General features: G+C 41.9%; 2 protein-coding genes across 3 annotated transcripts; one reads left to right on the plus strand and one right to left on the minus strand.

Annotated features, from left to right (window-relative positions):
- Positions 1-7,801: 7,801 nt before the first annotated feature.
- RIF1 (replication timing regulatory factor 1) lies at positions 7,802-59,418 on the plus strand. Of its 2 annotated transcripts, none has more exons than XM_083154034.1 (36): positions 7,802-7,959; positions 10,382-10,500; positions 19,659-19,737; positions 19,961-20,057; positions 20,877-21,007; positions 21,634-21,725; positions 21,827-22,016; positions 22,182-22,274; positions 22,359-22,497; positions 23,306-23,457; positions 24,036-24,144; positions 26,453-26,626; positions 26,718-26,828; positions 26,982-27,044; positions 27,169-27,269; positions 27,363-27,425; positions 29,462-29,535; positions 30,322-30,502; positions 32,996-33,103; positions 33,183-33,329; positions 33,510-33,609; positions 33,869-34,145; positions 36,017-36,056; positions 36,148-36,350; positions 36,487-36,586; positions 36,676-36,807; positions 47,198-47,337; positions 48,896-48,985; positions 49,068-49,119; positions 49,402-52,368; positions 56,326-56,472; positions 56,591-56,668; positions 57,320-57,435; positions 57,515-57,668; positions 57,754-57,862; positions 58,238-59,418. In XM_083154034.1, the coding sequence occupies exons 2-36, from the start codon at positions 10,394-10,396 to the stop codon at positions 58,459-58,461; spliced, it is 7,140 nt and encodes a 2,379-aa protein (XP_083010160.1). In that variant the 5' UTR covers positions 7,802-7,959; positions 10,382-10,393; the 3' UTR covers positions 58,462-59,418. The 2 variants fall into 2 exon arrangements, with proteins under 2 accessions (XP_083010160.1, XP_083010159.1); XM_083154033.1 differs by having other exon boundaries at positions 7,803-7,959; positions 27,363-27,449.
- Positions 59,419-71,359: 11,941 nt separating this feature from the next.
- NEB (nebulin) lies at positions 71,360-243,384 on the minus strand. Its single transcript, XM_083155043.1, has 143 exons — positions 243,298-243,384; positions 242,324-242,467; positions 240,211-240,318; positions 236,395-236,499; positions 236,193-236,297; positions 234,376-234,480; positions 233,969-234,073; positions 232,982-233,086; positions 232,777-232,884; positions 229,561-229,677; positions 226,840-226,941; positions 225,903-226,010; positions 225,711-225,815; positions 225,259-225,357; positions 223,471-223,575; positions 221,826-221,933; positions 221,448-221,561; positions 218,625-218,822; positions 218,411-218,518; positions 217,137-217,235; positions 216,888-216,992; positions 216,684-216,791; positions 215,169-215,480; positions 214,870-215,076; positions 213,680-213,784; positions 213,077-213,184; positions 211,785-212,096; positions 211,492-211,698; positions 211,223-211,327; positions 209,883-209,990; positions 209,172-209,483; positions 207,489-207,695; positions 207,264-207,368; positions 205,732-205,839; positions 204,640-204,951; positions 202,666-202,872; positions 201,503-201,607; positions 199,329-199,436; positions 195,901-196,212; positions 194,454-194,660; positions 193,538-193,642; positions 191,261-191,368; positions 189,930-190,241; positions 189,632-189,838; positions 187,754-187,858; positions 187,035-187,142; positions 185,155-185,466; positions 183,647-183,850; positions 183,439-183,543; positions 182,690-182,797; positions 180,846-181,157; positions 180,121-180,324; positions 178,565-178,669; positions 177,443-177,550; positions 176,633-176,944; positions 175,290-175,493; positions 174,732-174,836; positions 174,045-174,152; positions 173,555-173,866; positions 173,269-173,472; positions 172,942-173,046; positions 172,735-172,842; positions 167,750-168,061; positions 166,892-167,095; positions 166,686-166,790; positions 165,949-166,056; positions 165,516-165,827; positions 164,599-164,802; positions 163,730-163,834; positions 162,462-162,566; positions 160,988-161,299; positions 159,317-159,520; positions 159,115-159,219; positions 156,503-156,607; positions 154,167-154,478; positions 153,034-153,138; positions 152,830-152,928; positions 152,310-152,414; positions 151,471-151,578; positions 149,151-149,462; positions 148,963-149,067; positions 148,401-148,505; positions 146,900-147,004; positions 144,436-144,543; positions 144,231-144,344; positions 143,660-143,857; positions 143,442-143,546; positions 141,700-141,804; positions 141,515-141,619; positions 141,313-141,420; positions 141,088-141,201; positions 139,447-139,644; positions 139,209-139,313; positions 136,369-136,473; positions 135,929-136,036; positions 131,568-131,675; positions 130,558-130,665; positions 129,817-129,921; positions 129,626-129,730; positions 129,300-129,398; positions 129,089-129,199; positions 127,766-127,870; positions 127,477-127,581; positions 125,893-125,997; positions 125,519-125,623; positions 125,322-125,426; positions 123,297-123,401; positions 122,542-122,646; positions 120,632-120,736; positions 116,903-117,007; positions 113,820-113,927; positions 112,234-112,338; positions 111,995-112,099; positions 111,251-111,355; positions 110,991-111,101; positions 110,383-110,493; positions 109,388-109,498; positions 107,596-107,697; positions 107,399-107,503; positions 105,557-105,655; positions 103,462-103,572; positions 102,398-102,502; positions 101,456-101,560; positions 98,155-98,259; positions 94,367-94,477; positions 93,427-93,534; positions 92,800-92,913; positions 92,204-92,308; positions 90,220-90,324; positions 89,455-89,559; positions 88,662-88,754; positions 87,387-87,479; positions 84,321-84,413; positions 83,883-83,975; positions 82,246-82,338; positions 80,420-80,512; positions 79,538-79,645; positions 77,920-78,100; positions 77,299-77,391; positions 74,039-74,179; positions 73,915-73,950; positions 73,660-73,766; positions 71,360-72,038 (listed from the first exon to the last, which is right to left on the minus strand). The coding sequence occupies exons 1-143, from the start codon at positions 243,382-243,384 to the stop codon at positions 71,865-71,867; spliced, it is 19,881 nt and encodes a 6,626-aa protein (XP_083011169.1). The 3' UTR covers positions 71,360-71,864.
- Positions 243,385-243,793: the final 409 nt, after the last annotated feature.

Below are 243,793 nucleotides of genomic sequence, written 5' to 3' on the forward strand. Positions count from 1 at the left end.
CACAGCAACATTAGGACACATGCTTTGTGCAACTTAGATGCATGCACATGTGGTTTCAGGAGGTAGAGCACCAAGGCAAGTGCCCCTCTTTAATTTATATTTGTTTCCTTACTTTTATTTTGATTGCAGCTGATGGTGAGTGATGGGATGCCGTGGTCACTATTCATGTATATATGCTTGTGTCTGGGAGCCACCTGCTGCTAGAGTACATGCAACTTATTACCAAAGGGCAGGGAGTAGAGGCAGATTCTGCTGGGATATTCTGACCTGGAGCCTCTAAATGCATTTATTTTTTACTTTGTCTTTAAAGAAAGAAAAAAAAAACACCAATGTTTCCAGTGCTAACCAAGTTTTTTCTTGCACTTAGTGGCTGCCCATGAGTGTGCCAAAATTGATTTGTACAGTCAGTGTAGGAGGCTGGATACAGCAGCTGCTGTATCCAATCAAGGCTCATACAACCCCTGACCTCCCTCCTCCAGTGTAACTTTAACTTCTGTTGCTATATCCAGTCTGCTAATACCCCCAACCCATATATATTAGTGAGGCATCAGTGTAGGGGGGATGGTTGGGACCAAAGCCTGGTGATTGGTGCGAGCCATGGAGACCAAAGCCTGGCGAGCAGTGTTAGTCAAGGAGACCAAAGCCTGGCAAGCGGTGTGAGTCAAGGAGACCAAAGCCTGGCAAGCGGTGTGAGTCAAGGAGACCAAAGCCTGGTGAATGGTGCAAGCCACAGCGACCAAATCATGATCAGTGATGCGGACCACAGAGACCAAAGCCTGTTGAGCGACACAAGCCATGGAGACCAAAGCATGGCGAGTGATGTGAGCCACATAGACCAAAGCATGGTAAGTGGTGCTCACCAGGGAGACCAAAGCATAGAGATTGTTGTGCGCCATGAAGACCAAAGCATGCCAAGCGGTGCCAGTCTGCAAGGTACACATTTTAACATTCTGACCAAGTTTAGTGATGTTCTCAAGCAGTTTAGTTATGCTAACCCAGGGGGTCCCATGTTCTGAATATGAATCCAGACATAAATGTTATCCATAAGCATAAGGAGATCACCCATAGAGTTGTAATCCCTTATACACACCCAATAGCATCACTGGAGAGCGGTGGCATGTTGTTAGGTCAGTGGCTGGCGAGTACCCGCCCCACCACCCCCTCCTGCACTGGTTCCCAAAACACAGGGGACATATTGAGTAGATGTTCCCCGTATTAATGTCATAGCCGCTTAATGGGGTCTCCCGTGGCCAAATATTACCCACCCTAACTAATCAGCCCAGGTCGTCAGTTCTTGAGGAAGTGGGGACCACCCATAAAATAAAGGGGTCCCCTCTTCCTAGGGCACCCCGGGCTTGTGTTGAAGCCTGGGGCGGCTATACCCCACAACACTGGGAAGTGGGTGCAGGGTTGATAGTTGGTTTAAAAAAGTCCTTTACAGTGGGACTACAGGTCCCAGCAAGCCTGACCCACATGCTTGGGAGAATCACAGGTATCAGCATGTGGGGGCATTGAAGGCCCGCTGTTACCTACTAAAACACAGTTTTTTTAAATATTTTATTAAACCGTGTCTTCTTTTTCTGTGGCATCTTCACCTTGGGCTGGAGGCCTTTTAAGCTCTTTTACATGGCCGCCGCCTGCCAGGGCTTCAGCGTCTTCATCTGTGTTCTACACCTGGGGGCGGCAGCCTTTTAAGCTCTTTTGCATGGCTGTCACCTCCCAGGACTGTGGCGTATTCAGAAGCTCTTCCCTGCTTCTCCATGCACCCTCTCTCACACTGGCTAATACAGCCAGTTCATGATGATGGGGCGATAACATGGCCAGCCTTCATCGGCTGGCCGCAGCCATTTTGCAATTTACTTTTTTTTTTTTTTTGCCAATGACCGGCCCACTACCCCTGCAGTCGATGCCTGCTTCCACCAGTGCTGCTGCCTACTCATCAAACTTGTAATGGTGAGCACTGCAGTCAGATGGACACTGAGCAGCAGGACATTGTGACATACTGCTCCAGTGTCCTATTACATCTACTGTATCTCAGTGGCAGGGGTAGTGTCAGACTGGGAGGGCAGAGGCCCACCGGGGGCGTGTCTGATGTATGACATCACTATGTGGGCAGGTCCGGCGTATGACATCATGACACATCATGAATCATCCTGCTGCCACTGCTCTGGGCTCCTCCCAGCTCTGGCCTTTCCGCTGCCTCCCCCACCCACTCCAGCTTCTGGAAGCAGCTCAGTGTGCTCCACACGCCCGGTGGGGACCGGGGATAAAGGTTTTCACCGGACCCCGCCCACCTCAAAAAGTGGAGGGGTCAAAAATCAGTGGGGCCTACCGGGGGAATCCCCTGCCGGGCTAGTCCGAGCCTGGGTGTGCTTTGTATGTTAGCTGAATGCATGTCCCTGAGGAAAATGTGTAGGTGCCACTTCCCCATTGATTTTCAATGGGCAGTTCAGCCTCTTTTCTCCCCTATATTTCTTAAATTTATTAGCGTTGCTAGTTCTTTTTTCCTTCTCTTCTCTCCCTGCGGCTTAGCCCTGCCCCCCCGCCGCTGACAGTTTTCAATTGTCAGCATGAGACACAGCTCCCGCTTCCCACAGTGTCCCATCTCATAAATAAAAATAATGTGGCATCCTCTAATGTGATTATTGTATATACTGTATGTAAATAGTATGGTGTGTTAATACTTTATTTTACAGACTGAGAAGTGCTTTATTATAACAGAAGCAGGTATAGGTGGACAAATGAACGATAAAGCTGGGGGCTTGAGGCTTAAAGGCTGCGCTCTCATGGGAGAAGTTAAGGTGGTCGCGTGCAGTGGAGTATAAAAGAAAAGAGCCGTTACCGATGTGTTGCAGTCCTTTGGAGAAAGTTGGAGTTAGCAGAGCTGCGCAGCCCGACCGCGGTGGAGAGCGGTGCTGAAAGGCAGTGGATATACTTACCGAGGGTTCGGTGCTGTCTCCAGGTCCTCTCAGCAGAGGGGATCCGGTGGGGCCAGGCGCAGAGTACCAGCGGGAGCCGGAGGAAATCAGTGTCCGGCAGATCAGGCGCGTCATCAGTGAGGCGGCATCAGCTTAAGGAGGAGTGTCCGGCGTCTGGAGACGGAGGCTGGCCGGAGCAGATGGCTGAGCAGCAGTGACGCAGGAGCTGAGTGACAGGCCGGAGGGAGCCCCGTCATCGCTGGGCGGCTGGACAGGCAGAGAACTTCAAGCGGCTGCTGGTGTGGAGATCCCGGCGGGGAGACCCGAGGCAGCCGGCACCATTTCTGAGCTGTGTGTCACGATCCGGGTATTACGACAGGCCATCTTACCGGCTAAGTGCCTCCGCAGGCCCAGCTTGTGGTTCAGATCTCGTCACAGCTGGCGTCCTGGCTGCCGTGCGCCATCATCGCTGCCATCCTCCAGTCCTCTCAGCACTGGTGAATCTGCGGCTGCGCACGGCTTCCTTCACCCACAGAGACAGTGTCCAGTGCTCGGCAATCCGCCTGTCCGCCGTTATTGCTCCCGGCCACAAGCATGGGGCATACAAACAGTCTTTCCCGCCATAGCCTGACATGGGGGCTGCCATGTTTTCCCAGTCACATGTCATTCCCATCCAATCCTGTTTGATCTGATCTCCCTGTCATACCTGCCCGGCCAATCCTGGCCACACAGTGGGTATAAGTATGCTGGGAGCTCTCAGATCAATGCTAGTGCTTCAGTTGTCATTTGTCTATGCAAGTGTTACCTGCTGGTGCATGTTCTCCATTGCTGCAGTGTGTTCCAGGTATTCCATCTCCTGTGAAGTCCGGTTGTTCCTTCTCCTGTGATCCAGTATCCGCTGCCCAGCAATCCAAGCCTAGCTCCAGGACCTTGGTCCTATTCGATGTTTTACCATCGGCCCTGAAGTCCGATATTCCGGACCCACAGTCTACAGCTTCCGTCCGTTGTTCCGGACCCACAGTCTCAACTACAGTCCGTCATTCCGGACCCACAGTTCCATCTTCAATCCGATATTCCGGATTCGATGTTCCACCATCGATTCCATCCAGCTGTAAAGTATTGCTATCTACAGTGACTGTATATATTCCATCATTGCATACTTTACTGCCTGTACCGTGACAACCTTCTGCATAATAAATCTGGTTGTACTTTTACTTCTGTCTGATTACTGGCTCTGGGTGCACTGTCTCACATCACATGCGAAAGGGTCCTCTGCAACCTCCCCGGTTCAGGTACCGGTCCAGGTCCCCACCAGAGGTCTCAGTTTATGCCACTCAAACCCCTGGTGTGACACTGTGGAGGTGGCAGCGGAGGCGGAGGCTAGCGGCTAGAGGGCGGAACAGGAGGCGGCGCCGGCGAAGCCTGTAATAGAAAACCTGGCAAGTGGTGAGTGCTCAGCCCTGCCCCAGATAGTCTAATACCGCCTCACATTAAGGGTTACGCCCCGGTACGCCCCTATATACAACACATCCAGCCAGAAGGGGCTAAACCCGGCCGAGCTGGGCCAGGGAACGTTCCCAAACAAATTGACAGGTCTCTGCAGCAAAGAAGGGCTAAACCCGGTCGAGGTGGCCAGGGGAATCCCTAAGGAAAATGACCCTATTCATCAGCTGAGAAGGGACAGTACTGACTATTAAGCCATCCTCAGTAACCCTATCCTGAACATTGTTATTAGGGACAGATTAGCTGGTGTCAGACTGTCAGTGGCTTGGAGAAGAGGAGGCAGATAGGATACAGATAGTTGTGCTGCAACAATTCTTGCCTATAAGTGCTTGGTATTTCCAGATAGTACACTCTGACTGACAGTGCCCAATACAGCACAGCAACAGATCAGGATTCCTAAGTGAGGCATCTACTAAGTCTTCAGAAAGAGCTGCCACAGTGTGCTAGTATCATCAGGAGCAACGTATAAGACTGAGATAGACAGACACCGAGTTGCTCTGTGAGGAATTTGGAGGCATAGCTTTACTTCCACTCTCTGTGGAGTCGTCAGGAGAACTCATTGGACAGTGGCCACAGGGAGGGACTCTTATAATGGGAAAGGGTCAGGTAATTGTCTAGATCAGTGATTTTCAACCTTTTTACCTTGCAGCACACTTAATAAGATTTTAAAATTGCCAAGGCACACCAGGAGATCCCCACAGGGCAAAAAAAAGTGGCCCCCACAGGAAAGAAATCAAACCTATTGGCCCCCATATAAAAAACAATCACACTGGTCCCCACAGGTAACAAAAATAAAATACATTGGCCCATTACATGAAAAGAAGAGACCAGTAAATAACAGTTGAACTGGTGGTGGCTGTAATCGGGTTTGGGCATGTCTAGATCTGGGGGCACACTTGAGAACAGCTCAAGGCACACTAGTGTGCCACGGCACAGTGGTTGAAAAACACTGGTCTAGATAAAGAGGGAGTTATTGCGCAATAATATAGTATTAATTATAAATCCAGTGCACTGATACAAAGAGTGAATTCATGAATTCGGTATTAGATACATTCATTGAAGTAAATGTATGGTGTTAACTTGTTATTTATTATAGTGCTTACGGTAAGTTAATGTACTTTGTGTGCTAAGAAGACCAAAACTAAAGCGGAGATCGGAGGAGGGAGCTCATGTTCCGGTGAAATAAATTGGTCATGTTTCTTGTGGAATTGTTTATGTAGATTCTGTGTTAAGGTTAAAGTGGAAACGAGTTGTCAATTTGAGTGTTGAAATAAATACAGCTTGTTTAAGCGTGTGTTGCTCTACTTCACCTTAAAGCGAAGAAATCTTCGGGGTTTTAATTGCTTATTCTAAGATACTTACATATCCAACGTGGAGTTCACAATAATAGGTACTTCTGTATTAGCCGGGCGCCCGGCTATGCTACGCTGACAACGTAGCCATTGCCGGGGGGGAGTCCGGCTAATATGTGACAGGTGGCGGGGATGCTGCGGCGGCCAGGCGGACATGGGGTTCACTTACAGCAGGTGGGGTGGCGGGCGTGGATTCAGCAGCGGCCAGGCGGTATTGGGGTTAGATGTAGGCGGCAGTGCAGCAATGGCCGCCATTCAGCGTAGTCACCACTGGGGGAGCTTCACATGGTTTTCCGGCTCCCCCAGCGGCACTACGCGAATTGTGTAGATTGATGGGACTGTCATGGCCGGAGGCATCGTTACTGGTAAGTATATTACACACACAACCATATCCCCACTATCCACGTCATTCCCCCACTATCCATGTGGGCGTGGAGTTCATTTTATAAAGTGTGGCGAGCCCGAATCGTGGCGAGTACGCTTGCCACACTTTATAAAATGAACTCCACGCCCACGTGGATAGTGGGGATATGAAACATTATGTATTAGCACAGCTCCAAATACGTAAGTTACGTAGTTTACATAGCCAGCATAGTGGTGTATTGGGATTCTTAATCCACCACTACGCAAACTACGTAATGGGCGCCCTGCTAATACATAAGTAGCAAATAATATAACAAACTAAGATATTTATAACAGTATATGTGTTATAATAATCATCTTTGTATTAAAAAAAAAAAAATACAGGTGAGGCATTGCCTCCCCTGATTGCACGTCCCTGCTAGAGAGCACACCCTCCTGCATTCTGCAGGAGACTCCCTGAAATAGCACCAATTTCCCTCTCTCCCTCATTAGTCTAGCAATCTCCCTCATTTCACCTAGCCCACATTACACTGTTATATTTTTTTGGAAAAAAGGAATGAGAGGGCAGATACAGATGGAGCCCCTGCCATCCTTGCCGGGGCTCGCCAGCAGGGCAGGCGACAGGGAGGGTCAAGGGGGACAAGTGTGACGGGCCCCAGAGAACTAAAGGGCCCCAGAGCTTCCATGCCCCAGCACGGCCACTGCCTGTACTAGCTGGAAGCAGGATCTGGAAAGGCGAAAGGTTAAATGAGGCTCATGCAGAAGAGCATTGTGTGGATTTTGGATTAGGGGGGGGGGCAGAAATATCATTGTACGGGGCCCCAAGATTTCTGTTGCCGGCCCTGCTCGCCAGATCCTCCCCGCTGGCTAGTGCCGGCGGCAGGGGCTTCACTGAACTGGGATGCACGTGCGTCTCACGCGCACAAGCGTCCCAGTCTCTCGGCGGGGACGCTGTGTGTCCCTGCCCGTCTCCGCTTCAGGGAGACGGGCAGGATTAGGGGGGACGCTCGGGGTGGCAAGGGCGACAGTCGGCTACGGCAGGGACCGGGGGAAGGCTCCGTTTCCCAGGGGGCGCTCAAGCGTCTCTTGCGCGCGCTCCCCCTGGCGGGGCTGGCGTGATGGCATCTGTACATTTACATTGAATCATCTGCACCATTTCACTGCACTTTACCAAGTATAGTAGCTCTTACTAACTGCTTTGGGGCTCATCTACATTTGGATACAAATCATTTTAAAAGACACCCACGCTTCCCACATTCACAATCTCTTTTCACAGTCTCTCCATATATGGAACTAAACACGCCCTTTGGGTGGAGCATGACACGCCCCCTCAGTGGGGATCTCTGCAAAATTCTATTTCCAACTATAATCTCCCTGAAACTAGTTTTTAAAAGTAGGCAAGTATGAGTTTACTGCAGGTGTCAGCTATACAGGGTACTACGGTAACATACAATCTCTATACACTGTGACTGTGTGACCACGATGCGGCTCTAACAAGCGCTTCCGAGTCCAGAGTCCCCCGACCCCGTGTCTGTCCCCGGCCTCATCCATGTCCATCTCTCCCCCCTCCCTTACCGCTGGAATCATCGATCCACTCTGGGTGCAATTAGTTCCCCTGGCTGCCATCCACCATCTCGGCGCTCTACTATACAGTCAGCCGCTTCCATCCAATCTGGCGCCATTTTAGTCGGCGGGAGCTGGAAGGGGCGGTGCCTGCAGAGCGCGGGTAAATCAGGCGGTGACTGCAGGGGGACGGCGAGCGCTGGTGCTGTGTCCTGGGGATCTGCAGTGTGAGGGGCTCCGGCGGACGGCTACGTCCCGAGGTGAGCGGGGACACCGGGGCAACGAGCAGGGATCGGGTGGGATGCTTGTGGCAGGCTGACAGACCCCATGAGGCGCTGCAGTGACAGTGCACAAGAGGTTCTGCAGCAGCTGCTCAGTCTTCACTGTAACTCCCCAGCTTGTCTATAGACCTTGGTTAGGCCACACATGGCATTTCCGTGGTGTGGGACTACAATCCCCAGCGTGCCACATCAGCTGGTTTCAGTTGGTCCGACTAACTTCCTTGTATCCCCTCCATGTGTTATGCAGCAGGGCGCCTGGGGTGACAGTGTCAGGCACACACTGAGATGCTGCTGTCAGGCCTGTGGGAACTTGAAGATTGTGGGCCTGGTCATCGTGCCCACCACTTCTGCCATACCTCCAGTGCTGGTGGGAATGGGGCTGAACACTACCTGTGTGGCAATACACAGAGAGGCCAGTGCTTATTGGCTGGACATGCTTTTTGTGGGCACATCTGTGCTGTGTGTGGCAATCTTGCTGACCATGTTGTGCTGGTACAGGAATGGACAGAGCTGCTGATAGAGATAAACCCAATAAGTACTTTGTACACCGCTAGTGTCAGAAAGTAGCCCTGGGGCATGAATGCACCACCCACCTGCAGATCTTCTACAATATGTCAGTAATGTATGTATACTAACTAGGAGATCTGGATACTGTTTGTGGTCCCTGAGGGCAAAGTTTGGCCACCAGTGTACTGCACTAAGGTACAGGAAGGCCCTTGGCATTTACCAAAGGCTTTTGTGATCAACTTTCAATGTTCTTTTTAAAACCGTTAACTATTCTGAAATCTTAAAGAAACAATAATGGTGGCTGCACACAGGGTGATGTGCTGTGAGAGCATTCTGCACACAGCACTGCTTAGCGATCTGTCAGTGTTCTCTGCTGAGAACACCCGTCCTGACCCCAGCGTTTATCAAAATGTATCAAGCATGCTGGTTATAAATCGCTGAGGCGATATCGATGCTCTGGGCCACCTATTTCTAGGGGCCCTACATAGCGATAGGCTACATAGTGATGTAGGGGAATTTCCTAAGCAATCTTTACGCAGTGCATGTGCGATCTAACAAGGGTTCTTTTAGAAGGGTTACTTGTATGTCTGTGTTCAGCTGTAAGGCATGTTGTAGCCCTTGGTACATGTTGCAGTCTGGAATCATCTTGGTCCACGTGATTGTCAGATTATCTGCAGGAAAAACATTTGAGGGCTGCACGTAGCAGATTCTGGTGCTTTTCTGAGTGTAAACAATCGGTGAATTATTGTATTCACAATTGTGGCTTACTGACACTTGGGGATATATACAATGATTTTTGCGAGCAGTGCTGTTCCACAGCGATGTGTATGTAAACGCATGTGGGCCGCTAAAACAGCGAGGCTCGCAGCTAAATGTAGCAGGCTCCCTGCATTAGCCCAGATGCTTGCTGTTTGGGGGGAACCCTCGCCATCATCTTGACAGCGAGGCTTCCCACGGAACATTGAATAGGGTAACTGGCCGATGCGAGGGTCGCTTGTTTTCGGCAATCCTCGCCGGCAGCATTGAATGCTGCCCATAGTGCTGAGTACTTGTCATTCTACCCTTTTCAGAGTCACAGATTAACCTGGTTCATTTCTTAGTGTGAAAGGGACCCAAAAAACATGGAACCAGTTGCCTGTGAATACAACCTGTATATCTTGCAGGTTTGGACACTGGAAGAACCTGTGTGGAAAACCCCAGGTTCCAGCCACAGTGTCAAAGGGGTCTGTTCTGGATTGGAACCATACTAGTTTGGCACGAAAGGGGAGGGACATTTCAAGGCTCCTAGGAGACGAGTTTTCTATAGAAAAAAATGGGCATCTAGGAAATAATAATAATTTGATAGGTAGATGCTGAATGGTTGGTTTGGGAACCATGTCCACTCTTAAAAAGGCTTGATACATCTCCTCTAGGGTGGCTAATCCTGGAGTTTGGCCCCAAAATAGATGGGACTTCAATCTCTGGATTACAGGATTAGACTGCGCATACGGTCAGAGGTCATGCGTAGGCCGCACCACAGACGACTGACCCGCTTCCAGCGTATCCCCTGCACCCGGCTGATGACTTTCGGCAACAACCCGGGGCCCGCACCGCTGAACACCATGCCTCACCATGTAAATTGGAGTTAAATTAGGGAGGCCAATCCTGGGAATGCTGAGACTGAGCATTTTTCAATCCCGAAACCCGGAATTGGCATCTCTAGTCTCCGCCATATTGCCTTATTCACTGCAGACCCATTGACTGCTTGGTGTGTGGCTGACAAACAGATTTCAGAGCTGGTTGTTTTAAAGCAAACTTAATTGTAGCGATTAGCCACAAAATTGTATCAATGTTCTGTATATGCCATTGCATTCCTACTATAATGACCGCATTTATTTTATTTATATTCCCATAGCATTTATGAAAAATGGCAGCTTCAGTCGATGATTCACAATTGGTGCCTTTACTAGAAACTTTGGAGGATTCCTCTACCTCATACACAGAAAAAACAGATGCATATCTCTCCATTGCTAAGTGAGTAAACACTGTCAAGTAAATATTTCTTACTACAATGGCAAAATGTCTGATGTTTGACGTGTCTGGTTTTTAGTTTTAATCCCTTGGAGTGTTTCATTTGTACCCCTTTCACAATCTCAGCAATAACATGGGTTATTGCACTTTAACCCCTTCCTGACAGAGCCAGTTTTTGCGTTCCTGACAGAGCCCTTTTTTTCAAATCTGACATGTCTCACTTAAGTGGGGATAACTTTTTTTTGCTTTTACTTATCCCAGTGATTTTGAGATTGTTTTTTCGTGACACATTGTACTTCAAGTTAGTGGTAAATTTTCGTCGATACGGTCTGTGTTTTTTTGTGAAAAATACCAAAATATCGTGAAAAAATGGAAAATTTAGCGATTTGCAAAATGTTAAATTTTCTGCTTGTGAGACAAATAATCTTACCACTCAAAATAGTGAATAACTAACATAGACCATATGTCTACTTTATGTTGACATCATTATTTCAACTTCCTTTTAATTTTTTTGGACACTAGGAGGCTTACAATATGAATAGCAAATTCTCAATTTTTCAAGAAAATTTCAAACACTGATTTTTTTAGGGACCAGTTCAGTTCTGATGTGACTTTGAGGGACTTGTATGTGAGACACCCCCATAAATGATGCCATTTCAAAAACTGCACCCCTCACAGTATTCAAAACAGCATTTTGGAAGTTTGTTAACCCTTTAGGTGTTTCACAGGAATTAAAACAAAGTGTAGGTGAAATTTCAAAATTTCTTTTTTTTTGCAGATTTGCAATTTTAATACATTTTTCTAAGGAACACAGTACATTTTACTAGAGAAATGTGACTAAAAATTGATTCCCCCAATTCTTTTGTTTTCATAAATATCCTATATGTGGCCCTAGTGTGCACGGTGACCAAACCACAGGCTTCATAATAGAAGGAGCACCTACTTGATTTTGGAGCCTCCTTTTTATGAGATTATTTTTTAGGCACCATGTAGGTTTCTAGGCACCATAACATGCTAAAAGTTAGGAACCCCCCCACAAGTGACCCCATTTTGCAAACTACACCCCTCAGGGAATTCATCTAGGGGTATAGTGTACATTTCAAACCCGCAGGGGTTTCACCAATTGTGGTACAACTGGGCAGTGAAAATGAAAAATTATTTTTTTTACACAAAAATGCAGTTCTGGCTCCAAATTTGTCATTTTCAGAAGGTATGAAGGAGACAAAGCACCCCAAAATCTGTGCCCCAATTTCTCCCGAGTACGGCAATGCCTCACATGTGACCAAAAAATACCAGTTGGGTGCATGGCAGGACTCAAAAGGGAAGGAGTGATTTTTGGATTTTGCAGCTCAGATTCTGGTGGAATTTTGGTGGGTGCTATGTCGCATTAGCAAGACCCCCCAAGCACCAATACAGTGGAACCCCCCCACAAGTCACCCCATTTTGAAAACTACACCCCTCAGGGAATTCATCTAGGGGTATAGTGTACATTTCAAACCCCCAGGGGTTTCACCAATTTTGATACAAGTGGGCAGTGAAAATGAAAAATTACATTTTTTTACACAAAAATGCAGTTCTGGCTCAAAATTTTTCATTTTCAGAAGGTATGAAGGAGAAAAAGCACCCCAAAATCTGTGCCCCAATTTCTCCCGAGTACGGCAATGCCTCACATGTGACCAAAAAATACCAGTTGGGTGCATGGCAGGACTCAGAAGGGAAGGAGTGATTTTTGGATTTTGCAGCACAGATTCTGGTGGAATGAATGGTGGGTGCTATGTTGCACCAATACAGTGGAACCCCCCCACAAGTCACCCCATTTTGCAAACTACACCCCTCAGGGAATTCATCTAGGGGTATAGTGTACATTTCAAACCCCCAGGGGTTTCACCAATTTTGATACAAGTGGGCAGTGAAAATGAAAAATTACATTTTTTTACACAAAAATGCAGTTCTGGCTCACAATTTTTCATTTTCAGAAGGTATGAAGGAGAAAAAGCACCCCAAAATATGTGCCCCAATTTCTTCCGAGTACGGCAATGCCTCACATGTGACCAAAAAATACCAGTTGGGTGCATGGCAGGACTCAGAACGGAAGGAGTGATTTTTGGATTTTGCGGCTCAGATTCTGGTGGAATTTTGGTGGGTGCTATGTCGCATTAGCAAGACCCCCCAAGCACCAATACAGTGGAACCCCCCCACAAGTCACCCCATTTTGAAAACTACACCCTCAGGGAATTCATCTAGGGGTATAGTGTACATTTCAAACCCCCAGGGGTTTCACCAATTTTGATACAAGTGGGCAGTGAAAAAGAAAAATTACATTTTTTACACAAAAATGCAGTTCTGGCTCAAAATTTTTCATTTTCAGAAGGTATGAAGGAGAAAAAGCACCCCAAAATCTGTGCCCCAATTTCTCCCGAGTACGGCAATGCCTCACATGTGACCAAAAAATACCAGTTGGGTGCATGGCAGGACTCAGAAGGGAAGGAGTGATTTTTGGATTTTGCAGCTCAGATTCTGGTGGAATTTTGGTGGGTGCTATGTCGCATTAGCAAGACCCCCCAAGCACCAATACAGTGGAACCCCCCCACAAGTCACCCCATTTTGCAAACTACACCCCTCAGGGAATTCATCTAGGGGTATAGTGTACATTTCAAACCCCCAGGGGTTTCACCAATTTTGATACAAGTGGGCAGTGAAAATGAAAAATTACATTTTTTTACACAAAAATGCAGTTCTGGCTCAAAATTTTTCATTTTCAGAAGGTATGAAGGAGAAAAAGCACCCCAAAATCTGTGCCCCAATTTCTCCCGAGTACGGCAATGCCTCACATGTGACCAAAAAATACCAGTTGGGTGCATGGCAGGACTCAGAACGGAAGGAGTGATTTTTGGATTTTGCAGCACACATTCTGGTGGAATGAATGGTGGGTGCTATGTTGCACCAATACAGTGGAACCCCCCCACAAGTCACCCCATTTTGCAAAGTACACCCCTCAGGGAATTCATCTAGGGGTATAGTGTACATTTCAAACCCCCAGGGGTTTCACCAATTTTGATACAAGTGGGCAGTGAAAATGAAAAATTACATTTTTTTACACAAAAATGCAGTTCTGGCTCACAATTTTTCATTTTCAGAAGGTATGAAGGAGAAAAAGCACCCCAAAATATGTGCCCCAATTTCTTCCGAGTACGGCAATGCCTCACATGTGACCAAAAAATACCAGTTGGGTGCATGGCAGGACTCAGAACGGAAGGAGTGATTTTTGGATTTTGCGGCTCAGATTCTGGTGGAATTTTGGTGGGTGCTATGTCGCATTAGCAAGACCCCCCAAGCACCAATACAGTGGAACCCCCCCACAAGTCACCCCATTTTGCAAACTACACCCCTCAGGGAATTCATCTAGGGGTATAGTGTACATTTAAAACCCCCAGGGGTTTCACCAATTTTGATACAAGTGGGCAGTGAACATGAAAAATTACATTTTTTACACAAAAATGCAGTTCTGGCTCAAAATTTTTCATTTTCAGAAGATATGAAGGAGAAAAAGCACCCCAAAATCTGTGCCCCAATTTCTCCCGAGTACGGCAATGCCTCATGTGTGACCAAAAAGTGGCAGGACTCAGAAGGGAAGGAGTGATATTTGGAGTTTGCAGCACAAATTCTGGTGGAATGATGGTGGGTGCTATGTCGCATTAGCAAGACCCCCCAAGCACCAATACAGTGGACCCCCCCCACAAGTGACCCCATTTTGCAAACTACACCCCTCAGGGAATTCATCTAGGGGTATAGTGTACATTTCAAACCCCCAGGGGTTTCACCAATTTTGATAAAACTGGGCAGTGAACATGAAAAATTACATTTTTTTACACAAAAATGCAGTTCTGGCTCAAAATTTTTCATTTTCACAAGGAATGAAGGAGAAAAAGCACCCCAAAATCTGTGCCCCAATATCTCCCGAGTACGGCAATGCCTCACATGTGACCAAAAAATACCAGTTGGGTGCATGGCAGGACTCAGAAGGGAAGGAGTGATTTTTGGATTTTGCGGCTCAGATTCTGGTGGAATGAATGGTGGGTGCTATGTGGCATTAGCAAGACCCCCGAAGCACGGTGAAATGATGAACCTAATATTCCATAGATGTGTGGTATATTTTAAAACACTCCTTTATACATAGGCCGGGTTTGTCGGGGCAAGTGTCACACTGGAAAATAGTTTGCTTTCTTATTCCCTTTTTATAGCAAACTTTGCACCTTTTTTGTGTCCTGCCCTTTTTTCCAGTGGAGGGGATTTCATCAGGAAAATGCTGCCCTGGTACAATACGGGGGCCAGTACTAGAAGTACTGGGGCCCTCTGCCTGCTGGTTCCCAAATATTAGGCCCTTTATGACTTCCTCTTGAAAGTGCATAAATGTCCCCCTCTGGCCGGTAGAACGGAATAGCACGTAAGCGTTATACAGTGCCATCTGGATGATATACACGGCCACCTTCTTGTACCAGATTTTTGTTTTCCGCAGGGCACTGTACGGCTTCAGTACCTGATCTGAAAGATCCACTCCGCCCATGTACCTATTGTAATCCAGGATACAATTAGGTTTGGAGGTGTGGGTACTGGTACCTCGTACAGGGACGGAGGTGGTACTGTCTCCGTGAATTGTTGTCAGTATAAGGACATCCCTCTTGTCCTTATATTTGACCAACAACATATTTTCGGTGCATATTCCCCTGCTTTCACCCCTTCTCATTACTTGGGCAATGTGCGTTTTTGGGAGGCCTCTTTGGTTCTTGCGCACAGTACCGCAAGCTGCTGTACCTCTTGAACCAAGGGCCTTAAACAGGGGGATGCTAGTGTAAAAGTTATCCACATAGAGGTGATAACCTTTATCCAGGAAGGGGTGCACTAAATCCCAGACAATTTTCCCACTAACACCTACGAGGGAGGGGGGGCATTCTGGCGGTTGAATTCTTGAATCCTTCCCTTCATAAACCCTAAACCTGTGGGTGTACCCTGAGGTGCTTTCACACAGCTTATACATTTTTATGCCATACCTTGCCCTCTTACTGGGAAGGTACTGGCGGAATTTAACCCTTCCTTTAAAATGTATAAGGGACTCGTCGATACAAATAAATTTTTCAGGGATGTACACCTCTTCAAATTTGGCACTGAAATGATCAATGACCGGCCTGACTTTGAATAGCCGGTCAAAGGTGGGATCATCTCTGGGTGGGCACTGTGCATTATCGGTGTAATGTATAAATTTAAGAATTGTCTCAAATCGAGTCCGGGGCATGGCCATACGGTAAAATGGAGTACTGTACAGAACATCTGTACTCCAATATTGCCTAATTTCTGGCTTTTTTACTATGCCCATATGAAACACCAGACCCCAAAACGTCATCATCTCTACTGCATCTACAGGGGTCCACCTAGCAAATGATGACGTGGGGTTTTGAGCAATAAACTGCTGGGCATATAAATTAGTTTGGTCCACCATTAAATTTATAAAATCATCAGAGAAAAATAATTTGAAAAAGTCAATTTCTCTGAGACCTGTGGAATCAAATTGGATTCCTGGCATGGCCAAAAACTCAGGAACCTGGGGCTCAAAATTGTCTGGTGGTGGGGTCCATACTAGATCAATTATTGGGGGGGGAATCTCAGCTGATCTACGGGGGCGTCTTTGAGGGGGTCCCTCATCAGCAGAGGAGGAAGAGGAGCTTAAGGCAAATCCTTCAAATTCCCCGCTTGCATCACTGCCTGTGTCAGAGTCAGAAGCAAGCATGGCATATGCCTCCTCCACTGAATACATTCTCCTGGATGATTGGGAGGACATTTGGGAGGACATTTGGGAGGACATTTGGGATGCCATTTTTATTTTTGTGTTACCGGTAGTGAAATGTTTCAACACGTGTATAGTGTAGGGGGGGGCACAAACTTTATTTCAATCCGGGGGGTATGTAGTGTGTAGTGTGTATGTGGTGCAGAAAAAAAAAAAAATGCTTTATACCAATAAAAAAAAAAAAAATGAAGGGGTTAAAAAAAAAAAAAAATGAAGGGGTTAAAAAAAAAAAAAAAGGAAGGGGTTAAAAAAAAAAAAGGTCCTGCGCCAAAAATTGAGCACAGATGTTGGTCAGTAACGTCTGTCACTGAACAGCGCTCAAAGGCAACAGGAATTTGATCAAAAAAAAAAAAAAATAGATCAACCCTGTGCCGAAAAAGATGATCAGTGATGTACGTCACTGATCAGCGCACAGCGGCCACAGGACACCCACAAAATCACAGTGTGTGTAAAAAAAAAAATTAAAAAAATACCCCACAGCACACACACAAAAAAAAAAGGTGATCAGTGATGCGACACTGATTACCAGTGAGGTGCAGCAGGTGCACAACCTTTGGTGCAACTGACAGGTATATATAAAAAAAAAAAAACCTCTGTACCCCCAAAAAAGTTGCTGATCACCTCAGATATAGTGATCAGCACAAAAGGCGGGGACAGCAGACACAAAATTTAGCACTCTCTATCACTATCTCTCTCTATCTCTCTATCTCTCACTATCTAACACTATCTAACACTCTATGACACTGCAGCAGCAGCACTCACAGGTATATCTATATATAAAAAAAAACCTGCGCCCCCAAAAAGTTACTGATCAGTTAATTTATACTGATCAGCACAAAAGGAGGGGGCAGCAGTCAGTTATATAAAAAATATATAGCACAATCTGTCACTATCTCTCTCTATCTCTCTCTATCTCTCTCTCTCTATCTCTCTCTATCTCTCTATAACTATCACACTGCAGCAGCACAAAATATAGCACTCTGTCAGTAGGCCTCTCTCTCTATCTCTCTCTCTATCTCTCTCTCTCTATCTATAACTATATCACACTGCAGCAGCACAAAATATAGCACTCTCTGACACTATCTCTCTCTCTATCTCTCTCTATCTCTCTCTATCTCTCTCTATCTCTCTCTCTCTATCTCTCTCTATCTCTCTCTATCTATCTCTATCTATCTCTCTATCTATCTAGCTAATACTAATACAGTGCAGCAGCAGCACAATATCACAGTATGGCACAATTATTGCACAGGATCCAGGAAGCAATCAGCAGCGATCAGGTAAGTATTGCAGCAAGTATTTCTGGTCAGTATGGCGGCAGGGGGGTACGGTGACCGCACTGCACGCTTTCCAGACCGGAATGGCGTCTGCAGTGCAGTCACCGTTAGTTTAAATCTCCCTCCTTGGCTGTGATTGGTCCGTCGGTCCGACGGACCAATCACGGCCTTTGGGGGCGGGCGGGGTGAGGTGGGGTGACACCAGTGTCACCCTTACACCCCGCGGTGATTGGTGCTGTACTTTACAGCACCAATCACCTCTGATCCCGTGTCACCGGCGAACGTTATTCGCCGGTGACACAGGAAAACGCTGTGAATGGCTGTTCACACTGAACAGCCAATCACAGCGATCGCCGACGGGGGGGCGGCATCGCAGCCCCCCCGGGGCATGCACGGACATGTCTGCTGTCAGGGACAGCAGACATGTTGAAACTGTCACCGCGTCTATAGACGCGGTGACAGTTTAAATCCATGACGTACATTTACGCCATGTGTCGGGAAGTGCTTCCCGACCATGACGTAAATGTACGTCAAATGTCGGGAAGGGGTTAAGGCCCATGAATTTAGGTTTTTCTTAGTGAAAGGGTCCGATTAAAATAATATGGTTTGAGTAACCAACTGCATCCATTGACAGGATGGGAGAGCCTGCGCTTTGTGGTAATCAACTCAAATAAACGGCCATGTACACATGACCCGGGTTATTACCAAGTCCCACCAGCCTGTCTGAACGGGGTCTCAGCTGGGCTGCAGCCGTGTTGGGAGTGCGATCTTACTGTAGTTCATGTGGCAAGTTCTTTTTAAAGAACTTGCCGCATGAACAGCCGCCCCCCCCCCCCCCCCCCCATAGTCCCGCAGACGGAATGCCTCCAGCAGTGCCACAGATATAGTGCACCAGTAATACTCCCTGCCCTAGTGTTCCCTCTAGAAATGATTGCGGGCAGGGCGCCGCAGCGCAAGGGGGGCAGACCGGGCCTGCCGACGTCACAATTGAGGAGGCGGGGCCGGCACCGCCGAAGTAACCGTGCTGTCGGGGAAGCGCTCGGAATCGCCGTCAAAGGTGGCGCTGCCCTTCCCCGTGCACACAGCCAGGGCAGGCACCACGCTGTTTTAGCAGGGCGCATTTTGCCCTGTAAAAATCGGGCAGGGCGCAGCGCTAAAACAGCCTAGCGGGAACACTACTGCCCCAGCCTGGCCTCTTCAGCTGCCTTATATGAAGGGAGAAGCAGATATTGCGCTTTCTCCCACCACTGTATGACCCTGGCAGCCATTTAAAATATAGTGCTCCTGGCCCGGCAGCCAATCACTAACCCAAGCTCCGATTGGTGGGCAAAGCTGCTTATAGAATATGCCTACAGCCAGCTGTGTGTCTCCCTGCACCAAAGATGGCTTGGCTGAATCTCTGTGCAGCCAGTCAGGAACTTGGCAGAGGGGATCGCACTGTGCTGACATGCCGCTGAGGTCTCAGTTTTAGAGACCTCAGCGGGGTGTCAGTGCGGCATGATCCCCTCTGCTGTGGTGGGGGGTTCCTGGAAGAGCTGACAGTCGCTGTTAACAGTGCCGCCTGCCGAGTTGACATGCCATGATCCCCTCCGTTGAGGTCTCTGTTACTCAGCATGATGGGGGTGCAGCGGGCCAGGAAGGCACAGATAAAAGGGCAGGGTGCATTCATCAACTGATAAAACATGCAGGGTGCAGCAGCTTCAAAATATGCTCAGCTGTTTTTGAGCTTCGCATCCCACCATGGCCTGTAACACTTCAAGCATGGCCAAATAGCAAAACTGTACTAGGGCATGCTGGGATGTGTAGTTCAACAGCTAGAGGGCCAAAGGTTTCCCATTCCTGCTATAAGGGAATGCTAAAACTTTGGAAAGGCATGATGGGATGGGTAGTTTCATATCGGCTGTAGAGCCACCAGTTGGTCAGGCCTGTAATCGCATTGAAGCAATTATTTCATCATATTTTGTACATAGATTGATTTTACAAGTGATATTGTCACAGTTTTCACTTGGCTCGGCACTAATGAGACTTGTTTTAATCTCTCCCTATAGCCGTCTCAGTGGAGAAGATGGCAAAGATTTCACTGTCCTGGTTGGAAAACAATTCTCACGTCTTTGTAAAGTTTTTAAGGTATGGAAATAAACTAACTTGTATGGCCCTGTTAGAATTGACCAGCGCTGCGCGGTAACTAAACCCATATAATGTACAAAAATACAATTGGCGTATTTTCCCCTATGCCTTTAGTCTTCCGTAATGATTACTATACTGTTAATGCTCTACTTTACAAATCTATACAAAAGTGCAAGGTTTTTGTTTGGTTTCCCCCTACTCATACTAATCTTTATCTTTTTAGGTTCACATTTCACAGCAGAATTCTGATCTCAATAACGCAGCGCTTCAGATGTTGGGATTTTGTGTTTTTAACAGTAAAGTAGCATCTTCCATTTCAGGTAATTATAAGGGTGGTGTGGGTGAAATACAGTAGGTTTTTGGTCATAACTGATTTGTATTAAATAATTATTCCATTGATTGATTATATTACAAGTTATATCATCAACTTTACACCTGTAGAATGGACTACTACTATTATATGTAACGCCACCGTGTCTCTATAGCAGGGATGGAGAACCTTTGGTCCTGCAGTAGTTGTCGAGCAACACATCCCAGCATGCCCTGCTACAGTTTTACTATTTGGCCATTCTAGAAGTTGCAGGGCATGCTGGGGTGCATAGTTCAGCAAAGGCTGGAGGGTCATTGGATCCCCATTCTTGCTCTACATGGAATTCTTAATATTGATCTTAATCATCACAACACCCGGTGCACTTTACGGTGGGCCGAAAAGTGCTTGCACCTCCATAGGGGTGTGAACAAATTTAGGTGAATTCGGCCCTGCGAAGGCTGAGTTAATTCGGGTGCCATTTTCAGTGTGCAAACGGCACCCGAACGGCAACTCTCACCCTTCGGGGTTAATAGGATCAACCCCTATAGTCCTTAACCAAAATTAACAAATTACACATGGCGTGCACAGTCACGACCGCCCAGATACTGCGTATATTAAATGCTACCCATTGGTATCAACCTATAGCGATCTCTTTAACAACCCTTTAAACAAATACAAATTATTTTAATTTTTTAAATTCAACTCAAGTGGATATGTTTCATATTATTCCACATTTGTTAGACTATAGAAAGGTCTGTAATATACGGCCTGCCAAGTAAAGTTGTGGGTTTCTTAGATTTATTTACAATTTTTTTTGTCCCTTTTCTAGTATCTGAGGTAAATGAGCTGCTGACTGCACTAAACAGTATTGCTGTAAAAGCAACCGATAAGAACACATGCACTAGAGCACTTTGGGTGATTTCAAAACAAAACTTCTCTCCTGAAGAAGTTGGGAAGGCGGTGAGTTCTTCTAGAAGTAATGTTGTTTTTATTGTTTCTTACTGTAGAAGGCAATCTAATGTTAGTGTGCGTTTTCCATTTACAAAATCAGTGGGGTATTCATCCCAAGCAGTGACTGACATTACAGCCACAAGTGCTCTTCCTCAAAATGTTGCATGCAAACTGTTATGTTGCATGACTGCATCTGTATAAGGGAGGCCCATTGTTTGTCCGTTTCCAACTCAGACAAAAGCAGAAGGATTGGCGGACACAGGCCCCGTTTCTGACCATCGCAATCTGACTTTAAAAACCTCAGATTGAGGCAGGGAGGACGGCGCTGGGCACTGGGACCCACATTGCTCACCTGTGTCTGCGCCCCCTCCCTCACTGGCGGGCTGGGTCAGAGCAGACCTGCCTCCAGCGCTGGTCAAGTGAGCAGCAGCCAAATCCATAAAGTTGGATTTGGCCGCTAATTGAATAGCCCAAGTCGCATCCATTCAGACTTCAATTGAATATACCCCTAAGTGTCAATTATTATTATTGTGTTTTTTTTTAATTAAACATGTAACTTCTGCATAAAATACACATTAATGTACTGTGCAAGCAGTCAATGCACAATGTCAAGATGCTTATTCTCTAACTTTTAGGTACCGTCTATAATTTCTACATTAGAAAGTGTACTTAATAAAGATGTGCATTCACTTGTCATTGCATATGAAGCACTGAATGTTGTTATAAGGTAAGAAGAAAATCCTTTTCCCTTTATATAATGCTAGTAAAGGTAACCGAAAATGTAGTTTCAAATGTGATGCTTACTTTTGTTTGATTATGTACCAATAGGCTTTTGGAGCAGGCGCCCGCACAGATGACAGAAGAAGCTGTTCGATGGGCAAAATTAATTATCCCATTGGTGATCTACTCTGCACCCAAGGTTCGGCTAAGAGGAGCGACTGCTCTGGAAATCGGGCTACCTCTATTACTTCAAAAACAGCAGGAAGTGTCTGCTGTAACAGAACAGCTCATGTCATCTGTGAGTTTAACTTGAATATGTCTTATCCTTGAGCTTCTAATGGGACTGAGATACCTTGGGTTAATCATGAGTTAGACTTATTCCTACATTAGATACTCCACTGGAAGTAAAGAAATACAATTATTTTTTTTTTTTAACCATGCCATTTTGTTTTCACTCTTGCAGAAAATAATTGCAGAACTGCACAAACTTTTTACAAGTAAAAATGAGACCTATGTGTTGAAACTTTGGCCATTGTTTGTCAAGCTGCTTGGAAAGGTAACTTTGCCATGTTAGCTTTTTAATGTGTCTGTTTGTGGGTAGTTTTTGTTTCTTGCTGAAACTCTTTTCTCTTGTCTCAAGACATTACATCGAAGTGGCAGTTTCATTAACTCATTACTGCAGCTGGAAGAGTTGGGCTTTCGAAGTGCATCTCCGGCAATCAAGAAAATAGCTTTTATTGCTTGGAAAAGCCTTATTGATAACTTTGCACTAAATCCAGGTACGTCTAAATTTAAATTGCATAACTTGTTTAGTGTTCATTCTAGCACCCACTCCCTGGGGTGTTGCTGTCTGCTGTAGTGCTTCTAGCACAGTGAGATCTGTATATCGGCACTGATATGCAAACCAGACCTGTGCTAGAAACCCCACAGCAGACAGCCACACCCCAGGCAGGGAACAGGAACTGCATGGGTTTTCAAAGATGGCGGGTGCTAGAATGAACATTCTTGTTGATTTCATTAAAATTGTGGAAATACTGTTTGCTTCTTTCTTGGTTACATAATATACTGAACTAATGGCTTTAGTTTACATTTAGTAGTGATATTGGATCATTAAATTTAATTGAGTAAAAGTTGTCAAACCTCAAAAATGTAGATTTTTTTTTTTTTTTTTTATTTCTCCTTCATCCACTAGGTGTCACTGGAGCGTGGACAGTGGGGAATAGAAGGGGGGCGGGGTGGCATTTAACATTGTCATTACCCATCAAGGTGGGGATACAATAAAAATCGGGTCTGGGTGGGCATTTAACATTGAAATCGCGTCACATCGCATGCCATGATAATGGCATGCGATGCGATATTAAAATTGTACACTCATTCCGGGAAAAGCCTCAAATTGGGTCCATCCATACTTTAATTAGTGGTATGCGATGCGACGGGCGCCATGATAATACACAAGTACCACTTTCGGCAATACTAATCAATGTTTAAATTACTTGCCATACATGACATGTTAGAGCAATAGTTTTCTTTCACGATGTATGTTGTAGGTAGGCATCAAAATCCATCCTGTTCCATTCTTGTTGTCAGATATACTATGCAGTACCAAGAGACTAAAACTGCTTATGCAGCCATTAAGTTCTATCCACGTTAGAACAGAAGCCCTAGCTCTGACAAAAGTAGAAGTCTGGTGGTATCTTCTAATGCGTCTTGGATCTCAGCTGCCAGCACACTTCGAACAGGTAATGTTAAGCTTTCCTTCACAGAAGTTTGCTTTTTTTTTTGATTGCCCCAGAGATACTCTGGCTCTAAAGGCCCCCATACATTAGTCTGACTTGTCCTAAGGTGACACTTTAAGTTAATACTGCATCTTCTGCTCCAGAAATTACCCCCAAGATGTTGCACAGTTGATATTGACCCTTAATGGCAACTTTTGGACACTAAGGCCAATTTGACCGCCACTTTAACGTTTTTCAATCCACCCTACTCCTTTGGTACCTTGTTAAAGGGAGGCAACGTGGCTGCTCTTACCAGTTGCCCTTCAAAAGCGAAAAATGACTTGGCACGGTCATATACTGTAGGTATCTTATCCGGCTGCTTATAAACCTAGAGTTGTATAGTGAGGGTTTAGATTGTATTGTCTTCAATTTGGACTTTATTAACTACAAGTGACTATTAAAAGAATTCTAGCGCTAAACCTCAAGGTTTGTAGTATCTCCTCCCCAAAAAGTTAATACATACCTGTATATGTATGTGACTTAGAACCTCTGCTTTACCTAATATCCTTCATGATTTATCTTTGATTTTTCTGTATTTTCAGGTTTGCTTACCTTTGATTCAGAGTGCCTTATGTGTAGACTCTTCATGTCAATCCACTCCATTACGCGGCGCTAGTCCATGTCTGACTGCGTCTACTCCTTTGCAAAAAGGTACATACCTGGTGATTGGTTAGGGAGTCTGTTTTTCATTATGATGTTTTATTGTATTATATTCAGCTTTTACTGTACTAGCCAGATATATATTGCCCATATCAAGTTTTGTTGTGCTCAAAACATGTATGAAATGGTACTGACTTGAGCAAGTGAATTTAAATGAACATGGGCATTGTGTGTTCTCTTATATAATCCATTTATTTCTAGCTCCTAAAATGCAAAGAAACACCTTTTTAAAAAATAGAAGTGATTAAAACCAAAAATGTCACTGTTTATTGCTGACATGTGCCCATACCCAGTGAATGTTTCTGCTGGCACAGTAAGTGTGAAGAATTTTATCTCTGAGAAATTGCTAGCTCATTTTCCACTGTGACTGCATTCAACATACACACTCTGCCCTCCTTCCAGCTAAGGACCTGTGTGTAGTTCATGTATTGCTGTGGCCCTGTAGCACAGACCTTGGGTAGTAAGCTCCCTAACAGAATGGGCAGTAGTTGAATTGACTAGTCCAGGCATTCCCAACCACGGTCCTCAAGGCACACCAACAGTGCAGGTTTTAGTGATATCCAGGCTTCAGCACAGATGGTTTAATCAGTATCACTCAGGTACTAATTAAGTCACCTGTGCTCAAGCCTGGATATCACTAAAACCTGTACTGTTGGTGTGCCTTGAGGACCGTGGTTGGGAATGCCTGGCCTAGGAAGTTAGCGGTGTCACCGGTCTTGCTACAGACCTCAATCTCTTTATAGAGAGCAAGCGATGGGACCACCTGTAGGCAGTCTGTTTATTGTATGTGATTCTAGATCTTATTGTCTTTCTGGCTGAGCGTTTATCATATATGCCCCTTTATTGTGTTTACTCTGAGCGAAGGGCAAGGTGCCATTCCAAGGTGTGCGCTCCCGAAAAGGGGAAGTGGCTGCTCAGGGAGCAGATGTGGTTTTGTGAAGGGGCATTCCCAGCACTAATGGAGATGCTTGGCTGTCCCAAAGTCTCTCTAAGGGGAGGGGGAACATTTTGAAAACTGGGTGCTAAAACAGCCTATAGGAAGCACTACCTTCAGTCAGGCTACAAATTGGACTCTGAAGCTTTATCTCTGCCATAGGACAATTTATAGCATGAGTTATATTATGGAGCAGTTGTTTGTTCAGGAGGAGGAGGAACAGATAGACTAGTTCTTTGAACTGGATGCCTTAATAGCAGCTACTATATCCCACAGGCTCTTAAAGTTGGTCCTCAGGGCTCCACACAGTGCATGTTTTTTGCAGGTCTCACTGAATCAAGTGAAATTATTAGCTCCACCTGTGGAACTATTAAAATGCCAGTCGGTAATGAGTGCACCTGTCGGGTGAACTGTGTGAGGTCCTGAGGACTGTGGTGGTAATTTTGGTTCACTTTCTTAGATGGACAAAACCATGTGCACTGCAGGGGGGGCAGATGTAAAATGTGCAAAGAGAATTGGATTTGGGCGAGTTATTTTGTTTCTGTGCAGGGAAAATACTGACTGCTTTATTTTTACACTGCAATATAGATCTCACTTTGAAGTAAAACCCCACCCAAATCTAATTATCTCTGCACAAGTAACATTTGCCCCACCTGCAGTGCACATGGTTTTCGTCATCTAAGGAAATTGTCAGAGTGAACCAAAATAACCCCCTAAGTTTGTGAACCACTGCTCTATCCGTTCTACTCATTAAGGATGTGGGCCAATCTCTTCTGCTCTCTCCCTTTGCAGTTGCAAACAAGATTATCCCATGATCTTTATCCTCCCATTGAATTCTCTTGTTTTGTCCTGTGAGGGTTGGTTAAGATACTTCGAGCAAACTATAGTGGGGAGGGGGTTCCAAACTTTTTTCTATGACTTATTTTGCGCAAACTCCTGGCTGAAGACCTGTACCACAAAGTGTGAAAAGGAAATTATTTGAAATTGTTTTTTTTTTTTTTCTAGTGTGGTTTATTGGTTCACAAAATACTTTTTTTTTCTATGTAATTTCATAAATTTTTCTTCTGGAATATTGTTAGTGTGTATGTCCAATATGTTGATGCCCATAGTTGCTAGCAATGTCTCCCAATATGCCTTGCTTTATGGCTAACTGGGCAGTAACGCTGGCGACCTAGGGTTATGTAAATGAAGGGTGCAGCAATGTGTCTACATTTTATAGTGTTTCCAGAATAGAATAGGTGGCCTAGACATATCTAAAGAGGACATGTTTGGAGTACCTTGCATTACGTTACTCCACCTGATTGATTGATGCGTATTACTAGTTGGCAATGTTCTTTAACTCTCAAACTGTATTTTACCATATAGGAACAATGCCCTTTGGCAGTCCAACTACTCCCAAAATAAACTTGAACTCCAGCCTTTTGGCAACAGTTGCTTTTCCATCCGTCCATCTCCTGGGTGTGGAGATGATGCTTCATTTCCTGCTCGGTCCTGAGGTTGTATCGTTTGCCAGTAAGCACAAGCTTGTGCTTAGTTTAGGTATGTGGAATCCTTTTCTCATTTATCAGTGTATTTAGAATACATCTATTTCTTTAGTAAATGGGAAATGACAGACTGTATTTTCTCACAGAGCCTCTCCAGCATCCTCTGATCAGCAGTTCCTCTTTCTTCTGTAAGCATGCCGGCTCCCTGCTAAATGCTATACAGGATGGTTTTATTATCATAGGAAACGATGCCTCTGGTAAGTTCTGTTCTGTTGGTATGTCCCCATTTTATACGCACCTTCTCTTCATAACACATTAGCAGTAACTCATTTTAGTTGTGTGGTTTTTTTTTTTTTTTTTTATGATTTTAGAGGTTAACTTTCCACTTTTGTTTCCTCTTACATCTCCAGGTGCTGTGCTTCATGCTGTATGGAAAGATATGATTGAGTTTTCCAAGGCAGCTATGGATACAGGTAAGCATAGTATAAAGCTGTGTGTGTGGTGTTTGTTCTCAAAAATAATCTCAAACTGACATCCTACTGTGTAGCCGTGTCAGATGTTGGCGGGAAACTTCAGTATGCTCTTAATGTTTATTAGGTAGCAAGAAGGAACGTCAAGGCTCCGAATTACTGACTTATCTGCTGCAGACATTGAAAAACATTATCACATCAGATGCTCTTCAGGTAGAGAAGTGTGTGGTAAGTGCAGAGAAGTTCTAATCTGTAATAGTCATTTACAAACCTCTTTCAAGTGTTTGTTTCTATTTTTAAATGTGGTATTTTCTTTTCTAGAGCCTGCTTGAATGCACCGTAAAGGGACTTCCCCAAAAAGTGCTTGGATCAGCAGCTTATCAGGTGGCAAATATGGATCTTCTTAATGTAAGAAATAGTATTAGCTTTTTGCCACTACGGTGTTGAGCTATTTAGCTTACTACTTGTTAAAGGACCACCAATCCTAAAACACACTTACCTAAAGGACCCCTTAGTCCAACTTGTCCTAAGGACAAGTCGGACCAGTTTGCCCTTGAGAGATCCCCGGGAGGCTCACTTACGATTTGGCACTTGATGTGCCAAATTAGACATGCAATAAATCGCATGCGATTTATTGCATGTATATTCCCAGGGACCTGGCATGGGGTGGGCAGCAGGGTCCCTGCGGCGCTTGGCAGCAGGGTGCATGCAGCGGCTGGAAACTAAGCGCTATTTGCCGGGCGGTGGCGTGGGAAGTGCTGCTGAATTTGAAAAGACTGGCCGGACTCTGAATCTCAGCCAATCAGCGTCTGGCCAGTCTTTTCAAATTCAACAGCGCTTCCCTTGCCGCCTCCCGGAAAATAGCGCTACTTGGTTCCGTGCTGCCCGGACACCGCTTTCCAGCCACTGCTGCTGCACATAGGTGATGCTTCACCGCTGTCACACACCGACGGATCGGACCAACACATCATGGAGGCTAAAAGCACGTTATGTGTCGCTGGTGGGTCCGATCCGACAGATTGAACCCGCAGTAGGTTCAATCGGTAGGGTCCGACCCGATGCGCACAGGACCGTGGGCCAATTTCTCATCCGTATTCATCTGGATCTGGCGAAATCATCCCTAATCGGACAAGTGTATGGGAACCTTTTTAGACTTCTAGGGGCAGATGTAATAGCTTGCAGTTTTGGGACAGGTTGCAAATGTAATCGGTTGCGATTGTTAAAATCGCACAACAAACCTTACCAGAAATTGTCAGAATAATAGCCTGAGTTTAGGCAACAGAGTTTGATAGAACCATGTAGATCAGAGTTAAATCTTTTTGCGGTCTTAAAAAGTGTTCAAATAGTTGTTAGCTATGTAAAAAGACTCCCCCTCTAAGCCTAAACTACCCGTGGCTCTCAGTGCTGGTCCTGGTTAAAAATTACTGGGGTCTCCCGTGTGTTATTTTTTTTTATTTTTTTTTGAGGGAATAAGGCTCCTCCACCCAACCCAAAAAATAGTAATCATTTGGTGCCCAGACTCTCGCCTCTCCAGGCTATACACAGTGAGGTTAGATGTATGTTTGGCTGGTGCTTTATTCTCCACTTCATTGAGGAACAAGATTTAAAGTGAGAACGTAAATCTTTTTCCTCATACATCTTTGCTACAGTTGCACCAAACTGCCCGACTTAGCATGTCGTGTGAATATCTTCTAGCATTGTCATGTTGCTCCTATTTTTTGAACATGAAGCATAGATGCGATGCAATGGGCACACACTGATTAATTTGCTATATTACACTGGTTGATCTGTATACAAAATGCTAAATTGTAGCTGCTGCAGCCTTTTTCTGTTCTGCTCTGTATAGTCTGTCATACACAAAATGCAAGTGTCAAATTAATCCATGCAATTGTGTCATTGCGTTGTGACAGACACATTTTCTTCAAAAAGAGATGCGATATGTTAGAATTGCCCAGGAACCGACGTCTTACTGACACCGGGCATCTCCAAAGGCATGGTATATTGACGCTAGATGTGTGATGACTGTAGTACCATCATTGTGCCCGCAGTTGTAGAGTTGAGCTTCCACTTGGAATGTTTTCAAGGAGGAGAAAACCCACAGACCAGACACCACATCCAAACTGTACACGACCCACATACGTTAAATGTGCTGGGATGGTCCTCTACAGACAGTGTATTCCAGAACAGTGGGTCTTATCTATCGCATTGACTGCCTTATTGCATGTCTGTTTATCAAGTACATAAGTCATGTTCTAGGTTTGGTGGTCTTTTAATGCACAGCAGACTTGATCATAACCTGTGCGCAAACTGTGGCTAATTTTGAGGGTTTTAGTCTCTCCATTTATATTTATAATTTATTTTTTATTTTAAAATTATTATTTTTTTACCCCTGTTTATATATTTAATCTATTTTCTTCTAGGGAACACCAGCTTTATTTCTAATTCAGCTTCATTTTCACCCTGGACTTTTTGAACAAGGCTTTACTGAAGAAAGGTATGCACCTCCGTTTTCTTCTGTATTGTCCACTAGTTTATAGAGAATGTCTTCTCTGCTAGTGTTATGTCCAGCTCACTATGATCGCCCTAATGTGATCCATATTATTTATTAACAGTTTCTTATATAGCGCACACATATTCCGCAGCGCTTTACAGAGAATATTTGAACATTCACATCAGTCCCTGCCTCAGTGGTTCCCAAACAGTGTGCCTAGGCACCCCGGGGTGCCTCAGGACACTTGCAGGGGTGCCTTGGGTGGGTGGACAAAGATCAATTCATATTATTTATGGTCAATGTACCAGGCAAAACCAGTGCTTGTGGCTGCCAATCATAATATATGTGGACAAACAGAAGTAAATCCTTTTTTTTTTCTGAATTTCTTGATAAGAAGCATTTGGCCTAGGGGTGCCTTGAAAATATTTTGATGCTCTAGGGTGCCATGATTCAAAAAACTTTGGGAACCACTGTCCTAAGCATTGATTTTTATTTTTTTATTTTTCCAGCTCAATTGTATCATTACTCTCCCGAATTCTAGTAGAATCTGCACCTTTTTTGATAAAAAAATATTTTTTTTTTTTTTTTTTTTTTTTTAATCTTTTGAAACTTCAAAGATTTCTGATTTAGTTACAAAAACTAAACTTTTTTTTTTTTTAAATTGCATAGCTCTGTGCACCACCAACAAAACAAACCTAAAAAACTTTTGTATTTGTATGTCCACTCCATTCTGTTGAAACGGTTTGTAGAGAGGGGTTTTTAGCTAACACCATTCTTTGCAATTTACAGATTCTTCATAAACTTTGAAACTCTGGTCAGCTACGTCTTCTCGGGTACTGCCTCTCCTTTGGCATTTAGTGAGTCTGTTCTGAATGAGTTGAACAAAGGTGCCAATCTGCTAAAGAATAAGGAACTACTTTGGCGTATGTGGAGTATTCTGATCAATCCTCTGACAGAAAGGGTCAATCAGGTACCTACCTCTGCAAAAATTCTTGCTTTTTACGTTTTGCTTATTTTCTAGTACATTCGCTGAAATTTAGTGTAAAGTAATATTTTATTTTTTTTTAATATGGGTTGTATCTTTTTTTTGTTTGGACAGCATAAATTTGTGTCGTATGTCTTGCGAGCAAGTAGAATGTCAACTAATGTTTGGCCTAACTTATACAATTTTTCTGCCATTATGCTTGTGATGCTGTAGTCTGGAGGTCTGTTAATGAAGGCGTGGTAGTGCCAAGTTATTTGTGGTAGCTTCCAGTCAGTCTTGATCATACTTAAACAGGCTTATTCGAGGGATGTTACTATTGCTACAGGTCTTTCATCACTGGAGTTTTTTGCTACAAAAGCCTCATGGACTGTCTCTTTTTTTACTCAGCTTTGGGAAAGGTCACTCCCCCTCTAAAGGACGATCTACAACAGCATAGCTTTTTTTCTTTTCCATTATATGCAGTTTGTGAACTTGCCTGCCCTGGTGTATGTTCAGTTTCCTGCACAATCTCTGATCATTATCGACCGTTCTCATCCTGTAGGCCAGGCATTCCCAACCACGGTCCTCAAGGCACACCAACATTGCAAGATATCCAGGCTTCAGCACAGATGGTGTAATCAGAATCACTAAGGTACTAATTAAGTCACCTGTGCTCAAGCCTGGATATCACTAAAACCTGCACTGTTAGTGTGCCTTGAGGACCGTGGTTGGGAATGCCTGCTGTAGGCATTGAACCGATAACTTTGTGTCCCCAGGCTTCTCATGTAGTGTCTCCACTCCATTATCCTAGCCATTGGACTAGGGGATTTTATGGCATCACTGGACACCCTTGATGCCTATTTGAACACCCCAGTCACAGCCACTCACCATTACTTCCTCGGGTTTTTCATTTGCTTCTAATTTCTAACTTGTAGTTGCTTGGTCGGCAGATATTTTATCACCCCACATTCATGTTGCAGATCCTGACTGAAACCGCTGAAGTGTCCTGATGATCTCTACAATTCTCCATGGGGTAGATTACTGGGAAGCATTTCATTCTGTTGGCACACAGTACATTTGAGGCAGTAGAGCTTGCATCTGGTGATTTTGTGATGGGGTATCTAAGAGCTTTTATCAGCCATCGGTCTTTCTTTAACTGCTTCTCAGCTAGATTTGAGGTTTCCCAGTGTAAACGTTAAACTACCAATTTCTGGGCATTTTGGTTGGACAAGGTTACAGTTGTGGGTTAGACCACTTCTGTAGTATGTTATTGGTTGGGGTGGTTATCTTCCAAGTTTAGCCTTCCATGCCCTCTTTATGTTTTTCATGTTGACCTAGGTTGCTTGCTTCATCTTAATCTGTCAGGTACTTGGTCTCTGCCTTTTTGTTGTCTTAAATGGGAGCTGGCTTTGCTGTCTGGTGTGACACTTCTCTCAGGTAGCGGTCTTATCTAGACAATTTCTAGCCTGCAGAAGGCACCTCTTGGGCCCCTAGTCATTGGTGAGTGACAGTGCTTGTACAAGAGTGGGATTTCAGTTTACTTCATGCTCTGGGAAGTATCCTTCAAATTCTTGGCATGTCCGTTCTCGTTACAAGTGTACTCTCAATATTCTTGATGACCTGAACTTACTGGGTACAGCAGAAACAGATGGCTGCTAAACACCCCCAATACACAGATTCCAGCTTTTCCTCCTTCCCTCCCTGGCAGGTCCCAATGGCAGAAGGCCACTTTCAATATCATTTTTGGTGCTGTTTTATTTCAAATTACGGAACGAAATATGCTGCGCCTCTGAAGAAAGCATGGTTGCTTTGGGGGGCAAGCCTGCTGCGATTACCTTTGCGTCGACAGATGCTGGGAAGCGGAGGCAAAGCGCAAGAGTGGATGTGCCGCTGTGCTCAACTCGTGCTTTGGCTCCGCCTCCCCAGCACCTGACGTCACAAGGAAATCCTGGCCTGCTGCCCACATAATGTACTATAGCTTACCTCAGTGGCGCCACATCTTGGGACTACTGTAAACGCGATGACTGCTCAGCCAGCTGGGTGGCAGCAGGCCAGGTCGGATAATTTTGCGGGCTGGATGTTGCCCACCCCTGCACTAGAGGATCGTAGAAACAAATTTGGAGATTATGACAATTTGTTATGCCAAATACTGAATCCTTCAGTGTGTACCCACTACATCGCTAGTGATGGGTGCTACTGTGGCTTGCTAGCGATATCCCCTGCCTGTACATACAGCTCAAACTGGGGGTGTCGTTCGCTAGTGATCTAATGCTGCATGGTCCCATGCTGTGTATGCACTTGCCAATGCGGAGTCCCATCGCTAACCAGGTCGTGCTGGGTACAAATGATCTAGTGTGTACCCAGCATTAGTTTCAGATTGTTTAACTGTTAAATCCATGCTAACAATGCCATGCCTCCAGAGTGGCAGTGACCCCACCCAGATGGAGTACAAGAAATGGGTTTTACAGCGAGTACACAAATCCTATTTCTATGTTTCAGACTAATGAAGTAAACCAAGGAGATGCCCTGGAACACAACTTCAGTGCTATACACAGTGCTTTAATGCTGCCTATAAATCACATCTTCCCCATTACAGAGTTTCCACAGGTAAGTGGCGTGGTCATACATGTCTTAGCACGCTTGCGTACATTTGCATTTATTAAGTTTGCGTTCCTCACTGTTTCAGCCCACTATGAAGACATTGATGCGCACATGGTCAGAACTGTATAAGGCCTTTGCTCGCTGTGCCGCATTGGTTACCACAACTGATGAAAATGTATGTTGTGAGGAACTCTGCTCCCGTATACTTTCTGGACTTGGGAATCATCCCTTGGTGAGTAGGATTTGTATTTTTCTGCTTCTATTTTAGGGTAAGTTTCTCCAGCATATATATATATATATATATATATATATATATATATATATATATATATATATATATATATATATATATATATATATATATATATATATATTATTAAAGAATAACTTTTTTACATTTATTTTTTTATAGGGGCTAAATCTGTTGGAAAGAATTGTTCAAGTCGTCACAGTAATTGTGGAACGTATCAACTTCTCCCCATATAGTACAAAATTTCAACCAAAAACAAAAGGTAACGAGGAGTTCACTTAAGTGATTTAACTGCAACCTCTTGAGTAAGCATTTTCTGTGACTTGTTTAGCTGCACTTCATCCATCCTATGGGGAACGCTATACAGTGGGTACAGAGCCTTAAATACACATACTCCACCTTATTCCTTTTTGCATTGGTAGAAAACAATTGGTTTCAGGCAACAGTCGGGTTTTCTTTTCATAGAATAAAAGCGCTGTAAGATTGCATGCTTATTAACTATAACCCTTGTGTACTTCCAGCTCCACACACTCCTACAGATTGGGCTAAGAAGAAGAAAGGTCCCTTGGGAAATCTGAATTCTTTTCTGAAGCTATATGTGAGATTAATTGAAGACTTTCACATTTTGTTCACCGATCAGAGTCAAGTAGAAGCCAACGCTTCAACGCTGACTGCCATAGGCTCCTGCATCATAAGCGTTTTATCTACCTGTATCAGCCATATCAGTTTACCTTCAATCCTTAGGACTGTCTTTACGCTGCTTACAAAGCCTGTATCTGTGTTCTACACTAAAACAAAGTGAGTAATGGGGAGCAATATATTTAATATATTTTATATTTATTTTCAGATGTAGCCCCTGCCATCCTTGGCCGGGGCTCGCCAGACCTTCCCTGCTGGCAAGCGCCGGTGGACAGGGGCTACACTGAACTGGGACGTGCGTGCATCTCACACGCACGCGCGTCCCAGTCTGTCTCCTCTTCAGGGAGGCGGGCAGGATTAGGGGGTGGCGAGGGATACCTGCGGCGGGGCCAGGAGGCAGGCTCAGTTTCCAGGGGGCGCGCGAGGGTCTCGTGTGCACGCGCGCGTCCCCTGGTAGGGGATGGCGTGGTTGCCAGCCCCTGCAAAGATGGGCTAAGCTCCATCTGTAAGCATATACATCCAAAGTGACCATTAAGGTTTTTTTAGTTTTGTAATTTACAGTTTTTATTGGTTAAAACTTTTTTTACATGAATGTTTAAATGAAAACAAGTTGAATCCTGCTTCTTTATATTAATACTGTGAAGCATTGCTCTGTATTAGAAACCTTGATCAACCATGTTTTTTATTGCTTTGTAATCCTAACAATCCAAGTTATTAGGCTATGATTTTATATTTGACATCTAGTCCTTCCTATTACATGTGAATATTTCCCAATACCAGAGTCCTCCCTTTTTTCTTTGACTTTAAATGTGACTATAGGGGGTTATTCAATGTGTGCCAGTATTTCTGACCGTTATAAATCTCAGTACATACCTACGCAACGAGGCCATTTTCGGCTGCCTTTTTGCCCATGCGGATTTGAAAGTCGAATTCGCATTGTCAAAAATGGCCGTTAAATTGACGAATCTGCTTCCGTTTTGGTACATTAAGAACATCTTCGACACATTTTGATTACCCCCATAGAGTGTGTGGAGGGATTAAACATGAAACCTACAAATTTCAATGAATGAAATTTAAAAGAAGTTAATGTTAAGCATTTCATTAATTTACTTCTAATTATATAAATCGGAATAGTAATACAATATGGAAAGTGTATACAGTAAATATTGGTACTTGACATGCCACTGGCATTAAACATTTCTTTGTGAGAAGTCACCAGATAGTGGGGGGGAGTGAATTGTTTAACCATCCAACGTTATGTAACCTCAACACAGAAGGCCAAGGCTTATCAGGGAGGACAATGATTTAATGTAGTCCCACTTCTCCAAGTAAAAATCCAGGCATTGGTGGAGGGCACCAAAATAGGTACTTGTGTAGTTTCACGGCGCCGTGCGTCTGTGTCCAGCTGCGGGGCTGTAAACTTCCTGCCAACATGGATAGTTCATACCCCCACTATCCACGTTGGCATGGAGTTGATTTTAGATAGCGTGGATGAGCCACCGAGCCCGTAGTGTGGGCGAGCGCAGCAAGCCCCACAAGAGGACACAGACGCACGGCGCCATGCTGGCGCCGTGAAAGTACACAAGTACCCCAAAATAGTACATTTGGGTTTTGAAATAAAGTTTTTATTCTTTGCTCCATAGGAGACACTGGCTGACGCTGGGTCTAGGGTTGGAGGTTGACCTGGCACCAAGCTGGTTAAACCATTAGCCTCCGGCCAGCCCAGTAGCCTCTTCACTTGCCTACCACCCTAGGCAGGCAGTTTCTTGTTTTTATGCTTTTAGCATTTCTAGATTACTTCTATTCCTATAGGGAACGGTGATCTTAAGAATAATGCTGAACTCGTTAAAAGTTGATGTTTCCACTCTGGTAGTTTAAAAGAGGATTTAAGCTCTGTACACCTAAAATAAAATGACAAGTTAGGCATGAGAAAATCCTTTTTGCTGAAAGTTATTGCTTTGTAATGATTGATTAATCTACTAGTTTGTCAATCTGTTTATACTTTATCTGAAATCCTTTCTCACCAACAGGTCGAACTCTCCTAAAGTGTTCGGTAGTCTTGGCAGTAAGGTGAGGTTTTCTTTTATGGTCCAATCTCTTCATTTGTTATGTAGCAACAAAAAAATGATCTGGGTGTTTTTTTGTCTTTTCTTCCATCTAGTTGGATAAACTGCTTGGTGAAGTTCTCCAATGTCTTGGCTCTCGATATACCGGTCCTTATGACGATGACTTGCTTGAAGCTGTTTCACCACTGCTCTGTGCCATATTCTTGCATAAGAATAAGACTTTCAGGAATCAAGCTGCACAGTTCTGGAATGGGTCCTTTGCTAAGGCTGCGGTGTTGGTCTATCCTGAGGATCTGAAGTAGGCATTTGTATTTTATTTAAAAAAAAAAAAAAACGCGCACACACGTTACATCTCAAAAAAACTCCACTGTCCCAACACTTCATTGATATATACAAAGATCTATTTTCAACTGTAACATTTCATTTTTTTATAGACCAGTATTAAGTCAAGTAAAGGCAAAAACCCCACTCCTCTTACCTGGCTTTACCTACTCAAGTGCCGCAGAAGAATCAAGCGGCCCATATTATGATAATGTAAGCTTATTTTATTTTTAACCTAAGTTTCAGTCAAACTACTTTTAAATACATCTGAAATACAACTGTGCATCTGATTTCTGTCTTAGTTGGACAATTCCCAAATAGGGACAAAGGTCAGTGGAATAGAAGTGAAGTCCACTGGGAAACGAGAATCCTTACTGGTCCGTGCTGATGAGCTGAAAGAGAAGGGCACCCCTACTAAATCTCCAATGGCCAAGGTAAGATATATTCTATCTGGTGGTTTATGCCTTGTAAATGTAGGAAAGCATAACAAAGATCGACTGTAAATAAACATTGTCATATCATTTGAAGACTGGGTTTTGTAGAATGTGAATATTTTTATTTTACTATCTCGTTAGCTATTGATAAATGAAAATTGCTCTTGATTGAGTTGCCCCGAGATTAGATTAGAGGGTGATCAAAAGTATGTTCACTGTTTCTCTGGCATTGGCTTCTTACAAAAGCTTCTCCCAGTTGCACTGGCTTGTCTCAATCCCCCACTCCCTAACTTTTCAAATGCAAGCAAAAGTATCTATATAGTAAGTTGAAGAGTGTGTGTGTGCGCGTGTCTGTCACATTGCGGAGACACTGTGGCGCTCAGAGCCGACATTCAGCAACAAGGTTCCTCTGGACCGGTTGGTTTGCACCTCAAAGCTGGTTTTGGAAAATTTCACTTAGAAATTTGAAACACCAAGGTTCAATTTGACTTGATTGAGTTGAAGAAAATATTGATGATCTGGGAAACAGGTGACGAATGAACAACACTACACCTGATTTCTTTGTTATCATTGAGTATGAATGCAAATACATTCTAACATTATGGTGTAGGCCAGGCATGTCCAACGTTGGCCCTCCAGATGTTGTGAAACTACACATTCCAGCATGCTTTGTAATAGTTTTAGCATTCCCTAATAGCAAAACTTTGGCAAAGCATGCTGGGATGTGTAGTTTCACAACATCTGGAGGGCCAACGTTGGACATGCCTGGTGTAGGCTGTAAAATAATGATGAATCATTGGGGATATACATATACCTGTTGGAGGATCATACCAGTTACGTGCCCTGCCTTTCAGGGTGTTCTACAGCACTGAGGTTGTTCACGAAGGTTATGGCAGAGATGATGCGCCTGCAGGGGATCAACATCATCCCATACGTGTCGGATCTTCTAAAAGCGGATTACAGGGAACAGCTGTTAGCCAGCATTTCTCGGACCACTCAGCTGTTGTCCCAACATTGGCTTGGTTGGCTTTTAAATGATCAGAAGTCTCACCTGCTGCCTACCCAAAAACTTCTTCTTTCTTGGGAGGATTCTGTACACAGTGGCCCAGAGGATCTTCCTTCCGCCAGAAAAGGCAAAACGGCCATTCAGGAATTAGTCAGGGAGGTACTGACTTCGAACCCAGGCCTCAGTACATCTTTGTATTTGCCTGTTGGGAAAGTTAGTGGCGTCCTATGAGGCCATCCAACATGGGTGTTTCCATGCCAGGAGTTTTCAATTGGAACTCCTGTGCAAATTGTCCGGCTCCCACCTACACATGCATTGATTGATAGGTACGGCTCTCTCCTCAGGTAAGAGTTTCTCTGGTGTGGTGGCTTCAGTAGTCTCACCTGTTTGAGGGATGACTGTCTGGGAACCAAATTGGGTCCTTTTAATGGTGGATGCGAGAATAAGAGGCTTGGGAGTTGTAACCCAAGGGGTACAGTTTCAGGGCAGGTGATCAAGCCAGAAGTCTCTGCTTCCAATCAACATTCTGGAACTTTGGGATATTTACGAGGCTCTGATTCAGGTGCAGTCCGACAACGTTACGGCTGTAGCGTATGTCAATCGTCAAGGAGGGACAAAAAGGAGGGCCTGCATGCGGGAGGTCTCCAAAATCCTCTGGGCAGAAAAGGGCCATATTGCCATTTTAATTTCGGGGCGTGTAAAACTGGGAGACAGACTCAGTCGATACGACCTACACCCAGGGGAGTGAAGTCTTCACCCACAGGTGTTCCAGCTGATCATGGACCAGTGGGGTTGTCCAAACCTACATCTGATGGCGTCCCGCCATCAGTTCCAGAATGTTGACCAATTTGGTTCCCAGAAACTGCAGCTTTACTGTGCCAGGATTAGGGACCCTCAGGCGGTGGTGGATGCACTGTCGATGCCTTGGTCATACCAGCTGGTATACTTTTTCCCTTCAATTCTGTCGCTGTCCCGAGTACTCTGCAAGATCAGGAGGGAGAGGGTGCAAGCAATTCTGATTGCCTCGGACTAGCCACAGCCATATCTGTGGACGAACCTTGGCCTCTTTCGGTGAGAAGGGTCGGCTCCTCCGGTTTCTGCAGGCTGGAGTGGATATAGGGCTGTGTTTGGGCTCCATTAAGGTGCAGATATCCGCCTTCTCCACCTTCTTTCAGAAGAAGTTGGCTCTCTTACTGGAGTTTCAGATGATTATACAAGGTGTTCTTCACATCCAGCCTCCTTTCGTACCGCCCACTGCTCTGTGGGACCTGTCCGTGGTATTTACTTTTTTTTTTGCAGTCCTCCTGGTTTGAGCCGTTGAACTCCATTGACGATAAGTTCTTTTATATGGAAAGTGGTCATGCCTTGGCCTTGGCTAGACTGGTCTCCAAATAGGGTGACTTACATGACAGCCCCCAATTAACAGTTTTTCAAGGACAGAGCGGAGTTCATGACTCTACTGCAGTTTTTTGCTGAAGATCGTTTCGGCGGTTAAAAAAAATAAAATACATTGGCCCTTAACATGAAAAGAAGAGACCAGTAAATAACATTTGAACTGATGGTGACTGTAAACTTGTTTGGGTATCTCTAGATGTGGGGGCACACTTGAGAACAGCTCAAGGCACACTAGTGTGCCACGGCACACTGGTTGAAAAACACTGCTTTAGAGATTTATCTTAAAAGTACAGCTGGGACTAGGAAGACTGACTCCTTTTTTGTGTTTTGTATGATGCTCACAAAAATGGTTGTCCTGCTTCAAAGCAGTCAATTGCTCACTGGATACGATTGACTGTTCAGAAAGCTTATTCTTCAGCGGTTTTGCCTGTTTTGAATTCTGTAAAGGCCCACTTAACTTGATTTGTGGGTTCCTCCTGGGCGGTTGTGAGTCTCCGTTATACAACTTTGCTGAGCTGCTACTTGTTTTGGCAAGAACACAATTGTTCTACAGGTTTGATACCATGGCTGAAGATGATACCAAAGTTGGGCAGGTAGTGCTGCAACAGTCTCACCACGTTCCTGCCCTTCCTGGAAGCTTTGGGACATCCCCATAGTACTAAGTGAATCCCCATTATCCCTTTATGGATGATTGAGAAAATAGAATTTTATTTACCTAAAGGTAAATCCTATTCTCTGAGTCCATGAGGGATACCGGGCGTCCTCCTCAGTGGTTTGCTATTCTGCAGGTGTAGTTGAAATTTGTCTTGCAAGTTATTTCAACAGTTTGTTTTCCGTTATGAATGGTGTGCTGGTTTGTCTCACCACTTGTATCTTAGGTTTTCTTCTCTCAACTATGTCTTCCACCTTTGGGTACAGTTTTACCTAGACTGAGTTGCTGGAGGGGGGCATAGAAGGGAGCCAGCACACCCTGTTTGAAGTTTTATGTGCACAGGCTGCTTTTGAACCCCATCTATATCCAAGTGACCCCAGCATCCCTTATGGACTCCGAGAATTGGATTTACCGGTAGTTATATAAAACCTTATTTTTTTTTTTTAACAGGGTTCATAAGATGTATTTCAAATAATATTGCTTTTTAGCGTTTTGGGTACAGTGGAATGTCTGTCTCTATCTTTTTTGGTTTGGGACAACATGGCCAAACTTGTGTAGATTGTGCTGTAGGGTGCGGACACATTAAATAAAACTTTTGGAGTAAATGTTTCACAATAAACATCCCCTTCTCTCAGACAATTGAACTTCAGCTTTTCTCCTTCATCCACCAGGTGGCACTGGAGATCTACAGTGGGGAATAGAGGGCGACCACTAGGAGCTTGGGCACTATAAAAAAATTACACAGAGTGGCTAGCTCCTCCCCTCTACTTCCCCCTACCCGGCAGTCTTAGAATGTGCCCGGGGAGCTGGGTGCAACAGTTTGCCCTCGCAGGGCAAATGAAGATTTTTTATTTTATATATGTTAATTATTCAACTTTATACACTGAGGACAGACAGGCAGCGGCTGCCTGTCTGCGTCGTGGGAGCTGCCGGAGGGGACCCCGACGCCACTGCTTGCGGTCTGCGTGGGGTCCCCGGCTCCTGGGACCACCGTCCCAGAGTGACTGGACGCCGTCGCTTGCGGCCGCGTCCGGTCCGCACAGCCCACCGCCACCGGTCAGCGAGGCAGGGTGAGTAGAGCCCGGCTCCCTGCTATCAAGGGGGGGCCGGGCGTAATGGCGGTGCTATACACAGCGGCGTTATTAAGCGCGCTGTAGTCGGGGGGCGGAGCTATGGCGCGCGGGAGGATTTCCCAGCTTCCCCTGCGTTCTCCTCACACCGGCGCCATTACTGCAGCTCCGGAGCACTGCTTAGCCGCGTCCTGCCGCTGGGAGTGTGTACAGCCCTACCGAGGACCTCTTATCACCCAGGTCTGTGAGTATACAGTGGGGTGATAGAGGTAAGGCTAGCGAGCAAGGGCTGGGTCAAATTATTGTCAGAGCCCTGCAGGTTTCTATCGCTGGGGGCAGATCTGACTGGTGGGTGCTCATTCTCCTCTGTCTCACCCTACCTGTTCTACACTGATTCTTGCTATACTTTACTTTATCTGTAAGAGTGATTATGGCTGGGGGTTCTACAAAAAAGGTGACATGTAAAAGATGTCAGGATAAATTCACCCTGCAGGTGGAAGGAGCAGTACTTTGTGTAGAATGTTCTGACTCCCCGACTGCACCCCAGCAGGAGGTCCCTGTGTGGGCTTCTCAATTGACACAAGTGATTTCACATTTATCTGCTGAAATATCAGCCTCTCATAAGGATAGAGAGACCGCTAGGTCCCAACAGGCTGAATTAACCTCAGCAGTGGAATCATTAACTAGGGCACTTAACCCTAGGGATGCGGACCCAATAGCTCCGCCCAGCTTGCCTAATGAGCGCAATCTGCTCACTGATAGATTTCACACATATGGGTCAGACTATGACATGCCTCACCTCGAGGAGGGTCAATATCCTGACACTGACCCGGTGGATTTGGTACAGGTACAACCAGCTCCTGAGCCGGTTTCTCAGGGGTTAGAAGACCTCATCGCTAAGGTGAAGTCAACCCTAAGGGTAGACGACGAAATTACTCTGCCAGATCGCCCTCAGATGTTTGGCAAGCGTCGCAAGCAGGCGGCCGCTTTCCCCGTATCTGAGGAATTAGATCAACATTTAAGGGATGCATGGCTTCATCCAGATAAACGTTTCCAGGTCTCTAACAGGTTTCTAACAGCATATCCTTTTCCTGCAGACAGTAGGAAATTATGCGAGACCCCACCGGCCGTGGATACATCGGTCTCCCGTCTCTCTAAGAAGACAGTGCTCCCGATACCGGGAACATATTCGTTGAAGGAAACTTCTGATAAAAAACTTGAACACTCTTAAGAACATCTACACGGCGGCGGGATTGATTCAACGTCCTGCACAAGTGGGATGTTGGGTGAACAAGGCAATGGAGGCCTGGGCAACCCAGATTCAGGAGAATCTCGGCGATGATCCCGCAACTGGTGAGTTAGTGGCCTTAGCGGACCACATTAAAGAAGCCGCTGCTTATCTGGTAGAAGCATCTTCGGATGTTTGTGTTTTGGCGTCCCGCATCTCCGCTCTGTCCATTTCGGCCCGCAGAGCCCTCTGGCTACGCCAATGGCAGGCAGACGCGGAATCCAAAAGAGCAGTGGAGGCACTGCCCTTTCAGGGGGAGTGTCTATTTGGACCAGAATTAGACAAGATGATTTCCCAGGCCACAGGGGGGAAGTCATCTTTCTTACCTTCCGCAGCGCCTCCCGCTCCGCCTAGAAGGCCCTTTCAGGGACCGTCCTTTCGCCCTACGGCAAGGTTCCGGGGCCGCGCGAGGGGTGGCCTCTCGGGTGGCAGAGGTTACAGAGGTCGGGGTAGAGGTGTTGCTTCCGCAGCTCCCCAGGACCCCAAGCCGGCCCCAAAGCCAGCAGCATGACTTACCTCAGCCCCACTCAGGAGACTCCAGGGTGGGGGCGCGGCTGCGTCTCTATCATCAGGTGTGGAGTCTATCCTGTCAGGATGCTTGGGTCACAGAAGCTGTGACCCACGGTTGCAGGATAGACTTTCAAAGGAAGCCCCCAAACCGATTTTTCACAACCGGTTTGGCAGCTTCTCCAGACAAAGCAACAGCCCTCCTGCAGGCAGTTCACAAGCTCAGGGGAATGGGCGTAATCATCCCAGTCCCGCCGGAGCAGAGAACTCAGGGTTTTTATTCGACCCTTTTCCTCGTGCCGAAGCCAGACGGCTCCACACGTCCAATTCTGAATCTGAAACATCTCAACCCTTACCTGAGAGTGGTGAAGTTCAGAATGGAATCGTTACAGTCGGTCATAGCAGGTTTGGAGCCGGAGGAGTTCTTGGTGTCCTTAGACATCAAGGACGCCTACCTGCACATACCAATTTGGCCGCCTCATCAGGCGTTTCTAAGATTCGCCATCAGAGACGATCACTTTCAGTTCCAAGCTCTACCCTTCGGACTTTCATCGGCACCCCGGATCTTTACAAAGATCATGGCGGTGATGATGCAACTTCTCAGATCCCAAGGGATTTCGATAGTGCCATATCTCGACGATCTGCTTCTGAAGGCGCCGTCGGCAGCCATCCTTCATTCCAACATAGAGCGTACACAGGAGATACTGATACGCCACGGCTGGATGCTCAATTATCAGAAGTCTCAACTCCAGCCAACACAGAGGTTACTGTTCCTCGGAATGATGCTGGACACAGTCCAACAGAAGATCTTCCTGCCAGAGGACAAGATTGCGTCACTTCAAGCCCTGGTCCGGTTGGTGCTACAACACAGACGGGTCACAGTTTTCCTGTGCGTCCGTCTGTTGGGAAAAATGGTAGCAACATTCGAAGCGATTCAATACGGACGGTTTCGCTCAAGACCTCTTCAACTCTGCCTACTCAATCAGTGGTCAGGTTCCCATCTCACGCTCCATCGGAGAATAACTCTATCTCCTCGGGCGCGCCTATCATTGGCGTGGTGGCTCAATTCACAAAATCTCAATCAAGGAAAAAGATTCGGAATATGGGACTGGACGATTCTCACCACGGATGCCAGCCTCCGGGGGTGGGGGGCAGTCATACTCGAACATCAGTTCCAGGGTCTGTGGTCCCCTCTGGAAGCCTTACTCCCGATAAACATCCTAGAACTCAGAGCAATATACAACGCATTGCTGGAGGCGGCAGACTTGCTTCAAAACAGAGCCGTCAGAGTACAGTCCGACAATGCCACAGCAGTGGCATATGTAAACAAGCAGGGAGGAACACGCAGTCGGACCGCAATGAAGGAGGTCAGCAGAATATTACTCTGGGCACAGGAACACCTCAGAGCAATTTCAGCAGTTTTCATCCCGGGAGTAGAGAACTGGGAAGCGGACTACCTCAGTCGTCACAACATTCACCAAGGAGAATGGAAGCTTCATCAGCAGGTTTTTCAGAGTCTGATCCATCGCTGGGGTTGTCCACAAATAGACCTGATGGCCTCCCGCAACAACCACCAGCTTCCGAGATACTGTGCTCGGACACGGGATCCGGCAGCAGAGGGGGTAGATGCACTCACGCTGCCCTGGCATTACCAGTTTGTTTACATCTTCCCTCCATTTCCGATGTTACCGCGGATTCTTCAGCGCATTCGCAGAGAACCAGTCACGGTGCTGCTAATAGCACCGGACTGGCCTCGCAGGGCGTGGTACACCACGCTCACAGCTCTACTGGTAGACGAGCCGTGGCCTCTGCCGCTACAACAAGACCTGCTGTCACAAGGTCCCTTCGTCCATCCGGACTTACAGCGGCTTCATTTGACGGCCTGGCTACTGAGAGGTCAATCCTAAGAAGAGCCGGGATTCCTTCAGCAGTGATTCCTACTATGTTACGAGCAAGGAAGGAAGTCACCTCCATTCATTACTATCGTATATGGAGGGCATACATTTCGTGGTGCGAGAGCCGTCAAGTATCACCTAGATACTTTAAACTGCCGCGTCTGCTGCTCTTTCTCCAGGCGGGTCTCACAGCAGGATTACGCCTGGGATCCCTGAAGGTCCAAGTTTCGGCACTTTCCATCTATTTCCAGAGGAAGATAGCACTACTACCTCAGGTGCAGACCTTTTTCCAGGGAGTGTTGAGGATTCAACCACCTTTTCGAAATCCCACCTCACCATGGGATCTAGATTTAGTTCTCTCTTTCCTTCAGTCTCCACTGTTTGAGCCGTTGGAAGAAGTGGAGTTAAAATATCTAACCTGGAAAACAGTTCTTCTTGTGGCGTTAGCGTCAGCTAGGCGGGTTTCAGACTTAAGCGCATTATCATGCCGCCCGCCTTTCCTGGTTTTCCATGAGGACAGAGCAGAATTACGGACGAAGGCATCCTTCCTCCCAAAGGTGGTGTCCTCTTTCCATATAAACCAGCCCATTGTGGTGCCTGCGTTTACAGAGGACTCCAGTGATTCAAAATACCTGGATGTGGTAAGGGCCCTCAGAATTTACACCTCCAGGACAGCTTCCCTGAGGAAGACTGATTCTCTATTTGTTCTTTATGACATGTCCAAAAGAGGTTGGCCGGCCTCCAAGCAGGCCTTAGCCAGGTGGATTCGTCTTGCAATCAGACAGGCATACCTGACGGCATCTCAGGTGCCTCCTCCGACGATTACGGCACACTCTACAAGGTCTGTAGGCCCTTCATGGGCGGCTGCCCGAGGCGTGTCGGTACTTCAATTGTGTAGGGCCGCCACCTGGTCGGGACATAGAACATTTATCAAATTTTACCGGTTTGATACTTTTGCGGCTCAAGCTTCCCAGTTTGGCCGGGCAGTGTTGGAAAGATCTCAGCGCCTTCCCACCCGGGATGGGAGCTCTGGGACGTCCCCACTGTAGATCTCCAGTGCCACCTGGTGGATGAAGGAGAAAATGGGATTTGTGTACTTACCGTTAAATCCTTTTCTCCGATTCCACAGGTGGCACTGGACGCCCTCCCGGCGCTGCTACCTTTTAAAGGTCTTCTGGTATTCATTACAGTTATCACAGGGTCATTCGAAGTTGTCTACAAAGGCCTCTGTTCTATTCAAGTGTTTGGTTGTCTCTGTTTGACTGAATTTTCTAATATTCTTCTGTTCTACGATTTCTAGAATGTATGTTGTATGTGGTTGGTGATCCTCCTCTCGGAAGTATGTTGCATCTTCCAGCCTCCTCCGGGCACATTCTTTAGACTGCCGGGTAGGGGGAAGTAGAGGGGAGGAGCTAGCCACTCTGTGTAATTTTTTTATAGTGCCCAAGCTCCTAGTGGTCGCCCTCTATTCCCCACTGTAGATCTCCAGTGCCACCTGTGGAATCGGAGAAAAGGATTTAACGGTAAGTACACAAATCCCATTTTTGATATGTTGCCTTAGAGCAGGTGCCAACTTTGCTAACTGCCAGGAGCAGCTTTTGTAAGTGTTTTTTTTGTTTGTTTTTCTCGTTCCTAATGCTTGAGTTCTAGGAGAGCTCTCCTGCAGGTAGCAGGCAAGAGTATTCTTGGTGCCATATGTTTCTCTATGGTTTGTTTTCCAGCACTAGACTTACCTGGTCTTCCATATATAGGGAACACTAGGGTTTTTGCATTTGCCCACTGCTAAGCCTGGGAGTTAGAAGCCATGGCTGGAACATAGTGCAGCCTTGTTTCTCACTGTGCTTAAGATTGGGCTTGTGAGATCCTATGCTTGTACCAATGACTCCTAGCATCTGGCCTCTGCTGTTGGTAGGGGGTCAATCCTTATTAAATTGGCCAAAATTATTTTTGTGTGTGTGTGATCACCCTTTTATGTCAGTAGTCAGACACCACCATTTTTATTTACCATTTTATGTACTAATGGCTGAAATTAAGCCAAAAGTACATTGTCAGATTTTGATGTCTATTTTTGGATTGTATATCAGTGAGAATTTATAAAATTTCTGAGCTGCAAGGGTTTTTAGGACTAGCTATATATTTACAAAACAAATTTGAGTTATCTATCTTGTCAGGGTTTTTGTTTGTTCAAGAGCATTTCGAAATCTAAATTGGCCTCTAATATCTATTGTGGGTAAAACAAACTTCAAAGTCACAGCATACTCCTTATTCTGAGGAATAACTAAAAAAAATAGTTTGATACTCGATGTGGAATGAAGTTGCCCTAGGCTGAAAACATTGGAAACCGCGAATAGTATATGTAATTCCTTTTTACGTAAATATGCCTTAAAATAGCCTACTTTTATCTTTATATTTTTACTAGACGAATGTAACTAGTTTTAGTTTAATGTGCCATTTACCCCTCAAAGTTGGCAGAATCCCCTCCATGGGGAAAAATAAATTGATTTGAGTACCAAAAATCCTCTTAGCGTCCAGCTTGGCTATATGCCTTAACACAGCAAGTTATGATTTCTCTCCTAGCTAAAGCTGGATTTTTCTTCACCAATTACAAAAAAGAAGCTTTTAGAGGAGGAACAATCTGTTGACTTTGTTGTTATCCCTACTGCAACAAAGCAAAGAGTTCTGACTGAACATCAAAAAGAAGTTCTTCGTACAAAAAGGTAGGTAATACACGGGTTGGGATCATTTGGTCTATTGCATTATGGTAGAAAGTCATTAGGTCGAATCCATTAGGTCGACATGCTAAAAGGTCGACATGATTCTAGGTCGACATGGGAAAAGGTCGACATGATTCTAGGTCGAAAGGTCATTAGTTCGACAGGTCATTAGTTCGACAAGGTCATTAGTTCGACATTGTCTATGTCGACATTCACAAGGTCGACATAGGGTTTTTCACTGTTTTTTTTACCTGAATGTCAACACAGTCGACATGGACACAGTTTAAAGTGCACTGCATCCCCTCGCATCGCTCGCTGCGCTCGCTATGCGTCAGGCACGGTGCCTCGCTACGCTCGGCACACTATTTTATTCTCCCACCACGCCCTAGTGGATGGTAGGGCATGAAATACCGCCTGTCGGCACATGTTGGCTCAAAAAACAGTGAAAAACTTCATGTCGACCTTGTGAATGTCGACATAGACAATGTCGAACTAATGACCTTGTCGAACTAATGACCTGTCGAACTAATGACCTTTCGACCTAGAATCATGTCGACCTTTTCCCATGTCGCTAAAGAGGAGAAGGAACGACTCTCTTTTTTGTTGGGGCACTCTTAGTAAATAATTGTAACTAATAACCTAAATTATTAAATTATACTAGGTTATTAGTTACAATTATTTACTAAGAGTGCCCCAACAAAAAAGAGAGTCGTTCCTTCTCCTCTTTAGCATTTATTTTACTCTCTAGGGTGCACCTCCACACTCGTGATTTTTCTGGGGAACCTCCTGTTCTCTTGATCAACTTGTATTGTGGATAGCTGAATTATTTGCTCACGTATCAATATACTATCTTCTAACCTGTGCACTGGTCCATCTCCCTCTCCCCTTTTCCCTCAAACGTCACTTTTCCCATGTCGACCTAGAGTCATGTCGACCTTTTAGCATGTCGACCTAATGGATTCGACCTAATGACTGTCTACCATAATGCAGTAGACCAAATGACCGCATCCCGTAATACACATGCCATTTGTGGTTAGTCACTGGTTCCCAAACTTGATCCTCAAGGCACCCTTATTTTACAGCTTTTAAAGTTGGCCATGGTTGTGCACAGGTGAAAAAATCAATCTGTTATTCTGATTTCACCATCTATGCTTCCTTGAAACTTAAATTTAGGGTGTCTCAGAGACTCTGTAGAATGTGTAGCATTAATTGTTTTTAAGTGTGGTTTCAATGGGGATTTATACTTCCTTGAAAAGCCTATTGCTGTTTTGTTTTGGGGCTTAAAAATGGTGCCTTACCTTTTTATTGTGCAGTCCAGGTTTAAAGATATCCATGCTTAAGCAGAGATGGATAAAATCCAACTGACTGTTGCGTGTGCTTAAAGTATGGTTATACATAAATCTGGCCTGTTAGGCTGTATTAAAGACAGTTAGGAGCAATCTGTATTGGGGGCTGGGGAGAGCCTCTTAACTCTATCAGAATCTTTCCACTCTAAATGTGGTTCTTAAATGAAAAGGAATTGGATTGGGCTGATTTTCGATTACGTTTGTGTCTTATTTAGAGTGGACATACCTACCATGTACAACAATTTAGATGCATCTCAAGACACCAATTTGTTCACTCAGTATACTCAGAGCCAGGAAAATTCAGTGTAAGTATGACTGTACAGTACTCTTGCTTTTTAACATTTTAAGAAAAACCTAACCCGTTTTTTTTTTTTTTTTTTTTAATAGAGAGAAACCAGCAAAAGCAGATGACCCAAAAGGAAATGTAATTGAAATAGATGTAAGTTGTTTTTTGTTTTTTACAAGCCACTGACCCCTTTCACGTCTGCCTGTACATTGTGGAAGGCAAATCCCACTTACCACAGTGGCCTAGGGTTTTACATCATGTTATAGGTGGGCTTAATCATTATAACATTGCACTTCATGCTCAGTTTAAATTTCCTAACCCTGAACACATACAGGGGTAATAAAATACCCCAAAGAAACTTGAAATTACTGCCTGCAAAAAATGTTCTAGTTTTAAATGTATTTTCAATTTCCTTTTTCTCCTCCCCATGCATAGGTAGAGAAAACAGAAGCCAAGGAAGACAAAGCTTCAGTCATTGACATTTCTGATGCAGATATGTTAGAGGTCAAAGTTGAAAACGCCAAGTCCATAGAGGATTCCGCAGTCTTAAATACCTCAAATGAAGTTCAGAATATGTCTAATGTCAGCAATAGTTCTACCTCTTCAGATATGGTTTCTGGAACGCCACCCCCACCAACAAGTAGACGGCAGTCCTTCATCACATTAGAAAAGTTTGACAGTTCTGAGAATCGCTCTTTTAGCCCCTTGACCAAATCAAATTTTGCAAAAGAAGTTATTTTAGTACCAGACAGCCAAGAAGCTTTGGATATAATAGAAAAAGGAGGTGAAACCGTAGAGAACACTGCAATACTTTTAAAGAATACAAAAACATTATATGAGGTTTCAAAACCAGTATCCAAAAAACGGTCAAAAGCACGTGTTGCTGAAGAAAATAACAAACCTGGTGTATCTGAAGATCCTAATAAGGAATGTACACATGATTCTGTGATGAATGCCAGTGAGGAAATGGAGGAAAATGACTTTGTTCCAGACTCGCAATCTCAAATAGAAAAAAAGGTTGGCGGACAGGATAAAGAAAACTTTGTAGGAGAGTATGCAGTAGACACCAAGGAAAATACTCCACCGGAGGTTGTCGACCAGGCCCGACATAAAGATTCGCAAGTACCACAGAAGGCACCTGCTAGTCAAATCTTGAGGCGTTCTTCCAGGAGACAATCAGAAATATTAGAAAGCATTAAAAGTGACTCGGAGACGGAAAAGCTTTGCCTCACAAAGGAGGAACAAAAATCTGTCTCAAAGAAAAGTCTGCCATCTAAGGAAACACCAAGCAGGCAACAAAGTGAAAGGATCGTGAAGATTAAAGATAATCCGGATCTTGCGACGAAAGCTCAAGAAGAGGCTACAGTCCCTAGCAAAATAGTGAAGAATGAATCTCAAGTGGAGGAACTCCCAGATTCTAATTCTAGCAAGGAGAGTAAGGAGACGCTTAGCAGTAGACCTAGATATCAAACCAGACGGTCTTTGACGTCTCTTTCTCAGGTAGACTTGCTTGCAGAGTCTGATAAACCTGAAACTCCTGAAATAACAACAAGCAAAAGAAAGCGGAAAGGTAGTGCTAGAAGTGTGGAGAAACTTGAAAAGGGTGAAAAGTCTGAAAGTCTTCAAGAGCAACCGGCCAAATCTAAACCTCAGGTGGACATGGAGAACTGTGGGACAAATTTTGAAACTGCTTCTACCTTTTCTGAAATGGATGAAATGCAGTCTGGTGCAGATAATAAAACATATACAATAATTGCAGGTACCCCATCGCATTCAACAAATCTGTCACTAGAAAATAATGGAGATTCTGAACTAGGACCTAAATTAACTGCAGTTGAGGCCAACAAAACTTATGAAATTTCCAAAATGTCTATGGAGAATAATGGCACCTTCCAAAGTTTAATGACTGAGCCCACTGCTGGTGACTTTTCAACTGCTGTTTCAGATGTTTTCCAAAATTCTGAAAGTAGCTTACAGTCACTTGATTGTCCCAATAAGAAAAGCAAACGATTAAGAAGGTCAAAGGTGTGTGATTGCTGTGTTGTGCCAAATAAGCATGAAAAATCTGAAGAAGTTGAAAGTAAACAGAAAATGCATATTCCTTCTGAAATGCAGTTTAATGATACATTCTCTGGGCCATGTGCTATCAGCACCCCACTAGCAAATGAGCAAGTATTTTTCAAGCCCTCTGCTAGCGAGATAAGGTCAGAAACTGAGTCCGAGCAAGAACAAACCATTGAACAGTTAAGTGAGAGCAACAGTGAAGTGGGGGAACAAACTCAAGTTTTCGTTCAAACAAAGACAGTTGAAGTCATGGATACATCAGAAGAACTCGATAATGAAACTATAGTGGCAGAAAGCCCGAAAGAAATTAGGGCAGATGTAACTTTGGAGGTGGATCATGTAGAAGAGGTTTGTTCAGAAGGGGAACAAATGCAAGCTGAAGAGGTGTGTTCAGAAAAGGAACAAATGCAAGCTGAAGAGGTTTGTTCAGAAGGGGAACAAATGCAAGCTGAAGAGGTTTGTTCAGAAAATGACCAAATGCAAGCTGAAGAGGTGTGTTCAGAAAAGGACCAAATGCAAGCTGAAGAGGTGTGTTCAGAAAAGGACCAAATGCAAGCTGAAGAGGTGTGTTCAGAAAAGGACCAAATGCAAGCTGAAGAGGTGTGTTCAGAAAAGGAACAAATGCAAGCTGAAGAGGTGCGTTCAGAAGGGGAGCAGATGCAAGCTGAAGAACTGCAACAGGAAACCACCAATTGCAACACGTTGACGGAACAGATAACTGAAGTGCCAGCAAGTAACCTAGTTGTTGAAATTGAGGAGGACTTGGAAAATGCTCAGTGTGTTGTATCAGATGAGGAGGATGCCAACATAGCTGAAAAAATTTATGTTGGTGCAGAACCGAACAATCTTATAACGGATCATACTGAAATGAAGGACGCTGCCCCAGAGGTTTCTAAAATAAACAATGTCCATGAGCAATCCGATGAAGAGAGATGCATTTCAACAGACAAGCCCAAGGCAAAGAATGAAACAGAAGAATATACAAACTTGGAGGAGAATGCACAAAGCACACGTGTGGACAAAAGTGAGCCGGAAACACTTCAGGCTACAGTTACATTGACTATATTACCCAATAGGGCAAAGGTGGAGGAAGAAATTCCTGAAGCTACAGAAAATTGTGCCACTCCAAGAATGCCTGAGAGTGTGCCCTTGGAGAACCTCGGAGATGGAATGTCCAACACTTATTCTCCACCAAAAATGAAAGGACTGACCTTTATGGCTAATGATAGCCCGAGTGGAAGTTTCAACTGGTCCCCATCTGCATCACCCTCAACCAGTATTCTTAAGAAAGGGCTTAAGAGACAACAGGAGATAGATTCCCCATCTCCAGTTAACAAGGTAATTAGACTTCCTTGGTAGTTTTTAATTTGTTTGAATATAATTGTGTTTTTTTCATATAAATTAAATCTAGTGGGACAACATTTCTAGAAACGTAACTTGTGACAAGTATTAAACTGGATAAATTATAAGAGTAATGGTTACGCATAAAACTGGTAAAAGTATTTGATTAGTATTTACGGGGGTTATTCTGATTCACTCGGAAAGGCACAATCTTTCTAATGGACAAAACCATATGCACTGCAGGTGGGGCTGATGTAACGTGCAGTTAGATTTGGGTGTTTTTATTGTCCCGTCCCCCCACCCACCCAAATCTAACTCTCTCTGCACATGTTACATCAGCCTTAACTGCATCGCATATGGTTTTGTCCATTAGAGTGTGATTGTGCCTTTCCGAGTGAATCTGAATAACCCCCTTAGTTTCTTTGTCATAGGATAGTTAACTTATTTCATCTCCTCTATATTCTATCTAGCCTTCCCAATGCAGAAATCTGGTAATGTGAGCAAATGACGAATAACCATTTGCTCGTAAGTAGACAAATTAAATCTATTTGATTTAACAAAGTGTTTTGTCCGTATCCCAGTATTTGGAGGCAAAGAGCTGATTGTCATTTTCTCCCTTTCATTACCATGTTTTATTCCCATTGGACAGATAAATATTTGGTTGTATACAGCTGGACACTTGTTTACTGCGTGGTGGCAGTTTTGGTTTGGCTTGATATTGGTGAAGTACAGCAAAAATCTTTTGGAGGTTAATGCTGCTCTTTAGGTTCTGATGCTGTAAATGTTTTTTTTTGTGGATAGGGATCTTTGTGCAGAGGGATGGATAACTGGGCTGTAGGAAGTTTGTCCTTTAGGTTATACTGGGGTTATTTAATTTCCTGGCATCAATAAGATATGCCATTTTAGAACGGTAAATTGTAACTAGTGATTGTTTTCCACCATAGCGATGAGAAGTATAACGTCACCTTATGCACAGTTGAATCCCTCCCACCTCTCGAGGCGTTTTATTTGCTGGTTTTATTTGTTTTTCTTCCAAGCAAAGCAGTTTGGTGGTAACCTGGGGAAGAGCAGACTCTTGCTACAGTATAGGGAATAACAACTTTAGGCATCAGAGAATAGGACTTCTATTTGCATTTCCTGCAAACAGTTTGAGGTTTTGGAAGCAACCTGTGTATCTATAGTAGGAGTGAATAAAGCATGTTTAAAGATGTGACCGTAATGACTACAGCTGTGCACCAGCTAGGTGGTTTGGAAAACGTGGACCATTTGTAGATCTAGAGGACTGGTTTGGTCACCACTGGCTTTGGGCTGCACATCTCCCAACTTCAATAGCTGTAGCTCTCGCATACCTAGTAAGCCAGGCTTGGGAAGAGACTGCGCTATAGGATTTAGCAGTGATTTGGGGGGGGAGAGTTACTTCAATCTTCTATGCAGGGCTTCTGGCAGGCAAGACAACTAGCCTCCATGAGGGATATTGGGTTGCTCAGTACAATGGGGTATAGATTAGGTCCAAAGGAGCCAATGCACAAGAAACTTCATCAACAGGGTGTGCTGGCTCCTCCCATCTATGCCCCCACCACAACTTAGTTTAGAAAAATGTGCCCTCAGAAGAGGATGCACAAAACAGCTTACCTGCTTCATGGGAGGATGGATAACTGACCCCGCTTTAGGTGCCTGCTCTGTTCCCCCGCTGACAGGACACCGGTCCTGAGGGTAAGTGTACCGCCTTGTAGTGCACTTGGTGCACACCCTTAGCACTCTCTGTCCGAAGATAACAACAGTGGTGAGTGGGCGCCGGGGACCCCGCTAGCTGGACCCCGGGTATTGGTGCATGCCTTACCACAGCATGTACATACGGACCCTCTCGGGGGATCTCATAGTTCCCCCTGCGTAGCCTGGCCAGCGGTTAGCTGAATGGGGTGCTTGCGCTTCTATTTTTAACCTTTGGGAGAGATTGCCAGTATAAATAATGCTCAGGCTTTGCCACCACTGTTGAGCGTGGAGCTTAACCAGAGCCAGGCAAGCAACTTTTTGGTGCCTTTTCTCAGCACTGCAGGAGTATGCCATGTCAAAGATGCTTCAGATCATCCAGGAAAAGCTGGTACAGGGGTGTATATTGGGGAAGAGCTACTTGGAGACCTCTTTGGAGGCTTTCTTCAGCACTTTCAAGTTATATCACTTGAATATAACATATATTGGTGTTGCTAAAAGACGCAACACTGATTGTGCCTCTTGCAGGCTGGTATGCTGGTTCCTCCTCTATCTCTGGGTCTCCTCACAGTCTGCTTGGGCAGGCTTGCTTTGTACCTTTTTGTCTGTATGGGTGCTGTCTGCTTTCAGCATGGTGAAAAGGACGGTGTACCGGTTTACTCCGATGCAATTGCACCCGAGGTTCCTCCAGAGAATAGGACAGGAGGGAGTACAGGCAATTTTAATCACCCGACTGGCCTCGGAGAACGTAATATGCAGACCTAATAAGCATGTTCGTTGAAGACCCTTGGTGTCTTCCTGTAAGAAGGGATCCTTATGCAGCAGTTGCTGTTCTTCTACCCAAATTTAATGTGGCTTTGGTTAATGGCATGGCAGTTAAGAGGTACATCCTAGCCAAGAAGGGAATTCCAGATAAAGCATCATATCTGGAGAAGATATGTCTCCTGGTGTGAAGACCGCCGTAAATGGCCCAGGTTAAAATCCACCGGATAACACTTCGGTTACTACAGGCAAGTGTGGTTCTGGGCTTACATTTAGGTTCCATAAGGTGCAAGTTTCAGCTTTATATTCTATCAAGGGAAATTGGTAATTTTGCCGGAGGTTCAAACCTTTCGTAAGGAGTACTTCACATTGAGCCCCCCTTTGTGCCTCCCAGGACTCAGTGGGATTTGACAGGGGTGTTGAGGTTCCTACAATCTTTGTGGTTTGAACCCCTACAAATGGTAGAGTAGTTTATTACGTGCAGTCCATATTCGAATTCTTGAGAGGATAGAGCTGTGCTCAGGACTTCCCAGAGGTTTCTGCCAAAGGTGGTGTCTGCTTTTAATCTAAATCAGCCGATTGTGGTCCCAGCAAGGTCTGACATATCTCCTATACAGATACCCTGGATGTTGTAACATATCTTAAGCAAATGGCTAAGGGTTTCTTTATTTATTTTTTTGAAAAACATTTGTATACTAGGGTTGTATTGCTAATGGGCAGGGCAATTTCCCCCCTTTGAAAATATTATGTGGTCCAGTTAGGCTGGAATCTCTGACAATGCTATCCCATATTCTGCAGTATCAGCCGATGTGGTCACAATTACAGGTTTGGTCTATTGAAGGATACTGCAAGAGGCCTATGAAGCCTGTTCTCTTTTTAACTAATTTAAAAGCCCTTAAGAATGACTGCTTCTGCAGTGTACTTTCACTTTGAGCTGTGACTGTTTTTAGCCCGTAATCTATTCACCCCAGCACCAGTGCTTACCTACTCCTACCTCCAATCTGTGTTCACAGCTCCCTCTCCCCATATCCAGCAAGTTTGAAATAAATAAATGTCCCTGCAAAAATTGCATCCACTTTCTGGTTTGACCTAAATTAGCACACAAGTAATTTTGTCTGTCGACCAGCTGGTGGCGTTACTTCACCTAATAGAGGTCAGGATTAGTTATCCTTTTATGTAAATAAATAGAGATTGGAAATACATGTCAAAAAATAGTTTGCCGATGGCCATATACTGTATTTGATATTCAGGTTGTTTCAACTTATGTTTGGTCATGTATTAATATAAAAGGATCTCCCATAAAAAAGTACTTGGTATTTCAGGTTTAATTGGTAATAACATGCCTTTTTAAATATTGGACAGACTTGCTTTTTATGTTTCCTTAGCTTAGAAAAATAAATATTGGGTAAATGGATAATTTAGCAAAACCAGGAAAAGTGAATGCTTTAACATAAACGGTCTCCTGAACTCTGCTTTTTCTAGATTCGGAGAGTATCTTTTGCGAATCCAATATATCAGGAAGGATTGGCCGATGACATTGATCGTCGTAGCCCTGTTATAAGGAACAATTCTTCAAACACTTCACCATCTTCAAGAAGTCTTAAAATGTTGACAAATGCTCAACCGAAGGTTAGTAATGATGTATTTCGTATTTTGTGGGACTGTTTTATTTATTTTTTGTTTTTTTTTTCCCCTTTTGAGTTGTTGAGCTTTCATTTTTCTTTCCCATTAACCTCCCTTTCTCCAGATCAACACCACTCCAACCAAAGGCTTTGTCTCTCCTGGAGCGCGTGCTCTTGGTTTAAAGAGCTCAAAGAAGAGTTTGGTAAGAATGGAATATATAACAGTGGATAGACTAATAACCGCTACAAACTGTTTTTTGGTTTTCCTCCATGGTCTACTCTGCCAGTGTGACTTCGCCAATTTGATTGAGCAGCTCTCACATGGACTTCAGCCAGTGTAATGTTCTCAGTTTGTCATTTATGTTCATATTGTGGGCAAGTGACCTTTTAAGTTGAGGTGCTTTAAATGCTTTTGTCATGTCATTTATCGAGTAACTTGCTGGGCAAACCAGTCAATGACCTGAAAGTAGTTATTGCTGTTGTTGCAATCTGATTGGGTCAGAGTGTGTCTTTCACAAACCCGGGTGGCCTCCAACATGCCTGTGATCCAATTGGGTGTCCTTACATACTCTGATCACAAACCGTTATTTGACAAAGGATTATTGGTTCATCAGGTAATAACAGGTATAAAATAGTATGGCCTATATCGCAAATCTTATGTTTTGGTAGACTTCTATACAATATCTGACATGTTTGTTGATTATAGGTAGTAGACTAGAGTTGAGCCTACACAACTGCTAAAGCAGTGCAAAATAGTGCAAAAACAATAGGACTATAAAAAGTTTATTTGGAATGAGTGTTTGGTTTGGGTGTATTTGAAATGATTTTTAACTATTGTTAACTTGACTGATCAGATTTCAGAAATGACCAAAGAATCCATGCCGTCTCCTAAAGAAAGTGTTTACCCTGCACTAATGAACTGCACGACACCTGTCGATGTCATACTGCCGCAGATTACCTCCAATATGTGGTCAGTAGCTTGTTTAATATGAATAACTATTCTTAAAGGCACTGGGGGAGGTTCTAAAAATGGTTTTATTCTTCTATAGGGCAAGAGGATTGGGACAGCTAATCCGTGCTAAAAATATTAAAACAATTGGCGACCTCAGCACTCTAACACCTTGCGAAATCAAAACTCTACCTATTCGATCTCCAAAGATTTCTACTGTGAAAAAAGCACTGAGGATCTATCACCAGCAGCAAGTAATAGAATTTTTCGAATTTACCTTTTAGAACCGTCCCATAACCAAAGTACTAAATCGGTGTATTTTTATTCCCACTCCCTTAGACAAAGACAAAAGGTTATGATGAATTTGCTGCTCTTGATGAAGCTGAAAAGTCGTTAAATGGGCTTGATGAGAAATCTGTTTCAGCTGATGAAGAAAGACTCGAAACAGGTATTGTGCCCAATTTGGTTTTTGCTTTTGCATGGCCATGGTTGCATGTTTGTTAGAGGAAGGGTTTTTTCGGTACTTATGTAGTTTCGCGGTCCACGTCCCCTTGCGCTTGCCACACTTTATAAAATCAACCACACGCCGACGTGGATAGCTCATACCCCCACTATACACATTGGTGGAGTTGATGTTAAAGTGTGTTCCCACCGAGCCTGAAGCGTGGGACACTGACCCGGAAGAACGGGCGGCCAGCTGCCGCCGTGAAACTACACAAGTATCGTTTTTTTTTTTTGTTTTTGTTTTTTCAACTTGTACTGGATGTTTCTCTAAAGATATTATCTTTAATGGGTTTGGTTTTTTTCTATTATCACCACTTAGACTTGCCAGAGGCATCCGCTACAGCAGCTATGGAGGCAGCACCCTCTCCAGACCTTCTGTCCCAGCTGAATTCGTTATCCTTACTGCTAGCTTCAGAGGAGCTTGGGAAGTATTCAGGAAGCCAACTTTTTGAAATGCAGGAAAAACTTGGAACAATGTCAAACTGCATCCTTCGACATCTCCAGTCAAGATGGAGGTCCCCACCCCACAATACTTCAGATTAAGTCTGAGTGTGTCTGCAGTGCTTTACTAACTGAAGCATTTCCCTTTGATGGGACGTTTTTATTCCAATTTATGGAAAGACTTTTTTTTTTATAACAAAGTAGTTTGTGTTCTTTTTAAGATAACCATCATGTTCTGTTCCTTCCCTTACCGTCTAACTCCAAGCTGCTATATACAGTCCTTAAAGCACTAGGGTTAACTATTGACTCTTTAAATGTTAGTTCTTTAAAATAGTACCAATTACTTAAATGAGCTTACATTTAAAACCTTTGAAACAGCTATTTCTGTATGCTGCATTCAGGCACAATACTCACTAGAAACTAGTACAAGAAAAAAAAATCTTTAAATTAGAATAGTCATCAATAGCAATTATGCGTCTTGTAGCACTACTGATATTCCTTACTTTCTTGGTTAAGGCAAATCTGAATTGCTGCTATTCTTGTTACTCGTGTGCTGGTTTTCCTTGTAGAGACCAAATGCAATTTGAAAAAAAGATGAATTCACACCATACACCCACTTAATAGTAAACTTATCTCTTTCGGTTTTTCCTAGTAGTAGATGTGTTCTAAGGATTGCCTAAAACACACTGCGGTTTTTAAAATCTTATTGATTATATACGTATGAAACGTCATTCTTCCTAGCAAATGTTTTGCATTTTCTTTTGCCTCTAAAATTTCGACTGCAACTACACCTTTCATGTTAGTCATCAGGAATTTCACAGGATCCCACTCTTCTTTTCTTTTATGTTAAGATAACATTTTAGTTAACATAATTGTCAATTTTGTAAATTCTGTATATAGCATATGACTGCAGGCGCATTGCTAGTCTAAATGATTATCCACACTTGTACATATAATTTAAGTCTGTTCCACCAAGCTTCTTTAATGTAATTAGTTGCTTGTTTTTTTCTTTTTAGTATTAAATGTAAAATTAAAACTATTAAAGTACTTTTTCATGTTTCCAGTGGTCATCTTTACAGATCATCCTTTTTTATTTTTTCCAAGGACTATGTACAGATGCTACATACACAGTGGGTACTACCAAAGTAGGTTTTGGTTCTTGTGAAGCTAGCATTAAACTCTTAACTCCCCTATACTGTTTGCTTAACCCTTTGAGTGGTATGCCTGGAAATTTTCCGGGCTCAGCTGCGCTGCCGCAGCGGGCTGTCCCAGAAAATTTCTGGGCATACCACAAATATGAAATAGGTGCACGCCAGTGGTGTCCAGGTGTGAACCACTGGCACAGCACCTCTAGAGCACACACACACACCCCCCCAGCCATTCCCCCAACCCTCCCATCACCTGTGCTCTGGCGTTTGCACACCGGAGCTCTTCTAACTCCACTCCCCCAGCCACCTCCGCCTGCCGCCATACTTTTAGTAGCAATGACGTCGGCGGCAGGCTCAGGCACCCGAGTCCTCCCGAGCCGCCGCGAACATCCCCCAGCCTGCCGCAGATGTCACTGCTGAATGTGACGGGGACAGCGGCGGCAGGGAAGCTCCGGCGTACTAACGCCGGAGCAGAGGTGAGGGAGGGGGCTTCCAATTGTGCTGGGTTTTGCTGGGGCAGGACAAATCTGGGGTTAATTCTCCTACATTTATTTACTAGTTACTTGCTATCCCCAGCATTCAACAGTGAAGGAAAATGTCCACAATCAAAAGCAGTCATGGAAATGGTTGACCCATGAGTTACATTTTTTGGGGTTTCACTTTGTAGATTGCAGCACAGGGACCTGAAATTAGTGTACTGCAGCCCCCTCATGACTCTCCTCCCTTAACCCCTTCCCGACATATGACGTACATGTACGTCATATGACGGTTGCGGGGGAATCAAGCCAGCTCACGGAGTGAGCTGGCTTGAAAGAGAGCAGGTAATGGCTGTATATTACAGCCAGGTACCTGCTCTCACGGCCACGAGCGGTGAGTTCGCCGATCGTGGCCGTTTAACCCTTTAAGCACCACGGGCAAATCGCCCACAGTGCTTTAATAGCTGATCGGAGGGGGGGCGCCCCCCTCCGGCGCCGATCGGGGCCCCCCGCGGCGAGATCGGAGGGTGCCGATCGGTTGCCATGGCAGCCAGGGGTCTAATGTAGACCCCTGTGCTGGCCATGTCAGCATTCCTATTACATCCTGCCTGAGGCAGGATGTAATAGGCAGTGCTGAAAATCACTATATTCAGCCATAGAGCTCTATGGCTGAACCTAGTACAGGCGATCGCGCCCCCTAGTGGTCAAGTACACTAGGGGGCCTTGTAGTAAAAGTAAAAAAAATAAAAAAAAAAGTTTAAAAATAAAAAAAAAATTAAAAAAAATTAAAAGTTCAAATCACCCCCCTTTCCCCATTTCATAAATAAAAAATAAACATATTTGGTATCGCCGCGTTCCTAAAAGTCCGATCTATTAAAATATAACATTAGTTATCCCGCACGGTTAAAGGCGTAAACGGGAAAAAATTCCCAACGCCAAAACTACGTTTTTTGGTCGCATCGCCTACCCAAAAAAATTTAAATAAAAGAGATCAGAAAGTCGCACATATCCCATAATGGTAATAATTAAAAAGTACACTTCAGCCCGCAAAAAATGAGCCCTCACCCAGGTCCGTAGGTGGAAAAATAAAAAAGTTATAAGCCGCAGAACATGGCGACGCAAATTAGAAAAACCGTAAAATTTTCTATTTTTTTTTTTTTTTAGTGGTAAAACGTAACGAAAACTATATAAGTTTGGTATCACCGGAATCGTAACGACCCATAGAATAAAGATAACCCATCATTTTAAACTAACTATGAACTCCAAAAAAAACGTAACCAGCGCAAAATTGTGGAATTGCGTTTTTTTTCCTTTTTACCCCACATTGAATTATTTCCTGATTCCCCAGAATATTATACAGTATAGTAAATGGTACCATTAAAAAGTACAACTTGTCCCGCAAAAAAAAAGCCCTCATGTGTCTATATAGCCGGAAAATTAAAAAAGTTACGCTTATTTGAACGCGAGGAGAAAAAAAAAAAAGTTAAGAAAAAACGCCCCGTGGGGAAGGGGTTAAAATGTTTTGGGTCAATCTCTCCGCTAGCATTGCACACTTAACTAATTCTAATCATTGTTCATGTGGATGGTAAAGTGTAAAAGTTGAATCATGAAAAATTCATGGTGACCTTTTCATGTATTGACAATTAGCACTTGGATCTTTTTGTGTCGACCCATTGTCCATGTCGATCAGTAGTGGTAAACCTAATGCATGTCTACCCAAAGTTCAGATTCCCTCCATTGCAGATTTCATGTTGGTTATATTGCTGTGGCATCCATGATAAGGCTGACAGGACATTTGGTAGAGGGGCTGGCTGGCTCAGGAATTCAAGTATGTAGGGTGAGGCTGTACCTCTATTTCCCTGACCCCTCCATCAGACCTCAGTTTATCTTTGTGCTTAGGAGTAGGCACGTTTTGTAGTTTGGCAGGTTGTTAGCTTTGGTCTTTCTAGCACCTCAGACCTTGTCAACATGGCTAAGGTGATAATCGGTGTGACAAGATAGAGTTGCTGTGTGCTCCCCTCCCTATGTGCCCACCAGCTCCATGGGTGAGTTATATCTTCACTACTGCAGTGTCTGGGGCTTTCCCTGTAGGAGCTGCAGCAGGCAAAGGAGGTGCTGGCTGTCACCTCCCCCGGGCCATTTTATTCTAGAGAACTGCAAGTATCCAGCATAGAAACAGTATTTAGGTGGGCTGAGTGCAATGGGTCTAAATTACCCAAGAACAGAACACTGGGAGGGGGGTAGATGTATGAAGCAGTGATAAGGGAGGAGTGATAAAGTGCCTGGTACTTTATCAATGGCCTGTCCGCTCCTAACTGTCACTTTTAAAACCCAACCTTGTAAGTCAGGAGCTGATTGGCCGGTCCTAAGGTACCAGGGACTTTATCACTTCTCCCTTGTCACTGCTTCATATATCTACCCCACTGTGTGCTCTGTGCAGTCTGATGCAGACTCGTGTGCTACAGTTGTTGACGGTTTCCCTGGTTGAGTGGGTGACGGCTGTGGCTCAATCCAAGACCTTTCCAGGCCAGTAGACACTTGGACAGGGCTGGCCTTTGTTCGAGATCTTCCTACAATTTGTGTTTCCCAGACCACCTAGCTGGTGCACAGATGCAGTCATTACGAACTCACGCTTTCAAACATGTGCTGCATTTATTCCTAACAAACATTCTAAATGCTTGAAGATATATCATGGCCAACAGGCTCCTGCTTGTCAGTGTAGTTATTATTTTTCAGCTTAATAACTACAATGTTTAAAATATTTTATTCTGAATGTCATCGTTTTATCACTTCAGAGAGTAAGTAGAGAGGTGATTCTCAACCTCGTGTCCCCCAACAGTGCACATTTTCCAGGTCACCCAGCAGGTGCACTCATTCACTGACACATTTTAAAAGATCACAGGTGCAGCTAATTATTTCATTTGCGTTTCTGTGGGGAGACTTGGAAAACGTGAGCTGTTGGGGGTACTTGAGGACCAAGGTTGAGAACCACTGAAGTAGAGAACCAGCCCCATTAATTCTTCTGCAGCATGTGGCAAAGAAACTAAAAACTAACCTGTGCCCCTAATGGTCAGTGCAGACCACCCATATCCATTTGTGAAGAGATGTCGATATGCGTTTGTATGCTGGTGTAACTTTTCAAATACAGTGACTACAAAAGGGGGTGCAGGGGCGTTTAAGTATCTGTAATGCCTCTTATCTTACCATTTATAAATATGAAATGGCATGCCCACATAAAAGCTGGCTATAGCAGGTCAACTATGTCGCTATGCACAAGGATGACCTAAGCAAAGGGTCAAACTAGTTTGCTCGGTACTTGTGTACTTTCATGGCTCCCATCGCATGCCATATGTAGTGGCATGCGATGCGTTTTTACCATGTTTTAATCATTTTTGGTAAAAATCGCATGTGATTTCATGCGATGCGATGTCATTTTTCACTCAAATTAAGGACATGACTTGAAATCATGTAAAATGCACCCCAAATGTAATATTTCACACTGTCTACTATCTACGCCAACCTGAAGCGTGGCGAGCGCAGCGGTACGCGTCCTACGACCTTTTCATACCCCCACTATCCATGTCGGCGTGGAGTTGAGAATAGAAAGTGTGGCGAGCCACCGAGCCCGAAGCGTGGCGAGCACAGCGGATACCTTCACAGGTATTGGCGGGGCTCGCCACACTTTCTATTCTCAACTCCACGCCGACATGGATAGTGGTTGTATGAAAAGGTCGTAGGACGCGTACCACTGCCCCTCGCGGACTCGCTGTGCTCGCAACGATTCGGGTTGGCGTTGATAGTAGGGGTGGTACAGTGTGAAAAATGACATTTGGGGTGCATTTTACATGATTTCACGTCATGTCCATAATTTCAGTGAAAAATGACATCGCATCGCATGTGATGCGATTTTTCCGTATACGATGCACATCGTGGGAGCCGTGATTGTACACAAGTACCGTTTGCTCTAAACTACATCTTGTCTCTGGTGGCGATGTTTGAGCACAAAGCATTTGGGTGCCAACATCTGAGAGATCCAAAATATCTGCAAAATAATGCCAGCATTGCTCACATTTGTTATATAAATTCAAATAAATGTAAAAAAAAAAATATATATGTATTTCCTATAGAAGGTCAACGTTACAGGTCATTATGATAAATGTAAATATTTGCTTGCCAATTTTCCAACTATTTTGACAAATTCACTTGGCACTCAAAGGGTAAATATGCTGGATAAGCTTGTTCTATTACATGGTCGTTCTCTGTGTCAGTCACTGCAATTTTCTGAAAGATGGTACCTGAGTGCAACTGGCTTTAACAGTGTGGCAGTTGTAGCCATAAGCCTTAATAAAATGGGTTCTCTGACCATGGAGTCATATCAACATGTTTTGGTGAATTTACAATATGACCTAGTGATCTAGATATTTGCAACCATGATATAGTTCTGTACTCCAACACTCCCTGGTTAATTGTATTTACATTTGAAGGCATTATTCAAGATGAGCCTGGCTCTATATGTATAAGTTTCTGCACCTAGGCATAAAAAATGCTTCCTTTCATCTATTGTTCTCCGCTGCAATACAATAGAGAGAGCGGTACTTATGTATTATCTGGGCTCCCATGTTAAATGCACCGCATTTTTTCATACCCCTACTGTCCAACTACGCATGGAGTTGATTTTATATAGTGTGGCGAGCCACCGTGCCCGAAGCGTGGTGAGCGGACGCGGTATCATAAGAAAAACGGGAGCCCAGTTATTACATAAGTACCGAGAGAGCAATACAGCAAGGGGATTAGTATGACTGGTCTTTCTCGCTTAATCCTATTAAAGGCCAAGGAGAAAGGGGCTACATCTGTAACTCTTCCCTTTTGTAATCCGTGGAAGGAAAACTGCATTGCAGTCGAGCTTTATTAAACGTATTTGTTTAATTTACAAATCTAACTAGGGCGATTTTCTGGAGATACACAAATGCAAATGACATACTGCTCCAAAATGCCTAGATTTTAGTGGGTCTTAAGTTACAGGGTAAGGCATTGCTACTAACCAATATTTCTTCCTCACTTAAGAGTCTTTGGCTGCTTCCTGGGCTTTCCCCCTCATCACTTTCTACAAGATTATCAATCTCAATAGTAAAGTGATCTCCCCTCAAAGTAGTTCTGAGATCCTCCGCCAGATCGCTGTATGCAGTGATTTTCTCCAGAAAATGCTGCAGCCTATAGTTGAACATCAGAGAGGTGATGATGTCAATATACAAAAGGAGATAGCCTTGCAGGAGCAGCAGTTATAACTAGAAGAGGAGACTTTGTATGCTACACAGAACCAAGCTGCCAGGGCAGTCAAGCAGAGAAATATATTTTAGCAACACCGGTTGCAGTGGATAAGACAGAGAGCTGAAGCTTCTACAAATGGGGAAAGGAGCTGAAAAAAAAATCGTACAATACATAAAATTGGATGTGAAATGTCTGAAACTGCGGTGGAATATTATTGGTGACATTTACTTTATTATTCTCCACCTTGGTGATACAAACTTCCTTGGGGAATTCTGCCAGCGCTTAAAATTCTAATAAAGCAAGCTCATTACAGTGAAGGGGGGACAGCAGGGCAAAATCTTGAATATGTGCATCGGATGCAGTGACCAGGATAGCGGAATTGGCCACCAGAGAGAATGGGGAGGAGTTTGTAGGGTAATGAGGTTGGAGATGTAGAAAGCAGTGGAATTAGAAAAGGGCCTTGAATGTGAGTGAAGAGTTTGAAGAGGGTTCTGTAGGGGAATGGGAGCTGGTGTAGATTTTCTAGGAGGGACTTGGCAGAAGTGGAGTTGTAGGAGAGAAATAGAAGTCTAGCTGCAGAGTGGAGCTGGTTTTGTGGGAGGCCAGTGAGCAGACCTGTAGTAATTGTGCTGTGAGATGACCAGCGAGTGATGAATACGTTTAGTGCCACTCTGGTAGAGAAACAACCTGATGCGAGCAATGTTGCGTTGCTGAAACCTACAGGATTGAGCCAGGGATTCAATGTGGGGGCAAAGGAGAAAGAGGAGTCAACAGTAACACCCAGATTAAACGTCAAATTAAGGACATGACTTGAAATCATGTAAAATGCACCCCAAATGTAATATTTCACACCCACTATCAACGCCAACCCGAAGCGTGGCGAGCGCAGCGGTACGCGTCCTACGACCTTTTCATACCCCCACTATCCACGTCGGTGTGGAGTTGAGAATAGAAAGTGTGGCGAGCCACCGAGCCCGAAGCGTGGCGAGCACAGCGGATACCTTCACAGGTATCCGTGACTCATCACGGGCTTCACAGGTATCCGCGGGGCTCGCTGCACTCGCCACACTTTCTATTCTCAACTCCACACCGACGTGGATAGTGGGGGTATGAAAAGGTCGTAGGACGCGTACCACTGCTCCTCGCGGACTTGCTGTGCTCGCAACGATTCGGGTTGGCGTTGATAGTAGGGGTGGTACAGTGTGAAAAATGACATTTGGGGTGCATTTTACATGATTTCACGTCATGTCCATAATTTCAGTGAAAAATGACATCGCATCGCATGTGATGCGATTTTTCCGTATACGTATATCCATATATCGTATATCCGTATATCGTGGGAGCCGTGATTGTACACAAGTACCGTTTGCTCTAAATTACATCTTGTCTCTGGTGGCGATGTTTTCACGCAGTCTGGAAAATATTGAGCACAAAGCATTTGGGTGCCAACATCTGAGAGATTCAAAATATCTGCAAAATAATGCCAGCATCGCTCACATTTGTTATATAAATTCAAATAAATGTAAAAAAAAAAATATATTTCCTATAGAAGGTCAACGTTACAGGTCATTATGATAAATGTAAATATTTGCTTGCCAAGTTTCCAACTATTTTGACAAATTCACTTGGCACTCAAAGGGTAAATATGCTGGATAAGCTTGTTCTATTACATGGTCGTTCTCTGTGTCAGTCACTGCAATTTCCTGAAAGATGGCACCTGAGTACAACTGGCTTTAACAGTGTGGCAGTTGTAGCCATAAGCCTTAATAAAATGGGTTCTCTGACCATGGAGTCATATCAACATGTTTTGGTGAATTTACAATATGAACTAGTGATCTAGATATTTGCAACCATGATATAGTTCTGTACTCCAACACTCCCTGGTTAATTGTATTTACATTTGAAGGCATTATTCAAGATGAGCCTGGCTCTATATGTATAAGTTTCTGCACCTAGGCATAAAAAATGCTTCCTTTCATCTATTGTTATCCGCTGCAATACAATAGAGAGAGCGGTACTTATGTATTATCTGGGCTCCCATGTTAAATGCACCGCATTTTTTCATACCCCTACTGTCCAACTACGCATGGAGTTGATTTTATATAGTGTGGCGAGCCACCGTGCCCGAAGCGTGGTGAGCGGACGCGGTATCATAAGAAAAACGGGAGCCCAGTTATTACATAAGTACCGAGAGAGCAATACAGCAAGGGGATTAGTATGACTGGTCTTTCTCGCTTAATCCTATTAAAGGCCAAGGAGAAAGGGGCTACATCTGTAACTCTTCCCTTTTGCAATCCGTGAAAGGAAAACTGCATTGCAGTCGAGCTTTATTAAACGTATTTGTTTAATTTACAAATCTAACTAGGGCAATTTTCTGGAGATACGCAAATGACATACTGCTCCAAAATGCCTAGATTTTAGTGGGTCTTAAGTTACAGGGTAAGGCATTGCTACTAACCAATATTTCTTCCTCACTTAAGAGTCTTTGGCTGCTTCCTGGGCTTTCCCCCCTCATCACTTTCTACAAGATTATCAATCTCAATAGTAAAGTGATCTCCCCTCAAAGTAGTTCTGAGATCCTCCGCCAGATCGCTGTATGCGGTGATTTTCTCCAGAAAATGCTGCAGCCTATAGTTGAACATCAGAGAGGTGATGATGTCAATATACAAAAGGAGATAGCCTTGCAGGAGCAGCAGTTATAACTAGAAGAGGAGACTTTGTATGCTACACAGAACCAAGCTGCCAGGGCAGTCAAGCAGAGAAATATATTTTAGCAACACCGGTTGCAGTGGATAAGACAGAGCTGAAGCTTCTACAAATGGGGAAAGGAGCTGAAAAAAAAATCGTACAATACATAAAATTGGATGTGAAATGTCTGAAACTGCGGTGGAATATTATTGGTGACATTTACTTTATTATTCTCCACCTTGGTGATACAAACTTCCTTGGGGAATTCTGCCAGCACTTAAAATTCTAATCAAGCAAGCAAGCTAATTACAGTGAAGGGGGGACAGCAGGGCAAAATCTTGAATATGTGCATCGGATGCAGCGACCAGGATAGCCTAATTGGCCACCAGAGAGAATGGGGAGGAGTTTGTAGGGTAATGAGGTTGGAGATGTAGAAAGCAGTGGAATTAGAAAAGGGCCTTGAATGTGAGTGAGGAGTTTGAAGAGGGTTCTGTAGGGGAATGGGAGCTGGTGTAGATTTTCTAGGAGGGGCTTGGCAGAAGTGGAGTTGTAGGAGAGAAATAGAAGTCTAGCTGCAGAGTGGAGCTGGTTTTGTGGGAGGCCAGTGAGCAGACTTGTAGTAATTGTGCTGTGAGATGACCAGCGAGTGATGAATACGTTTAGTGCCACTCTGGTAGAGAAACAGCCTGATGCGAGCAATGTTGCGTTGCTGAAACCTACAGGATTGAGCCAGGGATTCAATGTGGGGGCAAAGAAGAAAGAGGAGTCAAGAGTAACACCCAGGCAGCGGAGTTGGGCAACAGGGAAGATGATGGTGTTATCCACATTGATGGAGATACTGGGGGTAGGGGGCTAGAGACTGGTTGGAGGAAAAATTATGACTTTGGTTTTGTCCATGTTGAGCTTCAGAGAGCGATCAGACATCCATGAGGAGATGGCAGAAAGGCAGCTGGATACTGTTGAATGCTAATAGCAGTCCATTGGGGGAGGTTAGAAGTTTGATCTTTGTCCTCCTATTTATCTCTGAAATTCTGATACATATTTCATCATACTTTACACTACAACACTCCACAGCTCCACACAACCCATCAGCCATCCATGTGAAGGTTAAATAGAGATGTAGCTGACCTGTGTCTGGGCATTAATTGATATTCCAAGCCAGAGCAAAAGGTTTGCTGCAAAGTCTGAATATTGAAAGTCCAATCCCCCACACACACACACACACAAATGCACAATCATTTTCTGCCCTACTAACGTCTTCGAAATACAAATCTAAATTATACTTCAATTTTCCAAAATAACAAAAAAAAAATTTAACAGACCAGTTTAAAAGGAGAAAAATAAAAGTGTGTGATGCACAGGACTTTCACTATCTGGAGAATTGCCCAATACATCTTTAAATGCATATCATTCCAAATCTCATTACTGAGGGGACTGGGAAGGGTAAATATTTACATTACAAATATAGTACACAGTACGGATGTGTATACTTGCACATCCGCTCGCAAGCGCCCACACAGAGGTAAAATTCCTCTGCATGCAGCTGGGTGGAAAGACTTCTTACTGTCTTCTGCAAACTGATGTCAGCCCCCACCCTAAGCAGGCAGGGGAACACCTGCATTTCTTGGGGTGTGCCCACTGGTTTTGTGGGCATGCCCATAAAATGCCAGGTGTTCACCCTGGAGCACCCCCTGCTTGTCAATCTGGCAGTGAGCATCCTGGCGACTGAAAATATCACCGAAGGTGCTCACTGCCATGTTCTGCACTTGAGCATTAGCACCTATGCACAGGCCGCCACAATCAGACAGGGGAGTGAATTCGGACCAGAACGTACAGGTCTGAATCGTCCCCAATGTGTTTTTGGCTATGGACATCAAATTTTGCCTGTAAAATGTTCTGCACTACAACTTTGAGTGTACTCTCCTGACGCACAATTTTTGGGACAACATCAATCCATTTAGACTTCCTGTGTAAAGTTTACTGAAACAAAAGTTTATCAGTGATATGTTCAAGAGGGCGAGTTTAACTAAGATGTCAATTCAGTTAGACACAACATACAGTAGTAATGTGTATCTGTGTGCTGTACCTACAGTCCAACTGAACTTGCTGTGTTTGCAGCCCCATAGCGGCAGGGCCGGCGCCACCACTAGGCAAATCTAGGCATTTGCCTAGGGCGCCGGCCACTGGAGGGCGGCATTTCGCCCCCCCCCCCCCCCCCCCCCCCGCCACGGGGGGTACCTGTCCTGCGGCTGTGTATATAAAGCTTGGGGCGGCGGCAGCGGGGGGTCCCTGCAGTCAAGAAATAACGAGCGCTATCCGCCTGGCTACGCGGAAGTGCTTCTGTTGTGGAAACACTGGCCGCACGCTGATTGGCTGAGATTCAGCCAATCAGCGCGCGCCGTGCGGCCAGTGTTTTCACAACAGAAGCGCTTCCGCGTAGCCAGGCGGATACTGGATAGCGCTCGTTATTTCTTGACTGCAGGGACCCCCCGCTGCCGCCGCAAACTTTATATACACAGCCGCAGGACAGGTACACCCCCCCCCCCCCGGCACCGGGGCGCCCCCACCCTGACTCGCCTGGGGCGCTCCAGTGCCTTGGACCGGCCCTGCATAGCGGGAGATTGGGCCCACATTGGAATGCGAGATGCGGACTTTGGAAGAATTTCCACATGTTAGAACACCAACTTGCTTCCCTCGCGGCTTAATTAATTGAGACCCGTAAGTAGTAAATGCAATAGCCTGTATCTTGCCGACGTCTATGATCGGACCTGCATTTGGACGGCATGCTCATTCCTGTAGTGCCTCGAGGGGTGACTGACTGGCTATGGCTATCAATTTAGTTATATTGGTAAATGCTGTTATCTTGTAGCCTTACAGTGGAGAGTTATATATAGCGCAGAGTGGGTACTGTTATCATGCAGTGTATGGACCTTGCCGAGGCCTGGGGGCTTACTATATTTTTGCAAATATATGTAACTAAAATCTCTCTCTCAAACTCTCCAGGTACTTACCGAAGACATATTATGGTACTTACGACTACCTATTATGGGGTAAATGCAAAATCGTGCTAAAATGGTAAAGGGGAGTATTAACACAGGGGTCAGTGTAGATTTCCGTGATTGCAGATTCTTTAGTCAATGGTTTGAAACATAATACCACTTTTTTTTTTACCTCAAGTACACTCATATTCTACCAGGGGAAAGTGTGTAACTGTATTTGTAAAGCTGAGAATATGTCTTCCATAGAGCAGCTTTCTGCTTTGCTTCCAGTCATCGGCCCACCCAATTTGTTATGTGAGGGGGGGACATATTTGGTTCAAAGAGTTTAAATAAAGTTAAATCAATCTAACTATTGAGTTTAAACAAAATCATTTTCGATTCTGATTTATCAGCACAATAAAATACTGCAGAAACCCCAGCTTTATTGTTCACTAATGTACAGGGAGTATGGGTTATTGACCCTAGAACATAATCACATGCATGCAGCGTTCACAAGCAGAGGAGGGGAGAGGCTCTTCCTTTTTGTGATCTCCTAGGGCAATTGCTTAAAACAATGTATCATGGTGGATTTTACAATTCCAAGAAGTATGTCAAGTCTGTGTACAGTAAGAAACCTGTTGAAACCTATTGAATAGACAAATAGATAAGGTGGTAACGTTCATGTTCTCTTACTAAAATATGTCATTCTAGAGTTAGTCATAACCAAGGGCAATCTATATAATCCTGGTGTATTCTGATGTTACTCTAAACAAGAAAAATCTGATATTAAGTACAGTTGCCGATCAGTCCAATGTTAGGAAAATACAGAAGATGTTAATACTTGATTTTTTTTTTATTGAAGATAAGGCAAGAGAATGTGGTGAGGGCTGTTCCTCCACTGATGTTTTTGTGCAGTGTCACTGCTGGAGGATGATGTCATTAGTTTATTAAATGGCTTCCACATAATTAGCCGGAAGCATGCCTGTCTTGCCAGTTCTCTGGACTGTTCCGTACATCCAGCCTTCATCTATGGTCTGGACATTTAGTATGGTGTCACCATCTTTGAAAGATACTTCATCGTTGTCCGCTGCCCTGTAGTCATACATGGCTTTGAAGGTTTTCTGGAAAAGAAATGCAATATATGTAGTTATTGTCAGAATATGACAGATGTATTTGTTGTAAGCACCAGATGTTATTGGCGGCTCTACGTCCCAGAGAAAATCATTGTATTATGGGGCTGATTCAGAGGTAGGCACTAATTGCACAGCTGTTACATATTTGTATGCGTTGGCGGTGTTAAAATATACAAAAATTGCAAGAAGTATCTTAAGTTACAAGATGCCCAGACATGGGAACAAAAGCATGACCATCGAATGTCCTTGTTTTCTAGAATACTACCTATCACTGCCTCTAAACGCTGGCCACGTGTTAATCATGCTGTGATGGTGATATCACTGTGCACAACACTGCAGTCCTGGATCTGCATGTGGACAGTACAGCTTCTGCTCATACACAGTTCTAAAAACATCAGAGATGTGCGTAAACCATTGAGTTTACATATCTGTCATTATTAGGCCCTATATGCCTGGGACATAATCGGAAATGCCAGTTATTAGAAAAAGAAGTGCACACGTTGAGATAGAACAAGGGAGATACATTTTTAATGAAGGGTTCTCAAATGTTACTTTACCACTGTGGTCATAAATGGTTTGGGGTTTTTTGTAAAAAAAAAAAATTTATTTTATTATGGGCTGTCAGAGATGACTTCTTGCAGGCTGTTGGACTAATTCCTGGTGATTTTTCCTAAAATTACTAATTTTCTCTGGAGGTACATGGGAAAAGATGCAGTGATTTCTATAGAAATCACTGCGTTCCATTTTCTGTCCCCTAATAGAATAGCTAAACACTACAGCTGGGGGGAAAAATTCCCCTGTAGCAATTGAATTCCTCTATAACAGCAGTTCTCAAACCATGGACCCAGAGCAAAATAGTTTGAGAACCCTTGCTCTATAAGATTGCATAAAATTCATAAAACAAGATCAACTTGTAAAAACATAGTACAATATAAATGAGTTTTTTTTAGCATGTGTATACAATAGGTTGTTCATGCAGTATATGACCAAATATGACCAGTTGTACTTGAATATTTGGAATCTACATTTCTGAAAGGTCTTCCACTATGTTATAGATTGTAAGCTCCACTGAAGCAGGGACTGATGTGAGTGTTCAAAAATCCTCTGTAAAGCAATGCGGAATATGTGTGCGCTATATAAATAACTGATAATAAATACATGTTCTAGTATGATCTCACCAAGTACAGCCTTGTTTGGGAATGATTGCCATGTGTGAGCATCTCTTCGGATTTGGTGTCTGCGTAAACTGATGTGGATTGTCGATATTCGGTCGTGATCACAACAATTCACGGCCGTTATCGACAAAACGGGCCAGATAGCTTTTAAAGTCTGGCCCATTCTGTTGATCTGCCTCTCCAATGCTGTTGGGCAAGACAGCATTGAAAAGGTGCCCATCGCTATTTCCCCCATCGGAAAAAGCGGCGGGGGTTGAATTCCCCCCTTAGACTATCCATACGTGTGTGTTTTCATTATACAGCACAAATTGATGGGTCAAAATGATTTGTGGACAAGTAAATTGGCACGGTCACATCTATGAAATCTGAGTACTTGTTGGAACCATTAAAATGAACCCACAATAATGCTGTAATGAAGTATCTTGGGCACTTACTCCAGTAGTGGATGGGTGTGATGGGACAGATGACGCTGTTGTTTGCTGGGTGGCCACAGATGAAGACCTTTGTTGAGGAAGTTCTGTAGTTTTTGCTTGCTTGTAACCTATAACGGCAAGAGATCATCATGAGCACATGGAGGATGTACTGTGCATTTGCTGTTAGCTGTAATTTGCTGCTAAAAGCGGTCTTACTGCCAGGCTTTACAGCGTTTGCCATTTTGCTTTAGGCCTTCTTGTGAGGTGAATACTTACCTTGGTAAAACAGTATTTGTGAACTTTCCTTGTGGCCTATAAGTGTTATGGAACAACGACAGTGGTAAGTATTTGTGGTGTTCTAAGAGTATGGAGTAGTTTTATGTATTTATTGTCATTATACCTGTTACAGTGCTGGTAAAGACGCCTCCGTTGCTGTAATAGGAATGGTGATGTTCGGCTGGATCAGATGGCTCCGATTTCTCATCTCCAGCGCTGAGGCTCAAAGCACTAGCAGAACGGGAGTGCTCACGGCTGCGACGAGCTTGAACTGCATGAAAGGAAAACTCTCTTAATGCTGCAAGAGGCAGGCATGCTGGATGACCCAGTGGTGGCTCTAGGCAGCTGACCTAGCTGCTGGTGCTACAGTCTCATTAGTAAGAACAGAGAGCGAAGAGAGAACAACGAGAGAGAAGGAAAGTGGGGATAGAGAGAAGGGGATCAGTTCAGAGAAAGAAAAAGACCCTGGAAGAGATATATATTAAGAGGGAGGGAAAGAGACATAAGGGAAAAAGGGGGGAGCACTGAAGATAGGATTAGAGAGAGAGAGAGAGAAAACACAGGCTGCAATATATATATATATATATATATATATATTGAGGTTTGGTAGAACCGGCACACAAACTTCCAAGAGACATCTGCTGGGGTGCCACACTCAGGCCACAGTCCATGGGGGTACAGCCAATGTATATAGTAGAAACAGGGAGCACTCACCAGTCTTCAAGCAGTATGATGCAAATAAAAATTTTTTAATACATCACCAAAGTCTCAGGCAAAAGGTCGACGTTTCGAGCCACACCGGGCTCTTTGTCAAGACGCAAGGACAGGATGGCCCCCACATTCTGGGGCTGTGACCCATCCTGTCCTTGCGTCTTGACAAAGAGCCCGGCGTGGCTCGAAACGTCGACCTTTTGCCTAACTAGGTCCTTGTTTCCTAGCACGGCCACAATCTTGTCCATCGTGTATCTTTAAGTTAAGGTACACGATGGACGTGATGGACCCGATTTCCTTTGAAATCAGGTCCATTTTTCCGGCAAAGGCAAAATCGGGTCCATCACGTCGGTCGTGTGCATTAACATGGCACGCGACGCGATGGACCCGATTTTGCCATAGGCTTCAATGTTAAAATAAGGCAATTTTGAAGTCTAGATTTAGACGTCTAAATTCAGACTCCCTGCAGTCCTGCACACCGCTGACAACCCGGCAATTTACACTCCTCCGGCAATTTAGAAGTCTAGATTTAGACGTCTAAATCCAGACTCCCTGCAAACCGCTAAGATGGGGGCATCTAAATTTAGTAGGGTCTAGGGGTACACTATTAAACCTGTTCACAATGACACTAGTCGACGTAACAGCTGTCGACCTTGATAATTCCACTATCCACGCTAACCCGAAGCGTGGCGAGCGAAGCGTGGCGAGCGAAGCGAGCCCGCGAGGGGCGGCGGTACGCGTCCTACGACCTTTTCATACCCCCACTATCCACGTCGGCGTGGAGTTGATTTTATAAAGTGTGGCGAGCCACCGAGCCCGAAGCGTGGCGAGCGCAGCGAGCCCCGCGAGGGGACACGGATACCTTCACAGATATCCGCGTCCCCTCGCGGGCTTCACAGGTATCCGCGTCCCCTCGCGGGGCTCGGCGAGCCCGAAGCGTGGCGAGCGGACACAGATACCTTCACAGGTATCCGCGTCCCCTCGCGGGCTTCACAGGTATCCGCGTCCCCTCGCGGGGCTCGCCACGCTTCGGGCTCGGTGGCTCGCTGCGCTCGCCACACTTTATAAAATCAACTCCACGCCGACGTGGATAGTGGGGGTATGAAAAGGTCGTAGGACGCATACCACCGCCCCTCACGGGCTCGCAGCGCTCGCCACGCTTCGGGTTGGCGTGGATAGTGGAATTAACAAGATCGACAGCTGTTACGTCGACTAGTGTCATTGCGAACAGGTTTAATAGTGTACCCCTATACCCTACTAAATTTAGATGCCCCCATCTTAGCGGTTTCCAGGGAGTCTGGATTTAGACGTCTAAATCTAGACTTTTAAATTGCCGGAGGAGTGTAAATTTTAAATAATCAATGTGAAAATCGGGTCCATCGCGTCGGTCGCATCGCAAGCAATTTGGTCGCATGCGATGCGACCGACGCAATTTTTTCCGACACGACCAACCCGATCAAAATTGGTGTGGCCGTGCTAGGAAACAAGTACTGCTAACTACATTATGTTTATTTTCTATATTGGATATGGCTGTGTATGTATATATAGATAGATAGATATGGTGAGTTGCCCGGCACTCCTGCACTGACAGAGGCAGTGAGTTGCTTGCCCGGCTGCTCTCCTGGGGAGTGTGACCTCCCAATAATAGAACCCTCCCAATAATAGAACACTTTGGCCCTTATTCAGATCTGATCGCAGTACAAATTTGTTCTCAAAATGGGCAAAACCATGTGCACTGCAGGTGGGGCAGATGTAACATTTGCAGAGAGAGTTAAATTTGGGTGGGGTGTGTTGAAACTGAAATCTAAATTGCAGTGTAAAAATAATACAGCCAGTATTTACCCTGCACAGAAACAAAATAATGTACACAAATCTAACTATCTCTATACATGTTACATCTGCCCCACCTGCAGTGCACATGGTTTTGCCCATTTTGAGAACAAATTTGTACTGCGATCAGATCTGAATAAGGGCCTTTGTTTTGCACAACTGTAAGTGTCCTGGCCATGCCCGAAACGACGTTGGCATAAACAGTAAAGTTTGATTTTTGCACCAAGACCCGGAGTGACACCCGTCTTCATTGGTTCTGTATATATATATATATATGTGTGTGTACACATGTACATATACACGTGTGTGTGTGGTGGGTTGCCCAGCACTCCTGGGGCAGTGGAAAGCTTGCCCGGGTGCACTCCTGGGGAGTAAAAGCTCCCAATAATAGAACCAAATGAATACAGGTGTCACTCCGGGTCTTGGTGAAAACTTAAACTTTACTGTTTATGTCAATGTCGTTTCGGGCATAGCCTGTCGTCAGGACACTTACAGTGGTGTACAACAAAGTGATATTTACACTTTGTTATTTGTTATACACCACTGTAAGTGTCCTGAAGACAGGCTATGCCCAAAACGACGTTGACATAAACAGTAAAGTTTAAGTTTTCACCAAGACCCGGAGTGACACATGTATTCATTTGGTTATATATATATACCCATGAGGACAACTGGTATTGAGTGAAACAGCTGTTGGGCAGCTAGTATTCGTCTCTTGTGGACTTATTTGAAATAAAGATCTCACTGACTGAGTGCTGGTCCTGCACTAACTCTTGCTTTGCCATCATGAAATCACTATAAGTTGGACATTTAGTGTAGGTTGTAGGCCCCCTATTTCCACACCAGAAAGCATGTGAAGGCTTCTTGATTGAATGTTGTCTTCTGCTGGGTCATAGTCGAACACGGATCCTGGATTTGTACGCCAGACTCTAAGATCTACAAATAAGAAATAGAAAGTTAAGATCCTGAATTATTTTCCCACCCACATTCATTATGACAAAAATTCCCAATCCACTGGTAAGGTCACAGCCATTCCCCTGCCACATATTGTGTCGCTTCCTGGGAGTCAAGTAGCCTGGGGTTGCAATAGTATATAGAGGAGGGGGTGTAGAATATGGTGGGAGCAGCTTGCGGACTGGCACTCTTAAATAAGCAGACATGCCCGGTTGCCCTCCAAACGTAGATTAGATATAGAGTGATGTGTGAAACACACAGGTGGCACTCACAGGACTGTTAAAAACAGAGCACACCAGCAGTTCAGACTGACCGTTCGGTATACTAACACCTTTATCAAAGACGAAACTATCTAATATGGGGGTTTGATCTGGTGAGGATTGGACAAATGTGTACCTAGCTTTAAACTGTTCAACAACCAGATATTTAGTTATCCATTCACTTATATATGAATACATTTCTCTAATCCTAATGACAGTTTGAGGTTTATAATATCCAAACATCTAATACCTGTGGCATCTTGATCTTGTTCACTTCTCTTTCGTTCAATCTCCACAACCTTTCTCTGAATTCCACGGTAGTTAATGTCACTGAAGTCAATAGTGTTCTTCTTTACTCTTTCTGTTATTGGGTCACTGACCACAGGAGTGAAGCTTCCCTTCTGCTTTTCGAAGTCTTCATGGTATCTCACCTGCAAGCATCAAAAATTCGATTTCAATAAAAACATTTCATATACACTGCACAACAACAAATTATTGGAATTGACAAAATAAAATAATGGATTTAGATCATATATACATACTGTATATTGGTAAACTGGAGCAGTGCAGTACTCGCATAGACATAATTGTTAGTTTTAAAACAGGATTTTTTTAATTTCTTTTTTACTTGAATCCTTTTAAGGAGGAAGGGGGCACAAGACTTTGGGAAAGAGCAGCTGAAATTGTTCCCCTCTTATACTCTCTATGTAGTGGAACAGTAGAGCATGCAGTGTGTCTGTCCATACGCCCCCTCTAATGAAGCTACAGAAAAGGATTTAACATCAATGTAAAGGTCACGTTTTTCTATATTATCTAATTGAGTAACATTGTGCCCACCACCAATATACCAGCGTTTGGATGACTCTAAGGTCCAATCTAAAATTGCACAGCACCTTCTGTCCAAAGTTAACTTCTTTGGATGCAAAACTTGTACCTTGCATAACTTTGTTAATGTATGGATGTAGGACCAGGAGGCTTTTTAACATGGCTTGCCAGGCGAGGCTCAATTTTACCAACCATTTGAACCAGGCTTCCATCTATTTTAAGCCTCACAGAGGACAAAATTCAAGAGTTGTTTTGCATATACAGGTTGAGTATCCCTTATCCAAATATCCGTTATCAAAATTATTCCGAAAACCATACATTCCAGAAAGTGAAAAAAAAAATAATTTTAGTTTTTTTTGCTAAAAGCACTACTGGGGACATCTGTAACAGCACTACTGAGGATACTCTGAGATAGTACACAAGCTTTGTTTCATGTTTTGAAACCTTGTTTTATGCACAAATAAAATATATTTGTGTGTATTTCATGTGTTTGTACAACATAAATGCAAGATACATCATTGAAATATAAATATATTCTGAAATACGGAATAATCCGTTATCCAAAATTCTTCCGGTCCCAAGCATTTTGGATAAGGGATACTCAACCTGTATTCTCAGAGCCCTAATATCCAAGTAATGACGATTCTCCAAAGACTGGTTTTGTTGCAATGCAAGGGTCACAATGTTCTCAATTACATGATACTTACAGTAGTTTCCACCAAAGGCTGAAAAGAACAGCTCTATCATCTAAAAGATAAAGGGAAAGGTGTGGGTCTGCCTACAAGATGAGAGCCTTTGCTATGTGGCTTGAAGGATACGTTTCTTAGGGATATCAGTGTTTTACCATTTCCCTTCCCTGTCATGATAGCCACCAGGCTAAGGTTCCCCATCTCATCCTGCCTCTTTGCCTAAATGTCAAACTTTTGTCAATGTCTTACTAATGCAAGTCTAACATTAGATGTCGACCTAACTAAATGTCTGTGAGATGACTGGATCCCATATCAGCAAGGGTTTATCACAAATACAACAAAAATATATATTACCGATGAAATGTGGCGTTGGGATTCCCTAACACGTCTCATTTCGGGTGTATCGAGCGCGAAAGCAGCTTTTCCTTGTATCTGCTTACGGAAGCTGTCAGAATACAATACCTGAAGGTGAAGAAATAATTAGTCAGTGGACTGAGCAAGGATGGCTGTTATGTCCAAGTGATGGAAGAATATTTGTCACAAATGGTAGTAGTAGCAGCAAACCGTAAGTAACCAAAGCTCTCAATGGGGAATTGAGGAACATTTTGCTTACCTGATCTTTAGATAACAGATGTAAACCTTCTAAACCAAATTATTTCCTGGGTTGTTAATTATTACAAAATTGATTATGATAATGTCAAATTCTAAAACTAAAAACTATAAAAAAAACAATACTGGAAAATGTTTTGCTATACTGATTGTCCTATGGTCTATAAATGTATTTGATACAGATCTATATGCAGATCTATGTTCATAATCTAACATCAGTATTTCAAATTCCATATTTTATAATTTATTTAGCTGGAAGAAAAATCCAAAATTTATAATAGAATCCGATTGACTGATTCCGCTAAACACCCGTATTTAAAGCCATTTTTACCCCTTAATTAGCCACATGTAGTAATGTAAGCATGTTTATCACCCAGTAAAGACTTTACCTGGTTAAATCAAAATGATCGCTTAAATTACAGTGAGTTTGATATTATTTAGGGAAATCTAACAGCCACTGAATGTTATATTTTAGTATATAGTCAAGATTGTAAACCTTTGGAGAAAAAGAGTTTATAAATGCTATATAGATTAAGAAACCCATACACAGCACAGAGTAGACTATTAAATGTGTTACGTTTTAAGTGGGGTTTATTTGGGGGGTGGGGGTCTGGTTTACAAAAATACCGAGCTAATTGCTTCCTGGTTGCGTTTAACCCTCTCCATCTCTGGAGTGACAGGCGTTGGTGTAGCTTTCCCCAAATTTTCTTTGTATGACACCTAAAGTGCACAAATAAGCATCCATAGATCACCACAAATATTCACAACGTCACACAATGAGTGTTACGTTTTAGTGTCAAATAACAGGGGAAGATTGTAAGAGAAAGTTAGACCTGAAGCAATGGAAAACACATTTCTTACTAACACATCTGTCTAAATCTGCAATTGAATGGATCAAAATTTAGCAGATTTACAACTAATCACAAACATTTACACATGTTAATATCATGTCTACATACCAATGTAATATGTCCATTAAATTATACAATCATTCTGATTTTGTCACTTGTTTCCCCACAAGAAAAGAAAATATGTGTTCAACTTGTCAATGAACAGACCTTTCAGCTGTATTTGATCAAATTGTTTTATGTTTAATTAGTCTAATGTGCTTTAATCTCCACCATTAAATATTATTGAGGTAATCCGATTAGTTGCGTTACTTTTTCATATGAAAAAATTGGCTATTATTGGTCATTATTGGGCTATCCAATTATAGCCCTTTTTCCTTTGGCCAAAAAATTTTCAGACGCTAACACATTTGGAAAAATATCCGGTTCCTATGTGTTATTGTTGCTCTAAAGGCTGTTTATGCTTCAAGCACCTGCAGCACACAAAGCATAATCCTTATAAGAGCTAGATATCGGGACTAACTAGATAGCCCACGGCAAATCCATTAGCGGCAGTAAAATACTGCAGCTAATTGAATACAGTCCTCTGTGTTCATTGGGATTAATTCAGAACCTGATCACACTTCCATGACTTTGCATGGCAACCAATTATCGTATGCCTGCACATAAGTTCGGCCCATAGTAATCATGCACGAGGCCATCTGCCGATGAAAACCTGCTACTTTTTTTATCACTGGCTGTATAGTGATTGGTAGGCGTCTGAGGGCAGTAAGTGGCTGTTTAGTGGTAGCGTTAAGATAAACGCTTGGAGTGCCAAAGATAACGCTGGGAATGCCAGGGAAAATGCAGGCGTGGAGCTATTCACATGGCTACAAATAGATCAGCAGCCAGACACATCTTTTTGCACAGCGATCACATCTATACGCACAGCGGGATTTCACTCTAGTAGCGCGGTGTCTTCTTAGCTGCTTTGATTTTGTGGCCATGCAATCAGGTCTAAATTTTATTTTTGAGAAACATCAACCACTAACTACAAGAATGGAATTCCCTTCAAGCAGCACGCAGCTAAAGTAAGTTACATGATTGAGGAACTATATACTTACCTGCCCTACTTACAGTGTAGAAGACTACAAGCACTGGCAATTACACCTCATGCTCAGATGCCTACAGTATATTGTCTGCTACAAAATACATTTGAGAAAATGGCCACGTTGAATCATAAAATACCACACCATCTGCAGGCTCTGAAGAAGTTCACTTTATCCATGAAAACATATTCTCATAATAAAGTTGACAATGAACTAAATATTAATTTGTTGTCAAAAAAAGATAATTCTAGAACAGGAAAATCCAGTAAAATCCATTATCCAAAAGCTGGATACCCTATACATGTGTTAGAATTAGGGTTGTATTGATCTGACAATGTTTATTTAAAGTCAAATTATACAATTTTATGTTTTATTTTATTGCAGGATGCTTAAAATGGTTATAAGGAAAGAGGTATACAAACAAAAATGTTAAAGGTGGCTTTTTGTTACTAATGTTAAAATCTCATCATGGACTTGTATTAATATGATATTATATTGCGTATTTTCCAGAAGGTACCATGCTAATGTTTTCTTGATTGCGTTTGACCCGCTCCATCTCTGGAGTCATAGGTGTAGGGGTTCCTGTCCCCAAGTTCTCTTTGTACAAAACCTACAGGTTAAAAAGGTAGCCATCATTATCAATAGCCATTGGATCACAACCATGAGAATGTCGAATTATATAATTATTTCAGAATTGCCTTTTTTTATAGAAAGCTCCATAATGGACTGAGAGGAAATTTTTGAAAACTTCTAAACAGGATTATGGTGTAGCCTACAGCAGGGGAATGTTTGTGAAGATCTTTAAAGGAGTATTGGCATAATATAAAGTTATAAGTCATTGACATTTAACTCCACTTCTGGGAGATCTACAAAACATGCTGTTCTGGTAAAACTGAGGACAGATTTCAGAATCCAATATAATATGAGCCTCACGGCAATTCCCTGTGCTACTGCGGACCCTTCGTCCACTATCTACTCTTACGCTATGACTCTGCTTGGCTCTACATCACTGCTCAATCTTCATGTTACATGTAGCCCTGTCCTCAATAATCTGCTTGCCTCAACATCACTGCTCAAACGTCATCTTACATGCAGCCCTGTCTTCAATAACGTGGTCATACAATGCATGTTCCAACTGTTGTGGATTAGGTGTGGCAGCGCCCCTTTTCAGTTACTGTCCCACCTGTGGATTACAGTGCCCTACTCTAAAAGGAAGGGGGGGTTGGAAGGCCCATTGTCATCTGATGAGAACCTATTCAATAGAGAGAGGCTCGGAGCTTGACAAAAGCAGGGGGATCTGACTAGCATGGATGACTTTTTCCTATGAGTCCACAAATGCTGCTAGGACATACCCAATACAGTGAGACCAAACCTCCTTTTTAGTGGTGCACCAAAGTCCCAACCTCTATTTGTAGAATATTGGGAAGTATGCAATGAACAAGTTATTGGTTATTGCCTCCCACAAGATCAATACACCTGTCCTGCCGATGTGAACATTCATATTCTCTTTTAATAACTGAATAGCGTGCCTCAGATATCATCTGCCATGGGGGTGCACTCTTCCTTCTAACAGCAATGGAGACAGATAGCTACCCTGCAGGGGAAGGGAGGAGCAGCAAGTAGAGCAGGGAGGGGAAGGATAGGAGTAGAACAGGAGTGGGTTGATGTGATCCAGAATAGGCTGGGTATCAACATAGCACTCATATTACAATTTGAAACATTTTATTAGTTATCCTAAGAGTTTGATAATGTTAAATATTATAGAGTTTACGGAATAGACCTTGATGTTGTTAGATACAACAGTAGAAAACAGCAAATAATTTCTTACAAGAAGAGAACATATGGGTGAGTATAAGAGGATATTTTTACAAAGGTTATATAATACAGTAAAAAGGTTAAAGATTACCCTTAGAAATCATGACATATTGTTCAGAAGAAATTAGAAAACATCTGAGAAGTTAAAAGGTATATGGCATAGAGGAAAAGGTATTACAATATTGAAACATATAATAGTGAAATGCGTGGGTGAAGCTGAATAGGTTTTTAGGGAGTAGTTATAGTAGTGAAATGTTAAATATAAGGATTGGCATTAAGGAAATTACATTTGGGTATTTTAATCCAATGTTAGCGGGATCTTTTTATGTTTATAAATACCGAGCTAATATTTTCTTGATTGCGTTTTACTCTCTCCATCTCAGGAGTCACAGGTACAGGTGTTGCTAGCCCCAAGTTTTCTTTGTACATAACCTGATGGCACAAGAAAGTAGCCCAAAACTATTACTAATCAATAAACAAAATATAAAATTAGAAACTGCACACAGAGTGATTTTATGTGAAAATCAATGAGAAGAGGATTGACATTCCACATCACGTGTTTAGTAGGATGTTGAAAAATAAGGTTTCGGCATTAAAAACTTTTTAGTTTTAGAATTTACTGGGAAAATGTTAATATAATTATTTTGAAATGTCGTCATAATTAGATCTATATGTTAAAGAACAAATCTTACAAAAAATAACTGTTATGATGTCATTGTTTTAGAAATGTATTATTAGGGGAGGGGGTTTGAAACCAACACCCATTGATGGAAATACCATGCTAATGTTTTCTTGGTTGCGTTTGACCCGCTCCATCTCAGGAGTCACAGATGTCGGGGTCCCCTGCCCCAAGTGTTCCTTGTATAAGACCTGGGGACACAAAAGAGCGCCGATAACCAAGTTTTATATTTCATAACACACTCTGTTATAATTTCCTATATTTTACAATTTAAGATATTGGTTGAATTCAGAATGTTTTTCTTGTAGTGCTAAAATATGTGATTTATACAGTATTCCAACATCAAGTTTTAAGTTGGGGTGCACAACATAGCGAGGAACATTGGTTGGCTTTCGCAGATGACCATGCAGATAGCCTGATCACTGGACTTCTAATGTTTGGGACCAGGTTTTGCTTAGGATATTTCAAAGAAAAGTGAAGTATCCTTTCAAAACGATTAGTTTTGAAGTAAGATTAAGAAATGAGCTCAATTTTCATAAAGATTGAGTATTTCTTTTTGTTTTGTTTTTTATTTGATTTTATAAATAGATGTTTAACTTAACATGTAGAAAAATCATTGAATTTCAAGTTTAATTTATCACATTAACTTTTAATTTAAAAAAATAACAAAAATGTGTCCATGTCCAGTTTTAAGAAGCACTTTTTAAAATTTGTGATCAAAGCAATAAAATAGAGCAAATTGTTTGTGGTGTCCTGTACTTTACAGCTACTGAATTCAGTCCCTCAATAAGAACATCCTCATTCCAAAAGTCACATGCAGCTCTTTCTGCTAATATGAAAAATCAGCTGAAATTGATTTAAACAGAAATTTTTGTCATGCGGATGCTCCCAATAATAAATACAGTAACCCATCCTACATTTTGTGTGCATACCCAATGTTCAGATCACAAAGGAGTTTGGTATTACTTAGGTGTCTGAGATATGGTTAGGTCATGTGATGATTAGGGTGTTGTTAGTTGAGGTGCATGTATAGTAATATATATATATAGTTTTGTATGTTACTTTGCACCTTATGCATGACCTGATGAAAAGACTGCACAGGTCTTGAAACGTTGTCGTCTGCACTTTAAAAATGCTGTAATTTTGCTCTAAATATACCAGCACCTTAATTAAATCCGTTTGAGTGCCGCCTCCTTCCTCAAAAGTTCCTGTAACAGGGTACATGCGAGAACCTGCGTCTATATTTCCTCCTTTGGAAGGCACCGCGGTCTGTTGTCTGCATTGTCCAGAGTGCCAATCACAGCCGGATTGTATATATATTTATAGATAGCATATCAGACCGGCACTTTCCACAACATGTGTTGTCGCCCCGGATGCCCTCTGGACGGTAATGGATAGGAGGCAGCAAAGACAACCAACATTTTGGGGTTCAACACAACCCCTTTATCTTGTAAACCTTGATAAAGGGGTTATGTTGAACCCCGAAACATGTCTTGTATCACTAAAGTATCTTTCCAATATACCCGCTGAGTGCCGCTGTTGTCTTTGCTCATTGGCTCATAGGGCTTTGAACTGTTTTGTGCGAAGTGGTGCTTTATTCAGCCCATAAAGGGGGATCGAGTTCAGGTGCTGTTGCTCAAGCAAAAACGCAGCCGTTCATAGAAAATATTGCATTTATAATTAATTCAACAAGGGACAACTTAACTTACTCCCTTAAATACTATGTGTAAACCTTTATTGCTAATTTACATTACAACTGTTCTAATTCCATTTGTGTAGTTTCCACGTGTTAAAAATGTGAGAATAGCACATTAAAATATATCAAACAGATAATTCTATACTAAAATGTAGGAATGTGGCCAACTTAGTTAACGTGTTAACACACACTGCCAATCGGTAAACAAAAAGGAAATATTTAACCTGATTCAGGCTTGCTCGGAAGGGGCCATATCCGGCACCGTTTTTGGGTGGGGCTACAGTATTTGCAGAAAAAAAAAAGAACTGATGTATCTCCGCACTGTATCAAAAGCACATCTAGGGATAGTGGTTCAGAGAGGAGTCTGTCTCTGCAAAGGGGTTAGTAGCAAAGTGGTCACATTAGCAGTAACTTCACTTCTGGACCCCGCAGAGCTATTGTACATGCACAACCCACCGCCGGAGCCAGGAAGAGTTTCAGAGGAATACTCTCCTAGTAATTATTTTAAAATGGGTCATAGGGACCACAGCAGATATCGGATAAATCTGCTGTGTTGCCTTCTGGTTACGTTTGTGTGATTCATTATTTTGTGGTATATCACCAAAAATAAATGATAACTAAGCACCTATAAATGCGAACAAGTAGTTGATCTATTTAGCAAAAAGTGGCTGATAACGAAGTTAAACAGCTTACACTTACCTGGACCGTAAACTTCAACAGGATGGTTAATTTATAAATGAAAAGGGGCGTAGTCTCATTGGTTGGGGCGTGGCCTCATGGCCCAAACTTGGAGACCTCTCTGTGCAGTGCCGGTTGCTACACTGAGACAAGTTGGGTGCTTCATGTAATGTAATGTAATGTTACTATGCGGCACCTAGCTCCTGTCACTGAGCAGGACCTGTCACTCATCGGGTGATCCCTTGGTGCAGCCTGCACCCCTAGTATGATGCCACTTATTACAAACAATGCATTTAGAAACACAATATTTACTAAACCATTGCAATACCTTTACTGCCATTGTTTAACTTCCATTAGATAATTACTGACAAACTGCTTATTGGTTGCTGTGGTCGATGCCATTTTTACACTTAAAGGCAATCTTTACACAAGGCAATCTGTATTTTTCTTGTACTGGTTCATTGACGCGGTAACATTACATTGTATGCATTTTTCAAGGCAATTCCGTCTATTAATGGCATCAGTTACAAATGCAGTTAGGAATTTCTTGTTACAAGGCAATACAGACTGACAGTTCAGTTAGTTGTACAATTAATATACTGTTAAAAGTCAATACTTTTGTTCATTTGCAATCGGAACACAAGTAAGACATTCCTAACATATGTAATGGATTATCAGTGAGGTACAATAATAATAGTTACATTAGATAGGAAGTGAAGGACTCTTTAGTAAAGGGGAGCACAGGACACTGTCAAACACACATATATCAAAAATATATATCAGCCACTACCGAGCTGATGTTCTTCTGGGTCTCCTTTACGCGTTTCACCTCTGGGAGATCAGCAATGGAAGTTCCTTTTCCAATACTTTCCTTGTATTTAATCTATGAAATTACACACAATGGAGAGACAAAAACGATGTACATTTAGCACAATGGACAGTTCCATACATGACTGCATGTATGACCTTGCATAGGTAGTACTACATGACAGGTACATATAGAGACACTGTTGAGTGTAATGTTTTGATTTGCTACCCAGATATTTCCAAATAATTTATCCTGCACTTCTATTATTCCCCTATATATTCCCCTATGTGAGAAAAATTACAGCTGCCCTTCCTTTTCTGTTAAATAACTAAGATAATCAGAATGCAGCCTAATTATTCAGTGGGAGCCAGTGGCATCACTGAAAATGCAGGATCCCATCACTGATTTCCAGTACCGCCTTGTGAGTTGTCCGGCTACATTCTTATAAGTTCTCAGTAAGTTCACAAAATGGTTACTTCCCATGTGTTTACTGTATTTCGTGGGTTTTTTTTTTGTAATGATTTTACTTATTCTATTTCATTATATATGATAGGATTTGGAAATGTGATCATGGGGCTCAGTGGTTAGTGAGCCCCAAAGTATTCAGTGGGGAGGGTTTAGCAAAGGACCAATTTGAAGATGCAAATTGGCAGGCGAGACATTGAATCCCGCCTGTCTATTTGCTGTCGGGCAAAACACAAACGGGCCTGGATCACGGGTGTTGGGAGGGATCGGGAGGGATCAACAGCCGTGATCCGGAATTGCATACCCCCCTCGGAGTATAAAATGCATTATTTTATACATTATTAATTCTTATTACAATACATTATTTTTTTTTAATTATTATTTTATATTAAAAACACACAAACTATATAAATCATATATTTATAAATAAAGCAAAATGTGTTTATTATAAAAAAAAAAAACAGATTCAAAATATTATTTACAAATGCACCAAGTTGTTAGCTCAGTTTATGTTAAGCGCTTATATTATGTTTAAGGTTAATATAGTTGTATACAGAACTAAAAATGGTTTATTTACTACTGTGTATACAGTAATTTATTTCTCTAATTATACTTTACCAAGTTCCCAATGTTCTCTTTTCTTTGCATAAAGAAGGTTAATGAAGTGGTAGTTAATTACTTAACAACTTTTTTTTAAATTTAGCAAGCGATTACTGGATCATGTGAAAGGTTTTATGGTATTATTAGGGTAGGAATGCTTAGTTTAAAGGATTGCCATTTGTTGAATTGTACCGTGCTAATGGCATCTTGCGTTCTTTTAATTCTCTCCATCTCTGGGGTGTGCCCAATAGATATTCCCGTTCCAACTTCTTCTTTGTACAAAATCTTAATAGTTAGAATCAAGATGACAAGTTAACGACAAGAACCTTCATCTTTGTGTACTGCATGGAATCTGATGAATCCTGAGAACATTGTCAATAAACCTGAAGACCAGGCAATGGATGATTAAAAATTAGAAGCATCCAAAGAGTATAGACCAGTAAATGCAATATGTGGTCTGATTGGCTAATATCGAAATGAGTCCCAAAAATAAATCAAGTTTAAAAGTAGCAGGCTTTTGTTCCATTATCTTTAGAAAATAGCTTAAATTGCTTCAATTAAATATACACATGTGTAGTTAAAAAGTCAGGTGTGGGAACTTTGTTTCCTAAAAAGGTGTGTTGGACATTACAAAGTTCCCTGAATGTTTGACATTTGCAGACACTAAAACACGACTGGTAAACAAAGACAAAACATCAATTTACTTACAGAGGAAACAAACAATCTACACAATGAAAACAGACAAATGTGACGAAGGACAATTTTGATCAGACCCCACAAAAATATTCAACTTGCTTTATCTACTGTAGTCTATTGCAGACTATAACTGTTTGGTGAGGAATCTGTATAGTATGGACATAAAAAGCAGCAGCTAATAACCATTAATGTTAGCTTGCTTTATATATAACTATGTTAGAGTACTTTTCTCATATTAAGGTTATTATTTGTGTTAGAACTTTTTATAAAGAAGCTTAAAGAAATATACCGAGCTGAAATTCTTTTGGTTTTCTTTAACACGCAGAATTTCTGGCGTGTCTTTAACCACTGTCACTTTTCCTTTACTTTGTATATGGTCACCCTGGTACTGTAGCTATAAAAAAAATAGAAAGGTTTATATAGAAAGAACACAGTTCTTGGGTTCTAGAAGATAATTCGATGAATTGACTATTTCATGATGATCAAGATCAAAATCAGAACAACAATTACAGACTTACAGAATTTTTTACCAAAGTATTCTCAAAGGAGAATACTTCATATGCCAAAATGACAACAGCACGTTTAAGTCAGAACGATAATAATTTAACATAAATGTATCACTTTTCAGTGTAACACAACAATGTCCATTCATAGTTCGCAGTCAACGGTTGAAGACAAGAGACTGACAGTTGACCATATTTTCAGAAGATCGTTGCTAAACATGAAAAGTCAGAAATGTGCTACAGATATTGTGGTTTATTCACCTAGTTATTAGGAATAATTTATCACTTACCATAATATTTGTAGATATGGGAAGTCACCCTCGATTTATCTGACCTGTAAATCTACTTGGTGACTTATAATATCCATATAATATACAATGAAGCATTTTCTATCATTCAAAAAATTCAAAGACTTAAACATGAACTTATGTGGAAATAGATTTACCTAATATACAGAGTTTTGCTCTCTCTGTAATTGACGGGCTTGGTAATATACACAGAAAAAATACTGTAGTCTGTAGTCTGACATTAGACAGAAATATATAACTTACAGTACTAAAGTTCTTTTGGTTTTCATGGACTCTCCTCATTTCTGGGGTGTCGAATACTGGTACGTAACAGGACATGTTTCTTTCTGCTTCCTCCTTGTACTTTTTCTGTTGGATTTGACGTATAAGGAACAATTTAGTGATGGATTAAATAATTAATGTGGCATTGCTATTAGTTAACTACATTACAATAATGTTTTATTTCCATTTGAAAAAGTACTTTACTCACTGGTTATGATTTCATTAAAAACATATCTATTTGTAAAAAGTTAAACGTGGAAAGGACTGAGAAATACAGTAATGTACCGTAACTATATATAAATGCAGGTTCAGTCTATTTCCTGAACAATGATATCTGTCAGTGGCATATTGTGGTTGTTCGTGTCTACAGTATACTAAGATTTATACATATGTGCCTATGCACTAATAGTATCCACTGACACTCTCAATATGCATGTCACCCAGACACACTAAATGCAAATACTGTAGATAAAAAATATTATTTATATACTTTGTAGTATATAATAGCAGAAAACGTTTGGTTTGTTAACTTATAAGTATCGGAATACCTATCATCATTATGGAGTATGGATCAGCACAAGGTTTTCGGGATGGAATGGCAGACGGGATGCCAGTGGTCAGAATACTGACACTTCCTACCCTGCATAACCCTAACCAAGGACTGATCCAGAAGAAAATGACAGGGAGACAGAGACAGCACAGTTATTACACAGTGAACACATACCAGCCAAGCTGCATAGCACCTAGGCAGCCATCAGCGGCACCACTGGTCTCCAGTTAAGCAGAGACAGTATGGTTATTGGTTGCTATGCAGTGTACGAGACAGGGGAGACTCGGGGATACATATGGCTGAGTGTTACAGTTCCTAGGAAGCCCCAATAGCAGTGCCATCTTGCTCATGGGCAGCAGCAGAAGCACTCAACAGACCATCCTCCCTAGAGAGGGGGGAAGGACAGTCAGAAAGAGTCAGTCAGTGAGGCAGGGGGCCAGGAGTTGGAGTACATTGGAGCCCGCAACAACAGGGCATGCCAGGTGCTCCTGCAGCCAGGGGATCCTGCTGTCTTACTGCTTCTGCACCGGGGCCCATCCGCTTCCCTTCACCCTCACCTGGGTGCACATTCGTTGGCGGTGTGGCAGAAGGCATGTGCACACCCGCAGGATAGCAGGATGTTCTGTCACTGTGAGTGTGTCCTCCTCTGGCTGCGTGATGATGGATCACCCCATCTCTGAGGGGGGGGGGAAGCTGTCCGCTTCCCTTCATCTTCCCCTCTGTCCTCTGTCTCCTCTTCTCTGCCTCCTCTCCCCCGTGTGGTGCTGGATCTCCCCCTGTCACTTCTCCAGGGGGCCAGGGATGGGAGCTCCAGGGATGGGAGCTGGGAGCTCCAGGTGCATGCAACCATCCCCGGCCCCACCAGAAGTGTCTGTATTCCTGCTCGGTGTGTGCAGGGAGCAGAGCCTGGCATCCGTAGCAGCTCGGAATACGGCAGCCATGGATGGGCATCTCCCACTGGTGATATGCTGCCAAGTCAGGCTGTGGGGCCTCCCCGGGAAATGGACCGTCTCTGGGCCGGAGCTCCAGGCTATCTTGCAGCATAGGGCCGGCAATGGTTGCTCTCCGGGGCAGGCAGCAGGGTATCCCCCGATATGAGGTGATGCTGGGCAGCGGCCAAGTCTATAGCGGCAGTCAGGTCACCTCGGGCGAGGCTCCTGCTGCCTCCCGGGGATCAAGCAAGGGATGAGGGAGCTTGGCATGCCAGAGCTGGGGGGGGGCTGGTCCTCTCCCCCAAGTGGTGCCAGATCTCTCCCCTTCTCCTGGGGTGAGGGGGGGGCATGGATGGGAGCTGGGAGCCGGAGGGTCGTTTTTCTGACTAAAACATGATATTGATATACAGTACTGTAGAACCAAAACATGAAGATCCACGAACATCTCTAGCAGGTACAGTAGGTATATCAGACATAGGATTACCTTGCTGGAAAGGTTTCTGACTTGTTGTGCATGGATAATTTCTGGCGTGTCCACCACAGATGTGAAGTTGGCTTTCTCCAACTCAGCGGATTGCTTGTATTTCACCTGTACAAAGTGTTAATGCAATTTTTTTCTTTTTGTATAGTAAACTAGGAAAGCATAATACTGTAGGCTATATACTTTATCACTGGTGAGCTACACTGTGATTTGGAAAACACCCCCAATTGAACTCAGCTAAGGAGGATCCCATAAAAATGGATTTTGGTGGGAGCAGAGGGATAACTAAGGATAAGGGTTACCCCACAGGGTATGTAGTCATAATGTCAACACATAATGTGATCATTTTCGATATTCACACTGTCGACATGGTAATCATGTCAACATTCTGAATGCTAACAAGGTTGACATTACATGGATAGATTATGATTATGGTAGGGTTCTAACAGTAGAAAAACATTAAGTTGACAATCTGTCTGTATTTCAAACTTTGTGGTAGATGTACTAAGCCTTGGAGGGTTGGGGGACTTTATATCTCTATGAGGCTTAGAACATCTGTAGCTTTATCAGCAGAGCTATTTGCCTGCCCAATAACTTACCTGACTAGCAATATCAGTGGCATTCTTTGCTCTCATGAAATCTGGAGTTTCATTGGCCAGAGTCGTTAGACCCTTTCCTTTTATCTCCAGTTCCAGTGTCTTTTTATATTCTTTCTGTTATGCGAAACAAATATATACATGATTAACTTGTTTCTGTTTACTGTATTAATTATTATTATTATTAATCCCTGTAGATAAGTTGTAGTCAACACATATTTTTCATGGGCCTTCGAAGTGGCAACATGGAAGCTAACACCTTTACTTACCAATGGTACAACGCTGAACTATAATATCAGTTAAAGAACTGAGGGGTAGATTTATTAAGCTAGGTAAAATGATAAAGTAACACCAGTCAATCTTCTCCTATCTGTCAAGTTACATGTTAGGTTTGGAAAATGGCAGTTATGAGTTGACTAGCTTGTGATAAAATACCAGCTGTATTTAACTTTAACGGGCTTAATAAATCTGCCCATGAGTGTCCTATGATGTCATTAGAGGACCAATTTAATAGAACAGATTGCTAATTTTCACACACAATAATTATGCATAGGCGTTCAACTAAAGCATATTGACTCATAATAGTGGCCAGAACTTATAAATATATTAAGAACAATGAATCATGTATACCTCATTTAATATTTGTGTTGCATTCTTGGCTCTTATTAGTTCAGGAGTCTCTTCCAAAGCAGTAAGGCCTCGCCCTTTAGTGTCATCCAAATCTTTCCTGTACTCTTTCTAAAAATCCAGTAGACAGAAAAGCTTTCTTTAGGCACAACCAAAAATGTAAGGGGTGTTCACACGGTGCGATTTTGCTTTTGATTCAATAAGGATTCGTTTGGAATCAAATCGAATCAAACGGTAAGCAAAACGCATTCGATTTGGACTATATAGTACAGATCTGTACTATATAGTCTAGCCTGCACAGTCTATTTTTCTATTCGATTTCGATGCCGCAGGTCCGCACATCAGAATCGAATTACCATTGAATGTGGCTTAAAACCGTTCTATGTCCATTCAATTTCGATTATATTTTTCTTATGTAAGCAAAATGAAATAGAAAAATAGACCAAATCGAACCATGTGTACCATAAGACATGCTCATAAAGATAACAAATTAGATAAACAACTCTATGCTGTTAAAAATAACCAAACAAAACAAAGAAACAAAAACAGGAAACAGACACAGATATACAAAGAAAGAAGAACAAATTCAAGAACAAACATAAACAAGTATACAAAAACAAACGTATACAAAGGAACAAAAAAGAAATAAACAAAAATATTTTTATTCCTAATAAGCAGTGAACAATGCAGAGATAGAATGAGTTAATTGTAAAGTTTGTATGCATAAATTAAATAAGAATTGTGAATATTAAGTAATAAAGTTAATTGGTATAAAAGCAATATTTAAAATGAGGTTGGCATGTACTGTAATTAATAGCAAAAAATGATTTTACTTAAACAGACAAAAGTGACATAACGATAAATAAACACGACAACACAAATGTGATGCAGTGGGTATTAGTGGAATTATTCTGGCTAAAATTATATATACAGGGGATGCTACCTCGCTTCCTATTTTTGTAGCATATCTGACATGTAACATTGATGGCGTAACCTCCAAGCCAGTAAGGTTTCTGCCTTTAATACAATCTTCCAAGTCTTTCTTATATTCTTTCTGATAGAGGCAGGAAGAAAAATATCATATAATGTTTTATACTAAAATACCATTTATCTACAACCAAAGCTGGGAAAATCTAAGCCTTTGGATGTCTGCTTTACAAGTAATAAAAATGTATGACTAAGGGGTTAATTCTGGTTAACACGCTAAGCTGCAAAATTCGCAGCTTTGCGTGCCATCTATGCGTCGCCCGCGTGAACATCCACCCCCGCTCGCCTGTAGAATATCACCGTACGCATGCGAATGGATGTTTAGCATAAACATCCATTCGCTGAGACAAAATAATTCGATGGTCACCGACAATCAAATGATTTTGCACGCACTCGCAGATCTAAGACACCTCTATGGTGTCTTAGATCTGCAGGCTCCTTGTTTGGAAAGTGGATGGTCAGCTGACTTCCGCTGATGTCAGCTGCCCTCACCCGCATCACCAGCGCATTTACTTGGGAATGCCCAGCGTTTTCATGGGGATGCCCATGAAACGCTGGGCATTCCCAAGTGTGAAGCACCTCACCGCCACCCCACGACCTCCCTCCCCGGTACTGCTTGGTGCAATCGGGCCAGTGTATATGCAATTTTCCTAGCCCAATCGCACCAAGCAGCTGCACATTTGCATAAAAGTTTATGTATATGCGCAGTCACAAAGCATCGATGCGAATGGACCAGAATAAGATCCTAAATGCCAGTGAAGCCCATTTTGCATCATAGGCTTATTGCTGAAACCTCCAGTTTAGAAGTTCCCAGTTCTGCTCAGTACACTTACTATGAGTAGAATAGCTAAACCTTACAGTGAAAAATATATAATATGTTAAAAGAAAATAACAATACAATTAATTTCTTATACATGCATATTTCAGCTTGTATAAGATTTCCACCTAACATAAATCAACTTCAAGTATTCAAGCTTGAAGGACTAACAAATTAATGAAAATACATATCAACACTATCAACAAACATTGATCCATTTATATAACATTACAAATATATGCACATATATAAATTTTTTTGAATATTGAGTTTACAAAAAAAATATTTGAAAGGGAAAAAGGACACATTAATGTAAAGAAAATTCAAAACAACATAAAATACAAAATAAAACAACAACAATGCGGTACAAGATGCCGAATTCAAAAACATTTTCTGAAACAATTATTGGTAATAACTGAACCAAATTAAAACAGAAATTCTTACATATAAATATATTCTTGTACAAGTTCAGGCAGTTACCAGGCATTTAAGTTTTCTCTATTTAAATACATAGTTAAGTACTTTTTGAGCAGTCATAATAAAGGCCCTTATTCTGATCTCGGCGGTACGGCCCGCGTGCGGCCGTACCGCCGATGTTTTCACTCTGCACATGCGCAGAGGTCACTCTGCGCATGTGCAGGCGAAATCGCCGCACAAAAAATGTATACGCCGCAAAGGGGGCGTATAGGGGCGTGAGGGGCTTAATAGCCTCATTACCCTATGCATACGCCCAGCGTTTCATGGGCGTTCCCATGCAAACGCGGGGCGTATGCATGGTAATGAGGCTATGACGCCAGTGATGGGGGCGGAAAGCTGACATCGCCGGATGTCAGCTCTCCGCCCCTATACAAGCTTTCACACGGACGATTGTCCGTGTGGTCTAAGCTTGCGGGAGCTGGTGGAGCGTGCGGCCCTGCCTTCGATGGTCGCCGACCATCGAATGCAGGGGGCAGCTCCCACCATGGTGGAGGCGTACGCCCCACCATTTTCATGCGGATCGCCAGCCGTCCGCGTACGGACGGCCGTGGCGATCCGTATTGTAGGCGGGGATTGGTTTGTGCGGCCGGAGCAACGTATGCGGCTCCGGCCGCACAGATCAGAATAAGGGCCATAGTCATTTTCTTAGTTATCTACATATGAAATATTAACTCCTTTTCAAAACTGTCTGGAGGAAAACCAAGCATGTCTTATAGACCCAGTAAAGACTATAACACAGACACTCAGCATATAGGGCCTGATTCTGGTTCACTCACAAAAGCAAACTGTCTCTCTAATGGACAAAACCATGTTAGATTTGGTTGGGGTTTGTACTTCAAACTGATATCTATATTGTAGTGAAAAAATAAAGAAGCCCATATTTACCCTGCGCAGAAACAAAATACAGATGAGAAGCTTTCAATGGAGCTAGTCCTGGCGATATTATCGCCAATCTCCGGTGTGAACCATCCAACAGAAGGAGGTGAGTGCGCACGCACACGAGATGCTCGCACGCCCCGTTCTGTTAGAGCCCACCGCCGGCTCCCCGCAGCTCCCCACTGCTCCCCCGTAGCCCCCACTTGCCCTACCCATCTCCCTGAAGCGGAGACAGTCAGGGAAGCAGCTTCCCGCCGTCATGTTAGACGCTTGCGTGTCCCCGTCAGTTGCAGCTCCTGTCCACCAGGCTGCACCAGCTCAGGACATCTGGCGATCTTGCAGGCTGGCTGACAGGTGCTCCATCTGTAACATCCAAATCTAACTCTCACTGCAAATATTATATCTACCCCACCTGCAGTGCACATTAGAGTGAGAATTTGCTTTTGCAAGTGAACCAGAATCAGGCCTATAATCTGATTAGGAGATAGGTGAAAAGGAAGATGTCATGGTGAAACAGAACTAAAGTGTTCCAAAGCCTCTCTGCTTGTGTCTATTGTTTTGACTCAGGGTCTGATTCTGCTTAGCGAACAGTGAACGTCGCCCCAACAAATGCTTACTGGCTGCATCCCCTCGGTACCATGCAAGGGGATGTGTATGAGAACACATCTCGCATGCGGCCGAAGGGGAGAGAATTGATTTGATGGTCGCTGACCATCGAATGATTTCTCCCCACTTTGGAAATGAAAGTCAGTCTGAACTGAATTTTATTTTCACCACTGATTGCCGAAAACTGAGAGGTAGCTAACATCATGGGCGCTAGCCACCCGCTCCGAGCAGGGAACGCCAAGCCTGTGTTCCCTGGGGAATGCCCAGCATTTTCAAGGGGACACCCATAAAACACTGGCCGTTCCCCTGCCTTATATCCCAATGTGTACCAGTGCACTGTGAACTGAACCAATAGTCATGCAGCCAATTAGATATGACATCAATGTTGAATAAAACATAAAGTGATGTAGCCAATTTATTTTGTGGTGGCCAAATATAATGTGTAGGGGACATAAATATGAACAGTCGCGGCTCTTACCTTTGTAGCGGAGGGGGGCAGCCGTGATGCTGCCTCCCCCCTCCGCTGCTGCTTGTCCCTGCTGGTCCCCATCACTGCCTGGTGGTCCCCGCTGCCAGTCCCAGCCTCCATTGCGGGACCGGCACATGCACAGTAGCTTCTTCGGAACTACGCATGTTCTGGCCCCCAGCCTCTATGGGCTGCTTCGGGAGTAGTCCATAGACGCATAGTTAAGGTCCCGAGTCCGGCACATGCACAGTATCATCCTCAGTACTGCGCATACACAAAACCGTCTTTTATGGGCTGCCCCCTCAGCAGCCCATAGAGGAATCCTGGAGGGAGGGAACACCTCCCAGTGGGACTTGCTTGGGTGACTGGCAGGTCGGACTACCAATAGGAAGTCCCTGCCAGTCCCAATGAAGCTAGCTAGTGCACTTTAGTTAATATAATGATTCCATGCAAAAATGATAATAATATTAATAAATGCATTTCACTGGTTTATGTAACTTACATCACTTTGCATATGTTGAGATTCCTTCGCTGTAATATAGGTAGGTGTCTCAAAGTCCAGCATGGCTTTACCTCTTTCTTTTTCATACTTCTCTTTATATTTCACCTGTTTGTAACAGAAAACAAGTGATCAGCTTATAATACCTATTTCCCATTAATCATAATCACAATCAAAATATTGTTGTGTCTGTTATTGTCCTCCATAGATTAGATCACATGACTATGTAATAACCAGTGTTACTGTGTGAGTGTAGACCTGGCTCTGTCTCTTACAGCTCTACACTGTGAGACAGCTGTACAGTAAGTGATAAGGAAACAACATGATGAAAGTAGACAGACAATACAAAACATTGTGGATGTTACCATGTACATGGGCCCAGGGCATTGAAAGCTGGGCAATAGAAGACTCACCACATTTGTTTTTACACAATACAACATGTGATATGCCTTAGAATTACACCTGTACTTTCGAAAATAGAATACTAAATGCAGTAAATTTATAAATAGAGCCCACTAAAACTCTCTGTTGGTGGGATGCATCGAGCATCACATTTTGCTGGTTATTCATCCTGCCACACATTGCATGCATGCATACAGGCATCTATTAAGGCAGTATACATGAAGAAAATCTAAAAGGACAACTCTTAAGGCTATACACTAATCTGATTTGGTCCGAATTCACCCAATTCCAACGGATTGGGCCAAGAAATTGTCCAAAATCGGACGAGTTTGACATTGCATTGGGTAGAACACGTTGTCCTGTGCGCATTGGACCGGAGTTGGAGGTCGGACCTGCATGGTCCCGCCTTTCGACTCAAATTCCCTCATTGTGGTAGGGAATGGGTAACATGTAATCCTGGTGCCTGGGAAGGTCCCAGATGGCTCAAGAGGGATCGGATGACCCTAGACACTCTTGAGAGACATCGCAGTATTGTGTGGCCACCTTTACAGCGAGGACTTCCAGGTTTATGACCCGGAGTCCTATCTGCACATGCATGCTCAGAGGGATCCCATCATAACTCTCTCAGTGAGATAGAAGCCCTACAGATGGTATTGCCCATCGAATTCAAGCCCCAGAATCTATTGCATTTTGGGCTTGGTGTATATATGCAGTAAGCAATCAAACTTCAGAAACTACATTTTCAGAGGTTTAAAAGCAATTTGAAGCTACAAAAAGGTTCTCAGTCCTTCAGGTGGAGCTATTTTCTGATATATTTTAATATAGAGGACATTTATCAACTGCTCAATTTAATTCTTTGCTAAATCTAAAAAAACACTTTTTCAAAAAATCAGTCCACTGTTCATGGTCACAGATATATGATATATAATAATAATAATAATAATAATAAGGCTACCATAAGCCATACTTAGACTGTAACCTAGGGTGCCAATGTTTAATAGAAGCCTAAATCAATCTGTCAGTGTTTTTATGTCCTCTTAGCCTACTTCATATTACAGTCTGAGAAACTGGAGATGCCACCTCCCACCTTCTTGCTGCTGAAGATAAGTCATTGTACCCGTGAGGTGTCGGGTATTGCCTAAGACACCCAATGAGGGATGCAGGTAGCTTTACAATGTGAACAATAGGATGTTCAAAAGGATTTGCACCGATACACCACCAGGGCAGCCCATGATCACACAGGACCTTGGTCTTGAAAAAGTTTCTCGTTACCTTGGAAACGAAACGCGTTGACACTCGTTACTTCCGCTTTATGACATCACGTCCGCAATCTCTGTGATTCTAGCTGCCACACAACCAGCTGTTGGCTGCATCCCCTAGCCTCCCAGACACAGCAACCCGCCCGCCCCCTACACTTCATCCAGTGAGCCCGGCATACCATCAGCCCTGCATTTGCGTCAGCAGACACACCAACCCGGTGGGTCGCTAAGCCTCCCACCGCTGCCATTCTGCTTATTGGAGCCACTCATTTGGGACATTATTATCGCTTGGATGGTTGAGCCATCGGACCATCTGGCGCCCCAGTTCCCAAACTAATCTACAACCATCTTCACAAAGGGTGAGTATTCATGCCAGGAGACTGTACTACTGCCTAATTGACTATCATATGGGTGTTCAGCTCACATGCTAATTGGCTTTGTGCATATCTTTGGCTTTGGTTATCCACTCCCACTAACCTGTTTGGCTTAACAAGTCTGCCTTTACTAACTGCTCACTGGCTGCTACTAACCCCCAATTTACCTGTGAAATTCACGGAGATTTCTACGCTATATATGATTGTCATATAATATTGGTGCTTCATGTAGCTTTTCATGTATAGATTTTCTAATTGTTATATTTAATATTTTATATATATATATTTATATTACATTGTAATTATTAGATAATTAATGGTATGCTATCTATATAAATACATTATTTCTTACAGTGTGTCCGGTGTTCATTTTGTTCAGGGGTATTCTCTAAGAGCAATATATCCACTTAGCAGCGCAAGGTGTCAAAAATTTCTACATGTTTTTTTCCTCTAGCATGAGTTCAAGCTAACCCATTTTTTCATCTGCATCAGCGGTGGTATAACACATTCTAACTGATAAATTAATTTTATTCTTTCTAACATTAAGCGCCGGAATCTGTCGGTTGTGAGTAGTCCTTAAAAGCCACACACTACCCTCAGAAACCCCCGCCCCCCTCCTTTTTTCGAGCTTTAAATTGCTGTTTAATTTCAGGCAAAGTAATCTTTGATGAAATGGTAAATGTATCAAATGAAATGCAGTACATGCAGTACATTTAAATAATTAACTATTACAATATAGGTTATTACATACTCTCTGTTACAAATAATTACTTCAATACTTATGGGGCCAGATGCACCAAGCTTCAAAAAGTAATAAAGTTGAGTAGAGTGATAAAAAAAATTGCCAATAAGCTTCTAAATGCCATGTTACAGTCTAGGTTTGAAAAATGTCAGGTAGGAGCTGATTGGCTGGTTGTTTACAACTCTCCACTTTATCAGTTTTTGAAGAATGACGCACCTGTTCCATAATTCGTATAGTGATGTCCTCCTACACTGGAAATTCTGCAAATGGTCCAAATATTTTTGTTGTTCCAATAAAAGTCAATATATTTCTAATAAAGTGAAACAATGATTTAATATCAATGACATACGATTTGATAGAGAGTGTCATATCAACTTATATAATAACTCGCTTTAATAGCCAGCTGGCTGATTTGCTAAATACAGTAGTTTCAAAATACTGTACATACCATTAGTAAGATTGTTTTTAATACATCACAATCAAAAAATCTATTCAAATTAGTAGTACACATTCTATAAAGTACTTACTATGCTCTGCAGTTCGGTAGCTTCCTTTACATGAACTTGTTCAAGTGTATCAGGCACCACTTGGTAGTGACCCTTACTCTTCTGAAATTCCTTCTTGTACTGGTACTGAGGGAAGTGTCAAAAACTGCCTCAATCATAGACTAACAAGTTATCTGCCTGCTATTGGATGACCAAGATTTATTAAATATCACTTTAAGGGAAACGATAATTAAACCAATATTATATTAGGTTTTCCTTAAGAAGAGTCAGTTTAAATGATAAAATCAGTAGTTAAACTATAATTAAAGAATAATCTGAATTTTAATTCAGTTGGTAGAAATTTTTGTAAAATGAACAGTGCATTTCTAGAAAAATAATATTATTAATGAGAAAATACATTTTAATATTTATGTTTTCTATATTTAGATTATAATATTGTAATTTTGATGAGTTATAATTTAAACTGCAATATCAAGGTGCTTTATGTTTTTCTACTTTAACAGAATATCCATTAACACTAAGTATGGTTTAATAAAGACTCACATTTAATAGGTTATTAAAATGACTAAACTGCTGTATGATTAGAAATATAAATAATGTTATAATGTATTTATAAAATAGTTTTCAGTTATTAATGGATAGCATTTTATTATATAACCATTTAAATGATTTAACACAGTTAGTGATTTATTGGGATGATGGAAAACTAAATGAGGAAAGTTAGGGAACTGTTTGCATTAGACGTTATGCTACTTCTTTTCTAATTTAGATTTAATATGCTTAGCTATATTAATGGATGGTAATAAGCTAAATGAAATATAAGTGGTTAAATACAGATAGGATAACTACCAAATGATGCCCAACATGGAAAGCAGAAGAATTAGCATATTCATTAAAGAAAAAGAAAAGTGAAGTATGAATGGTTATTAGGTTAATATTATGACTTAGTAGTATAGAGCTTACATCACTGGATAGCTTGCTTGTACTGGTTATATGGTGCATATTAAGAGATTCCGCCATATCTGTCACTGGTTTGTGGAGCTTCTTCAGATCTGCCTTATATTTAACCTGTAAGAAGAATTTTTAAAAAATGTCACCAAAAACATAATTGATGATAGGTCCGGGCTAATTTATGACCCTACTATCTGTACGCTACTCTACTGTACACACTTTTAAGCTAACTTCTCTTTATGGAAATGCGTCTGTATTTTAATCTTTTGTTCCCACTGTTATTCCCATTTCCTAAAATTAAATTCTCCAATTGAATATTGGTTTCCTCTCGCCTTTAAATTTACAAAATGCTTTAGTTAGAATTAAAACCTGCCCCCAAATACGTAAAATATTTAATAACAATACAAAAAAGAATACAAACAATATAATAATAATAATAATAATTTAAAACATTTTTATAAGAGTGTACATCAGGTTTTACTTTTAGCTAAATTTTAAACTATTGCTGTACTATGTACTGTATGTATCAACTCTTGGAGAGAGATTAAGGGGGGTATTTAGTCTTTAGTCCGACTGTCGGAATGTTTCGTCCGTCAGAATCCTGGCCCAGTTTCGCCCAGCTCAACAGTTTCTTGGCAGGTAGAATTCAATGTTCTGCCTGTCGAGTGTCGAAAACGGGTGTGCCGGCGAAAAATGGCTGTGGATTGGTGACAAACAGACGTGAATTTGACAAGCCATGGCTGTTTCTGACAAAAAGGATCTGAATGGTTTGAAAGTTGGATCTGTTTTGTTGAGATCCGCCTTCAATGCTGTCGCCAACGGCAGCATTGAATAAGCGGATGGCACTCTCTCCCCTGTTGGAAATAGCACCCGGGACTGAATAACGAAAGCACCAACTAATCAGCTTTTACTCATACTGTAACTGTTATTTTTCTAGCACAGTCTGTAAAGCTGATTGGGTAGTACTGTATTTCTTTCAACTTTATCTCCTCAATAGTAATTTATCTTTTTTATAACTTAAATATTTGGTTAAAATACTATTTTGTGTAAAATATTATGCCTCTAATGTACTTTACCTCACTAGTAAGTGTGTTGGCATCTTTCAAAGTCTGGTAAATCTTTGCCTCCTTGAGATCATATTGATGTTTCTTTCCTTTGTCTTTAAAAAAGCTTTCCTTGTATTTCACCTGATAAAAAGAGAGAATCATAGTCAGATAAATCCACAGACTCTTGTGTTGGGAACCTCTACACAAACAGTAGAGCCTGGAACACCAACTGTGAAACAAAGGTAGAGAGATTAGAAACTAGTACACAAACAATGTCACACAGACAAATTCTTGCAAAGAACACTGGAATATGTATTTCAGACATGCTCCAAGACCTGAATTTGCAAAATATGTATATAGAAAAACTGCAAAGAATCCGCAAAGCAAAAATAAAAACAAATCATGGTAACTTAACCAATAAAACAGCTCATGTTCTTATTATCCAAGTAAGTTATGAAATTATTTGCAAGGAAACAATTTGTACAATTCCTTGGTAAAACTCAAAACACATGCACAAATGTTGGCCATTGTTGGCCATTTAGAACATGGACTGCTATAGTGGAAGCACAATTGCATGCAAAACATTTAAAAACAAAATACTCAAGAATAAATTATTATATACAGTATACTGCCTTCCTGAAAAGTCACCTAATAATTAATATGTGGTTTAAAATTGAAAATTGTACATATACACACATTGATATATATATATATATATATATATATTTTTTTTTTTTACAAAATCACATAGTGCCTGAATTACTACAGAGATAGAAGCTCTTTCTTTGGCAAAAACAGCAGGCTACCTATTTATCAAGCTCCACTAGGCCAGTAATAGCTTTCATTGTGTACCACCAGTGATAGCTTTCACGGAGGCTCTTTGGCAAAGGAATCCCATTGCTATTTATCATGCCTATTTATCAATGACTTGTGGCTGTTCTTCTATTCTAATGTCTATTGTCATTTCAAAATGGTGATAGCAGAGGATCCTCAGTGGATACACTACTTATTACTGATATAAAGGATTCTCCTACATGGAAATACAATAATGCTTTTATTTATTTTATATTTATATATATATATATATATTTCGCTACCTGGATCTCAACTGATGGACTGTACCATGAGTAAGGGCTCTGTTTGGGTCCGAAATGTTGGTTATATGCAGTCGTTTTAAGGAATAAAGGACTTTTGGATATTTAAAAAATCTGGTGAGTGCCTTGTCCCTGAATTTTTCTACTAACCTCATGTAGGCATATACAAACAGCAACCCATCATTGGAACATGGATCACTGTGAGTGCATTGAATTGGATACACACATATATATATATATATATATATATATATTATTTTTTTATATTTTATTTTTTTACTTACTTTTACCTATTTATGTTTAACAATTTTTAATGAAAGTTCAACTGGAATTTAAATTACCAGGCTTCCAGACTCTACTCATGTAAACTGGGAAAGCTGGGTTATGCAGGTTCAAAGGAGAGCAGGATGTACCAGCAAAGTCTTCTTACTGCTGCCATCCAGTGTTGGCTGGGGGCAGGGTATCAGTCAGCGGCCTTTCTATGAACAGGATTAGTAGTGATAGAGTCTTTCATCGCACATATTCCATTAGAATATTTACATTACTTACAAATACATGTTACATATAGGCAAGGGAAGTTGATACTGTTATCTTTCAGGGAATTTAAATGTATAGTATAGAAAAATACTGTATGTATAAAGTATAATATGTAGATATTTAATGTAATAATAAAAACAATCATGTATGATGCAGCATGCATAACAGGCAATTAAAATGAGTAACTACTAAACAATAGTGTATTCAAAAAAGCAATTTTCAATTCCAACAACTGTGTTAAAGAGAAAACTGCTCTAATTGCACGAGTATATATATAAAGACGACATAGAACACAGGTAACCCATAGCAACCAATCAGGTTTGCTTTCATTTTCAGAAGTGTGTCAGGAAAATGGAAGGGGGTGTGTGATTGGTTGCCATGTGTTACAGGAACCATTTACATGATGACCTGTATATTTACAGACAATGCATTCCCACAGGAACGTGACATGATTTGGAAGAACATGCTCATTTTATTGAACATGCTTATCTTACATCACTAGTAAGCGCATTAGCTTTCTTAAGTGTCCTCATCATGGGAGTGTCATAAGATGCTGCTCCGTGTCCCCACATCTTTCCTTTGGTATACTCAGCCTACAATATGCAGCAAAAGATCAGATTAGCAAAGCACGTTAGGTCTACACCGCCTCGGGACAACAGGGCACTGGTTTACTATAACCAACACAATAATATTCCAAAGCAATAAAATGTCCTTTTTGTCTGCAGCGCATGGAGGCAGCCATCTTGTAGGTTGAATCAATGTTTATTAGGAACAACTGTGTGGCTCAGTGATGCCAGAATAAAAAAAGATAGAGTAACAATAAATGTATACCAGTGAGCCACCTAGCATATCTAGTAGCCAAAAAGCATCTCAACAGTATTAGTGATTATAAAAATGGCATATTTATCAGTTATCAGGTTTTAGACAGCATCAGCGGTCATTTCACTCCTCTACTGGAACTCCTATGCTGACCACCCATGTTTGATCTAAATCTTCTATTCCCAGGGAGGGTTTTGCAAAATGATGGCTCACATGCTGCAACAGGCGAATTCCATCTTTAGATCGTGTTCGCTGCCGGGTCCAAATTCCGGAATGTTTCCCATTCTAGGGTTGGTAAATCTGCCAGCATTGTATCTCCCAGAGAAACCCATGGGGCTTGTGGCTGCTGTCAGTAATGAAGGGACCAGGGCCTTAATATGTGTGGGTATCCCCCGAAATCAGGTGATTTTATGGATCATTAGCAATAGAGGCAGACTTTCTGGACCCAGCTGACCAGTGGTGGTGATGGGGATCCAATGCTGCATCTTTGGATTACAGATGAACGCAGGAGGCATCTATTCCTTCAGACGCCACCTGCTGCATTCGCATTTTAGGTGTATGGTATTGCACAGTTGCCTCCCTGCAGCTGCGCAATACTGTGCAATTTGGAATCAGGTCAAAAGATAGGTGATTACACTGATCAAACAATTGATGTCATGGTGCCAGACATAGACCATCATGAGACACTGGTGCTGTGATGTTAGTAGTGAATCTCGGATACTAATCATTTTTAAGTTACTATGGTCACACTGGGGTTTGATACCAGGGCTTCCTCCTGCACATCACCATTCCCAGCATTCATTACTGGTGCACAACGCCAGATACAGTTACATGCAGGAGGAGAGACAACACTGAAGATGTAGTTATCATATGGGTCAAGCTTATTTTGGGAGATTATCCTAGGAGAATGGCCCCTGTGACACGTTCATGTAAGCTGTTACTATGCCCCCCATGCAGGGCCGGATTAAGGCCCATGGGGGCCCTTGACAAAAAAAATTGTGGGGGCCCCCTCCTCTCACCCCCCTCCTGCAGCACTCACTGGAGTAGTTATTATCGCTGCCCATTGGAGTCAGAGCTGCTGTCCAGGCACAGCCTCTTCATGATACCTGGGACACGGGGTGATCAGTCGGGGAGAGCAGGGAAGGTCCCCCCGGAGACAGTGTGACAGGGAGAGAGCAGGGCAGCGGGGAGATGCGGGGCTGGCAGGTGAGTGGGAGAACAAGGCATCTATCTCCCAGCACTGCTGCAATGCTTCCCACGCTGCGGCGCTGACTGTCCAGCCACCGCAGGGCCCCCTTGCCTGCCCGGAACCCAGGAACGCACTGCCCGGACCCCCCTGCCACCGACTGGCACTCAGTGATTAGCATTGCATGAGAGAAATTGAATCATCCCCTCTGGATTTTTTCTTGAGTGCTCAGTCAGACATCGTAGAAATTTCATATTGTTGTCTCTAAACCATAACACCATTTCTAGACTAAAACATCATAAATATCCATTGACCCTTCATTGACTCTTACCTGGCTTGTCAGTTTGGACACTTCTTGAGCCAATTCAATATCTGGTCGCCCAAGAATAGTGATGCCTCGACTGACTTCCCCACGAGCCTTAGCTTTGTACTGAATCTACAGTAAATAAGGTGTAAAATTTAGTTTCTATTATTCTTCACATAAAAAAACATAGCATCTCACTAACCATACTCCAACTGTGTACTTACATCACTGACTAGTTTAGCCACTTGCGTTGCCTTCTGAATATCAGGTCTATCAGCAATGCTAGTATAATTTAGGTTAGCCTTGGCTGCCTTCCTGTAAGATAACTGTAAAATAAAGGAAATAGTTACACTTTCATATTCAGACATGGTACCATGACATCTTAAATTAATCCCCCGGTAACATTACACATTCTTATTGCTTTTGGTCTTCAGTTCAGTTAGATGAACCAAAGCAGTAAATTTCCGCACGCAACAGATATAGAGGGAGGATGGGAAGGTACAGTAAACCAGATCAGAGAGGTACTAAATCTGCCTAGCATCAACTTAGACTACACAAACTCCTCCCCTAACAATCCTCTAGGATAGGAGAAAACTAACATTTTCAATCATAAAGAGTAAATGATTCCAGCATCTAAAAGAGGCAATCCACAGAGAAATACCTCATGGTTTTATCTTCTTCATGTTTATTTTAATACCTTTGGTCCTATGCTGCTTTCAGACCGCAAAACTGGCTTTGATCAGGTATTTTAAAACGTTTCTAAAAACGGGTCTGCCAGCTAAAACCGCTTTCACATCGCATGTCTTTAAACGGTATTTCAGGGCAATTTTTGTCCTTAAACAGTATTTCAATGCAGTTTTTGTTCCTTCACAACTCTGAACCCATTTTAACCCATAGAAAACAGTGGATGAAAAAAAATGGGTCTGAAACGGGTAGGACCCTGCTTTATTACCATTTAGAAATACCAGTTCAATAGAACCGGTAAATTCACTCTGCACCTTTCAGACTGCACAAAATACCATTTTAAAACGGTAAAAAAACGGCAAAATAATGGGTAAAAAGTGCGTTCTGAAAGGGGCACTACTGAGATGTATCTGGGTGTATTTTGTATATTTTTATATGCTTAGTATATCTACACATATTCAGATGTATAAGCAGAATAAAAAACAGTTAAACAAGGGTTCAATTGAAAGGTGTCAACTAAATCATATCAAAACCTGGAAACTGGATTTTTTAAAGAAAATAAAACTTACATTTTTTCCCAACCTTAGGTTACATACACTGTATAGGGCAGTAATGAGTAACAGGGGAATTAAGGGCCACACCTGGCGCTCAGGGCCTACAGCTGACTTGGCTAAAATGCCTACTAACATGTTATTACATATAGGTATCTGTTCCATTGATTACATTTATTTTATAATTTATCACTGGGATTAAGATTAAAATGTGGTATACCTGCCTATCCCTCTAAGGGTGTGCATGTATTCCCTCTGCATCGGTCATCCATTCATTATCATCAGGCTTGAATGAGATTTTTAAGCGATCCAAAACCAAATCAGAACCAAAACACTCAAGTGTGGTTTTGCCAAAATCAAAATGAAAACATAATGATAAATAAAACCCAAAACCAAAACACGAGGGTCAGCACATATCTCTATAGTCTGAATTCTATTTTGTGAAAAACTATTTGCGGTCTTGAAGCACCGAGTGATTCTTGGACGTATTGGGCCTGATTCAGTAGTGGATGCAGTGCTAATACTGCATGCAGTTGGCCAAAGTCTTTATCTTTATATAGAGATAAAGGGGCTCTAAGCCCAGTGGCACCAAGACGGGGATTGAAGCAGGAACTAATTACCAGCACCGGGAATTGTAGTTTTGTGATTACTCGCAAAACTGAATCTCTTACTGAATCAGGCCCATAATACACTAACTACACAGCCAGATATCTTATTAGTTCCATTCAAACAACTAACACAATATGCAGCGATGTTCTCAACAGTTAGTTCATTTACTCACATTGCTTTGGGCCTTGGCAACCTCCATTGCATGCTGCACCTCAGGGGGCTGCTGCATGTTTGCATAGTTAGACTTGCCCTTCTCCTTCTGGAACTTTTCTTTGTAATGTTTCTAACAATAAACAATGATTATGTAAATATGAAAGTCTGATACAAAACACATGCATAAAACTGTGAAAGTATTCTTTTAATAATAAAATTCTATCTATTTCTATTCAGCTAACTCTCTGTATAACTATCTCTCGGTTTATCTATCATCTATATATCTATATATATCTAGTGTCTGTGAGTTTCCAAAACACTGCCATCTGCTGGCAGAGAGTGAAACTACATCTCTTTCTAACACATGCACAAACATAGAAGTAGTAGACTTGGAAGCTTTTGCTTCGAGTGGGATCACTAGTCTCATATAAATGTATATGTTTATCTCAAATCTATATCTAAAAATATATATATATATATATATATATATATATATATATATAGAGAGAGAGAGAGAGAGAGAGAGAGAGAGATAGAGAGAGAGAGAGAGAGAGGGAGGGAGGGACAGAGGGAGAGGGAGGGAGAAGGTTGTGATGTATATATAAATAGATAGATAGCTAATGATATATAGATTTAAGATAAATATATACATTTATAAGATATAGATAGATATTAGAGTAAATAGATATTAGACAGAGTAATTATAAATTAGATAGATAAACAGAGATAGCTGAGGAGATATATATCTCCGCTTTTGACAAATGAACAATTCATCAGAAGTGGATAACTTAATATTTAAACGGTAGCACACTTGACCGGGTGACCTCCTGGGAGATACGGGGGGGGGGGGGGGGGGGACGACAACAATGACCTGCCCAGAAATGTGAGGCCAACACATTTTTCATTTTAAACCATTCCCTCTGACTAGGAGTGCCACGCCTCTTCAGCCCCCCCCCATAAAGATAGATATATATATGTGTGTGTGTGTGTGTGTGTTATATGTGTTGTACTCACCTCACTGACAATCTTAGTCACTTCCTTCACATGGGCTGTGTCACGTGTCTCAGAGAGGGTGGTAAATGTGCCTTGCGACAGATGTTTCTTTACTTCTTCTTTGTACTTGTTCTAGAAAAGAAATTTCAGGTTTAATTTTCCACTTTGACCTTTCTCTGTTCCCTACTTAAAGTGTACCTGGCTACTAAATCGCTTAGCTGTCAGGGACTCCCAATTTCTGGAGACAGTCTTAGGGTTTGAAGATTAGTCAACAGCAACAGAAATGGGACGACTTGACTTCATTTAAAAATGGGAATACTCGTAGCTCTACTAAATACCAATTATAAGGTATACATACAGCATTAGTCTTCTTAATGAAAAGGTCATATTTTAACACAAATATGGTAGATTTTCATGATTACCAGAAATGAGCTTATTAGCTGGAATAATTGTTTTACCACATTTGGCAACAAATAAGCAATAGGTGACTCTTTTGGGCTGAACAATATTCAGGTTATAATGCCTGTGTCAGTTTGCATTTGATATATATGCAACCTATTTATGAGGGAGATGCAGACTAGACAGGAGCGGCCTATGGGAAGCCTTCTTATACAGCAGCCAGCACTTACCTCAGACACAAGAGCATTGGCAGATTTAGCATGGAGGATCTGAGGTGTATCTGCAACTACTCCAAACTCTCCTTGGTATGTTCCCTTCTCATACCTCTTTTTGTATTTCACCTAGAAGGCCACCGAAACAAAACATTTGTATTATACACACTGACACTACAGAAATGTCCTTACTAAACTCTGCTTTTTTAGTCATTTTCCAGAAAATAATACAGTAATGACCTATTTCATCACAAGGTGCCCAGAGCTGGGTTACTCACATTGCTGTTCATTTCTGCATTCCTCAAAGCCAAGACGGTATCTTTGTCATCCGTAATGGAGAGCTTACAGCCCTTCAAAAACTCTCTGTCCATTTTATAGTCATACTGAAAAAGAACATGGACGGTTCAATATGAAAAAAAAAATGCAGTTAATCTACAAGAGCTGACACTCAAATGAAGCACAAACAATAGAATTGTGCTTATGAAGATTTATGAAGCAATATATCATAACAGATAGCAGCCTAAATGATCACAAACTGTGTGGTTCCCGATAAGGTGCAAAGGTGGGGATGTTAAGTAGGAATAAAGACAATGTATAAATAATTTGGATTTTGGCCCTTCAAGATAATTTCACTAGGCCACTAGGTTTGGGCATATACTTTCGGTCCACCTATTTGGTCTTCAAGGTTCAAAATTCACACACTGTCGAAGCAGTCATTTTGTGTGCTGAATAACTATTCATTAGACTATAGCCTAACAATTCATTAGGGACCTAGTGTTGCTCTTTGAGAAGACACTGGAAGGGTTACTGGTTTAGAACCATCTCTGGAAGTGCTAGAGTTAATGCAATGTGTATAATAATGTGCTTCAATGCGGTGGAATCTTTTCTGGGATTGTCTGTTGGGCCGCCACAGCTGGTCACCTTCATGCATTAAGCAGATAGTGCTTAAATCGATATCTAGACATTGTATGTCTTTATCACACTATATTATGCCATACGTTAGTGTGGGACAGGCGGCTTACATCGCTCTGTTGTATAGATGCCTTTGCATTCTGCAAAAAGTCTGGTCTGTCGATAGTCCATTGCCATTGAGCCTTTGTTGCCTCGTACTTTTTCTTGTAATTCAGCTGTTCAAAAGGAGAAAAGTGAACAAAGACCACCAAGAATTAATACAGAGAATTAGGAGATGCATTGTAAAATAATTTTATTAATTTAAAAAAAGCAAAGGAAAAGCTTATATACACAACCTGTTGTAACTTACATTGCTGATGGACTTGTAGGCTTCTTTGGCTGTCTTGATCTGTACAGCATCTGGTATCAGAGTACAGTGTCCTCTGCTCTTCTCATACAGTTCTCTATATTTCAGCTTTAAATACAGAAAAGGGGTACATTAGTACATGGTCACATTATTTGTATTGAGATAAGAGTAAATACACTTTAATTCATTGATTATTTACTCCAAGGATGCATAAGTGAGCACATCCTTATCCGATATCACACCCTTGGACGGTTTCACCTATCAGCATGATCGGAGGACAGAGGTGAGAACTAAAATCACACATAGGAGCGTAATAAACTGGAAAAGCACCTCCTCCCTATAGTATGCCTCATATCTTATCTCCCCTCATTATTTACCGCCTTTCTTAGGAGGTAGGGTGCAGATTTCTTGCACCACAATGCTAAATAAATGTAAAAAAGAACAATTGATTAACAAGTGTACAATAAATGAAGTAGTATAAGGGCCGGCAGTACCATTAGGCAGCTTTAAACAACTGCCTAGGGTGCTGGGATCTGGGGGGAAGAGGTGGAGAGGCACCGAGTCTGCCTAACACCAAATGAAGGCTGTCAATGAGAGAGGTGGCGACCATGGAACTTTTAAGATGCCATCTCCACACTTTAACTTGAGGGGCTGACTAGTGGGTATTGGTGGCAGTAGATTGAAGCTAGTTTATTTTCTGGATACAGGCACCATTTCACAATCCAAGTCCCTGGCTCTGCTGAGTATATTGGGGCAACTCTAAGAGTCTAAGAGTCTGTGGAATCCAGCATGGCCTTGGACATACAGTATATGTACACATTGGCCTTATACACAGTATATATATATATATATATATATATAACATTACTAATAATTAACATGATAGATGATCTTTAGTATACATATGGATTTAGTTTAGGTTGCAGAATATAGAATCTTAAAAAAAACCTTTATGTACCAAACACAGTTAGCTCATATAAAAAACATAAGTGGTCAGGAACAGGTTACACGTCCGATAATATGCATACATAACAAACAGTAGGAGACAGAACTGAGCTTTCAAAGCATTCATTCTCCAACCTCATTCAGACACCTGTCTATTATTGTTGGCAGCTGCTCTTTGGTCTGCACCTGCATACTGCATGTTGTGACCACAGCTCAAACAAAATCATATTAAATACTGCTGCTGTTGTGGTTATGATTTGAGCATCTGGTCAAAATGATGGCAGTTTTCTTGGCAACTTGAAACCCTCCTATATTTTCCTATGAATCTCTCACTGTGACAGTAGAATGGTTCTTTCATTATCTTATAACTATTAAAGCGTACAAGACACTGTAACACTGTACAGAAGGGATGGCCAACTTCACTCTTATGGACGTGGAGGGTACCAAGATGACCAAAAATAGGTGATGAGGTAAATATGAATTGCAGTGCGCTAAAATATTTTGTGTTCTCTCTGAATATTTCTCTAATACAATGATTCACTAACTATTAATTAAAGCCGCTCTACAGATCAAGGCTTTCACGTAATCACTGCATCATCTAGAAACGATGAATCAAGCACCGACAATAATAATGCAATACACACCTCACTGATTTTGTCCTTGACCTTCCGTGCATGTAGAATCATCGGTGTATCATGGATTGTTGTGTATGCCTTCGCCTTGGCTTTGTTCCAATCCATTTTGTAAACAATCTGCGAATGTAAAAGGCAAACTCTTAATTTCTCAATTTTGGGCATTAAAAATATGAGTTAATTTGCACCAGCTAAACAATGTAAGGTATGACTTAGTCAATGTCTAATTTACTAATTGCTCATACTCTATTCGGATAAGGGCCCTTATTCTGATCGGTGCGGCCGGAGCCGATTATGCGGCCAGGACCGTGCGTGCGAAACCCCGCCTTCCATACGGATCGCCAACTCCGTCCGTATGCGGTAAGAAGCTGTCCGAACGGACCGCACGTGTATTTTTCACTGAATACGCCTCCTCCATCTAAGGGAACCTCCCCCATCATTCGATGGTCGCAGACCATCGAATGCAGGACCGTGTGCTCCACCAGCACCCGCAACCTCAGACCACACAGACATTTTCCCGTGCAAAAGCAGGGATCTGGGCGGGCAGCTGACATCCGGCGATGTCATATGTCCGCCCCCTACACGTGCGTCACGGCCGCATTACCATACGTACACCCAGCGTTTGCATGGGAACGCCCATGAAACGCGGGGCGTATGCATATGGTAATGAGCCCAAATAGCCCTTCACGCCCCTCTCCACCCCCTGTTCGGAGTGTTCACATATCATGCGGGATTTGGCTGTACGCCCCGCTCGCACATGCGCAGACACAAAACATCGGCGGGCCGAACGCACGCGGATATATCCGCACCGATCAGAATAAGGGCCAAGGTATACCCTTGCTGACCCCTAATTTTCGTACTGATCTGTAATCTTGAAAAAAATTTAATTTACAGTAATGTTATCAAACATCCTCTGTGGGCTAATATCTGGGCAGGCCGGAGAGGCACTATAGTTAAGATTCAGGGGGAAATTTACTAAAGGAAATTTGTAAAAAATAGGTGTATTTGTATCCAGAAATACGCTTATTTTTGTCATTTACTATCCCGAAAATACGGCAATTCGTATTCGTATTGATAGCACATCAATACGAATACGAATTGCCGTATTTTCGGGATAGTAAATGTCAAAAATAAGTGTATTTCTGGATACAAATACACCTACTTTTTTACAAATTTTCTTTAGTAAATTTCCCCCTCAGTGTTAACCCTTTGAGTGTCAACATCTCTGTGATAGATGTGCAAAAGAGTCTCTAAAAATGCCAGCGTCGCTCACATTTGTTATATAAATTCAAATAAAATATGTTGTGTAAAAAAAAAAAGACTGCATTTCCTATATAAGGTAACATTACAGGTCATTATGATCAATAAAAATGTTTGCTTGGCAATTCTCACATTTATCTTGACAAATTCACTCGGGACTCAAAGGGTTTAACACTAATAATAAATGATAAATCAGCTCCATATTTAAAAATTTTAACGGTTTATATTCTATCACAAACCAATAGAAGGTATCTTATTGTATACACATCGCGCCGACAGAATTTCTTAAATAGATATAAAATATACATTAGCAGCATGAACGGAGAACAAGCAGAATAGTTACAACATCTGGTGCAATCTAATTACATTTACTAAAGCACTGATCTGTCCTTTATTACGCAAGTGCCGCCTACCCGGTATTCTATAGCTTTACCCAACATGGAAGTGAGGTCTCTGTATCCGTTGAGAGCCACAAATACATTTTATGATATTAAACAAAATGATTTTGGCTCATACCACATACAGCAACACCAACATTGCTCCCCACTGCACTTCATCAGCCTTAATTGTAGTCCAATGATTATCTGTCCCCATGTAGATTTTCTCTTATGCTAAGGTTTGCCTGCCTGGGGGAGGGTCAACTCCCCTTCAAGGTCTCAACTGTTCTGACAGTTTTAAATTCTAATCCCAATATTTAATCCGTTCTAAGGATACAAAGGCCTCATGAGAGCAGTGGTGATGTGTGTGTGTGTGGGGGGGTACTAATTACCCAGGCCCAGATTTGAAGGAGGGGCCCAGTGTTTTCCCTGTTACCTGACAGCAGCAACAGCTGTAGCACCTCCCCTTAACCCAGCAAATGTTGCTGTGTGCTGGGCTGCAGTGTGGTCAGGGAGGTATTTAAAGTGCTATTTTTCTATATTTTATTCTATTGGTGCTTATCCATGCCCCCCGTGATTAGACCACACACCCTGAAAAGTATCTGCGCCCAGCCAGGGTCTCTACTGCCCTTCATGAGAGGGGTCATAGTAATACCATAGCATATTTTAAAGCAATACCATGAGTGTAGGTGCTCATCTAAAGCAGAAGAGAACTGCAGTTAAGGTGCTGATACACTAGGGGATTCATATGCGATTTGGGCTTTTTTCATGCGATTGCAGCGATCAATAGCATGAGAAGCAACCAAAATGCATGTGATTGACAGCAGGTCTGATGGGATGAGTTGTCTGTGCGCATCGCACCAGAGCCAGCCAGTCGCACCGGCATCTGTTGGATTGCATCCGAGCGGGGCTAGCTTGGCTGTTATCCAGTGGCAAATGCAGGATTACTAGAGTGGGGTTTCCAAATGCAGTCCTCAATCTACCACTCTGCAAACCACTGGAGCAAGTGCAGGAGTCTCTGGTAGTGGTAGAAGAACCGAGTCATTACTTCTTATGCACTGGATACAATATGGAATACAGAATTGGTACAAGAAGCTGCTACCACTGAGCATGTGCAGCAGCTCCACTCTGTCCCTTACACTGCATGATGTGGCGGCAGCTCTAGTAATTGTATCATATGCCATTACTATTGTTGTCATAATTTGAGCCGCTTGCCAAGAGTTGAGGGGCCTATGGTATCCCATGCAATATATCGTAGAAGATCCTGGGCGGCTCAAGGGGGAATCGCGGGCAACTTCTCTGCTGGAAGTAGTCTCCCTAGTGTATGAGGACCTTAAAACACTGCAGTGTGAATTTACTCAGCCACCATTACACTGTAGCCAGGAATGCAGAAGTCCAGCCTCATCCTCCCTGCTATACTTATGCAAAAGAAACACAAAACCCTGTGGAAATACTCACATCACTGATCTGTTTTCCAGCTTTATTGGCCCTGTTGTGCTCTGGTGTGTCAAGCACTGAGGTAAATTTGTCCTTTAGCTTCTCATATTGCGCCTTATACTTCCACTAACAAGGAAAACACACAGTTAGACACAGTACTAATCATACAGCGAATACTCTCATTAGTGTAGGTAAGAAAAGATTGATGGCGGTAATTACACTCGAACAGGAGAGGAGATGTCTACTCAGTATATTTGTGATCCATCTTACACAACTAATAAATAAGTGATTTGCAAATATTTAAAACCAAACAGTATTTAGTCATTAGCAACGCTGTAGCAAATAGAAGCAACTTTGTTGCAAAAAAGTAACAACATTGTTCTTAACTTCTACTGAAAATAAACAAAGGATTAGGGGTATAGCGGGCTGTTTGACCTTTGGTGACTATCTGTAGATGACTTGTAACACAATTCAATTTGTAAAAATGTCCAACTCACAAAAAAATTGGCAATACATACCGATATAATACTATTTACCACCAGAGGGCAGCTGAACAGTTACACTGCGACCATCATTTGCAAATCTCCTTATTATTAGTGGGGCGGTTATAACTTGATATGATGTGCAAGAAATATGTTCTTATGTCATCATAACAATTAAATAATAAATACATTTGTATAATTTGTGTATATAATTGACTGGATTGGTACATGCACTGTGTGAACGGAAATTATGTGGAGTGTTAATCACCAGTCTTGATAGTAGCATCATACACTATGTAAAATATCTAACAAGGTATATAAACATTAGGGGTGACATTTAATAGGATGAGAGATTCAGAAAGTGAGAGATTTGGTAAGAAATCTCCAGTTTTTTAAAGCGGCAATCATTTACACTGCAAAACCAGTTTGATTTTGAAGTGTAAATGATTGCCGCTTTAAAAAAACTGGAGATGTATTACCAAATCTCTCACTTTCTGAATCTCTCACCCTATTAAAGTTCACCCTATGTGTGTAATATACTATACATTACGTTTTGTCTATATGACTATCCGGAACTTTTTCTAAAGCCATCAATCTCTTCAGCAAAAATTAATCTAGGCAATCACATACAACACAAGCACATATACAGGCACATATAACAAGAGACAAGTACAGTATGTTCACATACAAAGCAATTGAGCCATTATCCTGAGCACATCCAGAGCATGCAACTTCTGCAGGTGAATATCTGCCTGTTAGAGGCTGGCCTGCCTGCTAGGGTGTGTAATTGCATTAATAGATGATGGCATTGCTTTCATGTGTCTAAGAAAAACCATAATCTTCTGGTATACCTGTCTCCATCCCATGCAGACAGAGGATTGATTATTTCATTGTAGTTGTGTGCCATCTCATCCCTCCCACGTTAGATCTCCTTAGTGACACAATTACACTCCTCTAACCATGTCAATGGCCCACATTAGATTGCTGCTGCACGGGAGCTGTGACTTATTCCGTGAACAGAACAAGTGTTCCTAACACTGGGAGATGCATCCAGTACTATCGCTGCAACGAGAGCCTGTTACGCATCGCAAAGCTCAGCCATTGATTACAGAAAGATTTTTCTCCGTTTACAGATTGTTCATTATCCAACGGGTGACATTTGCAATCAAACATGACCTCTCTATAGGTTGTGATGAGATGCTCTAAGCCAGAACTGCTGATATACTGTACTCGCCCACAGTATGTGATTAAACAGAAGCAAAAAACTATGTCTGTATGTGAGAAATGAAATCGTTCCTGCTTTTCGTGATTTCAGTTATTGATGAGATGATAGTGTACATTTATGTGTAATAACACAAAGAAGTACAGCACAATGGGGCACATGTAGTAAGCCTGGAGAAGAGATAAAGTAGAGATAGTGAAAAGGAGATAAAGTACCAGCCAATCAACTCCCAACTAGCAAACAAAGTTGATTGGCTGGTGCGTTATCTCCTTCCACTTTATCTCCACTTTATCTATTCTCCAGGCTTAATACATTTGCCCCAATGATACTAATATTTTTAGTTTGAAAGACTAAAATGTTACATTAACTGTTTTGGGGCCTGAGCCAGGCAGGGACGGATTAAGGGGGAGCTCAGAACCCCTGAGCCGCCCTCTATCTAGCGGTTGGCATATTTTTTTTTAGCTATAGGTTTTGTGCATGGGAGTTGGGGTAGTGCTGCAGCTTCACCTATCTGCCAATGTTACAATTATTAATGGTGCTGGGCATCAGGAGCCAAGGCACACTGACTGCACAAGTGCGCAGTGCATTACTGGGAGTTGACTATGTTCCATGATATTTTGCACAAGGGGTCAGAGGCTGAGAGGCTTGTGCTGAGGTCTGCTTGGTGGAGCTCATCATATGCTTTTCAGGCCCATGAAGGACAGCAGCAGCAGTGGCCTCGTCATGGGAGGGTTTTTAATCAGAGGTAGCGCTAGGCCAATCAGGGCTCCTACAGAGTAAGTTACAGAGGGTCAAACACAGGCTTTTTATGTGGTATTCTATTTATATATTTATTTTTAGATTAATTCCACGTGCACGTTTGACTGGCTTCTGGTCCTGACGAAGGGTTAACTCCCGAAACGCCATTGACCACCTAGAAGCTAATAAATCACTTTTGCTTTCACAAGTCCCGGAGTGACGCCTCTATTTTGGAAAGTGTACTGGTGGCTGCAACGCCACATAGGAAGGCACCCGGGCAAGCGAAATCATCGATAAGCGAGGAGTGCCAGACATTCACCTACCTGTATATATATATATATATATAAATATATATATATATATATATATATATATTTGGTCTCCTGTGAGACCATGCCCCTTTCTATAAGACCAAAGGCACATGCACCTTTGCAGTGTGAGGGGAATACTATTGTAACCGACCACAGTTTAGCAGTACTCATACAGTGATTAATGGTGAGATTTGTGATTTTGCCACCGTGTGTGATACTATACACAAAAATTTAGTGTAAATCAATATTATACTTATTAGGACAGTGCCAAGACCTTTTTTTATTCATAATTTGGTGGGAAACTGTACTAAACCTAGGGGGAAATTTGATAGGATGAGAGATTCAGAAAGGGAGAGATTTGGTACGAAATGCCCAGTTTTTTAAAGCGGCAATCATTTACACTGCAAAATCAATTTGATTGTAAATTCTGGATTGAGGGCACTGGTAGTACTGTATGTGTAGCTCAGATGTCTACAATGTAATTAGTACATACTGTATGCACAGATTAAGCTATTGCTTCTGTTGTGGGTAGATTCTATTTTAGCAAAATACTTTGGGGGTATACATACCATGATTAGTCACACGATTTGACAATATTATATTGTAATTCACACTCTTTTATGAGCACTTGTATGAGGGTTGGTTTTAAATACATCATTTATTTTGTTTCATTTTTTTTTAAATTTAAATTCCCAATCTTTATTAATTACGCCTTTGTACGAGATTGCGTTCTAGTGAAATAATTAGATGTGTAAAATCCGACAATAGTTAACCTAACAGCTGGGGATGGGTTTTGTATAATTTGATATCAACCTATACACTGTAGTTACTCAAGATTAATTACATAAGCGTCAATAGATGGAAATATATCTGTTATATTACGTTGCAGTGTTGCACTTTCTATATGGTAACATATTAAGGTTTCAGCTACATATGCATTTCTCAGGGAAAAAGTCACATAAAAGTCACATAAATCATGCATTTTATTTATTATTACCTGACTCCACATGCTGGTGTTGTAAAGTGCCCGTAACATATCTGGCCGGCGAATCTCATTACACCCATGTTCAAGCAGTATCTTGGCCTTAGATTTGTACTTTTTCTGTTCATGCAAAGACCAACGAAGTACAGAGAAGACATGTAAGACAGCACTAGATCCCTTGAAGGGTATGCGAAGGGATGTAGGCGCAAAGACTCTACGACATACTGCCTATGTACCAAGATCTATCATGGCAAATATCAGGTTACAGTACCGTATATATACACAAAAGCTTATAAACCAATAGAAATCACAACTAGAAAAACAACCGTTAAGTCGGCTGCCGCCTCAGTTATGTTTAGACATTTTTGATAAAACTTTATTACAAAAATTCTTCTATTTACATATATACTGTACAGTCATGAACCAGTTTGCCAGGTATGTGTCTTGGTACATGAAGCAGTTTATAAAGGCTCTCTCAAATACATGGAGATATTTGAGTGGCAAATACAATGGACTGAGATAAAGACACATCCCGGTGACGAAGACGAAGGACAGAATGGCCACCGGCCACCACGTTCCATGTGCCGGGCAACATTGTTACCTGGCTAATCTGTTCACTTGCACTCTTAGCCAGTAGGTGTCTAGGATCATCCACCACAACGCTGTAGTGCGTTTTCTCCTGCTCATGAGCTGCTTTGTACAATTTCTGCTCAGAACAGCACATTGGGTTATAACTTAAGAGCAGAACACTTTTCAAATCATATAGCAGTTACGTTAATAGAATCACCTTTGGATTTTAAAACAGTTATTTAAATTATATATCCAGGGAACTTTCATGGCAAAAATACCTTCACATTTCAGAAATAGAGATATATTAATGTATAAAACACTGAAAATAATGATATAAGCAGATTATAAAGGCAGAAATTATGCATTTGAGCGAAAATAGTAAATTGAACAACAAAAATGTATTAAAAAGTATTTATATAATTAATATATTTAAGCTTATATTATTATTATAATAACTGTTCAACCACAATCTTATGTTACATGGCATCAAAATACTTTTCATTTTTTAATAAATCAATCCCAGATTTTATTGGCATCAAAAGAGGCATCAGTCAGAATGAAAGGAATAAAACATGTTCAATATAGTAATCACTTATACGACAATTCTTCCATCAGCAAAAAAAATAATAATAATAATAATAATTTGATTTGACTAAAGTTTTATGGAAAAAATAATAATACACATCTGGTAAATAATTATGTAAACTAAATATACTAACGATATCTCTGTAATATATATAAATATATAACAAACTTTTCAATAATCATGATGTTATTAATATGTGATGACTTGTTCAGGGAATTACTATAGACATTACTATCAAATGTATTGGAGTGTGTATTAAACATTACGGTTTACATACACATCAGTCACAGCAAAACATATGCCATGGGATAGTTTATTGTTTCTATAGATTAAGTTGACTGCACTAAAGTTTTGTGTAGGAGTAATAGTTTGATAATAGCTGTAGACTGGGAGAAAGGGCGTAACTACCATAAGTACAAGGGATGCAGCTGCTATGGGGCTCAGTGCTGAAGGGGGCCCATCTTTACTGTCTAAGTGATATGTTTTGCATACATTTATCACCATCACTTGCCAAATAGGAGGCCCTTAAAAACGTTTGCTATGGGGCCTACCAATATTTAGTTACGCCCCTGACTGGGAGATTCCTGACCGTAAATTAATATAGTGACAGGATGCCAAATATAGTACTACTATATGTAAATGTGATAGCTTAGCAAGTAACTTATAATCAGTAGTGGTCACCTAATGGGCATCTTAAGATCACCACAGAAACGTAAGTCTAGTGAGTAGACGTTCTGGTGGCCTCTACATTACTGGTCAGTCACCTTACCTCATTCGCCAGCTGGGTTGCATACTTGAAATGATTAAACAGAGGAGTATCAGCAGTGTACTTGAAAACCGACTTTGTCTTTTCAAAAGACTCCTTGTATTTGTACTGTTAAATAATAGAAAGAGAAAAAGTTGTATTTTTATTTAATTAAAAATGCTGTCCGTCAATTTACGAAGATGGGAGTTCTATTGAAGATGGGATGTTTGCCTAAGCAACAGAGAATCTATCTCTGCTTATTCCCAAAGTGTATGCAGCCTTCTCCCAACTAATACCCCTTTCACATTGCAAATGCTGGGTCGCACACAGGATTTGGACACGGGTCCATCACGGGAGCAACTTGGCATTTGCGATGATAGTCCCCCACTCTACTCTCATGGTCTCTGTTTGATTAATAAGAGGTGTGCCCTTTTATTCTCTATGTATTCATTTTATTTAATATATGACGCAAGGACTCGACTTTTCTAGACTGTGAAATGATTGCTACAGAAAGTTATATTAGCTATTGCTTGGCGGCCTAGCACAAGAGAACAGAAGGCAGCAGAGCTTTGTACATACAGTGTTATACATCATCTATTCCCAGAATAGTTTTATAGACATAGTCCTGTGCTAAATCTTTTTCACTTTGTGGTAAAGACAAAAGCAGGTGATATACAAGAGTAATACATAATTAGAGCCAGTATAGCATGTAATACTACATGTTCATGTAAACAGTGCAATACCTTTGTCGCCTACAGGTGTCACTGTGGTCTACTTACCCCACTGTAGAGTGCCTTGTTTTGCCCTGCAAGGGTAAAATCGGGGGTATCCCAGGCATAACAGCCAATGCCCTTCAGCCATGTGAGGTCCTCTTTGTACTTGAACTGCAGACATCAAAGACACTCGTTACAATTTCATCATCAAATGCTCATTAATAAACAATAGTAATGAATGCTGTCTGTGGTGCTAGGACCATTCCTCCTCCATAATGCTATCTAATTATTTATTGTTAAAGTGCCACTATATATATAAAAATATCCATATGATATAGGCCCTGATTTAGGTTTGGGAATTCCCTCGTACACTCGTAAGGGCAGTTCGATGGTGAAGATATGCTCATGCACATCTTGCATAGTCTCCGCGGTGCTCGCACCAGGGGGGGCGTGCAGCAGGCGGGTAGGGAACGCTGGGTGCGCCCAGGAAAACACTGGCTATCCCCGTGCGAACAGGGGAGGCCACCTGCTTTCCGGGGGTGGGTGGCTGACGTCCCCGGATGTCAGCTGCCCGCCCTGTTCTCGGAGCAGGGCACCGCTAATCTAAATCACCAAAGAGTGACTTATATTAGCAAGCGCTAAAGAAATCAATCCATGGTCAGCAACTATATAATGATTTCAGGCCCGCACGCAAGCCTGTCTCACTGTATGTCAGTGTACAGTACTGTGTGTGATACCCCATCTGATTGTATGTCAGTGTGCAGTACTGTGTGTGATACCCCATCTGACTGTATGTCAGTGTGCAAAACTGTGTGTGATACCCCATCTTACTGTATATCAGTGTGCAGTACTGTGTGTGATACCCGTCTGACTGTATGTTAGGGTACAGTACTGTGTGTGATACCCGTCTGACTGTATGTCAGTGTGCAGTACTGTGTGTGATAAACCATCTGACTGTATGTCAGTGTGCAAAACTGTGTGTGATACCCGTCTGACTGTATGTTAGGGTACAGTACTGTGTGTGATACCCCATCTGATTGTATGTCAGTGTGCAGTACTATGTGTGATACCCCATCTGACTGTATGTCAGTGTGCAGTACTATGTGTGATACCCCATCTGACTGTATGTCAGTGTGCAGTACTGTGTGTGATACCCCATATGACTGTATGTCAGTGTACAGTACTGTAGGTGATAACCCATCTTACTGTATGTCAGTGTGTAGTACTGTGTGTGATACCCCATCTTACTGTATGTCAGTGTACAGTACTGTGGATGATACCCGTCTGACTGTATGTCAGTGTACAGTACTGTGGGTGATACCCGTGTGACTGTATGTCAGGGTACAGTACTGTGTGTGATACCCAGTGTGACTGTATATCAGTGTGCAGTACTGTATGGGATACCCCATTAGACTGTATGTCAGTGTACAGTACTGTGTATGATATGTCTGACTGTATGTCAGGGTACAGTACTGTGATAGCCCGTCTGACTGTATGTCAGTATAAAGAAATCATTTCATGGTCAGCAACCATCTAATGATTTCAGGCCTGTATAAAAGCCTGTCTGACTGTATGTTAGGGTACAGTGTGTGATACTCCGTCTAACTGGGTGCCGGATGACTGACCGGCAGTCGGCATTTCAAAACTCATTACACCGACTGTGAAATCTGATAAAAGCCCAAAAGACTGGCAGCGGCTATTCTCCCACGACCCCCATAAAGGGAGAATAAAATAGGTGGCGAAAGTGGCGAGTGCATCGAGGGGCTTCATTGCTCCCCCCCCCCCCCCCCGCTGTCTTAGTCCCTGCAGTCGGGATTCCGACGTCAGGCTAATGACTGTCGTCTGACTGTATGTCAGTGTACAGTTTTGTCTGTGTGATACACCTGTCTGACTGTATGTCAGGGTACAGTACTGTGTGTGATACCCTGTCTGACTGTATGTCAGTGTGCAGTGTTGTGTGTGATACCCCATATGATTGTATGTCAGTGTACAGTACTGTGTGTGTGATACCCCATCTGTCTGTACTGTATGTCAGTGTACAGTATTGTGTATATGATACACCTGTCTGACAAGTATGAGAAATCAACTCACGTCGCTGACTGAATCGGTCACTGCGCGATGATGGAAATACTCAGGGCGGTCAGGAATGGATCTCCAAGCACCCAACTGGCTGACGTACTTTTCTTTATATTTTACCTAAGTAAAAGAAAGAGTTCAAAATAAACGTTGAGAATCTACAGCCACATGCTTAAATAGCAAAAGGTATATCCTGGCCCCTATGTACTTACATTACTGATGTCATCTGTAACCTTGCGATGATAGACAATATCCAGGGCATCTTTCACTGTATGGTACTTGCCCTTGGCATTCTCAAATGTTTCTTTATAGCGGAGCTAAAGGAAGCAAAAATAAACCTGTTAGAAATCCCCTGTCAGCCACTTAATACAATATGTGTATGTTTTTTGCTAGGATCTTTCCTGTCACAGTGCACAAAGTTGCAGTCACTACAGATGTACAGAAAATGGAGAACGTAGAAGATATTACTTTAAATCTAAAGCGATTGCTTCAGGTTTATTATATCAATAGTAATACCTGCTTTTTATGTGCTCCACCCAATGGGGTAGCCAGGCAGTATACACATATTGTATATGTATTTACTTACGTCACTAGCATTCAAATAGGCCTTCTTAGCCCGCAAATTGATGGGTGTGTCCGCAATGGCTGTATACTTGTGCTTCAGCTTCTCGTACTGTGATTTATATTTTCTCTGCAGAAAGAGTCAGAAGAGCAAGTCAGTGCACAGAATTAACAAATACTAGTTAATGTGCCCAGTTTCAACTGGGCAAAGGTTTGCTAGGTGACACATTTTACCCCTTTGTGCCCCCCGTAGTAGTCGAATTTCAAAAAATCTCTGCTTAGTAGGTAGCTGCAAATAACTGTCCAGACCAGGACCAGGTCACATGTCCTAGGTCACGCTGTACAGGGAGAGTTCACCAACCGTAACATTTTTCCAGTGGTGATACATTGTAAATGGCATATGGACATTTTGCCACATAAATCCGAAACTATGCAACAAATTGCAACGTCAGTGATTTTTTCCAAATCTATGGACCAAGATCTTTCATTGGAATATGATAGACCAGGATCATTCGCTCCATCACATCCTCAAACAACATAAGCACACTCTTTGCCTGAAATACTCAGTTCCTCTGTGAATGTTCTTAAGATCTGATTGGCTACATATCAATCTATTCCCATCTGCTCCAAAACTGAGGTACGCAAGGGTGTGCAGGCGAGAGAATTAGGGTCAGTTTCTGATCTTGTTGCAGTTTTGCAAACTTGCGCAAAACTAAATCCTCCGGCGGTAGTCTGAAGGAGGGGCTGCCCAGCATAGGGCAAGATTGGCACGCAATGAAGTGCTCACACATAACCCGCCGCAGGCCCCTCCCCTTGAATGGTCCGGACACTCTTGCGTTGTCAGGCCAGAATCCCAAAACTGCTCGGTTGCAGCCGCCGCAACAGTCAGTTGCCACCCACCATCACGCCTTAGACTGCCGTTGCATTTTTCACAATGTGACTGCAGTTTAAGTGCTCACACTGGTGTGTACATCTATGTGCAGATTGCTGAAAATTGCGATCTGTGATTTTTTAAAATCTGCAGGTCTAGTTGAAATAGCCTCAATATGCATTGTAATGGATAAGACGCCATGGTATGCCGTGACTAGAAGGGCTATTTAACACACAAGGAGGCTAGATGTATGTGGACACATCTGTACAATGGTATGACCACTTGGACAAGTGATCTGACTGTCATGTCTATGGGCACGATTCGCTGCTGTGTGGATTCACAAAACAGCTGATTATCAATGAACTGTGCATGCGTGTGGACCTCAATGCACATGCGAATCCTGCTACTTTTTTCCTTCGTTAACCATTTGCAAGGTGATTGACAGGTAGTAGTCATCTGGGGGTGGTAAAACTCAAGGCGTGCCTAAGAAAACGTAGACATGCCCAAGCTTTATAGCTGGTGAGTGTCTAATGAATAGTTTGGGATATTTTTGCTCAGCTGCGAATTTTTCACTAGCCGTACACCTCTATCCGGACAGAGTGCACATTAATTCGCCTGGCAGGATTTTGGGGATGGCAGGGCAGCGTCTACCTGAATCAGGCCCCCCTATATATTATCCAGCCCCATTAAATATGCATACTTGTAGCCTTAAATCGATTGAGGGTCTAAAAATCTCACCTCGCTGATCAGGTCCTTCAAGTGCTTAGCAAGGTTCAGGGCTGGAGTCTGCGACCCGGCATGGTGATGCGGTCTCTCCTTAGATGCGACCTCTCCGTATAGGTACTGCAGAAAAAGTAAATGACAAATGTATCACGCGTTAATCTCACCTTATTATAACAGTCACTTGTCACACGTTGTCTTGGCAACATATTCCCAATCAATTTCCTCCACCTAACTTCTAACATTAATACATAACACAATATTGAACTCAACCTAAAAATAGTTACTAGAAAATAAATCTTCTCACCTGGCTCTGAATCTTCTGTCCTTCCTTCGCTCTCAGGAAGTCTGGAGTATCGAGAACTGTTGTGTAGATGGATTTCTGTTTGTTGCCTTCGGCTCTGTACACAACCTAAGAAATAAAGATACAGCACTTTAGTTACAAACAAAATGTAAGGCCCGAGAAGGCATAACGCTGCAAAGAATGTAACCCACCTTATCCATAACTATTGATGTCTTTTTTTAACTTTTATATCTATTATCTAGTGCTCTGGAAATTGTTTATAGAAAATGAACACTTATCCCACTAGGAGCAGTTGGATTCCAGACTCTACATTATCCCTTAGGTGATACAATATGTTGCTCAGCTTGAAGTCACTTACAACAAAGTGTTTTCTCATCTTTGAACAATAATTACAGTGAATTACAGTATAGCCATCATAAACCTACTATTTGTCTTTATTATTTTTGTAAACCAAGGAAAATCTTTAAACGGAGCATTTGTGAGTACCAGTGTCATTTCCAAATGTAGCATTTGAGGAAGGGCACCAGGGCTTTCCGGTATTTCGGGAATTCTCCAGCACTCCCATGCCTGATTAACCAAAAGGCTGATTAGACTGCCAGGACTGGTCGCACGGGGGGAAGGGGCACGGCGGATGTTGGGGTCACTGTGCAGGTAACAGCCAATGACTAACATTACGGCCTAATTTGTTCTATGCTTGTTCGCTATCACCTGACCCATTGTATACCCATTGTAATTGGTCAGCTGTCCCCCCCCCCCCCACAACATTATCTTGAAACAAACCACAGCTGACTACAAGTGTGCTTTGCTACTGCACAGAGGGCAGCACTGGAGTCCTAGGGTGCAGGATACCTTGCCTCCGCAAATAAAATATTGATGAGCCCCTACGCTTCAGCCTAGTCAGCCTTATGGATATCACGGCCCTGCTCAGCCCTATTTGCAATCGTTGCAGCAGTTACCTAGCACAAAATACTACCTGTGTCCCATCTGTGACATCATTACAGAGCTACCTGGTTGCATCTACTTGCGATGCAATACAGCAGAAAGTTACTCACAGCTAACAGCGGCAGAGAAAGTAACCCAAAATGCAACTTGCTTTGAGAGCAGTCAGACAGGAAGCCCTAGGTGTGTAGCAGTGCATTTGTCAACAAAATAATACTGCTATAGAGGAGACTAGACTTTGATTTATGTTCTAAAGTGAACATCATCTTGCTTAGGATAATACAACATGTTTAGACGTAATAAATGTAATACACACCACTGTCTTGAGTGTAGGAGTATGCAGTACTGTAAATGCATTGCTTAATATACAGTAGATGAACATTTTACCTGGCTGAGATGTGTCTTTAACTCCTGGACGGTCCTGTATTCTGGTGTGTCCAAGACCACACTGAATTTATCCAGCATCTTCTTGGCAGGAGTGGTGTACGTGTAGTGGGACTGGTAAAATACACATAAGGAGACACATATATGAGTATGTCACTTCCCACTCATGAATACAGCTTCTGTGTTATTGCGGGAATATATAATGGTTACCTACCCAGAGTTTGCGGAGATCACGAGCACGCACCATGTCTGGGGTATCATACAAGAAGCACCCAAGTCCTTTCAGCCAGTTTAAGTCTTCTTTGTACTTATTCTAGTAGAAATAATGACACATAGATTAGCATTAGCAATGTACAGTATTCCTAACTGCACAGTACAATACATTAAGATATTTCCTATATAAAACAACATAAGATCACAGTTAAATTGTTTTACATATTTGACCCCAATATATGAGATCGGAAATGTTGTATTCTAACAATATTCCATATTCTCGTTATGACAATCGTTATACAGCAGTGTTTGAGGCATTTGACTTACATCACTGGTTATTTCTCCAACATAGCGGCAATGTATGGTTTGGGGAGTGAATGGCATGGAGATATTGTGACCTTGCATCTTGAAGTAGTCTGATTTGTACACCAGCTAAAAAACAATGGTATAATGTAAGGGAATGAAAGGCCAGACCGAAAACATTAGCATAAAATTATTTAATATTGTAAGTCATTTACATCACTGATGGCCTCCTGTGTGGCTTTGACTTGGCGGATCTCCGGAGTATCTGGAGTGGTGTGGATTTTATCCTTCTGCTTGTGATACAACTGACGGTAGAGCCTCTGAAATGCAAAAAGGAAGATAAACAGTTGTCATAGTGTCAGTAAATGATGGATAACCTAACATTCCCATTTCGGGGGAATTCAATCCTGGCCGATATTTCCAATACTCAGAAATACCGGGCAGGAACTATTCAATACCAACAGTTGTTGGCCGGGAATCGCAGCTGCAGATCCAGCTTTTTGGAAAGCCGAATTTGACTTAGCGGTAATGGCCGCTGTATTATTAAATTAGCTGCCGTTTCCGCCTATAAAGACATGGATTCAACGATCCATGTCTTTTCCGACTCTCAGAAATGTTTCTGCAATTCGGCAAAAAAAAAGAAAAACATTGAATAGATGGAATGATAGCATGGAGACCATAATTAGACTTTGCTATTATAATATACAAAGTGCTAATATTATATACACGTTATGTTATAATATATGCCAATATATACACATTTACACTCGGTGAATGAGATATTTTACTGAATAGCAAAAGTTTAAAAGTTCTTAATAAATATTATTTTAAAAAAAAATTTTATTCAAGCAATTTATGGAAAGAAAAGAAAAACGGTAGATGTTCTACACAAAATGCAGCAGCTACCATAAACTATGATCTGAAACCATAACTTGACCACCTCTGTTAGTAATTACCTCGTTCATGATCTTGTTCACTTTCTGTATGTTCACGTGGCTGACGTTATCTGGGGCCAGAGTGTAAGCCTTTGCCTTCAGATGCTCATATACTTCTTTATATTTCAGCTGTGGAATGGTGAAGACCAAGAACGTTAGTTCAGTTGGTTATCCTAACTGCAACATTGTGTAAGTGAGAATTAAAGTACACAAGAGAAACACACTGATGCAAAAGCTGGAGAGTATATGGAATATTACAATAAGTAAGGTCTAAATATTATTCCTCGATGTGCATAGTAGAAGCCATTTTCTGGTCTTGGCTTCTAAAGTACCTAAGTGATGCTGGATAGTGAAGCATGGGTTGGGTATGTTTAGTCAATATTCATCATGTCGACATGCTTATTCACCATGTTGACATTCATTATGTCAATACTGAAGAAATGTTATCATGGTTAGAATGTAAAAAAAACTGTGTCCCCCGTGGGTGTAGTGGGTTTACTTACCGGGCAGCGACTCCAGAATCTCCAGTGATGCAAACGTATCCTTAGGGTCTTGTGGTCACCTGATTCAGCTGAGATGAGTCACTGCACTACTGCTATTCCTAATGAAACCCCCCCTTACCCCCCCTCCCCCAGCCTAATGCTAACCTAATAGGGCCTACAAATGGGGCAATTTCAGGGCATTTTCTAAGCGATCTGCCGTGATTTGACTATACCAGTTAGAAAATCCCACTACATAGAGATTTGTGGCCCCGCGCATCTCTCGTAGCCTACCCATTGTGAACCTGTTGACATTCTGTAGATATAAATATGTTCCAGGTCGACATTTCAATAATCATATCATCGGACCGGCATACCGGGAAGTATCATAAGCATCTGTAATTCTATTGTGTCTAGTGTTTACTGTTTTGCTCAGAAATACAGAACATTACAGTAATCAGTAGCACATTATATGTAAGTGAATGGAAATGTAGAATACTGCAGGAAAGACCATGAACAAAAATCAGTATTACAAGGAATACTCTTACTTACATCACTGCCGATTGCCTGAGCTTTCTTGGCATGTAGAAGGGAGGGGGTGTCATTTGGAAGACTGTACCCCTTAGGGAGGTTGCTGATACCAGCTTCACGATACAGGTTCTGTTGTAAAATAAAGGGACAGAAAATAAAGTTATCTTGTTAAATGGTAACATTCAATCCATCCATCCGTCTATATATAATCTATCAATTTATATATCCATCTATAAACTATCAATCAATAGATCTATCTATAATCTGTTTAACTATATTTTATCTATATCTGTTTATCTATCTATCAATTAATATATCTATAATCTATCAATATATCTATATTTTTATCAATAATTAATAAATATATATATAATCTATTAATAAATCTATCAATCAATATACATATATATATATATCTATAATCTATCATCCTATCTATAATCTATATATATATATCTATAATTTATCTATACTATTACATCTATCTACCTATCTGTTTATCTATATTCTATCTATACTCTATCTATTTATCTAAATCTCTATAATCTGTCAATATATCTATATTTGTATCAATAATTAATAAATATATATATAATCTATTAATAAATCTATCAATCAATATATATATATATAATCTATCATCCTATCTATAATCTATATATATGTATATATATATATATATATATATATATATATACAATTGGAAGGATGAATCCAGAATTTTGTAGGAGATGGGTAACTGTACTGAACCGTTGCAGCTTTGATTTGATGTTACTCATAATAAAAGAATCGGGTAAGGAGTTGAAAACAGTCAGATCCAAGATCGAAGTCATTACCTCTTCTAATCAAGATAAATTGAATGATACCAACTATGACAAATGGTGGTCTAAATTATCTACACAATGTGACCAATACCGTAAGGAACTTCTGCGTTTTAAAAAATCTAAATTTATTATGGTAAAACAAGATTATGAAACCAATATGGTTTACAGATGGCTAAGCGGTCACCGTGAACAATTTCATGGTCAGCGTCAAACTAACAGACAAACCTGGCGTAACAAGAAAACCAGACAAGAACATGGGCAGTCATCACAATCTGATAGTACTTCAATGTCATGGATTCGGAGGAACCGTCCACATCTGTACAGTCACGTCCCCCTTTAGGGGTACGCACCCGAAAAGCACGGGCAAAATATCCAATAGAACCAGAACCAGAAGAGGTGGCCAAAACCAAAGGCTCAAAAAAAGCAACCAACAAAAAGAGCAATTAATTTTTTATTTATCGTCCAGGGTGTTAACACATTCGGAATTAGTTGTGCTTAACAAAGGTTTGTCCTTTGTACCAACATCAGCACATAAGGACTTTGAATGGCAAATCGATATGCATCGTATGAACAGGGGACTACGCCTTAAAGAGTTTTTTCAAAATTCTAAGGCAAGAACCTTCGCCCAAAGAACTCTTTTGCAATAAAATAATTAAATCTAAGTTTGAACCTTCTTCTACGAATGCTTCGATTAAAACTTACATCCGCATGCTAGACCAAACTATGAGCAAGTATACCCAAGCCAATACCAAAACCAACTATAATTTATCAAGATCTGAGAGACAAGCCCTGCTTACCCTGAGCAAGGACAAATCAATTACAATCTGCCCTGCGGATAAAGGCGGTGGCATTGTCTTACAGGATACAGAAACTTACAGAAGGGTTTTGCTGGAACACTTAGCCAATACTTCCACGTATCAGAAGTTGGATAAAGACCCAACTTTTGATTACCAGAAAGAATTAACATCCATACTAACAGGCTTTGTAAAACAGCATAAAATTGACCAAAGACTTTGCGATGCTTTGACTCAGAAGTTTCCTATTATGCCCATTCTATATTCATTACCCAAACTGCACAAAAATTCCACTGAACCCCCACCTCGTCCAATTATCTCTGCACGAGGATCCTTATTTCATCCGGTCTCTGAGTTCTTGGACTTAATCATACAACCATTCCTTGCGACCAAATTGTCTTTTCTAAAAGATACAACTACCTTTCTGAACCTACTGGACACTAAAGCCAAAGATACACTAGATGCTGAGACTGTTCTATGTGTATTAGATGTGAACAGTCTATATACTTGTATCCCCCATCATCTGGGATTACAGGCCATGAATATTTTCATTGATTAATTGGGAGATGTATTTGATTTTGATAAACAGGTATTTCTAACCCTGCTTGAATTGGTGCTGAGCAGGAACTTCTTTCGTTTGATGGCTGCCATTACTTACAAGTGTCAGGGTGTGCGATGGGGTCCCCTGTGGCCCCATCGTATGCAAATATTTTTATATTCCATCAGGAACAATTGTTGTTTTTTCCAAATGAGATTTTTGCAAGTCCTATTTCGATGTTTTCTCGATATATCGATGATGTTTTCCTGTTGTGGCATGGCGATGTTAAATTATTTGACAACATGATGGTATGTATTCACCTGTCAAATTTACTTGCAAGAGCAGCAAAAGTCAAGTTGATTTTCTTGATGTGTGTGTGTCTTTAAATGATAACTCTTTAAAGACATCAATTTTCTATAAGCCCACTGACAGGAATACGCTTTTACATTTTGGTAGTCAACACCCTCCCTCCCTAAAACATGGATTACCCTATTCACAAATGCTAAGAGCGGCCCGAATAACCAGTGACCATTCTACATTATTTAATGAGCTAGAAATAATTAGAAATAAATTCTTGGTCCGAGGTTACAATAATACAGATTTAATAAAGAGCCAACAAAAGGTTTTAAACCTAAATAGACACAGTCTATTGCAACCTAAAATGAAATCATCCAATGAAGAGAAATTTACTTGGGTAACTACATATGACACCTCGAGTTCTGTGATCCCCAAAGCTACTCAAGCTATTTGGCCTTTTATAGCATCTGATGGTAAATTACCTGGCCTCCAGAAAAAAAGACCCATGACAGCTTATCGCTGCAATAAAAATCTGCGCGATTTCTTGGTACATGCAGACATTACCAAATACCAATATCCCCTCCAATCTTGTAGAAAACCTGGTTGCTATCGTTGCCCCTCTTGCACTACTTGTAATTATTTACTGATTGGGAATTCTTTCTGTCACCCCCATTCAGGCAAAAAATATAAAATCAATCATGTATTAACATGTAACACTGAATACGTGGTTTATATGATTATTTGCCCTTGCGGCAAACATTATGTGGGGATGACAACCCGCACCTTCAAGGAGAGAATGGGCCTTCGTCGGTCAGCCATCAAAGCTGCATTGATGGGGAAACCGATGGAGCAACCCGTTGCAGCCCATTTTCGTGAAGCAGGCCATCAATTATCTACTCTTAGATACAAAATCATAGACCACATCCCCCCTCTCCCTAGGGTTGGAGACAGAGCTAACCTTCTGCTCAAACGTGAATCATTTTGGATTCATACACTTCAAACTGTATCCCCAAAAGGGCTTAATGAACGTATTTCATGGAACAGTATCATGCACTAGAATAGTGTTTGATTTTGATATTGCATATGGTCCGGTCCTGTTGTGTTTTGATTGTAACATATGTACTCCTCATTCATTGCCGGTTTTAATGTTTTTCCTTACAGTCGGAGCCGCGTTGCTATGCCAGCGGAGACGCTATTTGTATTTCATGAATATTCAAGACTTGATGACATCATTTGGGAGCGAAAGTTACGCCCCAGTGAAGCGTGCCGCCCAGCAGCCCGGCTCCGTCTGTGTGTCACGTACGGTGGGGATATAAGGTGAGCTTTTAAATGTTGTTATTATCTGATGTTCTGACGACGGGGACTGACGTTCCCCCGAAACGTTAATAAACTATATGTTTGCTTCAAACTCCGTGGTGCCACCTTAGTGCTTCTTCGTTCAAGTACTCCTGGCTTTCTTTGCTATATATATATATATATATATATATATATATATATATATATATATATATATATATACATACACAGTATATCTATAATCTATCTATACTATTACATCTATCTACCTATCTGTTTATCTATATTCTATCTATCGATTTATCTAAATATCTATAATCTGTAAATCTATCTATATTTCTATCTATAATAAATCACTATGTCTATCATCTATTAATACATCTATCAACCAATATATCTATCTATAATCTATCACTCTATAATCTATAAATCTATATTTCTATCAATAATCAATCATTGAATCTATATAACCTGTTAATCAATATATCAATCAATATATCTATCTATCTGTAATCTACCCATCTATATATCTAGAATCTATCTATACTCTTACATCAAGCAGCTTGCCTGTGAAGATCACTGTATGACTCTATATTCTATAATGATGAAATGTTACAGCAGGAATATACTCACGTCACTGAGTATTATATTGGCATTACTGGCTCTGTCCAATTCAACTGTGTTTGTGGTGGATATAACCTTTCCTCTAACATTCTGTTCATAGTCCGTGTGATACACAACCTGCAAACAAGGAAAACATAATACATTTTAATCATCTTATCTTCTCATGAATAGGGCTGGCAATATTTTGCACAGCTACTTTATTGATGATCTTAGCAAACACTTTATGGTGTACCATAGTAGCCGAACGCTCTGTAGGCCCCTACTTATGGGGGGCCCCTACTTATGTGCATCAGGCACATCCACACAGCAGAGGCAGGGGCCGGCAATAATATTTATGTGATAGCAGCCTATTGAATCACTGGAAACCAGTGACAGCACTTGGGGGCTTTGGGGTATCTTTGATGCAGGATGTTGGACTGGCACTCCTGAAATAAGTAGAGGACACTCACATCACTGCTTTGCAGACCACTGGCGACCGCCTGGACGTAAACTGGAGTTTCCAACACTGAGGTGTAATTTTTCTTCATCTGCTCTGCTTTAGCTTTATATTTGTTCTGAGAAAGAAATCAACTGGTTATTACAAAACATCTTACGATTCCAACCTTTTGTTTACATGCATTAAAATATAATCATAGAAAAATAGAACATGTGCATGTTATTAATTGAATCCCATGTGCGTACTACACTATGTAGCTACTACAACTGATAGTACTTAACTGGCCCACTGTGACACCAATGAAATTCCCAGTGGGCCCCACTGCCCTACCTCAGCCTGCTATCTGTTCCGTAATATATGCTTTGGTCACCTGAATGATTCCCCTTTTCTTATGGAACCGAGAAAATGAACGATCATTCAGGTACAGTAAAGTGACCAGGGCAATGATTCTTCTGTAATTCCAACAATTATAGTGACTGGCCACTCCCCATCTGGCAGCTGGTCACACCCCCACTGGCAGCTGGTCACACCCCCACTGACAGCTAGCCTCACCCCCTCTGGCAGCTGGTCACAACACTTCCCACACATAACTTGGTGGGCCTTGACCCTTAAATGCCCCCAGAGGGGAATTTACCATATGGCCCTATCCAACCCAACACTATATGACGCTGGAGCCATATATCCACACTACTTAGCTGATATCTGCATATAGATAATGTCAGGAAAGGCTTTTTCAAATGGGAAAACAACAGATGTTTGTATTTAATTTAATTTCAGTTAATTGAATTTAACTTATTATTGTATTACATTCTATGAGTCTATTTATTATATACTACCTTGAAAATATTATTTTAAGATGCAACAATGCAATTTTTACATTTTGTTTAAATCAGGAAAGATGTATAGCACATTTACTGTTGTACTGATGCTGGGCTTGCTGCTATAGTGATGTACTGTGTAGCACATTTTCTGTTGTACTGATGCTGGGCTTGCTGCTATAGTGATGTACTGTGTAGCACATTTACTGTTCTACTGATGCTGGGCTTGCTGCTATAGTGATGTACTGTGTAGCACATTTACTGTTGTACTGATGCTGGGCTTGCTGCTATAGTGATGTACTGTATAGCACATTTACTGTTGTACTGATGCTGGGCTTGCTGCTATAGTGATGTACTGTGTAGCACATTTACTGTTCTACTGATGCTGGGCTTGCTGCTATAGTGATGTAGAGGTGGATGCACTATGAGCTGAGCATGTACTTACACCGGGGGGTTTTCAGGTTCACTCGCAAAGCACATTTGGTTTACTAATGGACAAAACCATGTGCACTGCAGGTGGGGCAGATGTAACATGTGCAGAAACAGTTAGATTTGGGTGAGTTATTTTGTTTCTGCGCAGGGTAAATACTGGCTGCATTATTTTTATGGTGCAATATAGATATCAGTTTGAAGTACAAACCTTAACCAAATGTAACTCTCTCTGCACATGTTACATCTGCCCCACCTGCAGTGCACATGGTTTTGTCCATTTGAATCACCCCCAATATGCTTTTTTTGTGTGAATTTTATTTTGGTGGCTCTTCTAACATATATATGGATACCTCCAGCAAAGACCCATAGCATGAACATAGTAATACAACACACAAAAAAGGACATTGAGGGGTAAATTTACTAAAAATGCGAGTTCTACTGAAGATGTGATGTTGCCAATAGCAACCAATCAGTTTCTATATATTTTTTTAGCACCTTCTAGACGATAATAGAAAGAATCTGATTGGTTGCTAGGGGCAACTTCACATCTTTAATACAACTCCCATCTTAGTAAATTTACTCCTGAGAGTTAATGTCATTAAGAATTAATGAGAAGTTTAAATCTACTTGTGCTTTACTTTGTGTTACCTGTGGTAGGCAAAAAAGAGAGAAAGAGAGAAGGGGTGATGCTAAGGAACTAGGGATAATTGATCAGAGAATAAGTACCGTTACACACAGGAGCACAGAACACAATGTAGTGTACTTTACTCTTCTGTGTGATGAGCATTGGGAAGCTCGGTGACAGCACCTCATGTAACCCCACTGGTGTTGTACTGTATTGTGTCAAAAGTACAGTAAATGTAAAAGACAGTGGGCATCAACATCTAATTCACTTTCATCTCACATTAAAAGACCAATGCCAGGGCCGCCGAAAGGGGGTGCTGTGGGTACAGCTGTCCCGGGCTCCGGTAACTCATTTTGCCCACAGCAACCCTCCGCTGTGTGCTGCCTGCGCCGCGCTCGGTCCTCAGCAGGTCCCGAAGCACAGGCTTCTTCAATGCAGGATGCTGGCGGCCAATTAAAATGCTGCACCGGCTTTTGCGCCAATCAGAGCGGCTGCTGGTTCACAAGCTCTGATTGGCTAACCAGCTGGCGCTGCATTTTAATTGGCCGCCAGCATCCTGCATTGAAGAAGCATGTGCTTCGGAACCTGAAGTAAGTGATGGAAGGGGAGGGCATGAGGGGGGAAGATGGGCGCTCATCCGCTGTAGGCAACTCCAGGGTGCACATGCCGGACCCTTCTGTCCCGGGAAGGTCAGCCTACTGCGCAAGCGCAAAAAAATGAATCAGTCTCGGGACCCAAAATTCCTAGTGGCAGCCCTGACCAAAGCAGATGTCTAAAATAACTTTTTTATCCATTGGGTGAAATCATAAGATGCAGCGACTGTAGTGCACTAACCTATACCATGCTAGCCATAGGTGTGCATTCACAGAGCATATCATTCATCTCACATCACACATTGTAGTTTTCTATTGTGTTAATCTGGGGCATGGTTGATATTGGGTCCGGGAGACATCAATAAAGAATTAGGAATGCACTTACATCACTGCTGAGGTCATATGCATGCTTGGCTCGAAGAATCTCTGGAGTATCATAAACAAAGCAGCCCAATCCTTTCAGCCAGTTCATATCATCCTTGTAGACAATCTAAAACACATAAAAAGGTTAATGTAGAAAACTATAATATCACCAGTTAAAAAAAAGTGTTTTTGTTTTTGGATCAAGATAGACCTGAGACCAAAAGACTTATTCATGACATCCATAGTCCGTCTTAACTCACATCGCTGAGTTGCTCGTTGACCTTGCGGGCGTGGACATACAGCTGAAGGTCGGGCATGCAGATCCATTCATGGAGATATTTTCGGTAATCAATTTCGCTGACTTTTTGCTGTGTCTCCCGGGCAGTGATGATCTCCAACATGTCAGGAGCAATGTGAATCTTACTCTTATTCTTCTCATATGTGTCTCTGTACAAACGCTACCAAGATAAACAGTTTTAGGAATTAAAAATTGGGATTTGGTGATCTGGTAATTATTTGTTTACCGACCTTACAAGCTTACAATTAAAGCTGCCCATACATGCAGATGGCAATTCGCTGGATCGTATGAACAGCACTGCCCGATGAGTAGACTTCCTAGGAAAGTCAATATACTGGCCACTAATCCCCCCCCCCCCCCTTCAACACCTAATCATGATCCTCAATCGAATTACCTTTCATTATTATTACTGCAGAACATAGAAATTTGGCAAAGTAATAGTAGGTAATATATATAGACATTATTCAATTGAGTATTCAATCCCAGCAGATATTTCCAATCCTTGGAAATATCTGCAGTTTTTCGTGTAGAGTAGATCGAATTCGCATTTGATCTATTCAATTTTCTTCTTTTATTTCCAACTTTCAGAAACTCTCCAAAAGTCGGAAAAGATGTGGATTGGCGAATCCATGTATTTTTCTGCAGAAACGGATGCTAATTTGCAAATTTAGCGGCTCTTTCCGTGAATGCAGATTTGGCTTTTCAAAGAGCCGAAAATGCAGCATCGTTTTAGGTGCTGGGCAATATTTCCGAGTATTGGAAATATTGTCCTGCATTGTATACCCCCATAGACTATGTAAGCACTATTTTTTTTACTTTTAACCAAACCACTGGCAAATGGCTGTATACTGTATGTGGGCCATAAAAAAAAAAAAAAAAAAAAAAGATTTATCCTTTTCCATCTGGGAAAATTCTGTCGGTAATGATCATAGTCTGCCATGGTGTGCACTAATTGCCAGCACAAGATAGCTAGATCACATATATTCATTGTGTCTTTATGAACAAGCAAAGCTAAAAAAAAGCAGATAAATAACTATTGTCCATTGTCTTATCTACAGCTACACTATGATCGATTTTCACTACCCTAAATAAATGGCCCATTTTTACACTGTAGCAAGCTGGGTACTTTCACAAATAAGCCAGAGATAAATAAATGCTTTTCTGGGTCCTGTGGATTGCTTTGGACATTGTAAATAATTGGTGTAAGGTGTTTTGGTTCTGTCTCTTCTGCAGAAAATCAAGCTAGGTACTTGTGATGGTAATCGCTGATCTCTTTCTGACTCGGGTGTGGTATGGCGGTCCGACAGTCAGGATACCGACGGCCAGTATCCCAACATCAGAATCCTGACTGCCGGTGCTCTGACAGGGGGGTGAGTGCAAAGAAGCCTTTTGCGGGCTCGGTGGCTCCTTCCACTCATCACAAGGCAGAATAGCCCCTGCAAGTCGGGATCCCAACTGTCGGACATTTAAACAGTCAGGATTCCAATGTCAGAGTACTGACCGTCGGAATCCCGACTGTCGGGCAATCATCCGGCACCCTTCCGACTCATAACATACTGTAGGTCACTATATACGCACACTACCAGCAGCAGCATCTACTCACATCCAGAGGAAACTTGCCCACTCTGAGGCATCGTGCTGTGTTTGGATCATCCTGAATACCCCTTGGTAAAGTGTAGAGCGCTTTAAACTTCTCATATTCCTCGCGGTACTTCAGCTATTAACAAAGAAGGAAACAATGACATTGCATGACGCATTTGTTTGATCTAGGATACAAAGTGTAACAATAATAAAAGGATGGTTTAAAGAAAACCTACAAAATACTCACAGTGCTGGCGATGTGCTTATTCTGCTTAGCAAATGCCAAGGCAACCGAATCTGAAGGAAGCTGGTAGCTTGTGGCTTTGACAGTTTCCCAGGCTTGTTTGTACATGTTCTAAAGAATGAAATCCATTTTATTGTTCTCCCTCTAAACTCTATTAATGATTTCCAGAATCATTTATCAAGCACCAAACATCAGAATAACATACATTACTGAAAAGTTCTTTTAGGCCTTCGGTTCGGTTAAAGTCCACGGTTTCCAGCACAGTTGTGTACTTATCCTTTGTCCTGTTGAAATCCTCTTTGTACTTCCGCTAAATGAAAAAACAATGAAACATGAAGCAGTGGGCCCAGTAATTAGTGATTACTCTTTAAGAAACCGTACTGTACTTACATCGCTGGCGTTAATGGCGCTTTGAACAGCGGTGACATAGACAGGAGTGTCGGTAACAACGCTGTAGTTCTTGAAGTTTTCTTTGCCAGAAGCTGTATATTTATTCTAGAAAAATAATATATAAAATTGTGAATAAGGATGAGAGAGAGAGAGAGATAAGCATAAGCTGGATGTACCTGAAGGAAATGGGTATTCCAGGTAGGATGGGTACATCTAATTTTGGGCAAATGTCCCCAGCTGTTGCCTAGCTCTCCTTTCCAGTTATAGTAAATATAATGATATGGACTGGAAATGCCTTTCATTTTAAGCCAGTAACTAAACTTTGTTCAGTCATGAGCCCTTTCTTCTGTCAAATCTCAGGTCCTTAGCTTAAGGATCAGTCTGACTCATGGGCGTGCAGGGGGAAATCCAGGTGGACACCACTGCCAGTGGCCCCACCAACTCCTCTAGGTTCCACACTGAGCACTTAAATATAAATTGTTACTCTACTAGAGGAACAGTAATTTTATGGAACAGGACCTTAGATGAACGTAGGTACTTGGTTTGTTTCCGTGGAAAATTCTCTAAGAACAGCCTTCCTGCCAGTCAAAGTGGGCAATTATTTCTGCAGATGTTGTCCACACCCTCTCTGGGAGATGATCACATCCTTTAAGCGTGGGCCTCTGCCACTGCATTCCCTGATGGTTTTTTTATTTCCCAGTCTGATACTGCTTAGCCTCTTCTAACTACTTACACTATTTCATAAGAAGTTAAGATCATTAAGCACAGTCAACAATAATGAGACCAAGGAGCCTAGAAAATTATAAACGGCATTGCAATGAATGGCTGTCTTGATTGTTTGTATTCATCAAATGCACCCTAGGGCGGTAATCAATCCTCGTTCCTATTTCCGACAGGGGAAATAGCAGCAGCCACCTATTCAATGCTGTCGTTTCCGACAGCATCAACCCCTTCAGTGGTGGAGGTATTTTTAGGGAGCGCTCCCCACTGGGTGAGTTTTTTCTGGGGAGGGTTCCCTAAAAAAAAAAAACACCACTGTAACACCAGGGTCCAGACAGCTCCACTGAACAGTCCATCAGCCACTAGCCGGCCCTGCCCCCGGCAACCCGGCTGTGTGCGGCGTGACATTACAAGGTCACGCCACACACAGCCAGGGGAGGGAGGCAGGGCTGGGCAGAAGGGGCAGGGAAGCTGCTAAAGCTGAGCGTGGCGCTGACCTCAGCACTTAGTTCAGTGGCTCTGCCCAGTGGGAGGGAGCGTGGGCAGTGGCAATCCCGAGAATTTTCTGGGTTTGCCAGTTTATGCTGGAGCATAACCCGGAAAATTCTCGGGAATGCCACTGAAGGTGTTAAAGGCGGAGTTCGTCAAAAAAGATCCGACTTTAAATTCAGTCGGATCTGTTTTGTCAAAAAACGGCCATGGATTGTCGCATTCATAACCGGATCTTGACAATCCATGGCCGTTTCGCCAAAACACGCCCCCTTTTCGACAATGGACAGGTAGAACATTGAATTCCGCCTGGCGATATACTGTCGAGATGGGAGAAAACAGACTGATATTCCAACTGCCGGGACGGTCCGACAGTCAGAATCCCGCATTGCATACCTCCTGTATCCTGTATGTCTGTAAACTTGGTGAGAAAAGGTAAAAAATTCTTAAATCATTCTTCAAAGATTTCTCACATATACATCTAACAATCCATTATTTTGGCATCACAAACATACTGATAACGTATTACTCACTTGGCTCTGAAGATCATATGACTTCTTAGCAAGCACGATTTCTGGAGTGTCCCACACATAACAGCCGATGCCCTTCAGCCATGTCAGGTCATCCTTATAGATTACCTACAAAGACAAAAAATATGTTCAACGTATGATTATTTAAAAAAAAATTGAAATATTTGTATACAATTATCTAATTTAAAAAAAAAGTGCTAATTTAGCATTTTGCCACTTACATCGCTGAAGATCTCATGGGCCTTTCTTGCGTGAATGACACTCTGTTTATCGGGGAGGCATGTCCATTCATGGAGACGGTGACGATATTCAATGTCACTGAGGATCTGTTGGCATTTCTTGGCAAGGACATTGTTGAGCATGTCCTCTGGAATATTAATCTTTGTCTTGTTGGTTTCATAATTCTTCTTGTAGCCCAGCTAAGAAGAAGTGAGAATTAAAAAAAAAGAGATTACTAAGTTATAAAAGCTTGAGCATCAAACTGGAAAAGTCATAGACATATATGGCAATAGTTAACCATCGATGATCAGCCACGATCTAGTATTTCATGACTGAATCCAACATGGTCACAAGACACATCCATGCTCCTGTTGACTTCTACACGTGTACTGTTGTGCTTAATTGGCAATGTGTGTTATCTTTCCTGTCTATAGAACTGCTGATCAGTTTAGATATTTTGTAAGTCTTAATTGTTGTCTGATTGGCAATTGATAGTATTACTGTATGTCATTATCTTGTTCCAGTACTTCCTTCCACTAACATATAGTTATTGTATGCAGAAAAAAATCTTACCACGCTCCTCATCTTCTGGAAGGCTAACGAATGCACAACACTGGGGAAGTCACCAATATGGGTGCCAGCAAGGTAATGGCCTTTTTCCTTCATATGGTGTTCTTTGTATTTCAGCTATAAGAAAAATAAATTAACATTTTATGATCTAATGAAAAACAAATAGGCAATAAAATAATGAGGATTAAATAAGCTATACTGTACTTACTTCACTGGAAACAGTTTTAGCATGCTTTGCACCAACGATGGGTATATATTTGGCATCCAGTTGGTATCCCAATGCTTTTGAGTTATCCCATGCATCTTTGTATAATTTCTAGGGGGAAAAGAACTCACATAAGAAAATACCATCATTTTGAAACTATCTCATTCAATTTCAATGATAAAAAGGTATAAAAGATGAGCTAATTAAACACCTGGCAAAGAAATAGTAATTATCATAAATGTTACTTTTTCACACATTTGTAAACTGGAATATAACGGCCCCCATACATTAGGCCGACTTGTCCTAAGGACAAGTCGGACCCAATTCTCCTGTGAGCCGCACGACAGCTCCCCGGGAGGCTCACATACAATTTGGCACTTGATGGGCCATTTTTTACATGTGATAAATCGCTTGCGGGTGGAGCGGTGCTGAGCTAGCGGGCCGGGCGGTGATCATTATCAGCGGGATGCCTGGGCCCGGGCCCGCTAGTGCAGCGGTCAGCACTCGCCGCCCGCTAGTGTAGCGCTCAGCCCCCACTGCCCACCCCACTGCTCCCTGGTCAGGCTGCAGTACCCACACTGCTGATGATAATCACCGCCCGGCCCGCTAGCGCAGCACTCAGTACCCGCTGCCCGTCCCACTGCTCCCCCGGTCAGGCTTCGGGCAGACATATGCATACAAAGAGGTCAGACATGATCTTATGTGCTGAACGTCCAGTCCGATGCGCACGGGACCGCGCATCGGATCGGATCATGTCACACACCTGCAATTTTGGGCCGATTTCAACCGATTATTGGCCTAAAGTGCCGATATCGGATGGAATCGACCGAAAATCGCATAGTGTATGGGAGCCTTCTGCTAGAAATAAAGCAAATACAATTGGAGGAATTTAATTAACCACCATAATCTGTTAAGTAAATGCCTTTTCATTTAATTAACCTATTGCATGATAATTATTGCCAATAAATGCACTCCCGCTTATCTGGCAATTCAACTAGAAATAGTGAAATCAGCATTATTCTTGCTTGCGTTACAAGCATTAAGTGTAGGTAAAAATGGGGAAATCTACCTGTTCCCCCTTAGGAAGACAAATTAATATAGGTTAACAGTATAGACGCCTATTATTGCTCATAGAAAATTCATTTTAAACCACTTAAAAACATACCATACCTTGTATGCCAATTTCCTGCATTTTGATTTTTTTCACCAAAATAATTACATTGCGTTTGGCCAAATAAAATAATTAAAAACTTCTACGTGGTCATTTCTACATGGAGACAGACCACCTTCCCAGAGCTACAGTTACCACTCTTCAGGAGAATACAGCTCCGATTTCTTAACACAGAGTTTGTCAAATTTAGCATGGACCGGAACTCTGAATTCACAGCAACCACTTCTCTCCCCAGCTGTACTACTTTTATGGACAACTAAAACTCACAAAATTTCCCAGAAAGACTAAAAGACATGTTTAGTTTAGAGCAGAGAAGGGAAAAGGGGGACAAGATAGGCCCTTATTCTGGTCGGTGCGGATATATCCGCGTGCGTTCGGTCCGCCGATGTTTTGTATCTGCGCATGTGCAGAGGCATCTCTGCGCATGTGCGAGCGGGGCGTACGGCCAAATCCCGCATGATATGTTAACACTCCGAACAGGGGGTGGAGAGGGGCGTGAAGGGCTATTTGGGCTCATTACCATATGCATACGCCCCGCGTTTCATGGGCGTTCCCATGAAAACGCTGGGCGTACGTATGGTAATGCGGCCGTGACGCACGTGTAGTGGGCGGACATATGACATCGCCGGATGTCAGCTGCTCGCCCAGATCCCTGCTTTTGCACGGAAAAATGTCCGTGTGGTCTGAGGTTGCGGGAGCTGGTGGAGCACTCGGTCCTGCATTCGATGGTCTGTGACCATCGAATGATGGGGGAGGTCCCCTTAGATGGAGGAGGCGTATTCCGTGTAAAATACACATGCGGTCCGTTCGGCCAGCTTCTTACCGCGTACGGACGGAGTTGGCGATCCGTATGGAAGGCAGGGTTTCGCACGCACGGTCCTGGCCGCATAATCGGATCCGGCCGCACCGATCAGAATAAGGGCCATAGAGACATTCTCATATACCAAAGTTTTTAACCAGGGTAATGGAGAGCCTGGGTGGGCCCAAGTACTTTTCAGGGTGAGAGCACTGTAATAGAGTGAGAGTTTCAGAAAGTGAGATATTTTGGGAGAGTTTTACCATTTTTTTAAAGCAGCAATCATTTACACTGCAAAACCAGGTTGGTTTTGCAATGTAATTGATTGCCGCTTTAAAAAAAATGGTAAAACTCTCCCAAAATCTATTGCTTTCTGAAACTCTCACCCTATTACATTTGGCCATATGTCTTCATTCTTAGATCTTTCACTTTTTATTGCTTTATTTATCCCATGCAGAAAACAAAGTAAACGCATCGCTCTTGTCTAACATAACACTTACTTCACTGGTCAGCTTGGTCATGTCCCTGGAATGAGAGATCTGAGGAGTTTCTGCAGACCCGATGTAATGGCCTTTTTCCGCGTTAAAGGTTTCTTTGTATCTCAGCTAAAAAAGGAGAAAAGAAAGTAAGGATAAAAAAGAGATCCATTATATATATTTATTGACACTTGCTCCTGGCTTACTAGGAAACAACACTACCTTGTGGAGGTATATCCAGTGAGGCCTATTTTTATCCGATACACACATTTTTTTGCCTCAGGACCTTTTACTCTGGTCCTCTTCATATAAAACCAAAGCTGGTACTTTATTCAATGTACAATCGCAATTGAGGAAATGATGACCCCTGATGAAGTCTTTTAAAAAGACAAAATGCTTTGGGTTGTTTTATGAAAATATTGAAGTATACAGTGCAATACCACATTAAGAACTCTTTCATAAATCTCATTTGGAGGACGCTTATGTTTTCATTATTTGGAACAGGGAAGATTAACTCCAGTTTGTGCTTCACATCCCTGCTAAGGATTTTGGACGAGCGCCTATTCACTATTTGTCATGTATATCTGTGTTTATTTACTCTTCCTTCGGAGAAAATATAGAGTTAACGCTGCTTACTAAATTAATTTACCGATTGTTTTGTTGTTTTACAGTTTGTAACTGTTAAATTTGAGAGTTAACAGAATTTTTTATTAAGAAATTAAGCAATTTCCATGTAGTATAGATAACTGTAGCAGTCTTGCCTGTACTTGCACTGCAAATGATATATATATATTATTTATTTATATATAGGAATTATTATGTTATGATAACCTATTATGGGGCAGCACGGATGGTGTAATAGTTAGAATTACTGCCTCACAGCGCTGAGGTCATGGGTTCTATCCCCAACATGGCTCTAACTGTGCGGAGTTTGTATATTCTCCCTGTGCTTGCGTGGGTTTCCTCCGGGTACTCCGGTTTCCTCCCACAATCCAAAAAATATACTGGTAGGTTAATTGGCTTCCAACAAAAATGAACCCTAGAATGTCTGTGTGTGCGTGTGTGTAGTACATGTGGTAAGGAATATAGATTGTAAGCTCCACTGGGGCAGGGACTGATGTGAATGTTCAACTATTCTCTGTAAAGCGCTGCGGAATATGTATGCGCTATATAAGAAACTGTTAATTAATAAATAATAATAATAACCTTGAACTTGGTAAATGCTTTACTAGAATCTGCTTATCGATTAAAGCATGTTTACCTATATAATGAGTGCTTATTACATAGCCCGCTATAATCTCTATTGAATGATACTGAATGATTGAAAAAACCCATACAACATTTTTATTTTATCAGAAAATTGGGGTTGAGTCGAACCCATGATGATCTTCAAACACACTAGTGTCTCATTGTATCAGTGACATCACTAGTTCGTTATAACTTGATATACTGTACTGCCTATACTGAAGGTGTACCAATTACTGAAGATCATTATGGAAATACTGGGTATGTCGAGAAAACTCACATCACTTTGGTTGACATTGTTGAGTTTGGCAAGTACAATTTCTGGGGTTTCAACCACATGAGAGAACTTGGCAAAGTTGTCTTTGGCATCCTTTGTATAGAGTCTCTGTAATGAAAATCAAGAGTGAGATTATCATTCGTGTTTAATACATAGAACTGTGGTCAGCAACAGCCTATTATATCACAGGCCTCACACTTGGCACTCTATGTCAAAGTAAGAAAGCTTTTGGCTAATAAAAGCCCCATAAAACCATGTACCCCACCTCCTGCCGGTCCCCAGACGGTTCCCGCCGCCTTGCCGCCGGTCCTCGCCCCCACCTACCCCCCCCCCCCCCGCACATCCCTAACCATGCCCGTCTCCCTGAAGCGGAGATGGGCAGGGTTCCCGTCCCCCGCTGCCCGGTAACTGTGACGCGCGTGCATGTGGGTGCTTGCGTGTCCCAGTCAGATGGAGCGCCATCTCACCAGCTGGGGCAATCTGGCGAGCCCCAGTGCTGGCCGAGAGGCGCTCCATCTGTACTTCTATTAATAATAATAATAATAATAATACTGTATATACAAACCTGGTTCACCAACTGTTGAGCCTTCCTCACTTTTTGATGTTCTACAGAGTCAAGTGGAACCCAGCCACATCCACGGATCCATTCCAGGTCAGATTTATAGAGACTCTATAACAAAATAAATGATGGTTATCATATAGCGTAAAGAAGTACAATGTGATGATGATACAGAGAGCACTTCCATTACTTACATCACTCTGTAGATCATAGGCCTTCCGGGCTTGTATGCAGTCACTCTGATCGGGGTGACATGTCCATTGGTGAAGGTAATGGCGATAGTCAATACCACTGCTCAGGAGCTGCCCTTGCTTAGCTGTTTCAATTGATACCATATCAAAGGGAATATTGATTTTAGATTTTTGTTTTTCATAAAGCTTTTTGTACTCTCTGTCATTCTGGATCAGGTTGGCATGCTTGAACCATTTTAGTTTGGGATCGGCATCTGCGTTTGGAACGCCCACATAGTGACCTCTTTGTTTGATGTAATCAGCTTTGTACTTGACCTAAATAAAGCAGACATTAAATAATAATAAGGCTAATATTTTAATTTCTAATATAACATTTAGATTTATTATTACTGGAGAGATAAGTGACATAGTCATTCCAAATATATGTTTATTTATACTTTTTAAGGGCACCTGTTACCTACATATACAATGCGATTATAAATTGTATAAGCACCCTAATGGGGGCTTACAATGTTAAATGTTAAGCTGATTCTATATAGTGTGGTGAGCGCAGCGAGCCACCGAGGCCGAAGTGTGGCGAGCGCAGCGCGCCCAGCTCGGGGACGTGGAATACATGTAAAGTAATGCGCGTCCCCGAGCTGCGCTCGCCACAATTCGGGCTCGGAGACTCGCTGCGCTCGCCACACTATATAGAATCAACTCCACACCGACGTGGATAGAGGGGGTATGAAAAGGTCGGAGGACGCGTGCCGCCGCCCCTCGCGGGCTCGCTGCGCTCGCCACGCTTCGGGTTCACGTTCATACTGGGGGTGGCGTGGGGGTGCATTTAACATTGTAAGCACCCATTAGGGTGCTTATACAATTTAAAATCGTATAGGGGGCTTAAATCGCATTGCATCGCTGTGCACCGGGTGTATGGCATGCGATGGCATGCGATGCGATGAAAAATCGTGGTCTGCGATGCGATGGGCACCGTGATTATACACAAGTACCAAGATTAATTTTATAACAGTGACTTTAGGAGGCATACAGTATGTTCGGCTTATGCAAAAGACATAACAAAGAATGTAGCCAATCTATTGCCTGGAAGCAGTGACATCACTGAATATAGTTTCTGCCTCCAAATGGATGTATCCACTAGATCCCATTTGCAACATAGTTATGGCAAATGCCTACGGTTCAATAGATCTACATTTATTAGATAAACAGGTTGACCCCAAAGGGCACTAAATGATACCAGTAACCAGATTTAAAAACCATATGATAATAGAATTTAGAGATCTTGGTTACATATATTTGCAAATACATGGGTAAGCCCCAAGCTGATCATCAAGGCTTCTCTGAGTATTAGATTTGGGGTGTGGCTAGAGGGGTATGGATCATTAGGTCTACAACAAGAAGGCCGACAAGCATTGGTTTGACACCATTAGGTCGACATGCTGAAAGGTCAACATGGGTCTAGGTCGACAGGTCATAAGGTCAACACAAGCATTAGGTTGACATGGGCTAGGTTGACAGTCAAAAGGTTGACATGGGGTTTTTCACAGCTCAAAGTGAAAATACATTACAGAAGCCATCAATTTGACAGGCTTTTAATATGGTGATGAATCTGATTACTGAAGCTGAGTTGTTTTGTAAATTAGGTTGTTCTGTGTTCTAAGTCTATTTTAATTTTTAAACTACTATTGACATCCTTTTTTAGCACAGTTTCTATGTCAGCTCTATACCACTCTGGTTCTTCACATTCTACCCCTTTCACAGCGCACAAATAACCCGGGTCGGGACCCGGGTTGTTGCCAGGTCGACCTAGGTCACTGTGCGGTGTGAAAGAGCATTTTTTAAAAATACAGGGTCCAGCAACCTGGCAATTCGACCCGGGTAAAAAGAAGGGTTCTACCCAGGTCGGACCCAGGTTTCTGGGCAGTGTGAATGGGTAACCATGGGTCGAGCGACCCGGGTCCCATTCACTTCTATGGAGGACATAGTAGCATCAGCTCAGTGCTGCCTCCTCTCCCACCCGACATGTTGCCACTCTGCTCCACCCCTGGATGCAATAAGCAGGGTCGCCGAGAGCCGCATTTACCACAAATGATGGGTCGTTCCCGGGATGGACCAGTGTCCTAATCCCAGGTGTGAACCGGCATTTGGGGTCTAATAGCAGTATTAGTCTGTACGTTAGATGTGAAATAGCTGACAAAATGCTTTTCATTAATCAAAACGTTTCAAACTATGATACAACAGTATACTAAAATGAAAGATATGAATACCTACAGTATACTGTGCATCAAGTATCATAAACACTCTGCAGACAGTCTGTAATTACCTCGCTTGAAGCATTGGCGCTCTTCTTAGCCTGCGTTATCTGTATTGCGTCATGCGGTAGAAGGTAGCTGGTGGCCTTCACACTATCCCAGCCTTCTGTGTACAGTTTCTAGAACATAAACAAAGATGGTACAATGTAAGTAACATGTGGCTGCACAGGAAGTAAATAAATTAATAGATAAAGGAATAACCACAATGCCACTATGGGGAGGTCATGTATTTTGTAACTGCTGACTAGCCACCAGTCCAGGATCACAATAAACTATTATTGGTTACTTGACAATACAACACAAATTTGGACAACATCCATCATAAATGTGATGTTCTAAGAGGAGGGAGCAGGTTATGTGTCCAGGACAGGATGGGGTGTGTGTGGAGGGGGGGGGGGGGGGTGTTAGACTACAAAAGTAAGACAACTGAGTTTAGAAATCTCCTGGGGCTTGCATTATAACTGGTATTTAAAACGTGGTCCTCCAGTCAGAGGCGGGACTACCATTGGTGCAGCAGGTGCAGTGCACCGGGGCCCCTGAGGTCTAGGGGCCTCACTGCTAGCCCTGTCACCCACTGTTTTTCCCTGTCACACTCTGCCTCCCCCTGCCTCTGCCTGTCAACCCTCTGCCTCTCCGTCACCCACTGACATGTTGTGAACTTGGGTTGGGGTGGAGAAGGGGGGCCAAATTATATTTTTGCACCTGGGTTTACCACCCACAAGTGCCGCCACTGCTTCTCATTTTAGCCTCTAATAAGCTACATAACTTCTATACTGAGACTAAAAACTTAACATAACACAACATAAAACTGGGAACAAATCTACCAACGTAAGGATCACAAAATACATACGTTGTTGACGTTCTTGGCTGCCTCTCGCGCAGTTATCAGCAATGGAGAATCATTCACAACTGTGTACTTTGTCTTTATGTTGTTCCAAGCTTCATGATATTTAATCTGAAAAAAAAAAGTCATTGTAATGACAATAAATACTGAGGTATGAACAAACCTAGAAAATGTAGAACTTACTCATACTGTCAATGTATTACATATCTGTCAAACCAACTGCCTATGGAACAGAACTGAAGTAAACATAATTGTCTCATTCAGAATATTTAAAACGTCCTTGAAGACTCAGTAAAAGCTGCCTGAGCAACTTTTTACCCAATGACCACTTAGGAATCCGGTCCCATTGCAACAGAAAATGGTCAATTATCTACTCATACTCCAAGTCTTGATATGAGGACAATTTTGAATTAGCGATGCGGAGCTACGGCCAGCATCACCCATATTATCAAGGAAAGCAGTATCACTAGACTGCAGTCTGAGTTCTAACCAGAAATCATTGACATACATATCATGGAATACTTACATCGCTCAGAATCTCTGCACCTTGTTTAGCCGAGACGTAATCCACTCTGTCGGTGACTGGTGTAAATTTGAGAGTTTGTGGTTTAGTTCTATATTTGTTCTGCAAATGAAATGACAAAAATTTTTTATGTTATATCATCATGGGCAAATCTCCTATCAAGTACGTGACAGGTCTAATGATAATAATAGATATAATAAACTGTACCTCGCTCAAGATATCCTGGGCAAACTTAACCTTCTTGACATCATAAGACTCATTTGGCATCCATCCAACACCGCGAAGCCATTCCAGATCTGACTTGTAAAGAGCCTGAAGGTACAGCAAATAAAACGTGGCATGGTTAGAGAGTTTTGAAACAAGTCTCTGATTGGGATTAAAACTAAAGTCTACAGTATGCTCTGAAAAGAAACAGTACTCAGTCATCAGAGCCTACTAGATACAGTATCTCCTCTGCTTTTGCCATGATTAACTACCTCCATGTTTTTAGATTTATAGTAATGTCCTTTCCTGGATATAATCCTCTCTTTCAGAATTGCTTCTCCTCTCACAATCTCCGTCCCAATATCTCTGTATGTTTTGGTTCCTCAAGGCTCAGTATCGGTCCCCTAGCAATCATCCTACATATCAAATACAGGGGATGCCGCCTTTCTTCCCAACCCTTAAAAGCAACAAAACCATTTATTTAGGTTTATTTCCTAATGGATATTTCCCAGTAGACTCCTTTAGCTGTTTTACCTCTATCAAGGATCAAAGATGTCATGTTACATGACCAAAAAGGAGCAAATAGTTTATCTTCTCATAGATTTTCCTTTGCTCTCAGGATATGCAACATAGTTCTAGCCTAGTCCGATTTAAGGCTCCTCTGCACCCTCGGCAAAATCGATTCCCCCCCTCCCAACCCCACACGGACACCAATACCCACTTTCAGTATATAAGTAAAAGTGTGAAGGTGGCGTCTTAGAAGTTTCACAACTACCACCTTCATCATAGACATCCTTCATTTTGTGATAGGCAGACTTGTTGGCACCTCCTAAGATCGTGGTGGTCTAGGCAGCTGCCTAAAGTGGCCTAATGATACAGCTGGCACTGGTTCTAGCCACTTTTAATAAGGAGATGATGGCGGCCTTTATCCAGCATAAACTGATGCTGTAGACATGATGCAAATTACATACCCAATTATCACTTTCAATGATTATATGGAATTTATTTGTTATTTCTAAGTGATTTGGTGTAGTTAAAATTCAGTATTAACATTGGTTTACCAATACCGTGATGTTCTCTGAGGAGGATCAGCAGAAAAAATCACAATGTAATTATGTTAGACTTGGGAAACTTACGTCACTCTGGAGGTCATAGGCCTTTCTCGCTTGGATGACATCATTCTGGTCTGGGAGGCAGGTCCACTGGTGCAGATAGCGACGGTAATCAATGTCGCTGACCAATGTCTGGCACTGCTTGGCTGAGAGGATAGACACCATATCTACAGGCAGGTTCACCTTCGTTTTTGTCTTCTCAAAGTCTTTCTTGTATAATAGATCACTGGGAAGTTTAGATGCCTTCAGTGACCATGCCATTTTGCTGTCGTCATGAGCGGTGGGAGTTCCGACATAATGACCTTTTTGTTTTTCATGGGATAGTTTGTATTTATACTGTAGTATGAATGTATCGGAAATAAGAAAAATGCAACAGGCCAACATTAGATTTGTTACGTGGTAATGGCTTTAACACACAAACAAGCAGCGGCTAAAGTCAAGAAGAATATGGTAACACAAATACGAATAATTTGACATAAAAAGAAATACGGTGGATAAATGAACATTGCAACATAGAGAGATATGTTTTGCACATGTTGGTGCGCCTTTTTATTTGACAACAGCTTTGTTAGTAGCTACAGCCAAGTCATCTATTCTATATTAAGAATAGACACTGGGCAATACCCTATTAACAGCAGTAATTTTACTGTGGCTGATGGATTCGTTGTGAGCTATGCAATTAGCTGCGATAGGCAGCACTTAGCGAGGATAATGATTCCCATGCCTGAGTCAAGCAAAGCATAATCTCAGAAAAGAAGTCTTTAGAGCCACTATAAACACATGGCTCTGGATACTTATCATGGTTCCATTTGTAATCTAAAGAAAACATTTGATTTTTGTCGAGGAATGAATTGGATAGCCCGATATTGGCCATCTCTCAAAAATCACAAAAAAGTTTCAGGAGCAAAATGAGTGGGGCTATGGGGATCATTCTAAATTGATCTTTTACATCCGCACATGTGCATACTAATGTATGCGCATGTGGAGGGTCCCTGGGCAAACGAATTTGGCGATTTGCATAGTCGCCGATCCGTTCAGGGGCACGTGCCCATCGGAATGCCTAGCATTTCAGGGACTTCCCAATGAAAACTCTGGCCATTTCCATGGTAATTCAGTGATGACGCGGGTGCTGGGGCGGGCAGCTGATGTCACCGGATGTCAGCTGCCCTCCCTCTTTCATACAAGGTAGCTGCAAATATAAGACACCAGAGAGTGTCTTAAATTTGCGTGCACCTTAGAAATCATTCGATGGTCAGTGACCATTGAATGATTTCCTCCCCGCATGCAAGCTGTGAATGGATGTTTATGCTAAACATCCATTCCTATGCATGCGGGGAAACTCGGCATACGAGGGGGATGGCGTTCATGCGGGTGGCAGGTGGTGTTTAAACCATGTACAAAGCTGCAAACTGAGCTTTGCATGTGAACCAGAATGACTTCCTATATATACCGGCCACTATAGTAAGGCATAAATCAAATGCTTTGTAAACATGGCTGTTCCTATAAGGAACTTGCAACATTGACATTAATATAGTGGTATAATACAAGAATAATATCATAACTTATAAGCAGTGAGAACATCTCCCATTTCTGGGGTTTTTATAGAGTAAAAGAACTATTCTGCAGCTTAAAATAGCCATATCATTTATAGTAGGGAGTAGTAGTAGTAGTAGTAGTAGTAGTACGTTTATTTATAAGGCGCCGCAAAGTGTCCGCAGCGCCGTACATAGCAAACAAAAAACAAATGACAGGGTAACGTACAGGGTGTGTTGAAAAATACAGTATAAATAGGGGTATAGCTGGTAGAACTAAAATCAGCATCAGTTCAGAAGTAGGTGTCAAAATTGTCGAGGAGACTGAAGATGAAGTAGAGGAAGGGAATAACAGGACAGGAGCACAGGTGAGGTAAAGAGGTAGGGTGAGTACGTGAGGAAGGAGGTCCCTACTCATAAGAGTTAACATACTAAAAATAGGTGGGTGGACGAACAAAAACAACAGGATAAGTAGGAACGGAGGGGAACGGAGGCAGGATAGGAGGATCAAAAGAGGTTAGGAGGAGGGATAGGCTAGTCGAAAAAAGTGGGTTTTGAGGGAGCGCTTGAAGGAGGTAAGGGAATCAGAAAGCCTGATGGGTGGCGGGAGGTTGTTCCAGTGCAGGGGGGCAGCGCGAGAGAAGTCTTGGACACGGGAGTGGGAGGAGGTGATTAGGAGAGAGGTCAGTCGGCGGTCAGGCGGTCAGTGAATTACGCCATATATATTGTTACATTATTAAATTACAAGTCACTATATATGAGTATAATTTGCAATGGATATTGCTCTTCTGTACTGTACAATGTATATATTAGGTAAGCTATACTTACATCACTTGCAATCTCCCTGGATGCCTTGGCTGCCTTGATGGGAATAGCATCAATTCTGAGATCATAGTTCATTTTCACCTTATCCCAGCCTTCTCTGTAGCGTTTCTAAAATGGAAACATGAGAATAAGAATAAGGACAAAACAACAGATCACGATTGTAGTTACAAATGTTACTATAGACCAGTGGTAGCCAACTCCAGTCCACGAGAGCTACCACACATTTTCTAGACAACCTAGCTGCTGCACAGGTGCACTCATTACTCACTGACACATTTTAAAAGATCCACAGGAAAACATTAACTGTTGGTAGCTCTCGAGGACTGGCATTGGCTACCCCAACTATATACATTTAGAGGGGATGCAGTTACCATCCCGGCGGTCGGGATCCCGGCGTTCAGAATCCCGGCCGCCGAAATGCCGACACATTCTCCCTCCTGGGGTGTCCACGACACCCCTGGAGGGAGAATAATTTAGTGTGCCGAGCGTAGCGAGGCACCGGGCCCGCTGCGTGGCGAGCGCAGCGAGCCCGCAAGGGGGGGGCGATCCACGTCCCCCCCTTGTCGGCATTTCGGCTGTCGGGATTCCGGCGTCGGGATTCTGAACGCCGGGATCCCGACCGCCGGGATTCAATACTGAATCCATTTAGAGATATATATTTAGTGGAAATTGGTGAGGTTTGTCGTCAGTTTGTATCTGACACATTGTAATGTCTTTTGTTAGGGTGTCAGAATAATAATCTATACCACTTCAATTTAGAATTTAGTGAGGGAAATGCATGGAGAAGAAACAGCTGCTTTTGGTTTGGATTTGAAGGATTATAGTATTTATGACCCTGAGCCAATGACAGTATGTCCCTGATTCTAATACCTTTGGTCACCCACGCATTCGCACAGGGGACCGATGGTTGTGCCCTGCGCATGGGCACTGCACTGTCAGTACGGCACTCGCACAGTGTGTGTGTGTGTGTGTGTGTGGGGGGGGCGGTGGCAGCTCTCCGACATGGGAACGCCCAGCATTTCATGGCCATTCCCATGTGAATGCAGGAGTGATATGAGGTTCTGGGGGCAAGCGGCGGCTGTCACATGTCTCAACTGACTTATATTTGCAAGCCCTGGAGAAATCATTGAATATTATTTCTCCAGCAGAGTGCACATGCGAGGGGATGTCTTTTCAGAATACATCCCTTTGCATGGTTGCGAGCAGATACGGCGGCAGGGTAAACTACAACTGCTAGGTAAACTGCAAGCTTAGCAGGTTACCAAGCAGATTAGGCTAAGGGTCTAGGTCAGGGCTGGGCAACACCGACTCTCCAGATGTTGATGAACTACACATCCCAGCATGCCTTGAATCAGTTTCAGCATGGTCACATAGCAAAACTAATGCAAAGCATCCTGGGATGTGTAGTTCATTAACATCTGGAGGGCCGGTGTTGCCCAGCCCTGGTCTAGGTCCATGAGTTTGCTTGGACTCATTTACATTATTTAGTCTACAATTTAAGTTCACTATCACAATATGAAGGGAGTTATTTTGAACGTGCGATTGGTAATTAGAGATTAGAGTGGATAATAGATCCCATTGATCTACAGATGGAGCACCTCTCATGCAGCTCCAGCGCTCAGCAGAATGCCCCCGCTGGCAATCTGACTGGGACACGTGCGTGTCACGCACGCGCGTCCCAGACACTCGGCAATGGAAAGGTTAGTGGGGTGTGGGGAGGCAGCGGGGACAGACGGGGACAAGTGGAAATCTCCGTCAGAACGGGGGTGTGCGAGCATCTCATGCACATGTGCCCCCTTCCAGCAGCTGGCGGAGGCTGGTGATTTTATCGCCAGCCCCCCGCCGCTGAATGATGGGGGCTCATCTCTAGATAGCAAAAGTTTGCAAATTCAGGTGTATTTTGTTCTGTCATGGAATCTGGTTGTAGTATATTAGGTCGACAATGTCTAGGTTGACACCAAAAGACCCACATGCATAATATCCACTCAAGCCCAGGGTTGACATAGAAAAGTTTGACACATGGAAAGGACAAAGTTTGTCATGTTTTTTTTTTTTTCAATGTGGACATCGGAGCACTTAGACCCATAACTAGTGTATCACCTCCCCTAGCATGGCTCAAAACCTTGGACAAGGAACCTTGCTGAACTCGGCACACTTTACCATTCCCAATCGGACTCCATGTGGATGGTAAAGTATGAAAAAGTTAAAGAAAATATAAAAAAATCCCCCAAAATGCATGATAACCTTTTCGTCTGTCAACCAAAGCCATGTTGACATTTTGCTCCTTTCAACCTTTCCATTATGTTGACTATATGCATGTCAAACAAATTATGATGAACTATTGTCTGTCTGCTTACACACTGTCAACCTTCCATCATTATATCATGGAAACAGTGCCATAACTAGGGTCCGGCACTGTTGTTGGCCTGTGGTATCTGCATTTGGTATTCAGGGTGTCGGCTAGCCAATAAAGCCACAAGCTGGAGCTACCATTGGATTTTCTGAGCACTCCGCTTTCATGACAGCTAGCTGGCAGAACTTGGAGCTCAGCTTCTCCTCCTGGTGCTTGCAGTCCTGCTCCTCATTTGGATAAATAAAGACATATAGACACTTACCCCGCTGACATTTATAGCATTAGCTCTAGACAGTTCGATTTCAGGAGTATCAGGCATGATGTGGATGGTCCTCTTGTCTTGTTCCCAGGCTTCTTTGTATTTGCTCTTTAAATAAGAAATGTATCCTGTTACAAGACCAGTATTTTCGGAAATTGTGAAAACATTAATATGATGCCACAGTGGCTAAGTCAAGTCAACTTACTGAACTTATTTGGTCGGCGTTGACCTTTGCCAGGACAACAGATGGAAGATCTACAATGCTGGTAAATTTAAAGTTGGTGGGCGGTTGACGGTACAGACGTTCATTCAATATATCTTGAGCATTCTTCACTTTCTTAACTTCCACTGACCCATTGGGCATCCACCCGCATCCACGAATCCATTCAAGATCAGATTTGTAAATACTCTGGAACAACAAAGAATGATGTTGGAGATATAATAGTCTTCAATATGAATCAGAGAAAACTTTTTTGGTCAAAATAATTTCCATGGTCACAGTTGGATGTAAATAAAAGTTGTTTAGGATGAATGTCTCATGCCATTTCCAAGAAGGCCTCATGAATAGAGTTATATCACAATGGCTATTTTACTATATAAAACAAATATGACTACTGTATGTATGATACCATTGTCTAATAGAGGAAAGTAGAATATTTCAAGTTAATAAGTATATTAAAATATAATATTTTTAAAGATAAACATTTAGAATATTCTGTTGATTCTGGTAATGTATATACACATGCTTTCTAACACATCTAAAATTGAAACCAGCTTTCAAGACATCAGATTTCATCAGCCTTAATCATCCAATCCCCTTCTTCTCCACAGCTTCCCAATCACTTTTAACAACTCTACTTTCCAGTATCTGGAGATTAAGTTACGGCCCTAAACAAGTCCTTGCCCCCTTCAATGTGCCCTCTCAACGCTATCCCCTCCCGCATCCTTCACACCTTCTCTTCTGTTGCCTGTTTCCAATTTTCCCATCTCTTTAATCTTTCTCTCTCATCAGGCCCTGTCTCAGGCGCTACCAGTAGGTGTCCCCTAAGGTTCTGTTCTTGGACCTCTTTTTTTCTCCAACTTTAGGTGAGCTCATCTTCTCATTTGGCATTTAATATCAATGGATGTTCCAGTGCCTAACTAAGACTGAGCTCATTATCTTCCCACGCTCACAAATAACCTTTCCTCCCTCAATTTCACTATATATTGACAGAACCTCCAACTCATTTAGCCCACAAGTACTCTGTCTTGAAGATATCCTTATGCAGGTCTACCACTTCCATCGCAGATATTTCTTCAGATAAGACCCTATCTCTGCCTGGAGGCAACCAAGATCCTCATCCACTCACTGGTCATCTCCAGACTGGACTACTGGAACCTCCTCTAATCTGGCCTCCTTTTCTCCCAATCCAACCATACCTTAATGCTGCTTTCTGGCTCATCTTCCATTCCAAACTTACTACATCTGTCTCCCCTCTTCTACATGCCCTTTATTAACTGCACTTCCTTTTCAGAACCCAAGAAAACGTCACCGCTAACCTCAGATCATCTCACATTCCCACCCACTTTGCTTGGTATTTTTAAGCTGCCTCTTCTTCCAACTGATTACTTCCTCCCATCACTGGAACTCTGTCCCTCTTCCTACTAGAGTCTCCTCTTCTAAAAACAATTCAATTGCGCTCTCAAGACTAACTTCTTTATCAAAACTTTCAAGCTCTTATTTTAGCCCCTGCAGACCACCAGTGCCCACAAGTCACTTAGCGCCTTCAAGCCACTGCAGGGTCTGAAGGAACTATTGCTACGCCACTGACTTCACAGACTGATCTCTATCTTGAATAAAATATTTGAGAGTGAGAATAGATATTGATATACTCACATCACTCTGCAATTCATATGCTTTCCTGGCCTGAATGCAGTCATTCTGATCAGGATGGCATGTCCATTGGTGCAGGTAATGGCGATAATCTATTTCAGTGGCAGCTGCCTGGTTTTGCTTGGCTGTTAGAATGGACACCATATCCACAGGAATATGAATCTTGGTCTTTGTTTTTTCATAATCCTTTTTGTATAACAAGTCGCTTGGAAGCTTGCCGGACTTAATCAGCCACATCAACTTGGGGTCATCCTTAGCAGTTGGGGTTCCAATGTAGTGACCCTTCTGCTTCTCATGGGCAGTTTTATATTTGTACTAAAATCAGAAAATAAACCCATATTAATTAAGTTTTTGTCAATATGAAAACAATTGTGTTGCACAATTACAGGATATGGGCAGGTATTGTAATTTAAGTATAATCCCTCTATCTCTGCAGTAATCTCTTATGATCACTTACTGTATATGGTTATGTTTAAATTACTGAACTTCCCTAGCCATTGTCAATGCTATCCACACATCCACACATGTATCTAAAATAGCAATACATGTTTTATACTAATAAAAGCTCTGTCATGTGGTAGTTAACAATATACCTGCCAAATGGGGTGTGATTGATTGTATAATAGGCGTGTGGCCCCAATTTAATCAGGATGTGCTTTGTTTTGCATTGAAGCACACAATCATTTGTCCCAATGTTCCCATTATTAAAGATGTGAAGCAGCAAAGTGGTCATGGAGAGGTGGTGGAACTCATCCCCCCTCCATTAGGAGCCTGGACCAGTGTCGGGATTTTCAGCACCCCTGCAAATTATACATTTGTTGCCTATTTCTCATCTCGTGCCCCTGATTCATATTACACCACCTATTAGTGCCCCTTACAAACTTTATTACAGTAGTGCCCATTATTAACATCACTCAGTAGTGCTCTTTGTTCATGTTATGCTACACAGTAGTACTCCTTATACATGTATGCCACACAATAGTGTCACTTACATACAATGCCCAAAGTAGTAGTGCCCCTTACACGTACTTCCCATATTAGTAGTGCCGCTTATACACATAATGCCCCCAGTAGTAGTGTGGCTTATATACATTGCAGCTCCATGCCCTGTGTCCCTCCAGCAGCATCCCCACTTATCTGTGTCCCTCCAGCCACCTCTCAACTTATCTTCACCTTATCTTCAGCATGCACGGAGCCTGCTCCTTTTCTTCACTTCAGCAGCAGTGACTGCATGACATCACATACACCATGCCAGAAAAGGAAGCCGCTGTAACAGGTTTTTCTGTAGGAATTACTTTGCAGGGCTGTGGTGGCGGTGGAGCTAGTTCACCATAACATTTGAGGTGGTGGAACTCAGTTCCACCCCATTCCCCTGCACTTTATTCCCTATTGTGAAGTAATGCTAATAATCTATACTACTCTATCCAATAACTATTACAACATACATTGTTTAAGCATATTTTATATTGAGCCTTACATCACTGGCGATGTCTCTGGAAGCCCTCGCACTACGGATTGGGATGGAATCTGCTCTTATATCATACGTATTCTTGGCTTTCTCCCAGTCCTTCTTGTACACTTTCTGTAAAACACAAATTACAAGCAATCAGGTTCCACAGGCTGGTCATTTCTTCAGGTACTTTATCTACAAACCTGACGTTACCATCCACTGAGACACAGTGACTTTCTGTAAACTACAGTATTTGTCTGCTGTTGCTGACTTCCATGGTAAAAATATATAGAAAAATACATATTTCCCGCATTACATTGACTGTATGCTGAACACATGCATATAATAATGCATATATTAACTTTACACTGAGAATGATATTCTGTAGATACATCTACAACAGAAATTACCAAAAATACATGTGAACTATAGGTTCTTAATGGGAGAAAAACAGAATAAATAAATAAATACCTCTGAATTGAATACAATAATGCATGAAACATATAAGGGGTATTCAATCCTTGGTCCCCATTGTCGGAACATCTTGACAGTTGGGACCCCGCCCCATTTTCGGCCTGCTCGCCAGTTTTGCAGGTGGGATTCAACGTCCCACGTGCTAAGCAGTGAAAAGGGGGCGTGTCTACAGAAACGGCCATGGTTTGTTTCGAGATCCGGCCATGATCTGGACAATACACGGCCTTTGCGGCAAAACGACCCGACTGTTTTAAAGTCGGGTCCATTCTGACGAGCTGCCTCTTCAATGCTGTTGGGAATGACAGCATAGAATATGCGCCCGCCGCTACTCTATTTCCCCTGATGGAAATAGTGGCGGGGATTGAATACCACCCAAAATATGTATATATATACACACACATATATAGTGATCATTGGTGGAGAGAGCTAATGTACCAGCCAATCAGCACTTATCAGGCTGTGATTGAAAAGTAGAAGTTGCGAGCTGCCACTTTAGCTCACTCCACTTTATTACTTTCCAAGGTTTAATACATCTCCCGCCTAGTTTAGAAAGGTTTAATAAGACATATATCCATCATACTCAGTTATCATACACTGACTGTGTAGATCCAAAGGAAATAAATATATTACTGCAATTATTACAGCTGCCACACTAACAATAATTTACACCTAATATGTCCCCTCCTCCTCATCCTCCTGTTGTTGACTTTGTTATATTGTTACATTAATGTAACAAGACAAAAGCATGCAGGGACTTGTCATTAGATATAATACATTTCATTGTTTCTAATATTTGTTCTTAAACTGTGAGATAGACATACCTCGCTGATGTTTGCCGCATTGACCTTAGACTGGACCATCTGTGGCGTGTCCGAAGGGAGGCTGAATTTTGTTTTTTCTTTGTCCCATGCATCTCTGTACAGATGCTAAAAATGAGAACCAGACACAAAACATATAATTATTTATGGCACATTTATTAATAATAATAATAATAATAATAATAATAATAATGATAATGATATTTATATAGCGCTTTTATCCCAATAGGACTCAAAGTGCTTTACCATTGTCTTTACAGCTCAAAATACAAAACAAGCTTAACAGTGGATGTCAGTGAAATGCTTGAGTAAATAAGTACGTCTTTAGTCTATTTTTAAAGGATTCTACAGTGGGGGTTTCTCGCACTGTGCGAGGAAGAGAGTTCCATAGAGTTGGAGCAACAAAGTTGAAAGCTCGACCCCCAGATGAATTCAGGGAAATTCTGGGTACTGTTAGTAATCCTTCTTCAGCGTAGTAATTGATCCGCTGAACTTTGAATAATGAGAACACAATAACTTAGTAAGCGTTGAAACAAACATCATAGTATCTAATTTTTTTTTTTCATTTCTCCGTACCCTGTTTGGGGCAAGATAGAAAGTCTTTTCTTGGGCATCACACAATCATTGTGCTTGCAATAATAGATTTTATTAATTTTAAATGTTATATCATGATCAGGACCACCTTTTTGTTTTTTCCATTTCTGGCTAAAAGTTTTTCTAGATTTTTCAATCAACATCACTGATTTATCTTGTTTTGGGTAAAAGCTTCTTAGTGAAATAATTTACTCAACAGAACAAAAATTGAATTACAACAAATGAAAACTTTAATTTAAACCTAAACATTAAGTTGTATTAATTAGAGTACTACTCACGCCACTGAGTTGAAGAGCATTGGCCTTGGCCAGTACAATTTCAGGACCATCAACGACACTGGTGAATTTGATGGTGTCTGGATGTTGACGATACTGATGCTCACTGATGATCTCCTGAGCTTTCTTCACTTTGAGGACTTCCAGGGAGTCATTGGGAAACCAGCCACAGCCCCGGATCCATTCCATGTCAGACTTATATAGCCACTATGGACAAAATGGCACACATTAGGGATGGTATAGAGGAGGGTCATCCAGGGTTGACAATGAAGCAAATTTCTAAGAAATGTCAGCTATCATCATTGTGAAATGAATAGGCACCCTTCACATCAGCATTTAATCTTATCATTTATGATCATCACAACAATTCATCCCATTACACCATGTATGCCTATGAAGCAAAGACTAATGGAAACACAAACAACATACATTTCAGACCTACAATGCTACTTTATGTGTACAGGTGTGCCTATTTGTGGTGAACACTATATGGTCCTTGGATGTCCTCCAAAAAATCAGTTTGTGACAAGTTCCATGGGGTTGAGGATATATCTAAAATTGAGTCAAGTGCACACAGCAAATTTCAAATTGGAGTGCAACATACTATTTGGCAACCCTCAATTTAATATTTAAACCCTTCAGTTTGTGTTTTAAAATGCTTAGTATTTTAGCTTCTTTTATGTCTTACATGAATCATAATGGTGCGGGACATATATATATTACATGTCACAACCAGTGGCGGCTCCAGAAGTGGGGCTGCGCTGCAGCACATAACAACTGCCACCCCAAACACTGTCAAACATCTGGCACTCATTGGTAGTTGATGTCGCACCCCTATTTGACTGAGTGTAGCAAACATACAAAATAGAGAGACTACAGATGCAATATCGAAGTACATAATGCTAAAATAAGAGGCATACATCACTGCGCAAGTCATAAGCTTTTCTTGCTTGGATGACATCATTCTGGTCTGGCAGACAAGTCCATTGATGGAGGCGGTGACGGTAGTCAATGTCGCTGACCAGTTTCTGGCAGTTCTTGGCCAACACAACAGATAGCATTTCCACAGGGCTGTTGTACTTGGTCTTTAACTTATCAAAGTCCTTTCTGTACTCCCGTTCACTCTGGATCTTAGCAACGTGCATGGCCCACACGGACTTGGGATCATCCAGCAGACTTCTGAACCCAACGTGGTGACCTTGCTGCTTGCGGTATGCTGCTTTGTATTTGTACTACAAAAAAATAAAAGAAGCAAGCATTACAAATGGATATATCCATTACATCATAAGTTGCCATTATGTTATAAAGCTTTATAATTTCTGAGCATTTACATTCTCAATTAGGATAACTTACATCACTAGCAATGTCTCTGGATGCTCTGGCACTCTTGATCGCAATGGCATCAGATCTTAGATCATATCCTTTCTTCTTAGAATCTTCCCAGCCTTGCTGGTATTGTTTCTGTAACACAAAAACACTGGTTTATTTGTGATCTTCATATAGACTAGCCTGGTTCTGTGGGAATGTATAAGTTCTTCAGTAAAGTGGCAGACCAAGCATATTAATTTGAATATGCTCTGTTCTGAAGACTGGAAATATGAGAAGAGGAAAAACTCCTGGACTTGCTTTGGCTAAGTAGTGAGGGGCATATTTTAATTTGATATATCTGGTGACTATTGATGGTGAAAGGAACAAGTGAAAACAAAAAAGTGAATGGCTATTTATTAGGAACATTGAAAAATGTAGAAATGAGCAAATACACTCTCTCTCTCTTTATCTATCTATCTATCTATCTATCTATCTATCTATCTATCTATCTATCTATCTATCTATCTATATATATATATATATATATATATATATATATATATATGATATTTAGATAATTGGCTCTAGAGATGGAGGAACCAGCATGATTTTTGTGAGTATGATGCTAAATTTAAAGTGGCAGTCAGTATATAACGGATTATCATATTACATTTGAAGAACTCAAATATTGCTGGTTCCTTTATCTTGGAACTTATTAGATAACCCCCATGTCATAATTGTATTCATCTCCCAGTATGAATTCTAAAGGTCCATGTACTCACATTGCTAATTTGGACAGAGTTGAGCTTAGATTGCACCAACTGAGGAGTGTCAGGGGGCAGGTGGAATTGAGTCTTCTCCTTATCCCAAGCATCTCGGTAAATGCTCTAGTAACAAGATGATTACAAACAAAAATAGAATAATTTTAGAATATTATTAAATTGCCAAAAACATCTCGTATTTAAAAAAAAAGCATATAATGTCTCACATTGCTGAGCTGAAGAGCATTCTGTTTGGCCAAAACAATTTCTGGAGAATCAACGACACTGGTGAATTTGATGGTGTCTGGATGCTGACGGTACTTATGTTCACTAAAGATTTCCTGGGCTTTCTTTACTTTGTTCACTTCCAGGGAGTCATTGGGAATCCAGCCACATCCACGGATCCATTCCAAATCAGACTTATATAGCCACTGGAAAATTACAAATATAATAAGATCATCATTAATAGGTCTAGAATGGATGCTGCTCATTGTCTTCTTTGCTTGTTATAAAATAGACATTTATATTTACTTATAATTAATTACTTAACTCAGCAAAAGACATATTCAAATTATTAGTGAACCATTAAAATTACCCTAATGAAAACATCTGCAAATTTCAGTTATCTTATTCGCAATGAGCATTTTGGTAAATGTAACAATCAGGAATTATGACTTGTTTCTAGAGATGGTCCCATACTGAGCTAGACCTTTGCAGTTGACTATGGTAGCAGGAATTGTTGCGTGGGTTAGTAAGATTTGTTTGCCATTATCTAACTTAGTGACTTCTATATTAGTGGAAAACTAATGGAGATTAGTGTCAAAGGTTATCTAATCATCATGCAGTAATACAAGTATCAATAATTACTAAAATAAGGAAGAGTACATATCAGTGATCTTCAGTGGTGGCACACATCTGTGTAGTATAAAAGTATAGGCCCATCTCTTTACTTAGTTCATGATTTTCATTTTTATAAAAAAATGGGATTGTGCCAACAAAACACAACTATTCTTACAATGTATATGAAGTAACACCACTGAGGTATGTTTCTTTAAGACTAAATATTGACAAGATACAAGACTCACATCACTGCGCAAGTCATAAGCTTTTCTTGCTTGAATAACATCATTCTGGTCTGGCAGACAAGTCCATTGGTGGAGGCGGTGACGGTAGTCAATGTCGCTGACCAGTTTCTGGCAGTTCTTGGCCAACACAACAGATAGCATTTCCACAGGGCTGTTGTACTTGGTCTTTAACTTATCAAAGTCCTTCCTGTACTCCCGTTCACTCTGGATCTTAGCAACGTGCATGGCCCACACGGACTTGGGATCATCCAGCAGACTTCTGAACCCAACGTGATGACCTTGCTGCTTGCGGTATGCTGCTTTATATTTGTACTAGAAGAAAATAATGTATTTAATTATTAGCTTGTAAACTACATTATATCTATTCATATTTACTGTTCTATCTGTATTATATAATGTTTTTGACAGATATACTTGATGGCTGGCTGTTTTTGTTTCATTTTTTAGGAATGACAGGAAATATTTCATTCATGTTTTGCAAGGTAAGATGGTTAATGTTTTAATCAGGCCTGACATTTTCTATACTATTTGATTTGTACCGACTTTTCTTGTGTGAGTTTATTTTTACATTTTTTATTTTAATAATTGTATTACTTTTATAATGTTGTTGTTAAAAATTGTGTATATGCACCAATAAAATGTAATTTGCTGTTGCTACTGAACTCCACATTCTTACATCCCTCTTCAAAAATGACAAAACTTGCTATGCTATGTTATTGTTATTTTATTATCTGGTGTATTCTTACTTTGACTAAATATATTGTGTTCAATTAAAATAATCCCTTTAATTGTGTCATACCTGTATATATATATATATATGCAAGCAGGAGATCCGGCACTCGAGCAGAAGGTGTGCAAAGTCTTAGGTGCTCTTCTGTCTCGCAGGGGAGAAGTATAGCCAAAAAAGCAAGAAGTCACTCTAAGTATTTTTAGCGACTGCACGGCGGCAGTCTAAGCAATAAACGAGAAGACACTGGTACAGTGAAAAATCAACGTTTCGGGAAGGTAGCCCCTTATCAAGACATGATGATGTCTTGATAAAGGGCTACCCGCCCGAAACGTTGATTTTTCACTGTACCAGTGTCTTCTCGTTTATTGCTTAGACTGCCGCCGTGCAGTCGCTAAAAATACTTAGAGTGACTTCTTGCTTTTTTGGCTATATATATATACATATATATATATATATATATATATATAATGTTGCAGGGAAATCCGCACTCCTATCCAGGTAAAGTCCACAACAGGGGGTGCTCCTATTAGGGAAAGTCACTTCCAAATATAAATGTAAAGTTCCAGTGTAGATCACCAGAGAGGGCACTCACCACCAATAGCAGGTAGAAAAGGTTGATTTATTTGACAGAAGTCAGCATAAATTTGTCGACGTTTCGACCCCGGAGGGCCTTTTTCAAGACAGAGACAAGCGATACAGTGTGTCACCAGTAGAAGACCAGGAGTACACTGATCAGCTCCAGAAACCCATATATACCTTAGCCAATCAATTAGGCTCAGCCAAATATCCAATTGTGCGCAAGCATGTCGTCACCAGGGGGGGTGGCTTTATTACTATGATAAACAACAATGGTCACATAAAGTACACAAACGCCCAGGGATAAATCTACAATATTGGCACCAGACACTCTATATGCTCCTTATAAAACAATGTGTATAGTTACCAATGGGGCAGCAGGCAGCATGTCCGTGTCATGCCTAAGCAGAAGCAAAGTCCCCGCTCTGCTCCGTGTCTCCGGCTGTGTTTACCGGAAGGAGGAAGTGTGCGCGTCATATGCGCTCCACAGACACTCAGAACCCGGAAGTATGCGGGTCAACTGCGTTCCAGCGCTGTTTTGTGACAAAATCATTAGCTAATGTATAGCGCTGTCAGAGAATCAAATTCAGACGGTACCTGCAGAGTTGCTGTTGTATATCCACCAGACCTACTTCCCATGAGGCGAACAGTCTCTTACTGCTGCACCCAGGGTGGTCACCTGTGGTATCAACACGGGGTCATACAGTGTACCTACTATGTGTCGACTCACTGTCAACTGTGGTTATCTCCATTACAGGTTAAATCTGGCTCAGAACCGGGTCCATACTGTTGTACCTAGCGGTACCCGGGAGCCCAGCTAATTATCACCCTTGGATACCACAGATATTTTTCATGTCGACACAATGTATATAATGGACCAATCTTACATATCATACTGGAGCATGATCTGGATGCTATGCTGCCTTTTTTTTAAAAGGGCAGTCTGAGTTAACTTCAGCGACCAAAGGGATAATAGCACTAAGTAATAAAAAATGAAAAAATTATGGTAATAAATTTGGAAAAATTGAAGAAAAAGACTAGATGGATTAATACAAAATATTGCGCCAATATATATGGGTTTCAGGCCGATTACATTCAACAAGCAAAAAATATATATATTTTAAAAGATGCGGGCTATGTCCATGTGAATATGTCCCAAAGTCAGAACCTGGGGTACAGTCACATCTGCAGAGCCACGCACCACATCACTGGTTACCGACACCATGATATAAATGTTGTTTTACACACGAAAGGATTATTGCAAAAATATATTAAATGAATTATTTTCATTCAACCCAAACGGGTGAATGGTATTCAGGTTAAATATCCATCGTGCTTCCTTTCTTTTCAGGATTAGTTCCCTATTACCACCTCGGAGTGGTTTGGGGACATAGTCAATAAGCATGCAACGTAGGGTGGAAACTTGATGTTTCTCAGTCATGAAATGTCTGGCCACTGGTTTGTCAGTCTTGCCAGTAGACAGCGCAGTACGTATCGAAAGTCTGTGGTTCGCCATTCTCTCGGTCTGTGGTCAAACCAATGTAATATAATCCACATGGGCATGTGAGAAGATATATTACATGGTCCATAGTGCACATGAGCTTGTGTTGAATCTTTATCTTCTTCCCCGAATGGGGGTGTGGGAATGTTGGTCCCGTCAACATAGAGCTGCAAGTTGTGCAAGACGGACATCTGAAGCAACCAAGTTTTGTATTTCTCAGCCAGGATTCATTAGCAGCTGGTGGTTGTGCCAACGGCCGCATCAATAGTTGTTTAATATTGGGGCTTCTACGATAGGCACACATAGGAGGTGGTGAGTGCTCAAGTTTGAGTGATCGGTCAGTTTTCAAGATAGGCCAGAATTTTTTGATCATCTGTGTAGACTTTTTTGACGTGTGATCAAACGTGCTCACAAATGTCATACGATCATCACATTCAACACAAGCTCATGTGCACTATGGACCATGTAATATATCTTCTCACATGCCCATGTGGATTATATTACATTGGTTTGACCACACGTAATTTTCGCGAGAGAATGGCGAACCACAGACTTTCGATACGTACTGCGCTGTCTACTGGCAAGACTGACAAACCAGTGGCCAGACATTTCATGACTGAGAAACATCAAGTTTCCACCCTACGTTGCATGCTTATTGACTATGTCCCCAAACCACTCCGAGGTGGTAATAGGGAACTAATCCTGAAAAGAAAGGAAGCACGATGGATATTTAACCTGAATACCATTCACCCGTTTGGGTTGAATGAAAATAATTCATTTAATATATTTTTGCAATAATCCTTTCGTGTGTAAAACAACATTTATATCATGGTGTCGGTAACCAGTGATGTGGTGCGTGGCTCTGCAGATGTGACTGTACCCCAGGTTCTGACTTTGGGACATATTCACATGGACATAGCCCGCATCTTTTAAAATATATATATTTTTTGCTTGTTGAATGTAATCGGCCTGAAACCCATATATATTGGCGCAATATTTTGTATTAATCCATCTAGTCTTTTTCTTCAATTTTTCCAAATTTATTACCATAATTTTTTCATTTTTTATTACTTAGTGCTATTATCCCTTTGGTCGCTGAAGTTAACTCAGACTGCCCTTTTAAAAAAAAGGCAGCATAGCATCCAGATCATGCTCCAGTATGATATGTAAGATTGGTCCATTATATACATTGTGTCGACATGAAAAATATCTGTGGTATCCAAGGGTGATAATTAGCTGGGCTCCCGGGTACCGCTAGGTACAACAGTATGGACCCGGTTCTGAGCCAGATTTAACCTGTAATGGAGATAACCACAGTTGACAGTGAGTCGACACATAGTAGGTACACTGTATGACCCCGTGTTGATACCACAGGTGACCACCCTGGGTGCAGCAGTAAGAGACTGTTCGCCTCATGGGAAGTAGGTCTGGTGGATATACAACAGCAACTCTGCAGGTACCGTCTGAATTTGATTCTCTGACAGCGCTATACATTAGCTAATGATTTTGTCACAAAACAGCGCTGGAACGCAGTTGACCCGCATACTTCCGGGTTCTGAGTGTCTGTGGAGCGCATATGACGCGCACACTTCCTCCTTCCGGTAAACACAGCCGGAGACACGGAGCAGAGCGGGGACTTTGCTTCTGCTTAGGCATGACACGGACATGCTGCCTGCTGCCCCATTGGTAACTATACACATTGTTTTATAAGGAGCATATAGAGTGTCTGGTGCCAATATTGTAGATTTATCCCTGGGCGTTTGTGTACTTTATGTGACCATTGTTGTTTATCATAGTAATAAAGCCACCCCCCCTGGTGACGACATGCTTGCGCACAATTGGATATTTGGCTGAGCCTAATTGATTGGCTAAGGTATATATGGGTTTCTGGAGCTGATCAGTGTACTCCTGGTCTTCTACTGGTGACACACTGTATCGCTTGTCTCTGTCTTGAAAAAGGCCCTCCGGGGTCGAAACGTCGACAAATTTATGCTGACTTCTGTCAAATAAATCAACCTTTTCTACCTGCTATTGGTGGTGAGTGCCCTCTCTGGTGATCTACACTGGAACTTTACATTTATATATATATATATATATATATATATATATATATATATATATAAATTGTATTAGCTTTAAAAGAAAAACAGAATTAATCTCTCCTGCCATGGAACTTACATCACTAGCAATATCTCTGGAGGCTCTGGCACTTTTTATTGCAATGGCATCAGACTTCAAGTCATATCCTTGCTTTTTGGTATCTTCCCAACCTTGGGTATACATTTTCTGCAGGGAGAAAGCGGCTGTTATCTCTATAGCACAATTTTACAAGTTTAACCAATTCAAAAGTTCTTCTTTATATTACCTCTGCCGAGCAACACTTACTTTGCTGATGTTTACAGAGTTAGCCTTAGCCAGTAAAATCTCCGGTGTATCTGGCATGACATGAATGGTTCGTTTGTCAACTTCCCAAGCTCCGGTGTACAGGCGCTAAAAGATATAGTTGCAAATGAAAGTGGTGTTATATGAAGAAACGTGTCAGACTTCAGTAGATCTATATGTGATGCTGGTTTATCATTTTAATCATCCTAAAGCCATTGAAATTACAGTTACATGTGATTTTTAGAGATAGCATCAGATTTCAATATTATTTAATATAAAAATATAGGCAATGAAATATCTATTATTTCAGATTGAAGATAGTTAACTTACGTTATTCATGAGCTCAGCATTATTCTTTGCAAGAACCAGTTCCATTGAGTCTGGAACTGATGTGAACTTCAAAGTGTCTGGCTTCTGACGATAGCTCCTTTCACTCAATATCTGTCCTGCCTTCTTGACTTTCTCTACTTCCAAAGAACCAGCCGGGACCCAACCAATGCCTTTGAGCCACTCCAGATCGGATTTGTAGACCGCCTAAAAACATTAATTTTTTTTAAAAATTTGGATAGATCCTTTATTGGGACAGAAAATAACTTTTAGTGAATAATTGACCTACATCACTCTGAAGTTCATACGCTTTCTTGGCCTGAATGACATCATTCTGGTCTGGCAGACATGTCCATTGGTGGAGGCGGTGACGGTAATCAATGTCGCTGACTAGTTTCTGGCAGTTCTTGGCCAACAGAACAGATAACATTTCCACAGGGCTGTTGTACTTGGTCTTTAGCTTATCAAAGTCCTTCCTGTACTCCCGCTCACTCTGGATCTTAGCAACGTGCATGGCCCACACGGACTTGGGATCATCCAGCAGACTTCTGAACCCAACGTGATGACCTTGCTGCTTGCGGTAAGCTGCTTTGTATTTGTACTGTGGAAATAATCCAGAATTTAACTTTACTTTTTCATTGATCTAATTAGTTTTGCCAAAACCTGTAGCTGTTTGATCTCAATATGAAAAAAACAACAACAATATTGTTAGTAAAAGTAATCAACAGAATTCATTAAGATATACAGTATCTGAAAACATTGAATTCTTCACAACTTACATCGCTGACTATATCTCTTGAACTTTTGGCTGCCTTGATAGAAATTGCATCAATACGTAAATCATAACCTTTCTTCTTACTTTCCTCCAATGAAATTTTGTACTGTTTCTGTAGAAAGGAAAATAACAATACGATTTATAAGAACAAAAGAAAGGATGCATAAATTTATTCATTCATTTAAAAGTAACATTCTACATTAGACTACAGGATCTATGAAAGGGTGTTGCATCTGCACTGCATTAGTTATTCTGATGTCTGTGTAGTTCTAATCTATGTAAGGGAATAACACTGCAAAAGAAGGATGGTTAATGGAACTAGAATGGTGTTTGCTACTGCCCTGCTGATCCTTTTAAATATAAAGGGGGACAATTAAAAGTTTTTCTCACTTATATATACTGTATGTGGGTATGCTACTGTTTATTGGGTGTGACTGGCAAAACCAAGTCCCAGGATAGGTGTTCCAATAAGACTTCTGCCGACCAATTAGCTACAGTTGTGATAGTTATGGTGACTTTTCAGGTAGAGTTGTCTTTCAAGAATACATAAAGATATCTGCAGTACTTTGTTCCATACAACCTGCCCCGAACCTATGACCTGACAGCACAATTCCTCCCATAGAGTGAAGAACAGTGTGGTTCTTGTTTGTTTTACTTCCCCTGCTAGTACACTCCTAACTCTGGTACCTACCTCACTGTAATTCAACCGATTTGCCTTTGCCAGTTCGATCTCAGGGGTATCTGGCATCACATGGATTGTCGTTTTATCCTTGTTCCAAGCATCTGTGTACAATTTCTATAAAATACCAATATTTGTGTAATCATTATCAAGTTCATTTGCTTATCACATTACAAATCACAGTAACCATACACTCACCAAAATGTAGATGATTGGCACATTATAAACAGGCGTCTCATTAAATAATAATTTATTATGTTTCTAGCAGTAATCAGACTTTTCCTTTAAATGATTTGATTTTTCTAAATCATTGAATTGTTCTCTCTATTTTTACATGGGTTATGACTATTGGAAATACTATTATTTGAAGATTCCAGGATTTACAGTATATATACAAAACACAAACTGTTGTACGTTCCCATATGCGACATCATTTGAAGGGTCAAGGAGAACATAAATAATAGCCCTGACAAGCTATATGTATATACATTATCTATGCTGGTGATAATAGGGGTAATAGCTGTAGCTGTTGTAGCAGCTAAACATATCTTTATATTTTTTAACACTGACCTTGTTCATGATTTCAGCATTGGCTTTTGCAAGAGCCATTTCCATGGAATCTGTCACGCTGGTGAACTTCAGAGTACCCGGATGTTGGCGATATTTCTTATCACTTAGAATATCCCCTGCCCTTTTGTTCTTCTCTACTTCCAGTGAGCCAATAGGAACCCACCCAATTCCCTTCATCCACTGCAGGTCTGATTTGTACAAGTTCTGTTTTCAATAAAATAAATTGTTGTAAAGTCGCAAACAAGTGATTTATGTCACTGCAAAATTAGTTTTCTGACTAAGGATATAGTACCCTTTGCTAAATAAGACTACAAATGCAAATGAAGTCATTTGTCTCTGCATCTGTTTGAATGACTATCCTGTTGCAGACAGCTCATGTTGCCTATTTAACATGCGGTTGCAATGCTAACTGTGAAACATCACATGCAAAGCAGCTGCACACAAGTGAACATTAAACCGAAGCCATCGAAACATGTTCAGCAACTGTGTACTCCATTGCAACCACGATGCAGATGCGAGGAACATTGACTCTATGAAAGGCTCAATGGCCATGGTAGCTGCAATGCTGGGGCCATGTTCTACGCATATGAGATCACAGAACTGTGTTAAAGAGCGCTACTATCTGGTATGATGTGGAAGAATGAGTGAAATTAGGAGAGATAGAATAAACAATAAATAAAACATATTATATATTAAAATATTATAAAAATATATATAATAAAATAAAATTAAATATATGAGATCATAGTCACACACTGAGACACTGCCTGAAATTGGTCACAACACACTTGTGTTTTTGCAGACACTCCCTCAAACGGCCTCTTCCTGACAATCATTGCGAGCGGAGTTGCAATGGTACCTTAGTGCATGCACACTGTGTTTGCGTTGCATTAACAGTCTACCAATTGTCATTCGGTTGTAACTCTATTGAAGTTGTGACTGTATCTTTATTAGGCTTCTGGTGTTGTGTTTATCTCTACCTATGCAATTAGACCTCTGCTCGTTAAAAATAATTGCCAACTTGGACTGGCACACAACATGCCGGTGGAATTTGTATAGTGCATTCCCTGCTAATGTCACGTAATGTTTTCAAAAGTAATAAGCAATGTTCCAAGTGTATAAAGGCCCAAATATTACACAAGCATATTTAGATAAAAATAAGCCCATATTACAATATTGGTAGAGTGTGATGAAACAAGCAGGCCGCATATACATCAAATTAAATTCTTGACTTATTTGCTGGTAAAGACTATGTGGACTTTCTTAATGATACAGACTTCACTATATACTGCTTTCTGTAAAGGAGCACTCAGTACAATTAACCTTTCCCACATCATACTCACATCACTCTGGAGATCATAGGCCTTTCTGGCATGGATGACGTCATTCTGGTCTGGCAGACATGTCCATTGGTGCAAGGGCCGCCTGTAGTCAATATCGCTGACCAAGGTCTGGCAATTCTTGGCCAGTTTAATTCCCAGCATGTCCACTGGCATGTTAAACTTGGTCTTCCACTTCTCAAAGTCCTTATGATATTCTCTCTCACTCTGAATTTTGGCAATGTGCATGGCCCATACAGATTTTGGATCATCCTGTAAACAGCGGTAGCCAATATGGTGGCCCAGCTGCTTGCGGTATCCGGTTTTGTACTTATACTAGAAAATAGGAGTATCCAAATAACAATCATGGAAATTTTAATTTTTTTTTAAAATGTAACATAAATGTATATACAAATATATCCATCATTTCATCATGTATGTGCCACCAAACTAGCATGTAGACATTTTCGATTAAATAAGTTAAGTGACATTTTTTATGTTGTTGGGATGTCAACTATTATTTATTCAGCCTTAATTGTTCCCAGTTATTGCTTTCAGTATACATTATATGTGCACAGAGGAATTGCTTGAGAAAATATTACAATGTTCTTTGAAATAATGTTGGAAATAAAACATAATTGTGATTGGTCTTTATAAAGATGAGATTTTGCTTCTAATAAACAGGTGTTTAAACTTTAAACATGAGGATAGTGCACATATAAATTGATTGTTACATTCATATAATTATCAACCATATTAAATGGCAAACCACCTCTATTCCCTCCTTCCCTTGCAATAATTATTGTCTCGATTCTGGAATCACTGTGAACTTACATCACTGGCGATATCTCTAGAGGCCTTGGCAGCTTTGATTGGTATGGCATCGATCCGCAAGTCATACCCCTTTTTCTTTGACTCTTGTAAAGCTTGTTTATATAAGCTCTAGATAAGTAAAGAGAACTCAATTCAGATGCAGTAATCTCATAGAAATATAAATATAAATACAAAAATGATACATTCAAAATAAGTCAATCGTATGAAATCAGAACACTTTTACAAGACCCACCAATTGCTCAATAGTAGCATGGGGTGGACATCTCAGACACGCATGGTCTTTCTCACTCCCTCTTATTTTTTTTTCTTTATTTTTTATCTCTATCTTTTATATTTGGACAGGAAAAAGTCAGCCAGGGTCAGATCGGGACTGTAGGGGGGCTGGGGAAACGCTGTGATGCCGTTCTGGGCCAGGTAGTCTCTGACTACGAAGCAGGTGAGGCTTGATGAATTGACATGATGCAGCTTCCAATTAGCGGCTATGCACTTTCTGGATCATGGCCAACATCTCCATAGCCAATTTTCCGAGTGCCACACATAATTTAATAGTGCAGCGCTGTTCGATAGAAAATTTGCATTTTTAAGCTTCAACCGAGCGCAAGGACAGGGGTCCGCTAAAACCACAATAGCTCGTAGGCGACTGATGCTCGGTGCCTGTTGAAGCTGAATTCTCCCTCCATCAAACCCACCTGGAGCATGCGCGCTGCGACGTACAGTCGCATCAGAAAAAAAAACCTGTAGGTCTCATTACTTTTTATACAAACCCTGTAGCATACGGTGTAGTACAAATTTCTAAATGCGAAAGTACAGTACACCATAAATATTAATATTTTTATTATTAGTAGTGATAGTATTATATTATAGTACAAAAATTGTTGGGCTGATAGCAGAATAGTAACAATACATTTGATATATTTTGGAAGTCATCTGATAATATGCACATCATTCTTATTCCATAGCAAGTGATCATTTGTATGGATGACGTTCCAAACAAGGATCAAATCTCTATCATCTCTTTTTATGCTACTTGCCATACATGATATAACATGCAACGTTAACTCTATTTTTCTTACAACATTTCAAGATTTATTTATGCATAGACCCATCGGTATATTCGCTTACCTCGCTGTAGTTCTGTTTGTTCTGCCTTGCCAGCTCAATTTCTGGGGTGTCGGGCATAATATGGATAGAAGTTTTGTCTTTATTCCAGGCCTCGGTATACAGCCGCTAGAGAGTAAGAAAGATCATTCATGACATTTACGTTTTATGCATAAAACTGTAACGCCTACGCTGAGAAATAATACATATTACTAAACTGTACAAAAAACTAATTTAGAGTACAATTGTATAGGTCCATACTCCTTCTTTATATGTACCAGTGTGCTTACTTGTCTGGAAGGAATAACTTGGGGCATATTTACTAAAGGTCGATTTCAGATCAGCAACGGCTGGTTGAAACAGCTGTTGGGTCTGTTGGCAACATGTATTTTCTGTACCATGTTATTCTTCTAATACAGGCTTCTTCTTCATCCATTTCGTATTGTTCCTTTACTGCTTTTACCATCCCAGCGCGGAAGAGGTGAGTGTTGTCTGTATATATGTATGTATATATATATATATATTTAGAAAAGTTAAAGCTGAGGAGGGCACTCACCAATTGATGTAAAACAAAGCAGGCTTTAATATAGAAGGCACATATTGTTAAGTCAACGTTTCCACCCTAAACGGGTCTTTTTCAAGAAAAAGAGAACCAATAACAGCCCAGCAAGGAGGTCAGCGTGGGCTGTTTTTATCTAAAGACCCGTTTAGTGGAGTGCCGCCCATTTCTTGCATCCTATCCTCTGAAGTGAGATTACTTTGTATATACAGAGGGAAGGCAATCTGCCAATTGAAAGATTATGTCCTGAGTGCCAGCCCGCACAATATATATATATATATATATACAGTGGTCGAAGTGGAAATTTTGAAGTGGGGGTATGGAAATTTTGAAGTGGGGGTATGGAAAAGTAAAGAGTGAATATAGTGCGCACCTTCGGACACCCCCCTGTCCATCAACGTCCCCTGCCAGACTGCCCCGTTGTACAGGGGTATTACAAAGGCACAATATGTGCTGCTGAGTGATCAGAGAGCATCCTGAGGGGGAAAAAAACCTTTTTTTTTTATCTTCAGATTAAAGTGGGGGTATGCCATACCCCCGTATACCGCCCCACTTCGACCACTGTATATATATATATATATATATATATATATATATATATATATACATTTATCTACCTGGAGAGAGAGCTGCAAGGGGGAGAGAAGTTGAGGGAGAAGGGGGGATGAACATTGAAAGTGGGAGGTGAGAAGGGGCTAGTCCCAGAGGAGAGGTCGGCCCACATTGAAATAAACACACACTGTAGGGACTGTAGCTTGGTGCACAGCTGAGGAGGGCTCTGGAGGTGAGCAGAAAATAGTTGTGGGGAGGGAGGAGATGGAGTAGCCAGAAGGGGGATTATCTCCATCCTGACACAGTAAAGGTGGGGGGGGGGGGGGGGGGAGAGGTGTTTAAGTCCACCTTACCCCTGCCCTATTCTAACACATATTATTATTATCTACTGTATAACGTGGGTCTTTATCACTTAGCAAATATAAACTGAGAATACATCTTTTATGCTTTATACTTTGTACTGATTTACCTTGTTCATTATTTCAGCATTTGCTTTTGCCAAGGTTATCTCCATGGAGTCTGCGACACTGGTGAATTTGATCTTATCTGGATGCTGTCTATACTTGCTTTCACTCAATATCTCTCCAGCTTTCTTCACCTTCTCAACTTCCAGAGAGCCAATTGGAACCCAGCCAGTACCCTTCAGCCATTGCAGATCCGCTTTGTATAAATTCTGAAAGCAAAATAAGTATAATTTTTTAAACATTTTGTGCCCATTTCAATAAAATGCCCAGTGTAGCTAGACAATTTGTCCTAGCTTACATGAGAATGCAAAATATCGGTGCCCTACAAATTAGTAACATCAATCGAGTGAGGCGTTTTGGGCCTTGTGCCTCTAATATGTACCACATTTGCAGTGATTTGATGTATTGAATTCTAATGATGTATTGTGTTATATATAGCACATGTGTATATATAGGGTAGGTGGGGAAACACATGTAAATGTACAGTATTTGGTATTTTACATATTTCAAATATTACTTACAAACTAATAAAAACAACATGGTTGGCCATGGCCACTGTGTGGCTTTTTATGGTTTTATTTTTGTAGCCTCCAATATCTCAGTAACCTTTAATACAGTTGAACTTTTTTTGTTAAAGTTTAGGCCACAAAATATGTAACAAAGGTGTAAACTCTATATGCCAGCCTCACACAATCCTATAGCACTGTAAGAGCGTAAATTACATGCGTACATCACTCTGCAGATCATAGGCTTTCCTGGCCTGGATGACATCATTCTGGTCTGGAAGGCAAGTCCACTGGTGGAGAGGACGGCGGTAATCAATGTCACTGACCAACACCTGGCATTTCTTGGCCAACAGAATTCCCAGCATGTCTACTGGGCTGTTGAATTTGGTCCTCCATTTTTCAAAGTCTTTCTTGTACTCCCTGTCGCTCTGGATCTTAGCCACATGCATGGACCATACCATTTTCGGGTCATCTTGCAGACTACGGCACCCAACATGGTGTCCTAGTTGTTTCCTGTATGCTGTTTTGTATTTGTACTTTTATGTAGGGAGAAAAAAAAAACAGAAAATGTAAGAAGAAAGAATTAAACATGAAATATAGCAAAGACAGTTTTCCTTCGCGATAGCTTTACCTCCTCGATATTTTATAGTACACAAGTATTACTAATATGCATCAACTTTTGTTTAGTGATCTCAAATGCTGTAAATGGTTTCTAGAAGTTAAAATTAATTTTTGGTGGATACAGTGCAAGTAAACCTTTTGCACATGCTGCAGGCTCGGCCGATTTCAGAGCACTACACTCCCTAACTTCACAGAACACATGTCAAATATATAAAGCATAAAATATATAAAGCAAGAATTGGATCTTAACTAGAATAAATTACTATAGTTGACGGTTGAGAAGTTTTGAAAATATTGGGGCATCTCAAGGTACAGCCAAGACACAAGGTGCATACCAATGTAGCCGGCCTCATCTTTGCAGGAGCTGGTGAAACTATCGCCAGCCCCCACCAGCCGCCAGCTCCCACTGGGGGGCGCCCGCACGAGACGCTCGCACGCCCTGTGGCAATGGAGCTCCCCACCGTCCGCCACCTCTCCCACCTCCCCCGCCGGTCCCCATCACCGCACCGACCCCTTCACCCCTAACCCTGCCTGTCTTCCCGAAGCGCAGACGGGCAGGGACCCGCTGCCCAGCCGCCGAGAGACTGGGACGTGCGTGCACATGAGACGCACTCGCGTCCCAGTTTAATGGAGTCCCGTCTGCCGGCGCTCACCAGAGGGCGCGTTCTGGCGGGCGCTGGGCAAAGATGACAGGGGCTCCATCTGTAGCATGCAGAGAAGGGCTGTTTAGAATGACTATATACGGAATGTCAATTTTTTTTAAGTTTTACTGATTCTTCATTAAGAATAGTTAGCTTTCAAATAATGTTCTGCTCTGGTACGCACTTACCCAAGATTTCATGATATATACTGTACTCACTGGTCAACTGCTCGATTTGTTGTCCTGTTAGGCGGACATGTGCCTTTTCCCACTCAGCTTTGACATCAGTCCCTTCAGTCAGTGTACAGGTGGTCAGTGGGCCGCGCATACACATTGGCCTTATTCTGGTCTGCACGGACCAGTTCATTTGCACGGGGACCGATGGTGGGCGTATGCGGGTGCATGCGGCCACAGAGAACAGACTGTTCACCGGGTGCACACACCCAAGATTGTGGGTAGGGTGCAGTGGCGTATAGTCACGCCCATGGCAATGCCCAGCATTTCATGGGCATTCCTGTGAAACCGCTGGGTGTTACAATGGAAATCGCCTGGGGCGCCAGGGGTAGGCAGCTGGCATCACCGGATCCATTGGCTGTTTTGAAAGTCCATGATCAACGTCGTTGACAAACACAACGGGTGTACAGAATCTGTCAACCAGTTATCATGGGTACACAATATACTGTATCTCCAAGCATCCTGTATCTCTTAAGCATCTTACTTAAAAACAAACATGTTATTTCTCTGTGCTTGACCGTTTTTCCACATTTGAAAATCATTAGATACAGATGTTATAATAAATAAACTTACATCACTGGCGATGTCTCTGGATGCTCTGGCTGCCTTTATAGAAATGGCATCTGGACGCAAATCATAACCCTTCGCCTTGGAGTCCTCCAGAGCTTGTCTGTATAATTTCTGCAGAAAACAAATAAGGAATTAACAGAATTTTTTTAACTGCCATTTAAAAAACATTTTATAGGAATTTTTATTATGATGTATATTTTACAATTTAAGGGAAGCCTACACAATGATGATTAGTTAAATTATTATGGGTCAGGGTTAGGCTACGGGAGGGTTGGAGTAGGGTAAAAAAATACTGCGATCCATCAGGATTCTAACTTTTCGGGTTCTAGTTAAGATAAAGTACCAGCAGATCAGCTTCTTACTGCTTTGTTACACTCTGTGTTTTAAAAATTGCATTTTAAAAGAGGAGGGTGCCCGTGTGCAGACTCCGGGTGGGCCACCTTCTCTTCACGGCGCATTAGACTCTAGAATTGTGCCGGAGCCTACTGCCATGTGCAGGTCTCCTGAAACACTACTACTGTGCATGCGCAGCCGCCATTTTTGCTGCCAATATTTCACCACAACTACAGCTCCGGCACAGGACTCCGGAAAGGTAAATAATAACAAGAGGGTGCATTGTGTGTGGTGTGAGACCCCCTGGTGCACCGCATACATTGCACACAGTATAGAAACACCTACGGGTAGTAGCAGATTTATTGTCACAATAAATATTGATTGCATCAATTATGTGTCTTATATTTGTATTTTCTTACCTCACTGAAGTTAATCTTGTTCTGTTTTGCAAGAACAACCTCTGGTGTATCGGGCATTATATGGATTTGTATCTTATCTTTGTTCCATGCATCAGTATACAGGCGCTGGAAGAGAAAAATATATGTAAGACCAACAGTACTAACAAAAAAGGGCAAAATTAATATTGACATTATTTTTAGATGAATGCCTTCAAAAATAAACACATACCTTATTCATAATTTCTGCATTGCTCTTAGCTAGAGTCATTTCTAAGGAGTCGGTTACACTGGTGAAGCGGAATTTGTCTGGGTGCTCTCTGTACTTCTTTTCACTTATTATGTTTGATGCCCGTTTGTTTTTCTCTTCTTCCAAAGATCCAGCTGGAGACCACCCAATTCCTTTCAGCCATTGCAAATCAGCCTTGTAAGCCACCTTGTAGAGACATAATAATAATTATATTTATAGGCATTATTTATTTATACATATAGGAGATTCAGGGCCATGAAGCATTTTATGCCCAGGCTTTTTGGAGGGACCTGGGTCAGATGCTGAGGGGGAGCAGAGCCATCGAACCATCTGTGCAACCACCAGGGCAACCTTTTTTATTTTTGAAGAGGTGTGGCCATGCCTCCAAGATCTGCCCCCTCAGTAAACAGGCCTGTGACCGCTCTCGTGGCCCTTATCAGATTACATTAATGAGTTTATTTAGTAAACTTTGTTGATTTTATAATTATTTAGACTTAGATTTATGTAAATTAGTTTCCATTAATGAGCTATTTACAAAATTGTGGGGGGGGGGGAATTTAAATTCTGTTACAATTGCTAAATAAAAAAGCTAAATTTAGCAAAATGTAAGACAATCAAACCTAAATGTATCATAAACTCAAAACATTAATAAACTGCAAATTATGCTTGCTCTAGTGACTGTAACTAATTATACCCATACTTATGAGGTACACATTTCTTGTGTAATATGCAACATAATTCGAAGTTAATTTTAATCAAAATAAAATCATAATTTAACGCAATTTACTGTTAGCATTGTAGAGAAATACAAAACCACTTTTTGGTTTACAAAAACAGTAATAATAAAAGAAAATTGATCATTTTGAGTAAAACATGCGGATCGGTGATTAATTAGCCACTCCACGTATTTTCCAAATGTGATGATTTTTCCGACAGACAAAAAATCACCACAGAGATTGAATAGGTCGAATGTAAATTTGACTGCAATAATAAAAGAAAATTGATCATAGCTAAGGCTAGCCGAAATAATAAAAGAAAATTGGTCATAGCTAAGGCTATGATCAAATCACCGAAGGGGTGATTCAATCTTGTCTGTATTTTTTCGGCTAGCCGAAAAATCTGTACATGTCTATTCAATGAGTTCATTTTCATCCGGCTCTGTTTAAAGTCGAGTCTGCATTCTTGGAAAATAGTAAACAATGTATGCATTTTGAGTAAAACATGAGGATCGGTGATTAATTAGCCGATCCACGTATTTTCTGAACGTGATGATTTTTCCGACGGTAAAAAAATCAGCACAGAGATTGAATGGGTCAAATATAAATTTGACCGAAAATTGTTGAAATGTACAGATGTTTCTGACTGTCGGAAACATTGTCACAGATTGAATATCCTATTTGAAAATCCTAATAAAAAAGATGGTCTTCAAATACTTTGTAGAAAATATAGCTAAATAGATAGCAATAGATAAAGTTGCATTGTATACGTACATCACTTTGCAGCTCATACGTCTTCCTAGCATGTACCACATCATTCTGGTCAGGCAGGCAGGTCCATTTGTGAAGTAAGTGCTTATAGTCAATGTCGCTGACTAATGTCTGGCATTTTTTGGCCAGCAGTATTCCCAGCATATCAACTGGTGTGTTGAACTTGGTCCTCCATTTTTCATAGTCCTTCTTGTATTCTCTGTCACTCTGGATCTTGGCCACATGCATCGCCCATACAGACTTGGGATCATCCTGTAGGCTACGGAATCCTACGTGGTGGCCTTGTTGTTTGCGATAGGCTTGTTTGTATTTGTACTGCAGACAATTAGATTATGATGCAGATATATCAATTCATTAATAAAATGCAGATTTTCATATTAAATATTTTTCTATAGAGAGGATCGATTCACCATTGTTAATGTTCTAATTCATTTCTGACAATTTGGTTGATTAAATTGCTACAGAAGCTGAATTGTGTTATTGAAATATTTGCTGGTTAAATTAGTCATTAAAAAAAAAGAACTTTCCACATTTATTTTTATTGAATTCAGTAGCGGCAGGTTTTACCCAACAGCTAAATGCCAATGCTAGAAATATTCACTGATACCCGTTTCAGACATACAAACTGGCAATTACTCAGCATTTAGAGTGCCAGGTCATTTTGCCAGAAGCAGTCTGACCCCCTTTCACACTGAACAGCAAATTACCAGGTTCAAATTTTCAACCCGGTAATTTGCTGAATTACAGATGGAGCCAGCCTCCCTCTTGCTGGTGAATCGCCAGATTGTCTCCGCTGGCGATCCACCAGCGGCGAGGTGCTCCATCTGACTGAGATGCACGTGCGTCTCACACACATGCGTGTCTCAGTTTCCGGGCGGCAGGGCGACGGGAACCCTGTCCGTCTCCGCTTCAGGGAGACGGAAGGGTTAACAGGGTTAGGTGGGAGAGCGGAGAGGCGGTGGGGACCCGGGGGAAGCGCCGAGATGCGGGCGCGTCCCCTTTCGCAGATCAGATGGCGGCTGGCGGGGGATAGCAGCTGGCGATTCTTCCGCCATCCCCTGTAAAGCTGGGACCAGCTCCATCTGTACACGGGTATTTCTTCTGTGTGAAAGGGTCAACCCAGGTCAAAAATCCCGGGCCCCCGACCCTGGTAAGTCCAAGGGTCGACCCTTTCACACAGTAAAACGCGACTCATGGAACTGTGAGGTAAAAAAACCACAATCGGGTCGCAAATGCAGAAAAAAAAACATTGATTCCAGCAGTGTATGCCCCTACTGGCAGATTAGATTAGCTGGGAATTAGCGTGAGGCAATAACCCCCAGGCATAACTTTTTGTAACTCAGGGGTAGATTTATTAAGCTCGGTGAAGTAATAAAGTGTCTGGTTTTTATCACCGGCCAATCAGCTCCTACCTGTCATTTTTCAAACCAAGCCTGTAACTTCACAGGTAGGAGCTGATTGGCCGGTGATAAAAACCAGACACTTTATCAGTTCACCGAGCTTAATAAATTTACCCCTCAATTACAAGATCGCATTAAGCTAATGCAGCTTTTAAAGCAGGTAATTGCGGCTTTTAGTTTGCATGGACTAACGTCTTTTTTTCAACCTTAATTATTCTATTTTATAATACAAAGAAAGCATTCATCACTTTCAAATAAATTTTTTATTATTCTAATCATTTTTATAATCAAAACTCATTTTGAATCATCAGTTTTGGGTGTGTGTACACACCGGCTCTAATACTAGATAGTGCCTTCCCAGCCAATGACCTCCCCGAACATCACTACAACTGACGTGTTAATTGACTACCCATTCACGCACTTTACTCTTATGAATGAATGAATTAATTAATTCCAAAATCAAAATCAAGACAGGGGTCTTACATCGCTGGCAATGTCTCTTGATGATTTTGCAGCCTTGATTGTTATGGCATCGACTCGAAGATCGTAACCTTTCTTCTTATTTTCCTCATATCCGGCTTTGTAGAGTTTCTGTTAAATAAAAAATGAAGTTATTTTGATATAGATGTTCACGTCAATGAATTACCTTTCCTTAGAAACTGTTATCAGAATCCACTTAATCAGTGGTTACGAACTACCATGACTTTACTATAAAACTATAATGGAAACAGATGCTGATGAGTTGATTCTAATCCCAGGTGGTATAAGAAATCCATACCTCTCAACTGTCATGCTTTTTATGAGAATGTTCTATTTGGGGGAGGGGGCAGCTCTATCTTCCGAGCCCCTCAGGCTGCAGAATAGGTGCTGTGCGCACAGTGTCTATTCTGCAGCCTGAGGGGCTGGGGACAAAGCCAGCAGCTCAGAGAGCCGCTATCCATGCCCCACAGTGGCGAAAATGGGGCATGGCCTCGCGTGAATAGGTCACACTCCCGTATCGCTAGGTCATGCCCCAAAAAATTCAAAACAATTCAAAAATAGATTATAATTATCATATATGCCAGTTAGAAGTGCTTGTTAGAAAAGCCGTTCTCCTTGGTCTTTAATAGTCATCAGTTGTCCTACAGTAACATCATGTCCAGTATCATGTCCAGTCTGTTAATATCCGTATCAGGCTTACAGAGTTGGCAGTCTATACTCACCTCACTGTTATTAATCAGGTTCGCCTTTGCCAGTAAGATTTCAGGGGTATCCGGCATGATGTGAATGTGTTGCTTATCTTTTTCCCATGCTTCTGTATAAAGTTTCTACAAGAAAAAAAATTAAATCAGGTCAAGCAGTGTTTTTTTTTTAATTCAGGCAAAAACATCTGTTACCTTTTTCCTGCATTTTAATTACATCAAATACATGTAACATCTACTGTAGCTTGTTATCATTGTTGCTAATAATTTACAGATTACAACATTTGTTGCATACACCGGTACCCCACAACAGGTGGCCTGTGAAATATTCTTGGAACAGGTCACACTAAAGGCCCTCATCTACTAGTTAGATTTGGCCACTTTTCATCCGATTTCGACGCATCTGACCGAAAATTCTCATGATGTGTCACATTGGATGACTCCTCTGATCTAATGCGCACTCCTGTGTCAGTCATGTCTGTACTACCGATCTTGCTGTTCCAAGGATTTATCGGAATCTGAAGAAATCAGGAGAACGTCGGAGTGTTTTTTTTTTACTTCCGATGTATTGCATCAGATTAATCAGAAGTGTCACTTGACTGGCCAGTCCATTATATTTAAATATCGCATCAGATCAATCGTATGTAGCATGTGTGCATCAGATATATCTGATGAGATCTGTCGGCATGTGATAGATTGCATTAGATATATATTTAAAGTGAATCTAGTGAAATATAAGCCCAGGATCCGATCCAATTCCCAAGAAGCTCCTGGGAGGGTTCAAGAGAAATCTGATCAAACTTGCAGCTCAGACATGTCTGACTAGTGGATGGGCACCTTAAATTCCTCATTGACAGCTACAATTGAGCTATTGTGAGCAGTGACCTCTTGGTTTATCTGGATTCTATCATTACTTACAAGTCGAAGGCCCCCATCCACTAGTGTGATATGGGCACTTTTCATGTGATTCCGGCATATTGTTGAGATAGATCACATGAAAAGTGTAATGTCGAAGGTCTTTTTCCTGCGATGCGAGGCGCATTCCCGAACATCTTGCATTGCAAACACAGATCAGATGGGCTGCTGTGAATTATTTTCACGTCCCCCCCTTGTCGGGATTTTGCCGGTCGGGATTCCGGCGTCGGGATTTTCACCGCCGGGATTTCGTATCAATCCCATATATATATATCTATATCTATATATATCTAGATATCTATATATATATTTCTTAAATGTACCACTATTTTCCACCAATGCACCTGGACATGTTTGTTTAGCGCAGTTACCCTTTTCTTTGCATATTTGTCTTGTGAGGAGTGATACCCCCAGTATTTCTGTAACAGCGGCTTGACACAACAGCTAAATTGTGCATCACCCTCCCTATTTCTCTTAATATATTTTCCTTGCCATTAACAGTGGTGTGCCTTGGGCATCAGTAGCAGAGGGAAGTGGTTTTCCGAACCTCACATGATCCGCTCCAATCATACACTTGCAAGTATCCCTTGGCCACATTCTATACAATATTATATAAGGCGGTCCCCTACGCCTTTACAATCATAGTAAGCGGTTCCATTTCTTTAAATCATGTTGTTCCCAGATATGATACTGTATTTGTAGGTACACTGTATGGATCTTGGCATCTCTAAATGATGGGTACTTGTTTAGTTTCACTGCGGCAGCGTCTCAGTCGTAGCAGCGTCCGTGTCCGCTTCGCTCGCCCACGCTATCTAAAATTAACTCCATGCCAACGTGGATAGTGGGGGTATGAACTATTCACGTTGGCATGGACTTTATTTTAGAAAGTTTGCCGAAGCGCCGAACCCGGAAGTAGCGGGCGGCCATGCTGCCGCTGTGCAACTAAACAAGAACCAAGCAATGCATTTCATTTGGCTCACTTACCTTATTTATAATCTGAGCATTACTCTTTGCCAAAACAAGCTCCATAGAGTCTGGCAAGCTGGTAAATTTGAGAGTGTCTGGGTGTTGCCGGTACTTCTTCTCACTAACAATTTCCATGGCCTTCCTGTTCTTCTCTGCTTCCTGAGATCCATAGGGAATCCAGCCCACACCTTTCATAAACTCATTATAATCTGCTTTGTAGATATTCTGAAAACAAGAGTAGGGAGCATGTATTCAGTTATGTCTATGGAAATTCATCAAATGCTTAAACAACCTTTATCCGGCTCAGGGAACTTACATCGCTCTGTATCTCATTCATTTTCCTTGCTTGGACAAAGGCAGTCTGGTCAGGCAGACAAGTCCAGTTGTGCAGGAGACGTTTATAGTCAATGTTGCTGACTTGCACCTGGCATTTTTTAGCCAGAAGGAAGGCCAACATGTCTACTGGCACTTTATAATTTGTCTTTGACTTGTCAAAGTCCTTCTTGTATTCTCTGTCACTTTGGATCTTGGCTACGTGCATGGCCCATACTGACTTGGGGTCATCCTGTAGGCTGCGGAACCCGACATGGTGGCCCTGTTGCTTACGATAAGCCTGTTTGTATTTATACTAAGAGAGAAAGAGAGAAAATGTAATTGACGTTAGTACAGGTTTAGTATCCCTTATCCAAAATTCTTGGGACCAGGAGAATTTTGGATAACGGATTATTCCGTATTTCGGAATATTTTAATATTTCAATTATGTATTTTGAAGTATCTTCCATGTATGTTGTATAAACACATAAAATACACACAAATATATTTTATTACCACATAAAATACACACAAATATATTTTATTTGTTCAAAAAACAAGGTTTCAAAACATGAAACAAAATTTGTGTACTATCTCAGATATTGAATTTGAAGGCCAAGCAATCATTGTCTTGCACATATATAGTGCCAGTTACATGTCATGTCACCAGTAGTGCTGTTACATATGTCCCCAGTGAGTTTTTAGCAAAAAAAATATTTTTTTTCACTTTCTGGAATGTATGGTTTTCGGAATAATTCGGATAACGGATACTCGGATACGGGATACTCAACCTGTATTAATATTTGACAAAATTGTAATCATAGCCACACTGGCTCTTTCTACAGTACTTGAAGATTTGCTGTATGACTCCAACAACGTCATAAAAATCAATTGAATAGTGGTCTTTACTATGGGTAGTTATTGAATGTACAAGAGATCCAAAACCCTGCAAGGAGCCCATAGCAGAAGATAATTTTAATTAAGTCTTCAATATTTATATAATATATGCCTTTGACTTGAATATACAATAAACCCAACCAATGTTACCTCTAAATTGATTAATCTTGGAATTACAATGATACAATTGTTCTTGTGAATAAATTAACAGCTCTTAGCTACAGTAATTAATCTTCAAATTGCTTCACGTAGAAGGAACAAAGGACCCAACTTCTGCAACTTACCTTCTAAGACAACAACCCTCCACTGATATTGGGAAAGGGCAAATGTAATTTCTTCCAATAGCCCCTCCTTACTGCATACTGTAGCTCAGCTTAAGATCACAGTCTTAATTAATAAAGATTAGGAAAATAAAATAGATTTCTTTATTATACTCACATCGCTTGCAATATCTCTAGAAGCTCTTGCTGCTTTAATAGAAATAGCGTCTGCTCTGAGATCATAACCCTTCCTAATGGCTTCTTGCCATCCTGATTTGTACTGTTTCTGTAATGAAAAAAATATATATAAAATGTGTTAGCGCATACTTTTCTGTAATGTTACCATTACCACCATAACCAGGAAAGTGTAGTGCATAATCAAAGAAAATATGGCTCTTATTGAACTACCGGTGACAAGAGCCAAAAGTAGCTTATGCCCAATGATATAGGGCCTGATCCTCAGTCAGGTGCAGTTGCCTACAGACTAAGATATGCTAATACTTACCTATCTGTATATTGCATATTACTGTGTACCGGTCACACCATCCACTGAAATAATTAGTATTCTGTACATTCAGCAGCACCATGCTGAATGCAAGAGATATGTTTGAAACAGTTGTCCAAACTTTTTCCATACACTCGGTCCCGGGTACTATAGGGGTGTGGCCTAATAGTGGAGGTGTGTCCATGACCCCTACACACACACAAAAATGAGAAGACATTAAGCGGTAGTGCTGCACGCTGCATAGGGTGGCGTTGTGCCCCCCTCAGACAGGGAAAGAACCAAGGGGTAGGCGATCATTCACACATCATGCAGGTGGAAGAGACTGTTCTTAAGTTGTAGCAGATCCACTGGACCAACAACAGCCCAGCAGAAAGGAGCATTTGCTAGCCTGTGGAGAGAGGCTGTCGCCACGTACAGGTAAAAAGTGTACGGCTGGGCGGCGGGCCTGTGTACCCACCGAGCCCCTCCAATAAGCATGGGCCTGGGTAAGTACTACCCACTCTCCCTTCTTCTCGCCATCCCTGCAAACATCTGACTGATGCACTGAAGTTACAATCACTTCAATCCTGTGACATTCTCATCAGTCTTAAACAGGGCCGGCGCCACCACTAGGCAGCCTTAGGCATTTGCCTAGGGCGCCGGCCGCTGGAGGGCGGCAGTTTGGAGCTGGTCCACGCCACATCACCCAGCAAGCTGCCCCATCCATGGGGAGAGTTGCGTCGCTGTGACCCGCACCACCCGCCAAGCTTCCCCCCCCCCCCCCGGAAAGAGTCACGGTGCCGGACACCCCCTCTCCTCCCGTCCCTGGGCAGAGTTGCGGCGGGCAGCGCCGCATCGCACGGCAAGCCCCCCCCCCCTGGAACGTCACAGCGCCGGACCCCCCCCCCTCTCCCCTCCCTGCGGAGAGTCGCGGCGGCGCACAGTAAGCCCCCCCCCGAAGGTCACGGCACCATGCGCCGCATCACTGGACCCCGCAGCAGTCCAGTGTTTGAGCACCGGGGCACCCCCCCTCCCCGCCTGGGGCGCTCCGGTGCCTAGCACCGGCCCTGGTCTTAAATGAATTCTTGCTACTCAGTCTACTTTACATTAGTCTCTGTAATATGCACCATGAATGCCCCCACTTGCTTCTTTGGATGCATGTTGCGGTGCCTTGTGCACACTTTATTAACTGATTCAGCCGCAGTAGGCATTCGATTTGAATTCAAGAGGTGCGTCCATTTTAGCAGCATAAAATGCTGGGCGTTCCCATGTGCTAATGGTTCAGCCTGCCGCCCGCACCCACCACCCTCCGTTCGCAAGCATGGGTGTGTGCGAGCAGTTGGTCACACACATGCGCAGAAAATGCAAATGCGCTATGCACAAACACGGGGCCTGCGAACGGACCAGAACAAAGTCTTGTGTGTATGCTTACACGTCCACTCCCAAACTGGCGAGAAGTCATTCGATGGTCACTCACCATCGAATGATTTTTTTTCTCCCCTTCGTAGATAAAAGTCAGCCTTTATCCTGGCCGGAGATGGCTGAATTCGACACACCTGTGTTAGCAGGGGTACACCCAGTGTCTCTATGGGCATGCACATAAAACTCTGGGAGTTCCCTTGCTTCCTCCCCCTGCCCACCCCCTGCCCTCACATACTGGAGCGAATGCCCCGGCAAGCGATAAACTCGCCGATGGCGTTCGCTCAGGGGGTTTTCATATGCGCATATTCAAGCATGCACACACCCGCACCATCAGCCGGGGGACTGAATTCAGCCTGCTACGAGCGCATCTGAATAACCCCCTATGTATTTAAATAATGGTAGCAATCAACAAGATTTAGTTTTCTTTTTCTTGGTTTTATTTCTGCTCTATGTACTTGAGCCAGCATGTATGTTTTTGTGCTCCAACCAATAAAGTGTGTTTAAAAAAAAAAAAAAAGAAGGGGTTTCAAATAATGGTAGCAATCTCACCTCACTAAAAGTGATCTTGTTCTGCTTTGCCTGCAGTATATCTGGTGTGTCTGGCATCACATGGATCTTTGTTTTATCTTTCTCCCAGGCTTCAATGTATTGGCGCTGGAAAATAAACAGATTACAGAAAAGTTTTATATACAGTACCGTGTACTAAAGAGCTGTCAAACCTAAAATACCAGTAGACTCATGGGTGAGATTTAATAGGATGAGAGTTTCAGAAAGTGAGAGATTTGGTGAGAAATCTCCAGTTTTTTTAAAGCGGCAATCATTTACACTGCAAAATCCAACTGGTTTAGCAGTGTAAATGATTGGCGCTTTAAAAAAACTGGAGATTTCTTACCAAATCTCTCACTTTCTGGATCTCTCATCCTATTAAATCTCACCCATGATCTCTAAAAAAGCCCATAAAGGTATCTGTATCAGGACAGAAAATTGCAAACTGTATCTGCCCCTTGTAAAGTAAGAAATATGGGGCATATTTGCAAACATGATTTAAAATTAGGTGTAGCATTGAGTGGAATAGGTGTGGTCTGAGCTAATCTGGGTGTGGCTTTGGCAGATATGAACTAACATCATCCAAAAGTACATAGCAACAAATCAAGCATTTGCTTTCATGGTCCAAATGACAGCTTGACTAAGGCTAATTTGGATTTGGTTGATGGTTTAGTGACGATTCGCACAATAAAGTTCCCCTAATGTCTTCAATACATGTGATTTTGTAGGAAGAAGTATTAGGAAAAAAATGTTACACATATTTCTCTCAAAAAATATTTCTGAACACTTTAAGAAATGTTTTCCATTTTCAAAAATATTTCTGAATTTAATTATGGATTAATTATATTTTTAAAAAAATAAATAAAAAGAATCTCCATTGGGAAAAGGGCAGATTTTGTTAAATTTTGCAATATTTTACCCTGTTCATGACAACCGCATTCTGTTTGGCTAGCTCCAGGTCCATGGAATCCATATGCTTGGTGAAGGCAAACTTGCTGGGGTGCTGGCGATATTTGGCTTCGCTCAGGATTTCAGAAGCTTTCTTGCTTTTTTCAACATCCAGAGAACCCAGCGGGCTCCAGCCTGTGCCCTTGTACCACGTCTTGTAGTCTGTTCTGTATTCATTCTGCAAGGCGGCATTGTAAATAATAACATAATACCCGGGTTTACAATTTATGCCTATATGGAGGAAATGTTTCAGCTAAAGGTTTCGTGGTGCACAGAAATGAAAATATGTAAAATGATGTTGTGAACCCAAGCATTGCCTTTACATCTCTTAACTTTACATTTTTTCCCTCCCCGGTGTCTGTTTTTTCCTCTCAGATCTCAATATCTCTCTCCTGACAACATTCTCCCTGGTGTTTTCTGTTTCACTTTCTCCCTCACAATATGTCGCTATCTATCTCCATCTAGGTCCCCACAGCGACTGACATGTAGTCTGTGGACGGTCTGCAGTAATATTATCGGATGCCTTCCCCATGATAAGAGGCGGAACTACCATTGGTGCAACAGGTGCAGTGCACCGGGGCCCCTGAGGACTAAGAGCCCACTGCTGCCCTTATCACCCTCTTACTGTCACCCACTGCCGTGTTGCATATTGTGAACTTGGGTTGGGGTGGAGAAGGGTGGCCCAAATAATATTTTTGCTCCTGGGCCTACAACCCACAAGTTCCACCACTGCTCCTGATACAACAGGAATGGCACTACATGGAATATAAGCAACTCTGTGCATTTGTGGTGGCAGGATTGGCTAACCGACTCGTTTGTTTGGTATTGTTTTCTAAAGCAGTCTAGGATGAATACTCAGAAGACCAGTGGCGGTTCTTACCTATGGGCTGCAGGGCTGCAGCCCCCCCAGGTAAAAATCTGCCATTGTAGTGAAGCCAGATGCAGCCTGTGAGACTGTACTGGCTTTACTATGACTGGCAGTGACTTCCTATTGGAATTCTGACCTGCCAGTCACCAAAGCATTCCCATTGGGAGGTGTTCCCTCCCTCCGGGATACCTCTCTATGGGCTGGCGTGCAGCAGCCCATAAAATCCGAAATCTGCCCATGTGCAGAACCAACTCCCTGTGCTCCCTGGGAAGGGGTCAGGAGGAGTGGTGACAGGGGGGGGGGGGGTGCCGGCATTGTGATCAGCGGCAGTCCCCCCCCCCCGCCGCCACTGCAGAGGACTCAAATATTCTTTACAGTATAGGTTGTTTCTATTGGGTTAAACAAGTATAAATGTTTGGCCAGGAGAGCATCCTAGGACTGTTAGTTCTAGAACAGGTGGAGCCCTGTCTGACCAATCTCGTGTCCAGCTATTCCAAGTGCTACAAATCAAAAAGTTCTGGATTTACATGACTGTGAAGTGCATACGTACATCACTCTGGATTTGGTTCATGTTCTTTGCTAGCTGGACGTTCATTGCATCTGGCAGCAGGATATACTTATGGATGAGATTTCTGTAGTTCACGTTTGAGGCAATATTCTGGGCTTCCTTCGCCGCCATGACACTAAACATGGACACAGGAGTGTGGTATTTGGTTTTCGTCTTCTCGTAGTCTTTTCTGTACTCCCGGTCACTCTGCATCTTGGCTACATGCATGAAGTGCACAAGTTTGGGGTCATCCTGCAGGCTGCGGAATCCGACCATCTTCCCTTTGTTTGTTTCATATGCTTTCTTGTACTTATACTGGAAATGAGATAGAAAACATTTTAGTACCTGGACACTTAGCAGCATTAGCTGCCACTGTTTTGCAGAGAAGGACGTAGGGTGGCAGGACGCAGCGTTCTGTATGCATTACAATGTGTGTGTGTGTAGTGTTTTAGCGGGAAATGCAGCAGGGTGACACAACTGAAACATAAATGTATTCCTGTATTCAAGATTTAAAAATAAAAGATATACTTAATAACATTGTCCCTTCCCAGGCCTTGAACCCAAAGTGCTGGCTACATCAGATGCTCATCTTACCCGCTCAACAGCGCAAGGCATCCATATCAGCGGTAACACGTGTTTAGTATAGAGATTATTATTAGTAATATTTTATTTATAAGGCGCCACAAGTGTTTCGCAGCGCCGTACAAAGGAACAATACAGGGAGACAAAACTTGGCATAACATTGAATAAATAACAAAAATACAGTACAAATAAAGAGCACCACAGTTCAATACACATTACAGCTTAAATGTAAGTAGTGAGGACCCAATCAACATACAACTAGAGGCTTGAGGCCAATGATGGAGATGAGTATGAAGATGGTCACTGAGTGTTGGAGTAAAGGAGAGCTGTGAGTGAAATGTGAAGAGAAGTGGACTTTGACAGAGATGTGCATGTTCTGATTTACTCTGATTTCAAAGCAGGATCTTATTGGCTATCCCAAATCACAGTTGTTGACAGTTGATAGCCAATAAGATCCTGCTTTGAAATCAGAGTAAATCAGAGTAAATCAAAACCTGCGCATCCCTAGTTTAGTATGTCATGTTATGCATGCATCCTTATGTGACATTCTGTGTATAATGCAATGCCAATGGTGGTTTAGAGTCCAACACAGCTGGGTGGTCACACGTACAGAGGAAGGGAGGGGGGAAGGGTGGACATTACATGGAGTCGAGCAATTTACTTTAAGAATATTGAATTTGAAATGATCTCTCCTTATGAAAAACTGCCTACTGCATGTGTCTTTCGCATATGGCCTGTAGGGTGTACAATATAATATATATATATATATATATATATATAATATATCGGTTTGTAGTGTAACATGCAGCTGGGTGGCATAACATTAAAAAAATATATTTAATCCTTTATATTACTAACTCAACTGCAGCTGTGGATTCATTACAAAATGTTGTTCAATACTACGGTATAGTGTAAGAAAAGAATGGTTCTGTCAGCCAATCAGAAGATTGTTAGCTATTTAACACATGTGCAGTACAGTTTAGGGAACACACCATCTGGTGGACATAAAATTGTATTAAGGAGCGATATATCTGTGCACAGCATCATTCACAGATATATCATGTTGGCTGTGCAACACAGCTGATACCCAAATTATCTAAAGGTATATTGGTGCATCGTTCTGTGTGTACAAGCGATCCGCCGACCACCGTGTGTACACCCATTGTGGAAGCCACCAGTGATTGACAGCTTAATGGGCAAGTGCATTCAAATGTGCCCACCCAGTTGTGATGTCAGTCCCAAGAGATGGAGCAGTGTGTATGGAGAATGTGCTGCCCAATCTGTTGGTTTTTCCAGCTCCTCAGTAAGTTATGTTGCAACTTACAGTGCCAAGCAGGGACACTGCATGGAACAAATATCATTGAGCGCTTTATGGCGTATGGAGCAAAGATGCAAGGGGACATGTGTACATGGCTATCGTGCTAAATATATTTCATTCATGTATTGCTGTGTCTAAGAACTAAGGTATAATACATACACATCAAATAGAGTGTATAGATAGATCCCTGATATGGCCACTTGATGGCAATCTTGCTGCAGAAGAGACAGCAATGTATCTTTAATCGTTACTAAGACAGAATGCATGACACATTCACATCAGGATACTTCACAACAGCCTTAGCGGACATTTATAACACAAATGAAATACAATTAGAAATGGTTTTCCCATGTAAAGTATAATTAGCTCCTGTAAGGTTCTAGATGTCCAGGAAAGAGTAGGCAGTAATTCTAACCATGCACATCATGTTTGTGGGGCACATCCTCTGTGTGTGTCTGGACTGCACATGGGGCCTAATTCAGACCTGATCGCAGGGCAAATTTGTTCTCAAAATCGGCAAAACCATGTTCACTGCAGGTGGGGCAGATGTAAGATGTGCAGAGAGAGAGTTAGATTTGGGTGAGGTGTGTTGATACTGAAATCTAAATTGCAGTGTAATAATAAAGCAGCCAGTATTTACTCTGCACAGAAACAAAATAACTCACCCAAATCTAACTTTCTCTGTGCATGTTACCACTGCCCCACCTGCAGTGCACATGAATTAGTCCATTTTGAGAACAAAAGGCCTGAATTAGGCACATGCCCCGGAACTGACCATATGTAAGTGCAGATGATGCAGAGTTCGATGGTGTAGTTACACCTACTGTATTTTTATGTGAACCAAAAGAGGTCAACCCCGATCGTTGACATGCAAACGTTCAACAAAATTAGAAGATTGACATGTAATAGATAGACAGTAGAAAAGGGTTCACATGTATAAAAGGTCGAAAGCGTCAAAAGGTGGACATGAAAATGGTTGACACAAAAATGGTAAATTATTGTGTGTTTCACCATATCTGAGACAAATTATGATTGACCTTTTTGCATGTCAACCATTTGGGGTTAACCTGTTGACTGTCTATCAATCGGATACCTGTAAATGCTGGTGCGTACCGATGATGATGACTATAACCAAGAGTCTATCTACTTGTACAGATGTGCACAACTGTGCAGGAGTTTCTACAACATGTATGCTTTCAGCTTTGCATCAGACCCAAGGTTTGTACTAAACAGTGCCCCAAAATGTTAGGTTACCATTGTCAATATGTAGCACCGATCTTAAAAAATAACTTACACGTTGAATCCAATCACAGAATGACTGCACCGATTGGGCTCCAGAACTGGAGCCTTTGTCCTGAATGTCAATCAACCAAATCTGTACAACTTGACAACTGATACGACCATTAAATGAGAAAATCTACCAACGTGTGGTCATTTTTACTAGCCCCCATCTGGGTGGCTACTGGCACCAAGATCTTCCCTAAGTAGGCTTCCCGTATAAATCAGCATTGTGAAGTATAAATAGACTTACATCACTAGCAATGTCTCTGGAAGCTTTTGCAGCTTTGATAGAGATGGCATCAACCCTGAGATCATATCCTTTCTTTTTAGAATCCTCCAGAGCTTGCTTGTATTTTTTCTAAAAATTGAAAAAAAAAATTAATGTTGTAAAGAACAAAAGTGGACATAGTAAGCAACTTAGTAACATGGTGAAAAGATTAAAGGCAGGTCACCTTCTCTAAACAACAGTATGCTTGTGTAATGGTTAGCATACGGCCTCACAGCAGTGAGGTCATGGGTTTGATTCCCTTATGGCCAATACTGTGTGGAGTTTGTATATGTGCTTGTATACATGCTTGTGTGGGTTGCCTCTGGTTTCCTCCCACAATCCAAAATGACAATAGGAGGTTAATGATGACCCAAGTGTGTGTATGTACACACGTTTAGGGCAGACTGGGTGGCGGTGCGCACTAGACAAAATGTCCTCCAATCCAGCAGATTCAACTGACATATCAGGCACATTGCCTTGGGAACATACCCACATACCGGTAGGTTGTTTTCTGGATCATCTTGCTGGGTGTGTTATCATTCAGTGTGTATGGGGTAGTTGATGTATTACATAGGCCTTTCTCTTGGTGTAGTAAGTGTGTACTCTGAATATGTTTCTATGTAGCAGAAAAACTATAAATAAGTACTGTATATCTGTTGGCATAGCTAAAAATAGAATATATATATATATATAAATAGAATATGAATGTGCTCATTGTTCATATGAAGTCAATATAAAGGATCCACCTATTTGTGTGACATCATTTTGAAATAATTTCTCACTGAACTGTAAAAGGCTGAACAAACCTCTATGTTAGATTCACATCCCGCAAGTGGTTTCATAAGTGAAAATGCAACATTTAATTACATTTAGTTTTCATACAATATATATGTAATATTCCCATTTTAATAACATTTCCTTTGGAATGTCAGGTTTAAAATTCTATTCTCTCTCTTTCTTTTTTCTTTTTACTCAGTACAATAATGAACCCATCTGAAGCTTATAACTCTGACATTCATTATTCTACTCTAGAGAAAAGTCGTAATCTATTTTCATCTGTCAGCTAATTATTATGTGCTGCTCATTCTTTGATGCTAACTGCAAAATCTATTAATTCTACGGATAAAACCGAATATTTTATCAAATAGAAAAAACCTGCAGAAAATGTGATGCCATCTGCTTAACTCTGCCTAAATTACATTGGTGTTATATAAAGAGAATCCTGTAACATTCTTGGATACTTGTCTGGAAGTTCTTCTTCTCGGAAATTAACAATTTAAAAATGAATTGTTATTTTGTTAAGACAATATTGTGGGCATGACTTATGAAAGAGCCCTCAACATAATTGCTTATTTTTTGGACCTGCTCTGCAGGAGATCACAGGGGAGAGGTACAAGGGGTAAGTGCATTAAAGTGAGGTTCATGGGGTAAGTGCATATTGTCATGGCCCTCCCTGCCCCTATAAGTCAGGAACTATGGAGGTAGGTGGGGTTAGGGGAGGGTGGCCAGGAGTGACAGAGACATTGCAGGAAAATATGGAAGTACCTCATGACAAAACATGGAATCCCTCAATGTACACGTCGTAATACATGTAATGGATTGAGCTGCCTTAATATCCTATTATGATTAACTTAGTGAAAGTGATTTTATAGAAGTGGGCCCTGAATTAGACTTTACACGTTGTACTTTTAAATATTTTTTATGTTTATTTTCCAAAACCTAAGGTCCTCACAGTGTATGTTGATATTCATGTTGACACCAGAATGATAACCGCTTTGATGTCGACATGATTAAAAATGTTGGCATCTAACATGTCCACATCTAGAAAATGTTGATATGGACAGAATGTCAACATACTGGAAATATGAATATAGCAATAGGTTTAGGATTAGAGTTAGGATTATCTGAAGAAGACATTGTCGTCATTCTGAAATTTGATGTCTCCCCATGGTGAATGTCAACATGGTGAATGTAGTGCTGATGAACTCGTCTACGTATTCTCTAAGACGATGTTGACATGCTGAATGTCTACAAATGTTATGGAGCCCGGTAAATCCACTTGCACTTGGGGTTTCATGAAAATCTACTTGTGATTTATCTTGAAGTGCGCATTAATGTATCACCTAGAACAGCATACGCAGTAAGCATAGACATACCTCACTCATTGTGATTGCATTAGCCTTTGCCAATACAACTTCTGGTGTATCTGGCATAACATGGATTGTTCTCTTATCTTTTTCCCAGGCTTGTGTATATTGGCTCTAGAACAAAAAATACAATTGTAACAAATTTTATTCAAATGTAGGTAAATAAAATGTACATTAATGATTAAGCTATTAGGGTCTTTTATAAAACAGGATTGGTAGAATAACCACCATTGAAAAGGCAATGTAGGCAATACACTAACAATGCACAAACCCGCAAGTGTCCTATAGTAACCAACCAGCAAACCCGCAAGTGTGCAGTGTCCTATAGTGACCAACCAGCAAATCCGCAAGTGTGCAGTGTCCTATAGTGACCAACCAGCAAATCCGCAAGTGTGCAGTGTCCTATAGTGACCAACCAGCAAATTAAGGGGTGTACACGGAGCAATTCAACCAGCCGATTTTGACTAGATCGTCAAAATCGCCTAGAAGGTTAGCCAGAATTGCCCGTGTGCACACAGTGGGCAATAGCGATGAGTGGCCCTGTGGCATCACTATCGCTTAACCAAATAGACTGTGCAGGCAAGGCTATTTTCACTAAGCCGTCTGTAACAGTGTATTTGGCTGCGGCTGGCTTCTATGTGATGGCTAACTACATCTTGATTAGGACTCTACTTAGTGAAGATCACCGAGCTGAGTCCCGTGTGTACATCCCTTTAGCTTCACTTGATCCAATGGTAGTTGCACAATGAAATGCCAAACCTGATTGGTGGATAGGAGTTACTGCTCAATCGGACTATTGTAGTAAATAATCAACTATTGCAGCCAGTGATAGACACTCTGGCATGGCTCTTAAGTAGTTATCGAACAATAGAGCCATAGCTGTAAGAAAGCTGCCTAATTATGATGAGAAAACAGATTAAATCAATTATCTAAGAAATATAGTATTTGTCTATGGGGAATTTAAATATTGACTAGTTCTATAAATAATGTTTGCACCCCTCGGTCAAATTGTTACAACACTCTGTCGAGTCCAAGATTAAGCTATTCGCTCTTTATTTTATTTATTTATTTATTTAAAACTGTCATAAACTATATCAAGTGTGCAGTAAATTGAAGATATATCACTGGGCAGTAATATCTTATGTAGGCTTTTAAGATCCATTGACACTTACTTTATTCATGATCTGAGCATTGTTCTTTGCCAATACTAACTCCATGGAGTCTGGTAGACTGGTGAATTTGAAAGTGTCCGGGTGCTGGCGGTATTTCTTCTCGCTGATGATGTCCATGGCCTTCCTGTTCTTCTCAGCTTCCTGAGATCCATAAGGGATCCATCCAACACCTTTGACAAAATCATTGTAGTCGGACTTGTATTCATTCTAATATAACAAGTAGAAAGAGGTAAATGTCATTAAACAACACACTGTACTAAAGAGCATAAACATCTCATTTTTTTAAATGTCAATAAAAGCACCACTTGCACATTTGTGGGGGATTACATATGGCTAGAATACCTTTAATGCCAGAACTATGACAAGAAGACAAGAAAACTAAATTAAGACAACTGTAGCGCCACTTCTGACCAACTGGCAGTAAATATTATTTTTATTTAAAATATAGTTTGCAGATTCTACTAGAACATAGATCATATAGGCCCTTATTCTGATCGGTGCGGCCAGAGCCGGTTATGCGGCCAGGACCGTGCGTGCGAAACCCCGCCTTCCATACGGATCGCCAACTCCGTCCGTATGAGGTAAGAAGCTGTCCGAACGGACCGCACGTGTATTTTACACGGAATACGCCTCCTCCATCTCACGGAACCTCCCCCATCATTCGATGGTCGCAGACCATCGAATGCAGGACCGAGTGCTCCACCAGCACCCGCAACCTCAGACCACACGGACATTTCTCCGTGCAAAAGCAGGGATCTGGGCGGGCAGCTGACATCCGGCGATGTCATATTTTCGGCCCCCACACGTGCGTCACGACTGCATTACCATACGTACGCCCAGCGTTTTCATGGGAACTCCCATGAAACGCGGGGCGTATGCATATGGTAATGAGCCCAAATAGCCCTTCACGCCCCTCTCCACCCCCTATTCGGAGTGTTCACATATCATGCGGGATTTGGCCGTACGCCCCGCTCGCACATGCGCAGAGACGCCTCTGCACATGCGCAGACACAAAACATCGGCGGCCCGAACGCACGCGGATATTTCCGCACCGATCAGAATAAGGGCCATAGTGTGATGGTACTTGGGTTATCAGTACTTTCACCTTATTTCCATATATTTTATTTAAATTATTATCCAGAAACAAGAAGACATCGGGTGAAATCAATTGAGAAATTAATAAAATAAGTACCGACACACTGATACAGATTGTAGAAGAATCTATAAATCAGCAAAAGCGCTTGCACCTTTTTTTATTCTCATATCAAAAGACACCCCCAAAAACTCTGATAATGTTTATCATACTACATAATGAACTTATATTATACATGTGATACCATGCAATGGTATAAAAAAAATATTACATTTTTTTTTTTAATTTATAAAAAAATAAAAAATAAACTCTGATGTCTCACTTGACAAAAAGTAGCAATGGGATGGCAAATATGAAAATCTTGGATTCTTGAAAATCTTTTTTTCCTGTGAAAATTTACATTCTATAAATGTTATTAATCGTAGAGATCAAGTTCACATCCACAACATAACTGTTGTTTACTTCATTTATTACACTGATCTGGAAGCAAGATATTAAAAATATATTCATAATATAAAAAAAAGTTCAGCTATGTAAAATAAAGAGTAGGAAAAAAGTTTCTGATACCAACCAATCAGATTCAAGCTATCATTTGTAGAATACACTAGATAGATGTTAGGTAGAGTCTGATTAGCTGCTATTGATAACGCCTCCATTTTTCCCTTTTAATACTTTAAATATACATCTCAATATCAGTGACCATGATAGATGTTTTCATCATCAATCAATGACTACAATATCAGGTTTTGATATTTTTGTCTCCTTGAAAATCCAGAAAAATTGTCTCCAGTCTTATCTCCCTTACATCAAAACCTCCTTCATAGCAATGCAGAAGTCATGATAAGAGACTATCTTTCACGAACCACCAGGTTAACACTTACATCACTCTGTATTTGCATTCTCTTTCTGGATAGTTCAAGACTCATGGCATCAGGCAGCAGATTGTAGGTGTGGATAAGATGTTTATAATTGGTATTAGTTGCCACATTTTGGGACAGTTTGGCCGCAGTAACGCTCAACATGTCAACAGGTGTGTGGAACCGAGTCTTGGACTTCTCGTAATCCTTCTTATATTCCCTTTCAGACTGCATCTTAGCCACATTCATGAAGTGCACCAATTTTGGATCATCCTGGAGGCTCCGGAACCCAATGTGCTTTCCTCTGGTCGACTCATAGGCTTTCTTGTATTTGTACTATATGACCAAAAACAAATATCATGAACAAGCTTTGAGTAAATATGTTAAGAAAAAAATAAGACACAAAAATAGTTACCAATAATCAGTGGCGGCTGGAAGACCATGTAGTGCAGTAGGTGATTGCTCAGCACATATAAACATACATGTTATCATGTATGTAATATATTTGCTGGATGGTTCTCCCTGGAGATCGGAAGAGCTATAAGCATCACCTGCCATGCTGGGGTGGGAATCAGTATAAGGCTACACATACTCCTAAACCTGCCCCCAGACTCCTGTGAAACTAGCCAATAGGAGCCCAGGGGCAGGCCTAGAAGATGTGTGTGTGTGTGAGTATGTGTGTGTATATGTATGTATGTATGTATGTGTGTATGTATGTATGTGTGAAGTTGTATGCTACTTCCCAGGTGTTGCATGGTGCCCGAAGTATACTTCTCTGCTACCCCTTGGTGGAAAATTCCAGCACATATTTTACATACATAAAAACATGTATGTTTATATGTGGTAGGCAGTCCCCTCCTTCCTATTACAGCTGCAGTCACCACTGCCAATAAATCTGATATTAAGTGTCAAAGACTATGAATGTGTATGATAGGACAGATAAACATGCATCTTGTAACTTCTTTGCTTGGTGCACTACTGTATAATGCGATAATATAACTTTATTACTCAATGTGCAGAGTGAACAAGACAGCTACCTTCACTATTCCTAATAGTAGGAACAAAATACCCTTCATATTGTGTAGGTTTCAAGTTAATGGATTAAAAAATACTTACATCACTGGCAATATCTCGCGAAGCTTTAGCTGCTTTTATGGATATAGCATCTGACTTTAAGTCATAACCCTTCTTCTTGCCGTCCTCCCAGGCCTGTCTGTACAGTTTCTGTAAGTAACAGAAAGATGAACATAACATAAAGCACATATAACATGGTATAAAGGCAACAAAATGCAATCCAGAATAGGTGAAATGCAGGTGATGCACTCTATCAGTCTATCATGCGGTCAGCATCCCAGCGGTTCAGTACATCGACTCCAGCAAGATGCCAACAGCAACGGAGGGTTAGAGTGGTAGGGGGAGAGGATTTGGGTATGTATGGAGCCCCTGTTGGGATTCTCTGTATTGGGATGATGGAGTCAATTGTTTGACCACAGGCATCCGGTGCTCATGTGGTCATCCTACAAAACCTTATTATTGTTATTCTGTGATGGCCTGTTTAACTGTAGGCTATTGGTTTTGATAGATAATTGAAGTTACCAGCTGATCTATGGATGAGGCCAAACTTCAAGTTAGAACTTAAAAATATCTAACAGAAACAGGCAAAAAGCAAAGGTAACTTTATTTTCCGGTAAAGAGCAACTAATATGTGCTACTAATAAAACTCATAAATGCCTACATTAATTTCGAAAGGTGAAACCTGTTGATTATGCGCAGCAGAGGGTGCCACTTTGAAGGCTGAATCAGAGTCCATGTATGAAGCCCATTATTTTAGTGACATGGTTTTGTCTCCTTGTAGATCAATAGCTTCATAGTAATGGCGGCACTTCTTCAGCCTACTAGATTTGGCCCTGCAGAAGTTAGGGTATCTGCATTTGCCGATGACCTCCCCCTCTTCATCTCAAGTCCTCAATATTGCTTTAACTGTCCTCCTCTCTAAAAGATGACTGATCTATATAATGCGAATGTTTACCATGGAATATACACATCTTCAACAGATTTAGATGACTGTCAGCATTTACGATTGTCTTGCTTAGGCAGAGCCAATCTTATTAAGTTAGTCACTTTTCATAATCTACTTTACCGCTTATAGGTTCTACCTATTGATTTGTTTTAATCAGATGTGAAGTGGTTTGATTGAGCTTTTAGGCAGTTCATATGGAAAAGAAAAAAAACTTAAGCTGAATACACACTGAGCGATATGTCCTCTGCTCCAGAGATCAGAATAACATAGCAATCACATCGGCACATATTGAGCAGTGTGTATACCCGATATGTGGGTGCCCGCGGTCGCTAGCAACGTCATTCCATTTGATGTGCTGCACTTCGAACCTGATATTGCTACCAACCACATGCAAGCTAATGAAGAACGGAACTGGGATCATTTCAAGCTTCTTTTCTTCGCTCATTTTGTATCCAGGTTCTGATACGTCGGCCCCTTTTAAACATTGGTTGGACACGCAAGGAACTTGCTCAGCCTATTACATTTATCCCCAAGGCTGGAAATATCTGGGTCATAAATGACTGCTTACATTACATATTCTTTATATTGATAGAGTCTTTGAAAGAAGTGTTATTTGGGTGTAACTTACATCACTCATGTTTATCTGGTTACACTTAGACAAGATGATTTCTGGAGTGTCTGGCATCACATGGATTTTAGTTTTGTCTTTATTCCAGGCATCAGTATAAAGTCTCTGGAAAATACATCAATAGATACATTTATTTCTCTGCTCAGTAATAAAACAAACGTAAAAACAAAACAAAAACATTTCAATTGGGAATAGTCACCTGTGCTGAGAAGTTTGAATAGTTACCTTGTTCATTGTCACCGCATTTGCCTTTGCAAGAACTTGATCCATTGCATCATTGGGAATGGAAAACTTCCACTGATCTGGATTCTGTCTGTACTTTTTCTCACTGAGGATGTCTTTAGCTTTCTTGGCTTTTTCGACATCTAGAGAACCAATCGGAACCCAGCCGACTCCTTTCAGCCAGTTGTTAAAATCGGCCTTGTACTGGTTCTATAATGTGACACAAAAAGTTATCATGAAGAAATGTTGCATTGTGGACCTATAACATCTTTACTGCTATGACATAATAGAAGACAACACAAGATTGCTCCCCCTAATGGGCAAACATTGTAAGGGCACCTAAAATGAAACCTGTATCATCCCTTATATAAAAGAACATACATAAATAATAAATAATAAAAAATTTAATTTCATCAAACTCGTAAATAAACTGACAATCCACTCCTTCAATTATTGGCAGCAAGAAAATATAAGGGGCCAAATGTAAATGATGCCGTATTCTGTGGAAAAAGATGCTTCACATGGTGATGCTGCTGCAAAAAACAATAATTAACTGATGTATTTGGGTGACTACCAATTACTGTCACAGTTTACAGACCATAGAGCTGGTCACATGTTCCAGGTCACCCAGCAGGTGCACAGGGAGAGTTTGCCAACAATCACATTTTCAATGGTGATGCATTGTAAATGGCAGGTGGACATTTTGCCACATAACTCCGAATAGAAGCAACCAATTACAACTCCAATATTTCCTACTCTAATATTTGCTATCCCCTTAATTACATTGCCTGAGAAATGTATCATAATTTGACTAATTGTGGGATTACAGATTGGTGACAGCAAAAATCAAAGAGAAAATAGTTTTTTGGGGGTGCTCGCAACTCTTCCAACTACTTCATATTTGTACCTATTCTGGAGAACATTCCTCCCCAGTTCTGAAATGCATGACACTTCCACTACAGGTTCTATGTGTTCTATGATAGATATATATATATATATATATATAATGTTTCAGAGGGCGCAGAAGCAATTAAGCAATTGGGCAAACGAAGGTCAATGAAAGCCCAACGCGTTTCATCATAACCATGACTTTATCAGGGGCATGAAAAAAAACAGATTTAACCAGTCGCCATCCATATTTGACATCCAATAGAGTGTATGTCCAGTTTTGGAAAGTCCAAATGAACAATATAGGAATTATCCACTGATGCAATTCTTTCAGGGAATATGGTGTTTGCATCAGCTGAGCTTAAGATCAATAGATATTTACCACCGCCAATTAATAGTGACTATGGTGAGAAGGTGTGTACAGCATGGATACACTGCAGGGATCCATGCTGTACATATATAGCATATATGTGATTTGTTCTTAATAAATGTCATCCCGACTGAAACGTTGGACACCACCACAGCTTGGTCTTGACTCATTTATTTACCAAGTCCTACGAGTGCTGCCATCCAATCTTGGTACCTGTTTGCATGCAAGGTATTCCATACCGAGGAAGGCATCGGGGCAAGTAGGTTCCAGCAACAGCGAGGAGTGCCGGCCCTGTCCCACATATCTATATATATATATCTATATGACAATTGCTACTGGTAACAATGCATACAACGAGACAAGTGGATTAGGCATGGTTAAGCCTCTAAAAGAATACTATACAGAATAATAAAGTGACTTTTCCTTACATCACTCTGGATCTCCATCATGTTTTTGGACAGCCGTAGACTCATGGCATCGGGCAGGAGGGCATACGTGTGGATCAGTCGCTTGTAGTTTATGTTGGAGGAAATGTCTTGGGATTTCTTAGCAGCAGTGACGCTGAACATATCCATAGGCGTGTGATACTTAGTCTTGCTCTTTTCATAGTCTTTCCTATATTCTCTATCTGACTGAATTTTGGCAACGTGCATGTAATGGACCAATTTGGGATCATCCTGAAGACTGCGGAAGCCCACGTGGTGACCTCTTGCTTTTTGATAGGCTTGTTTATATTTGTACTAAATAAAACAACAAAGAACATGATAATGTATTAGTATTGATGGAATGTATATACAAAGGGCAAGTTCGGGAATATGTGTAGATGGCCTACTGTAGATAAACATTGGCCAGTGTAGCAGTTTAATGCCGTACCATCTGTATACTCTACACTTATATATAGATAAATCCACTGCATAATTACCCAACACAAAAGTCATCAGCTAAACAATACACTAGTCTTCACAACATTGTAAAAATAACTTATAGTTCTTAAAACAGTGCAATGAAAAACAAGATTGTACCATGGCCATTTTCCATTAATAACTATTGATTATTTTTTATCTATACAACCATATAACGATACAAATAAAATAGTTATTGTGCAGTACGAATGCAAAATTATTATTATTATTACTCACATCACTTGCAATGTTTCTGGATGCCCTAGCAGCGACAACAGAAATTGCGTCTGGTCTGAGATCATAACCCTTAGCAAGGTGCTTGTTCCAGTCCGCTTTATAGTTAGACTACAGGTGGAGTAGGAGGAAAAGGAAACATCAATCTGTGATAATAGTCTTTATTGTCTTCAAGGTGAAAACATACATTTACTTAAACATGTTTTTTTTTTATAGATTTACAACATCAACTATATTATGCCCATTATCACCTTAAACCTTTTTATCTCTACTTTTTCCTTACCCCTAGATTTCTATCCTTATCACTCTACATGAATAGTCCTCCTTGGCTAAAAATCCTACCTCTAAGCAATAACTAGATTGATTATCATTTCTATGTAAAATAAAGGTCCGTACGCACTGGGCGTTTTTGCCACAGAAATGATGGGGAAAATCGCTGGGCTGAAAATCGCTGTTTTCATACACACTGAACGATTTTCAGCTGTCCAAGTGATTTTCCCAGGAGTAGACAGCTTTCTATAGCAAGATGCTATGAAGAGCCATCCACCTCATGGCTCCACCCGCTGGTAATACCAGCCAATGAGTGGCGGTGGCCGGTGATGATGTGGAAGCGCGCATCAGCACTCACCGCTCATTGCCGGACCATGCACACTGGGCGGCTATTGAGCTGACAGCAGCTGAAATGCTAAAAGTGAGTTGCTTTCAGCTCAGAAGCGCCCAGTGTATATGGGCCTTAACAGTTCTCAACTTATTTTTCATTATTGCCTACCAGCCATGTCCATAGACCTGTAGGTATATTTCCACAATTTACTTGCTCTTCTTCCCAATTGACCTTCTGGTTCACCCTCTCCTAAGTATGTAAGCTTTTACTGGGATCTTTCCTCTCAACAAGTTACGTACACACTGAACAATTGCCAAACTGCATTCCCCTACCTGCAACTTACTACCACAGTAGTGAGATGACCTACCCTTTAGTCCCCCTAATCTGTAATGTGGTGCACCAGCCAGTCAGCTTCTGTCAGATGTTTGAAAATGACAGTTGGGAGCTTATTGACTGGAGCAGCATTTAATATATCATAAACAACAAGTTTTATCACTCACAATGAATTTTATCACTCATTGATCAATGGGCCCCTAGATATGTCTATGTACATTGTATAGGACTTATTATATATAATGTTCCACTGTATATTCCTTGTGCAGCAAGGCAGGCACTTTATGCTACCATTAAAATAAAATACAACAACATTTATTTGGTTGAAAGCATTTTAGACAGGATCAATATATTGCGCTTACTGTAATGCCAAACAAATGAAATACATTGATACATAGAACATACTCACCTCACTGATATTACGCGCGTTGACTTTGGCTTGAATAAAATTAGGATCATCTGCATTCAGAGTATACTTGCGTCTTACTTTTTCACTATCTGCTTTGTAAGTTATCTAAGGAAGGACCAAAAGTTACTTTACATAGATAAAATAACAATACAGATGACATTACAGTAACAATTAAAATTTCAGTAATAACAAGTAAATAAATAACAAATCCCCCCATTTCATGTTATATTTTAGTAAATGTAGCTACTATAGTGGTTAGAGACACTTACATCACTCCTCTGTTTCGTGTTGTATTGCGCCAGAGTGAGATCCATAGAATCTGGGACACTTGTGAATTTGATAGTGTCTGGGTGTTGTCTGTACCTTTTCTCACTTATCGCTTCACTGGCTTTCTTTGCTTTTTCTACATCCAAAGAACCCAAAGGAGACCAACCAATACCTTTGAACCAGCTGTTGTAATCTTCTTTATACAAATTCTGAAAGCAAACATCCAGAGTCATAAAGTGGTCTTTATATGGGAACCAAGGGAAGGCACTGAAAGCCTCTTGCGAGCCATACTCACATTGCTCTGAATTTGCATCATGTTCTTTGACAACCCGACACTCATCGCATCTGGCAAAATGGTGTAGCGATGTAATGGCTGCTTGTAGTTAATACTGGTGGCCACCTCCTGGGACTTCTTGGCAGCTGTGATGCTGACCATGTCTAGAGGAGTGTGATACTTGGTCTTGGAGGTTTCATAGTCCTTCTTGTAGACACGATCTGACTGCATCTTGGCCACGGCCATGAAGTGCACAAGCTTAGGATCATCCTGGAGACTTCTAAAGCCAATATGATGACCCCTGGCTTTCTCATAAGCTTGCTTGTATTTGTACTACAGTAGCAATAAGAGACATACAGTAGTTGTTAAATTATTACATAACATAGTTTAGTGCATAAGCTACATGTCTAGTCTACTACTGACTATATGTTGGTCTATAATATAAACCACTTACTGAATTAAAATACAGACTTACAGTCTACAGTCAAGCTTTCCAATATGGATTCACTACAAACAGCCTTACTATAAAGGGCGGTATTCAATGCTTCGGCGAGGATGGCTTATTTTCAGCAAGGAAAAGCCATCTTCGCCGTATTCAATGTTAGGGAGAAATCCTCGCCGTCAGAGGACAGCGAGGTTTGCCGCAAACGCAGCGAGTCCGATGCATTTTGTGGTGAGCCCCGCCGTTTTAATGGCCAAACTCACCGTTTCCACCTCGCCAAATGGAATCAGCGAGGAGGAAACGGCGAGTGAAGGGGAGGGAATTGAATACTCTGATGGCGATCTATCAGCACTGCTCGCCGTCAGGGGCAATGAATGCCACTCAAAGCCTTCGTTGACTTTCACTGTGTCACTTACTGTATCATTGCATTCCAATGATTTATTTGGCCACAGTACTAGGTGTGTGTATTGGGCACACACACAAAAGGGCCTAGCTGCTGGTACATAGTGCCCGCTCCCCCAAACCACCATCAGCACTTATGGTAACTATGTACTATATACAGTATATTAAGTGGGACACAAATAAGATGATCCAAGGCATAATCAGTCTGCACAAGAAACTGAGATAAGTTATTAATGTAATGTTGAGTATTCTGCTAATACTCCTTATCTTTATATTTACTAGATTTTAATGCATCCGGAACCTAGGATAATCATTAATGCAATTTGCATTCTAAACTAACATTTTCCCGAAATATAGCTACACAATAATTACTAATATTTTGAACACAACGCCAGTAATCTCTCTAATAAATGAATTCCAGATGTTGTTAAACATAGACAAAAATGGTACAAAAACTCTCAAGACTTACATCACTGGCAATATTTCTTGAAGATTTTGCAGCAACAATAGGAATTGAATCTCCCAAAACATGATGCCCTTTAGCAATGGTTTTCAGCCAGTCCTGTTTGTAGAAGCTCTGAAAGAAAAATTTATAAAAGTAAAAAAATTAGAAACTTAATATTGGTTTCATTATGTGAATATACGATAGGAAAGTTATTTAATTAATAAATGATTGGGTTTAAATAATAAAAGGCACCAACCTTTAATTGGGTGATCTTTCAAAGTGGGTGTGGTTTGGAATACAAGAGGTAGAACTCTATGCATAAAGATTATCACATAGAAGTGGTGGTGGGGCAGTTAGTAATGAAGTGGGTGTGGCTAACTCCAAGAAGGTGTTTTTTTTTTGCCCTATCTATTGTCTATAAGGATTCTAGCAATACATGAACTAAGCCTTATATTATAATATTTATGTCATTTAGCAAGGTTCGGCAAAGTAGTGATTGCCTTTCTTTAAAAAATGAAAGCAAAGATACACTTAGACAATGGTAAGACAGAATAATATAGTAGCATGCCAAATTAATAGTTAAAATAACACATTAGCCAGAACAATAGGATTATGGAAATGACTTACATCACTAATGTTCGCTGCATTATATTTGGCCTGGATAAACTGAGGTGCATCAGGAGTTAAATGGTATGTGTGCAAATACTTCTCTCCTGACGATTTGTACAGTCTCTGCGGAAAACAATAAGAGGAACAGTTTAAAAAACAGGCACAGAATTCATATTATTTATCATTGTGCAATTTTATAGTGAAGAATAGTAGACCCCATACATCATCAGCATTAGAACCGCATGCTATCACAATGGGGAATACAAGCCCAGCATCAATCCTTAATGAGATCATACAATAATCTTGCACAAGGTTGCGATGCAATTTCCCGGTATATATATATATATATAAGGTATTTGTACTGATCACATTTTACAGTTTGTTCATTTTTTTACTTTGCTTTTTAAATTTAATTCATTAATCTCAGCAGCTAAATCATATTTTTCAGTGCAATAGGGGATATATGGAGCATAGAAGAACAAATAATGTTGGTGAATCTCCTATGGGGTCACTTTTACAATTAATGGAAAATAAGGGGTAAATTTACTAAGATGGGAGTTCTGTTGAAGATGGGATGTTGTCCAAAGCAACCCGTCAGATAATACTACTTATTTACTACTTATCCCATCTTCAATAGAACTTCCATCTTAGTAAATGTACGCCTTAATGTCCTGATTCACAGATGGACACTGATCCCATACACAGCTACTGATTGAAATATGCAGATGCTGTTAACGTCTGGAAATGAACTGATGTGCCCACCGGTAGCCTCACAAATGTTTCAGTAATCGACCACCTGATTAGGCCTGCGGTCGTACACAATGGCACTGTGTCTTGAGATGCTAGGGCCATGGTTTCTGCTTACGTTAGGAGACACACTCCAAAGATTGCTGCAATACATCTGCGTTTTAATTGCTCAGATAATTGTAAGGGCACCATAACATTTATAGGTTGGGGGCCAAGATAAAGATGGCTAAACATCGCCCCCTTGGTTGAACGCACTTGTCACATCATCTTCCTAGCAGTGGAGGCTCCAGACCACAGTCAATAGCCATACACTGTAGGGGTTGGAGCAAGGTGTAGTGGGAGAGGAGGTCCTTGGAGGCACCTATAATATTTGGGGGGTGCATCGCCCCTGTGCCCTTCCCATTCCCCACCCCCCAGGTTCCAACACCTGTGGATAGTTCTATAGATGGCCAGCTACTCACATCACTGAGCTGAAGCGCATTTGTTTTAGCTTGGACCATGACTGGAGAGTCAGCAACACTAGTGAACTTGATAGTATCAGGGTGTTGGCGATATTTCTTTTCATCCAAAGCCGCTCCGGCCTTTTTAGCTTTCTCAACATCTAGAGACCCAATGGGGATCCATCCAGTGCCTTTCACCCAGCTGTTCAAGTCTGACTTGTAGAGGTTCTACGGAAAAACAATTGTGTCAATGAAATAACTTCATATAAAGGGTACAGTATGCGTATGAAGCCAACAAGCAAGATGCCCGATAAACTCACATCGCTCTGTATTTCCATCATCTTCTTGGACAGCTCAATGCTCATGGCATCTGGAAGGAAGGTATAGCGATGGAAGGACTGTTTATAATGGATACCACTTGCAATGTCCTGTGCCTTCTTTGCGGCCACCACATTGACCATATCTAGTGGAGTGTTGTATTTGGTCTTTAACTTCTCATAATCTTTCTTGTATTCCCGTTCAGACTGAATTTTGGCCACATTTCTGTAGTGAACAAGTTTGGGGTCATCTTGAAGGTTTCGGAAACCGACAAGTTTTCCTTTTTGTTCCTCGTAGGATTTCTTATATTGCACCTGTAACAAGTGTCAAACTCATTAAGACATTTATCAACTAAATCTTAAAGCTTAATAATCATTGTTACAGCTTCATTTTGTTGGTCTATCAATTTTTTCCCCAAAGATCAGTTGCATTATCCATTTACAAACATTTAAAAACCCCTTTAGAAATAGTATCTGGTAAATTGATTAAGCGTAAACCTGTTGATCGCTTAGTTCTGTGCTGCACTTTTATTTTGTATAAAAACAAAATAAATTGTAAAAAAGCAAGTGGCACAGCCCAAAATTAAAACAAGCACTAGCACTTCAAAATAGTTTGTAATGGAAAAATGGGCTTGTAATGTGGGAGGAAGGGTGGGGTGCATAAGAGCATTGGTTCTCCCTGAATTTTTCACTACTGGCACTAAGCATTATAATCAAAGGCTGAAACCACCATAGCAAGGGGACGCACAGTATGAGGTCCCCCTGCCATAGTGCCGACCAAACAGAGCCTGGTTGATATGGAACTGTATTCCACACTGGGGAAACAAGCCACATGAGAATAGCACTAGGGCTCTTTCCAATTGCAGGAAAAACTCTTCCCCATTGCCACTGTCCGGTTCCACTAACCTAGGATTCAGGTATGAACACATGCATTGTGGGAGTTGTCAAGTGAGAATGCCAGCACCACACATCATGATATTTGAGCTCTCCCATAATTTCTCAGTGAGACAGGCCTGCAGAACATGGCTCAGTGGGACAAGGAGGCAGAGGCCTGTTGGAGGGGGTGTGGGATACGATCCCGACAGTCATTAGCCTGACGTCAAGAGCTGGGGGAGCGCAACGAAGCCCCTTGCGGGCACAGTGGCTCTCTCCGCTCGCCGCCTATTCTATTCTCCCTCTATGGGGGGTCATGGACCCCCACAAGGGAGAATAGCCGGTGACTATCAGGACCCCGAGTGTCAGGGTTTTAACAGCTGGGATCCCGATGTTGGGCTACAAACTGTCGGGATCCAGACTGTCTGTCAGCCATCCGGAACCCTGTTGGAGTGTAGAGGAAGGAAGTTCACTTAATAAAAAAGTCCCTATACTTTTTCCAGAAAGAACTTTTAAAATGATTAAATTATAAAAAAATCTTAAACTACAGTATGCAATTGACCTTAGATTTTATTTTCTGTTTTATTACTGTAATTTATTCTGAATTACAGTACTGTTGATAATGTCTGTGATTAGTGCACTTACATCACTGGCTGCTTTTCTGGCAGCTTTTGCAGCCTTAATTGATATAGCATCAATTCTTAGATCATAACCCTTGGCCTTTAAATCTTCCAATCCTTGTTTGTAGCAATTCTGAAAGAAAAAAATATATATACAGCTCAATTAGAAATTTGGGAATCGGAGATAAAGCGTTCTTAATGTAGTAAATTTGGATAACAGGAGCCTTACATCACTGAGATTATAAGCATTCAGTCTGGCTTGGAGGATTTCTGGAATATCTGCAGGTAATGAGTATTTGTGAATAACCTTCTCACCTGCTGCTTTGTATAGAATCTGTAAAGCCAAGAAAACACTATGTCAATCAGACGATTGTATGCAGATGCCAATACAAGTATTGTATATGAAACATTGTACCAATGCTGCTGCAGTTTTCCTATTGAAGTAATATGCGGTACACATTTACAAAAATAGACTCACATCACTCCTCTGTTTCTGATTGATTTTAGCTTGGACCATAACAGGATCATCTTCTATTGAAGTGAACTTAATAGTATCTGGATGCTGGCGATATTTTTTCTGGAAAAGGTTATACAATATTAGCAAATAAATTGATATGTTGTTAAGAAAGTAGTGTCAATCTGAAAATGAACAAACCTGACATAACGCATTATCAATAGCTGAAAGAAGCGCCTGCGGGCCTGTTCTCTTTACATGGCATGGTTTTGCTTTGTAAATGATTGCCGCTTTAAAAAAAAGTGTGAATTCGGCCAGAAACCCGCCCCTCTGGCCAACTTGGGCAGCATTACATCGGCCAGGTGGCGTGCAGTGTTTATAGGCAGTGAAATGTGCTTACCATGTGCCTGTCCCTGGGGATGCATTTTGCAGTGAATACTATGTGCACAAGAATTACCATGTGTCTTTCTTGGAGGGAGGGATTTTATAGAGAAAACTATGTGCACATTGATTACCATGTGTCTGTCCCTAGGGGAGGGGTTTTATAGAGAATATTATGTGCACAGTGATTACCATGTGTCTTTTCCTGGGGGAAAGGTTTTATAGAGAATACTACAGTATGTGCACAGTGATTACCATGTGACTTTCCCTGGGGGGGAGGCGTTCTATAGAGAATACTATGTGCACAGTGATGAGTGACCATGTGTCTATCCCTTGGGGAGGGGTTTTATAGAGAATACTATGTGCACAGTGATTACCATGTGTCTGTCCCTAGGGGAAGGGTTTTATAGAGAATAACATGTGCACAGTGATTACCATGTGACTTTCCCTGGGGGGAGGGGTTCTATAGAGAATACTATGCGCACAGTGATGAGTGACCATGTGTCTTTCCCTTGGGGAGGGGTTTTATAGAGAATACTATGTGCACAGTGATGACCATGTGTCTGTCCCTGGAGGAGGGGTTTTATAGAGAATACTATGTGCACAGTGATGAGTGACCATGTGTCTTTCCTTTGGGGAGGGGTTTTATAGAGAATACTATGTGCACAGTGATGAGTGACCATGTGTCTTTCCTTTGGGGAGGGGTTTTATAGAGAATACTATGTGCACATTGATTACCATGTGTCTGTCCCGGGGAGGTATTTTGCAGAGAATACTATGTGCACATTGATGACTATTTGTCCCTGGGGGAGGGGTTTTATAGAGAATACTATGTGCACATTGATGACCATGTGTCTGTGCCTGGGGGAGGGATTTTGCAGGGAATAATATGTGGACCGTGGCATTGCAGTAATTACCTCATCAAGTATCTGTCCACCTTTTTTAGCCTTTTCAACATCCATGGATCCATATGGCACCCATCCACAGCCTTTCACCCAGCTGTTATAATCTGATTTATAGTCAATCTAGAAGATACAGAGAAGGAGAATGTCATATGGTGTGAGCAATACATAAGCACAGAGCTTGTCTTCAGTTTGTAATAATGTACAGTCGCCCACTGAAGTCACTTACGTCACTCTGTATGTTGTAGGCTTTCTTGGCTGTTGATAGGCTGATACTGTCAGGGGGGTAGAAGTAACTATGAAGGAGGTGCTTATAGTCCAGGTTACTGGCAATAGCTTGGGACTTCTTAGCCAACTGGACTGGTATCATATCCAGAGTCGCAGAGTATTTGGTCTTTGTTTTTTCATATTCCTTTTTGTATTCAATCTAGAATAAACAAGAAACAAATCGATTAACAAATAATCAGGTGAAGGGATCACAGCAGCACTCTGTACTGAGCTACATAACTGTGCCTTGCAGAGGTGCTGGAGATGTTCCCATACTATACAGCAGAGGAATATACTGTACTACGCACTACTATTTATATACTGTAACATACTGTAGTAGCAGGTATAATCAGTGTGTGTTACTGTACGTCACCTATATCTGTGCAGTTGCATACAGTAACTGCTGTTTCTATGCACTGTTCATGTACTTATGTACACTGGATTTACAACACGGGTGTGCCCTTTCACACAGAAAAGGGACCCGTGTATTTAATGAAATTCCCGGGTGGAACTACTTCACCCGGCTATTTCATTTTCTGTGTGAAAGGGGTATTAGAAGCCTTACATTTACACCCTGGTTATTGAGTCAGAATATCTGTACTCTATGAATATTACACAAATGGTCACACTCTACGACTATTGCACACGTGCTCACTATGAATATTACACAAATGGGCACACTCTATGAATATTACACACGTGCTCACTATGAACATTAAACAAATGTGCACACTTTTTAGAAATATTTAGCAAGTGCATACAATTTATTAATATTACACACTTGCACACGCATTTCAGAAATAATAAGCTACAACACTAGGTATGCTCCAGAGAGAATAAGGGGGTTATGTAATAAGGCAGAAACAAATGATGGCAAGAGATGAATGGCATTGGGTCAAAACTCTGCCCAAATCAAGTGTTATGGTGACACAGGTTATTTCATGTCAGTGAAATGAACAAATTGCATCACTGATCCGTCTACATGATCCCAATATTTGCTGCACTGTGCTGTGGGGGTGGAGCCTAATCACACACACACACACCCCTAAAGTTTCCTCCAGAATTTTAGTAGTGAAACAATATATCAGTAGGTACTGTGGGGGTTATTCTAGTTCATTCGGTCCTCCATGCATTTGCACGTAGGACCGATGTTGCGCGTCTGCGCAGGCACGTTTCTGCGCATGTGCAGACGTAGGGTGTGTGCACCCATGGCAAACTTATGGTTCGCCGGGTGCATGCACCCTACACGGCGTGCAGGGGGCTGAGAAGGGCGGGGGGCACCAGGCTGCCTCATCACCATATGGGAATGCCCAGCGTTACATGGGCGTTCCCATGAGAAGGCTGGGCGTTCTCATGGTAATGAGGCGTGACGTGGGTGCGGGGGGCTGGCAGCTCACATCACCGGATGTCAGCTGCCCACCCATATCCGGCCAGCGTGCCCATATCCGGCCCAGCGTGCACGCATATGGAAGTGACCATCGAAAGATGTGGGAGGTTACCCGTCTCATACGAATGGATGTTTATGCTAAACATCCATTTGCAGCCTGTGCGGGCGAACCCGCGCTGCGAGGGGGGGCAGGTGCGCGGACATTCACCGGGTGGAGTTTGGTGGATTTGCAAGGCTGCAAATTCGCAGCCTTGTGAATCAACCAGAATAACCCCCTGTATGTTTATAGGCAGGGGAGATATTAAGGGCTACGCCACCCATAGGCACAACATTATATGTTGCCCCATCACATCACTGCCCTCTTCATGTTAGGTCCTCATGAATGCCAAAGCAACACTAATCTCTCCCCCAACCCCCTTCTTCCACCACCACCCCAATTTACTGACCATTCTCCCTCCCCTCCTCCCCATCAGTTATAAAAGGAAAACCACCTGGCCTCACCTGACCATACGCCTAGCAGAGCTCTCATGCAAGTGAGCATACTCTACCGCCACCCCCTAGAAAGTGTCACCCCTAGACACATCCTCACATGTCTGGTGGGAAATCCACCACTGTTGGCTTAACCAACTGTTCAGATGGCGGCAGCCAGTGTTACTAGGTACTGTACTTTGTACATGACACTGCATGTACAGTGTTCTGTAGCATCTTCTTTGCTGACTTTTCATGTTATTCAATTTTAAACACAGCCATCAGCGAAGCAGAATGTAGATTTATGTTGCTTGACATTCTATTTTTATGACTGTGGTATTTTAGGATTTGCGTGCTATCTGGTAAGGTTTGCACTTCTTCCCCCGTCCTCCTTCTTAGGGGTGAGTACTTCTTTTTAAAGACACGAGGCTTTAAAAATAGTGTTTTAGCCCACATATAAATGCATTCAAGCATAACTGTCACTGCTTCAAATACACTTGAGGTATCATATTCAGCAAACCGACAAGGGGAGGTGGATAAAGTTCTCTTGAGACAAAACAGCCACAGCCCAGACTCAAGATCCCAAAGCTTTCTAGAGTATCACATACTGTACCACAATATCATATAGCAGTAATTCTCAGACCCTAACTGTCAGCATCCCGTTATACTGGAACACTAAAAGGCTCTTCCCCACAGTAAACTTCAATCTAACAACCATGGTATCCCCAAAGAGGTTTTGAGACTTCATCTTGCAGCAGTCTGCAGCGTACTTATTCTGTGATTCTCCAGCATCCTGAGACTCGTATCACAAGAGCTGTAGCACCTCAGATTGCATAGTGTCGGTATAGAATAAGAAGCTATCAGATGGGCTGGGTATGGTAATGCTATTGACGGTAAATGAATAAGGCAGCTAATAGACCACAGACTTACATCACTCTGGTTACGAGCCACTTTCGCAGAGTGTAGCATCTTGGGGTCATCATGGATACTGAGGGCTCCAATCATCTTTCCTCTGTTCAATTCATAATCTTTCTTGTATGCCACCTGTGAATAACAGAAATGCATTATAATCATTATAATCATCATCAAATGATTTTTACAGTGTGTGTAGTCTGCGTGCAGCCCAGGACTTACTCAGCGGCTGCCCTCCTCTAAAAAGCCTGTTATAGGCCTGTATTTTCCCTGACAGTCTACGAAAACAGCCAGTTACCACCCCCAAACGCTGGCTTCCTGTCGATCAGCTTACGTATGACCAGAAAGCACACAAAATATAATTATCCCTCCCAGGAGAGAAGAACCGGTACTTACATCGCTGGCTTTCCTCCTATTCGCTTTCGCTGCAACCAGTGGAATAGCGTCAATTTTAATGTCAAACTTCTTTGCTTTGCATTTATCCCAGTCATATTTGTACCATTTCTGTAAAAAATAAAGTAGATTTTGTAAATGTCGATCTATATATCTATTTAGTTATCCTATCTATCTATCTAGTTATCCTATCTATCTATCTATCTATCTATCTATCTATCTATCTATCTATTTTTATTTCATCAAAACAAATACATTGTGTATACATGTGACTACTGTATCCTACACCCATGTGACCACTGTATCATACACCCATGTGACCATTGTATCCTACACCCATGTGACCACTGTATCCTACACCCATGTGATCACTGTTTCCCACACCCATGTGATAACTGTATCCTACACCCATGTGAACACTGTATCCTACACCCATGTGATTACTGTATCCTACACCCATGTGAACACTGTATCCTACACCCATGTGACTACTGTATCCTACACCCATGTGACTACTGTATCCTACACCCATGTGACCATTGTATCTTACACCCATGTGAACATGTTATCCTACACCCATGTGACCATTGTATCTTACACCCATGTGAACACCCCGTATCCTACACCTATGTGACCACTGTATCCTACACCCATGTGACCATTGTATCTTACACCCATGTGAACATGTTATCCTACACCCATGTGACCATTGTATCTTACACCCATGTGAACACCGTATCCTACACCCATGTGACCACTGTATCCTACACCCATGTGACTATTGTATCTTACACCCATGTGAACATGTTATCCTACACCCATGTGACCATTGTATCTTACACCCATGTGAACACCGTATCCTACACCCATGTGACCACTGTATCCTACACCCATGTGACCATTGTATCTTACACCCATGTGAACATGTTATCCTACACCCATGTGACCATGTTATCCTACACCCATGTGACCACTGTATCCTACAACCATGTGACCATTGTATCCTTCACCCATGTGACCACTGTATACTACACCCATTTGAGCATTTCCTAATTTAAATTCCGGAATATGAATGGTCAACATTTTCACATAGCAAGAAACACCATGGGCAAGAAACATTGGGGCAGTATAATCTTATAATAGAAGCTAAACTTCTATACATAAATTATATTGCATTATTTTAGGTATTAGAAATTAATCGTAAATTAAAAAATTATTTAGGAAAGCTTGTAAAAAAATTGCTTTATTGATAAAATAAAACTATTTTTTTCCTTTCCTTTTTACTTTTATGTTTATTATGATTACACTTTTTTTTTTTTAAAGGAAATCTGCACTGGAAGACCAATATCAGGCTTCCAGTGTAGTCTGCATCTATTACATCATTGATACAAAATCTTCATTGACAATGATCTATAAGGAAATAAAGATAAACTATATACTTGCAGATCCCTAAGTGGACTTGACCTGGGGTTCCGGAGTGGTTAGCATTGCTGTAGCAACAACCACTATGTCCAAGAGCGATTCGTCCATGGACACATTTACAAGATGGTCATATTAATGCTCCCGGTATAGGACTTGTTCTGTTGCCACTGATTTTGGTCACGTCCCACTATTGCGGCACCTTATACAACAGGACGCGGTTACTTACATCACTGAGGTTGTATGCGTTAAGTCTGGACTGGAGAATGAAGGGAGAATCTGCTGGAATCGAACACTTGTATTTATCTTTTTCATGCTTTGCTTTATAATTCAGCTGCAAAAGAATAGAAATAGAAATATTACAATAATGTGAGTACTGGCAGATGATAAGTAACTATTGTTACCCTAGTATGTCAACACATTCTGCGGGTACATACTGTACATTTATTTGTTTAAAAACAAAAAACAAGACAGGGCAAATAAAATGGTGAATGGGCTACATTAATAAACGTATGAAGACAATAATCTTAATATGTAAAGTATGAAGCAGAGAAGGAAGGGGGGGGCATAATATAACCTTTCAACTATATAAAAAGGGTTTTTCCAAAGTACAGAAAAAAAGCATTCGGCAAAGGAAGAGAAGTATTAGAACCCAAGTGAATGTCCTAATACTAGAGGGAGGTAGGCTCAGGGGAAATCTGAGGGAAAATGACTTCACAGAAAGGGTAGTGGATAAGTGAAATAGCGTCTTGTCAGAAGTGATAGAGCACAGGTTCTCAAACTTGGTCCTCAGGACCCCACACAGTGCATGTTTTGCAGGGTCTCCTCACAGAATCACAAGTGAAATAATTAGCTCCACCTGTGAGTAATAAATGCACCTGAGCACCTGCCAGGTGACCTGGAAAATGTGAACTGTGTGGGGTGCTGAGGACAGAGTCTGAGCACCCCTTTGATAGAGGCTAATACAGTAGAGCAATTTGAACATGCTTGGGATAGACTTTACGAATATCCTGACAGAACAAATTATCAAAAAGTGATTCAGGTTAACATAAAGTTAAAAAAAACATCAGACTAGGTGGGCCAAGTAGTTTCTATCTATGGACGAGATGCACTAACCAAAAAATGCTGTAAAAACCCTGTTTTCAGGGTTTTTACCGCATTTTCATATGCAGCAAATCCCCACCGTCGCATCCCCCGCCGCTCTGAGCGACCCCTGCCGATCCGCCCCCCCCCCCTCACCTGTAGCCTCCTGCTGTGCTGCCCGGACCAGTGACCTCCTCCTCCCTGCACCTCTTCCGGGTGCAGGGAGGAGGGGGCAGAGCCCTGGCCGAGCAGCAGCAGCCGGGTAAGGGTCCAGGGAGGGGGGGGGGACCTGCCGCACATCGCCGGCCACTACGCAAAGGACAGCTCTTAACGCAAGAGCTTTCATTTGCAATAATTACCGCAAATGTTAGTGCATATGCGATAATTATTTCTGCGGTAGCCGACGTGTGAGAGAGGAGCCACGGAAGTAAGTGCACCCTGCCCTATGTTTCTATGAGAATCCTTTGTATTTTAGATTGCTGGCAGCTATTTTTATGTCAAAACTATACTACTACTGTTTAAAAGTCCATCAAAATGACAGATACCAAGGAGGGGGAGGGGAGTGGCGGGGAGAGTAGGTAGTCGCTACCCATTCAAATAACTGTCATCTTTTCTGAAACAGAGGGACAGTTATGGCTCTCCAGGACTCAGCTAATACAGCAGATATGGCGAGTAAGAGGAGGATCTGCTACTAGGAGCAGGGGCTCTGCCATGAGCAAGTGTGTGTATAAGTGTGTGTGTGTGTGTGTGTGTGTGTGTGCGCGCACCTAAATGGAGCTGACAAAACACCATAGAGATGAGGAGCAGCGTTAGGCTTTTATAGGATATATTCATTGTACTGTAAGTTACAGTGAAAGTCCAAAGTTGGCTACATACTGCACTGGTTATCATGAAGTCAATAATATCACAAAAATACATGAAATTAAATACTTACGTCACTGAGCTGCTTGGAATTCACTTGTGCTTGAAGTATTTCTGGGGAATCAGCCACTTGAGTGAATTTAACGGTACCCGGATGTTGTTTGTAAACATACTGAAAAAAAAACATAGGCAAGTTATTTATTAGTTTTATTTGTGTGAGAGCTGAGCAAACAAACATAGCTGCATTATCATCACAAACCATGTGGGCCAAACCATAGGCTCTCATCGTAGTTCTTAATTCCTTGAGGTGGTCCCACAATTTGATATTGAAGTCAGCCGTAATTAGTGGAAACATTCCTGAGTTGAGCGGCTGGATCAAGACCATTGGAAGATGAAAACACATCATCTTTCAAACGTATGTGATTTTCCAATGTACTTAATTTAGGTGCTTAACTTAGCTCTCGTCTTTCGGAGGCAACGCAATATACAGTATTACATTAACTGTGTATCATTTGGGTTACTTACATCTTTACACAGGTCTAGCTTCTTAGTAGCCTCATATTCCTGAGTTAAAGTCTGGGGGAAGTAAAAGTTGGTTTTGTCCTCTTCATAGTCAGCTCTGTAATTTTTCTGATATAACAAGAAAAAAAGGTGGTTTTCAGTATATATGTAACTTACTTATTGATTTAAACATGTATAAATGTATGTTATACTTACATCACTTCTTTGACTGGAGACTTTAGCGCAATGCAGCATATAAGGATTCTCAAAGCTGCCAACATATTGTCCCAGGACATTCCTCTGATAATGATCTTTGTATCGAAGCTGGAATACACAAAAGTTAAAATAAATTGTATAATAATTATATAAAATATGCCGGACACTTATTCGCAAGGCTGTTAATTCGCAGCCTTGTGAGTTGAACAGGCGCCGCCCACCGAATGTAGGTATGCCCGCCTCCCACTCACACACCGTGTAAGCTCGGACGGGCTGCGAATGGATGTTTAATAAACATCCATTTGCAGGCTATGGGGAACACCCACATCATCATCTCAGGTAACCTTAGAATTGCGTGCACACTCAAGAGGAAATGGGCGGGCAGCTGACATCCGGTGAAAGTCGGATCTGTTTTGATGGAAACGGACGTGGATTGTGGAATTCATGGCCGTTTTCTTACAATCCGCGGCCGTTTTCGCCGATCCACGGCCTTTCCGACACCCTACAGTTGGAACATTGAATTCCGACTGTCAAGTTACTGTTGGATCGGTCAAAAACAGCCCAGGATTCCAACTGACGGGACCTTCCGACAGTCAGAATCCCAGATTAAATACCCCAGTTCTGAGTAAAACATTCTCTGTGATTTCCCTACATAGGAAATGCCCATGTCATCCTTGAATTTTTTTTTTTATTTGCATATGATGGGCTTAGTCCGCATTTAGCAATGATCACTCATGTTCCACCCAGGTCTTCAGATCGGAAGATGCAAGAAAAACACACACATGGCCGATTTATACAGTATGTATAGAGTCTATGTGCGTTGCATAACAGTGCGCGCATGTGCGCAGAAACAGGAACCAACAGTGATTGCACTGCAAACTTTGCATATTTGGAAAAAATTCTCTAGGACACATAAGAGACAGCACAAGACACTCACATCTGTGAAGTTCTTTAGGACATTATCAAGCCGAAATTTGGGGGTATCACAGTAATTAATACTGGTTCCTTTGGCTTTTTCATACGATTCCTTGTATAATATCTAGAAAGAAAGAAATGAAAGTGACCATTATTAATATTTATGGTTTGTAATTATGTCTGTAAATAGCGTTAGTCATTAAAGTTCAGCGGGACAGCCTCTCTGGGCAGCCTCTCTGGCACACGGTAAACTGCAATCCTCACAGCTTATCGAGTCAACCAGAATCAGTCCCTATATGTAATCGTACTCCCTCTTATACTATACGTAATCATACCCTAATGTATATACAGTATATATATATATATATATATATATATATATATATATATATATATATATATATATATATATTGGGTTATGTTGCCCGGCACTCCAATTCAATCGTTGCAATGTGCCCGGTGCCCTCACAATGAATAAATTTGTACAGGAAAGGATGCTGGCGGCACTCACAGACTTTTCAAATCAGGGATGCAATAATCCCAAACACAAACCTGTTCATTTTACAATATTCAATTCATTTTTGAACATTAGTGAATTGAATACTGTAAGATGAACAGGTTCATTTGAACCACTAAATATATGCTCTAGAGTCTATGAAGACATTGTATATTTATTTTTAGGAGCAATTATTTCTACTGTGGTAACATAGACCACACCCTACTGTTAAGAGTACCACCAAAAATATTGTCTCCTTCATTAAGATTCATATACAGTAGGTATGTAAATTATATTGTGATGGAATGAATGTCTACCTAACCTATACCATTTGAACCACATGAGTACATGCTCTGGAGTCTATAAAGACTTTGTATACTTATTCTTAGGGGCAATTCCTTCTACTTCTGTGGTCACATATGCCACACCCTACTTTTAAGAGCACCACTTACCATCTTTGATTGTGAGAAAATATTGTCTCCTTCATGAATATCTATATAGGTATGTAAATGATACTTCAATTGAATGAATTTCCACTAAGCCTATATCTTATTCAGCAAGTATAAACATTCTCATAAAAATAAATGTATATCCTTCAATCCTCATCTGCCTCATCTATTCTTCATCTACTCTACATTTTTTCTACATGTAACCTTTCTCCATGATATTGTACTTGGTTGTGATGGTTGGCGCTAATTCCGCTATGGATGAGCTAACACTCGAGCCGCTGGTCCTCGGTAAAGGGGGGCTGCCCTTTAAATGGTAATGGAAAGGGGGGGTGCGGGGGGCTGGCGTCCAGTCCGGTGAGAACAGGTAAAGTGTACTGCGGGCGGGACGGGACGCCAGCCCCCCGCACCACTTACCTGTACATTGTTTGTGACTTATTCTTCTCTCCCATTGACTGCCACCACCCCACCATTCTCTGTGTGCCTGCCCCAGCAGCACATAGAAACCCCCCCCTTTTTCATTCACCCACTATACCCCCACCTTACCCCAGCTGAACGCAGCGGTATAATTGGATACACTGTAAGTGAAATAAAACTGCATTTATCCATCACAAACTGTCAGACATTTATTGCACACTCTGAGCGCAGATCCTCACACCCCCCCTTTCCTTTCTCCATGATATGTCTCCATTTATACTCAAATGTATTGATTGTTGGCATGCTTGTTTCACCATTCAGATTCCTACTACCCCTGATGAAGTCCATGTTTGGACGAAACGCATAGGGTTTCTCTTATGAAATGAAGTCATAGGGGTGTTGGATCAAAATTCTGTGAAAAGTTTATATTTTAACTTGCTGAAAAATGGAATAAATTATTATTTTATGTGTCTACATTTTTATCTATTATTCTATAAATTATGATGTGGTGAACATTTTACAGAGCGCACTTCTATATCCTTTGGTTTTCTATCTACTTATTAACAGCGAGGTTCTATAGAAGTGGTGCCATATCCAGCGCAACGAAAGGGTCACATTCTTCTGTATGTGAAATATATATATATATATATATATATATATATATATATATATAGTTCCATGTGTGGACCGCACTCGCACTAAAATAGAGGTATCGCGGGGTGCCAGATAAAGGAGATGCGTGTAGAACGTATATCCAATTATAATCCGGGGTGTATCCACACCTGTGTAGGTGTAGAATATCCAGCACTCTCCTAATTATGAGTCCCAAACGTGTTTGGTAAAATCCAAATAGCTGATTTTTATTCAGTGTTTACACGGTGTCAAGTGGATAAATTCACAGGTGTTTTATAGAACATGCCCCGACGTTTCGATCCCACACAAGGGGATCTTTCTCAAGAGGCTATAATTTCTGTAGTACAGCGATGTCAACGAAGAAGCAAAGGGAAAACCCTGGGTGACCGGAGCAGCTGCAGAGATTTGTGCTAAGCAATTTTGGTAGTGGTTCAGAATGAGAGATTGCGATCAGTATCTCTCATTCTGTACACACTGAGAGATTTGCAGTCACTTGCTAAAAAATTTGACTAGATTTTGACTGCATGCACTGTCTTAGTTAGCAACCTCATCTCTCAGAGGCATACACACGGAGAGATCTGTGCTTAATTTCTAAGCAATCTAGTCAGATTGCTTAGAATACAGCACAAAATTGTTCCGTGTGTATGCCCCTTAAGATATTACGAAACGATCAATATTGTATATAGAATTCTAGTAAATAAGAATAGTAATAACAATTACTAAGTGAGAGCTTTGCATACACAGGACTTACATCACTTAGTGACTTTCCAGCCTTTTTGAGTTGTCGCAGTAATGGATTTTCTGTGGCAGGAAGAGTGTGGTAAGCTGTGGGCCCCTTGGACTTCTCATAAACTGCTTTGTACTGCACCTATGGAAACAAAGCAAATGTTACTGTTTCGATCGCAAATGGTTCTGTGGTCTTTTGACCATTTAAATAAATTGAATTTATAACATATTTAATACCAGGTATTTCTAACACAATATTTGTAACATGAAAAACTCATGTCCACCTTTTTAATGTCGACCATGTCTACATCGACCATAAGCTTGTGTTGACCTTTTGTAAATGTCAGCCTTGGGTATGTCGACCATTTCAAGACGTCGACCTAGTTACTGTCAACCTAGACATTGTCTACCATTTATACCGTAACCCTGGTGAGTGTAGGGCAGTGGTGTAACTATAGTCCCGCAGCCCCCACGGTGGCGGGGAGGCGCTAAGAAGGTGGGGGCGTCGGGGGGGGGGGGGGGGGGTCTGCGGGACTATAGTTACCGCCGACACTCCTGCCCCCCCCAAAAAAGTTAACACCCTCTTTACCCCATTGCCGCCGCAGCCTCTAACCCCGATACGCAGATCTGTCGGGTCCCCGGCTCTCCCGGCTACAGCTGCTAATAAGTGACACTCGGAAAATGGCTGCCCCCATACAGCAGACCGTTTTTAAGGTTGCTAGAGGAGGCCGCTGCCTCCCTCTAGCATCCTCAAAAACTGTCTGCATTATGGGGGCAGCCATTTTCAGAGTGTCACTTTTTATTAGGAGCTGGGAGAGCTGGGGACCCGACAGATCTGCGTGTCCGGCGGCAATGGGGTAAGGAGGGTGATAACTTGTCTGGGGTGGGGGGGAGTGGTAACTTATGGGGGGGGGCGCCCAAAATTCCCGGCGGAGGGGGCGCTTTAAATGTAGTTACGCCACTGGTGTAGGGCAGTGGTTCTCAAACTCGGTCCTGAGAACCACTTGGTCCACACAATTCATGTTTTCCAGGTCACCCAGCAGGTGCACATTACTGACTGTCACATTTTAAAAGGTCCACAGGTGGAGTTAATTATTTCACTTGATACTGTGAGGAGACCTGCAAACATGCACTGTGTGGGGTCCTGAGGACCGACTTTGAGAACCTTTGGTGTAGGGGATTCTTAATACTTAAGGTAGCCTTTGCCTATTCCATCTGAGCTCAATTTCTTCTAGCTATGACCACACTTTACATGCTATTTTGGATACAGTAAATGAAGATGCTTTTACCTTTAGACCAGTGACTCAAGTACTTACAGGGCTGCTGAGAGGGGGGAGGGTACTAATTACCTGGGCCCTGGCTTGGTGGAGGGGCCCAGTGGAGGCCCTGGTCTGACCCCCCTTGCCCCTACGTCCCTCCTGGGCAGCACCACACACCCAGATACTCAAAAGGGGGAGAAACAGCCAAACACTAAGGAGTGGATAGCTGTTCACAGAAAGGATTCCTTGTGGGAGGCACACTTTTATATTGTAAGCGATAATGAGTGAAAATAAAACGTAGCTTTTAATTCCAATTCTTTAAAATATTGGCTCAAGAGATTTCATTTCATATAATAAACAGTTGCTAATAAACACATTTGATGAAATGTGCTGTGCACTGCTGACAGCAGGCTCAGCATGAAGGTCTCACTGACAGTGTGAGAGCTCATGCTGAGCCTGCTGTTAGCACATGCCGTGTGTGCTGCTGCCGCTGCTGAGGGGAGGGGGGTGGGACACAATAACACTTCCCCCCTCAAGTGTTTTTTTCACCCTCCCCTAAACATTTTGGGGGGGTGGCCTAATCATGGTTAGGTAGTCACACCTCCCATGAATAGGCCATGCCCCCAAAAATTTACCGGGGCACGGCATACCTCTCGGCGGCACTGAGTACTTATCCTGCTTTACAGCTAATGTTGCCTTGTGTTGGTTAATGTGCTTAATTGTTTGTTATAGCTGAAAAACTCATCCCTGCTAAGGGAGCTGGTTGTTTGGTCTTTCCGACCTTTATGGATCCAACTTCCTTGGATGGGAAAAAAGCCTGGCCTCCTTTTATATTTCCACATACTTTCCCTCATTACCAATGTCTTCAACTAAAGCATCTACTACAGTATGGCTTGTCAGACTGGCTAGTAACTGCTCCATATTGGCCCTTATTCAGATCTGATCGCAGTACAAAATTGTTCTCAAAATGTGCACTGCAGGTGGGGCAGATGTAAGATGTGCAGAGAGTTAAATTTGGGTGGGGTGTGTTGAAATTGCAGTGTAAAAATAATTAAGCCAGTATTTACTCTGCACAGAAACAAAATAACTCACACAAATCTAACTCTATACATGTTACATCTGCCCCACATGCAGTGCACATGGTTTTGCCCATTTTGAGAGAACAAATTTGTACTGCGATCCAGTGGCGTAACTACTGTAAGGCAGCCCCAGCAGCTGCTTGGGGGAGCAAGCAACAGCAGGGTCTGTGTGGGCGCCAGCACACGCTCAACGCACTGACATGCTGCTGCCTGCCGCTGCCCACTGACTGAGCACTGGAAGCGAGTCAGCCACAGCGTGGGTGGGGCCATGGCAGAGATGTCAAATTCCCCCACTGATTCAATTGACTGTACACAGAGCCGGCTATTGGCTACTGTGTACAGGATGGGCAGGCGGATGGGCATGCTAGGGCAGCCTAGGATGCGTCGGAGCCAAGGGAAGCAGCAGTGTATGCTGGTCTCTCTTCCTCTCTCCTGCTTCAGCTTCTCCCTTATGCGTGTGACATCATCACGTCACATGCTGGAGAGGAGCCTGGAAGGGGGGGTGCCACAAACTTTTTGGCAGGGGGGAGCAAAATTTAAAGTTACGCCACTGCTGCAAACAGATCTGAATAAGAACCATTGTCCGAATCCTATAACCTGTTATCAACTGATTTTTCAATTAGTGGTCCAGGTGTGTTGAAGTTAAAAGAGATGTTTTTAAAGAAGGGAATTTAGTTTGCATCCTGTACTGCAGGAACATACATCTCAGACGGTGGTTGGCTCCTGGTTTCCTGTTTTCTTTTTTCCCCCCAACTTTAATAGCAACTATCAATGCCACAAGGCGTTATAGAAATCTATGAAATGACTACATTACAGAAGTTTATGAATAAAGCATATGAATAAACATTATTCCAACAGTATGAATCTAACATTTGTTCATTTAATGTCCCAGCTTTATCGTACCGTGCTAGCGTTCAGCCCAGCCTTCTTGTTAGCCTGGTATACTGGAGTTTCCGTTTGCATGAAGTTGATTTGGTCTTTAATGTTCTCAAAGTCTTCATGGTATTTCCTCTGTTGGAAGAAGAACATGAGTTAAAATGTGTTCACTGTACCCTGGTTGTGCGTGAAGTCCTGATGTCTGTAGGGTATATCGTCATGTCACACTTACATCACTCAGATTATCCGCATTCATTCTGGCCACAGCAACTTCATAGCAAGGAGTCTGACTCCATTTTCCTTTTACTTTCTTCTTGTAATCCTCACGATATTTTATCTGTGTCAGGAAAGATATGTCAGAACATGGTATGGGAAGGAAAATGTGAGTAAAAATAGGAAATTCATAGTATGAAGTGAAGAATAGAAGATGAAGCATAGGAATTACAGGGAGGAAAGGGGAAATTGTCCATAGACAAAGGTGGGGAACAGAGAAGAATGGAGTGAAGGGAATTTAGAGTGGTGACAGCTGCTGTGCTGGCAATTACAGGGGGAGACTTTACCAAATCTTGGTGAGAGAATGTGGAGATCACTGGGATTGTATAATGATTCTAAATAGGCTAAAGGAAGTTTCAGTTCAGAATTCCACCCAAAACTGAATAATGAATTTATGGCATTAATGTTAAACGCTACTGCTCTGGCATTACTGCAAACCTCCTACTGTTACATGTGAGGCATTTTTCAGCCTAGAAGCAGTGATTTTGTTTCTAATCATCGATGGTCGATGGCCATCCTTTGCTGCGTGACGTCACACACTGCCACTGCGACTTGGAACATGGCTGACCTGTATCTGGCTTAGCAGCTAGGGGGCTGTCAGTCCTGTGCGAGTGCTTCGCTGTGTAGTGAAGTGTTCATTCTTTAGCGATGTGCCCACAAAACGTTTGCAGGCACAATGCAGGGAGGGACCTGGAGAGCTGTGCTGGGCGGTCTAGCCCTGTACTGGGAATCCCGCCCCTTTGGCCACAGACTACTGCCAAAAGTTGTACTTTTGCAAAAACTGAGTTTGAATCAGGCCCAAAGGACGGCTGTATGAATTACATTTGAGGCCTGATAAAAGACAACTAAAATGGAGACATGGAGCGCATGGATAGAGTGAGCGCAGGTGGAAAGGGCCGGATTGGATGAGGATACACAAGAGAAGCATAGGGAATGTCAGACTTACATCACTCAGCTGCTGAGTCACTTTCTTGGCCATCTCTATATCGGGTCGATCAGCCAGTGACGTGAACTGAAGCTTCTGTTCATTGTGTCCCTTCTTATAATTAATCTGGAAGGAGTAGAATGTTCATTTATGTGCATTAGATACAGTTGTAGCCACATTGATGTTTTGTGGTGTATACAAGGACAATTCATACAATTTCCTACATTATTTTATTTTCTAATGTAGTCAGAAAGATAAAGTGATGTATTTAATACAACATTGCAGACAGGCAATTAGAACCCACAAGATAAGATTCCCTGGTGACTGTAAAACATTTCTTTTTTCTATGCACAATATTACACCTTGTAGCGAAGTAATAGAATGCCAATGTAATCTAATCTGCTAGACAGTATTCCTGCTATACGTACATCACTTAGCGCCTTCTGTGCCTTAGCCACTCTCCTTAGCTCCGGACTATCAGAATATGGAAAAAAGGTTGATTTATCCTCGTCCCAGTCTGCTGTGTACAGTTTCTAGAAATAAAAAAATTTAAAAACATATTACACAGTCCCTTTAAACGAAATAAATAAAAGTATTGTTTCAATGAAGAAAATAAGAATAATGAAGACTATAACAATATAAAAAGAATATAATAAACCATAATTTTTCTTTCTGTATTTTTTAAACTAAGGTATAAGGCTGCGATTATAAATAATTTGGTAAATATATATATATATATAAATATATATTCCCTAATATAACGAATGGTGTATTACCTGTCTATAAAGTATGGATGTCCCTTATGTTTTCCTGAAGTGGTTACCACTGAAGAATGGGGCAGTATAATGGGATCATTGCCATGTCTTAAACAAACTGTCTTTATTTTTTTTAAATTTATTTCCGAATATTTATATAGGGCACGCATATTCCGCAGCGCTTTACAAAGAATAATTAAACATTTACATCAGTCCCTGCCCCAGTAGAGCTTACAATCTATGGAGGTCATTCTGATTTGATCGATCCCCTGCGCGTTTGCACAGGGGAGCAATGCTGTGCAACTGTGCATAAGCATTTATGTGCATGTGCAGCCACTTTGTGTGAGCAGGCGTGGCAAATTGATTATATGCATTCGCACCTAGCCGTGTGGACGGGGGCGTGTGACCGCACACTGCAGTCACGTCCATGGGAACGCCCAGCTTTTCATGGGCATTCCCATGGAAATCCGCTGGTGAAACGCGCGTGGATGGCAGGCAGCTGATCACACTCTTCCCGTAAAGGGACGCCACAGATCTAAGACAACAGAGAGGGGTCTTAGGCCTGCAAGCACTGTAGAAGTCAAATTAAATTAACAGATGGACGTTAAGGTTGGCCAGCGGCAGGCAGCGTTTACATGGCCCACAAAGAATCCCGACTGCTAATAGCCCAACAGATCGGCAGAGGCTATTCTACCTCATGGGGGTCCATGACCCTCATAGAGGAAGAATAGAAAAGGAGCTCCGGTTGCGCTCCCCCCCCCCGCTGTCTGAGTCCCCGCAGTCTGGATTCTGATGTCGGGCTAATGACTATCCGAATCCCGACTGTCGGTGTGTTATACAACACCCGTAATGCTGTGTATACCCAATAAAGCACAAATATAATGCGGCTGCTTCTATGATTGCTATCAAAATGTTGCCAAGCACTTATCTATGGTTACAAAAAGTTTAAAAGCTGGTTTACTTGGTGCATCTGTTGCTATTTAGCGTATTAAAAATCATAAAATTATCTCTATGGCTATAGCTATAATAATTATAAGATGTATATCAAACAAACCTGCATCTGATATTTGTTTTACTATTAAAAGAAATGCATGATATACCAGCATTTACAGTATGTACGGGTAATTTTGAATAGGCCAAAAACTTGCCAGGAGGAATAAAATCATGTTGATAGTAGGGGGGTGTAGGAATCAAAATACTTGGGGTCACCTGCACCTACAAGTGGCAGGGTGAAAAGGAGGCCGGAGCAGGCAAGATCTGTGTCACCAGTAAGTAATGCGGGGACAGGAGAACAATGGCGAAATGGGGACAAGCATAGCATAATAGAATCAGGGGAGAGGGGACTGCCTAGGGTAACTATACTTTTAGTTGTTACTTGAAGCTATTTAAAGTGTATTTACAGACAAAGTACAGTATGTATTTACATGACCTTATTTACATTAAATGCTAAGTAAAGAATAACGTATGTGTTAGTAGAAAATGACGCTTACCTTGCTGAACATTGCAGAGTTCTTCACCGCCTGCACAAGCTCAGGTGCGTCAGGAGGTAGCAGGTACTTTTCCTTAGTGTCCTCCCAATTTTGCTTGTACAAAACCTGAAATAACAAAATGTATTGGGGTAATTCCAATCTCATGATGACCATTGCATTGCATTGGAAAACACACCTACCTGCCAACATGCAGCACACTTACCTTGCTCATTTGTTTTGACACCTTTTTGGCATGCTCAATATCCCTGGCTTTTTCATCAACATGACAGTTAGTTCTAGCCACGTTGCCATCCATACGGTACTTCACCTATGTCAGAATAGTAAACCAATTAAAAAACAACTTACATTGAGGTTACTGTACTGTCTGTTATGAACTACTAATACTGCCTGTACTGCCTGCCTCCAGTCCTCTGCGGTCAGTTAATGACCATTGACTCTCCATTTCCTCGGCCATTGCATCTCATGAGTGTATTCAAGATTTTGCCGCACTGCCCCCTTCATTGGAATGAGCTCCCTCGCTTTAGTAGACTCTCCCGACATTGGTCGCTGAAAACTCACCAGTTCATCAAAGCGTACCCTTCTGGATAAAATAGTACTGAGGCCACTACCTGTACCTGCTGCCTCATGTCCTAGCAATCCGTGCCATGCTCACTTCCTGCCTTCAGGTCTCCTTTCCTGTATCTCATGTCATCTGTCTGTCTCTCCCTCCTTCTAAACTGTAAGCTACTTGGAGCAAAGCACTATTCCCTCCTGTTCTCACAACTGTCTTCTCTCACACTTCAATTATAGCTTTCTCTTACTTACTCACCCACCGTCTATAACCACAACGCTTCATCTCAGCTGCATTGTGTACTGAGAACCGTTCTGCTAATTGTTACCTGTGCTCTGTTTTAGGTTTTCAGTTTCTGTAATGTTTACCCTGTATTCCTGTAATATGTGTTATTTGTATGGTTCTGCAAACCACTTCTGGCGCCTTATAAATAAAATGTTATATTAATAACTATAATAATATTTATAAACAAATTATAGAGATTCCTGAATTTTAAGCATTGAGAATAAGACGGAATTATGTTACCAAACTGAACAATTTGTGGATTATTTAATAATGTTGCACAGAACAAGGGAATGCCAACATTCACAGATCCAATCAGATATAAGATTTTGTTAGACTGCTACTGTAGGCTCCTAAGAAAAATGATTTTGATTGGTTGATATGAGTTACAGCATATAACTGCTCACTGCATCACTTTGTTAAATGAGACTTTCCACCTAACTGTCTTACTGGAAGAAAATATATAATATGGTGGTAAATTATGGTCCTCAAGTACCCTCAATAGGTCCTAGTGTTAGGATACCCTGGCTCTGTCAGGGGGGGGGGGGGGGGGGGGCTGCACAATAACCTTGGCCCTGCACAATAATTCTAACAGAAAAGCAATATAGTTTGCAGAGGACTGCCAAAAGCCCACCACTGGTTCTGTCTCTGCTTAATGGGAGGAGTCAAGTGGGGAATTAGGTGGCAAAGGGAAATGAGTTTCACCACCTATCAATGACGACTTTAAGCCCTGCTTACCATAACACACAGAATAATAAACATGTTTAATCCCTAAGGCAGAGGTTCCCAAACTGTGTGCCGTGGCTCCCTGGGGTGCCTCGGGACACATGCAGGGGTGCCTTGGGTTGGGGGTCCAAGACTAACTCAAATTATTAATGGTTAGTTATTTATGAGCAAAACCAGTGCTGGTGCCTGCCAATCATAAAATGTGTACAAACAGAAGCAAATCCTGCCCTTTACCACATAAATCACCCTAAGAATCAAATATATACCCAATCTAATTACATTTTGTTTGGCCTAGGGGTGCCGTGAAAAAAGTTCTGAAACTCTAGGGTGCCCTGATTCAAAAAAGATTGGGAACCCCTGCCCTAAGGAGTGTACACACTGTGCAATTTTGTCAGGAAAAAAGACCTGGAAGGTTAGCCAAAATCGTACGGTGTTAAACATGCAGCCGATGCCGATGTGCGGCCACGCTATATCAGTATCGCATAGCAAAATTCACGTAAGTGAACATAAACAAACTTGCATCTAGTCAAAATAGCTTAGACAAAATCATCCGCTAACAAAAACCGCACCGTGTGTACACACCTTTAGACAACGGTGTCCTGATAACACACCCAAAGAGCCCCATTATTAGCCTCAGAATTGGGACTAAACTGTATGGGCCTCTTTCTTGGGCTCAAGTTCTACTATATCACATAGGAACTTATTCTAGTTCACTCTTTCTGACAAAATCCTTCTTAGATGGACAAAACCATGTGCACTGCAGGGGGGCAGATGTAAAATGTGCAGAGAGAATTAGATTTGGGTGAGTTATTTTGTTTCTGTGCAGGGTAAATACCGACTGCTTTATTTTTACACTGCAATATAGATCTCAACTTGAAACCCACCCAAATCTAACTCTCTCTCTACACAAGTTGCATCTGCCCCACCTGCAGTGTACATGGTTTTGTCCATCTAAGAAGGATTTTGTCAGAAAGAGTGAACTAGAATAAGGCCCATACTGACCACAGTGACCACAGTGACCACTATAATAATGTATTCACATTATCACTCCATATTTTTCATTTGGTCCAATGCAACATAGAACATTCCCATTTTATTTCAAATGGAAATTCGCCAAAGGATGTTTGTATTTGATCGATCTTTATTAGTACTGTAATATTGTTATTGTGTATGTATAGAAATGTATTTTACAGAGTCGAAGTGACCTTATATTTATTAGTAACACTGCCCAGACCCAGCGTCTGTCTTATGTATATGATGCTTTCATAGACTTCAGCATTCACTAGTTCAGTGGTTCTCAACCTCGATCCTCAGGACCCCCCCAACAGTTCACGTTTTCCAGGTCTCCGCACAGAATCACAAGTGAAGTAATTAGCTCCACCTGTGATCTTTTAAGAATAATGAGTGCACCTGTGCACCTGCTGAGTGACCTGGAAAACGTGAGCTGTTGAGAGGTCCTGAGGACCAAGGGTGAGAACCACTGCACTAGTTAGTATCACGGTCAGCCGCATCTTCTGACATAAACCAGGTCGGGTGCACATACTACTATTTTCTGCTGGTACCAGCCTGGAACATACAGTATACCTCTTTTATCTCCATGCCTACAACGTTAGCATTTGCTAACTTTACATTGATCTGCAAGCTGCGGGAAATGCACCTGTATTTCTGATCCAATTTGCTCCTTGGATTATGGCATAAAATGCACCCAATTTACATGAGCTATAGAGGTTTCTGGAAAATAATAATTGGTACTTGTGTAGTGTCACAGCGCCAACATGGCGCCGTGCGTCTGAGTCCCCTTGCGGGGCTCGCTTCGCTCGCACACGCTGCGGGCTCGGTGGCTCGCTACACTCGCCACGCTATCTAAAATCAACTCCATGCCAACATGGATAGTGGAGGTATGAAATATCCATGTTGGCATGGAGTTAAGTTACTTTATTTTACATAGTTTGTGGCAAGGGTACAACCCGGAAGTAGCACGGCGCCATGCTGGCGCCGTGAAACTACACAAGTACCGAATAATTTACCGTAGTCTCTATTTTGCGTTCTCACAGCATAATCCGTGTATGAGTTAAACAAAGAAGGAGGAATACAAAATATTCTGTTTCATCCCTAAATTATGGGGGTTATTCTGGTTGGTTTGCAAAAGCAAACTCCTTCCTTAATGGACAGGTGGGGCAGATGTAGAGAGAGTTACATTTGGGAGAGTTATTTGGTTTCTGTGCAGGGTAAATCCTGGCTGCTTTATTCTAACACTGCAATTTAGATATCGGTTTGAACACACCCCACCCAAAATTAACTCTCTCTTCACATGTTACATCTGCCCCACCTGCAGTGCACATGGTTTTGTGCATTAAAGGAGAAGTTTGATTTTGCAATCCACCCAGAATCACCCCCTAAATACAAGGAAATTAGAACGTCAGAACATAAGGGCAAATTAATATGAAGGACTCGGCTTACCTCACTAAGCTGGTTTTGGGCTTTTTTGATCCGCCTGAGTTCCGGTGTGTCGGTAGTGATGGCATACGGTTCTCCCCGGTGTTGCTCATATTTCTCTTTATATTTATTCTAAGACACGATGTAAATAGAAAGTTATATGATTGATCTGTTACATCTCATTCAAGAAACAAAGGACTGGGTGTTGGTTGCTGCAATATAGGCCTCTGCCTAAGGTGCAAGAAAGTTTGAGGCACACTGATTACATCCATCTACAGAGAAAGAGAAATAAATAGTGCTTCCCGGTTCTACCCTAGAATTCTTCTTGCACATGGATTGTTTATGTGGTTGTTGCAAACATAAGACCCAAAAGATGATTACATACATATATGGACTTGGGAGACCAATTAAAATTTTTGTCTTAAGTGGCAAAACACCTTGTCCCAGCAGTGGCGTCACCTCAGGGGTGCAAGCCGCTCCTGGGTGTCACCCACAGATAGATGACACCAAAATGCTGCCTCCTCTGCAGTGACAGAAGCTGGGTGCTGCAGTGTAACATTACGTGCAGCACTTTGATCCTATCAACGTGTAGGAGCCGGGCACTACAAACATCATGACAGTCTCCAGGGGCATAGCAGCATCTCCTGTAACCCTAGAGTGAGGCAATACCCCTTCCCATGAAGCCATGCCTTTTTAAGCAGCATGTGCATGGAGTCTAGAAGCTGCAACCAAGATAAGTCAGTATTGCCAACTTTCTGGCTGTCCCCACCGGGAGAGGGCAGCCAGTTCAGTGAGGCAGGGAGACGGGGCAACTGATGAGGCAGGAAAGGGGTGGGATGGGGATCATCCAGAGTGGGGCGTGGTCAGCATGATCATGTCCTCTTGGCCACTCCCCCTGACATGCAATACCGGTAGCATTGCACAGCAGGGAAAAGGGCTACAAAGACGCAAATCGTGTCATTTGCTCCCACAGAGAGTCGAGGGAGACTGGCCACATTCCAGGAGGCTTTCCCCCCTTCCAGGCGGGCCGGGAGGGGGACCCAATTATGGGAGGGTAGGCAACCCTGAGGTAAGTGATGCCCCTGTGTCCCAGCAAAGGGACTGTGTTCCCTTAAAATAAATATTGCAGTAGGTGTTGTTCAAAGTTTCAAAATATCATCAATACCAATGTTGCCAAATGATAAAATGTGTCTTTTGAACTAGAATCCTAGTTGTCTACCCTCCTGCATTCTGCAGGAGGCTCCCTGAAATAACAGCAATATCCCTCTATTCCTCATTAGTCTACCAATCTCCCTCATTTCACGTAGCCCACATTAAACTGTTACATTTGTTGGGAAAAAAAGGAATGAGAGACAGATACATTTACATTGAATCATCTGCACCATTTCCCAGCAGTTTATCAAGTACAGTACTTACTAACTGCTTTGGAGATCATCTACTTTTGGATAGAAGTCATTTAAAATTACACACCCAGGCTTCTAGGTGCCACATTCACGATCTCTTTTAACAATCTCTCCATATATGGAACTAGACACGCCCTATGGGTGGAGTATGACATGCCCCCTCAATGGGGCTCTTTGCAAAATTCTATTAGCAACTATAATCTCCCTGAAACTAGTTTTCAAAAGTAGGCAAGTATGACTAGAATAGATATTGCTATAAGTGTGGGTTTGTGACAAGCCTGTGAAAGTTGTTGATTTTGGACTATTACAGCCTTTGCGGGAGATTCTCTAAAACTTGCCGCCCAGCTCCGCCCCCCTTCGCCACCCATCGCAATCATAATTATTGCATATGTTCTAACATATGCGATAATTCTAGCAAAGGACAGCTCTTGCGTTAAGAGCTGTCCTTTGCGGTGAGAGTCGTCGGGTCCCAGCAGGTCCCGGCGGCTCCCTCCCACACCCGGCGCTGCTGCTCCTGCGCCGGGCTCTCCTCCTCCCTGCACCCAGAAGAGGATCAGTGCAGGGAGGAGGTCACAGGTCCGGGCAGCACGGGTTTTTACCGCATTTTTACCTTAGAGAATCTCCCCCATAGTCCTCTAGAGGACAGGCCAACCTCACAGAATGGAATTCAAAGACGACTGTTGCTGTCATCAGCAATATCAATCTTTCTCCAATAAAACAAATACCCCACTTACCTGACTGAACATGTCTTGCATTTTCTTGCTGTGTGCTATATACGGAGTCATAAACTTTGACGTATCCACCTTTTTCTTAATTCTCTTCTTCTTTTCAGCGGGAGCAGCAGATGACTCAGCTGCCACTGGGCCACTGGGTGGTTGCTGTAAAACGAAACACAATCAGATATCTTCCATAGCTGTATGTGTTCTACCTCTAACATCTAAAGCAAAGGTTCTCAAACTCAGTCCTCAGGACCCCACACTGTCCATGTTTTCCAAGGTAACCTGTGCATGTAAAAGAGGTTGGTGACAGTTGGTGATACACAGGGCTCTTGCCAGGAGCGAGTTTGAGAACCACCGATCTAGTGGAATTAACAACCAGGATTAGAGAATTTGGACTAAATTAGCTGTTAGCAACTTGGAAAGCTGCAGACTTCTTACCCCTGATCCATTTTTGCTTAATCAACAGAATATATATATAGACAATAAGATATCAGGTGATAAGAAAGAGTGGGGCAGATGTATTAAGCCTTAAGAGATAAATGCAAGGGTGATAGAGATAAACATCCAGCCAATCAGCTCCTTACTGACTTTTTTCAAACACAGCCTGTAACATGGCAGTTAGCAGGTGATTGGCTGGACGTTTTTCTCTCCTTATCACCCTTGGATTTATCTCTTGTTAAGAATTAATACATCTGCCCCAGTATTAGAAAAGCTGCATACTTACCATGGTTCCATGGTTTTATTGCAATTGAGGAACTGATCAGACCTAGTTGTTACTATTAATGTAAGCATGAGTAGCCATAGCCATGGAGTTTAAGCTGATATGAGCGGTAGGTAGAGGAATCCTAATAAAGCCATATTATAATGTTCAAAGCAAGCTTGACGTATGTTGGAATGAAGCTACTCACTACCTAAGAAGCAATGCTGATGAAATGTACGGAACAAGCGCTTATCGCAGATGTGCAGCAATGATGAAAAAAGCAGATGACCTGGAGAGAAGCAGCATTAATATGGAAGCCAACATCTAAATTGGATACGGCTTGGGTTAACATGTATGGCAGCAAAGCAGGGCCCATGGGGGCGAGTTGTTCTGCTGGCAATGATTGCTATGTCTCATTTCCAGGAACAAGAGAGTTAACTATTCTGCATTTTGGATTTTTGTACAATTTGCATACAGCTGATTCTTACAGGGATATTTCCACAAGAAACACATGAAATATGGCGTATGCAGTGGCGTAACTAGATATTTGTAGGCCCCAAAGCAAAAGTTTGTATGTTCCCCTCTGAACCTCCTAATAGTGAAAAATGTATATAGGACATGTAGTTTTACAGGGAAGGTGGCCCCTCTCAGCTCTGGCTCTCATAGCAGCTGCACTCCCTGCACCTATGGTAGTTATGCTCCTGTGAATAATATATGTAACTATGACAGGGAAGGTGGACCCACTCAGCTCTGGGCCCCATAGCATTTTCACCTATGACAGTTAC

Source organism: Crinia signifera, chromosome 7 (genome assembly GCF_055691185.1).
Source record: "Crinia signifera chromosome 7, ASM5569118v1, whole genome shotgun sequence".
In the NCBI taxonomy this organism is placed as follows: domain Eukaryota; kingdom Metazoa; phylum Chordata; class Amphibia; order Anura; family Myobatrachidae; genus Crinia; species Crinia signifera.

Coding starts and splice junctions, on each gene's coding strand:
- RIF1 (XM_083154033.1), top strand. CDS start 10,394: ATGGCAGCTTCAGTCGATGATTCACAATTGGTGCCTTTACTAGAAACT. Junction 26,627..26,717: donor CAAGCTTGTGCTTAGTTTAG/GTATGTGGAATC, acceptor ATTTTCTCACAG/AGCCTCTCCAGCATCCTCTG. Junction 33,330..33,509: donor GACTTGGGAATCATCCCTTG/GTGAGTAGGATT, acceptor ATTTTTTTATAG/GGGCTAAATCTGTTGGAAAG.
- NEB (XM_083155043.1), bottom strand. CDS start 243,384: ATGGGCCCTGCTTTGCTGCCATACATGTTAACCCAAGCCGTATCCAAT. Junction 139,314..139,446: donor TCAACGAGCAACTCAGCGAT/GTGAGTTAAGAC, acceptor TATGTGTTTTAG/ATTGTCTACAAGGATGATAT. Junction 107,698..109,387: donor TTGCCAAGGCCCAAAGCAAT/GTGAGTAAATGA, acceptor TTTATTTTACAG/TTATCTTACAGGAAGGCAGC.